This window comes from Mobula birostris, chromosome 9 (assembly GCF_030028105.1).
Source record: "Mobula birostris isolate sMobBir1 chromosome 9, sMobBir1.hap1, whole genome shotgun sequence".
Classification (NCBI taxonomy): Eukaryota; Metazoa; Chordata; class Chondrichthyes; order Myliobatiformes; family Myliobatidae; genus Mobula; species Mobula birostris.
Genome location: NC_092378.1, coordinates 126,731,001 through 127,019,358, shown reverse-complemented (window position 1 = coordinate 127,019,358; position 288,358 = coordinate 126,731,001). Strand labels below are relative to the sequence as shown.

Below are 288,358 nucleotides of genomic sequence, written 5' to 3'. Positions count from 1 at the left end.
AGTCCCCTTGAAATGAATGTTTATATTGCTTTTGCCTTCAGTACCACCAACTTAACCTGCAAGTTAACCTTTAGGGAACCCTGCATGAGGACACCCAACTCCTGTTGCACCTCGGATTTTTAAAGATTTCTCCCCATTTAGCAAATAGTCTACGCTTTTTTTCCTTCTACCAAAGTGCATGACCACAGACTTCCTGACACTGTATCCCATATGCCACTTCTTTGCCCATTCTCCTAATCTGTCTTAGTCCTTCTGCAGATCTTTGCTTTCTCAATACTACCTGCCTCTCCACCTATCTTTGTATCATCTGTAAACTCGGGCCTAAAGCTATCAGTTCCATCATCCAAATCATTGACATATAATGTGAAAAGAAGTAGTCCCAGTACTGACCCCTGTGGGACACCACTTGTCACTGCCAATCAGAAAAGGTCCCCTATATTCCTACTCTTCCTCCTGCCCATCAGCTAATCTTCAATTCATGCTAGTGTCTTTCCTGTAATACCATGGGCTGTTACCATGTTAGCAGCCTCACGTGTGGCACCTTGTCAAAAGCCTTCTGAAAATCCATGTAAACAACATCCGGTGACTCTCCTTTATCTATCCTGTCTGTTATTCAAAGAATTCCGATAGATTAGTCAGACAAGATTTCCCCTTAAGAACATCATACTGACTTTGGCTTATTTTATCTTGTGCCCCCAAATACCCTGAAGCTTCATCCTTAATAATGGACTCCAACATCTTTCCAAGCACTGAAGTCAGACTAACGGGCCTATAATTTCTTTTCTTCCACCTCCCTCCCTTTTTAAAAAGTGGAGTGGCATTTGCAATTTTCCAGTCTTCCAGAATCATTGCAGAATATAGTGATTCTTGAAAGGTCACTACTAATGTCTCCATAATCTCTTTAGCTACCTCTTTCAGAACTTTGCAGTGTAGTCCATCTGGTCCAGGGATGTCTACTTTCAGACTTTTCAGCTACCCAAGCACTTTCTCCTTAGTCACAGTAACTCTACTCACCTCTCTACCCTGGCAGTCTTGAATATCTGTCATACAGCTCGTGTTTTCCACAGTGAGAACTGACGCAAAATACTTAATGAGTTCGCCTGCCATTTTTTTGTCCCCCATTACTACCTTTCCAGTGTCATTTACCAGAGGTCCAATATCCACTCTAGCCTCTTCTCTCTTCCTTTAGCCAAGCCATTAATGTATATTGCAAAAAGTTGAGATCCCAATAAAGATCTTCTAGGAATGTCATTGGGCTTTATTCACATTCATAAGAGTTTATTTCTTTTGTGCCATTCCTCTGTTCCTTCATCTCGCAAACAATTACCAATTTCTTTAAACTTAATTTTCTGACCTGCATGTTTTCTGAGTAATAATGTCCTTTTGAACAAATTAGTCCTGCTTGGTGGCGCAATAATATCAGCGTCGGACTCTGGAACGAAGGTTCCCGAGTTCAAATCCAAGTCGGGTCGAGCGTTGAGCTAGCAACTCGGCCTCGTAAAAATAAGAATAGTTTGCTATGGAAACACCATCATGATGGTGCCCCGATAACTCCACTGTCGAGTTATTCTTCTTATTCTTCAATGAACAAATTAGACTTTATTGGCCTTTTGGAAGAGTTGCTTTACAATCTTTTCTTAATGGAAAAAATTAAAATGAGTTAATTATTTCTCACATTTTGATTACAGGTAAACTAGTGTATGAGCGGATTTTGTCCATGTGTACAAGGAGTCGAATTTCCCTTTCTGGAAACTCTGTGTCAGGTAGTTTTCATAGATGTATTAAATGTTTGCTAATGTATGACCTTTTTAAATCATTGCACAGTTTGACATGATGCATTCGTATAATGGATGGATATTTTAGTTCTGACTTTTATGCAAGCATGCCTGCAGCAAAGATGCTTCCAAATAAGATTATAAAGGTGGTTTGTACAAAAATTGAATGTGACCTAGTTGTTTGAAATAGAAACATCTTTTGTACAGAATAACTGTGTGAAGGAATATAGTTCTATATTTCAGCCTTTTATAACTAAATATTATATTTGAAATACAGATAACTTTTGTCAAGATGATGTGAATGAAACTGCAAAAGAAACCTGTCTGAATTGGTTCTTCAAGATTGCGTCGATCAGAGAGCTCATTTCAAGATTGTATCCTTGTACAAATGAACTTCTGTGCCTATTGGAATGGACAGACAGTAACACACAACTACCCACAAATAGAAGCTTTATAAAATGAGCTTGGAAAACTGATGATAGTAGCATTCTACCTTTATATACACCATGTCTTGGTTGAGAGTCATTCTGATAGGTGATTATCATCAAATTTGTTGTACTGTATTCATTTGTAGCTAAAGGAAATAAAAAAAATTGTTCCTTTGATTTCAAAGTCTGAATGAACATCAATAAATTGTGCAACTTTCCAGTCAATAGAACTAAATTTGCCAGTAACACTGGATTGCTCTGCCACTTTTTGAGTTTATCATGGAGAGCCTCCCACTTAAATAGTGAACGGAATTATAAATATCCAAATCAGATTTATTGTCACTGCTATATGTTGAGACATGTCTTATTTGGCAATATATAAGAAATTACTAAAGGTTACAATGCAAAATATAAAAATTAATTCAATTAATTAAATAGTGTAAAAATAATAAGGTGGTGTTCACGGGTCCATGAAACATTCAGAAATTTGGTGGCAGATGTCACACTCTTGAGTGTGAGTCTTCATGCTCCTTTACCTCCCCTCTGATGGTAGTGATGAGAGAACAGGTCCCAGGTGGTGAGGGTCCTCAATGATGGATGCTGCCTTCTTGAGGCACTGTCTTTTGACATTGTCCTCAATGGTGGGGAGACTAGTGCCCATGATGGAGCTGGTTGAGTCTACAACCCTGTGCAGCTACTTACGATCTTGTGCATGGGAACCTCCATGCCAAGTGGTGATACAGTCAGTCAGAATGCTGCCTATGGTACATCTGTAGAAATGTGTCTTTGGTGAGATACCAAATATTCTCAATCTACTAATGATGTGTGGCCACAGGCATGCCATTCTTTGAGGCTTGAGGCCAGGGTACATCATTTGAGATGATGATGCTCATAAAACTCTTGACGATGGAGGCTGTATTAGCAAAGAAATTTGTGGAGTGACAGTTTGGGGAAATGATGAAATAACCAGTGAATGCGAAAGTGAAGAATGGAAGGTTGGAGAGAGAGACACTGAGAGCTAGGGTGATCTGGAGTTGGATACTTGGAATGTGAGGGATGAATGTTTTGAACATGGCAAAGATTTAAGTGTTGGAGAGAAAGTGGGTAATATGGAAGTAGGGATATGGATTTGTGGGGACTGGATTCATGGGTAGTTGAGAGTATGATCAATAAATTGGGGTTTTGCAGAGAGAGACAACAATTGAATAGGAGCTTACAGGGAGGGGAAGGAGACTTAACATTGGAGAGAAAGACTAAGGCTGTGAGCATATGCACAATGAGGGCATAGGCCTTGGGGTCTAGAGGAAGGAAAATGGGAAATGAATTTGGTGTGTGACAGGGAAAGGCTGGGGCTCTGGCAAAAATAGAAATTGGAAAGAGGTAGATGTGACTGGGGAAGTCTTGATGGGAGAGGGACTTGAGTGTGGGAGACACATAGAACTGGACTTTTTTGGTAGGATAAACTGGAAGTTTTGGGCTTTAAGAGCTCAGAATTAAAGTTTAGAGAAAGGCTAGCTGGGGAATATAGGCTAGGGATTGGGTGAGCAGGCTTGTGAAAAGATGATTGAGGAGTAGAGGCTCAAAGAAGAAGATGGAAAGGTGACAGGATGCTTGGGAGATTAGAAATTGGAAAGAAAAACAACTTGGGAAACAACATTAGAAAAAGGTGACTGGGTACTTGGAGAAAGTGGTTAGACAGTTTTGAGCAGTTGTCTTGAATCAAGGGAAGAAAGAAAGTGGATGAAATAAAGAGAAGCATTAAATATCTTTTGTGGTTGTGCATCAGGTTAGCCATTTACTGCTTTTCATATGATGAAAAAGTTATCTGCCTTAAAATTATCTTAGCTATGTGGAGGTGGCCATATTAAAGTGTAATACATTCCTTTCCAAAACGTAAGTATGCTTGAATTTTTACTCTTTCCATTTCAGTACCTTCAAATCAAATGTATTTCTCATAAAATGTCAGTCAAAATTTTGATCAAAGTGTTATGATGAAGTTGTTCACTTGAAAGTTTTTCATTAATTTTCTTTGGTTTTTAATACATGGTAAATGCATCTTTATCAAGTGATGTATCTACTTTTTTTAAGTGGTATCTCTGAGACACTTCCACGTTTGACATCCATGATAAGGGGCATTGGTGATCCATTGGTTGCTGTTTATGCTCGAGCTTATCTTTGCAGGGTAGGCCACAATGTTTTCAACTTCTTAGATTATCTAACAAAGTTTGTTTTTGGCTGATTTATACACACCTTACATCTTGGCTTTGATCTTTTGCTTTCTCCTACAGGTTGGAATGGAGGTGGCACCCCATCTGAAGGACAGCTTGAATAAGAATTTTTTTGATTTCCTCTCCACGTTTAAACAAGTATGAAAATAGTTTAGACTGTTGATGAGTTAAAATAATTTTAGCCTTATTGCATTCATTGCTCAGCCCTGATTATGATAAGGTGAAGCTACTGATCTCCGAGCCTCTCTCTGTATCAACCACACCAGTTTGAATCAGAGTGAACCATTTTACATTACAGCTTTCTTTGTCTTATTATTCCTGAAGTTGCATGTATTTATTTAGAGAATCTGGAACTGTATAATCAAGTGTTTCTCAAGCTTTATAGGATCAGAGGCATAGGAACTTAGCAATCATTATAAATCTCATTTATTTCCACACTTTTTCCAACTTATTATCTCTACAGCAAGAACAGAACCTCCCTTTTGTATATTTTATTTGTCAGTAATTACAGTATATCCTCATTATTTTCAAGGTAAAGTTGCCGCCTTTTGGCAGGATTGTTTAATTATAGCAAAGTTGTTCAACTGGGAATTAAAAGTTGTCATTTAAAAAGTATGATTTTAAAATCAGTGCAGCTCATATAAACTCATGGAGGATTGCAGCAGGTCAGGTTAGGCAACATCTATGGAGGGTAGTGAACTGTTGACGTTCTGGAGTCTTGAACCAAAATGTTGACTGTTCATCTCCTCCATAAATGCAGCCTGAGCTGCTGAGTTGTAGCAGTACTTTGTGTGTTTGTTGCTCAAGGTTTGCAGCATCGGCTGAATCTCTTGCGTCTCCATTTTAAAAATCAATATTTGACTTTTAAAGTGTTAACTAAATTACCTGTGATGTAAACCTGTGTATGGTAAGCTGCATAAAATTTGTGTACCTATTTTCTGCTTTGAAATTTCTTTCAAAATGCTTTAAGACTTTATTATTGTGGGCTGTTGTGCATTATTTGAAACCTAAAGTGGCACATTAAACCCAATATCCGTTACAATATGTTGGCTCTATAATTAGAATGCATCTTTTCATTGTATTGTTTTGATTTAATGTAAAAGTCAAAGATAGAGTAAAAGATTGCAAGGTTTATGTGACTTGTAAAACAAGTACTTCAGATTAATGAAATCTTTGCACTGACATAGTGTCGACAACATTTTAGAAGTAACATTAGTTGAGAATTGTGATTGCTTTGCTATGTCTGTGCATCATGAATATGTTTTGGTCAACCTATGCCTCATTTTGTTATCTTGCCTCTAACAGTCGCACTGATTCTGAACTGTCACACTGGTAGACATTTTAAAACTGTAAAGGCCTGTATTGATTTCAAACTGTTTAAACTTTTCATATTATTTGAGGATGGACTTTTCATAATTAATAGTGACACTGGTACAATTGAAAAATTTAAAACATTGTAAGATATTCTTGCTGTTTATTTAGATGAATGGCAGAACAGCATCAGCAATCAACAGAATGGCAGATTCAAAATCAGTCACTTTTCCTAAGCAGTATTTGTGATCAACATCTCCACCTACTAACCCATTCCTCCATGCCTCCAACCATTTTGTGTCAGTCACCTTATGTACAGACACTCCTGTGCCTAACATCACTTTATGGATATGAATCAATCTATGTCATATTAGTAGGCCTCCACACGTCAGGGTCGACCATGGATGTTGCTTCCTAGCTATCTAGATACGCAAGCCAGGACAGTACAATATGGAGAGCAAGCTGTTGTTCATGTAGCAAGCTTCCCCTCTCCACGCATCTGATGAGCCCAAAGGAATGGCAGGACTGCTTCAGGAACTCCAGCTCTAGATTTTCCCCTTGCGGTTTACTGCTGACACCTTCCCTATGAGCGGGTGTGGCCACAAGTCAGTGAAGGTTTGAGATCTGAGCTTTTTTTTCTCGTAGAAGGGTTGCCAATCAAGGCTGACGAGCCCCATCTGCCCGAAGCGACTGGTCTTAAGGCACCAGTAACCCATTTTGCCCCTTCTCCTGTCAGTCGAAGCAGTTCCACCGGACTTAGTAGCTAAGCCACACGTGAAGGTGAGGAGCTGGTCTTGGTTGTCAGAGGCTACTTGAGGCGCATACCATTGAGAGCATTTAATAGGTAGTGGGAGTTTGTCCCCATCACCACCCCCTGGCTATAACAAACTTAGAAACCAATTTATATCAGAGAGTCATTGAAAAGTACAGCACAGATACAAGCTCTTTGGCCCATCTAATCAGTGCTAAACCATTTAAGCTGCCTACTCCCATTGATCTGCACTGGGACCGTAGCCCTCCATACACATGTACCTATCCAAACTTCTCTCAAACGTTGAAATCAAATTCGCATGCACCACTTGCGCCGGCAGTTCATTCCACTCTCTCACGACCCACTGAGTGAAGAAGTTTTAAACTTTTCACCTTTCACCCTTAACCAATGACCTCTAGCTGTAGTCCCATCCATCCTCAATAGAAAATGCCTGCTTGCATTTACTCTAATTATACCCTTCATAATATATAAGCTAGTTTATGTATTTATATTTATTGCATTTTTAAAAGTATTATTGTGTTTATCTTTTGTGTCCTTTTTTGTGCTGCATTAGATCTGGAGTAACAATTATTTCATTCTCCCTTACACTAGTGTACTGGAAATAACATGAAAACAATCTTGAAGCTGATTTTTACCATGGCGTCATTTGCTAGTTTATGATTTATCTTGTGTAAAGAGAAAAAAATTGCAACTGTCACCATTCTCTGGTTGTTGCAGATTAAATCCATTTGCACCTAAAAGGTTGCATTGATGGTCACGTTGAATAGAAGGTCTTTTGTTGAGTGTTTGTAGTGTCACGGTACAATTTTCTATGAGTAGTGCATTACTCACACCTTTCCTGCAACATGAATCATGGAGTCTCTTAATGTCACTCTTGTTTTCTTCAGCTTTCATGGGACTGCCAGATTTAGTCCTTGTTTTACTCACAGTTGTAGTCAGAATATTTCCAGTTTAGTTTCTCTTCTAAACCTTGCAGTGTTTGTTTGGGAATCATGAATAATCCACCATTGACCTTTTCTTATTTAAATGTTTGAATGCGGTGAGATTTCAATTGTTTAGGGCAATGGCATGTTTCACATTATTTCTTGACCTCCTACTTGTGAAGTGGTTGTGTTAGTAAACACAGTATAACACTTAAAATAGTTTCAGAAGGGTGAAATTGATGCTGAAACAGTTAGGAAAAAGTAATTAGTGGGATGAGAAAGGATTTGAGAAAGTTTTTTTGACTGAGCACAGCATGAGGAATAATTTAAAACATAACTTCAGGAGAAATTTATTCTACTGAAAGACAAAACAAGTTGAGCTTGCCATTAGTGAAACAAGGTGGTGAACAAAACTTGTGCTTAAGGGAAAAACTGCATCACATGTAGAGGTTCGGAAATACACACTTTCTGACAAAGAGCGAATGAAGGACTAAGATCATGGTAAGTATAACCAGGTGTACTAGAAAGACAAATAAATAACAAAGTAAAACTGCATAGCAATTTAAATTTAAATGAAGGTAGCATGATTAACTTGGTACACAGAAGTCCTGTTACTTTGCCTCTGTATTTATCTTGGAGACTAGCAGGCAGGGTATAATAGGAACAAAGAATTTAAGATACAACGAGGGAAGCTAACTATTCTCTAAACTCTGAGAGAATATAACGCATGATTCAGAAGGATAGCTTGAAGTGAGATGAGATGCACTGTCCCACCTGAGCTTGATTGATAGTTCATTTGTTTGTCCCTTTCCTCCATTGTTATAAATAGTTTTGATACTTTTATGTCACATTCATCTCTGGTAAATGGAATTACACCAGAGGACTCATGGATACCAAATGTGATTTGGGTCTAATCAATTTAACAGCCAGTTCAAGAAAAAAAAAAGTGGAATGGTTCCTAATGAAGGTAAAAAGAAATGGCATAAAGACTACATTTAAGACCATAAGAATTAGGCCATTTGGCCCATCGAACCTACTCTGCCATTTCATTGTGTCTGATCCATTTCCCTCTCAGCCCCAGTCTCCTGCCTTCTCCCCATATTCCTTCATGCCCTGCCTAAGCAAGAATCTATCAACTTCTGCCATAAGTGTACCCAATGAGTTGGCCTCCACAGCTGCTTGTGTCAACGAATTCCACAGATTAACTGTTCTCTGGCTAAAGAAGTTAGTCGGTTTATTTAGAATTGGGACAAGTAGCAAAAAGCTTAGGAATCTGAAATTTTCCGTCAGAAAATTGCCATAGTTTACCTGTAGTGAAACTGAAAATGTGCAAAATTTATTTCATTAGGGTGGTGCAGTGCCATTATACTTTATACTTTATTGTCGCCAAACAATTGATACTAGAGCGTACAATCATCACAGCGATATTTGATTCTGCGTGTCGCGCTCCCTGGAATACAAATCGATGGTAAATATTAAAAATTTAAATTATAAATCATAAATAGAAAATAGAAAAGGGAAAGTAAGGTAGTGCAAAAAAAACCGAGAGGCAGGTCCGGATATTTGGAGGGTACGGCCCAGATCCGGGTCAGGATCCGTTCAGCAGTCTTATCACAGTTGGAAAGAAGCTGTTCCCAAATCTGGCCGTACGAGTCTTTCTCCTGAACCTTCTCCTGGAGGGAAAAGGGTCGAAAAGTGTGTTGGCTGGGTGGGTTGTGTCCTTGATTATCCTGGCAGCACTGCTCCGACAGCGTGCGGTGTAAAGTGAGTCCAAGGACGGAAGATTGGTTTGTGTGATGTGCTGGGCTGTGTTCACGATCTTCTGCAGCTTCTTTCGGTCTTGGACAAGACAACTTCCATACCAGGTTGTGATGCACCCTAGAAGAATGCTTTCTACGGTGCATCTGTAAAAATTAGTGAGGGTTTTAGGGGACAGGCCAAATTTCTTTAGCTTTCTCAGAAAGTAAAGGTGCTGGTGGGCCTTCTTGGCAGTGGACTCTGCTTGGTTGGACCAAGTCAAGTCATTTGTGATATTGACCCCAAGGAACTTAAAGCTTTTGACCTGTTCCACTTGTGCACCACTGACGTAAATGGGGTCGTGAGGTCCGCTACTCCTTCTGAAGTAAACAACCAATTCCTTCGTCTTGCTGACATTGAGGGATAGGTTATTGTCTTCGCACCATGCCACCAGGTTCTTAATTTCCTCTCTGTACTCAAACTCATCATTACTTGATATACGGCCTACAATTGTGGTGTCGTCAGCAAACTTATATATTGAGCTTGATGGAAACTTGGCTACACAATCATGGGTGTACAGCAGGGAGCTGAGTACACAGCCTTGTGGGGCACCAGTGCTCAGAGTGATTGTAGAGGAGAGCTTGTCCCCTACTTTTACAGCCTGGGTCCTGTCTGTGAGGAAGTTGAAGATCCAGCTGCAGATCTGAGTGCTAAGGCCCAGGTTCCGGAGCTTAGGAATCAGTTTATTTGGAATGATGGTATTAAAAGCAGAGCTGTAGTCAATGAAAAGGATCCTTGCATATGGGTCTTTATTCTCCAGGTGTTCTAAGGAGGAATGTAGGGCCAAAGAGATGGCATCTGCCGTTGACCTGTTGCTCCGGTAGGTGAATTGCAAAGCATCGAGGTTGACTGGTAGGCTGTGGTTGATGTGTGCCATAACCAATTGCTCAAAGCACTTCATAGGAATTGATGTCAGAGCCACAGGTCGATAGTCATTCAGGCATGCCATCTCGCTCTTCTACAGCACCGGGATTATCGTTGCCTTCTTAAAAAATGAGGGGATCTTAGACTGAAGCAAGGAGGAGTTGAAGATGTCAGCAAACACTCCAGCTAGCTTGCTTGCACAGGCCCGGAGAACCAGTCCCGGGACGCCATCTTGGCCCATCACCTTCCTTGGATTTATCTTCAGGAAGGCCCTTCTAACATCCTGCTCGGTGACGATGAATCTTGATGCCACCAGGTCCGGTTCATCTGGAGGGAGCGGGATGCTCCTCTTCTGTTCGAATTTTGCGTAGAATACGTTAAGTTTGTCAGGAAGAGAAGCGCCACAATTATTGATATTCCCAGCCTTTTCTTTGCGCCCAGTGATCTCATTTAGACCCTTCCATAGTCTACCGTCATCCCTCTGGTTAGCCTGGGCTTCCAACTTGGCTCGATATTGCCTCTTGGCGCCCTTAATGGCTTTCTGGAGCTCACGCCTGGATTCTGTGTAGCGACTGGTATCCCGGACCTAAAAGCCGCAGCTCTAGTCTTTAAAAGGGACTTGACCTCATAATTCATCCAAGGTTTCTGGTTAGGGAATACTCGGATCATCTTGCGATTTAATGTTTGGATTTGTATTTCTGATTTCCAATTTCAAGATTTTATAGATTATATCAGTTTGGAATGGACAGATGGTCCAAATATGTTAATAAACTTCCAAAATGGGCAATTATTGGAATTAATTTTAATACAGAATATAGAAGTACATCAAGGTAAGAAAAATGTCACATTTTTTTGGGAAAACTAATAGAGTGAATAATTGGGAAGGCAAGAGGTATCCAGGTATGGATAAACATGTATCAGGTTTCTGAGGTAGACATGAGCGCATCCTTCAGGAAGGGGAACTCACAGAAAGCATCCAGCCCAGATGGGATACCTGGCCGAGTACTAAAGACCGGTGCTGATCAACTGGCTGGAGTGTTCACCGCTATCTTTAACCTTTTGTTTGGGGAGTCTGAGGTACCAATCTGCTTCAAGCCGTCTTCAATTATAATGGTGCCCAAGAAGAGGTTTGAGAGGTTGGTGATGAATTATATCAACTGGGTTGGCAAGTTTGCAGATGACACAAAGGTTGGTGGTGTTGTGGATAGCGTAGAGGATTGTTGAAGATTGCAGAGAGACATTGATAGGATGCAGAAGTGGGCTGAGAAGTGGCAGATGAAGTTCAACCTGGAGAAGTGTGAGGTGGTACACTTTGGAAGGACAGACTCCAAGGCAGAGTACAAAGTAAATGGTAGGTTACTTAGTAGTGTAGAGGAGCAGAAGGATCTGGGGGTACATGTCCACAGATCCCTGAAAGTTGCCTCACAGGTAGATAGGGTAGTTAAGAAAGCTTATGGGGTGTTAGCCTTCATAAGTCAAGGGATAGAGTATAAGAGTTGTGAGGTAATGATGCAGCTCTATAAAACTCTGGTTTGGCCACACTTGGAGTGCTGTGTCCAGATCTGGTCACCTCACTATAGGAAGGATGTGGAAGCATTGGAAGGGGTACAGAGGAGATTTACCAGGATGCTGCCTGGTTTAGAGAGTATGCATTATGATCAGAGATTAAGGGAGTTAGGGCTTTACTCTTTGGAGAGAACGAGGATGAGAGGAGACATGATAGAGGTATACAAGATAATAAGAGGAATAGATAGAGTGGATAGCCAGTGCCTCTTCCCCAGGGCACCTCTGCTCAATACAAGGGGACATGGCTTTAAGGTAAGGGGTGGAAAGTTGAAGGGGGATATTAGAGGAAGGTTTTTTACTCAGAGAGTGGTTGGTGCCTGGAATGCACTGCCTGAGTCAGTGGTGGAGGCAGATACACTCGTGAAATTTAAGAGACTACTAGACAGGTATTTGGAGGAATTTAAGGTGGGGGTTTATATGGGAGGCAGGGTTTGAGGGTTGGCACAACATTGTGGGCTGAAGGGCCTGTACTGTGCTGTACTATTCTATGTTCTATAACTCCTGCCTGAGAATTGACTAGGATCCGGTCCAACAGGTCCACAGCAGATTCCATCTCATTGGCTCTTCACTCAACCCTGGAACACTTGGACAGCAAAGATGCATACATCAGGATGCTCTTTATCAACTATAGTTCGGCATTCAGTCCTACCAGCCCCTCGAAACTAATCAGTGAGCTTCCTCAATACCTCATTGTGCATATAAATCTTGATTTTTCCCCGGTTGGTTCAGATTGGCAATAACATCTCCACAGTCTCCATAAGCACAGGTGCACCACAAAGCTGTGTGCTTAGCCCCTTGCTTTACTCACTTTACACTTATGACTGTGAGGCCAAGCAAGCTCCAAAGTCATATTTAAGTTTGCTGATGACACTACTGTCTTAGGCCGAATCAAAGGTGGTGACGATTCAGCATATAGAAGAGAGATTGGAAATGTGCTGAGTGGTGCCACAACAACAGCTTCTCACTCAATGTCAGCAATGTCTTCAGGAGGAGGAAACCGGAAGTTCATGAGCCAGTCCTCAATCCGGGGATCGATCCTGGGCCCAGCACATAAGTGTAATCACAAAGAAAGCACAGCAGCATCTCTACTTCATTAGAAGTTTGCGAAGACTGGGCATGAAATCTAACTCCTTGGCAAACCTCTATAGATGTGTAGTGGAGATTATATTGACTGGTTGCATCATGGTCTTGTATGGAAACACCAATGCCTTTGGATGCAAAACCATACATAAAGTTGTAGATATGGCCTGGTCCATACAGGTAAAGCTTTCCCCACCATTGAACACATCTACAAAGAGCGTTGTTGCAGGAAAGCAACATCCATCATCAGGGACCCCTACCACCCAGGAAATGCTCTTTTCTCATTGCTGCCACTAGGAAGAAGGTACAGGAGTCTCAGGCCCCACTCCATCAGGTTCAGTAACAGTTAATACCTCTCAACCATCAGGCCCTTGAATCAATGGGAATACTTTCACTCAACTTTGCTCAACTTCACTTGCCCCTTCACTGAACTGGTCCCTCAACTTATGGACTCACTTTCAAGGACTCCTCATCTCATTTTCTAGATATTTATAGCTTATTGATTTGTTGCTTTTCTTCTTTTGTATTTGCAGTTTGTTGTCTTTTTCACATTGTTTGTCTGTCCTTTTGGGTGCATCCTTTCATTGGTTATGTAATATTACTTGGATTTGCTGAGCATGCCTGTGAGAAAACGAATCTTAGGGTTGTGTATGGTGATGCATATATACTTTGATAATAAATTTACTTCAAGCTTTGAAGTTTGAATAGTAATTAATTTTTAGGCAGTTTTTAAAAAAAGTCAATAATGTACCTGAGCTCATTTCTAGATAGACAGAATTGAAAAGCAGAAACAAAATGTTACATTTATCTAGAACCTTAAAATACTTTTCACAATTCAGGTTTCCATATTATGAATTCTTAAAAGTGCAAAGATGAAGGAAAGATTGAATAGACTGCCGCTTCCCAGTATATAAAATTATGTGAGTCATAGAGAGGGTAGATAATTGGAGTTTTTTTCCCAACAGTGAAAATGTCTAATACAAGAGGGTACTGTATAGGTTTAAGATGAGAGAGTGAGCATTTTAAGAGATTATCAAGACAAGAATTTTTGACTGGTAGGTATCTGGAATATGCTGCCAAGGGAGGTGATAGAGATATCATAAAAAATATTTAAGTGGTATTTAGACAGACATGAATAGACAAAGCTCGAGGGATATAGGCCTTTGCTGATCTGTCCCTTTATTCAAATGGGATAATTTAAAATTGTGAAAGGCTTTTACTGAATAGACCTAGCAAAGTCACTGCATTCTCCCATAAAAATAATAGTCACTGACAATCTAGTAAGGAATTTGCCGGGAAATGTTCTCTACCCAGATGCTACATATGCATAGGATTAAAGTACTGAAAAAGTGAATAGATTTTAAACAGGAAAGGAGTGGTAGGAGCATAAATTGTTACAAATATAGCTCGGACAAAGTGAACACTATAAAATGGTGGACGGTGGAATCTGGAACAAAAACTCAAGGCCAATCAGGATCTGTGGAAAGAGAAACTAGTCCAATTTTGGGGTCAGTTATCTGCCCTCGGAACTGGGGTGGGGTGGGGGGAGAATGACAGGTTTACAGTTTAAAAGCAGAGCTATGGGAGGAGAGGGGTGCAAGACAAAATCCTGTATGGAGATGGATCAAGGCATATCAGCTGATTAGGAGTATGAGTACCACCTTCAGTTTGGGTAGAGAGAATAGAGAGGTTGTACTGTGTTTTGTGTTGATTGCTTAGGTGATTAGTGACAGACATTGGTTTCTGAGCTTGCTGGCTAGACATTAAATTTAATAGGTTGGAATAGTTATGATAAAAGAATAGTCAACACAAAGTTTATACTGGCTGTATTTACCCCCTCTGTTCCTTATGAGTGGATGGGACTTTCTTGAACAGAAGATCATTTATATGAAACTGTAGAATAGTTTTGTTTGTGGTTCAGTGGTTGTAGCTCTATAATTTTCTGTAGCTGTGGAACTGTAGAATATTTCCTTGTTTTCCCTACCTGATGATTTGATTGTGGAGATTGTGTGTTGCTGTAAGACCTTGGGCAAAGTTACAAGTGTATTACATTGGTGGCCTTAATTTGAGACTTTGCATGCGGCAGCTCCTTTATTTTCATACAGTGACTCTGGGAGGGATGTATATTATTAGCAGTCCCGAGGGCATCAATAGCAAAGCCTTTCTCAAATTGCCTTCAAGCCAGGGAATTTACTATTATTTCAGGAGTTATGAGTGAACCATATGCTGTGCAGCTGTTGTCACATGTGAGTCTGAAATACTATGGGAGATATCTGTCCCTAAAAGCCATTGAATTGGTTCAGTAGTTGTATGGCCATATTTAGTGGTGTAGCTTTTTATTTTTGGTTTTTATTTCATAACTGAATTTAATTCCTTGATTATTGTCCAGTCTGGAGTTACTTCACACCTTTGGATAAGGAGAGTTAGTTTGTTTTTCCCAGTATCTTTGAGATGTTGAAGCTCCATGTATTGTGAGCCTTCGGGTAGTGTTGTAACGTAGCTTTGTGCTTGCTTACAGATTGTTTTCAGTGGTTAGGCCATTTGGGCTTGCATTTTCAACCACCTTTTCAATGCATATGCATTGGTATTTATTTATCCAGTATTACGTCTAGGGTCTGATTTAGCTGAAAAACCGATTGGTTTGGGCATGGATGCGAGGCAATTGTTGATGAATGCTGTGGAGAACCAGCCTGATTACCGTTGTAACATTTTGTGTGATATCTATTAAGAATATGTGTGACACCAACCTTTTGAGCCTTTATATGTGATGGATTTGCCTGATTTGGAATCATAGATCTGCACAGTACAGAAACGGGCCCTTTGCCCCAACTCATTCCTGCCAATTGTGATGCTTATCTATACTAATCCATTTGTCTATATTCGGCCCATATTCCTCTAGCCCTTTCCTGTCCAGGTACCTGTCCAAAAGACTTTTAAACATTGTAACTACATCTACCTATACCAGTTCCTTTGGTATCTCATTTCCATATATTCGTCCCTCTGTGTGTGGAAATACTTGCCCTTTAGATCTACCCTAATTTATTCCCTTCTCACTGTAAACCTTTGTCTTCTAGTTTTAGATCATCTAGGATTTACCATCCAGAGTGATACTGTCACTCTGCTTGGGTCCTTGCTTTTAGTCATAAACAAAAATTGGGATTCCTATATTTCTTTAGATTTCTGCTCCATTGTCAAATCTCGTCCGAAGTGTTTGGAACTAGTCACTGGTCCACATCATTGGCCATTGCAAACCAATCTAGTTTTTTTTTCACAATTTCTCTATCTACTACCTTATTGGTGTAACAAAATTAATATTCCCTTCGTTGAGTTGACACTGGTCATAGAATCTGTTCTCTGAATGACTTTGGATTGTGTGTATTGTAGTTGATAGTTTTACATCAGGCATTCAGTATTTCATTTTACTGGTTTGAGATGGATTGGTTGAGACTGATAAAGGACCATCATAATGAATACAACAAGTGGATAATTAGCAAGTGTATTGGCATGTTCTGGGTGTTCATGTATATCTCTTAGAAAAATCAGGTTAATAATAAATACAGTGTTCCCATATACTGAATACTTCTGTTAATTTTATGGCAGCAACAATATAATTCCTTAGTAACTATCATTTTATTCATACAGATCCATGGTGAAACAGTTCAGAACCAGTTGGCTGTGCAGCGGGTAGAGATTCCAATTTACCTTACGTTGTATTCTCCTGCTATAGACTGGATTCTTCAGTGCATTGCATACAGAGCACCTGAGGTTCATTTTAATTTTCTTTACTTTTCACAATAAATCATACTTAGCATTTCTGTTTTAAAAGTTTATTGAATGTCTTTTTTTTAATACTTTTAAATCATGTTGTAATTGACACTGCAAAAATTAGAAACATGGGATTCTTTCTTTTCCCTTCTGTGAGTGAACATTTGTCGATGTGCGCACTGCCATAACCTTGGCCATCTTTCCTCTTCTCCATCCCACTGCCCTCCTCCCCAGGTCCTAATGTAGGATCACATACTTTTGTCTTCACACGTGCTGTGTGACCTCCTGAGTTCTTCAAGAAGTTTACTTTTGTTCCAGTATCTGCAGTTTCTTTTAACTGTTCTTTATCTCAGCTCTTTGCTTCTCCTCATTCCTTGTACCGAATACACTACTTGTCATCTTACCAAGTTTATTAATGTTGTCATGTGTTCTGCCACATGCACTTCCTGATTTATTTATTGTACCCAGCTTTGAAGCCAGCTGAAATTTTTCGAAAGTGATCTTCTGATTTCTGGGACCAAATCAGTCATGATAATTATGGGTGGCAGTGATCACAACACTGAATTCTGTGATTCTCAACTTCCGAACTTGTTCATTTCAACCTTGTTTTCAATTCTGCATTTTGTTTTCGAACCCACATAATTTGACTCCAGTCTTTAGTTCACTCTGTAGTATCATGTTGAAAGTTTTATGTATTGTCTTTCTGTATTTTCCTTGCTACTATTTCTTACAAATCAAAGAATTCATTTAGGATGTTCAAGCAGAACCTTTCTGAAACCCAGGCAAACTGCTCTTTGTACTTTCAGACACCAGATCCTTTGCTGAGTAAATGTTTCATAACTAATGTTAAGCTAATTAGACTATAATTATGTTTTATTTCTCTTTTTCAATGTATTCTCCAATAAAGTTTTCAGCATGCACGAGTTGTGTTCAGTAGATAAATTTGCCTGGTATCCTAATCTGATTCTTCAATTGAACAATATAGTTAATAAGATTAATGCATCTTTTTTATAACCTTAAAATATATTGTTTTAAAAAGTTATGTAAGGTAGTGAATAATGTAATGATTTTGAACTAGAAAGATTAAAATAATACTGAAATGTAGTTAAAAGTTATACTTCAAAGATTAGCTGCTTGGAGAATAAAAAATATTATGGCTGTTTACAGGCCTTACTTACAGAAATGATGGACAGGTGCAAGAAACTTGGAAATAAGTAAGTAACCCAGAACATTTCAGTGCATGTAGTATTTTATTTTGATGTACAAAACCATGGCTGTCCTTTCCTCATGAGTTTGACCTTTTATTCTATAATTTCTAATAGCGCTCTGCTGTTGAACTCTGTAATGTCAGCATTTAGACCGGAATTCATTGCAACAAGATCTCTGGATTTCATTGGCATGATAAAAGGTTGTGAAGAATCTGGTTTTCCCAAGGTAAGGAAATATGCAACATGGAAAAACAGCAACTCTTTCTTGCAGATTTCCCCCCTTTATAATAGAGCTTTGAGCTATTAATCTATATATTTTGGCACTATTTGAAACAGAGTTGAGAAGTTCCGGTGCCTAGACTGCATTCTTCAGAAACATCAAAAAAGCCAATTACATTGATATTAGTTTCATTGCTTGCTATGCTCAACCTGACAATAATAATTATACTGTGAAGATAATTTTCATAAAACCATTTGAGGTATTTTTCAAAATAATATGTTACATATGTAGCAAGCTATTCTTTTCAGTGAATGGAATTTCAATCTACAGTATGTCAGTTTGTTTGAAAGTAATCTAAATTTAGGGGTGTTCTGTTGGTTAGGTAATTTGACAGTTGTTACCATTGGAAGAGACATAACCAGCCAGCTTGTTTGGAAAATGATTACAATCATCTTGCCTTAGAAATAAATATAACATTATTTAATTTGGTTTTGCTATTAGATTATTAGTATTATAATTTATCTGTTTATTGGAGAGGTCAGTAATATTTTTAATCCTCAATTTGAGTGTTCTCAGAAGATGCAGAAATTAAAATGTTGGCATGTAAACTGTGTAATGACATTGCTGGCATTAATGAAGTATATGTTTTGATTTGTGATTTATAGTTGTGTTAATTGTGGTTTCTGGGTAATGTGGATTTCTGAAGTTAAAATTTCAGGATCAAGTTCCAGAGCCTAAGATTCAACCTGAGGGAGATGCAGTGTTGGACAAGACCTCTTTCTGAGAGAGTATAAGCTGAGGACTTGGGTGGATATATGACATCTTGAGGCAATATGTCTCTTAAGTGTTTAATAGGATAGCTTTATTTCTCAACCAATGAGAAGAATAGTCTTTCTGGTCATTGTCCATTATTGATTGTGGGACATATATGCACATTTCTACATTATATCAGTGACTACTCAGCTCAAGTATTTTCTAGTGGCTGAAAGGTACTTTTAGACTACAAGGCTGTGATAGCTACCATATAATTGCATACATTGTTATTGCACTTGTAGTCATAAGCTTTGTGTGTTGATATTGCTTGAGGGCAGTTGAGGATAATTTACTATGATCTTGTTTTTGATTTCTTTTGTATTGCAGCATCTTCTTTTCCAGTCCCTGGGGTTGAACTTAGCATTGGCTGATCCCCCTGAGAATGACAGGCTACATATCCTTAATGTGGCATGGAAAGTTATTACCAGACTGAAGAATCCCCAGGTCAGTTGTCCATTCAGGGTGTCCTTTAGAGAAAGGAAACCCATTTCTGAACCAAAGACGTGTGAGCCTCTTATTACATGTAGTTACAAATGAAATATTAATGAATTGGATCGGCATAAATAGGTAGCATGTTTTGTGAAGGTGGTCTATAATTATTAGAAGATAGGTTTTATTGAAGTAACAGAAACTCATTTAAAAAGTCCTAAAAAATGCGCTGCACTAATTACAGTACAAGAAACATAACAGTTAGTGCTGCCTGTGCTTATCACGATGGCTTCTGATGTAGTCAGCACTAACCACACTATTGATTGAATGCACACACCAAAGAGGGATTCAAAATCCATACTAACTAGTATTTCTCAAGCTTCTTAACACCTCATAAAAGAAAGATGGTAGGAGTTATGCAGGGAGTTAACTTGTCAGAATGCAGTGACAGATCGCACGTTTTGGCAGGAAAAAAGTTGACTCCCATGTTTTTTTAGTGCTACACCTGAACTCTTGGACACGGTGGAAAAGATGGAGGTGCCCTTTTTTCATGATGGGACAAAAGGCCCTCATTACAGAAGGTCAGATAGCAATGGGAACAAATAGAGTAAGAGTTAGTTGCATTCATTCCTCCTGAGAACGATGAGAAGATGGTGCTTCTTGCAACGTGTGATTGAGGTACCTAGCATAGGTGCATTTAAGGGGACATTCTAAACATGAGGATGAAATGGATAGAGGTTTGATTGATGCATCTAAGTGATTACAAACCTGGGCATAATCCCTTTTGAGTTGAATGGCCTCTATTCTGCTTTAAATATTCTTAGTAATTTCTGACTGTAATATATTCGGACCATATTACTGTCTATTGGTTGTAACTTTGACTTCTGATATTTTGCTTAAAATTTAAATAGTTATGCAGTTTTTTAATAAACTAGCCAATATGTGTGGTGCACACTTAAGACTAAATAACAATCTGAAATAATACTGTGAATTTTCTTCATGGTGTTCAAAATTAAAATAGTCTTTGTAAGCTTGAATGAACCTCCCAAACCTAGAAAAAGCACCTTTGGTAATATATGGAAGTACTGCAACTTTCTTTTAAGTTTTGAAATTAATATTATTTTTGTCTTTTTTTAGGATTATATTAATTGTGCTGAGGTATGGATAGATTACATATGCAAGCACTTTACAGTAAGTAGGATTTCAGCTATTACGCAATTGACATTTTCAAGCCAATATTTTATCTGAAATAATGCTAATATAAAGATCTCTAATTTGACAGAGACATGAAGTCAATACTGTGTTAGCAGATGTCATTAAACATTTAACTCCAGACCGAGCTTTTGAAGATGCATATCCACAGGTAACGGGGAAAGAATTTTGAAAAATACCAGCAAATCAGTTTTTATTAAATATATAAAATACTGTTTTATTATGTTATCTTATAATTTTTATCCTTTTTCTTATGTCATAACGCTTGTTTGTAAAAATACAGGGTGAAATCACATTTGAGGTATGATAAAACTCTACTGAACCTAGGTGAACTTTTTACTGAAATCTAGGCCACATCCAGCGACTTTTGTTCAAAGTTACAGTCCATTTCGAAGACTTATTCTAGTGGTGTCTACAAAGCATATTTCACCAGGAAGCCTGCAATATTGTGCAAACTTCAACTGTAAGATGCATTCAATGGCCACTTTATTAGGTACATTTGTACACCTGCTTGTTAATGAAAATAAATCAGCCAATCGTGTGGCATCAACTCAGTCTATAAAAACGTGCAGACAACTCAAGAGATTGAGTTGTAGTTCTGACCAAACATCAGACTGTGGAAGATATGTGATATTTGACTGTGGAATGATTGTTGGTGCCAGGTGGGGTGGTTTGAGTTTCTCAGTCGCGCACAACTGTCTCTAGAGTTTACAAATAATAGTGCAAAGGACAAAAAAAAATTCAGTGAGCGGCCATTCTGCGGGCTCTTGTTAATGAGAGAAGTCAGGGGAGGATGGCCAGACTGGTTCAAGCTGACAGTAATTCAAATAATCATGTATTATAACAGTGGTGTGCAGAAGAGCAACTCTGAATGCATAACACCTTGAACCTTGAAGTGTGTGGGCTACGGAAGCAGAAGGCCACGAACATGCACTCAGTGGCCACTTTATTAGGTACGGGAGGTATATGAATATAAGACATAAATAGTTCAGGTAATTTTATTCTATAAGATTTCTCTTTCCTCTTTTGCAAACCATGTGAGCTGGAATCAGTTACAGTTCTCTCCGAAGTATCATCCTGATCAGTTAATTTTTTGCGCTGGGGACCAAACCTGGGAACTACTAAAGATCAAACTGATACCATCTAAAGTGTTGGTGACTCAGAACATTCAGTTAATAAGTTCCTGTAACAGTGAAAAAAATACCATTCCAACTAAAATGTGGTATTACAATAATGACTTTGCTATTTATAATGAAGGCCATTTATGTCTGAATGTGCTTGTAGATTGAAAAACATTACTTGCTGTAACTTTCACTTTATAAATTCCTACACCCACATTTGCAGTAGAAATGGCCAATGTAAAGTATAATTGCAACCTTTGAGCACTGTTATCACTTTTGAAATGATGTGCAAATTTCCAACTGCTTAAGATAGATGAAAAAGCAAGTTAAATGGAAGTTGCTGAAAACACTCAGCAGGTTGGGCAGCATCAATGTTTCTCTTTTCAGGGATGCTGCTTGACCTGTTGGGTGCTTCCAGCATTTTAGATTTTTGTTTTAAATTTCCAGATTTGTAAAATAAAAAGTGTATAATTTGTTATGAGTATATTTTTAAGAGTTCAGATGTCCATAGTGCCCTAATGATTTATTTTGGTGTTTGATATACCAAATCAGACATGTGTGCTATGATTCAAAAACATGTGTGAGCCTCCCCTTATCAGCATAAGAGATTGACAAGTAGCTAATGACATCTTAGTAATAGCTATCAAGCTATTTTCTAGTTTCCTGCACCTCCACAATATGTTATAAGATTTTAATATTTGCAAATTGTTATTGCCTGTTTTGGCAGTGCATTCCAGATTCTAACTCTGCAACAAAAATTGTTTTATTCCCACCTGGTTTGCCTGAAAATTCCCACGTGGTTTTCTTAAAATTTGTGCTGTGGTCCCAGCAGTTTGTTTTATGCACCCACTGCAAAGGCTTAGTTCATACTGTCTTCCCTCATTTTCACTCTCAGAAGCTTCAGTTCACCCAGTTCAGTCTGAATTTTTAAATAACTAGTATCTGGGATCAATATCATCCAAATATGTAATGAGAAAAGACTAAACTGTTAAAAACATTTTGTAATATGTGTGGTATGATTCTTCCTTGTATCTCTGCTGTTGGCTGACATTTTTTGTTTTATCTTTCAGCTTCAATCAATTATAACAAAAATACTAGATCAATTCCATGATTTTGCAGTTTTATTTTCAATGGTAAGTGAACGGAAATCTTGCAATTTGCTTTCTGTCTCAACGTTAGTCATCGTACAGGAACAATAGCAATGTTTATTTCTAAAGTGTACGTTATTAAAAACAATCGATCAAATGATCTAAGCTGAAGTGCTTTGTTAATGCTAGCTAGGTATCCTATTTTGGTCTCTCAGTGTATTCTAATTGTATGTTTCCTGTCAAAGAGTTAATTGAGCAATGGGTACCCAATGCTTCTGCACTCTTTGCACGCTGATCATAAATCTATATCAAGCACTTTTCTTGTTAATAACATGTGAAAGTGACTCTGCTTGAAAATGTCTGCTGCTTGATTCTGTCGACACAACCGAGACTCAGAATTGTTATATAGTTGAGTAGAAGGCAGCTTTATCAATCAGCATTATCCAAGCATCACCAGCCATGGTTAACGAATCTTAACCAATTCGTTAAGAGTTGGTTCCATACTCTTAACGAATACTCTTACTTTTAATCCCATCTCTTAACGAATAAATCACGACCCTTTGGACCTGCTTCTATACTTCTCTTTTTGGTGTATCCTTAGATTTTAGTTTAGCCTGTTTGGTCACAAGACAAGATCACAAGACAAAGGTTTTGTTTTGAATTGATCCTGATAAGGTAATTCCATCACATGACCTGACCAATTAAGAATCTATCAACCTCTGCCTTAAATATACATAAATACGTGGTCTCCACAGCTGTCTGTGACAAAGAATCCACTCTCTGGCTAAAGAAATTCCTCCTCATCTCCATTCGAAAAGGACGCCCCTCTATTCTAAGTCTTAGACTCTCCCACCATAGGAAAGATCCTTTTCACATCCACTCTATCAAGGCCTTTCATCATTTGATAGGTTTCAATGAGGTCACCCCTCATTTTTCTGAATTCTAGTGAATACAGGCCCAGGGCCATCAAACGCTCTTCATATGACAAGCTATTCAATCCTGGAATCATTTTTCTGAACCTCCTTTGAACCCTCTTCAGTTTTGGCACATCCTTTCTAATGGGCCCAAACCTGCTCACAATACTACAAATAGGCCTCACTGGTGCTTTATAATGCTTCAACGTGACATCCTTGCTTTTATATTCTAGTCCTCTTGAAATTAATGTTAACATTGCGTTTGCCATCCTCCCCACCGACCCAATCTACAAATTACCCTTTAGAGAATCCTGCACAAGGACTCCAAAGTCCCTTTGCACCTCAGTTTTTTGTATTTTCTCTTGACTTAGAAATAGTCAACCCTTTCATTTCTTCTACCAAAGTGTATGACCATACATTTCCCAACTCTATTCTGTCATTTTTTTGCCCATTCTCCTAATTCCTGTAAGTCCTCTGTATCCTATCTACTTCCTCAAAATGACCTGCCTCTCCATCTGTCTCCATATTGACTGCAAGCTTTGCAACAAAGCCATCAATTCCATCATCCAAATCATTGACATATAATGTAAAAAGAATTGGTCCCAACACAGACCCCTTTGGAACACCACTAGTCACTGGCATCCAACCAGAAAAAGCTACCTTTGTTCCTACTCTTTGCCTCCTGCCAATCAGACACTGCTTTATCCATGCTAGAATACCTCCTGTAATACCATGGGCTCGTAGCTTGTAAGCAACCTCATGTGGCACCTTGTCAAAGGTGTTCTGAAAATCCAAGTGTGCAACATCAACGGATTCTCCTTTGTCTATCCTGCTTGCTTGTTATTTCTTCAAAGAATTCCAACAGATTTGTCAGGCAAGATTTTCCCTTGAGGAAACTATGCTGACTATAGCCTATTTTATCATGTGCTTCCATGTACTCTGTGACCCCATCTTTAATACTTGACTCTTAACATATTTCCAACCACTGAGGTCAGACTAACTGGCCTATGGTTTCCTTTCTTCTGCCTCTTTCCCTTGAGGAGTAAAGTGACATTTGCAATTTTTCAGTTTTCCAGAACCATTCCAGAATCTAGTGATTCTTGAAAGATCATTACTAACACCTTCAAAATCTCTTCAGCCACATCTTTAAGTACCCTGGAGTATATAGCACCTGGTCCAGGTGATGTAGCTACCTGTAGACCTTTCACTTTCCCTAGAACCTTTTCTCTAGTTATGGTAACTTCACATACTTCATCACCATATTGCTAGTGCCTCCCACAGAGAAGAATGATGTAATATATTTACTCAGTACTTCTGCATTTTTCTTGCCCCCCATTACTACCTCCCCAGCATTGTTTATCTAGTGGTCCGATATCCACTCTCACTTCTTTTACACTTTATGTATCTGAAGAAATTTTTGGTATCCTCTGTAATATTATTGGCTAGTTTACTTCCATATTCCATCTTTACCTTAATGAATTTTTAAAATTCCTTCTGTTGTAATATGTGGATTTCTTTGCCACATGCAGCTGTGAATCCCTAGTCTTTATGTACATTTAAGGCAGAGATTGGTCAGGGCATGAAGGGATATGGGGAGAAGACAGGAGATTAGGGCTGAGATGAAAATTGGATCAACCATGATGGAATGATGGAGCAGACGTGATAAGCTGAATGACCTAATTCTTATGGTCTTATTAATCAGAAAATGGAAGAGGTTATTTTCTATAACAACCCTAAGTTTTCTTTATGGAAGTGTATATGTACATTTTGATAGAATAAGGACAACAGAAAGATTGACCTCCCATTTAAGGAGGTGTTTAAATTTCATGTTATACTATTACTTTGTCATAATTTTTTATAACAAATTTCTTTATTTATTTTTTGTGCATGAACTCTAAGTTGATATTCTTCAGCATGGAAGCTGTTCTTAGATAGGATACAAAAATTAGAGTTTGGCCAGGATGGTCCCGATGTAAAGCAACTGAACTTATGTGATTTCAGTGCTAGATTTATGTTGGCTGGTGTTGACTGATTTTGAGTACTGCAACCAATCTCATAGTTGAACTAAAACTGAACTTGAAAACAAATTGGGAATGCTTTCTGAAATTTTAAAGTTCAGAGTAAATCTTATCCAAGTATGTATACGTTACCATATACTACCATGAGATTAATTCGCTGGCAAGCATTTAAAAGCAGAAGAAAGGAAATACTGTAGATTTTTACAAAAAAAAATTATACATAAACAAAGACTGACAGGCAGCTAATGTGCAAAAAAAGACATTGTGTGAATAAAAATAATACTGAGAGCAGGAGTTGCAAAGAGTTCTTGAAAATTAATCTGTAAGTCATATAATTATTTCAGTGTAGTAGTGATTGAAGTTATCCATGCTGGTTCAGATTTAAATCAGAAGTTTGTCCTGATTTTATAATTTCTATGTTATTGGCATGGTTTAGTGGGCTTCATAAATGTTACAGGACTGGGGAAGATTGAAGTATTAACATCATTCAGTTCAGTTCATTATTAGCTTAGTTACAAGTCAGAGTTGTATAGCATAGAAACCAGCTGTTCAGTCCATCACATCTATGCTGACCATCTTGCACGTCTTTACTAGTCCCACACCTGCATTAGGTCAGTAAACCTCTATGCCTTACTCATTCAAATGCTTCTTAAATATTGTTGACATTCCTGCCTCCCTCCACCACCTCTGGGAGCTCATTCTTGAAAACAGTTACTGTGTGTGTGTGTGTGTGTGGGGGGGGGGGGGGGGCATGTAGTTACCCTTCAGATGCTCTTTAAGCTTCCCTCTCATTTTGAAAGCAAGAATTGATTAAACATTCAGAACTATTAATAGTTTGTAAAATGTAAAAAAAAAAAGGCTTTATAAATTGCTTTTGCAAATTTATTTTTTAATTTGTAATATTTATGATATCAAACTGGGTTGTTAATGTACAAGTGTGTTCACTTTCTAAATTTGACTGAATTATTCGATTATTTGAGTTTTTTACATTGTTTACAAATTAATTCTAATCATTGTTCACATGCCATATTCAATGTTAGCAGTGATGATTCAATTCCAGTGTTCTTTTCAGCTATTTTTAATATTCAGGTGCTGTTATAGTACAATTGGTTTTATAATTATTCAGGTTTATCTAAGTTCTTCACAGTGCAAGTCTATGCAAATGTTTCCTCTGACCCTGGGTTAATCTTCATTGTGTATTTGCATTAACTACTAGATCACAGAGTAAAGCTTCACTTGGAGCTCTTCTCATCTTCAGCACACATAGGTGGCATTTTACATCAGTGCTCTATGCCTGCCACCTGTACAAGTGTGCATTTCCAAAGGTGTCAGTTTTTGAACCAGAACCAATTTAAATCAGCAATCTGAAGGGTTAGTTTGAGACTTGACACAAGGTGAATGTGCTGCAGGATTTTTAATGACCTTGTATACATGGGGGCAGGGAGAGAATGGGATGAAGGAGGTCAGCTGAGAATGGAAAGGACACGTTAAGTTCAGCTCTAACAAAATAGTGGATGATATTTTTAGCTGCACTTGAACTGCTATAGATGTAGTGTGTGCCTTTCAGACATGGAAATTTTATTTGGTCGAGGGATTAATTTGGTCTTGACGTTGGCAGTTTTGGGTGGTTACTGGCATTTTCAAGGCATTACTCAAACAACATACATTCAATCATGTACTTGAAGGGAGACGCCAATATTTAAAGATTTAAAGGTATAATCAAATGGAGAACAGAATTATAATCTTGCACTTGTATTGACAGCACAATTTACCAAAATGAAAACTTTGCAGTTAGCAATTAGAGTCCTTAACTGTTGCTTGCAGATCTATTATAATGATATTTTTATTTTAAATATATTTCATTAAGATTGTGTCAGATGTGTTTGTTTATATGCTCCTGAACTCTATCCATCGTGAGATAAAACCCAGCAAGTTTCTTTTGATTTTTTTTATGCATTGTTCAAAATATAAAAGCAATTTCCAGAATTACTTTTGAAGTCTGCTATAACTTATTGCAGGAAACTCTTTACCCAGCAGCTGGGTTGTACAAAAGTTTCTTGAAGTGGTTCTGTGTGATGTGCAGAACAACAGCATCAACATATTCAAAAGTTTATGCAACTTTCCTGTATATAAGACTTAACATAAAAGACCCAGAATCTCAAGTACAAATTAGATTGAGGCAAAATCAAATTCCTTCAGTTTTTTAAAGCTGATGTAAAAAGCTGTAATTTTGGATTTTTGTTCTGTCCACAAAAATGATGCTGACCATGGACTGAAAGAACAAATATGGCATTATAATTAATTCCTATATTTCAGGGGCTCTTCAAAATAAGTTAATGTAAGTGCACAGGCTAGAATGGACTGGTTCTGAAGGTAGTAAAATTTTAAAAGAAAATTATTTACTTAGTAACGGTAAATGCAAGGCTGCTTTACTTTTCTAGTTGTATCACTGATTTTTAAAATCTGCTTAGTTGATGAGGTATTTAATTTCTTATGTAATGAATTAATTTTAAAGTATTAATAAAATGACATCAGGTTTTAACTTAACTATGTTAGAAGGCAAAGATGAAAAACACACAAGTTTTATGCTGCCCATTTCTGATAATAGACAATAGGTGCAGGAGTAGGCCATTCGGCCCTTCGAGCCAGCACCGCCATTCACTGTGATCATGGCTGATCATCCACAATCAGTATCCACTTCCTGCCTTATCACCATAACCTTTGATTCCGCTATCTTTAAGAGCCCTATCCATCTCTTTCTTGAAAGCATCCAGAGACTTGGCCTCCACAGCCTTCTGGGGTAGAGCATTCCATATATCCACCACTCTCTGGGTGAAAAAGTTTTTCCTCAACTCTGTTCTAAACGGCCTACCCCTTATTCTTAAACTGTGGCCTCTGGTTCTGGACTCACCCATCAGCGGGAACATGCTTCCTGCCTGCAGCGTGTCCAATCCCTTAATAATCTTATATGTTTCAATAAGTTCCCCTCTTAGCCTTCTAAATTCCAGAGTATACAAGCCCAGTCGCTCCAATCTTTCAACATATGACAGTCCCACCATCCCGGGAATTAACCTTGTGAACCTACACTGCACTCCCTCAATAGCAAGAATGTCCTTCCTCAAATTTGGAGACCAAAACTGCACATAGTACTCCAGGTGTGTTAGTTAGTGGGGGATGAATTTGTGATCTGATATTCCTGATTAAAAAGAAAAATGTATAAATTTGCAGGTTCCTGCTGGAAGCTGCAAAAACCACTGGGGAAATTTGCCTTGGTGTAGCTTTGAATGTTGAGATAGCCGCCTGCATCATCAGGACTATCATGAGGATAATTAAGGGAAAACTTGACAGGCTGCAAAACAACACCTGCCAGACTTTGATGGAACTGTCAAATTCCCAAATCTTTTACAAAAAAAAAGTATAAATATTTATCAGAGATTCAAGAACATGTAAAGTGTAAAAATAAAAATTTTGAAGAACTTGTAGATAAGCATAAAATCAAAATTACCTTAAAATTCTTTTTTATATTTTTCAGTTTTCAAATCATGATGAATAAAATATCTTAATGATTAAAAGGTTTGTTTGGTAACTAATAACCTCTCTAGTAGGATTTTTTAATGACCAAACCTTTTATCTGAAGGCCCCACAATCATCCTTTCCATTCAAATCAAAGTGAGAATTCTCCTTGTATCTCCTTGGACTGGGTGTTGAATCCTCCAGTCAAATTGTACTGCAAGTGGGGGCATTTGGTCAAAGATCCCTCTCCTAGATACATTTCCAGTGTTAAGCTCAGCCCATTTCCAAGTGATGGGTTTGTGACGAAATTTCATGTTTACATGCACAGTCAACCCAAGAGATTGCTCTGCTCTGTTGCATAACCATAGCATTAGGCTTGCATGATTTTCTTATCTTTCAAATTCCAGTTCTTTAGGTTCGTGACTGTGCTAATGAATTTAAAGTGAGATTTGAACTACAATGTTATTTGAAAACCAATGCAATTTCATGCTGGTCAAAAGTGCCATTTCTATCCAAAATGGAAATTTTATTCTGAAAAATGGAACTCAGTACATTCAGTGTGCTTGCATTAGAACTGACTATCATGAATATGTTTTTTCATTTTCCTGCATGATAGAAAACTTCAAAATGGGACATTAGACAAGAAATATTAGGTCAGTTAAATATAGGCAGATAGGTTTTTTTTGTGCCCTACTGAAATATATACAGTATTGTGTGGATTTGGGAACTTATCAAATCTGCAAAATAATGAATTACATGTGCTTGATTACTTTGCCAAACTGAGGGTTGAAGTTAAACGTAGAAACATAGAAAATAGGTGCAGGAGGCCCTTCGAGCCTGCACTGCCATTCAGTATTATCATGGCTAATCATTCAACTCAGAACCCTGTACCAGCCTTCCCTCCATACCCCCTGATCCCTTTAGCCACAAGGGCCATATCTAACTCCCTCTTAAATATAGCCAATGAACTGGCCTCAACTGTTTCCTGTGGCAGAGAATTCCACAGATTCACCACTCTCTGTGTGAAGAAGTTTTCCTAATCTCAGTCCTAAAATGCTTCGCCTTTGTCCTCAAACTGTGACCCCTCGTTCTGGACTTCCCCAACATCGGGAACAATCTTCCTGCATCTAGCTTGTCCAATCCCTTTAGGATTTTGTACGTTTCCATAAGATCCCCCCTCAGTCTTCTAAATTCCAATGAGTATAAGCCTAGTTGATCCATTCTTTCATCATATGAAAGTCCTGCCATCCCAGGAATCAATCTGGTGAACCTTCTTTGTACTCCCTCTATGGCAAGGATGTCTTTCCTCAGATTAGGGGACCAAAACTGCACATAATACTCCAGGTGTGGTCTCATCAAGGCCTTGTACAACTGCAGTAGTACCTCCCTGCTCCTGTACTCGAATCCTCTTGCTATGAATGCCAGCATACCATTCGCCTTTTTCACTGCCTGCTGTACTTGCATGCCCACGTTCAATGACTGGTGTATAAGGACACTCAGGTCTCGTTGCACCTCCCCTTTTCCTAATCGGCCACCATTCAGATAATAATGTTTTCCTGTTTTTGCCACCAAAGTGGATAACCTCACATTTATCGACATTAAATTGCATCTGCCATGAATTTGCCCACTCACCTAACCTATCCAAATCACCCTGCATCCTCTTAGTATCCTCCTCACAGCTAACACTGCCGCCCAGCTTCGTGTCATCTGCAAACTTGGAGATGCTGCATTTACTTCCCTCATCTAAGTCATTAATATATATTGTAAACAACTGGGGTCCCAGCACTGAGCCTTGCGGTACCCCACTAGTCACCGCCTGCCATTCTGAAAAGGTCCCGTTTATTCCCACTCTTTGCTTCCTGTCTGCCAACCAATTCTCTATCCACATCAATACCTTACCCCCAATACCATGTGTGTTAAGTTTGCACACTAATCTCCTGTGTGGGACCTTGTCAAAAGCCTTTTTAAAATACAAATATACCACATCCACTGGTTCTCCCCTATCCACTCTACTAGTTACATCCTCAAAAAATTCTATGAGATTCATCAGACATGATTTTCCTTTCACAAATCCATGCTGACTTTGTCCGATGATTTCACCGCTTTCCAAATGTGCTGTTATCACATCTTTGATAACTGACTAGCATTTTCCCCACCACCGATGTTAGGCTAACTAGGCTAATTCTCTCTCTTGGGATCCAAAATCAGCATGAACCTGATTTTCCCAATCAACCTGCATATTGAAACCCCCCTTGATTATTGTAACATTCACCCTTTGACATGTATTTCCTATGTCCTATTGTAAATTGTAGCCCAGATCCTGGCTAGTGTTTGGAGGCTTGTATATAACTCCCATCAGGTTCTTTTTACCTTTACAGTTTTTTCATTTGTAAGGTCTCTGACTGAATCTGAAATATTCATTTATCTCTAAGGCTGAGATTCTGTCAGTCTTCAAGGATAAGCCAATCATCGTGAAGTGTGTATATAATATGGATTTTATTTTGTTGGGATAAATTGTATGATGTGTGTGTGGACACTATAATGTTGAAATATGTTCTTTGCTGAACATAAGCTTTCCTCCCTTCTTGCCAAGCTTGGTCAACTTCATCTACAGTCAATTAATGGCTCTACTCTGTACGTGGTGCTGATGGATATAAGTTAGTGGTTTCCAGGACTTCTAATGTTCATCGATTTTTTTTCTGTGATTGGCCAATATACTTCTGTACTTGGCATTATTGTTTTGGAGCATGTGCAATCTGCAGTGTTATAAAATGTCTGTTTAAAATAAAGATGTAATTCATTTGCCGCTAGTTTTTTAATTGTACATTGAGCAATTTTGACAAAGAAATGGCACTTAATGTGAAGTAGATGTACAGTGCTGCACTTTATATTCGGTGTATTATAGAACTCATGGTTGATTTCCATGCGCTCCATCCTCAGGATAAATTCCTACCTTTCCTCGATATGTTCCAAAAAGAGAATGTCAGAGTGGAGGTATGCAAATCCATTATGGAAGTCTTTATTAGGTAAGCACTAGCTTACTAGAAATATCAATATTAAAATTTTAAATGTATTTTCTCAATGTGTTTTATCATAGACCCCTACCTCCCCTCTAATCTGCATTTTCTATAAAGTTGCCAAAGTTTAGGATGAAAACAATAATATCCCACATGTATTTAGGAATGAAATTTGAGAAGTACAAGTATTAAAGAACAAGATGCTTTCATTTACTTTCTGCAACCCAGTGTCATTGATAAAACAATTTAGAAAGATGTCAAATGTGCTGCAGTGCAAGCAGAGCTCACCATTACTAATGCATTGTTCTTTTAAATAAACTTCTCATATTCTCAATTGCTTGTTGAATTTATAATTTAATGTTTGCAAGTCTTGCTGTGGTGATACTTAGGACCAGTAGGCTATTACCCCCTGGAGCTTAGGGCGGCAGTGAAGGTCCTCCATCTCTCTCTCTATCCTTGGTCATCTTCTGTATTATGCCCCAGGTTTGGTTGTCATTTCATGGTTCGTACATTTCAAAAAACAATTTGGTTTTGGTCTTGACATTGTTCAGGGTTTCCTTCATCGTGCCAGTAGCTCCCTCTTGGTTTTCCCTGCTGTCAGTCATGCAGATCCCAGGTAGATACTCAGGAATACCGTTGCACACAGATAATGGGATTCTACATTGCTGTTTCCTTAATAATTTTCTTTTGACAAGCCAGGGTTGGAGCCCTGAGCTGAACTCCCAAACCTGGATGACCAGTGTACCATTTTCAGTCTGGCCTTGACCCTTTGACCTGTTTGGCATGGGTGGCCCTACCAAGAGTCAAAGCACAAGGCCGTGACTCCAGCCAACATAGCTCTCTGGGTCATTGAGACACTCATGCCTCCAAATCCTATGACAAGGTTGTGATCCTTTCGGAGGATATCCTTCAATATTGTCACCTAAATATAATCCATGTATCTGAATGATGGCAATTTAAATTAATCTATCATCTATGGCTGCTGGATGAAACATTCCAGGTTTTCACTGCTCTGTGGGTAATAAGGTTTTCAATTTCACATGAAACTGCTCCAGACCTAATTTTATTTGTTCAGGATTTCTCAGTCTATGAAAGTATACAAAACCAACTTTTTGCTTCAGTACTTAATTGTTTAAACGTTGATGTGATCAAAGTCCTAATGGGGTGGCAAGAAAATGCATGAGTATGAAAAAAGAACAGTAATTGAAAGCCAATTTTGAATGTTACCATTTGCTATATGGGAGTGCAATTAGATTTTTGCCCCTCAAAAACAGTGTTGACTTAAATTAGTCTTATTTAAGGTATTGTAACAATGAATGCTACATGCTAATTGTTTACAAGTTTTGCAATGGAATTATACTATTTTAAGATCATTACTTTTAAATTGCCTCACTTGAGGGTACTAGCAAGACATGAAATTGAGTTATGAAAAATCATTAGTAGTCAGTGATAACTAAAATATTTTAAAGAATATATATTATATACCTATCAATGGTTTAAAGGTGTGTACTTGTGAAGGGGAAGGTTTTGTGGAAGTTAACTGATTTTTCAGTACCTTGATTATGCCAAATTGATTGATTTGTTCATCTGACAGAATCAGGTTTAGTATCACTGACATATGTTGTGAAATTTGTTGTTTTGAAGCAGCAGTACCTTGCAATACATAATTTAAAAAAACTGTAAATTGCAATAGAAATAAGTATATATATATATATAATAATTAAATTAAGAAGACCAATGGTGAAGGGGAAGAAACTGTTCCTGAAAAATTGAGTGAGTGTCTTCAGGCTTCTGTACCTCCTCCTTGATAGTAGCATTGAGAAGAGGGCATGCCCTGGGTGATGGGGGTCCTTAATGATGGGTGCTGCTTTCTGTCATCATCTTTTGAGCGTGCCATGGATACTGGGGAGGCCAGTGCACATGATGGAGCTGACTGAATTTGCAACTTTCTGCAGCTTTTTATGATCCTGTGCAGTGGCCCCTCCATACCAAACTGTCATACAATCAGTCAGAATGCTCTTCTCGGTACATCGCGGTACAGAGGCACATGTTTTGGAGTTTGTTGATTAGAACTGAGGCTATGATTGCATTGAACGCTGAGCTGTAATCAATAAACAGCAGCCTGATGTAGGTATTGCTGTTGTCTGGGAGACCCAAGGCTGAGTGGAGATCCAGTGAGATTCCGTCTGCTGTAGACCTATTGTGACAATAGGCAAATTGCATCGGGTCCAGGTCCTTGCTTAAGCAGGGGTTGATTCTAGTCATGACCAACCTCTGAAAACACTTCATAACAGTAGATGTAAGTGCATCTGGGTGGTGGTCATTGAGGCAGCTCACTCAGCTCTCCGTGGGCACTGGTATGATTGTCACCCTTTTGAGGGAGGTGGGAACCTTCCAACTGCAGCAGTGAGAAATTGAAGATGTCCTTGAACACTAGGTTTTCAGTGCTCTACCAGGTACACCATAAGGGCCTGTGCATTACGAGGGTTCACCTTCTTAAAAGATGTCCTGGCACTGGCCTCCCACTCTTCCATTATTGCCATCACTCTCCTCACGTCCAGTGCATATGCAGGCAATGCAGTATCTTACCTTTCACTGTCATCCTTCCGACTTTCCTAGACTGCAAGTAGTCCTTCCAGATTTAACAATAATTTATTTTAACATTGCTCATGTCATGGTCATCTGTATGTTGAGGAGATGCGTTGCAGATTGTATTTTGATGACAATCTGCCATTGGTGAACCAGGTCTTGTCCTGTTAGCTCTACACTCTAGTCCCATTCTGAACTTTGCAGTTCTCTGCTTCCCATACTGCTTCAAAAAAACACTAATGGAAACATGAGGAGTAGTACCGTCTTTCTAAAATTTTACACTTGATAAGGTGTGTTTTTTTTAAGAATCAAGTCCTATTAATTACTCTCATATTTTGGACAGCAGCTGCTAAGCATGATTTCAACTTTGCTGCCGTCTTCCCTCCTCTACCTACCATAAAATCTGTTTTATTTTCCAGTTCTGACAAAATGTCACTGACTTGAAATTTCTCTCCACTGATGCCTTTTGGCTTGATAACTGAACTGAATGTGTTTCTATTTGTATTCCAACAGTTAACTTTAAGTGTTGCTCGTCAAGGACACTTCTTAATTTTTTTAATATGCTTTAGGCAACAGCAAGAGCTGACACGTGACCCTGTCATACTTAATGCTCTGATGCATATTTGCAAGACAATGCATGACTCTGTCAAGTAAGTTGCCTTGCTTTGTAGAATTCTTTATAGTGATTGCCCTTATTAAAATATTAAGATGGATCAAATGTGCTAGTGCTTCTGTGGGACTTGCCTACATTTTCATGTTGGACCCCCAAAGTCTAGCAAGTAGAATCTGACATTTTGATTGGATAATAATTTATCTGTCTACTTGTTAGAAAACCAAAGTTTTGATCATGGCTTGCCAAACGTGGGTTGTGTAATGTTCTCGATACATGATTTAACTTTTTGTAGTTTGACGTAATATTCTCAAGCAGGATATAAAATGTTATTTTGATTTATTTGGTAGATAAATGCAGGTATGGCAGTAATGTAATTCCTAGATTGGGCTGGCTAAGATGCAGAATTTACAATGAATATATTCGATTATAAGAAAGCCCCAACAAATATAATGAATGCCATTTTTTATGAATTGCTTAATGATGATCATGTGAATCATGTTCCAACTATAGCAATTTACTTTTGATATCTGAAGTACAGAATTGAATTATTTTTTAATTAATTGGCTTATCAATAATTAAATCTGTTCCAAATTTTATAACCAGTTGTCATAGAATTTTGTTGTTGTCTTAATCAGCATCTTAGGTTAAAATAAGATTCCGTTGTGATTCTGTTTGTTTTGCTTATTTTGCCCAGATAGTAAGTTATGAATTAATGGTGATAATTATTATAAAGTATTGTGAATACTTTCTGTCTTTGAAGTGCTCTGACATTGGAAGATGAAAAACGGAGTTTGGCTGCGTTAATAAATGGATTTATCAGAATGGTGAGTGGTGAATATTAATTTCCTGGTTATGGATGTTACTTGTACGGTTAGCATTTATTGCTTATTGAGCATGACGATTTTAGCTAGCCACCTTTTTCAACCTTTACTATCCTTCTGTTAAAACTACTTTCACAGTGAGTTCCAAGTTCCAAGATTTGTTATTAATCTGAATGCAGAAAAATAAAATTCCACACCTTTTTTATAGCTGCAATCCACATGTAGAGTAACTTCTGGAAATAGGAGGTGATTTTTAAAGAATACATATCATTTGAACTCCTGGGGGTCTTTCTCTAGATAATCTCACATTAATGTACATCACAAAATTTCTATTTAATCTTTTTTACAACAGTTCCTAACGACTCGATAGTGTTGCTCTTATTGACAGGTTAATTTTAACTGATGAGGTGTATTCTACTATATTGTTAATTGTGATTGATCTCTATTCACAAATAACAGGTTTTCAAGCACTACAGTAATCCACAGTCAAGAATCAGAAATAACTGCATTTTTCTCTGTAGGTTTCATTTGGTCGGGACTTTGAGCAACAACTAAGTTTTTATGTAGAAGCCAGATCAACATTTTGCAACTTGGAACCTGTTCTTATCCAGCTGATCCATGTGAGTAGAGGTGCATCATTTATTTATGTCAGTTTAGTTAAGTCTGTATTCGAGCTGAGCTACTGTGAGTTCCATTAAATCTTAAAGCATGTGCTTGGCTATGCCAATTCCTGTTATAATACAACATTTGATAACGATTTTATTTTCAGGTTTGCACATCTCAATTATTGCAGGAGGGGGCGCTGTTAGTCATTGTTTTTATTCAGGACAGCTTTGTTTACTGAAAATCAGTGCCTTTTAATGTTATGAAAATGTTGTGAATTATAAATCCCTGTTCAATGTCCATTTGACATTCAATTTATATTTGGATTAAATTATATCACTTATGTTCTTCTGTTCTATTTCAACTGATAAGCAGCTAAAGCAATTTTTCATCTTTATTTAAATTTAACATAACTGTGGTTTTGATTTGATAGATTTAAAACCACAGGATATGAACTATCCATTAGAAAAGCACATAGATGATTTATAAGCTGTTCATATTTTTCTGTAGAGTGTGAATCGACTTGCGATGGAAACAAAGAAAGTCATGAAAGGCAGTCATTCCAGAAAAACAGCAGCATTTGTAAGGGTTAGTACCAAGTTTAATTACTGCTTTCAGGAATATTGACAGTTTAAATTTTGCTTTGAGATGCAAGACACGTAGCCTTTTTTTTTAACAACTGCTACTTTATTTATGTGATGTGATGGTATATTCTGTACGCATCTCAAATCCAGCTCTCTATGTGTGTTTTTTAATTATTCTAAATAGATATTCTCCATATATCTTCCAAATAGTTCTTCATCTACATGCCTGCCACAGGTCTACACAACCACATGGGTCATCACAGCTGAGTCCTCTCCATTTTTTGCTTGATCACTATACATGAACACTTTCTGAGAGGAATTGTAGAATAGCAGTCTTCTAGGCTATGATTTTATTTTTGTATCAGAGTGCAGGGGGGAGTAAAGACAATGGATCTGATTTCAATTCTTGAAGCCCCATTGCTGTCCTGATTGAGGTAACCTAAGTACAGGCTCAAGATTAAAACTCGTACAGAGGATAATCACTGAAGGGAAGGATTACTCCTCTCTCTACCCTCTCTCTCTTTCCTTCCTCAAGAAGTAAGCAAAACTGAACAAATAATCAGAAAGAAGAGAGGTGCTGCTGCTCCTGTTTTGGAATCATTCGAACAGCTGTGCATTCCTGTCTTTCCCCATCCCCCAACCCCCTTTCTGTAGCCTCAAGTTATTTTTCTGACTAAGCATGATTAGTAAATTAATAATCTTGCTGCGGTGGCTGGTGTAGTAACAGACACAGGGTGACCTTGAGGTCCTACAAACATGATAACTAAGGTACAGAGCTGTGGAGAAGTGGGGGGAAATAGAAGTGTGTAGATCTGACAGTGAGTTGATCTTCATTTTAATGGTGTTTGTATATATCAAAATTTATTTTTAATTGTGATCACTCTATCTAAAGTTGTAGTTACATACTATATTGCAACAGTTTCTGTCCTTTTTTAAAAAAAAATGTATAGTGTTAATTTTAAAAAACTTGCTTTCAAATCTAGCAATTCTCCAGAGAATGAATAATGAATTGACTAGATTAGAATCCCGATTGTTAAATCAGGAATGTTATTGAATCATCAATTTCTGAGTTATTTAGTATTTTGACATCAGACTCAGAAAATAATGAATTACTTTAACAAACATAGACAATACAAATTTCATATCCATTTAGTGAGTGGCATGAAAAGCACATAAGACTGATGAGAAATAACAACTGAGAAAAGAAGGTTCTCCCAGTGACTGTGTGGTTTCCTCTGGGTGCTCCGGTTTCCTCCCACAGTTCAATGATGTACCATCTGATAGGTTAATTGGTCGTTGTAAGTTGTCCTGTGATTACGCTAGGATTAGATGGGGGACTGTTGTGTGGCATGGCTGGAAAAGCTGGAAGGGCTTATTCTACACTCTTATCTCAATAATAAATGAATAAAAGTGGAAAGGGACAGGAAGCTAGTTGATTGTGGAAATAATGCATGTACATAGTTCGAAACTTCTGTATTTAATATTATAGGAATTCATTAGTATACAGAGGGTAACCATAAGTTGAATTTTCCTTACCTGGGGAAGGCCTACATTGTGTTATCCACTCTAATCAGCAAATAGCTTTTGAAGTTCTTCATTCTTCACTATCTTTAGAAGTTCATTATTTTGAAGTAGGATATTGCACATTTTTCCAGATTTTCCTCATCTAAATAAACTTTAATAGATTGAGCCAAGAAAAATGGAAAGCAGTTATGTTATAAATATTAATAGAAGCTGAAAGGACGATCAGAAATACAGCTGAATTTTATTTTCATTTTCAAAACAAAGAATGAATATATGTGAAATCTGAATGAAATAGTAAGAGTTTTTTCGATATACAAAAACATCAAAGGTTATCAAAAAATCTGACCCTTCCCTAGCATCGACTTTTAGTCTGCAGATGACTATTATTATTAATTTTCATTTGTTTGGGAATACAATATTTAGGGTTTTTAAATGACTTTGGTCTTGGATATGAGAAGGAATATTAGTGTTCAGGTCAAACATTGATATTCATGAGAATTCTGAAGGTATTAATGAATATGATTTACTGCCTATTAAAATTGATTATGTTTTGTAATATTAAGTTTTTCTTTAATTTGTTCACAGGCTTGCGCTGCATATTGCTTCATTACCATTCCATCCCTGACCAGCATCTTCGCACGTCTCAATCTGTACTTGCACTCAGGCCAAATTGCTCTTGCAAACCAGTGCCTTTCTCAAGGTAAGATGGAAGAGCAGAAAAAAGGCTACTGATGTATCTGTGTGTAGCAAAGAATATATCCAGACATTGGTATCTTCTCAAGGAAGTGTAACAATGATTCAGTTGTGTATATCTGAGTTGTTGGGTTTTGAATGAATTTAGATAGGCAATGTAAAAGGATTTATGGTGGACTATTACAGGTTAAGAGGATTCTTCATAATCACACTAACAGTATTTATGATTAGTTTTCTTTGAATTTGTCCAGTGTAGGAACTGCAGTAGGCCCTAAGATTGCTATTCCACATGTATTGAGCGATTCTTGAGCCAAAAAAGACTTTAGAAGTACTCATTATATGTGGACCAGACATTTGAGTTATCATTATGACTTTTTAAACTTCATTTAAAGATTCTAGTATTTAAAATTTGAAAGCTGGTAATCCTCCATTTTAGTGACACAAAGAAATTCCAACTTTATCAGGATTATTCTAAATATGTGAGAGATTATAGTTGCAGTCTAATGACTGTCAACTGAGCAAGTAGATTAATAATGAAATTGATTCAATGTGTTTTCATCGTGTACATTTAGTGCCGAGTAGATCACACAGGAATATTATTTATTTAAATGTAACACAAGGAATGCTGATCTAAAACTGGATTCCAGTGAACCAGCATTTATATTGAATTTTATAGCGTAATCATAGTAAAAGGATATTGTGCGTTGTTTAGCATTGCCAATTCATTATAATATGTGTTAAAACATTCATACAAGCCCGCACAAAATAATTTATTTGAATGCAGACTTCAGATGTGCTTGCTGATATTAAAAAAAAAATAGATTTACACACACGTTCTATTCTAGGAACTGCCTTCTGGTGCCTCTTTGGTTCCTAAAGACCATCATTTGAAAGTATGTTAGATTAATATATTTGATTAAATCTCAAGCCAACTGGTAACGGTGTGGAAATAGGTTTTTAACTCAAAGTGTGGTACTTAGTTTCTCTGAAGTAATACTATTATGAATGTATTTGTAATTCTTAAATCCTGGGTCAACCCAGGATGGCAACATACACAATTTACTTGCCTTCATAGATGCTGCTTGAACTGCTGAATTAGTCCAATTTTTACACTATCTACAATGCCATACTGCACTATCGCAAGACTACCAACTTTTATGTCTTCTGCAAAACCTGCACTTCCTCATCCAAGTCATTTATATAAACCACGAAGAGCCAGGTTCCAGAGCAGCTCCCTGCAGAACACTACTAGTCCCTGACCTCCAAACAGAATGCACTCTATCTATAACCTTCAATGGGTAAGCCAATTCTTATCCACACAACCATATTTTCATGGATCCCATGCCTCATGACTTTCTGGTTGAATTTACCATGGGGAACCTTGTAACAGGTATACCTAAAATCCCAATATCCGACATCTACCACCACTGTATCAATTTTTTTGTCACCTCCTTGAAAAACTTAATTTAGGCTCATGAGGCACAACCTATCCCTCACAAAGCCAGTGAGACTATGCTTCTCAGAATGCTCATAAATCTTGTCCCTAAGAATTCCCTCCGTAGATTGCCTACCTCTGAAGTAACGCTCTCTGGACTATAATTCTCAGGATAAATCCCTATTACCTTTCTTGAACATCAGAATAACATTTGCCATTTTCCAGTCCTCTGGTACCACTCCTGTGGACAGGGAGGATGCAAAGGCCAGCATCAAAGCCACAGTGATTCCTTCCCTCTCTCCCTGTAGTAACCTGTGGTATATCCCGTCCAGCCCCGGGGACTTACTTATCATAAAATTTTTCAGAAGCTCTGACACTACCTCTTAATCTCAACATGCAGCAGGAATAAGCCCTTTTTACGCTGTCCTCATATTCATCAAAATCCTTCTCATTGGTAAACATCTCTAGGCACATTTCCCTTGTATCCCTGAACAGTCGAATCTTCACTCAAGGCATCTTCCTATCCTTCACATACATGTAGAACGTCCTAGAGGTTTTCCTTAATCCTTCTAACTCTCCTCAGTCCCTACTTTAGCACCTTCTTATCTACCTTATGATTCTCAAGAGCCCTGCCTGATTTTAACTTCCTAACTCTTAACTATGTTTCCTTTTACCTCTTGACCAAATATTCCACCTCTCTTGTCAAAAATGGTTCCTTTACCCTACCATTTTTTTTTCCTGTTGCCCGGGGACAACCCTATCCAGAAACCAATGCAAATGGCCCCTGAACCACCTCCACATTTCTGCTATGCATTTCCCTGATAACATACTCACAATTTTTCCTTCCAAGTTCCTGCCTAGTTTCATTGTAAGTAGCCCTCCCTCAATTAAATACGTTTTTGCATCGTCTGCCCTTCCCTTTGACCATGGCTGTGTTAAAAGTCTGGCAATTGTGGTCAATTGTTTACCCACTGAGTGGTTTATCAACTGGCAAGGCTCATTGCTCAGTACTAGATCTAGTATAACCTCTCCTCTAGTTGGCCTGCCTACATACTGTGCCATGAATCAAGTCAAGTCAAGTCACTTTTTATTGTCATTTCGACCATAACTGCTGGTACAGTACACAGTAAAAACGAGACAACATTTTTCAAGACCATGGTGCTACATGAAACAATACAAAAACTACACTGAACTACCTAAAAAAAAAACAACACAAAACTACACTAGATTACAGACCTACCCAGGACTGCATAAAGTGCACAAAACAGTGCAGGCATTACAATAAATAATAAACCAGACAATAGGCACAGTAGAGGGCAGTAGGTTGGTGTCAGACCAGGCTCTGGGTATTGAGGAGTCTGATGGCTTGGGGGAAGAAACTGTTACATAGTCTGGTCGTGAGAGCCCGAATGCTTTGGTATCTTTTTCCAGATGGCAGGAGGGAGAAGAGTTTGTATGAGGCGTGCGTGGGGTCCTTCATAATGCAGTTTGCTTTGTGGATGCAGCGTGTGGTGTAAATGTCTGTAATGGCGGGAAGAGAGACCCCGATGATCTTCTCAGCTGACCTTACTATCCGCTGCGGGGTCTTGCGATCCGAGATGGTGCAATTTCCGAACCAGCCAGTGATGCAGCTGCTCAGGATGCGTCACTTTCTACAGTACAACCTCTGTAGAATGTGGTGAGGATGGGAGGGGTGGGAAATGGAGTTTTCTCAGCTTTCGCAGAAAGTAGAGACGCTGCTGGGCTTTCTTTGCTATGGAGCTGGTGTTGAGGAACCGGGTGAGATTCTCCGCCAGGTGAACACCAAGCAATCTGGTGCTGTTAACGATCTCTACGGAGTCGTCGTCAATGTTCAGCAGAGAGGTGTTCCGTGTCCTCCTGAAGTCAACAACCATCTCTTTTGTTTTGTTCACATTCAGAGACAGATTGTTGGCTCTGCACCAGTCTGTTAGCCACTCCACCTCCTCTCTGTATGCTGACTCATCGTTCTTGCTGATGAGACCCACCACGATCGTGTCATCGGCGAACTTGATGATGTGGTTCAAGCTGTGTGTTGCGGAACAGTCGTGCGTCAGCAGAGTGAACAACAGTGGACTGAGCACACAGCCCTGGGGGGCCCCCATGCTCAGTGTGATGGTGTTGGAGATGCTGCTTCCGATCCGGACTGACTGAGGTCTCCCAGTCAGGAGTTCTAGGATCCAGTTGCAGAGGGAGGTGTTCAGGGCCAGCAGTTTCTTCCTTCCAGTCAGGTGCTGAGGAATGATTGTGTTGAATGCTGAACTGAAGTCTATAAACAGCATTCGAAAGTACGTGTCTTTTTTTATCCAGGTGGGTGAGGGCCAGGTGGAGGGTGATGGCAATGGCATCGTCTGTTGAACGGTTGGGAACTGCAGGGGGTCCAGTGAGGGGGGCAGCAGGGTCTTGATGTGCCTCATGATGAGCCTCTTGAAACACCATGATGGTGGATGTGAGCGCAACGGGACGGTAGTCGTTGAGGCAAGGCACTGAAGACTTCTTCAGCACGGGGACGATGATGGCGGCCTTGAAGCACGTAGAAACAATGGCGCTGCTCAGGGGGTGTTGAAGATGTCAATGAGAATATCTGCTAGCTGGTCTGCACATTCTCTGAGCACTCTGCCAGGAGTATTGTCTAGTCCAGCAGCCTTCCGTGGGTTGACCCTGCACAGGGTTCTCCTCACATCGTCCACGGTAAGACACAGCACCTGGTCATTTGGAGGAGGGATGGTCTTCCTCGCCGCCTCGTCATTTTCCGCCCCAAAACAAGCGTAGAAGTTGAACATAACTTATCTTTTTTACAAAACTTATCTTTTTGAACAGAACAAAAGAGTGTAGAATGAGCGAAACTTATAGAATCCTTCCATAAGTTAATCTTTACCATTTAGAAGATTATCTTTAATAGTATTATGGTCTTTGCTAAAATATTTTTAAGTTCGGATTCTCAGCAAGGTAGGTAGATATAACTTTCTGTAACTAATAATATGGTGAATATATTCAATGTGGTCAATATCAAATGTCAGAAATGGAAAATCTTAGCCCTGCCAAAACAAAGACAAAAGCAGATGTGAGCAGGAAAACATGCTGGATCCCATCTAATGTAATTTTTTTCTTGCCAAATAAGTTCATTATGTTGTCTTTTCAATTTGCCTTCCATTGATTACATGGGTGTGACTGCCTTCACGTCCATCTTTCTCCAAGTTGTAGTTTCTTGTTCTCAAATGAACTGTGGGGAAAAAGTAGACAGAGTTGGTGCAGTATAACTGTAAGATTAGTAAGTTGCTGGCAGATTCAGTCTTTGCCATGTGTTGAACATCTTTTAATTTTGATACGAATTTATATTTAGTTTTCATTAAGCGACTGGATAAATAATTATTGCATATCTATCATCCTTGATGGCAGAATTATGCTTTGTATCTTCTAATGCCACAAATCATTTGTATATCATTTAAGGAAAAGCTCTGGTTTAGAGTACACATTGTAGGCATCTTTTTAAGTATCACAGGTTAGACATTGCTGAAAGCGTTCACCCTTGCTCTCTCTTATTCTACAATGTTACATTTCTGATTCAGCTATTTTCCACCTTTAGATTTTAATTGCAAAGTGTGCCTTAGTTTACATTTGCAGTGTTAACATTTATAAGACCATTAGATATAGACGCAGAATTGGGCCATTTGGCCCATTGAGTCTTCTCTGCTATTTCCTGATTTCTCCTCACATCCATCCCTTCATGCCCTGACCAGTCAAGAATCTCTCAACCTCTGCCTTAAACATACATGAAGACTTGGTCTCCACAGCTGCCTCTGGGAAATAGTTCCACAGATTCACCACTCTCTGGCAAAAGGAATTCCTCCTTATCTCCATTCTAAAAGGATGCCGCTCTATTCTGAGGCTGTGTCCTCTGGTCTTAGACTTTCCCATCATAGGAAACATCCTCTCCACATTCACTCTATCAAGGCCTTTCACCATTTGATAGGTTTCAATGAGGTCACCCCTCATTCTTCTGAATTCTAGTGAATACACACCCGGAGCCATCAAACGCTCTTCATATGGCAAGCCATTCAATCCTGGAATCATTTTCGTGAACCTCGTTTGAAACCTCTCCAGTTTCCACACGTACATTCTAAGGTAAGGGGCCCAAAGCTGCTTACAGTACTCCAAATGAGGTCTCACCAGTGCTCTATAAAGTCTCAGCACTACATCCTTGCTTTTATATTCTAGTCCTCTTGAAATGAATGCTAACATTGAATTTGCCTTCCTCACTACAGACTCAACCTGCAAATTAATTTTTAGGGAACCCTGCACCAAGACTCCAAAGTCCCTTTACGTCTCAGTTTTTTGTATTTTCTCTCCATCTAAGTCAACCCTTTCACTTCTTCTACCAAAGTGCATGACCATACACTTCCCAGCCCTGCATTCCATTTCTTTGCTCATTTTCCTCATCTCTGTAAGTCCTTCTGTAGCCTCTCTTATTTCCTCAAAATGACCTGCCCCTCCACCTGTCTTTGTATCGTCTGCAAACTTTGCAACAAAGTCATCAACTCAATCATCCAAGCCATTGACATATAATGTTAAAAAAAATCAGTCCCAACACAGACTCCTGTGGAGTCTGGCAGCTAACCAGTAAAGGCTCCCTTTATTCCCACTCTTTGCCTCCTGACAATTAGCCACTGCTTTATCCATGCTAGAATTTGTCCTGGGCCTGTAGCTTGGGCCAGGCTCATGCGTGGCACCTTGTCAGAGGTCTTCTGAAAATCCAAGTACACAACATCAACTGATTCTCCTTTGTTTATCCTGCCTGTTATTTCTTCAAAGAGTTCCAACAGATTTGTCAGACAAGATTTTCCCTTGAGGAAACTATGCTGACTATGGCCTATTTTATCATGTGTTTCCAAGTATCCCGAGACCTCATCCTTAATAATCGACACCAACATCTACTACAACAAAATTGACATCACTTGCCGGTGAACAAAAAAATTCTAATTTGCTTACTGCTTATTTCTCACTAACAGTGACAAAAATCACTTTGTTTTCAACATAAGCACACACAGATGATGTGATTTAAAAACAGTTCACTCTAAGCACGGTGTAGTATCTAACGGCCACACAAGCACATGACTGACGCTAGTTAGAAATTATTTGACAACAGACTCCTGTCCCAATTAAACAGCATAATGTCCCAAGTAAGCAGCTGCCCCGATTAACCGATGGCCGATTTAACTGGAATCCATGGAATTTGTAGTTGGAAATAAAAATGCAATTGCTTCTTTGAGTTTGGGACCAGCTTCTAGGCTGGATCATCCACCAGTTTCCATAGGTCTGTACTGCTCTCTAAAAGGCTTTAGTTACTGCCTGCATTTCTGTGAATTGACAATTAGTTCATTTGTTTGCTGAAGAACTGCTGGTGTTCTTGTATGTTTAAAATGAGTTGGATGAGTTTTTTTTAGTGAAACTTTGATATGTAATGATTTTCAAAATATTGGAACTTAGTACATGTGTCTTACCTTTGTAAGTGCTTTACAATTCCTTTCTGAGTGAGGATGAGTATCACATCTGTGAACTTAAAGCAGTGTATTAAGTTTAATAAAATCTATTCATTCTTGTCAGTATCATTGGCTGGAGCAGTATTTATTGCCCAAGCAAAACTGTCTCTGAATTAAGTTGTTGGAAGAGTCGTGCAGATTTTATTCCCTAAAGAACAACAACAACCCAGAAGAATATTTACCATAATCTGGCAGTTTCATGTCACAACACCTGTTACTAGGTTTTCAGTCCAGGTTTATGTAATTACGTGCATATAAGTTACCCAGCTGTTATTGATTCAAATTTCTTCCTCATAGTCATCTGGGCCTCAGCATAATGGTCTAGTAAATAAGCAGCAATATCAGGATAACTCATGTCTTTATAAGGTAATAATCTGTGAGTTTTGTTTTTAACCCTGCAAAAATGTGAAATGTAAGAGCTAATATGAAGAACTTTGTTATAAAAATAGCAGTGAGGAAGTGTCTAACTCATCTGGTGCACCTTTTATACCTCAGAGCAGTTGTATGCTATCGTGATAGAAGATCAATTTGAGTCTGTATTTGCATATATTGGCTACTTTGTTGATGAAAAGGAAAAGGCAAGTATATGCTTCAGTGCATAAAACTTTTTTTAAAATAAATTTTTCAGCAGATCTGAATCTAATTAGATGGCTCTAACTTTACCAATCCTTTTTCACTGAATAAAAGTTCACAGATGTTAAAATTGGCATTTCTGATCTGTTATGAGGGTTAACATGTGAGTCATTTTAAAAAATATTTTCTATCCAGCTGCAAAGCACTGTGTAAATGTCAGCTAATTTGCAGTTTGGTATGGAAAAAGCTGATGTAGAAGTTAGCTCTATTGATCATTGTTCAAACTTTTGTTCACTGTGTTATCCGAAATGCATCCCATAAAGTAGGGATTAGCTGTGTTCAACTAAATAGCTGTGTTTCTTTTTTCTTTGTGGTGTTAAATATCATGAGTATTGAGATAACTGACTGCAAAGCAGTTTTTGTTTAGCAATGAGTGGAGTAGTTGCTCATATTTATCCAAATGCTGACTGCTGTGACATGATGGAAATTTGCATTTTGATAAATGAAGTTGAATTTGAAGTTATTTCCTATATACATTTTGTAGATTCTTGGCTTAATCTCTTTATTAAAATATTGTTGCCCAAAAATTGAATTATCTAATGCAAAGCAATATAAAATCCCTTGAAAACTTTAGGTCCTTGTATGGTGAAGTTCTGAAAGTTTGGTTTCAGAATTTAATAATGCCTTGGCAACGATCCTGTACTACGAAAGAATACAAAGAGATTTTGGTTCACAAATTGAATCACTAGATTTGAAGGAAGATTTCTTTGATCTATGTAAAATAGTTTTCCCAGTAAGGTTGTATGTTAAATTTCCATTGGAATAAAGTTCCATTGAAATGTGTGGAATACTTCTTATGACAGCAGCTCAGATTGAATAATTGAATCTGAGAGTAACGGCCTTCATGGTATTGAAATCTGAGATTTTTTGTTAAGCCATCTCAGGCCTAGAAGTGACCTCATTCCAAATATCTAGTTCATGTTCTCATAAATGCTGTCAAGAGACAGTTTTTGTCCTTTTTTTATGGAATGTAAATCCATACTACCAGTACTTTGTCTTAAGTGCAATTTAGTTAGTCCCACTCCTCTGCTCTTTATAGGCCTACAATGATGTTCGTTTTGGAATACAGGAACTCCCCTGCTTATGTTTGACCTTTGAAAATCTGACCTTATCTAAATATTTCAATAGTTGTACTTACTATTCATCAATGACAGGATATAGTATATATTCCATTGATTCAATTTTAGGTAGTAGGCGGAATATGCATTGAAATTAAAGAATTATGGTACTATGCAAAAATCTTAGGCACATGTATATAGCTAGGGTGCCTAAGACTTTTGCACAGTACTTCAGTAATTTTATGTTTGGCACTGTACTGCTGCCACAAAAAAAATTCATGACATGAGTGACGATAAACATGATTCTGATATGGGTGGGTATTGTGGACTGAGAGTGGAAAGGGGGCAGAGAGAGGGGAATCATGGTTGGGAAAAGGAGAAAAGACAAGGGAGGGAGTAGGAAGCACCAGAGACATGCTGTAATGATTAATAAGCCAATTGTTTGGAATCGAATGACCTTCCCTGGTGTCTCAGGGCTGGGAGTGCCTGCACCAGCACCAGCCCTTACCCTGCCTCTGCCACTCCTTCTCTACCACCTGTCCCACAACCCTCCCACAGTGCTCCACCCTTGACATTCCCAACATCCTGTACTCCTTCCAGATTTACAAACTCATTGTTTCAATGTTACAGTCAGTTATGGGGTTAAATGGGATCCAGGGTCAACCATGATGAAATGCTGGAGCAGATCGATGGGCTGAATGGCCTAATTCTGCTCCTATGTGTTATGGTTTTATGAAACGTTGTTTTATTCTTTCGAGTTCACCAACTTGAGAATTGGCAAATCGATTACCGAGTGCAGAGCCCTCCAACAGCTACTCTCACTGTCTTTGATGTTCTGACTCCTACTAAGCTTCAGTATGCAACACCGGACAGAATTCGTGTTCACAGGGCCATGGAGGCACCCGACTTCGGGCTGAACCTGGACATACTGAAATGTGGCTGATCAGTGAGCTGTTGTGCAGAACTGCAGTTTTTGAGTGCCGCTGTAGATCAAAGATCCTGATACCAGAAATTCTGCAGATGCTGGAAATCCAAAGCAGCACACATTAATTGCTGGAGGAACTCAGAAGGTCAGACAGCATCCATGGAAATGAACACTCAATTGACATTTCAGGCTGAGACCCTTCTTCAGGACTGGGAAGGAAGGAGGAAGATGCCAGAATAAAAACGTGGAGGGAGGAGAAAGAAGGTGATAGGTGAAGCCAGGTAGATAGGAAAGATAAAGGGCTAGAGAGGAAAGAATCAGATAGGAGAGGAGAGTGAACAAAATGAGAAAAGAAAGGAGGAGGGAACCGGGGGGGGGGGGGGGGGAGGTGATAGACAGCTGAGAACAGATGAGAGGCCAGAGTGGGGATGGAAGAAGAGGGGAGGTGGGAATTTTTTTTTACTGTAAGGGGAAATTCATATTCAGGTTGGAGGCTACCCAGACAGAATATAGGGTGTTGTTCCTCCACCCTGAGGGTGGCCTCATCATGGAGGAGGCCATGGAGTGACATATCAGAATGGGAATGAAAATGGGAATTGAAGTGTTTGACCATGGGGAACTTCTGCTTTTGGTGGATAGAGTGGAGGTATTCCATAAAGCAGTTCCTCCATTTATGATGTCTCACCAACGTAGAGGAGGCCATATCAGGAGCACCAGACACAATAGATGTTCCCAGCAAATTTGCAGGTTAAGTGTTGCCTCACCTGGAAGGACTGTTTGGGGACTTGAATGGAAGTGCGGGAGGAGGTTCATGGGCACGCGTAGCACTTTGGTCGGTTGCAGGAAGGAGATTAGTGGGGAGAGGCGAATGGACAAGAAAATCATGGACGGAGTGATCCCTGCCGAAAGTGGAGAGAAGAGGGGGAGGTTTGGTGGTAACATCCCTTTGGAGATGGGGGGAATTGCAGAGAATGGTGTGTTGAATGTGGGGGCTCATGGGGTGGTAGGTAAGGGCAAGAGGAACTCCATCACTGTTAAGGAGGTGGGAAGATGGGGTGAGCGGCGACATCCAGGAAATGGAGATTTGGGTGAGGGCAGCATCAATGGTGGAGGAAGGAAATCCCAGTTCTTTGAAGGAGGACGACATCTCTGATGTCCTGGAAAGGAAAGCTCCATCCTGGAACAAATGCTGCAGAGACGAAGGAACCTGAAAAAAAAAGGATTAGCATTTTTATAGAAGACCGGTTGGGAAGAGGTATAGTCAAGATAGCCGTTGGAGTCAGTAGGTTTATAAATGATGTCAGTTGACAGTTTGTCTCCAGAGATGGAGACAGAGTTTGAGAAAGGGAAGGGAGATGTCAGAAATGGATTAAGTGAATTTCAGGGTAGGGTGGATGTTGGAGTTAAGTTGATGAAATTGATGAGCACAGCATGGGTCCATGAAGCAGTATCATTGCAGTTGAAAACAGAGCAGACGAAGAGGAAGGCTTCGGACTTGGACTGGTCTACGTAGCCAATGAAAAGGCAGGCACGTGCCCAAGGCTACCCTACATGTCTGAAGAAAATGGGAGGAGCTGAAGGAAAAATTACTGAGAATAAGGACCAGTTCAGCCAGGTGGTGGAGGGGAACTGGTTGGTTCTTTTATTAAGAAAGAAACAGAGAGCTTTAAGGCAGGGTTTCCTAACCTGGGTTCCACGGACCCCTTTATGCTACTGGTCCATGGCATAAAAGCTGGGAACCCCAGCTTTAAGGACTTTATGATGGGGGATAGAAATGTATTGGGTCTGGACATCCATGGTGAAAATGAAATGGTCATGGCAGGAAATTGGAAGTTAATGAGATCAAGAGCATGAGACGTGTCAAAGATGTAGATAGCAGGGGTCTGAACAAAGTGGGATAGAATGGAGTTGAGGTATGAGGACACGAGTTAACTGGGTCAGGAGCAGGCAGAGACAATGAGCCTACCCAAACAGTGGGGTTTGTGGATCTTGGGTATGAGGTAAAAGCAAGCAGTCCGGAGTAAGGGAACTATGAGTTTGGTGGATAAGAATTTGATAAGATCAATGATGGTTATGGTGTCAGAGACAGTTTTCTGATGGTCTGGAGTGGGGTCCTTTTCAAGGGGTAAGTTAGAGGAGGTGTTTGAGAATTGCCATCTGGCCTCAGCTAGGTCAGTTCACCACACTACAGCTGCACCCACTTTCTCGGTGGGTTTGATGGTAAGGTTGGGATTGGTGCAGAGAGGGTAGTGGGCAGTATGTTCGGAAGGGTAAGGTTCAATGAGGAGTGCTGAAGTTGAGCCAGTTGATGTAAAACACTACAACAGTACCCCCTAAGTGGTGGTTTTTACGTTATGGAAAATGGGTGTATGTACATTGAGAAAGCTACTTGCAGACTGTTCTTGGGAATGGGATGCTTTTGTAATTACTTGTATATTCACTCCTTTGGCCAGTGAATTATACACCATCAAAGGTGGCTATGAAATTCAAAGTAAAAGCTTCTAGTTGTCTTTGTTTTTTACAGATTTCCTGGTTGATAATAGTTGTAATGATGATGTAGTGCTAGCCTTAATTACTTTGTCCTTTGATTCATGTATCGTTATCCTTCCAAGTCTATCATCCTGTGAAACAATAGTACTCATTCCTTACAGGATTGGTGGATATAATGTTGTATGAACTTGCAGTGGTGTTCCTCACTTTTTGGTATTCTACTGTATTTAATTTTGTTGGACTTCTATTGTCTCCAGATTTCACTGCCTAAAGTTTGAGCATCTTGAACATTTGTGGTTTGGTAAACTAAACTTGTAGCTTTTCAGATGAACTCTCAAAGCCTTCATCTCATTTTCTGTTCCAATTTTGAATGTCAAAGTTTCAAATTTTATTTCTGTCCTTCAATTGCAAATTACGAAACCCCAAAACACTATTTATCCCCCACATTAATGCACATGGATACTTGAGAGAGGAAGTATCATTGAATCTACAAGAACAGTTCTCAGAAAAAATCAGCAGCTTCTGAGAGAGTTCTGAGAGGAACTAAATTTATGACTCTCAATGGAAACATCATTTGTAAAATTATATGATTTTGTTAGGAGCTGAACAATAGTTGAAGTGGATTCTTATTGTAGGCAACACACATCAAAGTTGCTGGTGAACGCAACAGGCAAGGCAGCATCTCTAGGAAGAAGTGTAGTCGACGTTTCTGGCTGAGACCCTTCATCAAACCTGGAAGTTGATTATAGTGTAATTAAGTACCTGACAACCTGAAGACTTTAGCAGAACATAAATTTCTGTTCATATGTAATTCAAAACCTTTTAATATATATTTGTAATCTATAAAGTACCTTTTATATGAATCAGGTTAATTTGATATTTAACAAAGCATGGTTTTTCAATATCTGGCTTGTCTATACAATTTTGAACCAGAACATTCTGCTTATGTTGCATGATTTGTTTGTTGCTGGGTATCCACATGTTGTGCAGGTGTGGTTACCATAAGACATAGGAGCAAAATTAAGCCACTCAGTCCGTCGAGTTTGCTCCACCATTCCATCATGGATTTATCATCTCTCTCAACCCCACTCTCCTGCCTTCTTCCTGTAACCTTTGATGCCCTTACTAGTCGAGAACCTGTCAACTTCTGCTTTTAAATATGCCCAATGACTTGGCCTCCACAACCGTTTGTGGCAAAGAAATCGACAAATTCACCGCCCTTTGGCTAAAGATATTCCTCCTCATCTCTGTAATAAAGGGACATCTTTCTGTTCTGAGACTGTGGCTTCAGGTCCTAGATTCCCCCCTACCATAGGAAACAGCCTTTTGTCAATCACTCCGTCTGGGCTTTTCAAGATTTGATAGGCTTCGATGAGATCCCCCCTCATGCTTCTCAACTCCAGCGAGTACAGGCACAGAGTATTCAAACGCTCCTCATACATTAACTCTTTAATTCCTGGGAGTTCTTTCATTCATTCTCATGAACCTCCTGGAGACAGTCTCCAATGCCAGTGCATCCTTTCTCAGATAAGGGACCCAAACTGCTCTCAATACTCCAAGAGCAGCCTGACCAGTGCCTTATAAAGCCCCAGCATTAAATTTTTGTTATTAAGGTTCAAAGTATATTTATTATCTAAGTACATATATGTCATCATATACAACCCTGAGGTTAATTTTCTTGTGGGCACAGTTAATAAATCTATAATAGAATAATAATGATAATAGAATCAATGAAAGACTGCACCAACTTGGGCATTCAACTTGTGTGCAAAAGACAACAAAATCTGTAAATAAAGAAAGAAATAATAGTAATTAAATAGGCAGTAAGTATTGATAACATGAGATGCAGAGTCCCTGAAAGTGAGTCCACAAATTGTGGGAACATTTCAGTGATGGGGCAGGTGAAGTTGAGTGAGATATCCCCTTTGGTACAAGAGCCTGGTAGTTCACCTTCCGGATAGCAGCAGTGAGAAGAGAGCATGTTTAGGGTACTGGAGGTTCCTGATGGTAGATGCTGCTTTCCTACAACGATGCTTTGTATAGATTTACTCAATGATGGGGGAGAACTTTACCCGTTATGGACTGGGCCGTATTCACTACTTTTCGAATCTTTTATGAATTAACACAATTCATATTAAAAGACTTGTATTTATATTGCACCTTTCCAATCCCTCTCACTGTCTCAGGCATTTTACAGCATACGAAGTACCGAATTGTAGAGTAGGTAATACAGCATTGTCTGTTGGCAGCAAGCCAGCAAACAAGTAATAATTTGATAATTACCACCTGGGAATTATTGGCAAGAACAATATTCATTGTGTTTGCCTTATTACCCTTGAGAAGGACACAGTGGGTCATCACCTTGAGGTACTGTAGTTGATGTGGTGGAGGTTCTCTTAAAGAACTTTTAGAAGTAAGGGGTGGGATTATCAACCAGGGAGGAAAGGGAGGCTGTGATGTATTTCCAAGTCATGCTGAAGGTTTTGCAGTTCAGGTATATGTTTCCCTGTAAACAGAGTGACAAGTAGACAGAATGGTGAAAAAGCTTTTGGCACACTGACCTTCAGCAGTCAGGATACTGAATGTTGAAATTCGGAGATTATGTTGCAGTTGCACAAGCCACTGGTGACGCTGCACTTTGGAGTATTGTGTTCAGTTCAGGTCACCCAGCTATGGGAACAATGCTGTTAAACTAGAAAGGCTGCAGAAAGGATTTACAAGGATGCTGCCAGGATCTAAGGAACTGAGTTATAGATAAAGGGTGGACAGTCACAGGCAAATGGGACCAGCTTGGATGAGCATCTTGATCGAGTGGCTAAGTTTGTTTCTGTGCTGTACGACTTTGTTGTGTTCTTGTGTGCCTACTGCCCTGTCCCCGGGAACAGAGCTCAGAGGTTTTGGACGTACTTTTGAAGAAACCTTGACAAGTTGTTGCAGTAAATATTGTAGATGGTGAAATGAATATTTATGTAATACACACACCATAAATGTTCACAAACAAGAAAACATCTGCAGATGCTGGAAATCAAATTAACAAACACAAAATGCTGGAGTAGCTCAGCAGCTCAGGCAGCATCTATGTAAAAGAGTAAACATTTGATGTTTCGGGCTGAAACCTTCATCAGGACCTGATCAAGTGTTTCGGCCTAAAATGTCGATTATTTATTCTTTTGCCATAGAGGGAGTACAAAGAAGGTTCACCAGGTTGATTTCTGGGATAGCAGGACTTTCATATGATGAAAGACTGGATCGACTAGGCTTATATTTGTTGGAATTTAGAAGATTGAGGGGGGATCTTATTGAAATGTATAAAATCCTAAAGGGATTGGACAGGCTAGATGCAGGAAGATTGTTCCCAATGTTGGGAAAGTCCAGAACGAAGGGTCACAGTTTGAAGATAAAGGGGAAGCCCTTTAGGACCGAGATTAGGAAAAACTTCTTCACACAGAGAGTGGTGAATCTGTGGAATTCTCTGCCACAGGAAACAGTTGAGGCCAGTTCATTGGCTATATTTTAAGAGGGAGTTAGATATGGCCCTTGTGGCTAAAGGGATCAGCGGGTATGGAGGGAAGGCTGGTACAGGGTTCTGAGTTGGATGATCAGCCATGATCATACTGAATGGTGATGCAGGCTCGAAGGGCCGAATGGCCTACTCCTGCACCTATTTTCTATGTTTCTATGGTGTTGCTTTAATACACTATTTTAAAATCAATCCTTCATAGTAAATTTTACCTAAATTTGTATGGCCATTTTGGTTTGAATGGGATCAAGATATAGGAGGCAAATCTCATTGACTGAGTTTGGAGGGGTTATAAGATGGCCTTCCTTAAAGCATAGTGAGTTTTATTTGGAGAAAATCTCCAATTCTTATGTTATTTTGACATTTGGTAGGTCTTAAAAAGTCTTTATAGAATAGTGGATTCCTATTATCTGTTGTCAATCCTTTTCAATCACAAGTGCCAGACCTTGAGTGGCTTACAAAAGGAGGAATAAAAATTACAGTTGAATATGCATGAAAAATTGAGGATATACAGAAGCCAGCAGAGCAACAATAATCTGGAAGTGAGCACAAAAGGAAAAATTGTTGTATAGTTGATACCACAGTCAGAAATATGTTTTAGTTTCTCTTCCACTTTAAAGGAAAACAGCCAACAAGATCAAAAATATTGAAGGAAGCTTCTTTTATGACAGTGTAATTGTTATCCTTTCCTCATTGTACATTTTCTCTCAATGGAGAAATGTGTTGTTCAGTATAATGTTATAGTTGAGTCACCATAGTTCGCAGCAAGATAGTCAATAGATGATGCTGCATGAGAATAGATTGCAGTGTGAATTTGAAAGACTGCCTTTCACCTTGAAAATTGAACTTAATTTGTGTCTTTTATTTACTTGAACTGTCTTGTCCTGAACTAAAATAAATCCTATTATGAGATGCTGGAAAGTGACAAGGTTTGACCCTTTGCCTTGGAGTTTTTTTTCTCCATTTTAATAGTTTGGCCAAAATTCAGAACAAGCCATGTGGGAAATTAACAGTCCTAATTTGTAACCTATTAAAATACTGCATCAATGAAGTATAAATCTGCATATTTAAGTCAGCCAAAAGCATCCAATCATGCAGTATATATTTATGTATGCTGGCAAATCTTCCTTGTCATTTTAATTATACGGCTTTGGATATTGACCCTCTGGACAGCTACTTCTCCTCATGCCGAAGTTAATCTCCCCTCAAAGTCAGAGCCTGTGTACTGAGTACTCTTGCTTGCTAAGTTTCCCCTTGCCCTGCTAACAGCAATTACTTAACTCCTGTGCTTAAATTGTTAGAATGCTCTCACAATATAAGCACAAAAATTGCTGGAAATACTTATCAAGCCAGGGTGCATCTGTGAAGAATAAGAGAGCTAACATTTTAGGTTTCAGGAAAGGTTCACCACACTTGAGGAAAGAATCTTCATCTTAGCTCTAAATAAGTTCCCTTGATTCTGAAGCTGTGCCCTCCGTTTCCATGCCTTTAGCTGAGGAAACATCTTCCCGCACTTTTCTTGTTCAGTTCTTTAATAACTGTGTTTCAAATGCAATAGAAGGAATTGCAAGGAGGTGGGCTTCAGACCTATCCCCTCCTGCTCTTGCCTTTATTCTCCTCATTTTTCTTTCCCTTTTTGTATTCACTTGAAAGACTGGGGTGTGAGCTTGAAGCAGCTATTCGTGAAAGAACAATATAAACTTAACTGAATTTCCAATCATTTAAAACAATTTTACACAGTTTTGAACAGAGATCTTGTTCTGGCGCCACACAAGCAGGACTTGAATCTTGCTGACACTCCAAGGGTGATGTGGTCACTTTTGTGCCAAATCCAACTACTCTTCCCTCATCCATGTGATTGTTACTGATTGATTTAGTTGTATTGTGAGCAGAAAGAGTGGGATCATCAGCAAGCTTCATTTGTGTCCACTCACCCTCTATTTCGAGCACAAGTAAGTACAGGATTCTGTAACCTCATTTGTTCAGTTATAGGAACATAGGAAAAACGAGGAACCTATTCAGCCCTTTATCTCTTCTACCATTCATTTGAATAAAGTCTGACCCTTGCTCGCATCTCATAGACCTCCTTTGACACCATAATCTTATTGATTCTAATCCTATAGATTCATCACTCCCACCCTGCACTCATTGGCATTTAACTTTTGTTTTTGATGGATTGCAAGATGTATAAGGAGTTTCACATTCCCATCTTTGTGTGCATGGAGGTGCATTGAGAAGAGGGAGAGAAGAATATGTGCCAGACAGATGGAGCCATTTTGGTTTAAGCAATGTTATTTTCCTCAATAATCTCTCAAGGTATCCATAGTGGGCCTATGAGGGGCTTCTTCTCTCAGTTCAGCAGTTCATAAAAACTTAAACTTTTGCGAATAAGGGAGTTTAAACTACAGTAACATACACCAAATGCTGGAGGAACTCAGCAGGTCAGGCAGCATCTATGGAAAGGAATATTTGAGGACCAAGAAGGTTTGGACAAGGGAAGCACAGGAGCGCCTACAGGACTGCTTTGAATCGGTGGACTGAACTGTATTCAGGGATACATCTGGATGAGTATGCTGCAGTTGTTATCGACTTCATTAAAACTTGTGTGGGTGAGTGTGTGCCTACAAAGACTTACTGTACGTTCCCAAACCAAAAGCTGTGGATGACTCAAGAGGTACGTCGTCTGCCAAAACCTAGATTTGTGGCATTCAAGTGTGGCAGCCCAGGCCTGTACCAGAAAACCAGGTATGATTTGCGGAGGGCGAAGAGACAACTTTGAATGAGGTTGGAGGAAACATCGGACGCACGGCAACTCTGGCGGGGCCTGCAAGACATTACTTCCTATAAAGCGAAACCCAATAGTATGAATGGCAGCGATGCTTCACTACCAGGTGAACTCAACGCCTTCTTTGAAAGGGAGAACACAACTACAGCTGCTGAAGATCCCTGCTGTACCTGAGGGCCCTGTGATCACCGTCTCAGAGGTCACAGTCATAGTCATAGAGGTCGATGTTAGACTGTCTTTAAAGAGAGTGAACCCTCCCAAGGCAGAAGGTCCTGATGGAGTACCTGGTAAGGCTCTGAAAACCTGTGCCAACCAATCAGCGGGAATATTCAAGGACAATTTCAACCTCTCACTGCTACAGGCGGAAGTTCCCACATGCTTCAAAAAGGCAACAATTATACCAGTGCCTAAGAAGAATAATGTGGGCTGGACCCATTGCGATTTGCCTATCGCCACAATAGGTCAACAGCAGACGCAATCTCAATGGCTCTCCATATGGCTTTAGACCACCTAGACAACACAAACACCTACGCCAGGATGCTGTTCATCAACTATAGCTCAGCATTTAGTACCATCATTCCCACAATCTTGATTGAGAATTTGCAGAACCTGGGCCTCTGTACCTCCCTCTGCAATCGGATCCTCGACTTCCTAACTGGAAGGCCACAGTCTGTGTGGATTGGTGATAACATTGGTGATTGTCCTTGCTGACAATCGACACTAGCGCACCTCAGGGGTGTGTGCTTAGCCCACTGCTCTACTCTCTATATACACATGACTGTGTTGCTAGGCAGAGCTCAAATACCATCTATAAATTTGCTGACGATACAACCATTGTTGGTAGAATCTCAGGTGGTGACGAGAGGGCGTACAGGAGTGAGATATGCCAACTAGTGGAATGGTGCCTCAGCAACAACCTGGTACTCAATGTCAGTAAGATGAAAGAGCTGATTGTGGACGTAAGAAAGGGTAAGACGAAGGAGCACATACCAATCCTCGTAGAGGGATCAAAAGTGGAGAAAGTGAGCAGTTTCAAGTTCCTTGGTGTCAGGATCTCTGAGGATCTAACCTGGTCCCAACATATCGATGTAGTTATAAAGAAGGCAAGGCAGTGGCTATACCAGTACTTTATCAGGAGTTTGAAGAGATTTGTCATGCCAACAAATACACTCAGAAATTTCTATAATTGTACCGTGGAGAGCATTTGGACAGGCTGCATCACTGTCTGGGATGGGGGGGGGGGGGTTGCTACTGCACAGGACCGAAAGAAGCTGAGAGGGTTGTAAATCTAGTCAGCTCCATCTTGGGCACTAGCCTACAAAGTACCCAGGAGATCTTTAGGGAGCGGTGTCTCAGAAAGGCAGCGTCCATTATTTAGGGTCTCCAGCACCCAGGGCATGCCTTTTTCTCTCTGTTACCATCAGGTAGGAGATACAGAAGCCTGAAGGCACACACTCAGCAATTCAGGAACAGCTTCTTCCTCTCTGCCATCCAATTCCTAAATGGACATTGAAACTTTGGACACCACCTCACTTTTTTTTAATATGCAGTATTTCTGTTTTTGCACATTAAAAAAAATCTGTTATATAAATACATGTAATTGGTTTACATGTTTATTTATTATTTTGTTTTATTTTTTTTCCTCTCTCTGCTAGATTATGTATTGCATTGAACTGCTGCTGCTACATTAACAAATTTCACGTTACATGCCGGTGATAATAAACCTGATTCTGATTTTACTGAACATCTTCCATGACACATTTTCATGCTTAGTAGATGATCTTCCAGGCAGATTTGAATTTAAACATTAAAATGATGGATCTTGTTAGTTTAGATCACTCTTGACAGTTAACATAAAATAGAAAAATAATTGACATTCGTTTTTGTCCCACCAATAACTCTTCCTCATTTTCCTCTAGTCCGGGGATTACCAAGCTTTTTTATGCCATGGACCAGTGCCACTGAGCCAAGGGGTCTATCGACCCTGAGTTGTGAACCCTTGCTCTAGACCATGCTTACAGAATTATTCTGACCCTCCTGTACCAGCAGCTCAGGGTACCACTTTTCCAACCTTAATTCATAGTCTTTGCTCTTCTCATCTCCTGATCTGATTCTTAGAGTGGGTCTATAAGAATGAAGCTGTAAATCTGTACAATTATTCGTGTTAGATTGCCTCCTCACATATTTAATTGGTTATAAGGTGGAATGGGCTTGAGCACAATGACATACACAGGTACCATTTTCTCCTCTAGTAGAACTAATGCAGAAATTTTACCACCATACTGCCTTTGATGGTGAACACTATAAATGTTTTATAAACAAAAGATTCTTGCCTTAATATTGGACAACTGGCTTTGCAAATAGTTTTAATACTTATGGGGAAGTTAAAAGCTTTGTGCCTGAATCTACTGTAAGTTCTCAAACAAAAACATCTGCTATTTGGTTTCCTTCCCCTACAACATCATCCTTATTTATTCGGTTTTGGAGCCTAATCTCTGGATAGACTCCAGCTTGTAATAACAAAAGCAATACATTGCAAATGACGGAAATCTGGAATGGAAAAACAAAAGGCAAAAAGTACTCTGGTCTAACAACCTCTGTGGAGTTGAGAAAACATTTCTGGGGCTTTGTAACTTTATTGATATGTCAGGAAAGAAGTGAAAGAGCACGTTACATCTTCTGCATTTCCTCAGGATGATATCATGGAGCCAGATGTATCAGCTAGTTGAGTGGACAGGAGTGAGATATATCAGCTAGTTTAGATTAGATTAGATTATGAGGACACACAGTCCTCTTTTATTGTCATTTAGTAGTGCATGCATTAAGAAATGATACAATGTTCCTCCAGAATGATACCACAGAAACACGAGACAAACCAAGACTAAAAAAACTGACAAAAACCACATAATTATAACATATAGTTACAGCAGTGCAAAGCAATACCGTAATTTGATAAAGAACAAACCATGGGCATGGTAAAAAAAAAAGTCTCAAAGTCTCTGGAAAGTCCCATCATCTCACGCAGACGGTAGAAGGGAGAAACTCTCCCTGCCGTGAACCTCCAGTACTGCAAACTTGCCGATGCAGCACCCTGGAAGCACCCGACCACAGCCGACTCTTGAGTCCGTCCGAAAACTTCGAGCTTCCAACCAGCCCTCCGACACCGAGCACCGAGCACCATCTCTGCCGAGCACTTAGTTGACTGGTGTCACAGCAACGACCTTGCACTCAAGTCAGTAAGACTGAAGAACTGATTGTGAACTTAAGAAAGGGTAAGGCGAGGGGACACACACCCGTCCATATAGAGGGATCAGAAGTGGAAGATGTGAGCAGTTTCAAGTTCTGGTTGTCAGCATCTCTGAGGATCCATCCTGGGTTCAAAATATCAATACAGTTACAAAAAAGGCACGACAGTGGCTATATTTCATTAGGAATTTGAGGTGACTTGGTATGTCATCAAAGACACTGGCACATTTCTACAGATGTACAGGTGCCCTCTTCTCATTGTTACTGTCAGGAAGGAGGTACAGAAGCCTGAAGGCATATACTCAGCGATTCAGGAAAACCTTCTTCCCTTCTGCCATCTGATTCCTAAATGGACATTGAACCCATGAACACTACCTTTTTTAAATTTCTGATTTTGCACTATTTTAAATTTAATTATTTAATCTACATACAGTCAGCCCTCCGTATTTGCGGGGGTTTGGTTCCGGGACCCCCACCCCCGCAGATACCAAATCCCGCGGATGCTCAAGTCCCATATATAAAATAGCGTAGTATTTGCATATAACTTATGCACATCCTCCCGTATACAGGTGTCCCCCGCTTTTCGAATGTTCGCTTTTCAAAACCTCACTGTTACGAAAGACCTACATTAGTACCCTGTTTTCGCTTTCAGAAGGTGTTTTCACTGTTACGAAAAAAAGTTCAGCACGCGAAAAAATAAGCGCCCGATAAAAGGCAGAGCCCGCCCCGAGCAGCAGCTCTCCCCCGGATTGGGAACTGCATTGCTTTAACACGTGCCTGTGAGCAGCCGTTTGCAAGATGAGTTCTATGGTATCAGAAAAGCCTGAAAGAGCTCGTAAGGGTGTTACACTTACGGTAAAACTAGATGTAATTAAGCGTTTTGATCGTGGTGAACGAAGTAAGGACAACGTGAGTTTGGTTTGTGGAAGCTGACGAACATGATGTTGAAGAGGTTTTGGCATCCCATCACCAAGAACTGACAGATGAAGAGCTGATGCAATTGGAAGAAAAAAGGATAACAATCGAAACTGAATGAGTAATGATAAAGTACGACTTTAATTTTGAAAGGGTAAGTCGGTTTAGGAGCTGTTTGAAGGATGGTTTGAGTCCTTATTAAAGAACTGTGTGAGAAAAATGTGCGAGGCTCTGCAGTCAAGCAAGCCTTCCACATCAGCCACAGCAGATGACGAACCTTGACCTTCGACATCGAGGCGGGCAGATATAGAAGAAGATGAGCTGCCTGCTCTAGTGGAAAGAGACGACGAGATGACACCCCAGTGTCCCCCCACCCCAACCCCCAGGCCACGGACAGATACCGATTCGCGGAAAATGCAATGGTAGCCGGGGCGCGCACAGCACATCTTTAAGAAAAAAGCCAAAATAAGCAAGCTAATTAATTAGGTGCCGCTGACACGTAATTGTCAGCCCAGATCAGAGACGACGCAATTGGAAATTGGCACTGATCTGGGCCGACAATTACGTGTCGAGCAGCACCTAATTAATTAGCTTGTTTGTTTCGGCTTTTTTCTTAAAGATGTACTGTGTACCTCCCGGCTACTGCTGGACCCCTGCGTGCTTCGCGGCAATGTATTGGGTTGGTGGCCCGGAGGGTGGGGGCCACTGCACCACCCAACCTCCGACTCAGTCTAATACACCATCATCAGTGTGCTCGGCAAGATAGCTTCCCAATTCTGTAAGTGATACTACACTGTACATACATTATTTCTACTTTATATAGGCTGTGTATTTTTACGTGTTATTTGATATGATTTGGCAGCTTCATAGCTTAAAGGTTACTGGAGAGAGTGTTCTTGCTAACAGCGCTTGTGTGAGATTTTCTGCCGACGGTGCTTGCGTGACATTTTCGCTACGGAGAACAGTTCAGTAATGATTGTGGAAAAGTATTCTACTTTATATAGGCTGTGTATTTATTATATCATTCCTGCTTTTACTATGTTACTGTTATTTTAGGTTTTATGTGTTATTTGGCATGATTTGGTAGGTTATTTTTGGGTCTGCGAACGCTCACAAAATTTTCCCATATAAATAAATGGTAATTGCTTTACGACATTTTGGCTTACGAACCGTTTCATGGCTATGTGCTTTCTTGGCTATGGAGCTGGTGTTGAAGGACCAGGTGAGATTCTCCGCCAGGTGAACACCAAGAAATTTGGTGCTCTTAAGCATATCAATGTTCAGCAGAACGTGGTCACTCTGTGCTCTCCTGAAGTCAAGCACAGCAGCATCTCTACTTTCTGCAAAGGCTGAGAAAAGTCCATCTCCCACCCTCCCCATCTTCATCACATTCTACAGAGGATGTATCGAGAGCATCCTGAGCAGCTGCATCACTGCCTGTTTCAGGAATTGTACCGTCTTGGATCGCAAGACCCTGCAGCGGATAGTGGGGTCAGCTGAGAAGATCATCGTGGCCTCTCTTCCTGCCATTAGATATTTACACCACACACTGCACCCATAAAGCCAACAGCATTATGAAGGACCCCACGCACCCCTCAGACAAACTCTTCTCCCTCCTGCCATCTGGCAAAAGGTACCAAAGCATTTGGGCTCTCACGACCAGACTGTGCAACAGTTTCTTCCCCCAAGCCATCAGACTCCTTAATACCCAGAGACTAGACTGACGTCTATGTCATTTATTGTTATATTGTAATTTGTCCTCTACTGTGCCTATTGTCTTGTTTTTTGTACTGCCCTGCACTGTTTTGTGCACTTATGTAGTCCTTTGAGGGTCTGTAGTCCAGTGTAGTTTTTGTGTTGTCTTACATAGTCTAGTGTAGCCTTGTGTTGTCTCACTTAGTCTAGTGTAGTTTTGTGTTGTTTCATGTAGCACCATGGTCCTGGAGGAACCTTGTTTCGTTTTTACTGTGTACTGTACCAGCAGTTTATGGCCAAAATGACAATAAAAAGTGACTTGACTTGACTTGACTTATCCAGGACATCTTCAAGGAGAGATGCCTCAAAAAGGCAGCATCCATCATAAAGACCCCCATCACCTAGGACATGCCTTATTTTCATTGCTACCACTAGGAAGGATGTACAGGAACCTGAAGGCACACTCTCAATGATTCAGAAATGGCTTCTTCTGTAATTCACCATTTTATTATATATTACAATGTACTGCTGCCTCATAACAGCAATCTTCATGACATATGCTGATGATAGTAAACCTGATTCTGATTCTGGTGACAATGAAAGCTGGCACCAGGGGCAATAGAAAATGGGGCTAGGATGTTCAGGATGGTAAAATCCTTATTGGAATCGAGAGAAAATCTGCAGATGCTGAAATCCAAGCAATACACACAAAATACTGGAGGAACTCAGCAGGCCAGGCAGAGTAAACAGTAAACATTATGGGCCGAGACCCTTCATCAGACCTGGAAGAAAAAGGACAAGAAGTTGGAGTAAGAATGTGTGGGGAGTGGATGAAGAAGTACAAGGTAGTCAGTGATAGGCGATAGGTAGAGAGAGAGAGAGAAGGAGAAAAAAAGTTACGGAGAATTATGTGCTGGATGCAGAAACTTGGTAGGTGGTAGGTGAGGACAAGAGGAACTCTTATCACTAGTAGAGTGGCAGGTGGATGGGGTGAGGACAGGCATGCGCAAAATGGGAGAGATGTGGCTGAGGGAAGTGCAGTGTCCTTATTGAAGTGCTGGTGGAATAAAGTAGGCTGCAATTGGTGACAACATTGTGATGGAGTAGAAGAAGATTGAGAACCTGCACCTTGTTTCAGTCGGACACTTTATATCCTCTAAAATCAACATTGTGTTCAGTAATTTCACAGCATAAGTAAAGTTCCCTTTTTTCCCTAGAAAGCACTCTGCCACTTGCTCCTTCTCTGGACAGATTTTGCTTACATCTCCCATTCCTACCCCCATTCCCCTGTGACTTTGAATCTCTCCTACTTTTCACCCCTATCATAGACCTTGCTCTGTGTTTTTGCCACCTCTGCAGTCCATTTCCCAGTGTCTTTACTTATATCCTGTTCTAGTTCTGACAAAAGGTTATTGACCTGAAACATTGTTCTCTGTCTCCAGATGCAGCCGGATCTGCATATCTTCAGTCTTTTCTGTTTCCCTTTTCAGCTTGTGGAATTGCATCCTATAATTTTAATACTTTTAACTTGTTTTTGTTACAATGTATCATTGCTCAGGGTTGACTGAGCTCTGTGTATCATTTCCCTGCTTTAATTACAAGAGATATTGCTGTTTGCATAGGTTGCTTTTGGAAAGACTTGTGTTTCTCCAGTAAGCATATTCATTTCAAAGTAAAATCTTTCTTGTGCTATTTTCAGTATAGCTGGTCATTATCTCCAGATGTGGCTGCACCGTGGTCATTTGCTGGACTAATAATCCAGAGATCTGAAGTAATGATATGATGATTACTTTGAATCCCATTAGCAGAGGAATTTAAAATCAGTTAATACAGTATCTTATCAGTTAAAGTGACCATGAAACAACCAGATTGTCTAAAGTTTAATTTGGTTTACTAATGCCCTTTTAGGAGAAAAACTGCCCTGTTCATTAGTCTAGGTCACTTATTGTTTCCACCCCAATATCCTCTGAAATTGGCTAACAGGCAGTTAAGTAAATAGCTATAAAAATTAATAAAATAAGATAAATCACGGAGTATATACATAGGCACTGAATTCTAATGCACTAATTATTCAGCTCAGTTAATTTCTCATTAACTGGAAATAATTTCTCATTATCATTTTTAAAGTTTTTTCTGTACTTTAGTCATTCGGTAACCCAACATAATAGTCATACTTATAATATCACATCTTCCATCAACAATCCAGATTTCTGTTACGTCACTCCTCAGAAAGGCCCCGAGATCTTTCAGCATCAACTCTGAACCTAGAAGGCATCAGATCATTTCTCAGGAAAACCTATCTGCTGTTCTTCCTTCCTAGGCTACTGAGTCACTATTCTTCCATGTTGAACAGCACATGAATGTCGTGGTGGTGATCACTTGAGTCGAATATAATGTTCTCCCAAGGAGTTGTCTGTTGGTGGGTCCTCAGCTGGCTGTAGTGGCCAATCCAGGATCTACATATCCTGGTGCAGTGAGGGCAAGAGTAAGTGGTGGTTGGGTCTTTTGGTTCTTCAGTCTCTCCTTTGCAGCTGCCACTTGTTCTTTGCAGTACAGCGGAGGTTGTTCTCATGCAGCAAACTCCGTCTTGAGCAGATTTCCTCCCGGCATATCTATTGAGTGCAGTGCCTTCCCAGCTTTTAGATATAATGTTGAATTTCTTCAGACTGATTTTGATGTTAACTTGGAAGTGTTTCCTTTGCCCACCTAGGGCTTGCTGACCTCCCTTCAACTGGGAGTAAAGGATCTTTAGGATGGTGATCTGTAGACATACACTGTCGCTCGTTTATGAGAACACAGACTGGTGGTAAGGTGACATGATCCATTGTTGCTGATCTTGGTACATGAAGGCCAAGAAGGACACCACTTTGACTGGGACACCACAGAGGCTCTGGCACAGGCAAATGAGAGGCAGCTACAAGAGTTTTTAGAAATGTGGTTCTCTTCTGATAACTCATTAGAAAACATATCAAAATTAACGCCATCTACAACCCCTAAAAGCCAAAGAACCATGAGCCAATAAAATTCAAAGGTCAACTGAAGGGATAGCCAAACAAGACCGAAGCAAGAAGGGGTGGGGGAGAAAAACACCAACAACTGTGCACTGAGGATGTCATCTCAACTGGTAATGAAAGATCTGGAAGCTAATCACCAAGCTCAGCAGACGCTGTAACATCAAAGTAGAGGATCTGTTTGGGGAGACGTGTTGATGGAAGGCATGGGATTCTGAGCAGTGTTGATGGAAGGCTGTTGATATTCTGAGTATGACTGTCAGTTTACTAAATGTCTGAAGGTACCAAGGAGCAATATGGATATGTGCAGCCTGTGTGTGGGACTTCCAAGTTAAAATTATGAGAGACTTTCAGAATCTTCTTCCCAGGGTAAAATGTCAAGTACTAGAGGGCATGGCTTTAAGGAGAGATGAGGAAAATTTAAAGGAGATGTGCAGGACAAGTCTTTTTTTTTAAACCAAGTATGATAAGTGACTGGGACGTGCTGCCAGATGGTGGTAGAAAGCCGCTGGTCGTGGAAGCAGATATGATGGTGGAATTTAAGAGTCATTAGAAATAGGCATGTGAATTTGCAGAGATATACATCATTTACAGGCAGAGAGGATATTGTTCGTCACAGACTTGGTGGGTCAAGGGGCCTGTTCCTGTGCTATACTGTTCTTTGTATGTTCTATGAGTAATTTGGTTGCACCATGATGAAATGACCATTTCTCAAAGGACATTGTGACAGCACTGAGCAAAAGGCAGATTGTGACTAATCGGTGTGAAACCAACACCATCATTTTATCAGCATTTGCTACAACAGCACAAAAGAAATTTGAGTGCTTTCTGAACTGTCATCTTTCCTAACTTCAAGCCTCTCCACCATCTATGCACCGCAAGTTAGGGATGAAATGAAGTACTGTAGTCTCTGATAACTGCAGCTCTGCCTACACTCTGAACCATAACTATCCAGTATCAAGCAATCCATTTACCAACTTAACCATTAAGCCCACCAGCTCACCAAGAGTTCTTAAGCAGCATCTCTCAAATCCACAACCTTGTCTGCCAAGAAGAACAAGGGCAATGGGCACTTGGCAAACCAGGTTTTCCAGGCTGTACACTAATTCAGAATGATCACTGTTCTTTTATTGGTGCATTTAAAACAAGGTCCTGCACACTCATCATAATGGCATTGTGGTTGCCAGTAACACCCACATACCATTGACTGAGAAAGGGATTGTTAAATATTTCATTGGTTAAGGAAATAGTGGCTATAAAACAATGTTATAAATTATACAAATGTAGTATAGCCACAGGATAACACGAGCAATGCAGAAATTTTTGTAGTGTAGTAAGTTCCATGCTAAAATCAGTATACCCTGGTTCCCTTAATGTGAGTTGTTGCCATAGTGATATTTGCTTTAATGGCTCATCATGTCAAAAGGTGGACAGCTGTAAAAATAAAGCAGTCTTGTTTGTGTGGATAAGACCTTGAAATTATTTTCTAGGGTCAACATTAATATTTCCAACACCAACGGCTTTTAATTGTTCAACTTCCATTTTTTAAAATAATTTGTAGGAAACGTTAGAGGATTAAGGATCAACTTTATTCACCATACACATTTACATGTTTTAGGAATTTACTGTGGTGTGTTGGCATGACATGCAACAAAACAATAATAAAGAATAATGAATTATATAAAAACAAAGAGGTTAAATTGATATGGAATGAAATGTACACAATACCAGCCTGTACAGTGGATTCCAGTTAATTAAAACACATTGGGTCCAGCATATTTTGCCCAATTAAGTGGCTGCTCCAATTAGCCGAAGTTTCATGGAAATAGTTAAAAGGCAGAAAGACAAAGTACTGTTAGCTGAGTAGGAAAAGTGCATTTAAATGAAATACAGAACAAATACTACTACAATACTATGAAACTGTGTATTAGTTCCTAATAGTCATCGATGGAAGAATTCCTCCCCTGTATGCTGCTGTGTTCTTTTGACTATAAATGAATAAAATCAGCACAGACACCTAGTATAGATAATGGATTGCCTTCATTACCTTCCTGCATAAAATCGAAATTAAAAAATGATCAAACTTTACTGATTTTTGATTAAGCGTCAATGGCACAAATGGATAACATAAGACAAGCACGTGCAATTGACCCCATTTAAAAGCTACTCAGTCCGTAATGTCTCATGGCCATGAGCAAGTGTACACGACTGATGCTAGTTAGAAACTAACAACAGTCCCCTGCCCCAATTAAGTGTCATAGTGTCCCAAATAAACAGAGGGAATCTTGGCCATTTTCTTGAATAGTTTTTGCTCTTTAAGAGTTGTTGCAAATAAGTGGCTGCCCAATTAACTGATGACCCAGATAACTGGAATCCACTGTATTTACAATGTAAACAGCATTATAAAAATGATATAATGATATCATTATAAAAATGATGAGATTTCCAAGAGTTAGGAAGGAAGCTGAGAAGCAGGACCTCCAGGGCAGTAATCTCAGGATTGCTACCTGTGCCACATGCTAGCAAGGGCAAGAATAGTAGGATCAGGCAGATGAATGCGTAGCTGAGAGACTGGTGCAGAGGGCAGGGCTTCAGATTCTTGGATAATTGGGATCGCTTCTGGGGGAAGTATGACCTGTTCAAAAAGGACAGGTTACACCTGAACCCAAAGGGGACCAATATCCTGGCGGGAAAGTTTAATAGAGCTGTTAGGGAGGGTTTAAACTACATTTGACAGGGGGATGGGAACCGGAATCACAGAGTGGAGGAAGGGGAAAACAGAAATAAATCTAAGTTAGTGAGCAGTAAAGATGTCAGGAAAGACAGGCAGGTGATGGGGCAAATTTGTAGCCATTGGGATGAGTTGTAGTGCAATGAAGTTGCAGTGAAATCAAAGCGAAAAGTACCAAATACTGGTCTTAAGGTGTTATACTTAATGCATGCAGCATAAGGAATAAGGTGGATGATCTTGTCGTACAGCTACAGATTGGCAGGTATGATACTGTGGCCATCACTGAGACGTGGCTAAAGGATGCATGTCTCTGGGAGCTGAACATCCAAGGATACACGGTGTATCAGCAGGATAGGAAGGTAGGCAGAGGGGGAGGCGTGGCTTTATTGGTAAGAAATGATATTAAGTCATTAGAAAGAGGTGATATAGGATCGGAAGGTGCAGAATCTTTATGGGTTGAGCTAAGAAATTGCAGGGGTAAAAGGACCCTGATGGCAGTTATTAATAGGCCTCCAAACAGCTGCAGTGTTGTGGACTACAAATTACAACAGGAAATAGAAAAGGCTTGTCAGAAGGGCAGTGTTATGATAATTGTGGGGGATTTTAACATGCGAGTGGATTGAGAAAATCAAGTTGGCACTGGATCTCAAGAGAGAGAATTTGTAGAATGTCTGCGAGATGGCTTTTTAGAACAGCTTGTTGTTGAGCCCACTAGGGGATCGGCTGTACTGGATTGGGTATTGTGTAATGAACCGGAGGTGATTAGAGAGATTGAGGTGAAGGAACCCTTAGGAGACAGTGATCATAACATGATTGAGTTCACTGTGAAATTTGAAAAAGAGAAACCGAAATCTGATGTGTCAGTATTTCAGTGGAGTAAAGGAAATTACAGTGGCATGAGAGAGAAACTGGCCAAAGTTGACTGGAAAGGGACACTGGCGGGAAAGACGGCAGAGCAGCAGTGGCTGGAGCTTATGTGAGAAGTGAGGAAGGTGCAAGACAGGTATATTCCAAAAAAGAAGAAATTTTCAAATGGAAAAAGGATGTAACCGCGGTTGACAAGAGAAGTCAAAGCCAAAGTTAAAGCAAAGGAGAGGGGCATACAAGGAAGCAAAAATTAGTGGGAAGACAGAGGATAGGGAAGTTTTTAAAACCTTACAAAAGGAAATTAATAAGGTCATTAAGAGGGAAAAGATTAACTATGAAAGGAAGCTAGCAAATAGTATCAAAGAGGATACTAAAAGCTTTTTCAAGTATATAAAGAGTAAAAGACAGGTGAGAGTAGATATAGGACCGATAGAAAATGATGCTGGAGAAATTGTAATGGGAGATAAGGAGATGGCAGAGGAACTGACCGAGTATTTTGCATCAGTCTTCATTGAGGAAGACATCAGCAGTATACCGGACACTCAAGGGTGGCAGGGAAGAGAAGTGTGCGCAGTCACAATTACGACAGAGAGAGTACTCAGGAAGTTGAATAGTCTAAAGGTAGATAAATCTCCCGGACTAGATGGAATTCACCCGCGTGTTTTGAAGGAAGTAGCTATGGAGATTGCGGAGGCATTAGCGATGATCTTTCAAAAGTCGACAGATTCTGGCATGGTTCTGGAGGACTGGAAGATTGCAACTGTCACTCCGCTATTTAAGAAGGGGGCAAGGAAGCAAAAAGGAAATTATAGGCCTGTTAGCTTGACATCGGTGGTTGGGAAGTTGTTGGAGTCGATTGTCAAGGATGAGGTTACAGAGTACCTGGAGGCATATGACAAGATAGGCAGAACTCAGCATGGATTCCTTAAAGGAAAATCCTGCCTGACAAACCTATTACAATTTTTTGAGGAAATTACCAGTAGGCTAGACAAGGGAGATGCAGTGGATGTTGTATATTTGCATTTTCAGAAGGCCTTTGACAAGGTGCCACACATGAGGCTACTTAACAAGATAAGAGCCCATGGAATTACGGGAAAGTTACATACGTGGATAGAGCGTTGCTGATTGGCAGGAAACAGAGAGTGTGAATAAAGGGATCCTATTCTGTTTGGCTGCCGGTTACTAGTGGTGTTCCACAGGGATCCATGTTGGAGCTGCTTCTTTTTACGTTGTACATCAACGATTTGGATTATGGAATAGATGGCTTTGTGGCTAAGTTTGCTGACAATACGAAGATAGGTGGAGGGGCCAGTAGTGCTGAGGAAACGGAGAGTTTGCAGAGAGACTTGGATAGATTGGAAGAATGGGCAAAGAAGGGCAAATGAAATACGATGTTGGAAAGTGTATGGTTATGCACTTTGGCAGAAGAAATAAATGGGCAGACTATTATTTAAACGGGGAAAGAATTCAAAGTTCGGAAATGCAATGGGACTTGGGAGTCCTCGTACAGGATACCCTTAAGGTTAACCTCCAGGTTGAGTCGGTAGTGAAGAAGGCGAATGCAGTGTTGGCATTCATTTCTAGAGGAATAGAGTATAGGAGCAGGGATGTGATGTTGAGGCTCTATAAGGTGCTGGTGAGACCTCACTTGGAGTACTGTGGGCAGTTTTGGTCTCCTTATTTAAGAAAGGATGTGCTGACGTTGGAGAGGGTACAGAGGAGGTTCACTAGAATGATTCCGGGAATGAGAGGGTTAACATATGAGGAACGTTTGTCCGCTCTTGGACTGTATTCCTTGGAGCTTAGAAGAATGAGGGGAGACCTCATAGAAACATTTCGAATGTTAAAAGGCATGGACAGAGTGGATGTGGCAAAGTTGTTTCCCATGATGGGGGAGTCTAGTACGAGTGGGCATGACTTAAGGATTGAAGGGCGCCCATTCAGAACAGAAATGTGAAGAAATATTTTTAGTCAGAGGGTGGTGAATCTATGGAATTTGTTGCCACGGGCAGCAGTGGAGGCCAAGTCATTGGGTGTATTTAAGGCAGAGATTTATAGGTATCTGAGTAGCCAGGGCATCAAAGGCTATGGTGAGAAGGCGGGGGAGTGGGACTAAATGGGAGAATGGATCAGCTCATGATAAAATGGTGGAACAGACTCGATGGGCCGAATGGCCGACTTCTGCTCTTTTGTCTTATGGTCTAAAATGTGCAAATATACGCTTTTCAGTAACCCATAGAACTCGATTACTTTATTTTTTAATCATCCACTTTTTGTTACTGGTTTTCGGGAATGCAGTTCAACAGCTTTGTTTTGGTAATCTTTTGTCCATCATCTGTTTTACCAAGAGAAAAATACATTTTGGCACAACATTTGTTTAGACAAACTGAAAAAGATTACTTGAATGAAATAATCCACATTTTATTAATGCTTGTAGTGCTATTATCAATACACAATAATTATCAGAAAACTTTTCTTAATTTTTATAGTGTTTAGCCTTTGGATACATTCAGTTCAGGGTTTGTCCCCTTTATCCTCAACACTTCTAGTGGTACAGAGTATTGAAGTGAATTATGCATGTCAGGACTTCTGTGTGAGCTGGCAGTTTAGACTGATCTAGGACAGATCACTGAAATTGAGCCTACGGCAGAAAAGGCAGAAGTAAGCATGAAGCATGGGCAAAAACTCTTATTTCTCTGGGGTCAAGTGAGGATTTTTCTGTTGATTCAAAAACATGTTGGCTCCCATCATATCTGCAGGACAAAATGTCTTCAGGGTCTTTATAATGCTGGAAATGGTTGATGGTGAGGTAAGTTTGTAACAAGCTGAGAAAGTTGTAACTGTGAATTGCTGCTGCATTAAAATAACAAATGAGTTGGGAAGAGAGGAAAATGGAGCCAAATCATTTTAACTGCTCTGCTTTCTCATTCCTACCAGTGGAGAGATCCAAATCTGTCTATGTACTGTAGTTTCCTGAAGGGAAAATTGGCTTGTATGTTTTTGCTAACAGCAATGATTAAAGAACCTCTACAGTTCTAGTGATAACAAGTATTTGTGACTAGTGATAATTGTTTTAAAATTGTTGAAAACAAAACTATATGATGAACTAACCCACATTATAATTTCAGCTTTGGTTGAGCTATTATTACACCTGGAAGGTATTGATGATAAGTGAAAGGAATCATGTAGAGATGGAAGATAATTTATATCGCGGCAAAAGTCGAGAAGTATTAATTAAGAAGCCTCTGTACGTCCTCCCTGTGGAATACGTGGATTTTCCCCAGGTGCTCTGGTTTCTGCACACAGTCCAAAGACGTATTGGGTAGGTTAATTAGTGATTGTAAATTGTCCTGTGATTAGGTTAGGGTTAATTGGGGTTGCTGGAGCTGTGTAGCTCAAAGGGCTAGAAGGCTATACTCCATGCTGTATCACTAAATAAATTAATTAATTGCACTTTTTTCTTTTAATTAGCTGATGCCTTCTTTAAAGCTGCAATCAGCCTTGTTTCAGAAGTACCAAAGATGATAAGCATAGATGGAAAGATGAGAAATTCAGAAGGATATCTCCTTGAGTTCCTAAATAACTTCTTTTCAACATTGTTGATAGTGCCTGTAAGTATCATATAACTTATTTCAAATATGAAGAAGAAACTTATGAGTAGAGCTTTGGTTACATGTGAGAGAATAAATGACTGCTATTAGTAAGAAAATGGGGTTAGGGAAATAAAATTGATTAACAACTGCTAAATTCGCAGAGAACATTAGTCTGTATCCCAGAGTACTTAAAGACGTGTCTCCAGAAATTATGGGTACATGGATGGTCATTTTACAACATTCTTTAGACTCAACAGTTCCAACAGATTAAAGGTTAGCTAATATGACTCCAATATTTTTTAAATTGCTCAGAGAAAACAAGGAACAAAAGACTGGCTAGCCTGACATTAGTAGGGTAGAAAATGCCATGGTCATAATAGAAGATTTATTTCCAGAGCACGTGGGGAAGAATGACAGGATTGGATAAAATCAAGCTGTGACTTTTCAATGAGCAGTGTAGTGAAGGGAAAACTAGTGAATCTGATGCATTTGGACTTTTTGAAAGCTTTTAATAAGGTCCCACCTTAGAGACTAGTATGCACAATTAAAACACACAGGACTTGGGGTAAGGTCCAGATATGGTTGGGGAACTGTTGATTGACAGGAAATAGAGCAGGAGTAAATGGATCTTTCTCCAAATGACAGGAAATGCCTTATGGGATACCACAGGAATCAATGCTAGGACCCCAGCTATTCACAACATGTATTAATGACTTGATGAGGGAATTAAATGCAATATCTGTAAATTAAGTTGGAGAGTGAGCCTTGAGGAGGATGCAAAGAATTCCCAGTTTTATTTGGACAGATTGCAAGAGTGACAGCTGAAGTGCAATCTGGTTAAATATGAAGTTATTCACTTTGGTGGCAATAGCAGGAAGGCAGATTTTTATCAAAATGGCAACAGGTTTGGGGAAGCTGGAAAAGAGAACTGAATTTATTGAAACTATTGAACTATTATAGAAAGGCTGAATGACATGCTGGTTTTTTCCCCATGTTTCAAAACAAATGGTTGGGTACCTGATTTTTGTATTGTTCTTAAATGTTTTCATACTTCAGGATCATCCAGAACAAGGCGTTCTTTACTTAGTGAGAGGCCTTTTAAATGTCATCCAGGATTACGTTTGGGAAGATCATACTGATACAAAAGTGCGGATCTACATAAATGTTTTGCATTTGCTGGCTGCGGCAAGTCAAGAAACTTACATCTACCATGTAGATAAAGGTACACAGAATAATTTCCTATTATTGTGGTTGTGGTTTGTTGTATATCCCACGAAGTAGAAGTTAAGTGCTGCATGGTTGTGGCAAAGAAATCTCTGTGGGAGAAGCATTCAAAAATAACGGGCTGTTCTTCCCTAGAAGCTGTAATTTTGTTTTTCTTGCACATTTCAAGCAGTTCTCCAAGAATTCATTTAACATGAAGTTGTATTGGCAGGGATGACTTTTTCATTTAAACCTATTGAAAAGTGAAAAAAGCAATCTGCTAATAATAAATGACAGCCATGCAGAATGAGCATTTTGTTTTCATAATGCTGCATTTGGCATTTAAAATACACACATAATCTATTGACCAGTCTCTCATGTCTCTGGAGTGACTGTGTTGAAACAGAAATTGTAGAATGAAAGTTGGTATAGGAGTTGAGGGAAGTAAATAGATATATGTATGATTACATGGAAGCAATTGAAGTTTTTGTTGAAGTCAGGGAGATTTAATTCTAGAACCTGTGTCAAGAAGCAAAACTCCACTCTCCAAGCAAGCAGCTAACAGCTTCACTAAACAAAAATCAAGTATGCACTGTGACTGACAGGATCTCTTTCTATGCTAAGCCCATTTCTTGTTGAATTGTAAAGTAGGCCTGCCTCAACTCAAGCATGTTGAATAATGCATGAAAAATGATAAGATCTACAGAGCCTTTAAAGAAGCAAGTTTTAATGTGAGCCTTTATAACCATGTACAACTAATGGCAGGGGACCTGGACATCTGTGTAATATATTTGAAACCACATATCAAACCAGATCCATGCTGAATGATTTGCCCAAAAATCTTTAAAATAATAGCCATTAGGGAGCAATCAATCTAATGCAAAGACTATATTGGAAGCTCTGATTTTTTTTTCTTCCATTTAGTGAATTTGCGGTAGAAAGTGCTCTCTATGAAAAAAACATTAGCCCCATTTTCTTTTGATCCTATCTAGCTATAAATGCAGTAGCAAAGCAGGCAAATCTGACAATGTGAGGCTTTGAGTCACAAAATAATCAATATCAGTTCAGGAACATTCAGATGCTGGCTTCCCCAGATGAAAGTTCCAGGCAGCAGCCAGAATCACTTTGACAGCAGTGCTGTCCTTGATTTATTAACTTAACAAACTTTACATTTGCTGATGTTGATCTTTAATCTTGCCACACTCACACCTTTTCAGATTCAAACTTCAAACCTTCATCCCTATAATTTAATTTTGTACAAAGCAATATATTGTAAGTAAGACATTCCCTGTGCTACATTGAAAGTGAATCTTAATCTTGGAGTGCTATTGTAAAACATTTTTATTACACAATGTCTCTGCAGTTTGCCTCATTTATCCAAAGGCCATTTCAGTTTTTTAAATTAAATTCATTTAAATGAAAACCTAAATCATAGAGAGCATTTTCTATTCTAAATGCACCAAAAGAAGAAAGAAATTCAGAAGTTCCACTATTAGATTAGATTATGAGGACACTCAGTCCTCGTTTATTGTCATTTAGAAATGCATGCATTAAAAAATGATACCATGTTCCTGCAGAATGATATCACAAGAAACACGGGACAAACCAAGACTAAAACTGACAAAACCACATAATTATAACATATAGTTACAACAGTGCAAAGCAATACTGTAATTTGATAAAGAGCAGACTATGGGCACAGTAAAAAAAAGTCTCCAAGTCCCGATAGCCGCATCATCTCACGCAGACGGTAGAAGGGAGAAACTCTCCCTGCCATGAACCTCCAAGCACCGCAAACTTGCTGACGCAGCACCATTGGAAGCACCCGACCGCAGCAGACTTTGAGTCCGTCAGAAAATTTTGAACCTCTGACCAGCCCCTCCAACACCGCCTCTCCGAGCACCATCCTCTGCCGAGCGCCTCGACCTCGCCCCGGCCGCCGAGCAACAAGCTAAGCCAAGGACTGGGGGCCTTCCCCTCCAGAGATTCTGGACCACACAGTAGCAGCAGCACCGAAGCAGGCATTTCAGAAGTTTCACCAGATGTTCCTCCGTGCTCTCATGTCCGTCTCCATCAAATCAGGATTGTGCACGGCACCCTACTTGACAAATAACAGGCATCACCACCAGAGTGGCCGCTGCGAGCTGCGTCATGCCGCCATCTCCTCCTTCTCCTCCTCCACTATTATCTTTGCATTAGAATGATTCTTTCCCAATGACAAATTTTCTTTAAGATTTCTGGGAAGGTAATCTATCAGTCACAGATCTAGTTTGATATATGGTTTCAAATGTAACACTATCCAAAAATTAGATGTCCAGGATCTCTACCATTTGTTTACCACAGTTATATTTAGGTGTTATTTCAAACTTATGGCATATTGTCACAGTACAAACATTTAGCATAGATAAGAAATCTTTAAACTTTTAACTGTACAGATATTTATATGAACCTTCTGCTATTTGGCCATTCCAACGTGCACTGCATGAGTCAATATTCTTTAGGATGGATAACCAGATGAGCTGTATTGTAGGACAATCATAATAGAGCAGTTACATAGCCTGAGATATTTATTTCAATGAGTTCTGAAAACAATAATTCCATACTTTAGGAACATTTGCAGTGTAAAGTTGTATTTAAATCAATGAAATTGAGTATAAATTCTGCAGAAATGAATATTAATTTCAAGGTTCTGTGCATTGATGTTTTTAAATAGTTTTGAGTTGAAGCTTGCTGTAAAATGATGGCCCAAAAGTTGATTAAACAAAACAGGATTAAAGCTGTCTTAAATGAAAAGGCCTTTTTAGAAAAGAGGGTGCTATGTTTTAAAAAAAAGAGTTGTTTTGCTCTGGGCTGTTGGACAGGTGCAGTGAACATATTCTTTTCAATTTAATTTAGATGGCTTCATTCAAATATTGTGCGTTCATTCTATTTAAAGTACTGCACAAACCCAGGTTATACCAATTGTTGGAAGCAATTCTGATTAGATCAGTTGTATGTTTCTTTCTGCTGTAGAATAAAATAGATTATAGTTTGATTCGAATTTCATCACAGCTTTTTCACCTTCAGAAAGATTGCAATAAGTTACTTGTGAAAGTCATAGATAACTGCTCTGGAACACAGTATATCATTGTCACATCACCGGGTTGTGTCGTCACATAGGTGAATTTCCACAAAATATAGGCTCACACAATGTACAAGAATTAGCAGTTATACGTAATTACACTACTGGTAAGATGGTGGCGTGTTTGTACACAGTGGCCTCTGCGAGTCCAACCAAAGGAGTTTTTAAGCATTTTTTTATGATCACAAGACACTACTGGAATTAAGAACTTCATTTCAGGCCGAGACCCTTCGCCAGGACTGGAGAGAAAAAAGCTGAGGAGTAGATTTAAAAGGTGGGGAGAGAAGAGAGAAACACAAGGTGATAGGTGAAACTGGGAGGGGGAGGGATGAAGTGAGGAGCTGGGAAGTTGAAGGGAGGAGCATCAGGGGCAGGCGACAGGCGAGCAAGGAGGTAGGGTGAGAGAGGGAAGAGGGGATGGGAAATGGTGAGGGGAGGTGGGCGGGGGACATTACTGGAAGTTTGAGAAATCACTGTTCATGTCATCAGGTTGGAGGCTATCCAGACAGAATATAAGGTGTTGTTCCTCCAACCAAAGTGTGGTCTCATCACGACAGTGGAGAAGGCGATCGATAAACATGAACAATGATTTCTCGAACTTCTGGTAATCCCCCCCCCTTCACCATTTCCCATCTCCTTTTCCCTCTCTCACCTTATCTCCTTGCTCACCCATCATCTCCCTCTGGTGCTCCTCCCCCGCCCCCTTTTCTTTCTTTCCCCAATGAACTTCACAGCTCTTTACATCATCTCCCTCCCTTCAGGTTTCACCTTATCACCCTGTGTTTATTTTTCCCCTCCTCCCCCACCTTTAAAAGCTTTTTTCCTCCAGTCCTGCCAATGGGTCTCAGCCCGAAATATCGACTGTACTTTTTTCCACAGATGCTGCCTGGCCTGCTGAATTCCTCCAGCATTTTGTGTGTGTTGGGTTTCCGGCATTTGCAGATTTTCTCTTGTTTGTGATTGAAGAACTTCAACCCATCATTGAGTTGCTCGTTGATAGAGGAGTTGGACTTGGTGTAGACCGTGTTGCTGCCTGATACAGAGAAGTTTCAGAGTTGGTGCACGAAGCGGGTGTGTAGTCTAACAGCGAGTGATTGTCTTGGACATTTTTCTTGTGATTGCAAGATGCTGTTGGACTTTGGTAAAGTGGAATCCTGCAAGTTTGGATCACTGGACTGTTGGCGGAACCAACAGCTGGAGAGCTGCATGGCCTTGGTTGTAGCGTGGACTCGATCTCCTGCTGCGGTGTCGTCTGTTGCAGCTGGTCCCTTCCAGTGTTCACTCAGTGAAAGACAAGCTGGATTGTATTTGCCTGCCGATGGCTGGGGCTTGTTCCTGCTGACAACATCCATGGACTCAGGGATTTCGGCTATATTATATTCCTTTGTGTGTTTCTGTTTGTTAGTATACTATATGTGGTATATGTGCCTTGTGCTGTGTAAGACTGTTGGAACTATTTTTTGTATTTTAGCCCCAGAGGAACATGGTTTTGTTTGGCTGTATTAATTGGTATTCCTGTATGGTTGAATAATTATGAAACTTGAATTTGAACAATGTTATGCAAGTGTCTATTGCCTCTGACTGGAGCACCTTAAGTAAAAATATATTGGCATCTTCTTCAATGCAAGAACTCTAAACATTGCTGTCAAATAATGATCTATATCACATTATAAAGCGTATCCAAACACTCTTATCTTCCAGTGGATTCTAATGATAGTCTCTATGGGAGTGACCCCAAATTCTTGGCAGAAATTAATAAGCTTTCTGAAACCCTCATTGGACAAATCCTTGACCATCTCAAGACTCTCGGAAAAGAGGAGGTATGAGATTAATTGTCTGATGTTAACAATGTTTTAATGTAATGTATTTAAAGTCTCATAAAAGTACTTGATATTAATGTTTCTTTGTAGAGGCCAAGGACTTTATATAAGATGAGTAATATTTTAGCAAGCAGGTAATTGTTCTCTATATTTTATATTACTGACCCTGTGCTGCTCTCATTTTCATAATTTTTGACAGGAGCTGAAATTGCATGCAGTTATGAGCCATTATTGAATTGTTTAGAATGTATTTTATAGGGGATGAAAGATTTACGAGGTTATGTCTCTTCACAATTTAATTTTGAATCCATGCTCAAACCCTGCATGGTTAGGGAACTGGGGGAATTGGGAATCTGAGAGATACTTGCACAAAACTTAAAACATTTTATCTCTTTGTGCATTTAAAATATTCCCTTGAAGTTGAGATTATTTTTATTATCTACATTATCACTTACAAAGGGCTATTTAGCCATTGCTACCAGCTTCCAGAATATTCAAGGTGTTCCAATGGCAGTCTTCTATGGAAAATCCTTGCTACGGATCAGAACTGCATCAGCGCACTTGTAGAGGGAAAACAATACCAGACCATAAGACTTTGGAGTAGAACGAGGTCATTCAGCCCATTCGAGTCAATATCTACCGTTCCATCATGGCTGATTTATGCATGCATTAGTCATTTATTCAGAATACTATATCTTAAAGCACTTTAAAAGCATTAATGTGTCAATGTATTTTGGTTGCTTTGAGCATTTTTAAAATAGAGGGCATTTGTATTGTGCTGCAAGTACATAGAACATACAATATACTCACAATTATACTAATATAGGCTTTATAAAAGTTATGAGGATTGATACTACAGTTGTGAAAGAGGGTTATGGACAATAGAGGAAACTTGAAGGATAGCTGTTTCTTAAATCATTTCCACTTAGTGATGAGTGTAGGATTTAGTCAGGACACAGAAGTAAAGAGATTGCACTTCTGTCTATATTAGCTATCACACTTCTGATTCTGTCTGATATGATTTTCCCCCTCCCCCCATCACTCATGCCATCTGCTCCCTGAAGCATTATTGTCAACACTTGCTTTCATCAACTCTCTCTACCTCCCTGAACTCTCATCTCGCATCCAAGATATTTTCCCTTATTTCCCAGAAAATCAACTGTGGTCACGTTGATTATGATGCTGTCAGAGTGCTAAGAACATTGCACCTTGAAACGATATTATGTTATTACTTTATACTTTATTGTCGCCAAACAATTGGTACTAGAACGTACAATCATCACAGCGATATTTGATTCTGCGCTTCACACTCCCTGGATTACAAATATTAAAAATAGTTAAAATTAGTAAATATTAAAAATTTAAATTATAAATCATAAATAGAAAATATAAAAATGGAAAGTAAGGTAGTGCAAAAAAACCTAGAGGCAGGTCCAGATATTTGGAGGGTACGGCCCAGATCCGGGTCAGGATCCGTTCAGCAGTCTTATCACAGCTGGAAAGAAGCTGTTCCCAAATCTGGCCGTACGAGTCTTCAAGCTCCTGAGCCTTCTCCCGGAGGGAAGAGGGACGAAAAGTCTGTTGGCTGGGTGGGTCGTGTCCTTGATTATCCTGGCAGCACTGCTCCGACAGCGTGCGGTGTAAAGTGAGTCCACAGACGGAAGATTGGTTTGTGTGATGTGCTGTGCCGTGTTCATGATCTTCTGTAGCTTCTTTCGGTCTTGGACAGGACAACTTCCATACCAGGTTGTGACGCACCCTGGAAGAATGCTTCCTACGGTGCATCTGTAAAAATTAGTGAGGGTTTTAGGGGACAGGCCAGATTTCTTTAGTTTTCTCAGGAAGTAAAGGCGCTGGTGGCCCTTCTTGGCAGTGAACTCTGCTTGGTTGGACCAAGTCAGGTCATTTGTGATACTGACCCCGAGGAACTTAAACATTATTACATCTATCTGAGGCAGCACTTGTTGAACATGTCAGCTGATAGGAAATAGCTGTTCTAGGATAGCAAGCAGACTTTCTCAATAAAATAATGTTTCTTTAGAAAATCATACAATCTGAATTGCCATGTCTGGTAAGGAGATCTTAGGAAAATCTTGCAGATATGTCCAAAAATTCATTTTCTATTTTAGGTTTTCTTAACGTAGAAGGTTAATCTTTGGACATAACTGCAAGTTACCTGGGACAAAACTAGAATTCACAGCTGCAGTTTGTGCCATTATACATACTCTGCTTATTTGCAGTGGATTAATGTTTACAGATGATTGTCACTGTTGCAAATCGACAGGTAATGATTGACACAAGCCTAACCTTTACAAGAGATATTCTACTGTTTGTGAGTTTTGACCAAATTTCCATGAATGTTTCTAGCTAGTGATAATATTTGATGTTCAGATTATTGTCACAATATACCTGATACAGAGCACTGTTTTAAGAGGTAGAAGTTTCTGAGTAATTCATGGAAATTATACAAGTGAAAGGAATTGTCCTAAAATGTAAACTCAGATATTTACTCTGTAGATGCTCCCTATCCTGCTGACTATTTTATTTCTGGCCCCTATATATGTTTCAGGTATAAAGAATATTTATTTGCACTACACACTATGAAAAATCTTCTTTATTTTACAGACTTTGAAGCGACAGAGTACCTTAAGCTTGTCCTTATTTAGCAGTATCCTTAGCCATGGAGACCTGAAGAACAGTAAACTTAATCAACTAACGATAAATTTGTGGAATCTTGCTCAAAAACATGGGTTTGCTGACACAAAAACCATGGTAAGTACAGCACTATGCTGTTATGCATCCTCGCTCTCCTTTACCACAAATTTGCTTCTTGTTACAGCAGCGGATTCGAAACGCGGCATTCTTTCTATTGTCATTTTATTTTCTCTTGAAATATTGGAGATGATTTGTTAATGTCTGTAGAATGTTGCTATTCTGGGAAAGAAGGAGGGGTAAAAGAGAGGTAGAATAGGAATACAGTGAGTTATCCTCTAGAATTATAGCAGAGATCGTTTTATTTTGAACTACTTAAAAGGAATTTTAAATAGGCTATTAAACCATTGCTTGTCCTCTTGACTTAAGAGAAACATTCTTTTTTTTTACAAAATGAACTGATTTTTGTACCTGTGGTTAATATTCTACTAGACTTATAATGGATTTTTCCTTGGCAAAGTTATTTGATTTGAACATAAGTGAAAAGAATATTCACTGTGACACAGAAATAGTTCATGTTTGAAAGGATGGGTCCTAGAATAGTTGCAGTGCAGGAGCTACAATTCAGCCTACTGGTTCACCACTAGAGCAAGCAGCTTGTTCCATCCATTACCTCTTTCTCTGAGAGCTTGCAGTTTCTGCTGCGCCATATTTATTGCGTTTCCTGATGAAGGAACATGCCGCCACCACTTCTGCAAGTTGTGCATTCCAGATTCCATGATAACATATAAACGGTCTTCCTCATGTCACTATTAATTCCCTTCCCCTTTGCTCTGCATCCTTCCACCACTGGAAACAGCCTCCTCATAGCACTCTGTCCAATTGCTTCTCTTTGTTTTTGAGGTGGCACAGTAGCGTAGTGTAACGCTATTACAGTGTCAGCGACCTGGCCTTGACGGTAAGGAATTTGTATGTTCTCCCAGTGACCACGTGGATTTCCTCCAGGCACTCTGGTTTCATCCTGCATTTTAAAGATTATGGGTTATTGGGTTAATTAGTAACAGTGGTGTAATTGAGTGGCGTGGACTCATTGGGCTGGAAGGGCCTGTTACTGTGCCTAATCACTTAAGTACTAAGTGAGTATTTAAGATGCTTCTAACAAATCTCCCCTGAGTCTTCTCTGCAGGGAAAACAGTCCCAAATCTGTTTGATCTGTCCATGTAACTTTAGTCCCTCATTCCATGATCCATTCTTGTCAATCTTAACTGAAAATCTCTAATGCCTTCACAACCTTCCTGTTACATGGTGAGGAGAAGTGAATGCCATATTGAGGTTGGACTAGTGATTTATAAATTTCAGTACATTTCCTTGCTTTCATACCCAATGGGTTCATCGATGAATCTCTGATTTTTTTTTTTGTTTTACTGACTTATTAACTGCTTCCTTATCCTGCTCTGTCACTTTTTCTGGACTCTGTCCTTTTTAGAGCAACTTTCTTTCTTCCACATTGCTTCTCATTCTTTGTAGACCAGCTTGTTAATATCCTGTTGCAATCCATCGCTGTTCTTTTCACAGTTCACCTTACTTCCATGTTTTATATTTTGTGCAGCAAATCGTAGTCTGCAACTTAGTCGCCGCCACCCCTGTCTGGTTCATCAATATAAAAAAAGTGAATGGTCCTCAACCACAGGGAATAGCACAATTCACCTTTATCCACCAGAGTTTTCAGTTGTCCCGTCATTTGTCCCTAATTAGTTCAGCAAAAGATTTTAAGTGACGTTGCCATATTTAAGACTATAAGATTAGGAGCAGAATTGGGCCATTTGGCTCATCATGTCTGCTCTGCCTAACATACTTTTTTTTTTCTCAACCCCATTCTCCCACTTCCTCTCAAAACACTTAACTCACTTCCCATCAAGAACCTATCAGTCCCTGCTTTAAATACAGCCAGTGACTTGGCCTTCACACCCTTTCATGGAAATGCATTCCACAGATTCACCACCATCTGGCTGAAGAAATTTCTCCTGGTCTTAGTCTCAGTAGTGTCCCTTTAATCTGAAGCTGTACCTGTTGATAATTAAGACAATTATAACAATGCATTCTAGGACCAACAATTAGGTTTAAAAATAAGTAACAAACTGGCTTATAACCTAACTAGTAGATGAACATTTTCCCAAGATATCATAATATTACATTTTTAAAGAGAAATGCAAAGCTTGCTCTTAAGTTTTTAGATTTTAAGACTAACTTCAGTGGAATTAGACAGTAAATAGAGAAAACTCAATGGGTTAAAAGACGTATTAGTGGGGTTACAAGAATAGCATAAAGATTGAGGGATTCCCACTGCTAGTATTTTTTTTAGCACGTTGGTTAATTTCTAGCTCTTAATTCATTTTGTTGCAATTTCCAACACTTGGAGTGCTTGTCCGGGTTGATTTGGTCTAAGTTTTTAAGGTGGAGTAAAATGGAGAGGAGCTATTTCTTCTGACTTGGTAGATGGTTTAAAGGTTTGAGTCAGGCTGCTCAGGAAAGGACGCTGATGAATTCTGGGTCTAGAGAAAATGTGGAGCTGTCTTCTGCAAATAGCAATTAATGCAATGGCTAGCTGTTAATTTTGGGGCTGAGATTGATGGAGTTTTGTTAATCATAGGTATTAACGGACTGAGATTCAGATCACATACTAACTAAGATCCTTTAAATGTTGGAACGAGATGAAGGCAACAACCCTATTGTTACTCCTATTTGAAATGGGGACTGATGTTAAAACATCCAAACTATAATTTACACTGGACAACAAATGTTTTCAAGTGTTGCTTCCTCAGAATTTTATTTTGTTTATGATAGACTGCTAGAAGATGAACATAAATATAATTTCAGACTACTTGTATCACATAGGAATTTGGTGAAACAACAAATTAACTTTTATTGAATATAATGTGTTTAATTGCATAATGGTGCTGATGCTTTGCAATAGTTCAACTAAGTTAAAAAATTTTTTGTTAATGATTTTCATTTGTACTCAGTGTCTGAGGCTTCTCGCTTAAGTGTCCACAATAATTCGCCAGCATTGATGGATTCCAGTTGCCCTGGTATCTTTTCTCCATGACCGCAATGTCCTGGTGAAGCCTTTCACCATGCTCGTCACTAATAGCACCAAGATTTGCAGGGAGGAAGTCTAAATGGGAATGCAGAAAATGAATCTTTAGTGACATGTTGCATTTCATGGTTTTATATGCTTGAAGCATGCTTTCAACCAGCTGCATGCAGTTTGGTGCTCTGTAGATGCCGAGAAAAATTTCAGCAACTTCCTTGCATGCCTTCCATGTGATTTTCTCTGGTCCCACTAGAAATTCTTCAAATTGCCTGTCATTGATGACCTGTTTGATTTGTGGACCAACAAAAATGCTTTTCTTAATCTTGGCATCAGTTATTCTGGGAAGCATCTGTCTCAAATATCAAAATCCTTCATAGAAATTTTTGTGCAAACAACAGGAATTCTGCAGATGCTGGAAATTCAAGCAACACACATCAGAGTTGCTGGTGAACGCAGCAGGCCAGGCAGCAACTTTGATGTGTGTTGCTAGAAATTTTTGTGCCTGGTGATAGCAAATTCCATCCTTACAGTCCTGAACCCAATAATTATTACTAAAACCTGTCATGCCATGCAGCAGCCACTCCACCTAAGCATCCCCAAGCATGCCTGGACAAGATAGGAAACTTTCCAGCTTACATTGTAGGCAACATTTTAATTGTCTTGAATTATGAATTAAAATAATAAACATAAGTGATTTCAAAAAATGGTGCGTGATAGGGAAATTTCATGGTGATTATTAAGGAATTGGACACGCTAGTGGCAGGAAACATGTTCCTGATGTTGGGGGAGTCCAGAACCAGAGGCCACAGTTTGAGAATAAGGGGTAGGCCATTTAGAAAGGAGTCGAGGAAAAACTTCTTCACCCAGAGAGTTGTGGATCTGTGGAATGCTCTGCCTCAGAAGGCAGTGGAGGCCAATTCTCTGGATGCTTTCAAAAAAGAGTTAGAGCTTTTAATGATAGCGGAGTCAAGGGATATGGGGAGAAGGCAGGAACGGGGTACTGATTGTGGATGATCAGCCATGATCACAGTGAATGGCAATGCTGGCTTGAAGGGCCGAATGGCCTACTCCTGCACCTATTGTCTATTGTCTATTGTCATGATCAGTAGACCAAAATTCATAAGATACACCTAAGGATATTCAGGAAGCAAAATCTTTGTTGTCCAGTGTTATTGACATCCGATGAAACTGATGTTCTGGATGCAGCATATCTGTCAATGATATTATATTTGGAATTATAATCCATCATCTTTTTAATATAAGGTTTTAAGGTAAATAAGTGTAAGATATTCTCTTGCTTTTTTAAAAACTTTACATTCTTTTGCTAGTAAATGAAAATCAAAATACTACACATATAGAAATCTGAAATATTATCATATAATGCTGGAAACATTTAGCAGATCAGTCTGTGCTGGTGGTGTAGTGGCATCTGCACCAGACTTTGGAACAAGTGGTCCCAGTTTCAAACCTGGCTGGCTGCTGGCATGAGTTCCACTTACGCTGGGTTGAGCGTCGAGCTAGCAACTCGGCCTTGTAACAGAAGCAAATGCTAAAAAAAAAATGGCACTATCGCTGCCCAATGTGCTAAATTGGTGTGGGGAGTTTTAAAAAAACTCAGCAGATCAGGCAGCATTTGTGGAAAGAGATACAAAATTAATATTTCATATTGAAGATCCGTTGTCAGTTTAGTCAGCTCTCGCATGGGTTGTTTGACCTGAAATATTAAGTCTGCTTCTCTTTCAACAGATCTGCTGGGCTTTGCCGTCATTTTGTATTTTTATTATACTTTTTTATTTTCCAATTTAATTAAGAGCAGAGTTCTACTAAATGTCAGGGACAGATCTTGCCTCCCACCTGCGTCTGGATTTTAAAAAGAATTATGGATAAACATGCTTTGATGCAATTAGAATACATTTTTGTAGTCAATTTTGTAATCACCTTCACTTGTTTTAGAGTGAACTATCTGATGAACATTTCTTGCATTTTCTTTTAAGGTGAGGACATTAGAACACATCAGACGCCAGAGCAAACAACCAAATATGAGTCATTTTGCCGATCTAGCATTGAGACTTCCACTGCAGACACGAACATAACATAACCTCTTGTTCGTGTCACACAAATTTACAACTGCCAATGGGAGATGTCTGCCTTTAATATGGAACAATTACTTCAAAAGTGTGTTCATTATTTCATCTCATTATGTCTGCTTCTGCTAAAAGCCTACACTTAAACGAAGAAGAAAGACGGCTATGGACAAATTAAGACGTGAATCACTTGCATAGAATGGACTCTATTTGATCTAGCTGGAGAACATGATGAAGGCTTGATCAGCAAGGGAAATAAGCTTGTCTTGGTTTTGTGTTTCTAATATCGATATCAGACCTATACGAGAGAACTAAAAACAGGTTGCCTATATTTCCGATGCCCTGGCACTCATATGAGACCTAAGAAAAGAGGAAAATTTATGTACTTAGAGGTATAACGAAGATATGTAAAATTAGAAACAATTACCCAGCACTTGAACAACTTGAAAATAATATTGGTCAGTGAGACCAAAGCACATTTACTAAGATTGGAATAGTTCAGTTATAGTTAACTTCATTACATTATGTAATATGATCTCCTAGCTATTCAGAATAATTGTTGGACGTTGATCCCCCTCCAATACATTTAGTACTAATGTCAAATTTTGGTCCTGAAATTTCAAGCTCTATAATTGGTGATGCAACATTTATTACTTTGGCTCAGATAAGTACAGAAAGAAAATAATTTTGTTTGATTGTTGCAGATTGTTCACTGTTAAGAATCTCCTTTTATCACCACAGCCATCAGACTGTTAATAAGTGGTTACCTATGAAGCTGTTTGAAGCAAACGGACTCTTTGACCATTGTTCCACACAGCATTCCAACTGATGTCTGAGCTAAGTAACGTTGATGCACTGTACACAGTTTTGAATTAAAGACAACAGTGAGATACACATTTACTTGAGGTATGCAAAAATATTATTTGATTGAGCCATTGGATTCCACTTTATTTGCGATATATGTGAATTGAAATAATCCTAGGCTATTATATGTTTGTCCAGTTTTTGATCATTTTATATACTAGTCTACAATTCATTACAAATTGGGGAAAAATAAATTTTCAGTACTGTCATTTAGGGAAAAAATTGAGATTATTTTCATAGGCAACTGTGTAAGAACTTGAAAAGATTATTCATATTTCTTCATATTGAGAATGTCTAATACAACATATTTTCTGGAAAATGTTTAACAGTTTCAATGTAACAGTATTCTGTGCTTGCTTTCTAATCCAAGCTCCAGAATTGGTACTTAATGCATATAATACAAACTAAAACTGATGAATTTATCAATAGCAGCATAAAAAGTTTATTTGCATTTTAGATTAATTTAAAGCAAGCAAAAATAATGTCTTGAATTTTTGTAGAATTGAAGCAAAGTGCAACTGTATCAGACCTGTTGGGTAAGTTCAAAGTAAAATGTAGGACAGATAAACTTTGTTCATCTTATTTCTAAAATAACTACTCATTACATGATGACTGAGAAACCAGTGAATATTGCATTCTCAATGTGTCCTTGCCTTCATTTTTACTTGGTAAATAAAAACAAAGAACAATTAAAATGTGTGATAATTTAATGTCAACATTCCCCGTTTATTTATCCCTGTTTTAATTTCTAAGCATTCCTTTTGACTAGCTGTTTCATAAGCAATTTTCATTATGAATTTGTTTTCCCTTCTTGGTCATCTCAGACTGCTGTGAACCTAATTTTCAGTCCTTTCAAATCTGAATAAAATTAAATAAGCTGAAGATACCCCCATGAAAGGAATCTGAATTCCACTCAATAAAAATGTGATGTGCATAATGGGTCAGCTGAGATCCATTGGCTGCATTTGTGTGTTCTATGGTGAATATTGGACGCCTCATGCTCCTGCTGCTTGAGCTCAGCGCTCCCTAGTTTAAGGAACAATTGGTTATTGCAGGGCACACAGGGAGCAGAGTTTTCCCTTGATTGTAATGCCTAGGTAGTGGTCATTACAGCTGAAAATAACTTTGGAAAATTGTAACTCCAAGGCCAAATATCAGGGTAAGAAAGAGGTGGGCAGGCAGTGCAGGAAATACCCAGCAGTCGAGTTTTTATTGGTAAATAACTGAAGGGAATATCACCTTGGTGGAATAGGGTCTGGAATAAACAAAGATTCAAAAACAAACTAAACATAAGACAAAAAATAGAGGTCATGGAAGTTTCAACAGTTGAGGGATATGTCGGCATTTGTTTCCGCCACCAGGCTGGCTTGGGAATGTTGCCTCTCTCAGGCCAGAGTAAAGGATGTCATGGGTGACATGTACAGTGTTCACTGGGGCACAAGAGAATTAGCCAGAGGTTATGGCTGTTGCACCATATCAATTTATATTCCTGGAATAATGGAAGTTTGGCTTGAAAAATGGAAGTGAGACTTTAATATTCCTGGCTATAAATTACTGGAAAATATTACAATTGGGGAAGGGTGGAGTGTATTATTGTGATGATATATTATTGATGCAATTTAACCAAAATACTGTGAAATGATTTTTATTTGATTTAAGGTCAGAACAATGTAAGCAAAAGCTTTCAAACTCTTGTAAAAGATGGTGTTTAATCCAGATTTTTTTTAAAAATCATTGAGCATCTGCAGTCATTAATGGTATAAAAATTCAGTTTGCACCATGTCTGCCCCAAATGTTAGAAATAAGGAAGATGACAGTTTTTTCATAGTATTATGCACATTTAAAGTGGTATTCCAACTGAGGGTTATTTTCTCAGGAGTGTAAGCAGGTTTAAAAGTTTAGCAAATCTGTCAGTTTGGTGAAAGAATTGACAAGTATCTTCTGAAGAAGTAGAGATTTTAGACACAGATTTCGTAGATGCTGAAAATCTTGAGCAACAGATGCAAAATGCTGGAGGAGCTCAGTAGGTCAGGCAGCATCTACGGAAGGAAATAAGTAGTCCTGATTTAAAACTTTTTATTTTCACTATCAAGTCTCTTTTACTATGAAAAGTGAACTTACTTCCATTAAATTTCTTTACTTTTGACATAAGCCTGACCAGATTATTGTTAAATATAAGGACTTTTGAAGACAATTCAATTAAATGATACTCTCGCTAATGGAAATGCATTACAGAAAATTTTGTTTCATTTGTACGGTATCTTTTACAATATCAGGATGTTGCCATGTATTTTACAGCTGTTGATGCAGTCACCATTCTAAGTTAGGAAACACTGCCGCTAATGCATAAACTTAAAGCTTCTCTAAACATTCATGTGATATCAGACAGTTTACTTCTGCTGATTGAGGAATAAATATTAGCCATCATCATGTGAACAACTTCTCTGTTCTTCAAATTATGTCATGGGATCTATTATTTCAACTGAGAGGAGCTGAGTTCTCAGTTTAACATCTAATCTGATAATTCTTATACTGCAGTATTCAGTCCTATATTTGAATGTCAACTTGTATATTTTTTTTCTCCTCAGTCACCAGAGTTGCATTTGAAACTGAACTTCTGATTCAGAATTAATTGTATTAGCCACAAAATCATGGATGACTGGAGCTACTTTCCAGTCCTTAAAGCGAAAATTTCAGCCAATCCATGTGGGATACAACCTGATTTACTGGAAAATTGACAGGGCGGGTGCTAAAAGGCCTTTTTTTTACTGGGGGTTATCTAGAACAAGTGGGTATAGTTAGAGAATATGGGTTTGCCTGTTCGAGGTAGAGTTAAGGAAGAATCTCTTATCTGAGAGGATTGTGAATCTATTGGAATTCTGTGCACTGGAGGGCTGCAAGCTAAATTGGTATCATTTTATTGAATTATGGAGTCAGTTATGCTGCATAATTGCCTAATCCTACTCTGAATCCATTTGTTTTCAGAGTTTGAAAATATTCCATTAGGTATTTGACATAATACCACATAATTTATAGCCAAATTTAGGTCTATTCAGTTAGAGGTAGCAGATATAGAAAACTGGTTACAGAACTGAAAATAAATATTTGTGATGAACAGCTGTCTTTCAGACTGGAAGGAACCATCATATCCCTCGAACCCCATCTTGCTTCTGTTGTTTGGATACTTGCCAAGCCTTGGATGAGTCATAATTTCTTCCAGTTAAATATTGTGAACAGCAAAGCCCTGGCCATCAATCACTGCCAGGAAGTGTATAGTTTTGTCGTTAATTTGCCCTCCTCCTTGGCCACTGAACCAGAATGTTCACAACTGTTTTTATTTGGCCAGAGGTAAGGTTATCATCCTATGTAAACACCATCATCAAAGTGAACTATCTTCATCTTTGATATAGTTTGCCTCCATGGATTTTTTTTGCCCATCCACTGTGAACAGTTCTCAATGCATTTGTCAGCTGTTGCCAGCACTCTCCTGCCTGGACACTCATTCAGTAAGCTTCAGCTCATCCTGATACCCATTGTCCTCACTGTGCTCATAGGTCTGCAAATGCAGATTTTCATCATTTAGTTTTCTCAGTGGCCTCCCCCACCCTTGCATCCCTATTCTGAATCCTTATCGTCTCGCATCGTGCATCCCTCCTTTCTTTTAGATCACAGTTGCCTAAACCGCTCATCCTTTAAGATTGTCCTTAAAGATGACCTCTTTGTCCAAGCCCTTGGGCTTTCAAGCAGATACCTTCTTTTGCTTAGTGTCTATGTATTTCTGGTTATACATGTGAAGTGCCGTGGGATGTTTTCTTTGTTAGAGGCTCTACATAAATGTGAGCTGACACCTTAGAAAACCAGGAGACTCTCTAGAGGAGGTTCTGTCACTCCATGTCACATCAAAGACCAGTTATAGTTTTAACACTTGATGTGCATAGACAAATAATTGGCAGAGTGCTTTTTGAACAATGTTGCAAATTAGATTCTGTGAATGTAGACACACTTAATTCACTGAAAAATGTCTCTTGATCAGTGCAGCTTGGATCTTTAAAAATTTTCTTCCATACCCTCCCTCATGATTTCCTTTGTATTCCATCTGCACTCTGACCATTGAGTTGTCTGTATTATGTTTGACCTTGCATGGGTCATATCATCAGCAAAGGTGGACACTTTATTTTGAAGTCCTTACCTCAAAAAAAGCTGAGTATTGATGTCCTATATTTTGAGGTCCTTACCTCATAATTTGTTCACCTTAAAATAAAGAGGTCCTTACCTCTTTATTTTGAGGTCCTTACCTCATAAAAAGCTGAGTATTGACCCTTCACTAATAACCAGTTACATAACAGCTTCTTGCAATTCTCTCCCTTCTTTCCTGAAGAAAACAGTGCTGCAGTTACTCTGTGGTCTGAGTGGAACCTTTCCGAATTAAGCAAACTCAATGAGTTACCTCGTGAGATAGCCATTTCTTTAAAATCCTTGAATATAGGTTATTAGGTCCAAGGGATTAGTCAACTTTGGATACCATTAATTTCTCTGTTATTTTTTTTATTAATACTGATTTTAATTTCCTCTGCTTCATCTCTGGAGACCTTTTGTATTCTGAAACCTTGTCCAACTTTACAAGTTTGCTACAGCACCCTTAACCGCTGCAGTCTGTTTCTTCTCTACATTTCTGGAGTTCTGAATTTGATCAATCAGAACTATTTACTATTATGTCTACAGCTGTATTCAAACCACCCAGCTTGCATTCTTCCATCCTTAAAATTTACATTGGCTGTCATATAGAAGTTTTTTGGTATGTCTTTAATGTTTTCCTCAAAGTTGTTTGTGGAACAAGCTGCCAGTGGAAGTGGTGGATGCGGGTTCGATTGCAACATTTATTACTCTTATAAAATACAGTGTATACTGAATGATTGAAAATGTTAGAATGCATTACACATTCCAAAATAATGCAGGAAACCTTCAAAATTAGAAGTATAATCAGACTTACTGGTCAGACAAAATAAAGCCACTTAGGAGAATTATACACATGTGCAACACCATCAGATGTAGACTTTGTTGTACTTTCACTTCATTTTATCCTTATCTGGCTTGTAGATATAACTGGTGTAACCTGCATTTATTTGCACTTGATCTTGAAGTCATGAGCTATCCTTCGGAATTTTTATTGTAGTCTTTCTGTTCAAAGTACTCTCACACAGTTGTTGGGTTTACAGATCCAGCAACAATAATACAAATATGATTGATTTCCATGTCAGGTTACAGTGACTCTTGCAGGTGGTGGCACTGTAAGTGGTAACGTTTGCGATTCTGGAAGCTGCAATCAATACAGCTTTGGTGGGTTGATGCAGCAGATTTTGCAGATCATATGCACTGCTGCAGTGGGAGAGGGAATAAATGAGTGCCAGTCAAACTTTGCTTTATCCTGGTGCTCAGGTTCTTGAATATTGTTGATACTGCACATATTTTGCCAAATAGAGAGTATTTCATCACATACTGATTTGTGTCTTGTATATGATAGGATTTAGAAAGTTGTGGCTGATTGCCGTAATACTCTGCCCCCAATGTGGACTGGGAGATTCTTGTAGATGAGGCAATTTAATATTTTCAAAAGAGATCATTTCAGATCTCCCCCTCCCACTTTCAAATCTCTTAGTAGCTCTTCTTTCAGTTAGTCCTGATGAAGGGTCTCGGTCAGAAACGTTGACTGTACCTCTTCCTAGAGATGCTGCCTGGCCTGCTGCGTACACCAGCAACTTTTATGTGTGTTGCTTGAAATTCCAGCATCTGCAGATTTCCTCGTGTTTGCGTATTTTCAAAAGAGATATAGCTGATAACTGTGAACCCAGAATTAGAATCAGGTTTTTGTCACTGATATATATCATGAAATTTGTTGCTTTGAGGCAGTGGTACAGTGCAATACAGACAATATACTATAAATTACAACAAGAAATACATATAAATAATAAAATACTGCAAAAATAGTTCACTGGTTCATTGTCCATTCAGAAATCTGATGGCGGAGGGAAAAAAAGCCGTTCGTAAAAAAAAAAGTTTGAGTCTTAGGGCTCCTGTACCTCCTCACTGATGGTAGTACTGAGAAGAGGACATGTCCCAGGTAGTGGGTGTCCTTAATGGTTGATGCCACCTTCTTGAGGCATTGCCTTTTAAAAATGTCCTCGGCAGTGGCAGGGCTAGTGCCCATCATGGAGCTAGCTGAGTTTATAACCCTCTGTAGCTTTTTCTGATCCTGTGCAGTGCTCCCTCCATAGTAGTTGGTGATGCAACTGGTCGCAGGAATTTGCCAGTTTTTGATGGCATACCAAATCTCCTCAAACTTCTAAAGAAATATAGCCGCTGGCATGCCCTCTTCAGAATTGCATCAATATTATGGGCCCAGGATAGGTCTTCAGAGATTTTGACAACCATGAACTTGAAACTGCCCACCCTTTCCACTACCGACCCCTCGACGGAGACTTGACTTCCCCTTCCTGAAGTCCACAATCAATTCCTTGGTCTTAGTTGTTTAGTGCAAGGTTGGTATTGCAACATCACTCAATCAGCAGATCTATCTCACTCCTGTATGCCTCCTCATCACCATCTGAGATTCTGCCCAAAACAGCTGACATAGGCAAATTTATAGGTAGTATCTTGGGTATAGAGTAGAGCGGCAGGCTAACCACACATCCTTGTGGTGCACTGGTGTTGACTGTCAGTGAGGGCACTTGTTTAACAAAACTGAACCATTCAATAAGCTTATATTTTTGCAGATTATGTGAATGTCTGTAAATGTGGAAAAAGAAGCACAGTTAAGTTTAGTATCAGTCCATCTTTGATTGTTTTTAATGGTATTCCATCACATCCCTGAATTGTGCCTTGTAGGTGGTGAAGCAGTTCTGGAAAGCCTACTGTGTGATCCAAAGAAAGCCCTGCCAATGACATAATATGGAGATTTTCAAACACATTGTCCTAGGACTTGAGACCAATCCAATTAAAATAAAGGATATTTGGATCAAGTGCATTAAAATATTCAAACTGTTTAATACCAAACATCAATGGTGTTTGTGTTAATTTATAAATTATGACACTATCTCCATGAAAAGGATCACTGATTAGATCAAATTTACTAAATTGATACTATGGAGTCACAAACCTTGCCCATTTACTATGGTGAAAAACGTTGTGATGCATCATTTTTGAGAATGCCTATCTCATACTACTTCCTGCAGATTTAGTGCAAACAAGGGTAGATCCTGATGGTTTCTTTTCTTAAACACTAAATTTTGAGAAGCCCAAGTGCTATGAGTTGTAAGCCCATCTTTTCTTTCTGTTCTGTTTTCAAATCTGTTTCTACTGTAGAAAGATTTTTCTCCTTTGTTGTTATTTAGTATGATTTACCTTAGAAAATTCTTGGTGAATTACCTTCATTTGCGAAGTTACATCTTTTTCTTGTTAGAAAGATAGAAATAAAGTTACACAAGGGGGGCTTAAGAACAAAGGCTGGTAAATTCAGCCCATCAACCAAATGAATGTTGTTATTTTGCTGAACATGCACATTGGACTTTGAATATACAAAAAACACATGAACTGTGATTGCAATACTGTAGATAGAAATTAATCTGAGCAGTGTCCATTTCTTGGGTTAAAGAGGCTATCATTTGGTGGGACTGAACTTAAAACCACTGTGCTGCTAAATTAATTGGCTACATTTTAAGGTTACCCTGTGGATTCTGAAATAGGTCAAATGGATATGAAATACCTGCTAGGGAATTCAATAATGAGTGTTCCATTAGGAAGTTGGCAAAGGTCTTTGCAAGCCCCAATAAAATTTAAATAAAATCAAAAATTACAACATTTCCAGTCAGTCAAAGAAGGAATGTGCTTCCAGGTTTCCCAAGAGTCCAAAGTCTACTGCTCTGCATCCTTTCAGTCAGATTCCGCATTCAGATCATCTCTTACTTCAAAGACCTACCTGAGGTCTGCATCCTAAAAATGTCTGCTGAGTTGATTGGAACTGCACCATAAATGTTTACACCCTCCTGGCCTTCTTTTGAGTTAATTATGAGCACCAATTTTAATCTGCAATCAATAATCTGAATATCCTTGTCCTCAGGGCTTTGAGTCTTAACCCACCCCTGCAGAACACCATTAGTCACTGGGAGCCAATCAGAAAAGGCTCCTTTTATTCCCACTCTTTGCCTCCTGCTAATCAGCCAATGCTCTATCCATGCTAGTATCTTTCCTGTAATACCATGGACTCTTATCTTGCTAGGCAGTGTCATGTGCAACGCCTTGTCAGTCGTTTTGAACCTTCACTGATTCTTCTTTGACTACCCTGCTTGTTATTTCCTCAAAGAATTCCAACAGATTTCTCAGGCAAGATTTCCCCTTAAGAGAACCATGCTGATTTTGGCCCAATTTAACATGTACCTCTAAGTACTCCTAAACCTCATCCTTAACAATCGATTCCAACATCTTCCCAACCACTGAGGTTCAGCTAATTGGCCGATAATTTCCTTTCTTCTGCCTGCCTTGAAGAGTGGAGTGACATTTGCAATTTTTCAGTCCTCTGGAGTCATGCCAGAATCTAGTGATTCTTAAGATCATCACTAATGCCTCCACAATCTCCTCAGCTATCTCTTTCAGAACCCTTGGGTGTAGATCATCTGGTTCAGATGACTTATCTACCTTCAGCTATTTCAGCTACCCAAGTACTTTTCCCTAGTAATAGCAACTGCACTCACATCTGCCTCTTGACACTCTTGAACATCTGGCATACTGCTAGTGACTTCCACAGTAAAGACTGATGCAAAATACTTATTCAGTTTGTCTGCTATTTCCTTGCCCCCCCCCCCCATCACTACCTCTTCAAAGCCAATTTCCAGCAGCTTGATATCTACTCTCACCTATCTTTTACTCTTTATATATCTGAAAAACCCTTTGGTATCCTCCTTAATATTATTGACTGGCTTACCTTCATATTTCATCTTTTCTCTCCTGATGACTTTTTTGTTGCCTTCTACTGGTTTTTAAAAGGTTCCCAATCCATTTATTTTTTGCTCTATTATATGCCCTGTCTTTGACTTCCCTTGTCAGCCACAGTTGTGCCATCCTGCCTTTAGAATACTTCCTTTGAATGAATCTATCCTCCGCCTTCCAAGTTGCTACCAGAAACTCCGGCCATTGCACCTCTGCCATCATCCCTTCTAGTATTCCCTTTCAATCAACTTTGGCCAGCTCCTCTCTCAAACCTCTGTAATTCCCTTTACCCATGTAATACTGATACATCTGACTTTAGCTTCTCCCTCTCAAACTGCAGTGTGAATTCTATCATATTATGCTCTTTGTCTCCTAAGGATTTCTTTACTTAAGCTCCCTAATCAAATATATTTCATTACACAACACCCAATCCCCTAGTGGGCTCAACCACAACCAACTCTAAAAAGCCATCTCATAGGCATTCTACAAATTCTCATTTTGGGATCCAAAATCAGCACCAACCTGATTTTCCCAATCTACCTGCACATTGAAATCCTGCATGACTATTGTAACATTGCCCTTTTGACATGCATTTTCTATCTCCTGTTGTAATTAGTAGCCTGCATTCTGGCCACCTGTCAGAGGCCTAATTATAACTCCCATCAGGGTCTTGTGACCCTTGCACTTCCTTCACTCTATGTACAATTCTACATCTTCCAATCCTATGTCACCTCTTTCTAAGGATTTGATCTCATTTTTTTTTAAACTAACAGAGCCATGTAACCTCTCTGCCTGTCCTTTTGATACAATGTGTGTATCCTGGAATGTTAAGCTCCCAAGTACAATCTTGTTTCAGCCATGACTCAGTGATGCCCACGATGTCATATCTACCAATCTCGAACTGTACTATAAGATTGTCTACTTGTTTTGTATTTTGCCTACTTATTTTTTCAGTTTTGTCCCCTACTACACTGCCACTCATTCCACTGACTGCAATTTTGCCCTATCATCTGCCTGTCCTTCCTGACAAGTCTCACTGCACACTGCCTCTTCCTGTATACCATCTGCTCCATCCTCAGTGCTATCACTCAGTTTCTCGTCCCCCTCCTACCTAATCAGTTTAAACCTTCCCAACAGTTCTAGTAAACAATCCTGCAAGGATTATTAGCTAATGTGGAGCTCTTTTTAAAATATATACGCATTAAAATACCAATATTGCTGTTTTATAAATGGCACACAGTATGAAGACAAAATTAATGACAAATTTATGCAAAAGAAAATGAAGTCAATCCAATGCACACATTTTAGATGCTCTTTTAAAATGATGTTAAAATCAAACACACAGATTCACCAGAAAATTATGACTTAAGATAGTGAGGCATGTTCAATTAGTGAACAGATTGATAATAGGATTAAAAATTAATAAGGGTTCCTAAAACTTTAAAGCGATTTGGAAAAATGAATATAGAAAAGACTTTGTTGTTGGTGTTGTAGATTTGAAATGATCAGAAAGCAACCTGTGCAGTTTGTTGGAGCTGTTATACAGAATACCCCTAGGGTTCATTTTCTCTGTAGACTGTCACTCTAAAATGCTGAGAGAATGGGACTGACTTTTGGACACTGTTGGATTTCTGCTGATTGCAAAATTGCTTGGTTACTGTGGTGAGAGAGGTGGAGTTGTTTGATGGACAATGAATGCTTATGGTTTCTCGCGGCTTGTTTTGAATAGAAACATAGAAAATAGGTGCAGGAGTAGGCCATTCGGCCCATCGAGCCTGCACTGCCATTCAGTACGATCATGGCTGATCATCCAACTTAGAACCCTATACCTGCCTTCTCTCCATACCCCTGATCCCTTTAGCCACAAGGGCCTTATCTAACTCCCTCTTAAATATAGCCAATGAACTGGCCTCAACTGTTTCCTGTGGCAGAGAATTCCACAGATTCACCACTCTCTGTGTGAAGAAGTTTTTCCTCATCTCGGTCCTAAAACGCTTCCCCTTTATCCTCAAACTGTGACCCCTCATTCTGGACTTCCCCAACATCGGGAACAATCTTCCTGCATCTAGCCTGTCCAATCCCTTTAGAATTTTATACATTTCAATCAGATCCCCCCTCAATCTTCTAAATTCCAGAAAGTATAAGCCTAGTTGATCCAGTCTTTCATCATATGAAAGTCCTGCCATCCCAGGAATCAATCTGGTGAACCTTCTTTGTACCCCCTCTATGGCAAGAATGTCTTTCCTCAGATTAGGGGACCAAAACTGCACACAGTACTCTAGGTGTGGTCTCACCAAGGCCTTTTACAACTGCAGTGGTACCTCCCTGCTCCTGTACTCGAATCCTCTTGCTATGAATGCCAGCATACCATTTGCCTTTTTCACCGCCTGCTGTACCTGCATGCCCACTTTCAATGACTGGTGTACAATGACACCCAGGTCTCGTTGCACCTCCCCTTTTCCTAATCGGCCACCATTCGGATAATAAACTGTATTCCTGTTCTTGCCACCAAAGTGGATAACCTCACATTTATCCACATTAAATTGCATCTGCTATAAATTTGCCCACTCACCTAACCTATCCAAGTCACCCTGCATCCTCTTAGCATCCTCCTCACAGCTAACACTGCCACCCAGCTTCGTGTCATCTGCAAACTTGGAGATGCTGCATTTAATTCCCTCCTCTAAGTCATTAATATATATTGTAAACAACTGGGGTCCCAGCACTGAGCCTTGCGGTACCCCACTAGTCACTGCCTTCCATTCTGAAAAGGTCCTGTTTATTCCCACTCTTTGCTTCCTGTCTGCCAACCAATTCTCTATCCACATCAATACCATACCCCCAATACCGTGTGCTTTAATTTTGCACACTAATCTCCTGTGTGGGACCTTGTCAAAAGCCTTTTGAAAATCCAAATATACCACATCCACTGGTTCTCCCTGATCAACTCTCTAGTTACATCCTCAAAAAATTCTATGAGATTCGTCAGACATGATTTTCCTCTCACAAATCCATGCTTTGTCAGATGATTTCACCGCTTTCCAAATGTGCTGTTATCACATCTTTGAAAACTGACTCTAGCATTTTCCCCACCACTGATGTCAGGCTTACCGATCTATAATTCCCTGGTTTCTCTCTCCCTCCTTATTTAAAAAGCGGGGTTAACATTAGCCACCCTCCAATCCTCAGGAACTAATCCAGAATCAAAAGAGTTTTGAAAAATTATCACTAATGCATCCACTATTTCTTGGACTACTTCCTTAAGCACTCTGGGATGCAGACCATCTGGCCCTGGGGATTTATCTGCCTTCAATCCCTTCAATTTACCCAACACCACTTCCCGACTAACATGTACTTCCCTCAGTTTCTCCATCTCACTAGACCCTCGATCCCCTATTTCCAGAAGATTATTTATGTCCTCCTTAGTGAAGACAGAACCAAAGTAGTTATTCAATTGGTCTGCCATGTCCTTGTTCCCTATGATCAGTTCATCTGTTTCTGACTGTAAGGGACCTACATTTGTCTTAACCAATCTTTTTCTTTTCACATATCTGTAAAAGCTTTTACAGTCAGTTTTTATGTTCCCTACCAGCTTTCTCTCGTAATCTTTTTTCCCTTTCCAAATTAAGCCCTTTGTCCTCTTCTGCTGGACTCTGAATTTCTCCCAGTCCTCAGTCATGCCGCTTTTTCTGGCTAATTTATATGTTTCTTCTTTGGAATTGATACTATCTCTAATTTCCCTTGTCAGCCACGGGTGCACTACCTTCCCTGGTTTATTCTTTTGCCAAACTGGGATGAACAATTGTTGTAGTTCATCCATGCGATCTTTAAATGCTTGCCATTGCATATCCACCGTCAACCCTTTAAGTATCATTTGCTAGTCTATCTTAGCTAATTCACGTCTCATACCTTCAAAGTTACCCTTCTTTAAGTCCAGAACCTTTGTTTCTGAATTAACTATATCACTCTCCATCTTAATGAAGAATTCCACCGTATTATGGTCACTCTTACCCAAGGGGTCTCACACGACAAGATTGCTAACTAACCCTTCCTCATTGCTCAGCCCAGAATGGCCTGCTCCCTAGTTGGTTCAGAAAACTATCCCGCATACATTCCAAGAAATCTTCTTCCTCAGCACCCTTACCAATTTGGTTCACCCAATCTATATGTGGATTGAAGTCACCCATTATAACTGCTGTTCCTTTATTGCACGCATTTCTAATTTCCTGTTTAATGCCATCCCTAACCTCACTACTACTGTTAGGTGGCCTGTACACAACTCCACCAGCGTTTTCTGCCCCTTAGTGTTATGCAGCTCTACCCATATTGATTCCACATCCTCCCGGCTAATGTCCTTCCTTTCTATTGCGTTAATCTCCTCTCTAACCAGCAATGCCACCCCACCTTTTTTTCTTTCGTGTCTATCCCTCCTGAATATCCCTGAATGTTGAGCTCCCATCCTTGGTCACCCTGGAGCCATGTCTCTGTGATCCCAACTATATCATATTCATTAATAACTATCTGCACATTCAATTCATCCACCTTGTTATGAATACTCCTTGCATTGACACACAAAGCCTTCAGGCTTGCTTTTACAACACTCTTGGCCCTTAACAATTATGTTGAAAAGTGGCCCTTTTTGATTTTTGCCCTGGATTTGCCAGCCTGCCACTTTTACTTTTCACCTTACTACTTTTTGCTTCTATCCTCATTTTACACCCCTTTCTCTGCATTTGTTCCCATTCCCCTGCCACATTAGTTCCAGTCCAACCCAGGTCAGATGATCCTCTCACAGACACACATAGAGAGACACATGCTCAGAGTTGAGATGGCTTCGATGAATGAAAGACACCAGTGAGTGGGGCCGCTGGTTTAAACTTTCAGTAGACCAAAAGGGGTGAGTTGAGATCAATCCAGAATATTGATAATTGACTCTCACAAGTGCTGCATCTAGAAGAAGTTGGCAGAGAGAGGAGCGGAGAGGAAGGTTTGAAACAGAAGAAACCTACTGACAAAGAGGTCACTGTTTGGACTCTAAGTAGCCCGTAAGTGTGAGTTTGATTCCATTCGAATACGAGAGTGTGATTGTCACATAGTTAATCCACAGGAGTGGGTTCTCTGGTGAGGGGAGACTTTTGTGAATACCACGTGTGTGTTTACCCTTTGTCTGGGTGTGGTAGTTCACTGAAGAAAGGCAACCCCGTGGTAAATCACTATTGGAATTATTTCGTATGTCATGGAACTGGATAAGTGGCTATCACGTTGTATGTTTGGGGTAACCGTGTAGAATCTACCGGTGTCTACTCTTGCCTGGGTGATGGTTCCCTTGAAGATGACCCCCTTTGTGATAAGCTACTGTTGGTGATACTTCCGTGTGTGGAGTGGATCAACTTCAGAGGTAAAACCTACTGCTATTGTTATTTTGTATTGCTGTCATGGAATCTGTGGAATATCGGCGTAATTGCCTTCTCACAACATTCACCTTTGGATTACAAATATCTCGCATTAATTACCTTGAGGATTAAACCGAACTTTCTTACATACCATTGTAAGACTGTAACTCCTGCCACCTGAGCTTGAATAAATTCTGGAACTTTATATATACTTTATCTATATACCTATAAATGCATAAGACTGCTAACTTTTGATCACCTGGTTAAGTTACTATATTTAGTAGTTACTAATAAAGGTAGTGGATTTTAACATCAAAAACAGACTCCAGGTGTGTCCTATTGCTGCTGATAGTTTTACAGTGTTGCATGCATGTAACCGGTACTTTCCCCAGGGTTGCGTGTACGTGACAGGACAAAGAACAAAATATAATACATAAGATTTTAGAAACAGATCATTTGCATCTTTGAAGTTGCAGCTGGAGGAGGGTGTAGATAGAGTATCTTGGCACAGGTTGAGAATGTCTGTATTCCAGCAAACAGCTTTGTTATTATGAGTTCATTTTGGACATCTCTGAGGTGTGTTGGGGGAGAGATGATGCCACATCCTAAAACTGTTAAATTAAAAGGTGGGAATTTGGGGCGGGGCTTAATTTCAAGTCAGTGTGGATGTGTAAAGACACTGCAGTTTAACAAGTTAAAAGTTCATTGAAACAAACACAAAAACAAGAATTCTGCAAATGCTGGAAATCTAGAGAAACATACACAAAATGCTGGAGAAGCCGAGCAGGTCAGGCAGCGTCTGTGGAGGTGTATAAACACTCGGCATTTCAGGCTGAGACCATTCTTCAGGACCCAACTTTTCTTTTAACATTACACATAAAGCACACAGTATTCCACTGGACATTATCCAACTGGTTTGAAGCTTACAGTTCAACTGTGCTGTCCACTAATGGTAAAAAGTATGAAATATAACTACATTAGACAAATTTAACCTGTGATTATTTCATCTGATGGTTCCAATTTATTTTTCCCCATTTTCATGTATAAAAGCAGTTGATGAGTCAGTTGACAGTTGAATTTAATTTTCAGGAGTTTCCATGCACTTAGGCATTTAATTAGTGACTTAACTACATAATCTTGAAAGTCTTACCCTTTCACAGCTACTTTATTAATACAGCTACGTGACACTTCTTACATTTTGACTTGACTACTCCAGTGAAATCAACTAAATACTTGTACATGACATCTGAATCATATGTTCTGGAGGCTGACAGATGTAGGGTTATGGTGCACTGCACATCCACAGAAATTGCATTTGGAATATGACAGGAAGACCCTTATTTCCAATGCTTGTAAATAGCATCTTCCCCATCCTCCAAAATGTATTAAGTAAAATCTGCTTGCAAATATTTATGAATAATTAGTTCCAATGATGCAAATGCCTCAAGAATCAGATGATTATCCAGATTCCAATCTTCAATTGAGTTACCCAGAGAAATTGAAGTCTCAACCCAAATTCTTGAAGTGTAAAAGGATTCAGATGAAAATGGAGCAACAGTGATTAGAAATGAGATTATAAATGGCAGATGCTAATTAAACAAGTTAGAAGAATGCACACACAAATGTGTATATGCATATATATATATATATATATATATATGCAGTCCTCATCAAGTTTTAGAAATGCACTATAAAAAGCATCCTCACTGGATGCATCGCAGCTTAGCATGCAACTGCTCTGCCCAAGATCCACAAGGAATTCCAGAGTTGTGAATCTATCACAAAAAAGAGCCTCCCCTCTATTTGACTCTACACTTCCTACTGCCTCTCGAAAGCAGCCAACATAATCAAGGACCCCACTCATCTCATTCATTCTGTTTTCTGCCCCCCCTTCGAAGGTAGCAGATACAAAACCTTGAAAAAGTATACCACCAGGCTCATAGCCTCATAGTCGGTTTGTATCCTGCTGTTTTAAGATTCTTGAACTGATGAATTCCTGATCTCCCAATCTACCTCGTCTTGGCCCTTGCATTTTATTTGTCTACCTGCACTGCACTTTCTCTCTCCTTTTGTACTACTACAATGTACTTTTGTATGAATTTCCCCATCAGGTTGGCAAGCTTTTCACTGTATCTCAGTACATGTGACACAATAATTTGGGACGGCACAATAGCTTAGCAGCAGGTGTAATGCTATTACAATGCCAGGGATTCTGCCACTATAAAGGGTTTGCACATTCTCCCTGTGACCGCATGGGATTTCTCCCACATTCCAAACACATATGGATTAGTCGGATAATTAGTCAGTTTAGTGTAATTGGGTGGCGCTGACCTGTTGGGCCAGAATGGTCTGTAACCACTATTTCTAAAAAAAATTAATTAAACAGAAAAACTGCATCCAAGAACGACCATGGGTCCAATATTTTAATCCCATATGACAAAGTAGTAAGTGCCTACTGGATTCAAGATAGTGCAGAAAAAAAAGCTTATACAACTTCAGAGAATTATATTTAATTATAAAATACATAAAGCATAGTAAAAGGTTAACCAGGTCCTCAATTATAGTTTGGTAGAAGTGGAATAGGAAAGAAAATGTATAATCTTAAACCTATAACCTATAACTCTTAGATGTAGCAGCTCAGTCCATTACGGGGAAAATGCAATAAAACAGTGTGAAAAGCCACCATCAGAAGCAAGCAAGTGCAAAAGATTGAAGAGAAACAGTTCAATATCACCACTGGATATAATGATTTTGACAGAAATCACACAACCTAGTTTGTGAGTGCACAATGAAAGCAATGGACTTAGCTGAGGCTGCTCAGCTGAATAATGTCTGAAGAGACACAGTCAAAGTTAGTACAAAACAAATGGCTACCTGGGAAGTGGGCTTGTAAAAGAGAGGGACAGCCTTCTAATTACACAGGAAAGAAATCTTGGACATATTAGCCCAGATTTTTCCATTACATTATTTTACCTAAAGCAGTAGCCCAAATCCTGGTATTGAGTTTCATGATAAATCAAAGAAAAGGAGTGTGATTTCTTGCTATCTTTTCAAAAGTGGACTTTTTTACCAACCCAATTAGAATTAAAACGGATTTTTAACATCATTTTTATATTTGAAGTACTTCATTGGAAATCACATAATCGGTATATGGTTATAGTACTAAAGAAATGGGTCACTAGTATTGTTCTCGATTTAAATACATTTATCATTGCTGTATACAGGAGATTAAATCATGGCATGGAGTCAAATAGGATATGAAAACTAAAGAGGTTAGTTCCTCCATTGACTCCTCGAATAAGATCATGACTGAATCGATTGTGGCCTCAAAATCAGCTTCCCACCCTCTCTTCATATCCCTCATCTGCCACGTACTTCAGGTGTCTGTAGTCTTTTGAAAAGTTTAGACCAAGGAGTAAACTCAGACAGGATCAGTGGCTAAAATATGGAATTTGTGATGAATACTAAAAGGCAAGTTTTAAGAAGTCTATTAAGCTGGAACATGGCAACCACGTGGTGTTGGGAGAAAAGCAGTGCACATTGGTCAAAAATGAACAAGAATTATATCTGCTTATGGGAATTACTAAATATTACTGACAAACCTACGATTTATTTACCATCTCAAGATGCTCTTGCAGGGAAACCATATTCTTGACCTGGTGCAGTAGTGAAGCTGTTGTATAAGGAGTTTCAACAATGAAGTAAGGCCAAACACTTACTCTTTTTCTCCTCATATGCCTATTACCTCCCTCTGGTGCCCCTTCTCCTTCCCTTTCTCCCACGATCCACTCTCCTTTCCAATCAGGTTCCTCCTTCTTCAGCTATCACCTCCCAGCTTCTCACTTCATCCCCCTGACCTCCACCCCCCCCACCTACCTTCCCCTATCACCTCTCTGCTTATACTCCATCCCATCCTTCCACCTTCTTATTCTGGTATCTTCTCCCTTCCTTTCCAATGAGATTCCCCCTTCATTCTTCAAATGATAGTAAAGTCTATATGAAGCAGAGGAAGATTGCCTGGATTATGATCCTGCTCTGAAGAACTCATACAGCAATATCCTGGGCCGGGATGATTAATCTCCTTGAGAATCTTCATCTGTGTAGGAAAAACTCCAACAAATGGAGTTTATCTCAAAATTCAAATGTCTTTAAAAAGAGCTTCTTGAATGCCATAGTCAGTCAAATGCTGTCAAGAACACTCATCTGATCTTGGAAATTCAGCTCTTTTATCCAAGTTTGAACCAAGGCTTTAATGAAGTCTAGAAACATATGGTCCAAGCAAAGCCAAAAATTAAGTCATAGTATTTTCACTGTTGTACTTAAGCCAGAGGTATTTAAAATGTTCAGCACACTTTCCAGTGAGTATTATAATGGGCTTTGGTCTTATCAGCCATATTCAGCTGAACTGCAAAATACCAACTGATTATTCAAATATCAAAGTACAAAAGAGAATAGGTGAGTGGTGCTGGGGCTGAAGAAATGGTTACTGAGTGTGGGCTGACATTATTATTGAGGCACTGCGACTGTTCTTGTCTACACATTAAGCAAGTTAACATTTAAAAACTTATTAGTGACTCCAAGTGGTTTCTTTAAATATTGGAGCAAGAATCAAAGTTGAGGAGACTGCAGTCAATAATGAAGATCTGAGAGGGATTCTCAAACAGACAGCCTCCAATAGTGTTGTCCAAACCAATACTGCATCATACATAATTCAGGAATCCTTTAGGCACACAATTTAACACTGCTAGTTTGGTTGCATTGAGCAGCCACTTACTGCAAAAATGTGAGTGAAACAGGGCTGAATCCCTTTTCTAGGTTTTTTTTAGAATAATTGACTAGAAAAGACTAGTTTGGGAAATTATTATACAAGTTTACTTTTAATTAATTAAGAACTCAAATTCTGATGCTCATATACAGGTTGATGTCATAAACTATTTGGACTGAATATTTATCTACTGCAAAATACTCATTAATTCCATTATTGATTTTGCTTTCTTTTCATTACAATGACATACTGTCATTTTTATGCAGGCTACAAAATTTGTAATAAATCATAAACTACATTAAATTAGGCTGCATTTATGCTTTATGATTAATGTCCAGATAAAATATTCATGATGAGAAACTAAACTAGCCTAGCTTTAATTGTAAAAGCAAATATGGAAAAGAAATCTATGCCAAACTGAATCAGATTGAACTACAGTTAAATAGATTTGGGTTGGACAAGGCAAAGAACTGAACTCAATACTGTAATACAACAAAGTACTCCTTACTGTACAGGAAAACAACCCTGAAGGAGAGCAACATATTCTTCCAAAATGAATTAACTATACAATACTTTATGTTTTGAAACAAACCTGCACTGATACCTTTAGTCTAAGTCAAACTTCTTTGAGTTGGTGGCGTGCTTATCTATAAAAAATGTTTTTGTTTTAGCATGATCAGGAGAAGCTTGGAAGCCCAGGCCAATTCCTCGATTTTGACGAAGGTTCAATGCTTTATCAAATTCCCTTTGCAGAATACTGTTATGTTTTTTTTCTTCTTGCTTGTTAAATGCCATGTTTGGTTTTCCATAAACATGTCCAGTTGATTGAGTTTGATTAGAAGATTTAAGTCCACCCATAAGTCTCAAGAATTTATTTTTCTGATCCACACTTTCAAACGTGGCTGTGTCCCATTGGGTACCGGTGCACTACAGTAGGGGGAAAAATATTAAAAGGTGAGAATCCTGCATTATTCCAAATATATACAGCACTGAGCAAAAGTCTTATTCAAGTGTAAAAAAATCTGTAAAGCTAAGATGCTTTCAAAGTAATGAAACAGAAAGTTTTTAAATATTAAAAATTTACTTTAAAGAGCAGTAAATAGCAAAAAACTAAATCAAATCAATATTTGCTGTGACTGCCCTTTGCTTGTTTTACAAGAAAATCTGCTGGTAAGTTTTTTCAAGCATCTCAGAGAACCTGCCCTAGTTTTCTGCACACTCTGGCTGTCTCGCTTCTGTCTCTATGTAATCCCAGACAATGATGTTGAGATCAGGGCTCTGTGGAAGCCAGACCATCTGTTGCAGAACTTCTTGATCTTCTTTTAGTTGAAGATAGTTCTTTATGACCTTGGTCATGTGATTGGTGTCATTGTCCTGCTGCAGAAAGAAGTTGCACCGATCAGATGCCTCTGTGATGGCATTGCGCAATGGATGAAAATATAGTTGTATTTCTCAGCATTGAGGATTTAATTAATTCTGACCGGATCACCAACCCCATATGCAGAATTGCAGCCCCAAGCCTGCAGGGAACCTTCATCATGCTTCATTGTTAGCTGCAGGCACTTGTCCATGTGGCACTCTCCAGCTCTTCTATGAACAAAATGCCTCTTGCTTGAGCCAAAATTTCAAATTTTGTCATCAGTCCAGAACACTTGCAGCCATGGTTCAGCGCTCCAGTCTTTGTATTTTTGTGCATAGATGAGTCTCTTGGCTTTGTTTCCACTTTAGAGGAATGGCTTTTTGCCAACAACTCTTCCATGAAGACCACTTCTGACAAGACTTCTTTGGACTGTGAGTTCCAGTTGTTCCTGTGAGTTCACACTTAATAGAAGTACAGGACGCCTTCTGATTTAGAAAGGACGTCAGTTTGATGTATCTCTCATCTGCTGCACTCGGTTTCTGTGGCCGCCCACTGTGTTTTTGGCCCTCAACCTTGCCCATTACTTTGTGCTTCTTCAGAAGAGTGTGGGCAGCACACTTTGAAACTCCTGTCTGCCGCAAAATTTCTGCTTGGGAGAGACCTTTCTGATGCAGGATGACCACCTTGTGTCTTGTTGCAATGCTCACTCTCGCCATGGTGTAAGAACTGATGATTTGAAGGTTAAAGTGCCACATCTGCCACACCCTCAGCTTTTAGTTTGGTTGTTCTTCGCCCAGTTTGATTCCTTCTTCACCCATTTCTGTTCCAGTTAATCAGTTTAGTTTATTCAGGTCATTATGTCATTGGTCATTAGCATCCGTTTGTTATCTTTGTTTAATCATGCACTGGATAAATAGGCACAAAGAAGTCAAGTTTTTAATTTTAATCAGGACTGATGAAGGGTCTCGGCCCAAAACATCAACTGTTTACTCTTTTTCATAAATGCTGCCAGGCCTTCTCTGTTCCTACAGCATTTAGTGTGTGTTGCTTGGAATTCCAGCATCTGCAGATTTTCTCTTGTTGGGATTGGACTACTACTTAATACTTACTTTCTTTAGCGAAATACAAGAAAATCTCTAAGATTTAATTTTTTGGAGAATGAATGTTTGGACATCTAAAATGAGCTCTTTTCTACTGACACACTAATGCAGAAGACAAAAAATAAACATCTAAAACAAAAGTTAAGTAAAAAAAAATTTAGGGTGCCTAACTAATACTTTTGCACCATACTGTAAATCTATTCTATTAGGCTTATGGTATCTTCACCAATTTAATGTTCAAAACTAGAAACAGACAAAATATAATGGATTTGATCTATGGTATGGCCACTGCCAAGTGGCAGTAGTTCATTGGGCAAAGAGGCACAAGCATCTAGTAGCTTGAGTTTCTAATGCATAATTCCAAGCAGATGTGACTATGTAGCAAGGACAACTTCAGGCAGCCACCAACAGGATAAATGCAGGAGAGTTGTCATAGAATGAGCTCGCTGTGGCAAAGGCCCAGGTTATCTTTGCTGGAACAGAACTTAAAATTTAAGTGGACTTTTGGGTCTCCTATGCTCTACTATCAATAAAGTTTTATCTATAATGCAGATTCCAACTGGTTCCACTCCAAAAGTGTAAAAATCCTTCACACATTGGCAGCTTTAGTAAGCAGGAACTGATTCTATTACCTACTGCTGTGGGGTATAAAAATAAAAGTAATAACAAAGACTAGGCCACGTTGGCCCATACTGATTGCTCCACTCTCTAATGAGATTATGGCTGAATGACTTCTTTGCACACAAACCACAGATCCTTGGATTTTTGATAACTAAAATTCAATCATTCTTAGTCTTGAACATACTCAGTGAATGAGCCTCCACAGATCTCTTCCAAACAAATCTCTTCCTCCTGCATGGAGAAATTTATTGTCAATGCTATCCTGAATTGCTGAAACCTTATTTTTAAACAGTGACCCCCGTTTCTTGAAATGTCAGCCAGAGAAATATCATCCACGCCAATGTAATTTTAAAAAGTGTCTGCTCACAGAACAGCTGGATAAACCATAGCAGTTATGCAATTCCACAGTTCTGCAGTTCAAATTCAAGGTTCGAATTAGCAGGTGTGAACCAGAGAAATCATACTGTACTTGTTATCTGACATGTTTGACTTTTAAATGCCTTGTCAATACAGGATACTTAGAGATGCACAATAAATGCTGGAATTACCTCAGTGATCCCATGTCCCATTAAATAATAAAACCTCTTCTTATTAAAATGTACATTAAGCCAAAGACAAAAGAGCATAATGAGTATCTATTTCTTCGTTGGTGGAATACAAAGAATATTATATTAATAAATGTAAAATGAATATCATAAGAAAGTAGAATAAATTTGATGCTCCATGTAATTTTTCTACTGGTCTAGTTCTTTGCACATTCAATAGCTTCCACATTTTTCCTTTTCTTCTACTGCAAACTGTCAAACTGTCCTCTTAAAACTCCCCCTCTGTAATTACTCCACCTTTACCTCTATCAATATCATATATCAGGTGTTGAGGAAACACAAATAGTTTGAGCATTCTATTTTCTCCTGATGAAAATTTATTTTTGGTTGAAATTCTGTGATCAAAGTGAAAAAAACTTAGCTGACGCTGACATAAACACATATTTTAGACTTCTCAGGTCGAAATTTGTCTTTGGCTGCCAGTGCTAAATGGATGCTAAAGTATTAGCCAAGTATCAGGAAGGGAATATATGGGTGGCAGACCCACTAGTTTCTAGTTATCACCAATAACTGGATTCAGCATTTCCATATTCAAGACAGTTAATGATAAAGCTGATCTGCATTAATGCAATTCAAAATTATGATTGAACCAATGTTACAACCTACCATTTCCTATAGTACCCATGCTATCTCCTGGATTTAAAATTTAAAATTTGCACTGAATGGGCTTGTTAATGATCCCATGCCAAATCAAGAAATAGGATCATTTAGCCAAAATAATTCCATTGACTTTTAATAGTAAGTAGCAAGTATGTGACAAATGTATTATTGTGAAGTTGATTTAATAACCACAAACTGAATTATGGTTTATAATTATAAATTTCACTAAAAGGTGTGCTTACTTTAAAAATGTAGTTTGAATATATTAATATGAAAACCATTTCTTCATTCAGTAAGCAGTTATCATAAAATATTAAATCTGTAGCCAATTAAAGCATCAAAAAATTTAATGTGTACCTACTTTTTTTTCCAAATCTTATAACAGCAAATAGGGCAAAACTCAAAATTATTGCAAGCTAACAACTAAATTTGTTAACTTTTGATTGGGAGACATTTTGCTGTAACTATCAAACACTGCAGAATCTTTCAAAACTGAGGAATCAGAGGGGAGTTCAAAATATTGTCCAATTGTTAACCTGAAGTTCGTTTTCACAACTAACTGTTAACTTCCTGCATTAATCCCTATGCTAGAGGTTTCTTTTAGCAATCCATAAAATAATCTGTAAATTGGTAAATTACTTACTAATGGTTTAGTTTCAAAAGAAGCTCTTGGTTCAGGAGTATCTGTTTTACCAGATTCTCGATCAATTTCTTCCTGCAAAGCCTTCCGTCTAGCCTAAAATAAAAAATATAAAATGAATAAAATGTTCCATTTCACATTTGCAAATTATGCAAAGAAGAATGTAAGCATGGTTTTAGAAGGGTGATAACCTAGACTTCAATCTGTATTTTGATGTTAACGTTGCATTCAATGTTTTAAAGAATGCTAACTTCAAAGATAAATATTGCCACTCAAGTCGTGCGGCAAGAAAAACATTTTAAGGGGTGGGACGTAAGGATTCTATCCTCGGTCTCATTTTGTAAATGCAGTGACAGCCAATTGACCTCTGCTTCAATAACTTGTAAAATTTTGGGATCGGGAGTATAATCATATTGGGCACTTAATGCCTATGACCAGGGACAAGTTTCTAGCTGAATGTACGCAGAGATGCTATTGAGAAATGTGGAAATAGTTTTGGAGTTAGAAAATAAAATTCATATTATGGTTCTCAAGTATTACCAGTACCAGTTCCAAGGTATTGGAGATTATCTAATTAGAGAATGTGACCAAATTACGCAATCCTCCTTTAGAAGACGTCCATAAAGCAAACTCTTGGTTTACAGACAACCTTGGGTTAACTACGCCCAGATGCTGTTTCTGTGGCACTTTCTTTCTCTTCCTCAATCCAAAAGTAAACTATGAATAACACCCTTTATAAATGATTAACTGATCATTAAAAATACATTCAAAGCTCTGTAGGATATCACATTCAGGAACCTTGACAAAATATTCCCAATGATTGACAGGATGGACATCCTACTTTTTTCATATTATTGAACAACAACATATTGAAGTGAAAACAAACAATGGTTAAAGGAGCAGCCAGGTACCTAGCCAAACTTCTCCTAAATGTTGCAAATGAACCTGCTTCCAGTACTTCTGCTGGCAGCTCGTTCCACATACACACCACCTCGTAAGTGAAGTTACCCCTCAGGTTGCCCTTAAATATTTCATCCTTCACCTTTAACCTATGACCTCTAGCTGTAGTAACACCTAACTTCAGTGGAAAAAACCTGCATCTCTATCAAGTCTCCCCTTATTCTCCTACGTTCTATTACATAAATGCAATTTCCTTTTCATTCTACCATCAATTCTTATTTTCCTCTCTTCTTCTGAAAAGAAGCAATAAGTGCTTCCTGGTGGCAATACTTCCCACCCCGTTGTTCTGTTTATAAGGCTTGCCAACTCATTTCAAGGAAGTACACAATCTTCCTCATAATCTAATCTAATCTTGGATGGCCATCACTGTGATGATTTCAATCTGGAAAAATAACAGTATATTTCTAAAATATACTGTTACACATTTAACAGTTCTTTTCCTTGTATGGTAATTTATACATTAAATTCATATATAATATTTTGAAGCTTTATCCAATGAGTAATTAGGCCAAACATTCAAGAAGACCTCAATTTTGATGCCCTGTGTGGATATGATTTCTGTCTAAAGTATCCAAAATGCTACTCTTGGCTTCATTTGGCCTCATTTAAAGAAAAGAACCAACTAAGGTTCTGAGTCCAAATTGCTACCCAATGACTTCTGTTAAGAGTGTTTCATCAAAGATAAACTGGATTATAGTTAACATTGATGATATAGCCAGTTATAACTTCTCATTTTAAAACAAGCAGTTGGAGGAAAACTGCAGCTGAATTGGCAATAAAATACCTTCAACTGAAGTCAAATATTAGATACCTATAAACGGAAAATGTTGGAAATTCTCAGCAGGTCAGGCTGCATCTATGGAGCAAGAAACAAAAGTTAAAAGTTTCAGGTCAATGACCTCAGTTCTGACAAAAGGTCGTTAATCTAAAACATTAACTGTTGTTGTTTCCACATGTTGCCTGATCTACTGAGACTGATGCTCAGCCAAAATACTTTGACTTTCAAATATAATACTTTGTTGACTGGAAACCATAATTAGAAGCCCATCTTCTGCGTATAACTTTTCTCCTATTAATAAAATATCAATTTTCCTTTGTTTATTGCCATCCATCGAGTTTATATAGAACGACTGAAAATGAATCATAGGCCTATACAGTCATGCTGTTGCCTATGTAGCCTGTTCTGCCTGTTTCCTACAATGAACAGATGTTCAATGCATTTGTGTACCTTGTCTATTGTCACTTCAAATAAACTTCCTTTTCTTTCAGATATAATCTGCAAATCATCACTGTCGCACTGCTCTGTTTTTACCTGAAATAACAAAATTCAGCAACATTTCACTTTATCACACATCCATATACAAAAAGGTACAAATAAAAATAATTTTATGTAAAAGAAAACACAAATTACTGTTAAGCTGCTTTCAAACAGAACTGCTGCTTGAGAAGGTCATGGCTTCATGGCAAAACAAATTCCTTTAAATACTTTACAGTTTAAGCAACAAGAAAATTAATTTGCGTTACTTTAAAAGCTTGGGTCCCAGGTGGGGCGTCTTTCTTTCCCTTTTTAATTTTCTTTTTATTTTTTATAGATTCCTTAGGAACATCTAATGCTGCTTCCTGCTTGTCCTCTTTTGTCCTCTTTGAAGGGGAGTGTTGGGATTTGCAAATATTACTAGTTTTGTCACATTTATTTATTTCTTTATCATTTTTTTCAATTTCTTCTCCTTCAGCAGTAATGGATCTTTTCCTTTTCTTCTTTTTAGACTTTGTACTACATTCAGTGACATTTTCAATTTCTTCCAACTTTTTCCTCTCATTTTCCAGTGATGAATGTTCATTGTGTGACTCTTCAGGTTCCAACAGATGCCTTTTGGAATGTAGCTTTTCTTTCTTCTTCTTTTTTGTGAATTTTTTGTCTGTCTCATTGTTATGGTTGTCTACCATTTGATTATGTTTTTGCTTTCTTACATCTGCTTGGCTGAATTGGTCATACCCAGTTTCGAGTTCACCAGAATGTTTGTCTTTTTTTTGTTTCTTTGGTGATTTTTCAGTTTCATGTGTTTCAATATTCTCCATATGAGATCGCTTCTTCTTTTTCTTCATACTTTTGGCATCAGCAACACAAGGTTCTTCTGTCATTTCATCTGCAGTACCATCTGATGTTTTGATACCTTTAGCTAAGCCTTCTTCCACATTGACATGTTTGACACCATCTTTGCTCACACTCTTAACATGTTTGGCTTCATTCTGAACTCTGCCTGCTTCATCCTCACATGTTTTTCTATTACTCTCTTCAGTAATGTTCTGTGGGTCAGAATCATCAACTGGTTTACACTTTTTTTTCTTTTTCTTTTTCTTTTTTAAACCACCATATACATCCTCCTGAACTTCTCCTTCTGGTGGATTCTCTTCCTTTGTCAATTTTTTCTCAATCTTGGATCCTTGATCTTCTTCTATAGTTTTCGCCCTTTTAGATTTGCTTTTCTTCTTCTTAACTGACTTTATATCACTGCACTCTTCAGGGTACGAAGCTAGTTCCGATTCATTTGCCTCATTTAGAAGAGTTTTCACTTTATGCTTTTTCTTTTTCTTCCCTTCAGATTTATGTTTCTCACTAAATTCTTTTCTCTGAGTGTCGGTAACAATTATTTCAATTTGTTTTTTATTCTTTACTGACTTTGATTGAGTAGCCTCAATGTCGCGTTTGTGCATTCTAAAAAAAAACAAAATACATTAATGTTCCAATTGGTTAACTTGATCATTTCAGACACATCATTCTCACATTCCAGATATTCAGTAGGCTGCTACAAATAGCTTTCAACAATTTCAGGATCACAAATATTTCATCTTCTGTGTTGAAGCAAATGTATTTTCTTTACATTTTTCAAAAAATATCTGACTTCATAATGAACTATTATTTTGGAATATGCTGGAGTTAATATTAATTTCATTTGATTTAATCAAGACACCAGTATGTTAAAATTACTACATTTTGGTACTTAAAATACATTTTATTAAATACTTGCAATATTTTTCAAGGACATAAGAAGCATTTATTGGTGTCTTTCTTTCAGCATTATTAAAAGTATAAAGTGGCACAAAATTGTCAGGCAACATCTAATACATAGTTCAACAGATAAAAGAGCTGTGGGAGTAAACTCACAGAAACATTTGCAAATATTAGACAAGATGAGAAAGCAGGTAAAATGAACATAAATAAGAGCCACAAAAGAACATGAAAAAGTTATGAAAACAGTTATAATCAATGGCTCAACCTCATTCATACATGCAGTTTAAGTCGACTGCATTTCAAAGCCTTGGAAGGGTTTCAGAAGAGTTACCAGAATGAACATTACAGCACAGCTCAGGTGATTTGGCCCATGATGTTGTACTAACCTTTTAACCTATTCCAAAATCAACCTAACCCTTCCCTCCCACATAGCCCTCCAATTTTATATCATTTATGTACCTATCTAAGAGTCTCTTAAATGTCTTTAATATCTCTGGCTCTACACCACCTGTGGCAGCACATTCCACACACTTATCTCACTCTGTGCAAAATAAAAACTAAACTCCGATATCCTCTCTATACATTCCTTTAATCACCTTAAAATTATGCCCCCTCAAATTAGCCACCTCTGCCCTAGGAAAAGTCTTTGGCTGTCCACTCAATCTATGACTCCTAACATCTTGTATACTTCTATTAAGTCGCCTATGATCCTCTGCTCCAAAGAGAAAAGCTGTAGCTCGCTCAACCTGTCCACTTAAGACATGCTCTCCTATCCAGGCAGCACTTTGTAAATCTCTGTATTCTCTCTAAAGTTTACACATCCTTCTCTTGGCAGACCACACTTGGAATACTGAATGCAATATTCCAATTGTAGTCTGAATGGGGTTTTATCGAGCTGCAACATTATTTTGCAGCCATCAGTTAAATGAGCAAACTGGATTTGTTTTTCTTAATCTCAAGTTGGCCAGGACAAAATAAATAGCCTTTCTCTAAGCAGAAAATAGGGATAAGCATTCTGTTATGCTGGATTTTTGAGAAAAGAAAGGTAATTTCATACTAAATAAAAGCTAAACCAATGAACAAATATTCACATCAGCTCTTCTGAGTGATTATAAGAGATTTCCAGAGACAGTGAACGAGCTGGACTAGTTATCAAAGTAACACACACAAAATGCTAGAGATCTTAGCAGGACAGGCAGTATCTATGGAAAAGGTACAAAGTCGACGTTCTGTGCCGAGACCCTTCTTCAGGACTGAGAAGGAAGGTGGGGGGAGATACCTGAATAAAAAGATGGGGGAGGGGAAAGTGGCTAGCTGGGAGGTGATAGGTGAAGCCAAGTGGGTGGGAAACTTCAAGAGCTGAAGAAAAAGGAATCTTATGGAAGAGGAGAGTGGACAGTAGAAGGAAGGAGGAGAGGACCCGGGGGAAGTAATAGGCAAGTGAGAAAAAGTGAAAGGTTAGAGTGGGGAATAGACGAAGGAGGGAGGGGCATCTGTTCACTAGGAGAAATGAATACTCTATCAACAGATTGGAGGGTACCCAGAGGGAATATAGAGTGTTGCTCCTCCACCCTGAGGGTGGCCTCATCTTGGCATTAAAGGAGGCCTTAGATCGACACATCAGAATGGTAATCAGAATTTAAATGTTTGGTCACCAGGAAGTCCCACTAGTGGCAGATGGTGCGGAGGAGCTCGACGGGCAGTCCCCCAATTTAGGACATGTCTCACCAATGTACAGGAGGCCTTTTCGAGAGCACCGTACACAACAGATGACCCCAGCAGATTCACAGATGAAGTGTTGCCTCATCTGGAAGGACCGTTTGGGGCCCTGAATGGATAAGTGAATCTAAATGTAAATTAACACAACAAGCTGCTGAAATATAAAGGAGTCGATAGTTGTTAACTTAAAGATGAACATGTGAGAAAATTCCTTAATTTGATTTTGAGCTGGCCATTTGCCAAGTTTCTCAATGAACAAATAAAAGTGGAGCAGATAATTGTAACCAAATTCTGATTCATTAGCAGGAATTTTGATTATTTATACACTAGCTTTTTTTTCATAGAATCATAGAACAGTACAGCACAGTACAGGCCCTTTGGCCCACATTGTTGTGCCGACCCTCAAACCCTGCCTCCCATATAACCCCCCACCTTAAATTCCTCCATATCCCTGTCTAGTAGTCTCTTAAATTTCACTCGTGTATCTGCCTCCACCACTGACTCAGGCAGTGTATTCCATGCACCAACCACTCTCCGAGTAAAAAACCTTCCTCTAATATCCCCCTTCAACTTCCCACCCCTTACCTTAAAGCCATGTCCTCTTGTCTTGAACAGTGGTGCCCTGGGGAAGAGGCGCTGGCTATCCACTCTATCTATTCCTTTTAATATCTTGTACACCTCTATCATGTCTCCTCTCATCCTCCTTCTCTCCAAAGAGTAAAGCCCTAGCTCCTTTAATCTCTGATCATAATCCATACTCTCTAAACCAGACAGCATCCTGGTAAATCTCCTCTGTACCCTTTCCAATGCTTCCATATCCTTCCTATAGTGAGGCGACCAGAACTGGACACAGTACTCCAAGTGTGGCCTAACCAGAGTTTTATAGAGCTGCATCATTACCTCGCGACTCTTAAACTCTATCCCTCGACTTATGAAAGCTAACACCCCATAAGCTTTCTTAACTACCTTATCTACCTGTGAGGCAACTTTCAGGGATCTGTGGACACGTACCCCTAGATCCCTCTGCTCCTCCACACTACAAAGTATCCTGCCATTTACTTTGTACTCAGCCTTGGAGTTTGTCCTTCCAAAGTGTACCACCTCACACTTGTCCGGGTTGAACTCCATCTGCCACTTCTCAGCCCACTTCTGCAACCTATCAATGTCTCTCTGTAATCTTCAACAATCCTCTACACTATCTACAACACCACCAACCTTTGTGTCGTCTGCAAACTTGCCAACCCACCCTTTTACCCCAACATCCAGGTCGTAAGTTTTCTGCAAAGAAAACTTTTTTAAAAATGCCAACGAATGTGAAACCCACCATCAGTATTCAGAAATGCATAGAGCAAAATCTGACAAACTAGAAGTTTGGAAACCAGTACAAGAGTGAAGTAATTATTATATTAAATAATATTAAGCATGAACAGAAAAGATATGCTATTAGAATCACCTCAAAGTTAAAGGAAAAAGACCCTGTAAAAATGTGCATAAAGTCATAGGTCACTATGAGGCTACCATTTATCAGCAGTGTTCATATTTATAAGTACCTACATACAAAACTATTCTCCTAATCACAGAAGGAACAGCACAAGAGTCCATTCAGACCTGCTGTCAGTCATCCAATTAATAACACCTTCCTACAGCCCTGAAAATTATTACCTCTATGGTGTTTATTCTCTGCTTTCTGAGTCATCACTGATTTGCAGCTTTATAAAACTGTGGTTAGGCCACATATGGAGTATTGCATTCAATTCTGGTCACATATTATATGATGGATGGGAGGTTTTGAATGGAGTGCAGAAGAGGATTACTGAGATGCTACCTGAATTAGAGAGCAAGTTCTGTAAGGAGGATGAACAAACTTGTTTTGCATTCTCTGGAGAGGCTGAGGCTGGGTAGAGACCTAAAATAAGTTTATATGATAATGAGAGACAGATATAGAGAGCAGGTATCTTTATCCCAGAGTGAAATGCATGGAGGGCATGCGTTTAAGGTGAGAAGGGCATTTTTTTTCCCTCTTCACAGTGAGTAATGGCTATCTGAATGCACTGCCAGGAATGGTATTGGAGGCAAATAAAATAGAGGCATTTAGAGATTTTTAGATAAGCATGTGAATGTGTAGAGAATTCAAGATTCAAGACTGAAGATTTGTTTCTTTATCATGTGTACATTGAAACATACAGTTAAGTGAAATGTGTTGTTTGCGTTAATAACCAACACACCAGGGGTGTGCTGGGGTCACCCACAAGTGCCACAACACAATCTGGCGCCAATATAGTACGCCCACAATGCTCAGTAGAACAACATAGGACACAAGCAACAAAACAGCTGCAAAACAAGCTCCATTCCTCCCTCCCACCCACACTCTTACAGTGTTCTCTAACCCCAAGGCAGTCCGTATTCTTTGGCCTCGGCTCCTGGCCATCCTGGATTCAGTCACAGGCACGCAGACATTGGGCCTTTGATTACCCCAGTGCAATCGCAGAGATTTCAACAGACTTTGATTTCCAGATTGCTGATCAATGGTCACCAGCCCTTGAACTCCACTGATGGCGCAATCTGAACACTAAGCCTCGAACTCTGGTCTCACCAATTCGCAAACCCAGAGGATCATCAGACCTTGTTCCTTCTGCTCATATGGAACTCCAACTCAAAACCCACTGACAATTCACATACTCTCTGGACCCACCAGCCTTTGTCCATGTTGGGCTGTTAGCCAGACATCCTGGCCCAGTTCAAGGGTATCCCGTATCTGCGTCACTCTCCTTCAAATGTGGAGCGAAGACTCAAGACTTAAGATTCTTGCATGTCCCTTAATTCCTCCACATCCCTGCCCCTAAAACTGTAACTTGGCCTCTAACTCCCCTCTCTGTCCGATAAACTATCCCAACGAACCAAAAAAAAAACTAAAAATCAATTAAATGATGGTCACAGCTTGACGCCATCTTGAGGACCTATAGAGGGATATGGACCTTGTGCAGTCAGGATTAGTTCAGTTAGATATTTAATTAGTTTGGCACAACAACAATGCGGGCTTGAGGACCTACTTTTGTGCTGTACTTTTCAAAGTTCTGCTCCAATTTCCCCAATTTTTTCATGCAGCATTTCAGAAAATTTCTGTTTACCTATTTTATTCTCATTGGAAACATTTTTTTCCAGATTTACTTTTGTCAAAACATATTATAGTTATTACAATTCTACCAATCACCCATTTGACTATTGTACTGGAAAGCAGTCTCTCCAACTTTGATCTTTCAGTCCTGCAGCAATCTCTGCATCCTAATTGTACTGATGGCATTCTTTCTAAGGTGTGGTTCAAAGGCTTGGGCATACTACCATAACTAGATCCTAACCGGTAATTTATTGAAAGGTGTAGTATAAAATCCACATTTTCTATAAAGCTAAGCATTCCAAGTACTTTGTACAACCTGCCCTGTCAGTTGCAAAAAAAACCCACTGTACATAGCCGCCTTCGGTTACTGTTACCACTTTGCTTCCAGATAAGCTCAATGCCTTTTTGCTCACTTTGACCATAAAAATATGGAAGAACTGTCACCATCTCCCACAGTCCCCGATGATCCTATGATTTCAGTCTCTGAGGCGAATATGCGAACAGCCTTCAGGAGGGGGGACCCATGAGAAGTTTCCAGCCCAGACACAATACCTGGCCACGTACTAAAGACCTGTGCTGATCAACTGGCTGGAGTGCTCACAGAGATCTTTGACCACTTCAGCAGTCTGAGGTACCCACCTGCTTCAAAGCAGGCTTCAATTATACCGGTGCCCAAGAAGAATGTGGTGACCTGCCTCAATGTCTATCATCTAGTAAAAGTTACATCCACAGTGATGAAGTGCTTTGAGAGACTAACGACAAAACATATCAACTCCTGCCTGAAAAGCAACTTAGACCCACTCCACTTTGCATACTGGAGCAACAGGCCCACAGCAGATGCCATCTCATTTGCCCTTCACTCAACCCTGGAATATCTGCTCAGCAAAGATGCATACACCAGGATGCTCTTGATCAACGACAGCTCAGCATTCAATACCATCACCCCTCAAAACTAAGTTTCTACATCTAGGGTCTCAATACCTCCTTGTGCAATTGGATCACCAATTTCCTCACTTGCAGACCCCAGTCAGTTCGGACTGGCAACATCTCCACCACAATCTCCATCAGCACAAGTGTACCACAATGCTGCGTGCTTAGCCCCTTGCTCCACTCGCTTTACACTTATGACTGTATAGCAAAGCATAACCCCAAAACCATATTCAAATTTGCTGACAACACCACTGTTGTAGGCCAAATCAAAGATAGGAGGGAGATGGAAAATCTGGTTGGATGGTGCCATAACAACCTCTTACTCAATGTCATCAGACCAGGGAGCTGATTATTGACTTCAGAAGAAGGAAACCAAAGGTCCATGAGCCAGTCCTCATCAGAGGGTCAGGGGTGCAGAGTGGTGGCAACTTTAAATTCCTCAGTGTTATTTTTTGGAGAACCTGTAATGAGCCCAGCACACAAGTACAATTATGAAGAAATCTCAGGGTCCTATATGGTGACATACATGTACTTTGATAATAAATTTACTTTGAACTTTGAAGATTTGGTATCTCACCAAATACTCTTACAAATTTGTAGTTGGAGAGTATTTTGACTGGTTGCATCCTGGTATGGAGGCTCCATACCAGGATAAATACAGGGCCCTGGTGGAGGACTTTGTCAAATGGTGGAAGCTGAATCAACCGCAGCTCAGCATTAGTAAGATAAAGGAGATGGTGATAGACTTTAGGAAGACCAAGCCTGCCTGCTCCCTGTTACTATTGATGGTGAGAATGTGGATGTGGTGAGGACCTACAAGCACCTGGATGACAGATTTGAGTGGAGCACCAACACAAAGGCTGTGTACAAGAAAGGCCAATCACCTCTATTTCCTGAGGAGACTGAGGTTCTTTGGAGGATGCAGGCCTCTCCTTCACATGTTCTACTAGTCTGTTGTCGCTAGTACAATCTTCTCTGCAGTGGTATGCTATGGCAATGGCACCAACATGTGTGTTCCCACCGGCTGAATAAACCAATTAGAAAGGCTGGCTCTGTTATAGCGGTCAAATTGGATACACTGGAGGATGTGTAGAACAAAGGATCCTACAGCAAATCCAGACAGTTCTGGACAATGTTTCTCACCCTCTGCATGCCACCTTAGCTGAACAGAGGAGCACTTTTAGCAATAGACTTAGACAACTGCGCTGCTCCAAAGAGCACGATACGAGGTCATTCTTACCCTCAGCCATAGGCTCTATAATGTCAACTTTTAGCTGGGGAAGTGATGATCCCCTTCCTGTTACACTGCTTGAGATAACTTATTTTTTAATTCTTTTTGCTTCTCTTCGAATACGTATTTATGTATCTGTGCACTCACAATGCTACTTTGACATTGTAATTTCCTTTGGGATCAATAAAGTAACAATCAATGCACAGGATCAAAACAGGCTGCAGAAGGTTGCAGATTCAGCCAGCTCTATCACGGGCACAATCTTCCCCACCATCGAATGTATCTTTAAGAGGCGAGACCTCAAGATGGTGGCGTCCATCACTAAGGACCCTCACCATCCAAAATGTGCCCTCATCTTGTTACCACTATCAAGGTGGAGGTACAGGAGCCTGATGATCCACAGCCAACAATTCAGAAACAGCTTCTTCCACTCCGCAATCATATTTCTAGAGTCCACAAACTAATGAACATTGTCATCACCATTCCTTTTGACAGTTGTTCTGTTTATTTTGTAATTTATAATAATTTTAATTCTTGCACTGTACCACTGCCATAAAACAACGAATTTCACAAAGATTCAGGCTTCTACCACCTTCCTTTCCAGTCCTGATGAAAGGTCTTGGCCTGAGACATCAACTGTTATTCTTATCTACCACCACATCAGCCTCCGCATCCAACACATTATCTTTCGCAACTTCCGCCATCTCTATAGACATGCTACTACTAAACGTATCTTTACCACCCCCCCAACACCGCTTTCCACAGACATCACTTCATCCGTGATTCCCTTGTCCATTTGTCCCTTCCTACCAATCTCCCTCACAGCACTTATCCATGCAAGCGGCCTAAGTACTACACCTGCCCATACAAATTCTCCTTCACCTCCATTCAGGGCCCCAAACAGTTCTTCCAGTTGAGGCAACACTTCACCTGCAAATCTGCTGGGGTCAACTATTGTGTCCAGTGCTCCCAATGCGGCCTCCTCTACATTGGTGAGACCAATAGTAATTTAGGGGGCTGCCTTGTCGAGCACCTCCACACCATCCACTATAAGCGGTACTTCCCAGTGGCCAACCATTTTAATTCTGATTCTCATTCCCATTCCGACATGTCGATTCATGGGCTCCTCTTGTGTCAAGATGAGGCCACACTCAGATTGGAGGGTACAACACCTTCATCTTCTTCAATTTCTTCTTCCAGTGAACAAATCCAAACCCCCCCCCCGCCCCCGGCCAACCACATTCCCCACTCTGACCTTTTACTTTTTCCCACTTGTTATTACTTCCCTGTGGGTCCCCTCCTCCTTCCCTTTCTTCTATCCTCTGCTATCAGATTCATTCTTCTCTAGCCCTTGACCTTTCCCCCCATCTGGCTTCACCTATCACCTTCTAGCCAGCCTCTTTTCCCTTGCCCCACCTTTTAATTCAGGCATCTCCACCCTTCCCTCTCTGTCCTGATGAAGGGCCTCAGCTCGAAATGTCGACTGCTTACTCTTTTCCATACATGCTGCCTGACCTACTGAGTTCCTCCAGCATTTTGTGTGTTTTTACTTGGATTTCCAGCAACTGCAGATCTTCTTCTCTTTGTGATCAACTGTTATTCCCCTCCACAGATGCTGACTGACTTGGGCAGTTCCTCCAGTATTTTATGTGCGTAAGATTTGAAAACATATACAGAATCTCTTGTATTTAAAATTCCATGTCATGTAAGAAAGTGATAATTAACCTGATTCTGAAGAAACAGGGAAGCTAGCCATTAGAAATTATTATAAAGAACATTTCTATGAATTATAAATTATGTTGAAAATGAAATGTCAGTGCACAGTGGGGAGTATTTTAAGCGGTTGGGTCGCATCTAGGCTGGTACAGAAGCACTAATGCCTAGGAACAGAAAGGGCTACAGAAGGATACAGTCCAGTCCATCATGGGCAAAGCCTTCCTCAGCATTGAGTTCACTTACATGGACCTCTGCACAAGAAAGCACCACCCAGGACATGCCCTCCCTCGTCAGTAGGATTAGGAACAGTTTTTACCCTGCAACCATCAAGGTCCTGAGAAGGTGAAATAAGTTCTGATCTAGAGATTCACTGTTAAGAACACCTTACAACTCATATTCTCGGTATTATATTTATTTGATTCACTGTTAAGAACACCTTACAACTCATTCTCGGTATTATTTTAATTTGCAGAGTTTGTCTTCTTTTGCACATTGGTGTTTATCAATATTGTTTTTTGTAAAATTCTATTGTTTTTTCCCTGTGAATTGCAAGAAAATTAATCTCATGCTAATATACGGTATACAAGTTGCAAGAACAAGTTGATGAACCTGGTTTTCTTCATTAATTACTCTGATCTTCATCTAAATCACAATATTAGGCAAACACATCTGCCTTAACAAATAACACACAAACAATTGTACTTCTCATCAATACTGAGTACACCATTTAAAAATAATCACAGTCTAGGTTCAAAAAAGTATGGGAACCTCTAGGGTAATGCCATCTACAAAAACTATTGGGAGTCAGGTGTTCCAATAAATGAGATGAGATTGGATGTGTGGATTATAGCGGTGCCCTGCCCTATAAAAATAAAAGACACACAGTTAGGTTACTGACAGAGCCTACTCTTCTCAAGGAAGATCAGCTTATATGCAGCATGTCTCAATCAAAACAACTTTCAGAGGACCTTAGAAGAATTGTAGAGATATGCGAATCTGGAAAAGGCCACAAAAGCATTTCTAAAGACCTGGGTGTTCATCAGTCCACAGTAGGAGAAATTGTTTACAAATTGAGGAAATTCAATACTATTGCTACTCTCCCTTGGAGTGGGTGTCCTGCAAAGATCACATCAAGATCACAATGTGCAATGCTAAAGGAAGTGAAAAAGAACCCAAGGGTACCAGCAAAAGACCTGCAGAAATCCCAAGAACTTGTTCAAGTTCTGTTCATGAGTCCACTATAAGAAAAACACTGAACAAGAATGGTCATCAAAGGACACCATGGAGGAAACCACCGCTCTCCAAAAAAAAAAAAAAAATTTGCTGCATGTCTCAAGTTTACAGAAGACCACCTGAATGCTCTACAAAGCTTCTAGGACAATGTTATGTGGAGAGATGACACAAAAGTTTAATTTTTGGCAGAAATGCACACCACTATGTTTGGAGGAAAAGGCACACTGCACACCAACACTTCATCCCAAATGTGAAGCATGGTGGAAGGAGCATCATGGTTTGGGGCTGCTTTGCTGCCTCAGGGCCTGGATAATTTGCAATCATTGACAGAACAACTAATTCAAAATTATATCGAGGCATTTTAAAAGAGAGTGTCAGGGAAGCAGTCCATCACCTGAAGCTTAACAGAAGTTGGATGATACAACAAGACAATCATCCAAAACACAAGAGTAAATCAACAACAGAATGGATTAAAAAGAAAAAAAATCATGTTTTGGAATGGCCAAGTCAGAGCCCAGACCTTAATCCAATTGAGATACTGTGGCATGTCCTGAAGAGGGCTGTTCATTTAAGGTATCCCAGAAATTTTGATGAACTGATGCAATTTTCTATGGAGGAATGGTCTAAAATTCCTCCTTGCCATTGTGCAAGTCTGATCAGCAGCTACAGGAAATGTTTGGTGGAGGTTATTCCTGCTAAAGGATGTTCTAGCAGTTATTAAATACAACAGCTCTCATAATTTTTCCAGCCAGGACTGTGAATGATTAAACAATGTGTTCAATAAAGACATGAAAAGTACAATTGTTTGTGTGTTGTTAGATTATGCAGATTGTGTTAGTCTATTATTGGGACTTGGATGAAGATTAGACCACATTTTTGAGTAATTAATACAGAAAACCACGTAACTGCAAAGGGTTCACAACTTTTTCTTGCACCTGTATGTACTTTGATAATAAATTTACTCTGAACTTTTTAAGCTGCTACACTCCAAATCATTGATGTGCCGAATGATTGTTGGTTTTGTTCAAGAACAAGGACCAGGAATTACTCAACATGTTAGAATGTTGAATTGTGGTGGGCCAAGTGATACTGCGACTGCCCAACTAGAAGGAGAGCCAATGAGAAAAAAAAAGTTAAGGGGACATATACCCAAATTGTGTTCTCAATGTCAGGCTTAGACCTGCCCAGACCATTCTGCTTAAGTTATTGCAGAAACAGGCCTCGGAAGTGCTGCTAAATTCTGCTTCTGCAAATGTGGGCCATGGATGGCAAAGGCTATTCCAGTGTGAATGGGAATCCAAGTAGCCCGTTGTGTCCTAGTTATTGCACATCATAGGGCAGCACTGATCTCTACCTTGCCATATTCTTCTGTAGCCTGGACTACCTACAAGAAAGATACACCAATAACTCTGAAAAATTCATTGAAAGAATAAGTAAACCAATGTCAGCATCATTCCTAGGCCAACATCCCCATAATTGAAGCCCCAATTACACTTAATCATTTGACAAGACATGACTAAAATCAGATTCAACAGAACAGAGAACATAGGCATCTATAGCACATCACAGTGCCTACAGTCCACAACGTTGTGCCAGCCATGTAACCTACTCTAGAAAATGCCTACAGATTCCCTACTGCATAGCCCTCTATTTTTCTACACTCCACGTATTTATTAAAGAGATAGTGCCTCTTTCACCATCACAGGCACTGCATTCCACGCACCCACCACTCTCTGTTTGAAAAACTTACCCAACGTCCTCTCTATACCTACTTCCAAGCACCTTAAAACTATACTCTACTCTGACACCTTCCATGGGAATAGATTACTAGGTGGACAGAAGAAAATATTCAAGGATTCAAGATTCAAAGCCAACTTGGAAAAAATACAGCAACTAAATTGGCATTGAGAATTCATTGCCTCTGACATGAAGAACAGGCATTTATGAAGATACTAAGAACCTCAAGTCCTTGCAATGAAATAAAAAACAAAAACCAAGGGTAAACAGCAAAAAGGAGTGTTACCATCTCAAAATTATTCATTTAACCTGTCATGCATCTTCTGTCCCATTTGTGCCGGGAGTCTGGCCTTTTCAGTCACTTCAATACTCACAAAACTGGTGCAGAAGAAAAGTAATCCTTGATCCCGAGGGATCATCCAAGAAAAAGACATAGAGGACCTCAAAGAAGAACGTTACAGCCTCTTCAACCAAGCTGCAGGTTCTGATTTTTTTAAATGGACATTGTATCATGTAGGACATCAATCATGTACAATATGATCCAATTTCTCAGCCAGTGTTTGACTACCTGTTAAAGTCGCTGTGGCATGGAACCGTATGCTATTTTCTAGTTTCTAGATGTCAGTGGCATCATTTATAAAATCAGCTGCAATACAGAAATAGGAGTGTACACAACATTATGAAAATGTAAATTCCAAAAGCAGCTTTAAGTTTCCAATGGTGAGGTGTATATGAACTGCAATTATGCAAATTATTATATTCATAAAATAAATAAACCAAATATTGAAGATATTTTAATTTTCAATTAAACATATCGAATTACATTGAACATTTTACCTGTACCTTTGAATCAGGGCCAAATTCTTTAGAAATGCATCCATTTAATCTTATTTCACTGCTTTGTTGTAAAAACCACTCTATGTGGAATGGGGCAAAGCAATCATTGTAGTAAAAAAATATTATTCTAAGCATTATAATTACAGGCCAGTGTGAAAAAATGATATTTTAATACAATGCAGTTGATTCTTAAACTTGAGCCTGAAGCCATTCCTCTCTCAGTTCCAACTTTCCTGTAACTAATTGATAACAATTACTTTGCAGCTAGATAAATTAATCAGTTGTAAAATTTTCCCTGACACGGTGAACATTAAATAATTCTCACCTGTGTTGCAACAAGTGAGAGAAAACAAGCGCAGGCCTTGCTTTGAATCGCCACACACGTGCACGACAACGGTACCAGATAACCCGGTAATGAAAGCTCGTCCCTTCCACTCGCGCGCAGTGGCATGTGGGTAAAGGTTGCCTAGTAACGCGTACAGCCGAACATGGCGAAGGTGATCGGAACGCCTGCGGAGAAGAACCTGTGGCAGGAGATATGCGCAGGTAGGAGTGCGAGGAGAACGTCCCGGGGAAATTTTCACAATTACACACTTAAAAACTCACAGGTGTTCAAGGCAGCAGAGCTGACGTTCTGGGCCAGTGATCATCCACCAAAGCAAACACAAGATATGAAATGCAATAAAATGTTTCAATCATTCAAGTTAACGGGAATGGGGTTTGTTGATATTTCAGATTATAGCCTTCAATCATCATGGATATCATGCACAAAGGAAAAGTGCATAGTGCATGACTGTCAGCATAACGTGAGGGTCAAAGAAAAAATATCTGGTAACAAATTCCACTAAAGAGGCTACTGAAATCCACTATTATGTCAATTCTGGGCTTGTCTGCGCTTTGATCCTGACTTCTAGAAAGGTTATTTAAGTCTGTTGTTGCACCTTGTCTTATTCCTTGTTGGCTTTGCCAATTTATGCAACGGCACCAGTAATGTTAGGCAATAGTTTAAATTCTGCATGAGAAAGTCTACAGATGCTGGAAATACAAAGCAGGCCAGGCAGCATCTGTGGAAAAGAGTAAACAGTCGACGTTTCTGGCCAGGACCCTTCATCAGTACCTGCTGAGTTCCTCGAGCATTTTTAATCTATTGCTGTGTAAGTCCTGCATTTTATTTTGTGCATTTGTCATGCAGGTGTGGGGTCAGGCAAAACATTATTGACAAAATACATTGACAATTTCAGAAGACACATGAAAGTTGCTGGTGAACGTAGCAGGCCAGGCAGCATCTCTAGGAAGAGGTACAGTCGACGTTTCGGGCCGAGACCCTCCATCAGGACTAACTGAAGGAAGAGTTAGTAAGAGATTTACTAACTCTCTTACAGCCTTTGTACACCACGGTTCCTGTACGCTACCATAACTTCCCTGTCTCATTGGAATATACCTATGCTGAACTCCACACAAATATCCCCTGAACATTTGCCACATTTCTTCCATACTTTTCCCTGAGAACGTCTGTTTTCAATTTAAGCTTCCAGTTTCCTGCCTGATAGGCTCATAATTCCCCTTACTCCAATTAAACACTTTTCTAACTTGTCTGTTCCTATCTCTCTCCAATGCTATTGTAAAGGAGATAGAAGTTTGAGTACAGAGAGGAAATTAAGAACCTGGTGGCATGGTACGAAGACAATAACCTATCCCTCAACGTCAGCAAGACGAAGCAATTAGTTATTGACTTCAGAAGGAGTAGCGGACTGCACGACCAATTTACATCGGTGGTGCGCAAGTGGAACAGGTCAAAAGCTTTAAGTTCCTCAAGGTCAATATCACAAATAACCTCACTTGGTCCAACCAAGCAGCGTTCACTGCCAAGAAAGTCCACCAGCGCCTTTACTTCCTGAGAAAACTAAAGAAATTTGGCCTGTCCCCTAAAACCCTCACTAATTTTTATAGATGCACAGTAGAAAGCATTATTCTAGGGTGCATCACAACCTGGTATGGAAGTTGTCCTGTCCAAGACCAGAAGAAGCTGCAGAAGATTGTTAACAGGGCGCAGCACATCACACAAACCAGTCTTCCGTCCTTGGACTCACTTTACACCACATGATGTCGGAGTAGTGCTGCCAGGATAATCAAGGACACAACCCACCCAGCCAACACACTTTTCGTCCCTCTTCCCTCCGGGAGAAGGCTCAGGAGCTTGAAGACTCATACGGCCAGATTTGGGAACAGCTTCTTCCAACTGTGATAAGACCGCTGAACGGATCCTGACCCGGTTCTGGGCCGTACCCTCCAAATATCCGGACCTGCCTCTCGGTTTTTTTGCACTACCTTACTTTCCATTTTTCTATTTCTATTTATGATTTATAATTTAAATTTTTAATATTTACTCTCGATTTGTAATCCAGGGAGCGGGAAGCGCAGAATCAAATATCGCTGTGATGATTGTACGTTCTAGTATCAATTGTTTGGTGACAATAAAGATAAAGTATCACTATTTCCAAAATGCTCTCCCACTGAGAGATCTGACACCTGACCAGGTTCATTTCCCAATACCAAATCAAGTACAACCTCTCTTCTTGTAGGCTTATCTACATACTCTGTCAAGAAACCTTCCTGAACACACCTAACAAACTCCACCCCACCTAAGCCTCTTGCTCTGGGGAGATGCTAATTGATATTTGGGAAATTAAAATCTTCCATCACGACAACTCTGTTATTATTACACCTTTCCAGGATCTGTTTTCCTATCTGCTCCTCGATATCCCTGTTACTATTGGGCAGCCTATAAAAAACACCCAGTAAAGTTATTGACCCCTTCCTGTTCCGAACCTCCACCCACAGAGACTCTGTAGACAATCCCTCCACCTTTTCTGCAGCCGTGACAATATCTCTGATCAACAGTGCTGCGCCCCCACCTCTTTTGCCTCCCTTCCTGTCTTTTCTGAAGCATCTAAAATTTGACATTTGAAGTAATCATTCCTGTCCCTGAGCCATCCAAGTCTCTGCAATGGCCATCACATCATATCTCCAAGTACTGATCCACGCTCTAAACTCATCCGCTTTGTTCACAACACTCCTTGCGTTAAAATAGACACATCTCAAACCTTAAGTCTGAGCGCGTCCCTTCTCTATCACCTGCCTATCCTCCCTCTTGCACTGTCTACAAGCTTTCTCTATTTGTGAGCCAACCTCCTCTTCCCCAGTCTCTTCAGTTCGATTCCCACCCCCTAACAATTCTAGTTTAAACTCTCCCCAGTAGCCTTAGCAAATCTCCCCGCCAGGATATTGGTCCCCCTGGGATTCAAGTGCAACCCATCCTTTTTGTACAGGTCACACCTGCCCCAAAAGAGGTCCCAATGATCCACAAATCTGAATCCCTGCCCCCTACTCCAATCTCTCAGCCACACATTTATCCTCCACCTCATTCTATTCCTATTCTCACTGTCGCGTGGCACAGGCAGTAATCCCGAGATTACTACCTTTGCGGTCCTGGTTCTCAGTTTCCTTCCTAACTCCCTGTAGTCTTTTTTCAGGACCTCTTCCCTTTTCCTACCTCTGTCATTGGTACCAATATGTACCACGACCTCTGGCTGTTCTCTTTCCCACTGCAGGATATCTTGGACGCGATCTGAAACATCCCGGACCCTGGTACCTGGGAGGCAAACTATCATCCGAGTGTTCTTCTAATTCGTGGTTGGTCTCACCTTAGCAGTGGAGAAGGCTGATAACAGACAAGTGAGAATGGGAAGGGTGGATAAAGTGACATGCAACAAGAAATCAAAATAGCCATTATATACAGAGCATAAGGGATCTGCAAAATAGTGGCCTAGTCTACGCTTGGTCTTGCTGATGTAGAGGATGCAATGTTGAGAGCACCAAATGCAGTAGATGAGGTTGAAAGAGTGCATTTCTAATCTGGATGGACTGTCTAGCTCTGCGGATGGTGGTGAGTTAGGGTGTGAAATGACAAGTATTGCGTCTTCTGAGGTTGCAGGGTCATGGTGGTGGCTATCCCTCGAGGTCGTGGATGATGGTCTTTGTTCTGTTGATCTACTTATGGGCTCTCAAGTGGCTTATGAGTCCAATCTTGGCTCTGGAAGTTCTTCCGCATTCAGGACAGGTAGTTCCAGATGGCAGATCGGGCTTTGGTTGTTACTGCCTCTCTTTCCATTTTCTTCTCCTTTCTTCTAATTCTGCACATCTGTTGGCTTCGAAAGTTGCTGTTCCTTCTCAAATGATGGCTTGCCAGAGTTTCCTGTCCTTGGCATTGGTTTCCCAATTGTTGATGTCGATGTTACATTTCTTCATGTTGGCTTTTAAGGCATTTTTAAATCTGTTCTGTTGTCCGACTCTTTTACATTTGCCTTCTTTAAGCTGGGAGTCGAAGATTTGTTTCTGCAGACGTTCGTCTTTTATCCGAACAACATGACCGCTCCATCTTAGTTGATTCTTGATGACGTAGGCTTCAGTGCTTGTCGTTTTTGCTTCATTTAGCACATTGACGTTGGTTCTTCTAGCTTCCCAGCTGATATTTAAGATGTTTCGAAGATAGCGTTGATGGAACTTTTCAAGTGCCTTCAGATGCTGTCGGTATGTTGTCCAGGTTTCTGATGCATACAGGAGCGTTGGGATTACCACTGCTTTGTACACTAACATTTTGGTGTCTGTTGGGATGTCACGATCATGAAAGACTCTTGATCGGAGACGTCCAAAAGCTGTTCCAGCGCATTTAAGACGATGTTGGATCTCGTCATTAAGGTCGACATTGGAGGAGAGGTGACTTCCGAGATACGGAAAGTGGTCCACATTTTCCAGGGTTGTTTCGCCAAGTTGAATTGATGGTTCTATCCAATTTGTCTCAATTGGTGACGGTTGATAGATGATCTGAGTCTTCTTGGAATTGATGGTAAGTCCAAGTTTTGTGTATGCACGGTTGAAGGCAGTCAGAATCTGTTGTAGGTGGTTTTCTGAAAGAGCTGCAACACTGTTGTCATCTGCGTATTGGAACTCGATGAGGGAACTCGTGGATATCTTCATTTTGGACTTGAGACGGGCAAGATTGAAAAGTCTGCCATCTGTTCTGTAGACAATTTTGATTCCTGGGGGTAGGTCGTCCTTGTTAATGTGAATGATTGTCACAAAGAAGATGGTGAACAAAGTTGGGGCAATTACGCATCCCTGTTTTACTCCTGATCTAACTTGAAAAGGCTCACAGTTACTGTTGCTGACCATGACTGTGGCAAGCATGCCATCGTGGAGGAGTCTCAGGATTCGAATGTCAGGGAATGATCAGACCAGGGAGTCATGAAGAGACTCCCTGCAGAAAGCACCGTACATCATCAATGACTAACCCCTCCTACCCCCACCCCTCCATCCGGGCCATGTTCTCTTCTTGTGCTGACATCGGAAAGGAGGTACAGAAGCCTTAGCTACCAGACCACCAGGCTCAGGAACAGTTATTACCATTCAACCATCAGGCTCCTGAACCAGTGTGAATAACTTCACTCACATCAACAATGAGCTTTATAAAAGCAGATGTAGATGAGTGTGGCCCCTCAAAATCATTCAGAGTCTTAGCCAACCAGAGGCCTTAGATGAACCATGAGATCTGCCATCTGCTGAGGGTCAGATCAGAGGTATTCAAATTTGGTGACTAAGAAAGTTACAAGAAGTCCAGGTACAATCTCCAGAAAGCAATCCCATAGGTGAAGTGGGAATTCCAGACTAAACTTGAATCAATGAACAGTAGTGGCAGGGCTTGAATGCTGTCATCTCTTATAAAGTAAAATCAAGCGACAGAGGTGACAACAGGGCTTCGCCTTCAGATGAACTCAATGCCTGCTATGCTTGTTTGACCATCAAAACATGGAGGAACCATCAGAAACTCCCACAGCCTCCCCATGATCCTGTGATTTCAGTCTCTGAAGCCGATGTGTGCGAACAGCCTTCAGGAGCGTGAATAAACGAAAAGCATCTGGCCCACACAGGGTACCTGACCAAGTTCTAAAGACCTGTGCTGATCAACTGTCTGGAGTGTTCACTGAGAATTTTAACTTCTTACTTCCGTAGTGTGAGGTACCCACCTGCTTCAAGTAGACTTCACTTATACCAGTGCCTAAGAAGGACATGGTAACCTACCTCAATGACTATCATCCAGTAGCACTTACATCCACAATGATGAAATGTATCAACTCCTGCTGGAGAAGCAACTTGGATTTGCTTCAATTTGCCTACTGGAGCAAATTGTCCGCAGCAGATGCCATCTCATTGGCTCTTCACTAAACCATGGAACATCTGAACAGCAAAGATGCATACATCAGGATGCTATTTATTGACTAGAGTTTAGCGCTCAATACCATCATCTCCTCAAAACTAATCAATAAGCTTCAAGGCCTTGACCTCAATACTTCCTTGTGCAATTGGATCCTCGATTTCCTCACTTGCAGACCCCAGTTAGTTCAGATTGGCAATAACACCTCCACAATATCCATCGGCACAGGTGCACCACAAGGCTGTGTACTTAGCCCCAGCTTTACTCGCTTTACGCTTGTGACTGGGTGGCTTAGCACAGCTCTAATGCCATTTTCAAGTTTGCTGATGACACCACTGTCATAGGCCGAATGAAAGGTGAGAGAATGAAAATCTGTCTTGAGTGGTGCCACAACAACAACCTCTTATTCAATGTCGGAAAGACCAAGAAGCTGATTGTTGACTTCAGGAGGAGGAGCTCAGAGGTCCATGAGCCAGTCCTCATCATTTCAGAGGGTCTGTCCTGGGCCTAGCAATTAAATGCAATTATGAAGAACATAAGGCAGCACCTCAACTTCTTCAGGAAGTTGCGACTATTCAGCATTACATCTGAAATTTTGACAAACTTCTATAGATGTGTGGTGGAGATGATATTGACTGGCTGCATTACAGCCTGGTGTGGAAACACCAATGCTTTTGAAAGGAAAATCCTACAGAAAATAATGGGTATGGCCCTGACCATCACAGATAAAGCCCTCCTCACCATTGAGCATAATTACATGGCGCATTGTCACAGAAAAGCAGCATCCATCATCAAGGACCTCTACCATCCAGGCCGTGCTCTCTTCTCACTGCTACTAGCAGGAAGAAGGTTCAGGAGCCTCAGGGCTCTTACCACCTGGCATTGAAACAGTTATTAACCCTTAACCATCAGGGGATAATTTCACTCAACTTCACTTGTCCCATCACTGAAATGTACTCACTTTCAAGGACTCTTCATCTCATGTTTTTGATATTTATCGCAAATTTATTAATTATTGATTTCTTCTTGTATTTGCACGTTTTGTTGCCTTTTGCACACTGGTTGAATGCCCAAGTTAGTGTGATTTTTCATTGATTCTGTTATGGTTCTTCTTCTATAGATTTAGTGAGTATACTTGCAAGAAAATGAATCTCAGGGTATATGTACTTTGATAATAAACTTACTTTGGACATTGAACGGATTCCAAAACCTACGGACTCACTTTCTACGACTCTACAACTCTTGCTCCCAGTATTATTCAGTTATTCGTTCATTTATCTCTTTCCTTCTTTCCTTCTCTTATTTTGTATTTTGGTTGGTTGTTTGTCTGCTTTGTTTGAGTGTAGTTAATCATTGATTTTATTGTAGTTCCTTTTTCTGCTGTGAATGCCTGCAAGAAAGCGAATTGCTGAGTAGTATATGGTGACATATACAGTATGTACTTTGATAATAAATCTACTTTGAACTTTGGATACAAGAGTAAGGAAGTTTTTTTTAGATTTAGATTATGAGGGCACGCAGTTCTCTTTTATTGTCATTTAGTAATGCATGCATTAAGAAATGATACAATGTTTTTCCAGAATGGTATCACAGAAATATATGACAAACCGACTGAAAAACTGACAAAAACCACATAATCATAACATACTGTTACAACAGTGCAAAACGATACTGTAATTTGATAAGAACAGACCATGGGCACGGTAAGAGGCTCAAAATCTCTGGAAAGTCCCATCATCTCACGCAGACGGTGAACCTCCAGCGCCGCAAACTTGCCAATGCAGCATCCCGGATCAGTCCGACTCCGAGTCTGTCTGAAAACTCCGAGCATCCGACCAGCTCTCCGACACCGAGCACCGAGCACCATCTCTGCCGAGCACTTCGACTCTGGCCCCAGCAACAGGCAATAGGCAAAGCCGAGGATTTGGGGCCTTCCCCTCCGAAGATTCTGGTTCGCACAGTAGCAGCGGCAACAAAGCGGGCATTTCAGAAGTTTCTACAGGTATTCCTCCGTGCTTCTCACGGCTGTCTCCATCAAATCAGGATTGTGCACAGCACCCTAGTTAACACATATCGATATCATTCGGAACAGCCGTGCGCGCTGCGTCGCGCCGCAATCTTCTCCTCCTTCCTCAATGTACAACTTTATAAAACATCACTTAGCCGTATCTGTAGTATTCTGTACAATTCTGGATATCACTCGATAGGATGCATATCACTGGAGAGAGTGCAGTGAAGGTTTATCTGAATGTTGTCAGGGGTAGAGCATTTCCTTTACAGGGAGAGACTAGAGTGGATTTGCTTTCCCTGAATAGAGTCTGAGGTATTGAGGTGGAAAGAATTATGAAGAATATAAGGAAAATAGCAACAAACATTTACCAAGCTGAGGTGTCCATAAACCAGAGTTCCTTTTTTAATTTAAGGGTAGGTAAGGCATAGAAGAGTTGGAGATAATCTAAGGAGGAATATTTTGCACACACATTTGGTAGGGAGCTAGAACTTTCTGGGAGGGTGCTGGAGAGATTTACAATCACATTATTTAATAATAATGGAGCCAAGCACTTGAATTGCTGTTGCATGGAAAGCAAGAGTTGGGGCTGTCCAGGTGGGTCAGGGCAGTGTGAAGAGCCGTGGAGATGGCGTCCTCTGTTGACCTGTTGGTGCGATAGGCAAATTGATGGGGGTCCAGGGTAGTGGGAGACAGGATTTCAGATGTGATAGAACCAGTCTGTCAAAGCACTTTGCAATGATGGGGGTGAGTGCAACTGGACGGAAGTCATTCAGGCCTGTGGCAGTGGAATGCTTCGGCACTGGCACGATGGTGGCGATCTTGAAGCTTATGGGGACAACTGCCTGGGCCAGGGACAGATTAAAAATGTCCGTGAAGACCCTGACCAACTGCCCTGCACAGACTCTGAGCACACGACCAGGTATTCCATATGGACCAGCTGCCTTCCATACATTTGTCCTGCTCAGGGTGGCGCAAACATCGGAGGTGGAATGTGAGAGAGGCAGTTCACCAGGTGGGAGATCTGCTTTGAGGGTGACCTCCTTGTTTTCTCAGTCAAAGGGAGTGTAGACTCCCAAGTCCCTTTACACATCTGATTTCTGAATTTTTCCTGCTTTATAAAACAGTCTGCAGCTTTATTCCTTCTATCAAAATGCATGACCATACACTTCCTTACACTGTATTCCATCTGCCACTTCTTTGCACATTCAACTAATCTGTCCAAGTCCTTCTGCAGTCTCCCTACTTCCTTAATACTACCTGTCTTTCCATCTATCTTTGTATCTTCAGCAGACTTGATCACAAAGCCATCAATTCAGTTATCCAGATCATTAACATATAACGTGAAAAGTAACAGACCCAGCACTCCCCTGTGGAACACCACTAGTCACTGACAGCCAACCAGAAAATGGCCCCCTTATTTCCACTCTTCGCCTTCTGTCCCAACTGCCAATCCTCTGTCCATGCTAGTAGTTTATCTGTAATATCATTGGCTCTTGTTTCATTGTCTCAAGTATGGCACCATGTCAAAGGCTTTCTAAAAATCCAAGTGAACAACATCCACTGACTCTCCTTTGTCTATCCTTTCAACAGAATGTAATAGTCAGAATGGGCATGGTGGGCTGAATGAATGGCTTGTTTCTGTAATTTTTGACTATAACTGAGTTATTTTCAGCATGCCTGTTGCATTTTGAGGAAACAGTCAAAACATTAAATGTAGCAAGTACTGTATAGCATTTACGATTCTGTGGGAGTGTGATTTATACATAGAAGGTGAAAACTGCTTTAAGTACTAGTCTGGATTGAAAACTAGTTAACATTTAGAAACTGGTAGTGAAATTAAACAGATTCTTGTCAGGTTACAAAGCTATGCAGGTTTTTTCTCTTCCCAGCTATTCTTAAACTTTGTCAGTGATTTGGCTAAGGGGTTTGAATGGAACACTTGCATATTTTCTAATGTCATGATACTAAGTGGAAATGTGAGCTTGATGTAAACAAAGATTTATCACGAGGATATAGACAGGCGAAGCAAGAGTATGAGGCAGGAAAAAATCTGAGCTTATTTCTTTTGGTAACGTTCAATGGTTCCTCTACTATCTGTCAGGGCGCTGGAGCAGAGATCCAATCACAGACCCAGTACTGTGCACACAGTAATATTAATTGAGTAACAAATCCCAAGGTGCAAACAAAGTCAGCGTCAAAGTTCAGGCAGAGGTCAAAATATCTAGAGAAATCCAAAAACCAGAAGTGGGAAGCAGGCAGAGTCAGTATTCAGACAGATAGAGTACTGATACAAATGCTGGAAAGGCTCAGGAAAATTCACTAGCACAACCTGGCAACAAACAGGTGAAATCACAGGACTAAAATACGCTGAGTAATAAACAGAGAGGCAGATGATAAGTGGAGCACAATGAGACACAGGTGGCAGCAAAACAAGTAATAATGAGAAACAGCTGAGAGGCGGATTACTCAGTAATACAGGGGCTGGAGTAGAGCAGGAGTGGGGACAGGAGCACATGGGGCATGAAAACAAACAAGAGCACATGACAGTACAAAACCACAGACTAACGGCTAGGGGGAAAACACACAAAAGGACAAAGTTCAACTGGAGGTACTATCACTATCAGAGAATGTATACAGCATACAACCTGAAATTTTTACTCTTTGCAGACATCCACGAAAAAGAAGAAAGCCCCAAAAATTGAATGACAGAGAACCCTAGAACCCCTTCTCCCCACCCCATGCACAAGCAGCAGCAAAGCATCAACCCTCCCCCTCCCCCATTTGTTCCAGCTGGAAGCATCAACACCTACCACCCACCAACCAGTGATAGCTTCTTCTTCTTCATGTACCTTGCGCGTTACTCGCTTGGGCGATCATGGCCCTCCACATCGAATGATCCCTCGCGTCAATGATATCTCGCACACTGATATCAAAGCTTGCTGCCTCGATTGTACAGTGTACAGCAATGTTTATTCAAACTCACGAGAAGAGAGAGAGAGAGATCTCCTGCGGGGCCTCACTTGGTGATGCTGGTGTGGAACTGGTCATCCACAGTGGCCGCAGAAGGCCTCACCCCAAAGGCCACTCCTGGAGGTTTTGAAAATACCTGGTGGGTGAGCTCCAAGAGTGGGAATCCACCACCATTAAGAACTGTAGTTTGAGTGCAGCTAGAGATCATGGACCCCAACAGGACACCAGCTACCTTGAAAAGTAAAGGGACATTAAGGAGAGGAATTTAAGCTGTTTTGTGGATGAGATTGAACAAGTCACTCTCTGGCACCATTTTAATTTGCTGTCTCTCACTAACAAGGGAGAGAGAGGTGTCACCCCTTCCACAGCGAGATAGGAGACCAATGGTATGTTTTGAAAGAATGGGAGATTTGGAAATATTGATGCTCAAAGAACCTAGGCACTTTCATACATTGGTCTTTGAAAGATAATATGAGTCTGCAGCTGGCAATTTGGAAGGCAAATTATGTGTTGCAAAATGATTTGAGTGCAAGAGTAAGGATTTGATATGTTAATGGGTTTTAGTGAGAACACAACTAAAGTATTTTGTTTCTTTGAGAAGCGGACCAATGCACTTGAAGATTCACAGTGATGGTTATTGGGACAATGGGTCTATTATATGAGGGGAAATGGACTAGGCCTCTATTCTGTACAGTTTAGAATTATTGTGAGGTCATTGAAATTTAAAATTCTTGATGGGGTCACTAGGGTAGATGTGAGGAAGATGTCTCCTCCAGTGGAGGAGTCCAGAACTCAGAGGTAGCATCCCAAATACAAGTGTTAGGCCATTTAGGGCTGGAATAAACAGTAATCTTTACAGGGTGGAGAACCTGTAATTGAATTTTGCAATTATAATTACATATTAGTGGTCTGCTTTTCTACTTTTGACAGTATAATATGGTCATTTTTTGGTATGTATTGGTGTATCAATGAACTAGCTGAGTCATGTAATAGATATTAAAACATTTTAGAATTTACTGTCTTAAACATAATACATAGAAAATAAATGGATCCTAGAAATTTCAGCTTAGATTATTAGTGTACAGGCTTGTAATGCACTTTTTAAAATTTTGAACCTGTTAAAATGTTCATATTCTTTACTGTTGTAAGACTTGTCGCATCTAGTGGCGTGATCTCAGGGGTGTCTCCCCCTTCCCGACCAAACTTTAGCATTCTTGTTTGGGTGGATGCTGCGTGTTGCATCCTCTGTGTAACATCAGTACCCCGAAATAACATTCAGTCCACAATGTGCAGCTAAACGGTTAAGATTTTATATTTAAGTATGGGGTTAGTAGAGAAACAAAAGAAAAGGAAAACAAATAAAAGGCGCTAATAATCTCATAAACATGTCCAGTGCACAAACGTTGGAGCTTACGGATTCCCTTTCGCTGATCTTCCTTCGCTAGTCGGCCCCTGGGCTCCCGCCCTGAGCCCAGGCCCAGCGGGTCTGGCAACTGTCTCCTCAAGCCACGTCTTCTCTCTTCATCCTCCTCGTGCCTTCTCCTCCAAGCCCGCACAAACTAACAGCTTTCACACAGACAGAAAGAATAACATCTATCCCAATTGGTTAGCAAATGAATACAAGTCCCGTTACCACTAATTATAACCCAAACATGCTGCTACAGAGAACCACTGTCTCAGCACTTAACTGTACAGAGAAGCCATTTTATTCACCTTAGCAGTAACATAAAAGAAAAAACCCTTACACTGTTTTAAATACTGACAGTATATGCTCATATCAGAATTCTTAGTTTCTAAATTTCATTAGAGCAGGCCACTTCATTTTTAGAGGAATATGTCACTGGAGGTGTTAACCAATCAAAGTATCAAATTAATGTTTAGGAGTTGGACCTATATGAGCTTGGACACTTAGACATGCTGTTGAGGATAATGTACTGGATTAGTGCACCAAAAATTGGTGAAATCTAATCTCTAAGTAAGGACGCCAAGAATGAAGTGCCAATGAACAGTATTATTTTTCTAGCTATTTGTGATCTTGCTAAAAGATCAAAAGTAAATAAAATTGCAGACTTCTTGAAAAATTTTGCTTTTGCCTTACATTTAAATTCTTTAAATTTATTTGCTTTTCTTGAAGTTTATTTGCTTATTTGCACTTTGAAACCCTTGCTGATACAAGGCATTGGGCATCCTACCATGAGGCTTCAAATTTCAGTTTTTTTAAACTGACAGAAATAAAATTACATTTATATGAATAACTAAATTATTTTAATGCATACTTCATAATATTGATCAGGGAAATGAATTACCATATACAGTGGATTCCTGTTAATTGGGACACATTGGGACCAGTACATTTTGGCCGAACTAAGCGACTGCCTCAATTAGCTGAAGTTTCATGGAAGTAGTTAAAAAGGTATAAAACAGATCAACTACCATTTAACTGAGTAACGAATTATATATTTAAATAAAATACAGAACAAATTAGAACACTATCAATACTACTGCACTTCTATAAAACTGTGTATTAGTTCCTAATAGTTATCGATAGAGGAATTCATCCAGTGTACTATACACTGGCACATTCTTTCAATTGACTGTAAATGAACAAAATCAGCACAGACACCTAGTATAGATAATGGGGACTGCCTTCATACAATTTTCGACAATTGCATCTTGCAAATCTTCATTTTAATTGTAACATTCAAGATGATTGTTGATACCTTCAATTTCTTTATCGTTCCTAACTTGCTGTAGTAGTGAAATCATTTTACTTTCACTCCTAGCTGTTTCTGGAATCTTCAAGCCTGAATGCTTGAAACCACAGTGAGCAAAACACTTCTGAATTGTCTTACTGCTTATTTCTACCCAATTATCATCGACAAAAATCACTGCTTTTTGAACATAAATAAACATAATTGATGCTGTTTAAAACTTTTTGCTCTAATATCTACACAATAGTACATATCTGATGCTTGTTAGAAATTGTTCGGCAACAGTTTCTTGCCCCAATAAAGTGGAACAGTGTCCCAAATAAACAAAGGGAATTCCAGCTATTTTTTGATTAATTTTTGTTCTTTAAGAGTTGTCCCAAATAAGTGGCTGCCCTGATTAACTGATGGCCCAATTAAACGGAATCCACTATATTCCTATTCCTAATTACAATGACAATTATCTGTATGCAGCCTGTTCAGTTTCTAAGACTGAGAAAAAACTCTGTCATTATGTTCCCAACAAGAAGAAATGATCTTCATGTTTAATGCAATTTGAAAATTAACTATCTCCTAAATGTCCTCTGGGCTTCTTTGTTGTTGAAACAGTACCTTGCTTCATGGTCATCGATCAATAGTCTGTATGGCTTCAGGTCCTTTGTGTAATAACAGATGCTCTTAATCGATGATGAAAGATCAATGACTTGAAGTGTGAACTCCATTTCTCTCTCATAGATGCTGCCTGATCGCTAGGCATAGATTCAGTCGATGAAGTGACAATGAACAGCATTATTTTTCCTTAGTAACATGTTTTCCAGTTATTCTTAGTTTTTCCAGGATCAAAGCAAATACAATTGTAGACTTCTTGAAAGGTTTTACTTTTGACTTGTATTAAATACTTTAAATTTATTTACATTTCTGTTGCTACTTGAAATCCTTGCTGATACAGGGCATATACTTGAGTATTCCAAGCATTTTAACTTATTATTTAACATTTCCAATATCTAGAGATTTTTTGCTCTACTGCTCTGAATCAATGTGTTGTTTCAGATTTTCCCAAGCTGTAATTTTCTATGTTCATTTACACCTGTCAGCATTTTAAGAACTTTCCATTATTGTATATTCCTATCCTAACTTTTTTTTCTCCTTCTGCAATGTCACCTTGCACATAACGTCTTTCAGCTCCATTTACCACTCACTGTATGTTGTTAACCTATTGATCTTTCAATCTCCTCTGCTTTCTCTAAACTTCCTACTCTAGTGCAGCTGAAAGATTTTGAGATTATGTTCCCTTTACCAAGAAAAAGACTCAGTTGACATTGCCAAAACTGTCAGCTGGATTCTCAACATGGCAGTTCTTAAAAATGTTGTACTGTCTACTATCCATGGGTGGTGATATGCAAACTGATCCTTATCACCACATATACTATGCCGGTGCAGATTTCTTTCTAAGTAAGATCTTCAATTTTAGTCTTCGTACTCTTTTAAGATCTTGTAGTAAGACCCTGTAGTAAGATTTTGGTCCTAAAGGTAATGCACAGTCGATTCACCAGATTGATTCGTAGGTTGAGGGGTTTATCTTATGAATATAGATGGACCATAGCTGGGAAAGAATGGAGTGATATTGTTGATATGAATTGCATTCTGAGAGGGATTCTCAAAGTAAATGTTCATATTTGTTTCAACTGGTTAAAAAATCTAGATCTAGAGGGCATTGTCTGATGGTAATGGTTTGGCTATTTTGATTTCTTTAATCAGATGTTTCTTTATGCTGATGATTGTAAACTTTTGTATTTATTTCCAAGGGCTGTGGTTACTCAGTCAGAGAGTAGATATAAGGTTGGGCTCAAAAGATTACTGGACTCTCAAAGACTCAGAGGCAAGGGGGATTAGATTTAATATATGCATCCGTTAGTCTCATGAGACCATGGATTTGTGCCTTGGAAGGTTTCCAGGGTGCAGGCCTGGGCAAGGTTGTATGGAAGACCAGCAGGTGGCATGTCTCCCCTCTTCATGCCACCGATGTTGTCCAAGGGAAGGGCATTAGGACCCATACAGCTTGGCACCGGTGTCATCACAGAGCAATGTGTGGTTAAGTGCCTTGCTTGAGGATATACACGCTGCGTCAGCCAAGGCTTGAACTAGCGACCTTCAAATCACTAGACGAACGCCTTAACCACTTGGCCATACGCCAACACAGATTTAATATAGAATTTAGCTTTGGAACCATCAATGATCTATTTGAATTTCAAAGCAGACTCAAAGGCCATATGGCAGTATTACACAAAATTTTGCATAATGTTTATAAAAAAATCAAAATTAATCATATTTGTGGACTGATGTTTAGTTAGGTGACAAGCCTCTCAGTGGCTTTCATGCCACTTTGTTGAATATAAAAACTTAGGCATAATAATGCAATCGTATTGTTTCTTCAGAACTACCTATCCCTCCACTTTCCTTGTATCATCCACAAACTTTGCCACAAAATCATCAATTCTATTATCTAAATCATTGACAAACAATGTGAAAAGCAGTGTTCCCAATACTGACACCTGAGGAACAGCACTAGTCACTGGCAGCCAACCAGAAAACTCCTCTTTTATTCCTACTCGTTGTCTCCTGCCATTCCGCATCCATGCCAGGTGGGAGGAGAAGATGGCAGCGCGATGTAGCGCATGCAACTCTCCGGTGAAATGATATCGTATCTGTTAAATAGGGGCCGTGGACAATTCTGATTTGATGAAGACAGGCGTGAGGAGCACAGAGGAACAGCTGGAGAAATTTCTGAAATGCCTATTTCGCTGCCGCTGCTACTGTGCGATCAAGAATCTCCAGAGGGAAGGCCCCAAAATCCCCGGCTTTGCCTGCTGCTGGTGACTGAGGCTGAGGTCGAAGCGTTCGGATAGAGATGGTGCTCTGTACTCGGTGTCGGAGGGCTGATCAGAGCACGGAGGACTGTGTGTCTTGCCAGACGATCTGGCTATTCTCTAACCGGAAACCTTGGATGAATTATGAGGTCAAGTCCCTTTCAAAGGCTAGAGCTGCGGCTTTTAGGTCCGGGGATACCAGTCGCTACACGGAATCCAGGCATGAACTCCGGAAAGCCATTAAGGGCGTCAAGAGGCAATATCGAGCCAAGTTGGAAGCCCAGGCTAACCAAAGGGATGCCAGTAGACTATGGCAGGGTCTAAATGAGATCACTGGGTGCAAAGAAAAGGCTGGGAATATCAATAACTGTGGCGCTTCTCTTCCTGAAAAACTTAACATATTCTACGCAAGATTCGAACAGCAGAGGAACGTCCCGCTCCCTCCGGATGAACCGGACCTGGTAGCATCGAGATTCATCGTCACCGAGGAGGATGTTAGAAGGGCCTTTCTGAAGATAAATCCAAGGAAGGTGATGGGCCAAGATGGCGTCCCGGGACTGGTTCTCCGGGCCTGTGCAAGCAAGCTAGCTGGAGTGTTTGCTGACATCTTCAACTGCTCCTTGCTTCAGTCTAAGATCCCCTCGTGTATTAAGAAGGCAACAATAATCCCAGTGCCGAAGAAGAGCAAGGTGGCATGCCTGAATGACTATCGTCCTGTGGCTCTGACATCAATTGCTATGAAGTGCTTTGAGAGATTGGTTATGGCACACATCAACCACAGCCTACCGGTCAACCTCGACGCTTTGCAATTCGCCTACCGGAGCAACAGATCAATGGCAGATGCCATCTCTCTGGCCCTACATTCCTCCTTAGAACATCTGGAGAATAAAGACGCATACATAAGGTTCCTTTTCATTGACTACAGCCCTTAGCACTCAGATCTGCAGCTGGATCCTCAACTTCCTCCCAGACAGGACCCAGGCTGTGAAAATAGGGGACAAGCTCTCCTCTACAATCACTCTGAGCACTGGTGCCCCACAAGGCTGTGTACTCAGCCCCCTGCTCTACTCACTGTACACCCATGATTGTGTAGCCAAGTTTCCATCAAACTCAATATATAAGTTTGCTGATGACACAACAGTTGTAGGCCGTATCTCGGGTAATAATGAGTTTAAGTACAGAGGGGAAATTAAGAACCTGGTGGCATGGTGTGAAGACAATAACTTATCCCTCAACGTCAGCAAGACAAAGGAATTGGTTGTTGACTTCAGAAGGAGTAGCGGACTGCACCACCCAATTTACATCAGTGGTGCGCAAGTGGAACAGATCAAAAGCTTTAAGTTCCTCAGGGTCAATATCACAAATGACCTGACTTGGTCCAACCAAGCAGAGTTCACTGCCAAGAAGGCCCAACAACGCCTTTACTTCCTGAGGAAACTAAAGAAATTTGGCCTGTCCCCTAAAACCCTCACTATTTTTTATAAATGCACCGTAGAAAGCATTCTTCTAGGGTGCATCACAACCTGGTATGGAAGTTGTCCTGTCCAAGACCGAAAGAAGCTGCAGAAGGTCGTGAACACGGCACAGTACATCACACAAACCAATCTTCCATCTGTGGACTCACTTTACGCCGCACGCTGTCAGAGCAGTGCTGCCAGGATAATCAAGGACACGACACAGCCAGCCAACACACTTTTCGTCCCTCTTCCCTCTGGGAGAAGGCTCAGGAGCTTGAAGACTCGTACGGCCAGATTTGGGAACAGCTTCTTTCCAACCGTGATAAGACTGCTGAATGGATCCTGACCCGGATCTGGGCCATACCCTCCAAATATCCAGACCTGCCTCTCGGTTTTTTTGCAATACCTTACTTTCCATTTTTCTATTTTCTATTTATGATTTATAATTTAAGCTTTTAATATTTACTAATTTTTACTATTTTTAATATTTAGTATTTGTAATCCAGGGAGTGGGAAGCGCAGAATCAAATATTGCTGTGACGATTGTACGTTCTAGTACCACTTGTTTGGCGACAATGAAGTATAAAATAAAGTTTTCGGACGACTCAGAGTCGGACTGTGGTCGGGCATGGCAGGGAGAGTTTTCTTTCTTCTCCCGTCTGTGTGAGATGTGGGACTTCCGAGAGACTTCGAACTTTTTTACTGTGCCATGGTCTGTTCTTCATCAAGTTATGGTATTGTTGCACTGTTACAACTATATGTTATAATTAAGTCGTTTTTGTTAGTTTTTCAGTCTTGGTCTGTCCTGTGTTTCTGTGATATCACACTGGAGGAATATTGTATCATTTCTTAATGCATGCATTACTAAATGACAATAAAAGAGGACTGCGTATCCTCATAATCTAATCTAATCTAATCTTCCCTGAAATGCCATAGGATTTTATCTTAAGCAGCCTCATGTGTGGCACCTTATCAAATGCCTTCTGAAAATCCAAGTAAATGACATCCACTGCCTCTCCTTTGTCAACCCTGCTTGCTACTTCCTCAAAGATCTCTAACAGATTTGTCAGGCGAGATTTCCCTTTACAGAAACCATGCTGACTTTGACTTACTTTATCATTAGTCTCCAAGTACCTCGAAACCTCATCCTTAATAATAAATTCTAACACTTTCCCAACCACTGAGGTTAGGCTAATTGGCCTATAATTTCCTCCCTTTCTTTTGTCTTCCTCCCTTCTTAAAGAGTGGAGTGGCATTTGCATTCTTCCAGTCCTCCAGGACCATGCCAGAATCAAGTGATTCTTGAAAGATCATGACCAATGCATCCGTTATCTCTTCAGACTCTATGGGCCAAATGGCCTAATTCTGCTCATATATCTTATGGTCTTAGTCAGGAGCACCATTCAGCATTATTAAATTTTAAGAATTAAGATTATTGTTAAATTATATTGACAGGAAGTTTGATACGTTCTTTAGGAGGTGAGATAGATTGTAATCTATTAATCTCAAGGGAATCCTATGATTTAAATGTAAGCAATTAAATAACATAATTATTACTTGATGAATGTTTCCTATTTTTGTGATCTCAGATGAGATAGGAAGATGTTAAAGTCAGTTTCTCTTGGTGGAATTGATGGGATAGGGTATTTAATAATGTATTTTTTTAATGCTGCCAACTGCCTGACCTTGGACACTGCTTTTGTTTCGTTCAGTGTCTCTTCAGATGGATAACCTAAGGGTTGCATTAGTGTTACAAAACACATAATCCCTTACCCAAATAATTATAAATTGGCAAAATGCACAATTTCACATGCATTATTAGTCTGGACATAGAATGGTTTGCTGCTAATCAGTAGGATTCTCACTGGATCAAAACATGTAAACCAGAAAATGTCTTAGTTTAGATATTTATGAAATTTAAAAAAATGCAGGCATTGCTGGCACTAGTACAAATCCTGCATTTATTACCCATAGGAGAATTGAAATGAGTTACTCTCTTTTCAATGTTGCAGATAGTTTAATGAAATTGCTTTCACTATAGCTTTTGGTAGGGACTTCTAGGTTTTTCAGCCAGTGATTCCAATGAAAGAATCAGAAGGATGACATTTAGTTCCATTTAACAGTTTTCAAGTAATGAAGTAGTCTGTGTAGACAGGCTAAAAAATGACAAACACCATTCAAACCTAAAAACTGCCATCTCCCACGACAGGATTTCTGATAGCCTCCCACTGAGATTCAATGGCATTATTATCATCCAGTTGTGAGCCATAAATTCTTGGAAGTCACTATTGACCAGAAATTTAACTGGACCCACTATTTATATACTAGAACAAAACCTCGTCTGAAGCTGAGTTTTGTATGATGAGTGATTCCTGGTCCCTTTCTCTTGCTCCACAACCTGTACAGTCTTTCCACAATTTTCAAGGCAAAATTCTGCAGTGTCAGAATGCCACATCACTCAAGAAGCTATATGGTGTTCAGGGCATAGCAGGTGACTTGATTAATACATATTAAATTAGGATTAGGGAAGAAAAATTCAGCACTTTGAGCATGGTCTGCCTTTCAATATAATAATGGATGATCATCTAAATACTAGATTTTCTACTATAGTCTCCCTGTCTCTTTATCAAAGTATCCTTTATAACTTTCACATACAGTATAGAAATTTATTTGCTGCCTTAAAAATACTCATTGACAGCCACTCCAGTACAAATTCCCCAGCTTCGCCACTGTCTGAAGGAAGAAACTATAGCTCATTATCAATCTAAATGCCTTGATTCAAATTGTGAGAGCATAATGTCTTATTCTATACACCCCAGTGAGGAGTAACATTCTTCTTGTGTATCTAGCCTTTTAGCTATCAGAACTTGGTGGGTCAGCAGCATCAGTGGGAGGAAAGAAATTGTCACCATTTCAGGACCCACAGATATTGCTGGACTTGCTGAGCTCCATATTCCAGCATCTGCAAGCTCCTGTGCTACCATCAGAATTTAGTAAGTTTCAATTAGTTATCCTCATTCTTATAAATTTTCATGAATACAAACCTAGTCAATGTGATCTCTTCTTGGATGGTGGCCTTGCCATCAATATAATGAGACTTTGCTTGCTTTCTTTGTGGCAAGTATATTCCTTCTTAGAAAAGGAATTTAAAACTGCAGGCAACACTCCAAGTGTAAGCTCATCAAATCCCTGTAGAATTTTTGTGGGATATCTTTGTTCTGTAATCAAATTCTTTTGGTATGAAAATCAATATGCTATTTGCTGTATCTAATGGGGATTCTGTATTCCACTTTAGTTGTTTACAAATGCATTGCCATAGTTTGACAAGCTTCCACAACATCTGTTAAACGCTTGGAAGGGCAGAGCGTACATTGCGATGCTACCGCCAGCAAATTTCCCTCCAGGTACTTCTTTATCCTGACTTAGAAATATTCTGTTGTTCTTTTATTAATTCCTGGCTCAAAATCCTGGACAGCATTATGGGAGAAATTTCATCACTTTAACTATTGCAATTGAAAAAAGTGACTCATCACAAGCTTTGAGAATGATTCAGGATAGGCAATAATGGAAAAAAAGATTGGACAAAATACATTTGTGCAGTTTGCAATAATTAAACTAAATAATTAAATTGTTTGAAATTATTTGTCCATACATCTTTTAAAATCTCCAGGAGATGTGTTATGCTAATGAAATGTCCCTTTTCTCTACATTTTACAGAATTTGAAGCAAACAGTTCTCGCATATTTGAGGATCCAAAATTGGATGCAGCCTCTGTGTCTACAGAAATTTCTCAGTACGATGCCAGCAAACATTCCCCTGTCTTTTATGGTCATATGGTAGCAAAGGTATTTATTTACCAAAGATTTTAATAAACTTCAAATTTATTTCTCTGGATATCAAAGGTTGTAATAAAAAAGACACTGTGCAGTACATAAAATGGTGTGAACTTTAACTTCAATAACACAAGTTAAAGCTTTTATGTGTTCTTACATGGAAGTTATTACATGAACTTCCATGTAAGAACACATAAAAGCTTTAACTTGTGTTATTGAAGTTAAAGTTCACACCATTTTATGTACTGCACAGTGTCTTTTTTATCTCAAATATGCTTCTATCCTATTACTTGCACTCTTCACTGTATTTATTTGTGTATATAAATTGTCTAGTCTCTGAGCTTCACATAAGCAAAGAACCTCACTGCATGCTTGTGTGCAGTTCTGTGCCAAAGTTTTAGACACACATATATAGCTAAGGTACCTTAGACTTTTGCACAGTACTGAAGTAATTTTATGTATTGCACTGTACTGTTGCCACACAAAAAAAAAACAACCTTCGTGATATATGTGAGTGATGATAAACCTGATTCTGATATGGGTCTGTATTATGAACTGAGAATAAGAAGGTGCAGGCAGAGGGGAATCACGATTAGGAAAAGGGGAAGGGAGAGGGGAGTGAGCGGGAAGCACCAGAGAGACCTTCTCTAATGATCTATAAACCAATTGTTTGGAGTCAAATGGCCTTACCTGGTATCTCAGAGCTGGGTGTGTCTATATCCACGCCACCCCCAACCCTGGTGCTCCTTCTCTGCCACCTGTCCCACACCTCTCCTGCAGCGCTCCACTCTCACCATTCCCAACATCCTTTGCTCCCACCAGATTTACAGACTTACTCTCAATTCCATATTGACTAAGTACAAAATCCTAGGTATCCTAGCTATATATATGTGCCTAAGACTTTTGCACAGTACTGTATATGACAATAAATTAAACTCAATCTGATGAACTATTTAGCAATTCTCATAAATTGTGTATGATTAACTTGACCTTCTGGTATTTTTCAAGGGAGAATATTAAAAATATTTGTCTAGAAGTTCCAGCAGAATCAAGCATTAGGTAGCAGAAATAAAACAATTTCTATGTCATTTAATAGGCATCCACTGAAAACAGGCCTTTGGTGCAGGTGAACAGGTATTGAATACTTTTGAAGTTGAAAATAGATTACCTGGTACTTGGATTGAAGGATGGAACACAGTGAATTAAGCCTGTGTTCTTGTAAAGGAATTAGGTGCAAGTCATAGACCTTGCATTTCATAGTACATATGTGGATTTTTGGGATGTATATTAACTTCACTGCTAAATGTCAATGGTTTCTGCTCGTAGGATTTTCTAGTAATAGGAATGAAAAACATTGAGCTTTCTGATACTCTTATTTAAATTTATATGGCATTTTGAACAGTGACTTATGTTTGTTCAAAATATGAAACGGTTTCTCCTGCTAACCACTTAAATCAAGTGTGATTTTGTGCCACAATGCAGTACTGCTTCTTCGATAGTAACTGTTAAGTTAATTGATGATGCATGCCAGCTACTTTATCATTAGTCTCTCCGTTTATATTTTTTTATAACTAAGATAAATTTATTGAAGCCATTCTGATGTCACCTGTCATTATGCTTCCATTTCTTCACGCAGCCCTGCAATTACATTTTTCTGTCACATTGATTGCTTGAACCAACGAGTAGCTGCGGAAGTTATTACATGAGCAGTGAGCAATGAGCATAATCTCAAATATGGTTCTGCTTGACCTAACTTTACTAGTGTTAGTTTGGTGCTGTGTCTGTCAGCTGTAGAATAACCAAATCAATCACTGTTACCCCTAATCGATGAGGATGCTCGAAAGCACCTATCTGGTCCTGACAGTGAAGCTGCTGAAGTACAACCAAATTTATTTTCATTTCCAGATCTTTTGGAATTACTAAATAACAGAATTCTGAGTGTGGTTAATGCTTATTGCTTCAGCGGCCTGCATATAGCTGTAATTTAGCCCTTGTCGTAATTAATTAAATTTTGTGAAGTGCAAAATACTAAAGCAGCAGCTCATGGATATAGTTATTGTTCAAAGTGTAAATAATTATTCTGAGAGACTTTTGCATTTCATTGACTCAAGATTATTTAGACTGAGGATTCTAGTGGCAAACAGTCTTCAATTCAGCAGCACCTTTAATAATTTGGGAGAACTCATGGAGTTCCAAGGTATGCTGAAAGATTCAAGTTCCAGACATTTAATTATCTGTTTTGCTTTCATGTAGAATTGGTATATCAGTCAGGTAAAACTCTTTTCATGTTTATACAAGTGCTATATGTACCCTTTAACCTCCTCTCTCTCCACCATTCAAGGCCCCAAACAGACCTTCCAGGTGAAGCAACACTTTAGCTGACATTCTGTTGGGGTCATCTATTGTATCTGGTGCTCCCAGTGCGGTCTCCTCTACATTGGTGAGTCCCAACGTAGATTGGGGCACCACTTCGTCAAGAACCTCAGTTCCATCTGACACAACAGTTGTGATTTCCAGTGACCACACATTTTAATTCTACTTCTCATTCCAACATGTCGGTCCACGGCCTCGTCTACTACTATGATGAGGCACTTTCAGGTCGGAGGAGCAATACCTCATATTCTGTCTGGATAGCCTGCAACCTGGTGGCTTGAACATTGACTTCTCTAACATCTGATAACTTTTCCCCCTCCCATTCTCTCTTTTTCCATCAGCCACTGTCTCCCCTCTTACCCCTTCTCCTCACCAGCACATCACCTCTATTCCTCCTTCCCTTTCCCTCATAGTCCACTCTCTTCTCCTATCAGATTCCTTTTTCTTCAGCCCTTTACCTTTTCCACCTATCACTTCCCAAGTTCCTCATTCCCCACCTATTCACATTCCACCTCACCTGGCTTCACCTATCACCTGCCAGCTCGTGCTCCCTCACCTCCCCACCTTCTTATTTTGCCTTCTTCTCCATCCTTTCCAGTCCTGATGAAGTGTCTTTGCCCGAAATGCTTATTGTTTATTCCCTTCCATAGATACTACGTGACCTGCTGAGTTCTCCTTGCATTTTTTGGTGTTGCTCCAAATTTCCAGCATTTGTAGAATCTCTTCAGTTTATCCAAGTTCAGGCATTTTCTAAGAAATATTAAAATACAAATTGCATTTGTTGCTGAATTATACAAAATAATCTATTAGTACTTGTGTAAAATGTTACACCAAACACTTAAATCTCGTACAACAAACGCAAGCACTATTAATTTATGATTCCTTCTTGATGTCTGGAACTTGCCACCTTCTAACAGTACAAATAAACAGAATAAAATATCTTCTTCTTAGTCTTTATTTCTAGCAACGAACTTGTGTTTTTCTCGTAATTACTGGAGTAATAGAAGTATAGTGTTGCTCCTTTGTTGTCTATCCCACTATCAGTTTGGAATATGTGACCCGAATAACTTTAGGCTACAATGATCAAGCTTGAAATTAGTGCAACTTTCAGTTATTCATCTCTTGCATAGGCTGAATTCAAATGAAGTTATATTTCAAACAGTTATTAACACTTACAGGGCATTCCCAGTTAACAAATGCATTTCCTATATATAAAATATCTGTAAGTCAGAAAATACACGTCATTTGATATGATACTTTCACAAACTTGTGATCAATCGTACATAAGACTGATAAGAAATATTGACAATTAAAATTGGAGAGAAAGGAATCTAGTCGTGTCATAATAGGGGCAAATGTATGTATGTTGAACATTTGAATTTAATATTATTTGTTCATATGTAGGGGGTGGTCATAAATTAGTTGTAACCTGGGGATGGCCTATATTTATTTGCCAGAAGACCCAAAGAAACAACGAATCCACCTCTTCTACCAGATGCAGAGTTTGCATAAGAATAGCAGTATGATTTGACACCTTTGGATGTATGTAAATTTTTTGGTTTGCTCCCCCCCATCATTTTGCCATTTTATAAAATGATCGCTTGACAAGGGTTATATTGTTGATCCAAATGAATGTTGAAAAATACATTTTCATGATTTACCACTACTGATTTTGAAGTGATATGTGTAACTGCAACTGAAGCATTAATATATCACAGCCATAAAAAACCATTTCAAAAAAAGCAAATTACAGGTATTTCTGATCCTTAAATCTTGGGTTAATTGTTATATGGAATAAAATGATATATTACATTTAAATTTAAGAGATTGACATAAATGTAAAAATGTAAAAATTTATAATTTAGATTATTTAGATTATGAGAACACTCAGTCCTCTTTTATTGTCACTTAGAAATGCATACATGCATTAAGAAATGATACAATGTTTCTCCAGAGTGATATCACAGAAAACAGGACAACACAAAGACTAACACTGACAGAGCCACATAATTATAACATATAGTTACAGCAGTGCAAAACAATACCATAATTTGATGATGAACAAACCATGGGCATGGTAAAAAAAAAGTCTCAAAGTCCCTGAGTCGATCGACTCCCGAGTCCCCGATAGCAGGCAGCAAAAGGGAGAAACTCCCTGCTATAAACCTCCAGGCACTGTCAACTTGCCGATGCCTTGGAAGCAGCCGACCACAGCCGACACTGAGTCCGTCCGTCTGAAAACTTCGAGCCTCCGACCAGCCTCCCGAGCGCCACCCTCTGCCGAGTGCCCTCGACCTAGCCCCGGCTGCTGAAACAAGCAAAGCCGAGGATTCGGGGCCTTCTGCTCCGGAGATTCCGGTTACCACACAGTAGCAGTGGCAGCGAAGTGGGCATTTCAGAAGTTTTCCAGATGTTCTTCCAAACTCTCACATCCGTCTCCATCAAATCAGAATTGTGCACGGTCCCCTACTTGACAGATTACAGATATCATTCACCGGAGAGGCCACGTGCACTGCTGTCGCTACTTAGTGCATTATTGGGCTCCGTAAAATAAGGAAGCATGTTGACAATTCAGCAGTGATTCACTGGGGTACTATGTGAAAGCCTGAAAGGAATTGGGGCATTTCTTTCTCAAATCTGAGATTCCTTGGTTATTTGCAGAAAAAGTTAGAATTGTGAAAGGATGGGGCTGATTATGCAGGAAGCAGAATGTTTCTAGCCATCCAGAGCAAGATACTGTAACTTTGTTATAAGATTAAGTAGTATATACCAAAATATTGGATTGAAGCTGATGAAGCCTTTTTTGCTAAGTGTTGTGAGAATCTAGCTTACAGTTAGTCATTAACATATGAACATTCAAGAATTTCTTAAATCTTTGAAGGGAATTAGGGTAGAGTGGGACAGAAATTCTGATACCTAGACAAAGTTCAAAGTAAATTTATTATCTAAGTACATATATGTCACCATGTACTACCCTGAGATTCATTTCCTTGTGGGCGTTCATAATAAATACAAAATAATGCAATAGAATCAACAATAAACAGCACATAACAAGTTGGACAAACAATCAAGGTGCAAAAGGCAACAAACTGTGCAAATCCAAAAAAAAACAAACAAAATGACAATAATAAATAAGTAATAAATATTGAGAACATGAGATGAAGAGTCCTTGAAAGTGAGTCTATAGGTTCTGGGAACAGTTTACTGTTGGGGTGAGTGAAGTTGGTTCAACGAGCCTGATGGTTGAGGGTTAATAACTATTCCTGATGGTAGCAGTGAGGAGGTTGTTTCCTCCTCCTTTAGTCAATAATCAGCCCTTTGGTTTTGTTGACATTGGGTGAGAGATTGTTGTGGCACCATCCAGCCGGGTTTTCAGTCTTCCTGCTATATACTGATTCGTCACCACCTTTGGTTCATCCAATGACAGTTGTGTAGCAAACTTAAGTATAGCATTGGACCTATGCTTAGTCTCAGTCATAAAAATAAAACGAGTAGATCTGGGGGCAAAGCAAACAGACTTGTGGTGAACCTGCACTGATGGAGATTGTGAAATCTTGTTGGTAATTAGCTGAATTGATGTCTTCTTACTATCCCACAAGTAGAGATATTGCTTTATACATTTTCAAAATTTTCAGTTCCTTTGAATTTTTTTTAAACTCCCATTTCTTTTCTACTTAATCCCATTTTACACAACATTGCTGGAGTCTATTGACTGAAGTATCATTCTGAGGGACTTCTGATGCCAGATGAACTTTCAAAAGTATGGCACCCCAAAGTAGACCATAACCATTGATTTTAGAGAACTTTAATGTAACTTTCTACCTTAGAAACCTCATTTTCTGCATATTCTCATTTAACCTAGTTTTCTGTCTGTCATGTTGACGTCTTTACTCCAGGCAGTAGCATTCCTCTCTCATAATAAAATCTAATTTCCAGCATCTGGAGTTTTTTGGTTTGCATTCTCTTGGGCTGAAGGCTACGGTTACCTTATAAGGTATCTGGAGAATGCACCCTAACAAGTGTATGTAACAAATAATCTCTGGTTTGTACCAGTGGCTTCCAGGAAAGACTGGATGGCAACCAAGGAAGGTCAGTTACGCTGGAGAGACAGCTGACCTCCAGGAAAAACCAGCATGGGCTCACAAGGCTAGCAACCTGGTGGGCAGCACTTGCGAGAGGGCACCAGTCAAGCTATGATTGAAGACGAAGAGCAATACCCTTAGAGTCTTCTGAGAGAGGGGTGGGGGGAGGATGGGAGACTCAACGGGACAGTCATACTGGCAATGGCCAGGACAGGAAACACGACTACGAGGAAGCTAAAGCAAACAACACTGACTGGAGAGGAATTCACGGTAAGGTGTCATTGCTGGAAAGTCTGCAAAAACATCAGAGGGCTCAAGATACACCAGAGCAGGTCTAGATGCGAATCAAAGGTGACCCAAGTGCAGCGCATGCACTTAGTGTCCGGTGAGACAAAGGAGAATTCCAGCCAGAAAGCACCCCACAGAGCTGAAGATCTCTCCGCACTTGAGTCGCCTCAGCACCAAACAACAGACCAAGTGGGTTCCTCTTCGGCTACTCCAATCCATTCGTCAAGGAAAGATAGGATCAAATGGCCTAGATCGTCAGACAATGTCACCTGGATGCAGTTCAATGATGATCTAGATGGCATCCTGGAAATTGCCTTAGCAGATCCAGTACACAGAAAGATTGACTCACTCACAGCCATAGCGTACAATCTAGCTAAGGAATGATTTGGCCCAAAAGAGTGGAGAAGCCAACACGAGTTATCACGGCAACCGAATAGGAGGGAAAAGGAGGTTCGTCGCTTGAGAGACGAATTAAAGGCGCTCAACAAGAGGTTTAAAGCCAGCTCACCGGCCGAAAAAGAAAGTATCAAGGACTTAACCAGTATGCTGCGGGAAAAGCTGTGCAAACTCTGGAGGGCGGAACATCTACGACAGCAAAGAAGGAAGAAAGAGAAAAGTCGAGCGCAGTTTGTGAGAGATCCATTCAGCTTCACCAGGACTCTTCTCGGCCAACAAAAATCTGGTATACGATCCAGCTCGAAGCCAGAGGTAGAGGAGTTCCTGTGGGAGGCACACAGCGACCCACGGAGGGGTCAGGGACTCGGAACCAATCGAGCTGTGCGTAGACCAGAAAATCCATCAATTGAGCTGAATGTGAAGGGGCCTACATGGCAGGAAATCCAGGACATCATCCGGAAAGCTAAAGCATCAGCTGCCTCAGGCCCAAGCGGCGTACCTTATAAGGTGTATAAGAAATGCTCAAAACTTCTTCGGAGGCTGTGGAAGGTCATGGGAAAGATCTGGGCCAAAGGTACTACTCCATCAAGTTGGAAATTGGCAGAAGGATGCTTTATTCCAAAGGAAGAGGGTTCTTCCACAATTGCCCAGTTTAGGACAATTTCTCTCCTGGAAGGTGGAATGTAAGATTTTCTTTCCTGTGCTCGCAAGGCTGACTTCTTACATGACGCAGAACCGCTATATCAACACATCCATCCAGAAAGGCGGTATTCCAGGCTTTTCGGGGTGTCTGGAACACACCTCAATGATTAGCCATTTGATCCGTGAGGCCAAGCAGAAAAAAGGAGACCTAACAGTTGTCTGGTTAGACCTCGCAAAGGCCTACGGGTCTATTCCACATGACCTCATCCTAGAAGGACTTGACCACTACTACATCCCAGTGGCTATTTGAGACATGATCACCAGCTACCTACGAGGATTCAAACTCAGATTTACATCAGCCCATTTCACAACTAGTTGGCAGGACCTCCAGAAGGGGATTCCAACAGGGTGCACCATCTCCCCCACCCTATTTATTATGGGAATGAACCTCCTATTATCAGCAGCAGAAGATGTAACCCGAGGCCCAACGCTGGAGTCGGGTATTGTTCATCCGGTTCTACGAGGGTTCAAGGACGACATCACTATAACAACTGTGTCACATGTCCAAGCAAGATGGGTATTGGAAACCCTGGACAATGTAGCCACTTGGGTGAGGATGTCCCTCAAGGCCAAGAAGTCCAGGTGTATGGTGATCAGAAAGGGCAAAGTTACTAGCAAGTTTAGCCTCCAAGTTCAGGGTAAGGTCATCCCTTCCATCGAAGATAACCCAATAAAATGCTTGGGGAAGTGGTTTAATATGTCACTGACAGATGGGGCCAATTTCACCAATGCTGTGAAGCAGACAGAGGAATGGCTGAAGAGGATCGACACATCTGAACTTCCTGGTAAATTCAAGACCTGGCTGTACCAACATGGCATTCTGCCCAGGTTTCTCTGGCTCTTCACACTTTATGAGTTCCCCATGACTGCCGTAGAGGGCATTGACAGGAAAGCCAAGAAGCACCTGCGGAGATGGTTGGGAGTTCCCCCAAGCTGCTCTTCAGTGGGCCTTTATATTCGATCTGGGCAACTGCAGCTTCCCCTGTCATATGTTGTGGAGGAATTCAAGGTGGCAAAATGCAGAGCCTTATTAAGCTTGAGAGATTCCAGTGACGTCTTGGTAAAGCAAGCAGGCGTTACAGCCAGATCTGGGTGCAAGTGGGCAGCCAACACAGCTGTGGAGCAGGCAGTGTGTTCTCTGAAGCTGCGAGATATCATGGCAATCCCTGCGTTGGGCGGCAAGACCTCGGCTCAGTTCACTTCCAGCAGTGGGGAAACGCAAGCATAAGGAAGAGGCAAGACATGGTACAGGTAGAAGTACAGATCCGTGAGGGAGAGAAGCGGATGTCAAAGGCCGTGGAACAAGGGTTTCAGGGTGCCTGGACAAAATGGGATCTGCCCAAGCGCAAGATCTCATGGGCAGAGTTATGGAGACTGGAGCCCTTCCGTATTCCTTCCTCTTGCGATCCGTATATGACACCCTTCCTTCGCCATTACATCTGTACACATGGGGGATGAGAGAGGACCCGAACTGTAAGCTCTGTGGTCAGAAGGGGGCACTGGCTCATATACTGTCTGGGTGTAAAACAGCTCTAACTCAAGGATAGTATAGGTGGTGCCATGATAAGGTGCTTCTGGCTCTTGCTGACACACTAGAGCGAGAGAGATGCAAGAAGAGGGCAGCTGACACAGATTTGAGGAAGGCCATCACCTTCATCAAAGAGGCAGCCAGGCCTTTCGTAACTAAACAACCAAAGCCCAGTCTGCTGCTAACAGCCAAGTCCTGGGAGATGAGGGTCAATGTGGGAAGGAAGCTGCAGTTCCCGGATGTGGTGCACACAACCCTACGCCCAGACATTGTACTGTGGTCAACTTAAGACAGGAAAATAATTATGGTTGAGCTGGCTGTGCTGCGGGAGGAGGGATGGGTAGAGGCCCATGAGGGAAAGGCCTTGAAGTATCAGCCCTTAGTGCAGGCCTTAATGTCATGCTCTGGGCCTGGACGAAAGGAGCAAAAAACAAGCAGCTCATAAGATGGGGGAGGAGGCAGAACGAACCTCTTGTTGGATTTGGAGTAGGTGAGAGGAGGGAAGCTAGAAGCCAGGAGCAGATGGGCAGTGATTTGGCCACCACTGCTGGCCCACCAACTGGAGAGTGTCGTGGTTAAGGGTTGAAACACTCGGTGAAGTTTGGGAACCACCTGATGACATCTACTCTTGGCTGAAGGCTACGGTTACTTTATAAGGTATCTGGAGAATGCACCCTAACAGGTGTATGTAACAAGACATATGTGTATACCTTCTTCTTGTCTCTTTTCACATGTCCCATCTGTTCTTCATCCTTGTATTGTATATTCATTAATCAAGCGATGAATGTTATTCTCTCTCTCTAGGTTTCAGTGGATACTTCGTTGTTAGAACACTTCAATCCTGAATATTCTCATCCAGCACTTTTGGGTCATGCAGTTGTTCAGAAACCTCCACTCCCTTTAAGTCCACCCCCTCCTCCACCTCCTTCACCACCTGATCCAAGAACATGTAAGTGAATCTGTTTATGTACTTGGGTATATATATATACAGTCTCCAGCTCTTTGTTCTTTTAAACAAGGCGAAATGATTTAATAGTCCAAGTATTTATAGTTTTCTAATTTTGATAATTCAGGCCTTTAGTCATTTTAGAGAAATTATTGTTCTGAAATTATACTGATTTTCTTTTTTGACCCAACCTTCAAAAATTCCTACTGACTATAGTTTGTCGAGTATATGATAGATTTTCTGAAGCTACAATCATTACACTTAATTATGAAGAAAAAAGTGTGGAATCTCCACTTTGTTTATGCCTTGGTGAGTTTCCAAACTAAGTTCAAGTTCAGTTTAATGCCATTCAACTATACACATGTATACCGCCAGACTAAGCAATGTACTTCCGGATCAAGGTGCACAACACAGTACATTAAACTCACACACATAATACATAAAGTAATATTACCATGAGTAAATTAACAAATAATAAGGAGCATTAACAACACAAGTTAAAAAGTAAACAGTATAATGTTACTGGCACTTCATTCATGATGAAACTTGGGTGGAGGCAGGAAGTTCAGTAGTCTTTTGGCCTAAGGGAAGAAGACGTTCCCCAACCTAATAGTTTTTGTCATAATACTCTGGTACTTCCTGCCTGATGGTAGGGGGCTAAAGACATTGTTGGACGGACGCGAGGGATCATTAACAATGCTAACAGCATGCGTACACATCTCTCCTGATAAATATCTCTGCTAGATGGAAGAAAGTCCCCACTAATCCTCTCAGCAGATCATGCAATCCTTTGTAGGGACTTGTGTTCAGATGCCTTACAATTCTTGTACCAGGCAGTGATGTAGCTGGTCAGGACATTCTCAACGGTGCTGCTGTAAAAATTGGTTAGAATATTGGGTGGGGATGGTGGGTGCAGGGATCCTCACTTGCCTCATTTTCCTCAGAAAGCGGACACCCTGCTGTGCTTTCTTGACCAAAGAGATGATATTAAGGGACCAGGTGAGATTGTCCATTATGTGCAGCGAGGAGTGGTCAGCCTGCACCTTCCTAAAGTCCATAATCATGCATTTGGCCTTATCCACGTTGAGACTCAAGTGGTTGTGTTCGCACTATTCTACTTCCTGTCTGTATGCTGTCTCATCATCGTTGTTGATGACACTATTGTGTCATCAAGCAAACTTGAGGATTCAGTTTGAACTGTATCTAGCAGTGTCGTCATGCATCCGCAGGCTAAGCACACAACCCTGGGGAGTGTTGGTGCTCAGCATGAGATGTTTCTGCCAACATGAACTGACTATGGCCTTTCTGTCAAGAAGTCTAGGATACCTTTTTCTTCCTGACCTCAAATATGTAGAAACATTTTTTGAAAAGTTTGGGAAGAATACTTTAGCTAATAATCTTTCCACTGTATGATCTAGATATTTTGATTCTGTTTCTGACATTTAGATCAGTAGCAAATTTAATTTTTAATATTATTTCACATGAAGTAGAGTTCTTGTCCATTATGTTCTTCTCTATCACACTGTTTAATGTCAACATGTATAATGGAAGCTTCCCTTTAACATTTAGTTAATAATGGGAAAAATTATCTAAGTACAATGATTCCACTTCATTGAGCCATCGGTTAATCGGGGTAACTGCTTATTTGAAATATCTCTTAAAGAACAAAAACTAATCAAGAAAATAGCCGGGATTCCTTTCACTTATTTGGGACACTCTGCAGCTTAATTGGGACTGGAGACTGTTGTTGAACAATTTCTAACTAGTGATAGGCACATGGACTTGCGTGGCAGGCACTGCACCATGCTTAGAGCAAACAGTTTTTAAATAGCATCAATTACGTGTATTTGTGTTAAAAATGCATGAATTTTGTCACTGATAGGTGGTGAGAAATAAGCAGTAAGACATTTCAGTAGTGTTTTGCTCACTGGAGTTCCAAGTAGTCAGGCTTGGAGATGCCAGAACCAGCCAGGAGTGAAAATGAAATTATTTCACTATTTCATGTTAGGAACTACGAAGAAATTGAAGGTATTGACAATTATTTTGAATGGTACAATGAAAGTGAAGATTTGCAGGATACAATTGTCAAAAGTTTTATGAAGGCAGTGCATTATCAACACTAGGTATCTATCGCTACACCTTCTCCCTCACCAGCATCCAGGGCCCTAAGCAGTCCTTCCAGGTGAGGTAACACTTCACCTGTGAGTCTGTTGGGGTCATTTACTGTGTTCGGTGCTCTCGGTATGGCCTCCTGTATATCAGTGAGATCCGACGTAGAATTGGAGACTGCTTCGCCGAGCATCTAGGCTCCGTCTATCAGAACATGCAAAATCTCCCAGTGGCCTCCCATTTTAATTTTACTTCCCATTCCCATTCCGATATGTCCATCCATGGCCTCCTCCACTGTCGTGATGAGACCACACTGAGGTTGGAGGAACAGCACCTTATATTCCATTGGGTAGCCTCCAACCTGATGGCATGAACATCGATTTCTCAAACTGCTGATAATGCCCCCCAACCCCAACCCCCCTTCCCCATTTCCCATCCCCTTTTCCCTCTCTCACATTGTCTCCTTGCCTGCCTATCACTTCCCTCTGGTGCTCCTTCCCTGTTTTTCTTTCTTTCATGGCCTTCTGTCTCTTTCACCAATCAACTTCCCAGTTCTTTATTTCATCTGTCCCCCTCCTGGTTTCACCAATCACCTGGTGGTTCTTTCTTCTCTCCCCCCCACCTTTTAAATCTACTTCTCAGCTTTATTTCTGCAGTTCTGTTGAAAGGGATTCACCGCAAAACGTTGGCTGTACTTTTTATCCATAGATGCTGCTTGGCCTGTTGAGTTCCTCCAGCATTTTGAATGTGTTACTAGGTATCTATGTTGATTTTATTCATTTATAGTCAATCAAAAGAACATGGCAGCAATAATTCCTCCGTCAATAACTATAGGGAACTAATACAGTTTTATAGTACTAATTTGATAGTATTGATAGTGTTCTAATGTGTTCTTTATTTCATTTAAATACATAATTTGTTACTCAGTTAAATGGTAGTTTATCTTTTTTTTTATACCTTTTTAACTACTTCCATGAAATTCGGCTAATTGGGGGAGCTGCTTAATTGGACTGAAATGTACTGGTCTGATGTGTCCCAACTAACCTGAATCCATTGTATTGTCAACATTATGAAACAGGAAGAGTATTATTCTTCACTTTTGTAGTTTATTATTGACACATTCAAATGCTTTTAGAAAAGATGTTCATAAGTATTTCCAAAATAAGTATCTGAACAAAGGACTGGATTTGAAATGATGACAAATTTCACCATTTACCTTCTAAGTATCTCCAAAATACGAAACTCATTACTGAACTGAGTTAAAATAAACAAAGCTTTTTGCCCAGTGGTCTATGTCTACTCAAAGTTTCCTTTCTTTACTCTTTGCATTTGGAATTCCCCAACAATTAATCAAAAAGATTGAAAAATTTCTTTTGTTCATGTTAGTTCAACATTTCAACAATTTATATCATCTACCTTGAACATGATGTCATCATATTGAATAGGTTACTGAAATTCACGATCTTGGCATATAAAATGTGTAAGTCTACCATACCCCCTTTGAGCTATAGTTATATAACACAGAAACAGACCTTTCAGCTCACCATGTCTGTGCTATTGATAGCATGTTCATAATAGATGTTAGAAACTGCTTACCCATCTATGTATCTATGTTAGTCCCATTTACCAGAATTGGGCCATAGCTGACTGGCAGTTTGTGTAGCTTCAGAGCTGTGTGTCAGACATGGCAATAAGCAGCACTGGGGCCCCACAGGGTATTACCTCCCTTCCTATTCACCCAGTATGACTTGAAGTTTAGATACAACACTGATTCATGTCATCTGCAGAAATTCTGATGACTCAGCAATAGTTGGGTGCACAAAGGAAGGACGGAGGATGAATACAGGGCCCTGGTGGAGGACTTTGTCAGATGGTGCAAGCTGAATCATCTGCAGCTCAACATTAGAAAGACATAGGAGATGGTGATGGACTTTAGGAAGGCTAAGCCTGCATTGCTCCCTGTTACTATTGATGGTGAGAACGTGGATGTGGTAAGGACCTAGAGGTACCTGGGGGTGCATCTGGATGACAGATTTGAGTGGAGCACCAATACAGAGGCTATGTACAAGAAGGGCCAGAGTTGCCTCGACTTCCTGAGGGGAATGAGGTCCTTTGGAGTATGCAGGCTTCTCCTTCATACAATATGTTCTACCAGTCTGTTGTCGCCAGTACAATCTTCTATACGGTTGTGTGCTGGGGCAATGGCATCAATATGGGTGATGCCAACGGGCTCAATAATCTGATTAGAAAGGCTGGCTCTGTTACAGGAGTCAAACTGGACATAGTGGAGGCTATGGTGGAACAAAGGGCCTTACGGAAAATCCAGGAAATTCTGGACAATGTTTCTCACCCCCTGCATGCTACCTTGGCTGAACTAGAGGAGCACTTTTATTAATAGACTAAGACAACTGTGCTGCTACAAAGACTGCTATATGAGGTTATTTTTACCCTCAGCCATTAGGCTCCATAATGAATCATCCTATAACTAGGGAAGTGATGACCCCCTCCTGTTAGACTGTTTGTGGTAACTTATTTTTTACTCTTTCTACTTCTCTTTAACATTTAGATGAGTTATTAACTTCAAACTTTCTGCATAATCACTCAAAGAGTTGAACTGCACGTGCACGTGATGAGAGCTGTATAACTCATCTCCTTCTAGCTTAGGCCACAAACTTATCAATCACCCCTGCTGTGGACCACTTTCTGGAGGTCCAAGATGTCAACTTCTACAAAGAGGGGATCCGTATGCTCCACGACCGCTGGACTAAGTGTGTAAATGTAGGAGGGGACTATGTTGAAAAATAAATGTGCTAGGTTTTCTAAAATCCTTCTACCTTAGGCCACAAACTTATCAATCACCCCCTGTATAAAGTTGGTACAAAGTCCTCCTCGCTCTTTTGCTTTATCCTCTGGTGGTACTGCAGCATAGCAGTTAGCATAATGCTTTATAGTGCCAGCAACCCAGATGCAATTCCTGCCACTGTCTGAAAGAAGTTTGTATGTTCTCCCCACAACCACGTCGGTTTCCTCCGGGTGCTCTGATTTCCTCCCACAGTCCAAAGGCATATGGGCTAGTAGGTTAATTAGTCACATGGCTATATTTGGGAGGCGTGGACTCATTGGGCTGGAAGGGCCTGTTACTGTACTCTATCTCTGAATAAATAAATAAATAAATTAGGGTGCTACACTAGCATAGTGGCTATGCCACACTATTACAGCTTGGGGCGTTCCTGAACTCAGAGATCAGTTCAGGTGCCATCTGTAAGGACTGTGCACCTTCTTCTTGTGACTGTGTGGGTTTCCTCCAAGCGCTCCAGTTTCCACCCATAGCCCAAAGTTGTATCAGATAGCATATTAACTGGTTATTGGAAATTGTCCTGTGATTAGGCTAATGTTAAGTAGGTGGGTTTCTGGGTGGTGCAGATCTTTAGTCCGGTTGTATCCCTAAATAAAATAAAATAATGAATGTGTGCATGTGACATCCACGTTCCCTGGACATGTTGTTCTTACCCTTCACCCCCGTGAGAACACTTAGGCCGGAATACTTCCTATGTCACTTCTAAAGGACTCCCATTTTCTGAAAGTAGATTTACTTGCAAGTACTACTTCTGGTTAATGCTTGTCAGGTCCGTCCTGCAATTCAAGCGTTTAGGTACTCACTTTCTGAATTATCCTTATCCATTTCCACAGCTACTCTGAAATAAATCGAGTTATGATCACTATATACACAGTGTTCACCCACTGATATTTCATCCACTTGCTCTGATTTATTCCCTAAGATTAAATCTAGCAAAGCCCCATCCCTACTATGATGTCAAAATACTGACATTAATAGATCTCTTAGATGCATTTTAAAAATTACTCCTCATCTAATCCTTGCACACTAAAATGATCCCATTTAATATTGGGAAAGTTTAAATCCCGTACTGTTTTTCAGCTCTGTGATTTGTTTCCATATCTCCTGTTTGATCTCTGGCTGACTCTAGGGATGTGTGTAGTTTATCCCAGAGAGTGATTGTCTTTTACATATTCCTAAACTCTAACCATATGGTATCATTTGAAGAGCCCTCTGAGACATCCACTATCATTACTGCAGTGATGCCTTCCTGTTTTCGATAATTCAAAGCCCCTTCCTTTTTTTTTCATTTTTCTCCCTCTCACCCCCATCATACCTATAGCCTGAATACTAAGTTGCCAGCCCTGGACTTGTTTGAACCAAGGTTCAGAGATTTCTTCAATGTTATATTTCCACATGCTGATTAATTCTCCAAGTTCATCTGCCTTACCATTCAGGCTCCTTGCATTAAAACAGATACAATTTATCTTTCTGATCCTCTCATGTGGCTTATCATGCCCATATCTGCACTGCCCACTGGACTAACCTAGATTTTCTTCTTTATTTGACTGGGCCTCATCATCAACTGTGTACTTATTCTGTGTCCCTTCCAAATGAAATTAAATCCTCCTCAACAACATGAGCAAACCTCCCAGCAAGTGAGAAAGAACCCATACTGGTCTGGTACAAACTAGCCTACTTGAACAAGTTCCAGCTACATCAAAAATGTTTCTGATGATCCAAAAGTCTAAGGACCTCAAATCTATACCATCCCTTTAGCCACACGTTCACCTGGTCGGTCTTTTTAGTCCTTTACCAGAAGTATATTTTTTACTGGCTCTAGAAGGAATGGAAAAATAATATCGATCGTAATCATAGTCAACCTAATCATAATTGACAATCTAGTATTAAGCATTCTCTCTCTTCATATGCCTTGCGCGTTACATCGCTCTCCAGATCGAACGATCCCACGCAGCGTCAATGATATTTCGCACACTTAGATCTGTTAGTTCTTTTACAGTGTCCATATATTTTCTTCTTTGCTGTCCTCTACCGTGTTTCCCAGGCATACGGCCTTGCAATGTAAGCCATTCTATTTCTCCCTTTCTGATGACATGGCCCAGGAATTTAAGTTTCCTCTCATTTAAGCATTATCGGATCAAAATTGCCTAACAACTAGTAAAATATAATGCAAACATCTTTATAAATTACAGTGGAGACAAAGTCATATAAATAGATTTAGGAAAGAAACCCCATAGTTTGTATGTTATTTTTGAGTGTTAGGAAAATACCTCACCAGCTGCCCAAATAAAGCTTTCAAGTGGAATTTGGCATAAATTCAGTGTATAATATGGAGGCGGAAATTGAGTTGAATGCTAAGAGAGGGGTGGAACTAATCATAGGGGTAAAATTGAACTTTGGCAGCATTGCCAAATAGTGAATGTGGCAGTCGGTGAGAAAGAAAATTAGGACTTGAGCAAGTTCAGGATGTCAACTTGATATTACCACTTAGTATTTGTAGCATTTTTAATCCATGGAACTCACCAAAGCATGTCCTAGCTAATTAATAGTCTGAATATTTACATTTTTGTTTATGTATATGTATAACAGACAATCTGTACACAATTTCAAAACCAACAATAAAACAGTGACTAGCTAATATATTTCTGTAGTGTTTCATAATCTTTTCCCTCATATGCAAAGATACAGTAGATAGACCTTTGATTTAATATTTGAGGCTCTTCTGCCATGACAGTACTTGATCAGTTAGCCTGCAGACAGGAGTCCCATTCCTCTTTATGTCAACAGTATTACTAAACCAGATAGTTTGCAACCTTTTTGTTTTATTTAACCAAGCCAAATTTCAAATAATGATACATAGCATCAGTAGCACTACTTCATTCCACTTCCATCACATCACTCCAGCTTTGCTGGGCCTCATTTGCTGCTGAAACCTTTTATTCCACTAAATTTGACTATTTTATTGAACTTTGGCTGGCATTCATTATTCAAATATGTCAGAATTTTCAATCCAAACTCTGCCCTTTATGTTCAAACTTGAGTTAGCTCCCATTCACCATTTTCAGTCTGCTTACTGACTTGCATTGGTATTCATTTAAGTAATGCCTTAATTTTAAGATTCTTACATTTACTTAAGCGGTTCATGGTCACAACCCCTCTTTGTCTTAGAAATCGCAGTCTTATCAACTCTACTATACAGTATGGTACTAGCACTCTAATTTAACAGTTCCACTGTGCCTTCACCTACCAAGAACCAAAGCTCTGAAATAACCTGCCTTATATCCCACTATCCTTTTTACTCTTCTCTCCTCTATTTTTGCCCCATCCTTTCTCTCCTATCTTCCCTCTCTACTCTTATTTTTCACTTTTCTTTCCTCTCTTCCCTTCTCTTCCCACTCATTCTTTAAAGTCCACCTTTAACCAAATTCTTCCTGTTGGTTAAATCAATTGTTGTTTTCCAATGCTCCTGTGAAGTGTCTTGATAAATCTTTCCAGATCAAAGAAAACATTTTAAAAATTGAGTTTTAGATCCACAAACATCAGATTCAGAGATAAGAATACTTCCACTGAGCAATTCTATTCATTGAACAATTGCTTTTCTATTCAGCACAACTTTCCCACAGACTATGCAATTAATAGAAAAATCAAAATAGAATGAACAATCTTGTAATATGTTAGAACAAGACAGTTGCTCAGTTATAGTAGGTCCAAAATCGGTAAACATTTCAAGTTTAATACCTCCTGTTACTGCTTTCTCTCTAACGGCTATAATAGTCATTGGAGGCACAAAAGTGACTGCAGATGCTGTAACATGGAATACCAAAACTGCTGGAAGAACTCAGGTGTTTGAGTGGCATTGAATGAGGAAATCATAATGAAGCCACCTTGCCCATTCCAGCAGAAACCTTTGCATTGATTTTGAGATACTATTGAGGGAAAAGAGTTTTACTTTTTCTTATCACCTCTTCCATCCATAGTGCTGGTTATAGTCTCCTTCCTCTTACATTGCTACGTAATTGAACTGGAATAAAGTATTGATTGGAGTTTTTGGTTGAATCAATTTCCATAAATAAACTATGGTGACCTTCTGATTTATATCATCATTAAGACAAAGTGCAGCCACTATTTTTGTGACTCTTTCATCAAAAATAGCCAATTAAACAATTAGATAAAATGTTTAACTCCTTCCTAAGCATTGTTTAAGATTTTTGTAATATATCAATTTCTTTCTTTATGATTTTCATTTTCTCCTCTTAATCTGTGAAGGTTCTCCAAGACAATATTTGGAACACTACATATTCCCAGTGCTTCTCCCAGGCTTGTTTGAAACCCTTACACAAGCTAAAAAGGAGAAATGTTTTGAGGTCAGTGATGTTTAACAGTCATTTGATATTTACAGCAAATGAATTTTGAAATTAATGCTAACTTTCCAAGCATAATTTTCTTGTCTTAGTTCCCCTGAGAGGCCAGTGGTATTCTTGGAACACTATGCTGCATATATGTGATACAAATCAATCTTTCCCTCATCACATATACTTAATAAATGTTTTGCCTTTGCTTAGCGTCTTTAGTTTAATCTGTCCTGTGTGAAATCAGCAGTCCACTCAATCATTAATTGAAATTCCCACTAAATTGCATATTTTAATTTTATCTTTACTGACACTTCATGTAAATATAAGCACCGTCATTTTGTACCACTACATTGGGTTTCTTAATCATATAGATTAACCTTTTATTTGAAGGTTTACATTCCAAATTGTTGCTTTGCTGTTTAATTTTTTAATTTGATATAGACTCATCAGATACAGGAATAAGACAAATCCTGTTTATTTTATCCGTGCTTAAAACCCAGCAATATTATCTCAGCAGCTTTCTAACTTTTCATCAAAGTTCACTTTCCAGAGCACTGTAGTTAATATTCTTGCTCTACCCTCCTTGGCCTCTCATTGCATGATTGCACTTGTAGCTTGTCTTCCGTCCATTTCTTGCCAAAGGGAAGTATGGGAGAAGTCGAACAGCATTGTTTCAACTTTCCAACGAAGGAAATTATACTGTATAATATTCCACCATTAGTCTAAATAAGAGCTGATGAAATTTATTTAATAAATGAAACAAATGAAGTTACTTACTGTCTTGGCACACAAATTTACTATCATTTGGCGTGCACTCAACTATTGAGTACTCGAGTTGTCGTCGACCAGTTAGCATTTCTAATTAAATGTAGTCTCCACAAGAAATAAAATGATTAATTGTTAATCTTTGCAAATTTAATTTGCAATGAGAGCAATATTTAAAATGACTAACCAATAATCTATCATATCCAAACACATGTGCTTTTTACTTAAAAAAGCTATGGAGTATTTGTGGTGTTTCCTTAGTATCATGTTTCTACACCTTGTGTGCTTACGCAACTGTTTCCCTTTCATTCTAATCTGGGTAAGATATCTAAAAACAACAATGTATATTTAGTGCAGATATTTCCTTTATTTTTTTACTTCATGGGAACATAGAAAACCTACAGCACAATACAGGCCTTTCGGTCCACAATGATGTGCTGAACGTGTACTTACTTTAGAAATTACCTAAGAGTTAGCCATAGCCCTATATTTTTCTAAATTCCATGTATCTATCCAGAAGTCTCTTAAAAGACCTTATTGTATCCGCCTCCACCACCATCAACGGCAGCCCATTCCATGCACTCACTACTCTCTGTGTACAAAGCTTACCCCTGACATCTACTCTGTACCTACTTCCAAGCACCTTAAAACTGTGCCTTTCTTAGGCTAGCCATTTCAGCCCTAGGAAAAAACCTCTGACTATCCACACAATCAATGCCTCTCATCATCTTATACACCTCTAACAGGTCACCTCTCATCCTGTGTCACTCCAAGGAGAAAAGGCTAAGTTCACTCAACTTATTCTCATAAGGCATGCTCTCCAATCCCTTGTAAATCTCCTCTGCACCCTTTCTATAGTTTCCACATCCTTCCTGTAGTCAGTTTTTATTTACAATTCCAGATCTACAGGCACAAAGTTCTCAAGACTGATTCCTCTGCTTGCCACCAATATAATCCAATTTCCTTTTGTCCTCTTTCTGAAAATGCAGGTAACTTTTAGTTTTATTTTTGGAGAAAGTAGGTGATAACCAATAGAAAGCAATTTTATATCTCTCTTGAAATTGTTTGCCACTGAAGTTAACTATGAGCATGAAGTTCATCATCTGGAGGGAAGATTAGCTGTATAAATGCAAGGAAGTGAATGCTTCCTTTTTGAAAAATTAGCATATTTCTGAAGATCATGAATCATTCTGAGTCAGTCTCTGAGGCCTTCAAGTGAGTGAACCCATGAAAAGCATCCTGCCAGATGAGGTACCTGGTCAAGTACTAAAACCTTGTGCTGATCAACTGGCTGGAGTGTTCACTGAGATCTTTAGCCTCGCGCTTTGGAAGTCTGTGGTACCTATCTGCTTTAAGCAGTCTTCAACAATGACTATGGTCTAGCAGCACTTACATTCACAGTGAAGAAGTGTTCTGAGATGTTGATGATGAAACATATCGATCCCTGCCTGAGAAGTGACCTGAATCCATTCTAATTGGTGGACTGGATCAACAGGTCTACCGTAGATGCCATCGCATTGGCTCTTCAGTCAACTCTGGAACATCTGGACAGCAAAGCTGCATACATCAGGATGCTCTTTATTGAATATAGCTCAGCATTCAATACCACCATCTCCTCACAACTAATCAATTAGCTCCAAGACCTTGACCTCAATATCTCCTTGTGCAGTTGGATTGTGAATTTCCTCACTTGTAGATCCCAATCAGCTCAGATTGGCAACAGCATTTCCTCCACACTCTCCACCAGCGCAGGTGCACCTCAAGCGTATTCCCCTGCTATACTTGCTTTACACTTATGACTGTGGCTAAGCACAGCTCCAATGCCATATTCAAGCTTGCTGATGACACTGCTGTTGTAGGCCATATCAACGATGATGACGAATCAGTATATAGGAGGGAAATTGAAAATCTGGCATTGTGGTGTCATAACAACAACCTCTTACGCAATGTCATCAAGACCAAGGAGCTGATTATTGACTTCAGCCAAAGGAAACCGGAGGTTTCATCAGGGTATCAGAGTGGAGAGGGTCAGCAACTTTAAATTCCTCGGTATAATGGATTTGAGTATGCCCACAAGAAAATTAATCTCAGGGTTGTATATGGTGACATATATGTACTTTGATAATAACTGGACTTTGAACTTGCATTAATCTACCATCAAGTCAAAGTCATATGTATTGTGTTCTGTATTGTGTTCTTCCTGGTCTAATGAAAATCAGTCAGTGAAGGGATTGGTGTTGTCACCTGTACCAAGACACAGTGAAGACCTTTGTTAGCATGCCATCTATACAGATCATTCCATGAATAAGTACATTGAGTTAGTAAAAAGGGAACGAATGCAGAATATTGTGTTACAGTTACAAAGTGCAGTGCACGGAGACAGATAAACTGGAAATGCCACAGCAAGGCTGATTGAGAGATCAACAGTTCATCTTTATCATACATGTGGACCTTCCATGCGTCTTATAACTGACTGAAGCTGTCCTTCAGCCTATTTTCAATAACCTTCAAGTAAACTTTTGTTTCTAATTTGTATCCGCTTTCCAGGTCACTTCTTGAGCCCAACTTAAAGAATGCAAAGGCTAATTTTACTTTAAGACCAGAATTTTGAACCCAGCATCTCATGTATCACAAGAATCACTGGTCTATTCCTGTGGCATTGCTTTTCATAATTTTTTCAATTATTTGGCTCCTCTCTTTTTGTGGGCATGTTATATTGATGCTGAAATGTGTGGTGACACTTGCAAACTTTCCTAGTGCATCCTTAGATTGTGTTGGTTGTTCGTTCCAATAATTCCATTTAATAACAGAAAATGCATTCAATATACAACCTGAAATTTTGTTTTTCGCAGACATCCACAAAAACAGAAGAGTGCCAGAGAGTAAGTGACAGTAAAAATATTAGAACCCCAAAGCTCCCTACCCTGCCTCTTCCACGCCCAAAGCCCCTTCCCCCACCCTTTCCATGCACAAAACCCCCAACCCTGCCCCTTCCATGCACAAAGCCCCCTACTCTGCCCCTTCCATGCCCAAAGCCCCCCTACTCTGCCCCTTCCACACCCAAAGCCCCCCTACTCTGCCCCTTCCACACCCAAAGCCCCCGATACTGCCCCTTCCACGCCCAAAGCCCCCTACCCCGCCTCCTCCATGCCCAAAGCCCCTACCCCACCCCTTCCACGCACAAAGAGGCAGCAGAGCACTAACCCCCTCCCACTCATTTCAGCAAAAAGCATCAACTAACATGACACAAAAAAACTACTTGCTGATTTCTAGTGTTAAAGTCAGCCTTGTTGTTTCCACCCACCCCCCCAAAAGAGTTTTCCAGCTGGAGAATTGACAACAAACTATTCCCCCCGCCACCAACGAGAGAAAGAGAGCAATTCGCCAGGTACCAAGACCTCCGACAGCTGCTCCGCTGTTCCTGATATTCTGTTTTCTCCCATGGCACTTCAGTCAGTAGCATCAACATAAAATCGGCTCGTCCCCTGGGCTGTAAAGCCTCGGAACCCCAAAGGCACACTCGTCTTCTAGGCTGCATCCCTAAGATATTAAAAAACGGCCAGCCAGTGAGTCTTGGGAGTGGGTCCCATTGCCACAAAGAACCGAAGTTTGAATGTAGCTCCAGGTCAGGGTCTTTGATAGAATCCCATCCACTTTGGAAAGGAAAAAGAGAGACATTAAAAGGTAAAAATTAAGCTCTTTCCGTAGATGAGCTAGAAGAAGTCACTTTCAACATCATTGTAGCTCTACCCCCACAACGCATTTCATTGTATTTTTCGATGTACATGTGATAAATAAATGAATCTGAATCTCTTATTGTCTTATTTATGCTATAATATTCAATGACCAAGAGATTATGGCAAAAAGAAATTGAAAATGTGGTCTTTTCAAGATTGATGAAAAGTACCTTGGAGGGTATCTGATGTCAAATTAAATGGTATGGAGAATGTAATTTTATGGCATTTTAAATTGCAAGAGCAGAATTGAGAAATACAGGTTTAAGCTAAAATAGACTTATCAGAAAAATCTTCATACATGAATGATCAATAGATGGGCTTAGAATCATTGAATCATAAAATTGTACAGCATGTAAAGAAGCCACTTGTTCTTATCAGACAGTGAGCACTCTTCCATATTAATTCTATTGCCCAGCATTTAATAAGTAGCTCTCAATGCCTAAGTAATTGTAGTGCTCAACTGAACACATCTTAAGTGCTGGTAGCAGCCCAGCTTCAAGTACACTCTCAGCCATTGCATTCCACCTATTTACCACTTTTAGGTGGAAGCTACCCCTCATAACCTCTAAATCTTTCCCTTTATTCTAAACCTATGTCCTCTACTTCATCTGCCTGATAAGAGAAAGGTTTAATGTAGTCCACCCAATATATATCCTTCATAATTTTATATACCTCAATCATGCCCCTCTTAACCTCCTCCATTCCAGGCAGATCAGATAGTTTCTCCAATCTGTCCTTATAAACAAATAGCTCCATCCCAAGCAACATCCTAGTTAATGTCCTGTACATCCTCCCCAGCATTATCATATCCTTTCATCACATTATAGTGACTAGAAGTGCACCAGCAGAGGTTCACGCAATGTTTTATAAAGTTGGAACCTCCCTACTTCTGTCTTCAGTGACTTGATTAATGAAGGCAATATCATGTTATCTACCTGCATTTTCACTGTCAAAACTCTCTGTACTTGTACTCCAAAGCCCATTTGTTCTTCAATAGGCCTTAAAACCTTACCAGTCATAATGTATAGTACTGCGCAAGTCTGAGGCACTTATATGTAGCTAGGGTTGAATACTAATTTTAACCTCATTAGTGCTCTCAAAATGTATTACTGCACATTTCTCTAGATTAAACTAGATCTGTTTTTTAGCCCATTTCGGTAACACATTAATATCTCTCTGCAGCCCAAGACTACCTTTTACATTATCTACCATTCTGCCCATCTTTGTGTAATTTGCAAACTTACTTACCTTGCCTCCCACATCTTCATCAAAGTTATTCACATATGTTACAAATAGCAAAGTTCCAGCACCAATCCTTGTATGACCCAGTGGTTACTAGCATCCAATCATTAAAATAACACTCTACCTGTTTCCCATTCTCAAACCAATTTTGCATCCAGTTTGTCAGCTTACCCTTCAATCCTAACCTTTTGAACCAGTCTCCCATGTGGATTTTATCAAAGGCTTTACTAAAGTTCATGTAAGTCTCATCCATTGCTTTGCTTTCATTGATACACTTTATTACTTCAAGGAATTCATCAAATTGACCAGACAGGCTCTGCACTTGACAAAATCACATTGGCTGTCTCTGATCACTCTTCACCTTTTCAAGTGACCATTAATCTACTCCCTTAGATTTTTTTCCTCTATCATCCCAACCACTTAGGTTAGGCTCGGAAGTTTATAGTTACCCAGTTTCTGCAGAAGTCAACTTGCCTGCAAGTAGATGCTCCCATCTTTCTTTGCCAGGTCCTTCCATAGTCAACTAGGCCCTCCCTCAATTTAAGACCTTTACTACTACTAAGCTATCCCTTTTCTTTTCCATAACTATTTTTGTCATTATGCAATCACAAGGGATTAGACCTAGGCATGGAGGCACAGCAGGATCCCCAGGAAGAGACAGAAACAAGAGATTAAACAACAGAATACTAACAGGGCCTCAGAGGAATGACTGTGCAACACCACAAGACAGTTCATTCCCTCAGAGGCATTGCATTTCACTTGGAAGCATAGCAAGATCATATTGGTCAGAAACATTGCATTTGACACAGAAACGGCATGTCTGAGGAAAAAAAAAGCATAACATGGGAGGCTTGTTTACCCAGAGAACCTCAGAAAAAACTTGAGCATAGACTGGAGAAGCTCAGAACGTCCATTGGGTCCATATTAGTGGAGTCATTCTGTCATGGTGCTCCCACAAAGGACCAGACCCAGGCACAGAGAAATTGCAGGACCCCCAGGAAGAGACGGAAACAGGAGGCCAAACACCAGAACTTTAGCCCCAGAGGAGCAACACCACAAGGTTTTCCATCCTCTCTGACACAACAACTCCACTCAGGCACTGAACAGAAGACCTCTTTAAATAATCATAGAATCCTGGAAACATGTGCCAGCTACAATTAACTTGACATGATTAAACTGAAAACACAAGGGCTTAACACTCGTTGGTAAGCCGAAGGGCTCATGACAATTTTAGAAGACTATTAAATGGTTCCCTAGTACAGTAAGGTGGACTCTTGACCTCACTGTCTATCTCGTTATGATCTTGCACCTGATTGTTTATCTACACTCCATTTTCTCTGTAGCTGTTACTGTCTATTTTGCATTGTTATTTTGTACCGTTCTACCTCAATGCACTGTGTAATGATTTAATCTGTATGAACACTATGCAAAGCAAGCTTTTTACTGTACTGTAATAAACCCTTGCAACAATGTAATACTTACTCCCCTTTTACTCCCTCTGTTTTACTTTAAAATTTTATAACCTGGGATACTGAGAGTCTAGTCCTGTCCATCCTTCAATTATGTTTTAGTGATAGCACCACTATCTCTCCCCCTCCCCCTTTGTTAATTAAAGATTGAGTTCATCTCCATCCATTAAAATGAATTCCACTTAGCTTTGAATTCCCTTGATATCCACCTGCCCATTTTGCCTACTATACTTGCTCATTATTTCTTCTCCAGGTGATTGTACTTCTCCATCTGAACAAATACTTTGAGACCCCGTTCCTTGTCAACTCACTTTAAGCCTACCCCAATAACACTTGTGAACCTTCCAGCAAGTTTGTTTATCTCATTCTGATTAAGATGCAACCCTTCCTGTTTGTGCGGGTCTCATCTTCCCCAAAAGTGGTTTCAATGATCCAGGAACATAACACCTATCCTTCTACACCATTCTTTCAGCCATACATTTATCTGACACATTGTAGTATTTCTATTATCACTATCTTGGGGCACAGAAGCCCTATCATTATCGCTGTCCCAGTTTTATTCCCCCAGCACCTACCATCCTGCTGTACAACAACCTATAGATTGTGCTGTTGGGAAATTCTGAGTAATTTAATGGAGGCACACGCCAGAGAGGAAAAAAAACTAGTTGAAATCTTGCCTTGTGGGCACAATAAAGTCCTCAAGATTCTGGGAGTGAATGAGTTTCTACTTCCTCCATGGCATTTTTAATGCTGCTTCTTGTCCTCCCCTATCTTTATATAACAATGTGTCTCCCAACTTTTGTCCAGGAGAGAGAGGTTCTACAATTCTTAATGCATACCAGTTAATTAATTTTGAAATCTTGCTTTTGCTCTTACTTACAGAGAAAAAGGACCAAGTTCAATGCTTGTGACTTTCTGGCAGAATGGTTGTACAAGTAAGTTTCTTCTTATTCTGGCTTATGCCCACTTCCTTTCCAGACTGGATAAAAGGTCTCACCCCGAAACATCAACTATTTATTCTCTTGGCTTGCCTCCAGCATTCTGTGTATAAGACTTGGAAGCAGAATAAGGCCATTCAGCGTACCGAGTCTGCTCTGCCATTCCATCATGGCTAATCACAGATCTCACTCAACCCTATACACCTGCCTTCTCGTCATTTCCATTGATGCCCTGACTGATCAGAAAACTATCAACTTCCGCCTTAAATATACCCATGAACTTGATCTCCACCGCAGTCTGCGGCAGAGCATTCCACAGGTTCACTACTCCCTACTATCTTCCTCCTTATATCTGTTCTAAAAGGTCGCTCCTCAACTTTGAGGCTGTGCCCTCTAGTTCTGGATAACCCCACCATAGGAAACATCCTCTCACATCCACCTTATATGGTCCTTTCAATATTTGATAGGTTTTAATGAGAAGGCCCCACATTCTTCTAAAATCCACTGAGTACAAGCCCAAAGCTGCCAAATGCTCCTCACATGTTAACCCCTTCATTCCCAGAATCATCCTTATGAACCTCCTCTGGACTCTCTCCAATGACAACATATCCTTTCATATCCAAACGCAGTCTGACTAGTGTCTTATAAAGTCTCAGCATTATCTCCATGATTTTATATTCTATTCCCCTGGAAATGAATGCTAACATTGCACTTGCCTTTTTTACCACAGACTCAACCTGTAAATTAACCTTCTGGGAGTCTTCTGTGAGGGTTTCTAAGTCCCTCTGCACCTCTGATGTTTAAACCTTCTCCTCACTTAGATAATAGTCCGCATTATTGTTCCTTTTACTAAAATGCATTATCATACATTTCCCAACACTGAATTCCATTTGCCATTTTTTTGCCCATTCTTCCAATTTGTTTAAGTCCTGCTGCAATCACATTGCTTCTTCAGCACCATCTACCCTTCCATCTATCTTTGTATCATCCGCAAACTTTGCCATGAAGTCGTCAATTCATTTATCCAAGTCATTGACAAACAATGTGAAAAGTAGTGGTTCCATTACTGACCAGTGAGGAACACCACTAGTCACTGGCAGCCAACCAGAACAGGCCCCCTTTATTCCCACCCGCTGCCTCCTGGCTTTCAGCCATTCCTCTATCCATGCCAGTATCTTTCCTGTAACACCATAGGATCTTATCTTGTTAAGCAGCCTCATGTTTGGCACCTTATCAAATGTGTTCTGAAAATCTGAGTAAATGATAGCCACTGTTTCTCCTTTGTCCACCCTGCTAGTTACTTCCTTGAATAAGTCTAACAGATTTGTCAGGCAAGATTTCCCTTTACAGAAACCATGCTGACTTAGACTTATTTTATGTTTAGTCTCTAAGTACCCAGAGACCTCATCCTTAATAATAGACTTCAACACTTTCCCAGCCACTGAGGTTAGGCTAACTGGCTTATAATTTTCTTTATTTTGCCTTCCTCCCTTCTTAAAGAGTGGAGTGACAGTTGCAATTTTCCAGTCCTTCGGGACCATGCCAGAGTCAAGTGATTCTTGAAAGATCATGACCAATGCATCCGTTATCTCTTCAGCAACCTCTCTCAGGACTCTGGGATGTAGTCCATCTGATGCAGATAAATTATTCACCTCAAGACCTTTGAGTTTGCCTAGTATCTTTCCTTTGCAATAAAAATGGCGCTCACTCCTGCTCCCTGACACTCACGGACATCTGGCACACTGCTAGTGTCTTCCACAGTGAAGACTGATGCACAGTACCCATTAAGTTCATTTGCCATTTCTTTGTCCCCCATTACTACCTCACCAGCATCATTTTCCAGTGGTCCATTATCAACCCTCGCCTCCCTTTTAACCCTCTTTATATAACTGAAAAAACTTTCAGAATCCTGCTTTATATTATTGGCTAGTTTATCCTCATATTTCATCTTTTCCCTTCTTATCACATTTTATTTGCCTTTTTTTTTGGATTTTAAAAGCTTCCCAATCATCCAACTTCTTACTCACTTTTTCTACCTTGTATGTCCTTTCCTTGGCTTTTATGCAGTACATAAATTCCCTTGTCCACCACGGTTGTCTGCCCTTGCCATTTGAGAATTTCTTATTCTGTGGGACATATCTATCCTGCACTTTGGGAACTAACTATTCCCAGAAACTTCATCCACTGCTGCTCTGCCGTCATCCTCCTCCAATCCACCCGGGCAAGCTGCTCTCTCATACCTCTGTAATTCCCTTTATTCCATTGCTATACTGGTACATGTAACTTATGCTTCTCCCTCTCAAATTTCTGTATGAATATAATCATATTATTATCATTGCCTCCTAAGCATTCCTTTACATTAAGCTCCCTGATAAGATCTTGGTTATTGCATAACACCCAATCTAAGATAACCTTTCCCCAAGTAGGCTCAAGCACTAGCTGCTCTAAAAAGCCATCTCATAGGCATTCAACAAATGCCCTCTCTTGTGATCCGACACCAATCTGATTTTCCCAATCCCCATGCATATTGAAGTTCCCCATTACAATTGTGACATTACCCTTATTACATGCCTTTTCTAGCTCCCTTTGCAATCTTTGTATGTTGCTCAAGATTTCCAGCATCTGCAGAATCTCATGTGTGTACACGTAAATTCTTGTGTTTTAGCAGTTCTCTTTCAGTTTATTCATATTGAATAACAAGTCGTATGTTTTTGGACTTAATATATACGCACTATGTTTTTTATGCCAGTGATGTAAGTGGTAATTTAAATTATGCTGTTCTTTATGCCACTAAGAAATGTGCATTTGTTTCAAGTAAAGTATGTTATTGAACATTTAAAGATGGAAAAAGACTAATTATAATTAAAACTAATTCAAATCTTTTCTTTTCACAGCAACAATCAAAGCAGATTTGGCAAGGAATTCGTTGGCTTCTTTGAAATTCCCTTTGTTAAAAATTGGCTTCAGCATCAGTAAGTACTTAATCGGGCTATTAAAAACTGACATCTTTCCATTTGGAAATGACAGGCTCTTCTAAAGCCAGAAGGTACTTTTGACACAAGGTTTCCTCAAATAACATGTTGATAAAAACAAGACTTAAACATGATTTCCTATTAACTTCATTACTTTTGGTTGATAGTAGAAAGAAGTCTAGGAATATTTTGGTACAGAAGTTGAATCATGACATATGATTTTTCTGTGTTGCATTGAATGCGCATACTGCATACACTTGAGATCTCTAGCTCATTTACATTAATTAATTTTCAACAGTAACGCATGCAGGGCCAATGTCAATCCTCATTATACTGAATTAATGTCTTCCCTGTGAAATTGATTCACATTTAAGCAGTTAGATGCACTGTGTTCCACATTTTAAGAGGATTTTCAATGTAAGTTTTAGGAAAATCTGATGGAATTAAACTTGTTGCATCAAGAATACAGCATGTGGAATGATTGAAATTTGGGAGCATTCTGAGGGGAGTAGAATTAGGTATAGTAGCATAAAATGCTGAGTTTTCTGTAGACAATATTGAGAGAATATAAAGCACATGGGTTTTGCAATGGCTGATGATATCTAAGTGACAATTAGAATGCTATCATTGCCTGAAAACATTGATAAGTAGCTAGGTTTTTGCACCTTATTGCAGTCTACTGATCATTGCAATTCTTCTTGAAGACTGAATGCAATTTGTAGGAAAACTATGTCAGGCACAAAAAAGCTATTTCTTTAGCGTTAATGCCACTCTCATATGAAGATGTTGGAGGACTAGTCAAGCAGAATTTCAAGGCATGGATCTGACACGTCTATGATGGAAAGCCTGGCATGAAACAGAGGATTATTGACGTAAAAGAATACAGTCATTTTTTTCAGAAAGCAATAATTAGCAGGAAAAAAGGCAACAGATAAGAAAGACTGCATCCTGGAGTTGAGTTGTTTCTGTGGAACCATGTGTCATAGAAGTCAAGCAAAAATTCATGAAAGCAGAAGAAAACATTGATAAATAAATATGTTTTGTATCCTTTCTGTGGTTGAATGGATTTAATAGAAGTAAATCCAATATTGTGCAACTTGAAATAGGTTATTGATAAGAAATATACATGAGGATGAAGGGTCTCGTCCTGAAACTTTGACTGTTTAGTCCTCTCCATAAGTACTGCCTCCAGGATTGTGTGTGTGTTGCTTCTGATGCACTTAAAATGTATCTATCAGCAGACATCCCACCTCTCCCAGAAGATCCGGGAGTGTCCTGCATATTAATAGTGGCTCCCTGACGCCCACAAATTATATACAATGTCCCGGAAATCAATTTTTTTGAGAATGAGCGAGAGAGAGCGTGAGAGAGACCACGAGAGTGAGAGAACACGTGCGAGAGAGAGAGAGAGAGAGAAAGAGAGAGAGAGAGAGCGAGCGTGAGAGAGAGCAAGAGAACGTGCGAGAGAGAGAGCGAGCGTGAGAGCGACCACGAGAGAGAGAGAGAGAGAGACATGGCAGAGTGTTCCAAAAAACGAAAATATAAAACGTACGTCACCCCAGACTACCCTAAAGTGTACCCCTGCCTAATAGGGGTCAAAAATAATGACAGTGTTGTTCGCTGCACTGTTTGCAACAGTGACCTTTCTATTGCCCATGATGGGTTAGGACTGTAAAAGGCATGTTGAAGTGAGTTTAACAGGTGTCATTCATTCATTAGCATAGCTAATGTTATTTAAACTAGCTGGCTAGCTGCTAAGCAGCTACTCTATTGTAGACATCCCACCTCTCCCGGAAGTTCCGGGAGTCTCCCGCAAATTGATGGCGCTACCTCCCTGAAATGAGTTTTTGCAGGGTGGGATGTTTGTACCAGTGACTTGTACCCAAAAGGACTAGTTTAAATTTTAAAGCTTCTTGAGTGACTGCAAAATTGTGCATTTAGCATAAGCTGTCAATGGTGCTTCTTTCATGCTAGGATCCTAAATAATTTTGAGGGCAGACCTGCTTCTAGCATAAATTTGTGTAATCTAGCACAAGGGTCCGTGGGAATTCTATTTGCAAGTCACATAATTTAAGATTAAAATTCTGCATTATGCCTCTATGTGTGTGTGTGTGTGAAACTTTCCCAAAAACTGTTTCTTTATGCATCCATCAATGTAATATTTCTCTCCTTGTAGATGTTAATTTACCCATTACTCTATTTATTAAAAAGTCTACTCATTCATATTGGAGGAGATTATTTTTCCACCCTTGACAGTGTCCTTTCAAAATAATTGGTAGCTTTGACACTCTCTCAATTTGGAGGCTTTATTTTGACTTTGCCTAGAGATTTTCAGTGCTTTTAGCAAATGCTTCTGAGCAATTTGAAGTTGTTTTTTCGTTAGCTTTAACTTAAAGACTACAGTAATTCCAGAAATTTATTTACAAGGGGATGTACAGTTTTTAATACTGCCCATGTGTAATTGTTCTCAGTTGCTTTCAGAAGAATGCTCTCAGTGAACATTCTGTGAATTCTATTAATTCAATGTTCCTACTAAATGTTAAGTACATAGTGTGAGTAAAATTTCACCTTGAGATTTAGTTAATTATTTCATGTTATCTTGTGTGACGCACTTTCGATTTAGTGATTGATAGAACATATCAAATATGTCCCCCATAGTATCTAATCATACTATCACCATACCTTGAAATAAGTTCTGTTTAATAAATGATGAAGAGATTTAAATACAATTAGGAATTATTTTAATTTGGAAAAAATTTTCCCTATTAAATAAGGGAAAGAACATCCTTGCTTTTCTTCTTACATTGACAAAAAATATCCTTTTCATCACTAATTGGACAGTTTTTCTGATATGTCTTCTGACAGTTTTGTCCATTTATCAAAGAAACATTAGATTATGTCTTTGGTGAACACTGGAAGTACTAATAAATTGAAAACTTGATTTAGTAAGCCAGAGAAAGAAATCTGTAATATTTGACCTGAATTGGTAATATAGGGTTGATTGCATCATTTAATATTAGATATGCCACTAAATCTCATCAGCGTAAGTTTTAAGGGACAAATAATGGCAAAGCTGACAGTGCATATTTTTGTTAATGGATAGATCTGTAGCAACTTCTGGAGCATGTGCTTGGTACACATATATACGTAGACAAGAATATGGTTATTGAATATTTATCAAGTTACTGTATCTAGCTTATTATACACCCTATCCTCGTTATATGCATCTTCAGACAATGCGGATTCACAGTTATGCGAGGAACCTATTTCTACCAACTTCTCCTTATATGCATCCAAAACTCACAGTTATGCGAGGAGCACTGCTTTCCCACCAATACAAGTCATGTGCGCACGTCTCACAGTCTCACTCCCGCCAGTCTCGCATTGGTTTTGGAAACGTGTGGATGTGCGATCTTGCGCTCTTAAACTTTTGTTAATTTTACCTATGGTGCAGTGATATTGTGCTTGAAATATTTAACTATGCCTCCTAAGCATCCAATGTCAGGTCCTGGGCCATCAGCCAGGTAGCAGAAAACCGCTTTAACACTTGAAAAAAAGTTGGAAATTATAAACAGGGCGGCGTCAGGTGAAGGTAACACAGCTCTGGGATGCTAGTCTATGCAGTTGCGGGCTATGATAGCTGAGTTAGGCATCACACCAAAGCAGGTGTTTAATGCAGACGAGACCAGACTTTTTTGGAAGTGTATGCCGAAACGCACTTACATAAGTAAGGATGAAAAAACTGCGTCAAGTTTTAAGGCAGCAAAGGATAGATTGACTTTGCTTATGTGTTCCAATGCCGAAGGAGACTGTAAGATGAAGTCTCTCTTAGTTTACCATTCACTAAACCCCCATGCTGTTAAGGGTTTGAGTAAGAAGCCTCTCAATGGAGCGTGGAAATCAATTTGGGTGGAGTGTGTGTACACCCTCAAGGGGTTTCCTGCCTTCACTGCAGCTGTCCAGGATTGTGTGGCCCTGAGCCGTAAAATTGGTGGGGAGGGATTCTCAGATCTCGAGACTGCTGATGTGGTAGAACTCCTGGATTCGCATGATGAAGAATTAAATGTGAATGACCTTCTGCATTTAACTCAGACTGAAGGTGATAACGATGAAGAAAGTGTCAAGTTGCAGGTGAAGGATTTTAAGGTGAAGCAACTGGCAGAATTTTTTAAGGCTGCAGAACACTTGGCACAAATGGCGATGGACACGGACCCAAGTTTAGAATGGAGTCAGCATTTCAGTCGTTCCCTGCAGTCAATCCTTCTTCCCTACTAGCAAAATTATGCTGAAAAACAAAATGCTGCCAAGCAAATAACCCTCACCACTTTGTTCGAACTGGTGTCACCTCCTGTTGCTGACAGTACTGAGAGTTCTGTGAGTCTTTTTTCACCCTTTGCTGTCCTTGATGATCCTGACGACACACAACCATTCACCTCATCCATGTAAAGCTGCCCGACACCACAACAACCACTCATCTCCTGGAGCCAACACACCTGCCACTGTTGATGAGTACTGTACACCCTAGGATGTTAACTTTCTATGATTTATTATGTTGAATATTACCTTAAATTGATGAAATATAATACGAATGTTGCCTTGTGGTACTGCTTTTGTATTGTATTGGTATGAAAATGTGAATAAATTACAGATAAAACATATTTAGGAAGCCTTCCAGAACACATCTCTATTTTCTCCATTTAAATAATTATTCACATTATGTGTTTTCACATTATGCGTTGACTTGGAGGAACATATCCCCTGCATATAATGAGGATAGGGTGTGTATGGTAATATGGTTTGCATTTCAGTTTATTCCTTTCATTGGTGAGGTAAGTAATTTTCATAAATATGGAGTCACTTTCATTCCCAGTTTAACCACTGCTTTTGATTGTACTTATTCAGATTCAACTTCGCAGCTGACACTAGCTCAGACTCAGTATTGTTCACTTCATGATTCTTCAGTCTGATTTAAGCGAATATGTATATGCTTGATTAATTCTGTAAGATTTCTGAATTTTGTTTTAGTTTTTATGTTGGTTTCTTGTCAAGAATCACCATTGCAAAATCTCCTTGAAGGTCTGTGGGAAAGTTCAAATATGGTGAATAATTGATTCTATTCCATTGGCCTCCTCTGCAAAATCCAGTCCATTTTGTAAGTGTTACTTACATCACACATTTTGATACCTACTAGCCATAAAAATGCATTTTCTTTAAAACATTTTGAATAGAGTAATGGAAATGAAAGGGCATTATTCAGCTGTCATGTCTCTGCTGGATTTTTTCAAAAGCAATTGTACTCACTCTCCTCACTCTCACATTGTGTTTCTTTAAGTTCCTCATCTTCAAATACTTGTCCAAAATTTTTTAAAAAGCAGGTCCCATTAACTGAAGGTGAAAAAAGTTATGTCAATCTTACTTCTAGCTTCTTTGTTAATGTTAACTTTAATTAATAAGCAAAAAAAATATTCTTAACACTTTATTTTTTCTTCTTATTATTGGTATATTGTTTAGCTTTGTTAATCAGTTATTTGGTAATTTAATTCCTCATTGTACATATTGACATGTTGACCTGATTACTTTCATGTTTTTTTGTTGATCTTCAATAATAATTAATAAAAAAGATTTAAAAATGAAATAAGCAAAATCCAAGATAATATTAAATGCATGGAAGATGCTTACAATACTGGCAGAAATAGCAATAGGCCTGAGAATTGGGAGCATTTTAGAACATAGCAAAGGAGGACTGAGACATTGATAAAGCAAGATAGAAAATGAGAGAGGACTGATCTGATGAAGGGTCTTCAACATCAAGTTTTGTGCCTTTATAGGTAAGTAAAAGGGAGAAGATTACCAAGGCCAAATACAGGCCTCTTTCATAAAGAGACAGGAAAATTCAGAGGAGGAAATACTGTAAGTGAATGGCATAGATGCTGAATGGTAGGGTCCAAGCATCAATTCCTGTGGTAGTCTATTACAGGTAATTACAGCCCTGCCAAACTGATAAGAATCTGTTTATTCTCCACTATTTGCTTTCTGTCTGAAAACCAATTATCTTACCAATCAGTATTTAACTCCTTATTGCATGTGTTCTAACTTTGTTGAATAACCTATTGTATGGGATTTCATCAAAATATTTTGAAAACCCAAATCCACTGTTACCTCCTAATCGATTTTACTATTCACATCCTCAGAGAGCTCCAGTAAACTACACAAATCCCCTATCATTATCACGCTTCTTGACTTCACCCTTTTCTTCTTTGCCTCAGAACCAGGCATAGTGCTACTGACCTAGCTACTTCTGATGATCTGTCCACACTCTACTGTAGTTATTCCCCTCATTAACAGGAATATTCAAAGGGAATGTACCCGCTACTGAGGGGAATGGCCACTGTGACTGTCTGCCTATACCCCTTACCTCTCCCAGTGGTCACCCATCTAGCTTCCATCTTGAATGTAACCACCTCATTAAAACTCTCATCTAAGAAACATAGAACATAGAAAACATATGCATCCTGTAATTTCCTGGGCTATCTCTACTCCTTTTCTTGAATAAGGGAACAATATCTGCAACCCTCCAATGCTTCAGAACCTCCCCCGCCCCCATGGATGATGCAAAGATCATTGCCAGAGGGTCAGTAATCTCCTCCCTTGCCTCCCAAGGTATCCTGGGGTACACCTCGTCCGGTCTCGGAGACTTATCCAAGTTGGTGCTTTCCAAAAGCTCCAGCACATCCTCTTTCTTAATGTCTGTATGCTCAAGCTTTTCAATCCACTGTAAGTCATCCCTACAATCGCCAAGATCCTTTTCTGTAGTAAACACTGAAGCAAAGTATTCATTAAGTACCTCAGCTATCTCCTCCGGTGTCATACACACTTTTCCACTGTCACACTTGATTGGTCCTATTCTCTCACGTCTTATCCTCTTGCTCTTCACATTCTTGTAGAATGCCTTGGGGTTTTCTTTAATCCTGCTCGCCAAGGCCTTTTCTTGGCCCTTTCTGGGTCTTCTAATTTCATTCTTAAGCTCCTTCCTGCTAGCCTTATAGTCTTCTAGATTTCTATCATTACCTAATTTTTTGAACCTTTCGTAAGCTTTTCTTTTCTTCTTGACTAGATTTTCAACAGCCTTTGTACACCATAGTTCCTGTACCCTACCATCCTTTCCCTGTCTCATTGGAATGTACCTATGCAGAACGCCACACAAATATCCCCTGAACATTTGCCACATTTGTGTCGTACATTTCCCTGAGAATGTCTCTTCCCAATTTATGCTTCCAAGTTCCTGCCTGATAGCTTCATATTTCCCCTTACTTCAGTTAAACGCTTTCCTATCTTATCTATGATACCTGATGACCTTGAGTACATCCAAGTGAACTTCCAGTCCCTTGAACAGTTGCTTGCATAGCCCCATGGATGTTGTAATCAGGAAGACCCTGAGGTTCCATGACTTCCCATATCTTACTGCTCTGTCTGCCATTTTTTGTCTGCATTAAGTCAAAGGTCACAGATTATGAGGAGAATAAAATCCTTATCTGTTCCCACCTGCTGCTCACCTATGCCTAATAATATATACATATTTTATTTATTTACATAAATAAACTATTGGACCATACAAACATTTTATCAGCAGACCCAAATACCTTTTAAATTTCTGCAAGGAAACATCAAATCTCGAGAGTCGAACACTTTTCAGTCATGCAATTTATAGTGTAATATTTTTCCATTTAGTTCTCCAAATGTCAATGGTTTGGGTATTTGGAGGAGAGGAGAAGATGGCGACACGACGCAGCGCACAGCGGCCACACCGATGATGAATATCTGTTATCTGTCAAGTAGGGTGCCGTGCACAATCCTGATTTGATGGAGGCAGACGTGAGAGCACAGAGGAACATCTGGTGAAACTTCTGAAATGTCTGTTTCACTGCTGCTGCTACTGTGTGATCCAGAAATCTCCGGAGGTGAAGACTCCGAGTCCTTGGCTTGGCTTGTTGCTCGGCGGCCGGGGCTGGGGTCGAAGCACTCGGCAGAGATGGTGCTCGGTGCTCGGTGTCGGAGGGCTGGCTGGATGCTCGAAGTTTTCAGACGGACTCAGAGTTAGCTGTGGTTGGGTCCTTCCAGGGTGCTGCATCGGCAAGTTTGCGGCGCTGGAGGTTCATGGCATGGAGAGTTTTTCTTCCTTCTACCATCTGCATGAGATGATGGGCTCTCGGGACTTTGAGATTTTTTTTACCGTGCCCATGGTCTGCTCTTTATCAAATTATGGTATTGCTTTGCGCTGTTGTAACTATATGTTATAATTATGTGGTTTTTGTCAGTTTTAGTCTTGGTCTGTGTTTCTGAGCTATCATACTGGAGGAACATTGTATCATTTCTTAATGCATGCATTTCTAAATGACAATAAACGAGGACTGAGTGTCCTCATAATCTAATTTGGAGTACCACTTTGTCGAGCACCTCTGCTCCATCCGCCAAAAGCGGAACTTCCCGGTGGCCAAACCTTTTAATTCCGATTCCTATTCCAGTTGTCAGTCCATGCCCTCTTGTACCAAGAGGAGGAGCAACACCTTATATTCTGTCTGGGTAGCCTTCAACCTGATGGCAGGAATATTGATTTCCCCTTCCAGTAAAAAAAATAGATTCGCTCCCCCTCCCCTTTTCTTTTATTCCCTAGTCTTGCCTTTTACCTCTTCTCACCTACCTATTGCTTCCCCCTGGGTCCCCTCCTCCTTCCCTTTCTCCTATGGTCTCCTCTCCTTCCTTCTTCTCTGGCCCTTTACCTTTCCCACCCAACTAGCTTCACCTATACCATTTAGCTAGCCTCCTTCCACTACCTCCACCTTTTTATTCTGGTGTCTGGAGAAACATTGTTCAGAATTGCCAGGATTTTCCATAGGGTCCCTTGTTCTACCACGGCCTCCACTGTGACTCCTGTAACAGAGCCACCCTTTCTGATCAGTTTATTGAGCCCGTTGGCATCACCCGTGTTAATGCCATTGCCCCAGCACACTACCATATAGATTAGATTAGATTAGATTAGATTAGGTTTGATTCAACTTTATTGTCATTGTGCCGAGTACAGATACAAAGCCAATGAAATGCAATTAGCATCTGACCATAAGTGCAAAAAAATAGTATTATTTACATAGAAGATTGTACTGGTGGCAACAGACTGGTAGAACATGTGAAGGAGAGGCCTTCATACTCCAAAAGACCTCATTCTCCTCAGGAAGTAGAGGCAACTCTGTCCCTTCTTGTACACAGCCTCTGTGTTGATACTCCACTCAAGTTTGTCATCCAGGTTCACCCTCAGGTACTTGTAGGTCCTCACCACATCCACATCCTCACCATTAATCGTAACAGAGAGTAGTGCAGGCTTAGTCTTCCTAAAGTCCATCACCATCTTCTGTGTTTTACTGAAGTTGAGATCTACCAGAGACTGTTTGCAAGAAGGGCCAAAGTCGCCTCTATTTCCTGAGGAGATTGAGGTCCTTTGGAGTGTGCAGACCTCTCCTTCACATTTTCTACCAGTCTGTTGTCACAGTACAATCTGCAGACTTTTTCGTGTTTTGTATTTTAATTAAGCCATAATAGGCAATGCTTGTGCTATCAACTGTTATTTGGATTTGCTTTCTTCTTCATGGAAACTGAAGTCAAGATATTAGCGTCAATGGGTAATAGAAATCCAATGATAGGAACAAGATGAGAAGAAAAATGTTTGCAGCCAAGATGTATTTTTGTTGATGGAAATCTTTACAAGTACATTAACAGAAAATAACCCATATGCTTGTCTTAAAAAATAGCTTGTCCCAAGCAACCTTTAGGAAGTTTAGAGTTACGCTTTTTGTTTTTATGTAAGATCCAAGTTTAACAGGAGCAATTTGACTCCCAGTATAACATTACTAACTCACTTTATACTAAATAGAACATTATTTTAGATCCAAGGCATCCTCACATAAGTAGTCTAATTATAAACTGCTGTATTGATGTGCACCATCTGATGCATTGTTAGATCCTGATATTGCCCTGGAGTCTTTGCAGTATTATTCCAAAACCAGACCATAACTCTGGAAACATGGTGTTGGAGTAACACAATCAAAAGTAGATTGGCAGTTACAGTGATGTGTAAAAGTCTTAGTCACATATATGTAGCTGGGGCACCTATGTCTTTAGCATAGTTCTGTACTTGTCAACGTGGAGCGAAGAGTGACAACAGACTGGTAGAGCATATGAAGGAGAGGCTTGTAAATCTGGCAGGAGCAAAGAATGCTGGGAATGGCAAGGTGGAGCACTGTAAGAGGTGTTTGTGACAGGAAGGAGTACCAGGGGTGGTGGGGGTGGTGGCATGGGTGCAGATACACCCTGCCCTGAGACACCAGGCAAGGTCATTTGATTCCAAACAATTGATTTATGGATCATTGCAGAATGCCTCCCTGGTGCTTCCCACTCTTTCCCCTCTCCCTTCCCCTTTTCATAACCATGATTACCCTCTCCCTACCCCCTTCCTACCCTCAGTCCACAATAGAGACCCATATCGGAATCAGGTTTATCATCCACATATGTCATGAAATTTGTTTTTTTCTGTGGTAGCAGAACTGCACATACATAAAATTACTACAGTACTGTGCAAGTCTTAGGTGCCCTAGCTATATATAAGTGCCTAAGACTTCTACACAGTACCGTATATATTTCTATTTATTTGTGCAAAGAGAATATAAACATAACTGAACAGTAGGATCACTATAATGACAAAAGACTGCAGATCCTGAATTATGGAAAAAAGAACAGAACACTAGAGGAACTCAGTGGATCAGTGAGGCAAAAAAGTGGTAACATTTCAGCTTGAGACCCAACATCAGGTCTCATTGATATAGGATCACCATCCCTGACACTGAACCAACAGAAGTTAATATTAGGAATGCTAAGCAGAGTGGAAGGGGGTGGGTGGTGGAGAGGATCACTATTTAAGCAATTTGCTGCAGAAAAAAAGGTCAATACTAACAGGAGAATCTACTTTCTGTGGCTAGCTAATGATGTTGAATCTTGCAATAGCCTGAAAGAGAAACATATTCTGCAAAAATGGATGATACACCTGAAGACTGGACAGAGCATAAAAAAAATAACAGAATGATGAAAAGATTGATAAGAGAAGAGTACAAACAAAGATAGCCTGAAATATAGAGTAATGGTAAATCTTTCCATTGACCATGGTGACTTGAATTTTTTCTAAGTGCCTTGCTATAAAACCTTTAATAAAATTTTCTAACATTTTCCCAATGACAGATGGTAAGTTAACTGGCCTATTAGTTACTGTTTTCTGCTTTCCTCCTTTCATGAATGAAGGTGTTACATTTTCTATTTTCTAATCTAATGGAACCTTCCTCAAATCTACAGAACTTTGAAAGACTGTAATCAAAGCTCACTGTCCTGGCTAACTTTCCCAAGTTCTTCCCTTGCTTACAATCTATTTGCAGTACTTCTGGGAAGCTACTTATACTTTCTGCAGGGAAGAACTGATGCAAAATATTTATTTCATTGTTTTACATTTATTCATATTGACTAATTTTCTATATGATCAAAATTCACTTTGATCACTCCCTATGCGACTCCCTTGTCAATTTGTTCCCCCCCCCCCCCTCACTAATCCACTACCTCCCTTCTGGCACTTATCCTCACAAGTGCCACAAGTGCTACACCTGCCCCTACACCTCCTCCCTCACTACCATTCAGGGCCCCACCAACAGTCCCTCCAGGTGAGACGACACTTCACCTGTGAGTCTGCTGGGATCATATACTGCGTCTGGTCCTCTCGGTGTGGCCTTCTGTGTATCGGTGAGGCCCGATGTAGATTGGGAGATCGCTCCATCCGCCAGAAAAAATGGAATCTCCCAGTGACCACCCATTTTAATTCCACTTCACATTCCCATTCCCATTCCCATGTGTCTATCCATGGCCTCCTCCACTGTTGTGATGAGGTCACTCTTAGGTTGGAGGAACAACTCATATTCCATATGGGTAGCCTCCAACTTGATGGCATGAACATTGATTTCTTGAACATCCGGTACTGACCCCACCCCTTCACCATTTCCATCCCCTTTTCCCTCTCTCACCTTATCTCCTTGCCCGCCCATCACCTCACTCTGGTGATTCAACCCCCTTTTGTTCCTTCCATGGCCTTCTGTCTCTTTTACAAATCAACTTTCTAGCTCCTTACTTCATCCTTCCCCCTTAAGGTTTCACCTATCACCTTGTGGTTCTCCGTCCCCTCCCCTCACCTTTTAAATCTACTCCTCATCTTTTTTTTCCTGTCCTGCCGAAGGGTTTCAACCCAAAACATTGACTGTACATTTTTCCATAGATGCTGCCTGGCCTGCTGAGTTCCTCCAGCATTTTGAGCATGTTGCTTGGTCTTATGAGTTTAATTCATCATTTGCCTGTCTTACTCTTTTGACTTATGTAGGGGATAAGTCCTATTTGTGTGGGATTTCAAGAGGCAAATGATTAATTGAATGATTAGGAAATTATAACGTTTCCAACCATAATCATTCAGAGTAAAGTTGATGACTATCCCCTTATCATATGTAACTGAAATTATGTTCCCTAACTGCAGATACTGCATTTCCACTATCACTACCTATCTTCAAGTCAGAGAACTTATCATACTATTTGTTTCAGAGTACAAATTAATCTCCATTTATCATCATTGGTTGTATTTCAATCATTCCTGTAAGGATCATCTTCCTTAAAAAGGTTTGGAGCAAATATGTATCATTATAGTATCATAATTAGTAGTAGCTGAAATTTTCTAATTGGCTTTAAATCCAAGAAGTGAATTAAAGATGCTAAAATGTACTCAAACCATATGTTTATTTTAATCTCTTTTTAGAACCCCTAGCATAGCTGTTGGTTGTTGGTTTAGCTGATTTTTGAAGAATACCTATGATCATTCCGACAATTAAATTAACTAGTGGAGCCATGAAACTCCCAGAGCAGAAAATGTTTAAACTGCACCAAAGGAATTAATTACCTTGATGATTGCTTCACTAAATTTGTAAATAAACAGATTTCCCTTTTTAACTTGCTTAACCCTGATCATGAGGTTATTTCTGAATTTGCTGATTTCAGCAGGTTTTGTTTCAATTACTTGAAATCCAGGAAACAAGATAGTGGATTTGGAAATTGTGTTCAAGTTGCCTTCATACAGTCTGCCAGATCTTTTAAAATTGCTTGCAATTATTTGGAAGCTGTGAAGATAGAAATTTTATCAGATTGCACAATGTGTAATATGTAATTGAATTTCCATAAAGATATATTTTTAACAGCAAATCAAAGGTTAGTATGCAAATTAGTAAGTTTGAGATTTTCTATCAAGTCCTCCATCTGGCACATACAAGCTATGTGGAAATGCATAGTGGCCCTTGGGTGTATGTGCTATGTACCACACAAACAAAATCAGGCCTTCACAGCTGGTGGTATATTTTATTGTTTATTGTTATTTTTTATCCCCTGCAAAGGCTTTCTCTTGCTGAAATTCTCTCAACTCTCTTTTGAGCCTGGCTGTTGTTCCTCCAATGCACTTCTTTCCTGACAACTGACTGTGGCCTCCTTTCTACCCACCACTGCTAACCTCAATGCAAAACTTGTGTTTTTGACTTAGCTTGTAGTTGATGCCTCCGGCCATCCTTCTCATTATCCTTTCAGTACTATACCTACCTTCTTCCATAAATGCACCTTGTGTGCTCCTTGGGAGTGCAGCACAGAGTATTCAAAATTTGCCATAGGCCTGATGTGTATTAACAATATTCCAGGTGCCTAAGTATTCTAATTGTGTGCTGTTATTGAAAAGGGCTTTGTTTTATGTAACCATATAGAGGAGGGGCACTCATTTATTGTCAATAAATAAGATAGATTTTGTTTCTCATTTCTGGGGTTGGTATAACTGGTTCCCCTTCAATTTCATTTCTATTTGGATGGAAGTACAGTGGGTTGTTTTTCTATTGAACTGTATGCAAAACCCCAGTGGTCTGATCACCCATGCTTGCTAAATCAATGTGGCCTGGTAAGATCTCTGCATAGCTATGTTGTTTAAATTTCTCTGGTGAGGCAAATCAAGTGCATTAGCTAAGTGACCAGTTAAAGTCCTTATAATATGTAGTTATTTAGTTCATTGATCTGTTGTCATGTCTTGTTCGATTTATTTCAAATACTATGATTAAGAAATTGTAGAGAAAATATTAAAGTTTTCTAGATTATTTTATGTGATTATTGTCTATTATTTTGACCATTAAGCAATCTTGCAGAAAGAAGTAATTTGGTTCAAAATGTAATTTGTTTTCTCTTTAGTTTTCTTCATTCTTTCCTTCCAGAATTTGTTAACACTTTTTTGAGGTGGGGTCAAAGAACAATAAATTGTAGAATAACATAACAATAATTTTATAATCAAGAATTTGCTTGTTTCATTATTTTTTCAGTCCTCGGCCGCCAATCCCTCTGTCTCTTTTGTTGTCAGAAGATGAAGCAGCTCTTGTAATTCAGTCCTTCTGGAGAGGATATAGGGTAATATGTTTTACATTTTTTTTACATCTTGCTTTCCTCAACTTCAATAGAAAGGTTACTGTCATAGTACTTACATTGATTTTTACATAATTTAATAGTTACCATTTCATAAAAATGGACTGCTGGTACATTTAGTCTTTCCTCTCAGCCGGTAGGTTATGAGCTCCAGTCCTCTTTCTAAGAATGGAATGTGTTTTCTTTACCAACACTTGAATGAAATATGAGGGAGGAGCTGAGCAGCTGGAGATTTTGTGTATAGGTTGTGAAGTTAAACCAAAACCCCTTCTTCCTTCACAGTTAATTGTTAAATAAAATCCCAAACTACTATTCAAGAAGCACAGGGGTCTTCTTCGTGATCTGGCCTACAATAATAGCTTTAGCAGCTTAACTAAAACAGTTTAAGCTGACCTAAAGGACACAGTGCTCAGGTCACGTGTCGAATAAAATATAATTGCCTGGAGGCCTTGCACAGTTTAATGTATATTTTAGGCACTTATTTGCAATTTTCTGCATATTTTCATGGTGAATTGGGCCAACAGTTAATCGTGGAAACTGCTTATTTGGGACAACTCATAAAGTACAAAAACTAGTTGAGAAAATAGCCAGGATTTCCGTTGCTTATTTGGGACATTATGCTGCTTAATTGGGACAGGAAACTGTTGCAGAACAGTTTCCGACTAGCGTCAGTTGCATGTGCTTCACTGTGCTTAGATTGGACAGTTTTTAAATAGTGTCAGTTGTGTGTGTTTGTATTAAAAAATCTGTGATCTTTGTCACTGATAGATGGTGAGAAGTAAGCAGTGAGCCAATTCAGAATTGTTTTGCTCATTGAAGTTTCAAGTATTCCGGTTTGGAGATATGATAATGGCCGGGAATGAAAATAAAACAATTTCACTACTTCAGCAAGTTAGGAGCTACGAAGAATTTGAAGGTACCAACAATCATCTTGAATGCCACAATGAAAACTTAAATTTGGAGGATGCAATCGTCGAAAGCATTGTATGAAGACAGTCCATTGTCTGCACTGAAGATGGAGTGTGGCTGTTAGACACTACACCATGCTTAGATTAAACCATTTTTAAATGGCGTCAGTTGCATATGCTTGTGTTATGTTACTCATTTGGGCCAACCGACAGCGAATTAAAAAGCAGTGATTTTTGACACTGCTTAATGCAGAAAGGCAATGAAGACAGTCCAATATCTGCAATAGGTGTCTGCACTGATATTTTTCATTTATAGTCTATCAAAAGAACACAGCAGTGTACTGTATATGAATTCCTATAAGGAATCAATACACAGTTTTATCGTACTGTAGTAATATTGGTAGTGTTCTAATTTGTTCCGTATCTAATTTAAGTATGTAATTTGTTGCTCAGTTAAATGGTAGTTTGTCCTTTTTAAACTATTTCCATGAAACTTTGGCTAATTGGGGCAGCCACTTAATTGGGCCAAAATATACTTGTCCTGATGTGTCCTAATTAACCTGAATCCACTGTATATACATGCAAAATCATACTGAAATCAAATCTTTTCTACTGAGGATAAAAGCTCAATCATTATTCTTTAATAAATGACATAAACAGTCAAAAAATAAACTCCATCTTTAAGTCGTGCCTACCAGAAATATCAGTATGAATACAAATAATTGAATACTTCTATTGATATATTAGGAATGGATATTTAAACATTAAATATTGCATTAGAAATTTTGTAATGGAAATGAACTGGATAAGTTGCACAATGATGTGCTCTTTTTAAGTTTGGGATTATCTAGAGATGATCATATTCCATTAAAACAATCTTGGACTGATTAAGAAATCAATTAAGCATTTATCAAATAGCAGTTTCCATCCTTGTTGATGAGATTTGTGTTTGAATATTCTATTCACTGATGTGGGCTTCCTGTTGTTGCTCAAGCATACATTTGAAGATTAAACAAATATTACTGGTGATTTCAAGGTGTCCATGGTCTGGAGTATCCATCCTCCATATGAGGCTTGCATGGATGAAATAATGTGCAAAAAAGCACGAATAAAATCAATCTACAAAAGTATAAAACAGATTTTTGCTGGAGTGGTTGCAATTTAGCTACCTTGTTTGAAATGTAGTAATGTAAAGATTAACAAAGCATTTTAATTTATTTTATGTTTCTTTATTTTTAGAAGCTGTCATTGTTAATTAGAGTCATAGTTATAGAGAGACACCACGCAGAAACAGGCCCTCAGCCCATCTATTCCATGCCAAAAGCATTTAAACTACCTACTCCCAATGACCTACACCTGGACCATAGCCCTCTGTATCCCTGCTATCCATGTGTTTACCCGATCTTCTCATAAACATTGAAATCAAGCCTGCAATGACCACTTGTGCTGGCAGCTCATTCCACACTGAGTGAAAACGTTTCTTCTCATGTTTCTCTTAAACTTTTCACCTCTCGCCCTTAAGCCATGACCTCTGGTTGTACTCCCATCCAATCCCAGTGGAAAAAGCCTGCTTGCATTTACCCTATCTATACCTCTAGATAATTTTGTTTACCTCTATTCAATTTCCTCTCAATCTTTTACATTCTAAAGAATACAGTCCTAACCTATTCAATCTTTCCTTATAACTCGGGTCCTCCAGACCCAGCACCATCCTTGTATATCTTCTCTGCACTTTTTCAATCTTGTTTACAACTTTCCTGCAGGTAGATGACCAAGACTGCAAACAGTACTTTAAATTAGGCTTCACCAATGTCTTATACAACTTTAATATAACATCCCATCTTCTCAATAATTGATATATGAAGGCTAATATGCCAAAAGCTTTCTTTATGACCCTATGTATCTGTGATGCCACTTTCAATGAACTATGGACCAGTATTCCCATATCCCTTTGTTCTGCCTCACTCCTATAACTTTATAAGACCTACCCTGGTTGGTCCTAGTGAAGTGCAAAACTTTGCACTTGTCTGCATTAAATTCCATCACCCGTTTATCAGCCCATTTTTCCAACTGATGCAGATCCCTCTGCAAGTCATGATAGCCTTTCTCATTGTCCACTACACCCCCCATTTTGGTGTCATCTGCAAATTTACTGATCCAGTTAACCACATCATCACTCTACTACCACTCTCTGGCTTCTCCCACAAAGCCAATGTCCAATCCAATTTACTACCTCATCCTGAATGCTGAGCGACTGAACCTTCTTGACCAGTTCCCATGTGGGACCTTGTCAAATGCCTTATCTAAAGTCCATTTAGACAACATCCACTGCCTTGCCTTCATCCAGTTTCCTCGTAGCTTCCTTGAAAATCTCTATAAGGTTAGTTAGACATGATTTACCACTTGTGAAGCCATGCTGACTATATGTCTATCCAAATACTTATATATCCAATCCCTTAGAATACCTTCCAATAATTCTCCCACCACTGATGTCAGACTTACTGGCCTATAATTGCCTGGTTTCTGTCTAGAGCCTTTTTAAATAGTGAAGCAACATGGGCTATCCTCCAATCCTCTGGTACTTCTCCTGTTGCAAATGTTTCAAATACCTCTGTTAGGGCCTCCGCAATTTCTGCTCTTGCTTCCCATAGGGTCTGAAGCAACATTTTGTCAGATCCTAGGGATTTATTCACCCTGATTTGGCTGAGGGTAGCATACAACTCCTTCTTTGTAATCTGTACAGGGTCCATGAAGTTGATGCCGCTTTGCCTCACTTCTATGACTCTGTAACAGATGGGGGAGATCTTACATGCATTTTTTGCATCTGTCTCCCGAGTTAATACAGATGCAAAGAATGCATTTAAGATCTCCCCCATCTGTTTTGTCTCAACACAAGGATTACTATTCTGGTCTTGCAGAGGATCAATTTTGTCCCTAGCAATCCTTTTGCTTTTAACATACCTGTAGAACCCCTTAGGATTCCCCTTCACCTTGTCTGATAGAGCAACTTCATGCCTTCTTTTAGCCTTCCGGATTCCTCTCTTAAGTGTGTTCTTGGATTTCTTGTACTCCATAAGCGCTTCATTTATTCCTACTTGCCCATACCTGCTCTGCATCTCCGCTTTTCTCTTAACCAGGGTCTCAATATCTCTCGAAAACCAAGCTCCCTTACATTTGTTTTCTTTACTTTTTATTCTGACAGGCATATGCAAGATTTGTACTTTCAAAATTTTGTTTTTGAAGGCCTCCCACTTTCCAAGTACACCTTTGCCAGAACACAGTCAGTCCCAATCCACACTCACCAGATCATTTCTGATACCATCAAAATTGGCCTTTTCCAATTTAGAATCTCAACTTGCAGACCATACCTATCTCTTTTCATACTTACTTTGAAACTAATAGCATTGTGATCACTGGATGCAAAGTGTTCTCATACACAAACTTCTGTCACATGTCATGTCATGTCTGATTTCCTAATAGCAAATCCAATATCACACACTGTCTTACTGGGACTTCTATGTACTGATAAAGGAAACTTTCTTGAACACATTTGACAAACTCTATCCCATCTAGTCCTTTGACAGTATGGGATTCCCAGTCAATATGTGGATTGTTAAAGTCTCCTACTATAGCATCCTTATGTTTCTTGCAACAATTTGCAATGTCATTACAAATTTGTTCCTCTAACTCCCTAGGATCATTGGGTGGTCTGTGATATAGCCCCAAAATACCTTTCTTACTTCTCAGTTCCACCCATAACTTCTCACTAGTTGAGTTCTCCAGATTCCCCTGACGGAGCACTGCCATGACATTTTCCCTGATTAGTAACGCCACCTCTTCTCTTTTAATCTCTCCTGCTCTATCACATCTAAAACAACAGAACTCCTGAATATCTAGCTGCCAGTCCTGCCCCTCCTGCAACCAAGTCTCATTAAAGACTACAATGTTGTAATCTCAAGTGTTGATACATGCCCTAAGCTCACCCGCCTTTCCTGCTTGCATTGAGATATATACATCCTAGGACACTGTTTGCAACATGTTTAACCTTTTGATGCCTGACTTTGTCTGAGGTCTTACCAACATCTTTCTCCACAACCTCTCCACTAACTGTTCTGGCACTCTAGTTCCCATCCCCCTGCAACTCTAGTTTAAATGCCACCACGCAGCATTAACACACCTTCCCTCTTGCTAGGGTATTAGAACCCTTCATTTCAGGTGCAAAACGTCCATTTTGAACAGGTCCCACTTTCCCTGGAAAAGAGCCCAGTGATCCAAAAATCTTATGCCCTCCTTCCTACATAAACTCCTTAGCCACATGTTAAACTCTATAATCTTCCTAGTTCTGGCCTCACTAGCATGTGGTGCAGGTAGCAATCCTGAGATTAGAACCCTGGAAGTCCTGCCCTTTAATTCAGCACCTAACTCCCTGAACTCCCTATGCAGAACCTCGTCACTTGACCTGCCCATGTCATTGGTATCTACATGGACCACGATCCCTGGCTGTTCACTCTCCCACTTAAGAATGCTGAAGACTTGATCCAAGGTAACCCAGGCCCTGGCACCTGGGAGGCAACATACCATCCGGGAATCTTGTTCTCACCCACAGAAGCTTTTGTCCTTTCCTCTGACTAACCAATCCCTTATCACCACAGCGTGCCTCTTCTCCCTCCTTCCCTTCTGAGTCACAGTAGTTTAGCAATTCTGTAAGGTTTAGCTATTTCTCAGAAAGTGTAATTTTGGATGGGTATTTATTTTTTAAATTTTGATTCATAGTGTAATTTTGATTTGTTGCTGTGAATTATTAACTTTCCTACAAATATAAACTTTTATGATTGTCATTCGTTACCAAATTAAGTTGTTTGAGCTGTTCTATAAAGAAAAGCCCACATACTTTCAATCAAGTCAGTTTTTTGTCATTTGTAAAAGCACAGGCACATAGATTCAGAGAATACACAATATAAATTGTACATACATTGTACATAACTTATGCAAGGCAGATGAAGAGAGTAAAAAGACTGTATAAAATAAGACATTAGTGAAAACAAAACACTATTAGAGACATGGTAATATTTCTCTGCTGAGGTAGAATTAAAGTTGTGCAGATCAGTTTAGGAGCACGATGGTTGTCGGAAAGTAGCTATTCCCAAACCTGGTGGCATGAGACCTGGGGCTTCTCTACCTCCTGTCTGACGCTAGCAGCAAAAAGAAGACTCCAAATGTCGGGATCCTCGAGAATAGATACCTTCTTGAGATAGCACTTCTTGTAGATGCTGTCAGTGGTAGGAAGGGCTGGGCCTGTGATGGATCAGACTGTATCTATGGTTCTCTGCAGCCACTTGCATTCCTTTTTATTGTAATTGCTGTACCAGGATATGATGCAACCTGTCAGGATATAGTGCATCTGTAGATATTTGTTGGAGTATTTGGTGACATGCCTACTCTTACACTTCTAAGAAAGTAGAGTTCTATATTTCCTTTAAATTACATCTTCTAGAAAGTTAGCCATAATATTTTCTGTTGTTTTTATAGTATATTAAATTGGAATAATATTAATTCAAAGTTGATAAGACAGTGACTGCCAAGGTTCTTTAAACTGAACAAAATGGTGTCAATTTGACACTGGTAGATAAATTAGTAATAACTGCAGTTTATTGATACATTTATTAGAAAAAGCAGATATTGTTTTGTAATACTTAAACAGAAAATGTACACAGATTAAATAGGCAAGCATAAATAACCTAAATGGCACTGAAATATGGAATCTAGTGGACTATTGGGAATGAAAGTCATATTTCTATAGCAATAAATGCGGTGTAATATAGAATGCAAAGCTGTATCTCCAGGGCAGTTTCAAACAAGGCTGCATTTTTCCACTGAGTATTATATAACTGAGCTGTGACATTGAAATAACTGCAGTGTGCTGTGTATTGTCCCTGCATTGAGATTTCTGTTTGATGTTCATCTGTGGATGTTTATACTCAATGTTGCATCAGTTATCACTGTTGGATGTCTGTCACTGAATTCTTAAATCATATTTTTAACAGCTTTTCATAAAGCCGTGTATCTTACTTTCAATGAAGTATGCAGTTGACAATTCATTAATTATCTGTAGTTAATGGTTGCTGCATAACATTGACATTTTGTTTCTAAAATAAAAAATAACTAAGTAACACAGAATTTCCGTGGTCCTAAAGGCCTGGATGTACTTACCGAAGAACATAAGAAATAGAAGGAGAAATAGACTATTTGGCCAACCCGTGTGTGGTCTCCACTAAGATCAAGGATTATATTTCACTTTTCTGCCAATTTTCTCCACTAATCTCAAGCTTTTTGCTTCCCATTATGTATAAATTCTATCTATCAACCTTGAAAACACTGACTCACTGGTCTTCCAAAGCTCTGTTATGTTGGAAAATTTCAAGGATTCATTACCTTCTGGGTGAAAAAACTTTTTATGCCTCTCCTGAATGGGCAATCCTTACTCTGAGACCATGCACCTGTTTCTTGCTCAGGCAGGGGAATATTAACTTTTAACTTTAACAATATAAGTCCGGTCTGCTTAATATCGCCTCATATAACAAACACACCATCCCAGGAGTCTATCAAGTGAAGCTTCACTGTCCCCCCTTATTCACAAATCCATCCTTCCTTTGTTAGGAACACAGTGTCCCAAATGCAGCTTCACCGGAACCTTGCACAATTAAAGCAGGATGCGTTTACTTTTGTTTTCAAATCCCTTTGCGTTAAAAGTTATCATATTGTTTTTGACTTCCTAATTGCTAGTTCTACCTCATGCTAACGTTCAGTGATTGGTGTATAAGGATACCCAAAACACCAATACATTCTTTTCAACATTTACAGCTGAAGAAGTATGGTATTACTATTTTTCCCCAACAGTGAATGACATGCAATTTTCCAAATTTTATTCAATCTGCTGTGTCCTTCTTAATTCATTATAACCTGTCTGCATCCTCCTGTAATACTGATTCTTGCATTCCAACACTAGTGACAGCTTCATAACCTAAAATTGATCTATTTATTACAATTCTGTCAACAAGTTCTTAATTTATGCTAGCCCAATACCGTGTGTAATTTCTTCTGAGGCAACTTTATTGAAATTCTCTGCTGGAAATTTGGATATCTTGGCAGTCTAATATTGTCCCTCAGAAAAGTGCACTAATGTGACTTAAGCTTTTGTTATGCTAGGAAATAATCTGTCATTGAAGATACTACCTTTAAAAAAAAGATTGTTAGAGTAATATGGGGCATAATGATGTGTGAGAGTAGCCCAGGATGATCAGGCTCTGATGTTTCTTCCAACTGTAAGGAATTGCTTAGACTCTGCTCAGTGGTTCCTTAACACAGGAACATAGAAATGTAGAAATCTACAGCACATTACAGGCCCTTCAGCTCACAATGTTGTGCCGACCATGTAACCTACTCCAGAAACTGCCTAGAATTTCCCCAACTGCATAGTTGGGGGAAAAAAACTCTATTTTTCTAGGCTCCATGCACCTATATAAGACCCTATTGTATCCTCCTCTACCACTGTCGCTTGCAGTGCATTCCATGCACCCACCATATCTCTGATGTTCCCTTTGTACCTACTTCTGAGCACCCCAAAACTATGCCCCCTCGTGTTAGCCAGAAAAAGGCTCTGGCTATTTACACGATCAATACCTCTCATCATCTTATACGCCTCTCACCATCTAATACACCTCTATCAGGTCACCTCTCACCCTCCGTCGCTCCAGGGAGAAAAGGCCAAGTTCACTCAACCTATTCTCATAAAGCACGCTGTCCAATCCAGGCAACATCCTTGTAAATCTCCTCTGTACTCTCTCTATAGTATTCATATCCTTCCTGTAGTAAGGTGACCAGAACTGAACACAGTACTCCAAATAAGGTCTAACTAAGGTCTTATATAGCTGTAACATTACCTCATGGCTCTTGAACTCAATCCCACAGTTGATGAAGGCCATCACACCATACGCCTTCTTACCAACACTGCCAACCTGCGCTGCAGCTTTGAGTGTCCTATGGACACGGACTCCAAGGTCTCACTGATCCTCCATACTACCAAGAGTCTTACCATTAATGTTATATTCTGTCTTCAAATTTGACCTACTGAAATGAACCACTTTACTTTACTTTATTGTTGCCAAACAATTGATACTAGAGCGTACAATCATCACAGCGATATTTGATTCTGCGCTTCACGCGCCCTGGATTACAAATCGATAGTAAATATTAAAAATTTAAATTATAAATCATAAATAGAAAATAGAAAAGGGTAAGTAAGGTAGTGCAAAAAAAAACGAGAGGCAGGTCTGGATATTTGGAGGGTACGGCCCAGATCCAGGCCAGGATCCATTAAGCAGTCTTATCACAGCTGGAAAGAAGCTGTTCCCAAATCTGACCATATAAGACTTCAAGTTCCTGAGCCTTCTCCCGGAGGGAAGAGGGACGAAAAGTGTGTTGGCTGGGTGGGTCGTGTCCGTGATTATCCTGGCAGCACTGCTTCGACAGCGTGCATTGTAAAGTGAGTCCAAGGACAGAAGATTGGTTTGTGTGATGCGCTTCACACTTATCTGGGTTGAACTCCATCTGCCACTCCTTAGCCCAGTTGTGCATTCTATCAATGTTGGCTGTAACCTCTGACAACCCTCCAGACTATCCATAACACCCCCAACTTTTGTGTCAAGAGCAAACTTATTAACCCACCCTTCTACTTCCTTATTCAGGTCATTTGTAAAAATCACAAAGAGGAAGGGTTCCAGAATAAATCCCTGTGGAACACCACTGGTCACTGTCATACATGCAGAATATGAATCATCTTTAACCATCCTTTGTCTTCTGTGGGCAAACCATTTCTGGCTCCACAAAGCAAGGTCTTCTTGGATCCCATGCCTCTTTACTTTCTGTATGAGCCATGCATGGGGAACTATATCAAATACCTTACTGAAATCCACTCCATCCACTGCTCTACCTTCATCAATATGTCTTGTTACATCCTCAAACAATTCAATCAGGCTCGTAAGGCATGACCTGCCCCTGACAAAGCCATGCTGACTATCCCTAATCAGATTATGTCTCTCCAAATGCTCATAAATCCTGCCTCTCAGGATCTTCTCCAACAATTTACCCACCACTGAAGAAAGACTCATTGGTCTATAATTTCCTGAGTTATCTCTACTCCCTTTCTTGAACAAAAGGACAACACTTGCAGTCTTCCAATCCTCTGGTACTTCTTCTGTCCCTATTGATGATGCAAAGATCATCGCTGGAGGCTCAGCAATCACTTCCCTCGCATCCCACAGAAGCCTGGGGTGTATCTCTTCTGGTGTTGGCGACTTATCTCACTTAGTACCTTTGAAAAGCTCCAGTACATCCTCTTTCTTAATATCTATACACTCAAATGTTTCAGCCTGCTCTAAGTCATCTCCACAATTGCCAAGGTCTTTTACACTGGTGAATACTGAAGCAAAGTATTCATTAAGTACCTCTGCTACCTCTTCAGACTCCATGCGCATGTTTCCACTATTGCTCCTGATTGGACCTATTCTCACATGGCTCATCCTCTTGCTCTTCATATACTTGTAGAATGCCTTGGAGATTTCCATAATCCTGCTCACCAAAGCCTTTTCATGGCCCCTTTTAGTTCTCCTAATTTCTTGAGCTCCTTCCTGGCACCCCTATAATTTTCTAGACCTCTAACAGTACCTAGCTTCTTGAAGCTTTCATAAGCTTTTCTTTTCTTCGTTAACTAGATTTTTGACATCGTTTGTACACCATGGTTCTTTTACCCTACCATCCTTTCCCTGCCTCAATAGAACATACCCATGCAGAATGCCATGCAAATGTCCCTGGACATTTGCCATTTTTCTGCCGTGCATTTCCCTGAGAACTCCTGTTCCCAATTTTTTCCCCAAGTTCCTGCCTAATGGCATCATATTTCCCCCTACCCCAATCAAATGTTTTCCCAAGTTGTCTGTTCCTATCCCTCTCCAGTGTAATGGTAAAGGAGATAGAGTTGTGATCACTACGTCCAAAATGCTCTCACACCTGACCAGGTTCATTTCCCAATACCAGATCAAATACAGCCTTTCTTCTTGTTGGCTCATCTACACATTGTGTCAGGAAACCTTCCTGAACATACCTAACAAACTCCATCATTATCATCATCATCATTAGGTGCCATGCCCAGTTTGAGCTTTGACTGCCATGGCCCACACACTCCTGTTTCGGGTCAAGTGGATCAATTCATTGGTATTCATTTCCAATTCTCTGGCTACTGTTTCCATCATCATTTGTCTTTGTCTTCCTCTTGCTTTCTTCCCTTCAATCTTTCCCATAATTACCATGCATTCTAACTCTTTCCTATTCACATGTCCAATAAAGTTACAATGCCTTTTCATGATCTCATACATTATTTCTCTTTTTGTGTTTGCTCTGTTCATGACATCCTCGTTAGATATTCATTTCGTCCATGATATTCTTTGCATCCTCCTCAGAAACCACATCTCTGCTGCTACAATTCGTTTCCTCATGTTACTAGGTATTTTCCAACATTCTGAGCCATATAACATAACTGAATAAACGTAACACTTCAGTACTCTGAGGCGGGTTGTCATGCCTAGTTTATTATTGGTCAGTATACTCTTCATCCTTGTAAAGGTGTCTTTTGCCATCCCTATTCTTCTTTTGATGTTCATGTCTCACCTGCTGGATCTCACCCAGCTTCCTAAGTGGCAAAAGTTCTGTACTTGTTTTATGTGTTCCCCATTTATTCTTAGCCTGCAGATAGGGCTCTCCTTCGTTTTCGATATCGCCATACATTCTGTCTTTTTGCAATTGATAGATAGACCCATTTTTGCACTTTCTTCAACAATTATATCAATTAAGTTTTGTAGTTCTTCCTCCATACTTGTAATTAACACAGCGTCATCTGCATATCTGAAATTATTGATGTTTTCACTGCCAACTTTGATTCCCAAGATGTCTCTTATTTTTTGTGATATTGTTTCACTGTACACATTAAATAAATCAGGGGAGAAAACACACCCTTGTCTAATGCCTCCCTTGATTTTTGTAAACTGACTCACTTCTCCATCTATTCTTACAGCGGCAGTTTGTTCCCAGTACAGATTTCTGATTAGGCGGAGGTCTTTCGAATCTAGATCTAGAGTTTTCTGTAATAGTTCAAATAACTTATTGTGCTTTACTTTATCAAATGCTTTTGTGTAGTCGATAGAACGAACAAACAAATCCTTTTGCACTTGAATAGCTCGTTCTGATAGTATCCTTAACATCAATATTGCGTTTCTTGTATCTTTGTCTTTCACAAAACCACATTTTTCTTTGCCTATTTCAGCTTGTATCTTACTTTTAGCTCTTGTCATCAAAATTGTTAAAGGTATCTTGGTGATATGACTCATTAAACTTATGGTCCTATGTAATTCAGATTCTATTGCTCCAGCTTTCTTAGGAAGAGTGATAAGTACTGATTTTTTCATCTCTTCTGGTATTATTCCAGTCTCATAAATGTCATTGATTAAATCAGTAAGTTTTTCAATTCCATAACCTTCAAGGGCAATAATTTGTTCTATTACTAATTCATCATGACCTGCTGCCTTTCCTTTCTTCATCTCATTTATTGCAGTACGAACTTCAGATTTTAAAATACTTGGACCTTCAATGTTCTTCTTAATTTCTGGTTTTTCACCTCGATCATCTTCAAACAATTCCTGAATATACTCAGTCCATCTGTTCATAATCTCATCTTTTTCCATGATAATGGTACCGTCCTTTGCTTTCAAACATCCACCTGAAGAACAGAGGAGCTTTTTACCAGTGATATTCTTGATTTGTTGATGTAACCTTTTTGGATCAGTAATAGGGATGCTTTCTATTTGCTCACATTCCTGGACCATTCTTCTTTGGCTTTTTGACATAAGCTTTTAACTTTTTTATCTAAGGACATACAAACGGTATATTCTATAGGATTTGCTTTCTTCCGTCTCCTTTTTTCCATTAGATTTTTAAAAATTTCATCTGTCATCCATTTATTCTTTGTGCTTTTTCTTTTTTAGGAATCATTGACTTCACTGATTCTACCAAGGCATCCTTTAGAGAGTTAAATTTCATTTCTACATGATTGCTATCATCTTCAACAGATTCTATTTCTAGACTTTGAAATCTAACAAACTCCACCCCATTTAAACCCCTTGCTCTAAGGAGATGCCAGTCAATATTAGGAAAATTAAAATCACCCATCACAACAACCACAGATTATTCCAGAATCAGCCTCCCTATCTGCTCCTCAATGTTTCTGTTACCATTTGGGGGAGGCGTCTATAAAAACACCCAGTAGAATTATTGCCCCCTTCCTGGTTCTAATTGCTACTCACAATGATTCAGTAGGCAATCCATCCATGACTTCCTCCTTTTCTGCAGCTGTGATACTATCCCTGATTACCAATGCCACTCCCTCACCTCTTTTGCCTTCCTCTCCTGTCCTTCTTGAAACATAAAGCACGGCACCTATTAAATGTGAGTCTAGCTTTTGGCGGTGCATTCCACTGCCATACTCTGGGTTAAGAAAAAAATCTTCCTTGGGTTTTCTCTGAGCCTCTTATCCCGTAACCTGAGCTGTCTGGTTTTAGATACCTCAGCTATTCAAAACTGTTTCTTATTATCTACTCTATCTGTGCCTCTATAACTTAGTACTGTACGCATCATTAAGCTTCCCACAAGTCTTCTCATCTCCAAGGAAATAAAACCCAGAACCCAGCTGGAAGTTAAGCGTTCCAGCCCATAACTTAAACGCTCTATCCCAAACAACATGTTAGACTATTTCTGTTGTGTCTTCATAGTGCACTTCCTGCAGTCTCTTATTCCCTGACTGCAGATAAAGTACATTTGAGATCGAGGAATACCAAGTAGTCTGTTTGAGGTAACGATATTGACTTTGATGTACTTAAGAATATAACTTGAACAGTTGGTTTCATTGAAGTCTGACTGTTTCCTGCTGTCGTACATGTATCAAGTTTGTTCCAGCAATTCACCAGTATTCCAGCATTCTTGGCACCTACTGACTGTTTTATTCATATTAAGCAGCTCCAATAGACCACAACTTAAGTCTTTATGCTCATGGAATTGCAGGAAATGTCAATAAAATAAAGATGGAAATTCTGGAAACACTAAGGTAGCATTTGTGGAAAGCGGGACAGAATTAGTATTTTGATACTTGAATTCCCCATTTCATTCCTATTCTGATCTCACTGAATATGGTCTCTACACTGTCAGAAAAAGGCCCAACAGAAGCATGAAGAACTTCCTAACTGCCACATTATGTCATCTGGTCTCACCCTATCAGATCCGTTCCCTTTGCTCTACCCATCCCTGCCCCATCTTTACTGCTATGAAACTAACTTGTTTGCTTTCTTTTCCTGTTCTGACAAATGGAATCTAAGATCTCAAATTTAAATGTTTCCACAGATGCTGCCTGCTCTCCTAAGTAATTCCACCATTTCCTGTTTTTATTTCCAGCATCTGAATTTTTTTAAATTTCCATTTTTCTGGATATGTAATAAAAAGGACTTCAGCACTCTCTTTAAACTGAAATAAGATGAGTAATGCCACATTTAACTATTTTTCTGATTTTAATTATTAAAGGTTCGCTGTGAATCAGAGATACAGGAGCTTCGCCAGTGGCAAAGAGAATTGAGAGAAGAAAACAGAGGTTATACTAAAAAGATCATTAAATTTTGGGCTGAACAGGAACTTAAAGGTAAGACGAGTCTGTATTAATAGTTATACAAAAGTGCATTGTATCCCTCTCTTCGGGATATCATGAAAAGCATCACATTTAAATGTCATTCAACTTGGTGGCTTCCTGAGTTGCCAACTAAAGAAATAAATTGCTTCCTGTAGCATATTTGGATTGAAAAGTTAATGTAGTATGTTTCATGCTTTACGGGCTGTGTGCTCAGTCCACTGCTGTTCACTCTGCTGACCTACGACTGTGCAGCAATACACAGCTTGAATCACATCATCAAGTTTGCTGATGACCCGACCGTGGTGGGTCTCATCAGCAAGAATGACGAGTCAGCATACAGAGAGGAGGTGCAGCGGCTAACAGACTGGTGCAGAGCCAACAACCTGTCTCTGAATGTGAACAAAAGAGATGGCTGTTGACTTCAGGAGAGCACAGAACGACCACTCTCCGCTGAACATTGACGGCTCCTCCGTTGAAATCGTTAAGAGCACTAAATTTCTTGGTGTTCACCTGGCGGAGAATCTCACCTGGTCCCTCAACACCAGCTCCATAGCCAAGAAAGCCCAGCAGCGTCTCTACTTTCTGCGAAGGCTGAGAAAAGTCCATTTCCCACCCCCCCATCCTCACCACATTCTACAGAGGATGTATCGAGAGCATCCTGAGCAACTGCATCACTGCCTGGTTCGGGAATTGCACTGTCTCGGATTGCAAGACCCTGCAGCGGATAGTGAGGTCAGCTGAGAAGATCATCGGGGTCTCTCTTCCTGCTATTACAGACATTTACACCACATGCTGCACTCGCAAAGCTAACGGTATTGTGAAGGACCCCACGCACCCCTCACACAAACTCTTCTCCCTCCTGCCATCTGGCAAAAGGTACCGAAGCATTTGGGCTCTCACGACCCGACTGTGCAACAGTTTCTTCCCCCAAGCCATCAAACTCCTCAATACTCAGAGTCTAGACTGACATCTACATCATTTATTATTATATAGTATTTTGTTCTCTACAGTGCCTATTGTCTTGTTTATTAATTATTGTACTGCCCTGCACTGTTTTATGCACTTTATGTAGTCCTGTGCAGGTCTGTAGTCTAGTGCAGTTTTTATGTTGCTTTACGTAGTCTAGTGTAGCCCTGTGCTGTCTCACATAGTCTGGTGTAGTTTTGTGTTGTTTCATGTAGCACCAGGGTCCTGGAGGAACTTTGTTTCATTTTTACTGTGTACTGTACCAGCAGCTTATGATTGAAATGACAATAAACTTGACTTGACTTGACAACCTTATTATGGAACATAAAAATCCAAGTCAATCCTATAATACAAATCTAAGTTAGCATTCACTAACATTAAACAATCCTGATGAATCTTTGCCAGTTAGTCATTCTTGCAATATCATTGTGGTTCTAAATGGAATTCTTCACAGATTTTCAATGCAAGATTATAAGGAGGAAAAGAAGTTGGAACTAGCTATTTTTAATAAATGGGATTTAAAATTATAAGCAACACACACGAAATGCTGGAGGAACTCAGCAGGCCAGACAGCATCTATGGAAAAGAATAAGCAGTTGACATTTCAGGCTAAACCCTTCATCAGTGCTGATGTACTGGTGATGAAGGGTCTTGGCCCGAAACGTTGATTGTTTACTCTTTTCCATAGATGCTGCCTGCCCTTCTGTGTTCCTCCAGCATTTTGTGTGTGTTGCTTAGATTTCCAGCATGTGCAGATTTTCTTGTGTTTTTAAAATTATAAGTTACTCTTTGTTGTTCCTTGGTATAAACTGGCAGAGTGGCTGGTCTTAAAGAACTTAGCCAAAAATTTGGGAGTGGAGATTACCCAACTCCAAAGAAAGGATGTTTACTATTGTATCGATGCCTCATGAATCAAGGTACATCTACTTAACAATCATGCTAATAATTGAATATTTTTACTACATTTTCTGTGGGAGTTTCTGTAAGCACCAAGGACCCAAAGAGCATAGAAATGTAGCCAAGAAAATGGCCACATTCATCCCACCCCAATAAAAATAAGGATTTTGAAGTTCAGTTGTTTAACATGTTTTTGTGTTTTTTTCCTGTCAGTTTTCTGTCAGTGTGTCAGTTTTGAAATGTGATTGATTACATAATGTGCCACATGAAATTGAATGTGTTTTGCATATCTAAGTGTTAAGAAGTGTGATTAAATGGTAGCAACCCAATCCATGTTTGATATTGTTGTTACAATGCAAACTGAAGAAACTGTTTGTGCCCAGTTAGAACAGGATTACCAGAAGTACATCGGTATGTTCAAGCACATGCTAAGGGTCCTTTTCTTATCTGAGGTAGTGTCGGGAATTCTTCCAATGAAGCAAATAACTTTCTTTGATGGGTGAGCTGGGTGGTCCATACACTTTAATGCTTATTCTATGCATTCACTCCCCTTACACCAATGTCAAATCATCTTGCTGGTGAGTGATACCTGAGCCTTTCTCCATCCAGCCATTCAGGCATTCAGATGTTCCCAGTCAGGCCATCAGGCTAAGGATGCCTCCTCAGCCAATGAGACTTATCGTTTACCTGCTACCGGCATGTATTGGCTCCCCTTATGTGCTATGATGACATAGGGACAAGTTGCCCTTAAGAACAATTATTTTGGCAAGTGCTCACTAATCGTAATAATTTGACAAATCTATGAACATGTAACTAATAGCATGTGTGTTAATTTTGCATCTCCAAATAGCTGACCCTAGCTAGAGAGATTTCTTCTATCCTCAATGCAATTTAAATATCTTTATAAAGAAAACATCTGTAATTTCACTAAAAATAGTTTTTATAGTTAAGTAGAGTGGAATTTCCTACCACCAGGTTTCATTTCCTCAGAAATTAAAAGTTTGATAGCAGCCTTCAATAAAATAGAAATGGGCAAATCGATGTTTTTCTGTGTGCTACATTTTGCTGTAAATGGCAAATCAAGAGAACCATGATCATTGGGGAATCTGTCAAGTTTGATGTTAAAAAATATCAGCATAGTTTAAGCACAGAATCAGATGTAAAATTTGTTTTGTGCAAGCAGCTCATCCACTTTAGTATGCTTGCAGATACTTTTTTTACATTGCAATCCCTTGGGGGCCTCAGCCCTTAAGAATGTGCACTCCTTCATGCCATGAAAACAATATACACCATAGCTGACACAGAGGATAGAGTGACTTTTATGGAGAAGGCAGAGCGCTCCATTTGAAGTCTAGGGACAGCAAGAGAGGTCCTTTGTGCCAGGGGTATCATGAAACCCACCAGGGCAGCTCTTCAATAAAGTTGTCCAGGTCATTTACAGTATATTCAGAAATAAGAATGGAGAAATGATGGAAAATATTTCAAGATCTCATAAGATTTATCAAAGTGAGTTTCTTAATCATTTCAGTAGTTTCGCTTCATGGATTTCTCTGGTACACTGGCACCAAACTGCAAATCACTTGTCAAAATAACTCATAAAAACACAAATTATTCCTAACTCTACCACCCTCTCTTATTAAAATGGCCACAATCAAGCTCTGTTTATTGTCGTCATCTTGGCAATTACCGTTGAATCAGGCACCAGAATCCAATCCTCACAGCTCCTTCCCCTAGTTCTTGTGTGTCTCTCAAGGGTACAACAGCTTTAGTTGGATTCCAGACTGGTAAGAGGAGCCAGGTTAATCTTTGTTCTTCAAAATCTCTACCCTTAGCTCTCACTCTCTCCAAGGTGGGTATTAAGATTATGAGAACACTCAGTCCTCTTTTATTGTCATTTAGAAATGCATACACGCATTAAGAAATGATACAATGTTTCTCCGGAGTGATATCACAGAAAACAGGACAAACCAAAGACTAACACTGACAGAACCACATCATTATAACATATAGTTACAGCAGTGCAAAGCAACAGCATAATTTGATGAAGAACAAACCATGGGCACGGTAAATAAAATCTCAAAAGTCCCCGAGTTGATCGACTCCCGAGTCCCCAATAGCAGCAGCAAAAGGGAGAAACTCCCTGCCATAAACCTCCAGGCACTGTTGACTTGCCGATGCCTTGGAAGCAGCCGACCACAGCCGACACTGAATCCTTCCGTCTGAAAACTTTGAGCATCTGTCAGCCCCTCCGATACAGCCTCCCGAGCACCATCCTCTGCTGAGTGCCTTCGACCTCGCCCTGGCCGCTGAAACACGCAAAGCCGAGAATTTCGGGCCGTTCTGCTCCGGAGATTCCGGTTACCACATAGTAGCAGCGGCAGTGAAGTGGGCATTTCGGAAGTTTTCCAGACGTTCCTCCGTCCTCTCACGTCTGTCTCCATCAAATCGGGATTATGCACGGTTCCCTACTTGACAGATAACAGCTATTCATACCAGAAAGGCCGTACGCGCTGCCATCGTGCTGCCATCTTCTCCTCTGTTATGTTATAATTTATGTTTATAATTTCTGTTATGTTATATGTTATAATTCATGGATACTGGCAGAAAACATGGTATTCACCATGTGGAAAAGCTTTGAGTGATCCATCTGAAATAGTTAATGAGAAAGTCAGGTTTATAAACCATAAACTGATGAGTTGCTGCCTTCACTTGTGGAAGGTCATTAATGCTGACAAATCCCACTATACTCCTTGCCCATCCTCTGGGATTCCCCCCTCCCTCTTTCTTTCTCCCTGGACCTCCCGTCCCATGATCCTTTCATATCTCTTTTGCCAATCAACTTTACAGCTCTTGGCTCCATCCCTCCCCCTCCTGTCTTCTCCTAACATTTCGGATCTCCCTCTCACTTTCAAATCTCTTACTATCTCTTCTTTCAGTTAGTCCTGACGAAGGGTCACAGCCCGAAATGTCAACTGTACCTCTTCCTAGAGATGCTGCCTGGCCTGCTGTGTTCACCAGCAACTTTTAAGTGTGTTGCTTGAATTCAGTCCTCTTTGAATTGAATGCCTGTGTCGGTTTTGAAACTTTAAAGTGTGTAGCTAGTTGTGAAGCATGTCAGAGGTCTGCTGTCAAGGCTTGAAAAAGTCATGTGGTGAGGAAGCTGAGTGGGAGTATCTTGTTCTCCATGGAGAAAGAATACAGGCATAAGACTGCATCTAAAAATTGTGTGCAGCATGCAACATTTCTTTATTCTTCAGAGAGCATTCCAAATAAAAAGATAGTCTCTGTCCCCTAGCAAGACCAGTAAATACCATAGCAATATCTTCAATATTCATTGGTTGTTGGAATCAATAGGTGAACAACTGCATTGTGCAAAAAGCACTTGCAGTCTTTGTGTACCAAGAAAGATTACTGAAAACCTTGCAAATACTTTTCCTACATCAGCGGTCCCCAACCACCGGGCCATGAATTGGTACTGGGCCGCAAAGCATGTGCTACTGGGCTGTGAGGAAACGATATGATTTGGTGATATGAGTCAGCTGCACCTTTCCTCATTCCCTGTCACGTGCACTGTTGAACTTGAGGTCATTACCCGCGTGTCATCCATGTCAGCGTGGGAAGGAGATCGACTCCTCAAGCTTGCAAATGACGACGGGCTGAAAAGTATGATTGACATAACATCTCTGCCAGCATTCTGGGTCAAAGTCAAGGCTAAATATCCTGAGATGGCCACGAAAGCACTGAAAACGTTGCTTCCATTTCCAACATATCTCTGCAATGAATGCAACGAAAACTAAATTGTGGAATAGACTCGACATAAGGCACCCCATTCAAGTATCGCTGTCTCCCATCACCCCTCGATGGCACCGTCTTGTTGCAGGGAAATAAGCCCAGGGCTCCCACTGATTCAGTGATATTGGTGTGCTGCAATGATTTTATATGTTCATACGGGGAAAATATGTGCTGTGTGTTTAATATCCAAACGTTACTTAAAATGTTACGATGCTATTGACTTATAAGTGACTTATATAACCATATAACAATTACAACACGGAAACAGGCCACCATTGCCCTTCTAGTCTGTGCTGAACGCTACTCTCACCTAGTCCCACCGACCTGCACTCAGCCCATAACCCTCCATTCCTTTCCTGTCCATATACCTATCCAATTTTTCCTTAAGTGATAATATCGAACCTGCCTCTACCACTTCTACTGGAAGTTCGTTCAACACTTACTTCAAGCTCCCCTGTCCTTCCCTGATAATTGATTTACCACTATATTCATGCGAGGAAAATATGCTCTGTGTGTTTAATATTAAATTCGTCAGATAAACCCTTTTAGAAATGAAATTGAGTGTATTAGCCACTTATCACCTATATTCCGGTCGTGATTAACACCCCCCCCCCCACAGAATCACCAAAAACGATTTGTAGAAAAAAATCGGCATGTACACACATGTGCACTGGTGCCCGCGCAAGGCTTCATGATCATTGTAGTTTTTCTCGGGGTAAACACAACATATTTGACTGCTACTCTTGTCCGGTAGCAACCCTACCCCCAACCCCCCCCCCACCCCGGGTTGGCTGGTCCGCAAGAATATTGTCAATAATAAACTGGTCCGCGTTGCAAAAAAGGTTGGGGACCCCTGTCTTACATCACAGCACCTGTCCTATGAGTGTCCTTTCAAGTAGATAGACCACTATTAAACTAATGCAATATACTCCTGATGGTACTGACCCATGAAGAAGCTAAATTGCACACAAAAGATTGTGTTATTCGTAGTGAAGAAGAAAAGCATTGGACATGTTGATGATGTCATCTGGAGCACTCAATATGCTGGTTAAGTAACAGATGCAATGGATGAATTGCACCTGGAACTGCCCGTTCCAGTTTCCTGATGGGGCAAATGTCATGGAGAAATATGCATAAACATTCAAAAACATGCTGAAAATTGTCTCTCTCTCTCTGTGATTTAATGGATTTTATCTCATCCTAGGTAGTTTTTGAGTCATATTTCTCTATAAAGGCAAGTAATTATACAGATGCAGGAAATCCAGAGTAAAACTCACAAAGATTTGGAGGAACTCAGCAGGCCAGGCAGTATCTGTGGCTGAGATTGAGGCCTGATGAAAGGTGTCAGCCTGAAACATTGACTGCTTATTTTTCTCCATAGATGCTGCCTGACCTACTGAAATCCTCTAGCATTTTGTGTGTGTGTCTTCATAAAGTCCCCTTTTCCATGCATGATAATCTGTTCATTATAGCATACTGTACTGGAACCTTAATAAAGAACAGATAATGCTGTATTTGTCCTAACATGGAAGTAGCAAACTTGACTTCTATGGTTTTTCATTTGTTATAATATGCTACGCCTGGCTAAATAATGCCAATGCAATTTGACCTTATGCCTTTTATATGCTGTTTATGTATGTTGTCTCTCCGCTTAAAGCTACTGCAGTCTCAGTGAGGACCAGTGTCAGCTGCTATTTTCAGCTGTTGTATTAAATATCTCGTGAAAGCAAGAGTTCAGGTTTCACTGGGTCAGACCCTGTTCTGAATCCACATTCTTCAAGGGCAGACGATGGTTGTCTTCATTTAACTTTTAAAGCTTTAAAAACCTTAAAGGTTTTTAAAATTATTCAGTCTTGGGATCCAATAGTAAAGTGACTACTTATTGGTCACCCTCAGCTGTTCTTGAAGGTAGGGTATAGCAGCTGTCTCCATTTGTTGTAGCCTTTATGACAAAAATACTCAACATAGTGGTGGTCCGGTCCAGTATCGAGCCAACTCTGATTCCCAAGAAAGCATTTGGTACTGACAGAGATAGAAAAAATGGATTGTTCATGATATTAGTATCCAATGGCATACCTAGGAGTGGAAAACAAGCAGAGGGAGAAATATGTAACTAAAAATACATAAAAATATTGAATGTGCAATGGTGGCAAACTAACAAATATTTCAGAAAGTGACTGAAGGGTGGGTTTGACCTCCAAGAATGTTCAAGGTGCTTGACTAAAACATTTATCTGATTGAGGACCAATCATTTCCCTCCTTAAATGCTCCTGACCTACTGAGTTCCTCCAACATTTTGTTTGTTTTGTTCAAGATTTCCAGTATCTGCTGAATCTGCTGTGTCTCAGTTACATGGTCTAATTTATTACAGATTGCTGCCTAAGGGAGATGACAAAGACCATCTACATGAGGAGAGATGACTCCAAAACACTTATTAAACATTAGTCCCTTGGGTGAAATACTTTGGAGACAGTAGCACAGCAAGCAAAAAATTTGCATTTCTATTGCACTTTATGTGCTTAAGTTATTTTAAAATCCTTCACAGAACACTAAGTATAATCAGATTTTCAATGTGTAAATGAATTAACCAGTTTGAACACTGATTAACTCTCAGAAATGGATATAAGATTAAAATGTTATTTGGATTCTACAATACTGTAGCAGGGTAGGAAAGTATTTTTGTGTAACACTCACACTAGGAGCTTGAACTCATGATTTGAAACTCATGCATTGAAACTCATAACATTGATGCCAAGAAAAAAAACATAAAGATTTTTCACAGGAATAAAGTGAGGGCAAGTAGGGGATTTGGGTTGGTGGGAATTGGCTCTTTTTAATCAAGAAGGCATGGTGTCTGCTGGCAGATACTTCATGATGTCCAAATCCATACTGCGATGTTACTCACAGAGATTTCTGGTGCAAAACAGATGTTTTGTTCCAAATGTATCCCTTTAAATAAATTTATAATTAAACATAAAATTACAAATTATATTGTATGCTAAATTGGATGGGTTGTATCATAATGCTACAAGCAGTCAGCTCTAAAGAAAACATTTTTGGTTGTAATTAATCAAGCTCATTAAGATTTTTGAATTTTAAGCCCTTATTATGCATTTTGTGGAAGTAGTGCACTATCTTTGACTTCGTTAGTATGATTGCCCTTGATCTCAAGACAGGGCATGAAGGTAAATGGCATTTAAGGAGCTTTGGTAAAACTGAAATCAGTGGGCATCAGAGGGGAAAAAAAATTGCAAAGGATGCAGTTGCTCGAGGTTAATCACTTTTATCTCCAGGATATCAACACAATTCATTAGCTATTTCAATCATCTGAGCACAAATGATAATATACACTGATGAGTGCACCATATTTGATTCTATTTGTAGCTCCTTAAAAATTCAAGCAGTCTGTGCCTGCAGGCAATCAGAGGCAATTGACAGGTGTATTCTGCTAAGGGTTAAGTATCAAGTGGAAAAAAAAATACCAGCAATGATCATCTCTTAACAAGAAAATGTAGCATCCTACCATGGACATTCAATGACTTTAGCATTCCCAAGATTCCAGCTTACAACATCTTGGAGTCCACACTGACCAGAAATGCAAATTAACCAGCCATATAAATAGCAGAGCTATCAGAACCGTTCAGTGATTACGTATTCTGCCATGAGCTCCTTAAGTTGAATCAACCCAGTAACTACAAGGCACAAATCTGAAGCCCATTTAACTGACACATTATTCACCACACTAAGTATTTATTCCTCTGAGAAACTATGAGTGCTATCTACAAAATTCACAATGGTTAAGTGCTTAAGCTACTCTAAATAGCATCTTTAAAACTCACAGCCAGGAAGGACAAAGACAGAAAACCCATGGGAATGCTGTCACCTTAAAATTACACACTATCTTGACTTGGAAATATATCAAAATTCCTTCAATATTGCCGGACCTAAATCTTGGAACTTCCATCCAGACAATATTATCGGAACTTTTTCACACAGCAACTCAAAATTGTAGTTCATCAAAATATTCCCAAGGACAATTTGTTCTAAATACTATATTATGGTATTGCTCAGAGAAAGCTAAATGAGCTATTTTCATACAACCCAATACCCTTTTCCTTACAATACACAATTCTATTGCCAAGGTACACCTAACGCTACATTAAGAGTGCATTTTAGGGTCACAATTACTATAATTTCTAGGTTTTGTCTTTGTGAGACACCAGGAAATTTGAAAATCTGTCATAGCAAGGTTGAAAAGGACCTTAATGAGTCTGTTGGTAAGCCTATTTGGTATAGTGTATTCAGCACTATGTCACTGGTGTGTAAGAAGTGACATCACGTCGTGCACAGGCTACAGAAACAGGTAGGTTTTGTAACAGAGGCATAACTTCCATCTCTCAACATATTAGCTCTCAAGTTCCAGCTAGGAGAAGCTTTAGAACAGGATAAAGAAATACACGTTTAAGCACTTTTGTTCACTGTGAAACTTGATTCAAAAGCCAATGCCCCATTATAATTGCTGGTGAACACAGCAAATCAACTCCAGTAGCAAAATATTATGACTTACTAAGAGATACACAGCTCTTTCAGTTTGGGACTTCATGTATAAAGCCTGGGACTTGCTGTCATTTAAACAATTAAGACACAGCCTTTGATTTCTCAGTATAAAGAAAAGCAATTGACTAGTATTGCACTTTAGTGGCCATAATAATTCTACTCTGTAATTTGTCAGTTTATATTTATTGCACCTTGCACCAACATTAAATTCCATTGCATTTTTAAAAGAATGTAAGAGTACCTTAAATGATTTTTCCACAAATTTTGGCAACTTTCAGGATCCTAAAAATAATTTCACTGGAGAGTTCTATTCTCAGTTTTTCAGGTTGAATAGAAATTAGTTTTATACATGCCAGCTTCTAACATTTTCTGTGGAGTAGTTATGAAACTTTCTGCAAGCTGTAGAGAGATATTGCAACTTGAGACTTTATAACAAGCAGATGCAAGAAATCAAAAAGCTTTGAACTCATGCTTCTACAACAATGCACAAATTGAAAGCTTTTTGTAAGACATATATCTTCAAGATTAAACCTTGAGCAACTCCCACTGCCCCCATCTCACTCTCAGTGCACAATTTTTTTTTGTGGGGCAGCAGTACAGTGCAGTGGTACAGTACTGTGCAATATTCTCAGGCACCCTAGCTACATATATGTGGCCAAGACTTTTGCCCAGTAAATACACATAAATCATCCAACTTATTTGGTAGGTGGGAGAGGTAGATTTCCAAGAATACGTGCAATAAGCTCAAGCATGGTTTTAACACCTAACTGCTGATTGGCATCCAAATATTCAATGACTAAATAGTCTGAATTTCTCAGAGTGGTTGATAAAACACCACAAATAGCCAAAGGACAGTTTGATTTGGCTGATATTTTTAGAATTTATTTTATGGCACATTATTGTTGTAAGGTCGATACTGATAACTCCAAAACTTTTTAAAATAGTTTTATTTAATGTGGTTTGCTGAGAAATTTACATTTGTTGGCACAAACTTATGCAGTAAAATTTCAATACCCATATAAGTAATCTTTTTACCAGTTGTTGATTGAAAATAATTGCTTGTTCTCTGGCACACTAGTGTATACATAAATGATATAAAGAGTAGACTGATTTCTTTCCTATTTTCCACAGCTTTAGAGATGTCTCATTCCCACTACCCTGAATATGAATAAGCAGTTTCTAACATTATTTCTCAGGGCCTTTCACCATTTTAAAGAATAATACAAAGACCACCCACAGCAAATGTATCATGACCTTCATTGTGTGTTGTCATTTCTATGTGAAGCAGTGATATGCAAATATTTTAAACAAGTGGTGGGTGAAGTGCTATAAAGCAGCTGCAGTTCAATTTAGCAAACTTTAATGTTGGTGGAAAAGTAAAATTGTGGTTTATACTGTAATGCAGATTCTTAGAGTGAAATATAATTACAATTTTCTAAAGACACTTGCAGCACACAACCTTTTTAACTCTATTATAGACCCAAGTATATAGGCAACACTTTTAAGGTAGTAATTCTGGATTTCATAAAAAACACGATTTGCATAGATTGTTGTCTGGATGTATAACCTAAAGTCTGAAGATTTTTGTAACTTAAATCTTTTACCATATGAGAGTGTGGTAATTGAAGATATAGATGAGGAGGGGAAGCGCATGTGCTAAAAAATGTATTTCAGTGATTTTCCAACATAAAGCAGCCTCCACTAACCTGTTGATGGAAACAACATTGGATGAAACTAGTATTGTACAAGTTAAATATTGTAGTTACATTTTGTAATCTTGCAGTACTTTGCCAGCTATTTCAATATTTTATGTACTTGGATTGCTCATCTCCTAGCTAAGCATGGTCGACCTCTACTCTTGACCCCAAGCATTGTTCCTAAATTTTGTTCCTAATTACCTAAAACAAAATATTTGTTGAATACTCTTTTTATTGTCCCCACAAGCTTAAAGCAGCCATGTCCATAAATTTTCTGCTCATACAATGAATCATTGAGTTCTCAGTATCAAGCATTTGACGTTTATTTCAGCTCAAACAATGAAATCAACCCATAAAACAAGGACATCAGGGTAGGAAATACCACACATTCATTCTCACAACTGAGCACTATACTGTATAATAGATTGAAATAGAACTACAAACTGCAAATGAGGTATACATCAAGATAACAGACTTCCCCTCCCCTACCTTCCCCCGATCATCTGACAGTGAACTTTTCCTCCAATAAAATGTTCCTAATCAGTTAAGACTCAGTCTGAAGATCCATTGGTTGTAAAGTGTTCTCAGATATCCTGAATGAGATACAAAAGCCAATAAACCAAAAGCAGGTTTTTTAAAAAGTTGTAACTATAAACAAATATTCTATTATTTTATTTATTGGGTCAGGTAATGGAGAAATTATTATATGGTCAATACTTCAGAAATTAATATTTTGATTACAACTTGTTTTTGTTTAAATACACAGTTGGACAGAAAATGGAGGAAGAGGAAATTGAAGAGTCAATGATTACCCCTGCTGAAGTACCTGTTAAAGTTCCTACTCCATCTTGTAATTAAATGTCATATGACTTCTTTTCTTAATAGGAGTTTTTCTTCCATTTCAAATCAAACAGTTCAGATCCAACACTACTATAATGGTACTTTAATAGTATTTAGAAAATAAACATTTGCACATACCTTAACTTTGGTCAACATGTGACTTGTCTATATTTTACTTTTCACACACAAAATCAAGTACTAGCACAGGGTGATTGTCTCATTAAATGTGCCTTAAAATTTAGTGTGTACGCACAAAGATTTCATGATATTGATGCTACAAAAGACATCATTTTAATAAGACATCAACAATTGACCAGTCATTTAAATTTTTAATAAAATCTGCAGTTGTACCATCGGCCGGCATGGAGTTAAATATCAGGCCTTGTAGCATTATTGCGAAAGAGCAAACTACAATAAAAAAAAAATCGATCAGTGAGTATTATTTCTCACGCTGCAACAGTGAAAATGTATTCACTGTTTTTTTTTTAACCAAGGAATTTAAAGTTACAGGCAAGTTCACTATACAAACTTAGATTTACATTATACAATTATTTGTATTCTGATGAATCAAAAGGGACTTTTTACTTACAGCTACAAAGTTTTTGGCATGTTGATGCTGAAAGTAGGTTGGTTGATGCAGCAACTGAGAAAGAAATACAGGTTGAGCAACCCTTATCCGAAATGCTTAGGGCCGAAACTGGTTTGGATTTTGGATTTTTTCGGATTTTGGAATATTTGATTCTATATAATGAGATAGCTTGGGGGTGGGACCCAGTATAAACAGGAAATTCATTTACATTACAAATACAGCTTATATATGTACCCTGAATTACCTTCAATTTTCTGCTTATCGAGATAGATCTTTGCTTGTTTCATAATCAGTATACCGTTAAGTGACATATGTATAGTCCAACTTGATGAATCCACTCTTTCAATACACGGTCGAGAGCTTCATTTTTTACTCTGTGCGGTGTTTTTCTATCTTTTATTAACTTCTGTTCATTGTTTTCAGCAAAGAACTTTAACAGTTTGTCAACACACACAAAATGCTGGAGGAACTCAGCAGGTCAGGCAGCATCTATGGAAAAAAAGGGTACAGTTGATGTTTCGGGCCGAGACGCTTTGGCAAGATTTTTTCTTGTTTGTTGACAGTTTGTCCTTCTGTTCCTTCAAGTTGTAGATGGTGGTTGTTCTAACACCATACTCCTCCATCAGATGCTTCACACTTACACTGCTGTCAAGTTTTTCCAACAGCTTGCCTTTCTGTGTTATAAATGCTTCCACTTTTTCTTTTTTCTATTACCCATAGGAGTAACTGCAGGCATTTTTGACATTTTCAACAATATCTTCACACAGAGCAGAGAATAAACACAAAACACACGTTAATCACTGTGAGTAATGCATGAAGGTCTGACTATGATGACAGCTGAAAACTGGTGCCAACAGGGCCCCACTCATGGTATGTGAAGTCACTCCTCAGAACTGTCTGAGGGTCACAGAGACCTGTGCATCACCTGGAAACCTTCCACATGCCTTGTGGAATTTTCCATTTATAGCGTCATGCTCAGAAAGAATTCAATTTTGGAGACTTTTGGATTTTGGATTTTTGGATAAGAGGTGCTCAGCCTGTATGGACAAGCTATAAAAATCTACATTTGTGCAGTCTTTTGTCCTACCTTTCAATTACAGGTGTGGAAGTAACAAAACTCCTTGCATACAAAGCATACTAATGTTTTAATTATTAAAACAGTCCTATTTCACTTGCTTTCAGTATACAGTACGCATGCACCACAGACTGAATCTTCATTGCAAAAGGAAAATATTACTATTTTGTCATATATAGAATAAACTGCACTTGAAAGTGTAAATTGCTATATCAATTTACATTATGGCTTTTATGTTGGATAATACGGAATGCCCAAACAAATAAAAATACCGAAGTTATGCTCTTTACTAGTTAACTCTTCTCCACTAAAACATACATTACTGATGCTGCATTAAAACTTATCAAAGATAAACAAGTTATCCCCATCTCCTCCAGGGAGTTTTCCTTAAGTATCTATTAGATATTGGTTTAGCAGAAATGAAGCAATATTGAAAGTTACACACTACCATAATTTATTAAATGTAATGCACTCTATATTTACATAACACAAAAATGCTCCAGAGCCACAAATGTTTTCTTCAGAATCATTCTGGTGCTGCTTTCATTTAAAGGCTTGCAGCTTTAAAAGAAAGAGTACTTCATATGTACACCATACAAGCTTCACTGTACATCCTCATTTAAAAAAATCAGTTTTGAATATCTTCCCATTTAACTGGGCATCAAACAGCTTATATTGGTTTCACTACCACAAGCTTCCACTTGTACTGATTTTTGTCCATGAACAGCTGGAATTTGCTTACAGCTCAAACAGTTTTGCGTTCACCAAAGATGCCTTCCTGCATAGCTTGGAGGAGCAGATGGGATCTGAAAAATAAATGAAACATTAGTTATTTTTGGCAATCAGTACATCTTTCATAACTGATAGTACTCAAAATTATTAATATACAACAGCTGATTGGAAGGTTGACAACAACAGACAAGGAGGCATTCAGCTTTTTAGGCACATGATGGCTCATGGGATGTGTGGAGGAGGGGCAATTCCATTCGCATCAATACTTTGCTTCTTATTTCCTTGTATCCTTGCAGTTTAATTCCTTCCACATTCACTTTGACCCACTCTTTTGATTTTTTTTAAAGCCGTTAATCTGTATTAATGGGTAAAAGAATCAAAAGTTCCAGCCGCAGTCTACAAGGAGTTTGTCCATTCTCCCTGTCACCGCATAGGTTTGCTCTAGGTGCTCCGGTTTCCTCCCAAAGTCCAAAGATGTACTGGTTAGCACATTAATTGGTCATTGTAAGTTGTCCCGTGATTAGGCTAGGGTTAAACCAGGGGTTGCTGGGTACCTATTTTGTGCTGGATCTCAAGAAGTAAAGAAAGAAATAAAAAAAGAACTTGCAGTCACCAATTAATCTACTAGCACATCTTTAGAATGTCGGAGGAAGCTGTGGTCATGTAAACTCTCTATAGACAGCACCCATGGTCATAATGGAACCAGGTTTTTGGAGCTGACAGACAACAGTACTAACTCTTGCACCATCATACAACCTTGGCTACACCACATTTTACATTACTAATAACATTAAGTTCAAACAAATCAAAATCATTTTATCCATTGTGTGAATATGTGCAAATGCATAAATAAAAACTCAAAAGTAATATTTGCAAATAAATATTTAAGTACCTGAATATTTCTGTGCTTCAAAGTAACAACGAGGTTAACGATAATCCTTTTTATAGATATAATAATATGGTAAGCAATACATGTATAGATAAATGTGGTTTTCCTAAAGCTGATGCAAAAGTTCCCTGACTCTGCTATTTTTCTGTGAAAATGGCACTTTGCCATATGCTTTACCTGAACTAATTGTCCTGAAGACTCTGTTTTGCATTGTAGATTAATTGCAGGCAAGATAAGAGTACATGCATTGACTTAGTTCAGTTTTGTGACTGAGGAAAGAAAATGCATTAAGGTCTACAGACTTTTTATAGAAACTGACTACTTCTAAAATAGTTGCTTATTTTAAACTCTCTGAAGGCAGCTCAAATGATCTTCATTTTGAAGGACATCAAGATTTCCAAAAGCTAAAAGCATCTGTAAAATATAGTGTAACATTCATTAAATAGCTACATGATTAAACAGTATGACATACTGATATAATCCAAACCATTCCTCAAAAGTTTTGAATTCTTCAACTTTTGGAATTATAAGTATATTTTGTGGCAGTGTACTTCAAAAATGAATCTTATTATTGTTCTTTTATTCCAGCTTATAAATCAGCCAAACTTGCTCATACCTCTACAATATTTGGAATGTTTTAAGTTATCTTTTGGCAGTGACATAAACAAGTTAGAAGAGCAGTCATGATCTTACTGAATTTCAAAGCAGGCTCAAGGGACTTTCTGGCCAACTTATTTATTGTTCTCTTAAAATTCATACTTTCCATTAGAATTCAAAGTACCCAAAAGACTGCAAAATTCGAAACAGTCAACAACTTACATTTCCACCATTGAGTACAACTGCCATTTCAGTGGGCTGGTAAACATTACTCCGAAGCTGAATGTTGGGTCTATGTCCCAGACTCCCATTGCGAAATCCAGATTTAAATGCTATGTAGTAGGGGAGGGAGGAGGAGAAAAAGTAGTTTGCATTGAAGAATAAGACCAATCTAACAATAATGCAACCAAATTTCAAACTTGAATATCTGTTACACATTTAAGTATAAAGTAAATAAATCTTTCTTGCTCAAACCTGACTGAATCAATAGGAGCCAAATATGTGTGTTTATAATAATGTTTTAACATTTGTACATTTCTTTCCAATTTATATGGAATAGCTATATAGAATAGTCACAAAAAATGTATGGCACTGGAGGTCATTGTGCCCAGCCTATGCTTGCTGACTATTACTTTTATAAAACCTTCAGCAATATTCAACTTTCAAAATTTCTTGCTGTAATAATAGACTGGTATCCTTGTGTGCAAGAGAAGAAAGTATAGGCAAATAACCTTTGACAGTAATAGACAAAAGGTTGCAAAAGTTGATTGGAGTAGGTTGATTGCAGGAAAAGGGAGCTCTGGCAAATGGGATGCTTTCAAAAGGAAAATAGCATGAGATCAAGGGCTATATGTTCCTGTTAGAGTGCAGTGTAAAGTCACCAGGAGTAGGGATGACAAGTGATATTGAGGCCTTGGCCAGGAATAAGAATGAGGCATGGATCAAATACAAGCAGCTGGGATTAGCCCTGGAGTATTAAGGATATAGGAATATTCTCAAGAATTTGAGAGTTTAGAGAGAGCAGTTGGACAGGCTAGGACGTTCTTGGTGTCTAAGAGGTGAAATTATGGAGTTGTATAAACTCATGAGGGTTGAATGCACTCAGTCTTTTTTCCAGGTTTGGGGAATCAAGAATTAGAAGGCATAGGTTTAAGGTAAGCAGGGAAATATTTAATAGGAGCACTTTTTTGTTTACATAAAAGATGGTTGGCATATGGAATGAGCTACCAGAGTAAGTGGTTGAGTCAGATATAATAACAACTTTTAAACGTTTGGACAGGTAAAATAGATAAGAAAGATATAGAAAATAAGCCAAACGCAGTGAAAGGGGCTAGCTTGGAAAGGCATTTGACACCATCACTGATCTCATCTGCTCTGGTGAACTCCCATCCACTGCCACCAGACTCATAGTTCCCTTACCCCACACTACTCACTTCTATCTCCTACTTAAGATCCACAAACCTGAATGTCCAGGTAGGCCCATTGTCTCTGCCTGCTCCTGCCTCACTGACCTCTTGTCCTCATACCTCGACTGTATTCTATCCCCCTTGGGTTCAGTTCCTTCCCACCTACATCTGTGACATTTCTCTTGCTCTCGATCTTCTAACTTTCAATTCCCTGTCCCTGACCACCTCATTTTTACCATGGACATCCAGTCCCTATACACTTCGATCCCCCATCAAGAAGGCCTTAAAGCTCTCCGCTTCTTCTTCAATAAGAACCAACCAGTTCCCCTCCACCACCAGCACCCTTAGGCAGAACTGGCCCCAGCTATGCCTGCCTTTTCGCTGGCAACACAGAACAATCCATCTTCCAAGTCTTCCCAGTTAATGCTCACCAACTCTTCCTCCATTACATTGATGATGGCATTGGTGCTGTTTCATTCACCCTTGTTGAGCAGATCAATTTCATCAACTATGCCTCTAACTTCTACCCTGCCCTTAAATTCACTAGGTCTATTTCTGACACTTCCCGTCCCTTTCTTGATCTCTCTGTCTCCATCTCTGGAGACAAACTGTTGACCTACATCTTTTCTAAACCTACCGATTCCCACAGCTGTCTTTATATAACTCTTTCCACCCTGTCTCCTGTAAAAATGCTATTCCCTTTTCTCAGTTCCTTTGTCTCCACTGCATCTGTTCCCAGGATGCGGCTTTCCTTTCCAGAACATCAAAGGTGTCCTCCTTCTTCAAAGAATGGGGTTTCTCTTCCTCCATCATTGATGCTATCTGCACCCGCATCTTCTCCATTTCCTGAACATCTGCACTCTCCCTATTTTCCCACTGCTATATTAGTGATAAAGTTCCTCTTGTATTTACCTACCACCCCATGAACCTACGCAGCTAACACATAATTTTCCATCTTCTGCCATCTCCAAAGGGATCCCACCACTAAACACATCTTTACCTGCCCCCCCACATCAATCTGTTTTCCACAAGGATAGCTCCCTCCATGATTCCTGAATCCCTTATCAATTTGTCCATCTCCACTAATCTCCCTCCCAGCACTTATCCCTGCAAGTAGCCGAAGTGCTACACCTGCCTATTCATCTCCTCCCTCACCTCCATTCAGGGCCCCAAACAGTCCTTCCAGATGAGGCAACACTTCACCTAAGAATCTGCTGGGATCACCTATTGTATCCGTGCTCTCAATGCAGCCTCCTCTACATTGGTGAGACCCATTATAAATTGGGGGACCACTTCTTTGAGCACCTGTGTTCCATCTGCCAAAAACGAAACTGCCTGGTGGCCAAACATTTTAATTTCAATTCCCATTCCCATTCTGACAGGTCAGACCATGCCTCTTCTTGTGCCACAGTGAGGTGGAGCAGCAACACCTTAAATTTCATCTCCAACTTGATGGCAAAAATATTGATTTTTCCTTCTGGTAAAACAAAATCCCTTCCCCTCTTCTCCAATTCTCTACTCCGGCCTCCTACCGCTTCTCACCTGCCTATCATCTCCCCCTAGGTCCCTCCTTTCCTTTCTCCTCTCCTATCAGATTCCTTCCTCTCTAGCCCTTGACCTTTCCTACCCACCTGGCTTCATTTATCACCTTCTAGCTAGCCTCCTTCCCCTTCCCCCATCTTTTTATTCTGGTGTCTTCTGCCTTCCTTTCCAGTCCCGAAGAAGGGTCTTGGTCTGAAATGTCGACTGTTTAGTCATTTCCGTAGATGCTGCCTGACCTGCTGAGTTCCTCCAGCATTTTGTGTGTGTTGCTTTGGATAGGCATTGTAGTTGGCATGATTAGGACCTCTTTCCGTGCTGTACTACTCTATATGATTCCATAGGAAAACAATGCTATTTAATTGATCAAACATTGTTACAAAACGTCGAAGTTTCTGCTCACCTGCTCCAGATTCATCTAAGGAGAAAGCCTTGTTTTCCATGTAAGTACGTGGAAGTTGCAATTCTTCTTCAAAGTTAGTCTCTCGTATTCTTGGCTGAACTGCATCAAAGTAATCTGGTGTGTTTTGTTTTGATGGAACAATTGAGCAATGGACTTCCGGGATAGCATGAAAAATTAGAAATATCCATCCATTAGAAATAAGTGCAATGGAGAGGGCAGGGTCATCCCACAGAGGTTGTTTTTTCAGTTCCCTGTTGCCGTAGAGGTACATGACAATCCATGCAACCCAAATCAAGATGGAAAAGAACATAGTTAGAATAACACAGGTTCCATTCTTCTTCCATTTCTTGAACTTTCCACACAAGGTGAAGAAAGAAAGGGAAAAGGTAACAGCCATTAGGAACATAACGTAGATGGATGCCATGACAAAGTCCATCTGCTCATATTTGCAAGCAGGTTTTTGTTCCCTGACAATGGTTAAGATCAACCACTCAACTGCAATAATAACTTGAACCAGCATGAGGCAGATTGCAATGCCAGCCAATAGCAACCCTGAAGGGCCTTTGCCACGCTGTACCAGTTGACGGAGTCTCCACGCCTGGGCTAATAAGCACGAAAAGCAGAGTGCGAACAGAACTCCCCATAAAAATCTTCTTGTAGGACATGTTCTTTCATCTTCTGGTATGATAAATGCAAATGACAGTCCAAACAGCCCAAGTGTGCCAAACAAAAACAGGAACTGGATTCCCAGAGGACTCTTCTTTTCTTTGTCTTTAATGAATGGTAACTTCACCAGAAGGATCAGCATCAACAAGAATGCAGTCAGCACTCCGGCGCCTGCCACCGCCTCCACAACTATGCCCCATATTACATCCAGGCTGCAAAGGTTCAGATAGTGTGGAAGGAGGTTTAATCCACAACCTCTGTCTGAAATAGGGTTGCTTGAGTTCTGCGAATATCCATAATTAATAGATGAAAGAAGAATGAATGAAGCAGCCGAAAGTGTTTTCATACTGCCCACTGAAAAAGAAATTGGAAAGTTGGGTTGGGGCGGGGAGGGGAGTGAATGGAGAAGTATACAGTAAATTTTAGATGATGCATTGCAAAGTATTTCTTTTATCATTTGGTGAAAACTGCAACATGTAAAATTCTGTCTATTGGAAAAGCATGCAGTAATTGTCAAGAGCAAACATTTGAATGACAGTACTATTATTCCTTAGTTGTTAGAACAGCATTAATTAAAAACATCAAAGCTTCCTCATGAACAATTCCCAGTTTCTTTTACTGGAATATAATTAGTCATACTAGAAATTGCACAAAATGCATCAGTGAGGTTATAATCTTCAGTTTTATAGTGACATGCTGTAAAACAGCAAGTTTTCAGTAGTGGTATGCTCAAGTAAAAAGTAGCATGGAACAGGAAGGGAAATGATAAATTTACCAGGTCAAGTCTTACTTTATGTGCCAAGAAAGCAGGTTTCACAGCAATGAAATTAATGCTTCTAATCAAATAAAACAATGTAAGAGGAAGTTTTGTTTCTCTTACTCTGTTTGTTAATCAGCTAGGTTGGAAAGTTGCACGGAGTTTATTTTAGAGCTCACTTGATTTGCTGGTCACTAGACAGAAGCTTAACCAATTTCCATCATGCAACTTAATTTTTCCTCTCAAATTAAACTTTCAGACACAAGAGAAAGAAAATCAAATCAATCTCCTGCTGATCCAGGTTACTGTAATTGCTATTATTTCACACATTACAAAAGATTAATAAGAAACAATAATGACAAATCTGTAAATACTCAGAAGCATCTGTGATTTGAAACTAAAATAGTTAACAAGATCAATGACAAACGAGAAAATCCGCAGATGCTGGAAATCCAAGCAGCACACACAAAATGCTGGAGGAACTCAGCCGGCCAGGCAGCGTCTATGGAAAAGAGATAACAGTCGATGTTTCGGGCTGAGATCCTTCATCAGGAGTCTTTTCTATAGACGCTGCCTGGCCGGCTGAGTTCCTCCAACATTTTGTGTGCTGTTAACAAGATCAAAGACCATTTCACTGAGATATTTTTGAATTTAGAGCAGTCCACTGTAAAGCACATTTACCTGGACTGTTAGCTCCATTTCTCTTTGTTTAACTTGAGTTTTACCAGCATTTTGACATTAGGATGAAGAACAGAAGAAGGACACCTCTGTCTTTAAGCCTGCTCTGCGTTCATGAAGACCACTGCTGATATTTTACCTCAGCACTATTTTCCACTACCCTTCAATTTCCTTAGTATCTAGCAATCCATTATTTGGCTTTGAATGAAAACACCAACTGAGCTTTGATAGCCCAGGCAGGGATCCACAAATGAATGCCAGGCAGACAACTAGGCAGGTGACCAACATGTACTAAATTTGTTCAGTTAGCCAGGCATGTGACCCGTGCTTTCAGTGGAATGTCTACATGATCAGACTGAAGGACTGTATTCCACAACAGTAATTATAAATATATGTGGGTATATTTAATCCTTGTACATCTGCTCTGAAGCATGACTGGCTAAATGAAATAAAGTTACATAGAGCAGCATTTCAAATGGTTTAATTTTTGAAGATTAACTTCAATGGGAGTTTTAGAACCAAGGTTTAAATGACATGCAATTTGTCTTTGAGAATGTGACAAGGTGTACAAAAGACTCTTTAAAAATAGGTGGCAACGAAGCTCAATCCTACAATTCACAAGCATATAGATTGCCAAGGTTAGTATCCTGAATAAACATTTCATAGAATCTGTAAGGTATTCCAAAATGTACCAAACAGGGTTTTATAAAGACTGCCTATTTGTTTAAAAAGGTGAATTTTTATGGTTATTTTTATCTGCAGGCTAATACCATTGAATGGTTCCAACCAGAGTCTGCTGGAGCTCAAAAACAGGTCCTTCAGCCCATCATAGCAAAGGCAACTATAGCGCTGTTCAACACTCAATGCCACCATTTCTAAGGAGTCCCATTTACCCATGTTTACTCTGTGGTCTTCCATGCCCTGGTGGTTCAAGTATTGTTCTAGGAGCATCTTTAATGTTGTCAAATAACTGCTTCTAGCATCTCCTCAGGCAGCATGTTTCAACCACTGCTGAATAAAATTCCCTCATAATCCCTTTTCATCCTTGCCTTCTACAAATACCCTCTTGTTTTAGATATTACCACCACCGGTAAATGATTCTTGCTAGCCACCCTTATTTATCCTCCTAACATACTAAAATCCTGACAATATCCACCAGTTCACCTGGCAACATATTCCATATAACCATCACCCTTTGTGTGGAAAAATTTATCTCTCAGATGCCATTTTAATATTGGCTCTTTGTAAACTCCCCTATTCTGGGATAAAGACTGTGGCCTTCCACTTTATCTATGCCCCTCATGATTCTATAAGCTGTGAGATCCTCCTTAGTTTCCTCCACTCCAGGGAAAAATAGTCCCAACCTATCAAGTCTTTCCTTATAACTTAAACCCACCAGTATCACCAACACTGTTGTGAATATTTTCTGGTTTATTTACATCCTTCCTAATTGTACAGTGGCCAGAACTGCACACAATATTCCAAGTTTGGTCTCATCAATGTCCCATTCAGCTGTCTGTCTACGATATTGAAAGTTAATCTCATCCAAACTATAGCCTAATTTCCCAACTAGGAGCAGGGTCTCATTTTCCCCAACAACAGAGCAATATTTCAGTATTGTCCAAGCCCTGGTTTATTTACATGTCCTGTTTTCAAGGAAGTGCATTTAGGTCAGCACTCTCCTCAAACAAAAAACAAGCAAGAAATATAAAGAAAAGCTTTGGATTTTACTGAAAATCTACCAGAAACTGTGGAAGTCCAAAGAATTGGGAGATTTAAAAATAAAACCCATGGTCATCGTGACATTAGGAGGATTAAGCTAAAAGGCTCTGAATGACGGAGCAGAAGTAACACTTCTCAAGATGGTAGACTCCTTGTTTTAGGTACAAAAGTAATAGTTGTTAAACAGATACAAAAAATATTCACAAAATATCGAGTGGAAGGTTGACCTTGCACTTGAGCTGAATCTACAGTTATGTGAAGACTTTGGGAGGGTTTCTTTCTTTTGTAAAAGACCGGTAATCTAACTTTAGAGATTAAGATAACAAAGAGGGCTTGATAGAATGGGCATTGTGAGATGTCCTAAATTGGATTCTGGATGATCCATACCTTTACCAATTAAGGGAGCTATTGAATCCTGCATTGCAACACACTCATCAACTACTCATCAATACTCAGAGAAGACAAACATTCAAACAATTTGCAGATATTGAGAAATTATGGACAAGTCCAGGGTGGAAATGGGAATGAGATTTATATATTAAATTAGATGCTTAAATTGACAGTTATTTTTTCAATGCAATGGTAGATGAGCTATATATTATGGTAATTATGTCCCATTTCTCTGCCCAACCACCTTTTCCAATACAGAGCAGATAGCAGCCTTCACACTGTCATGAAACTGCCATCCATTTTACATTGTTGGTTCAAACTCTTGATGACACAAGCGAATCTGCAGATGCTGTAAATCCAGAGCAACACACACAATGTACTGGAGGAACTCAGCAGATCAGGCAACATCTATGGAAAGGAATCATCAGGACTGGCTGTCTGAAATGTTGATTTTTAAAATTAGTTTTAATAGATGCTGCCTGACCTGTTTTACTGGAACTCTTAAAAGCACTGATTTTCCATACGTCACCTATCCCATGATCTATGCAGTGGTTCCAGGAGGCATCTCACAATCTCATAGCCACTTCCACATAGGTAACAAACATTCATCATGTCAGTGACATTAGGGCATATATTTTAACGTTTGAGCACTGGTGCACGTTTTGAAAAAAAAAGTTTTAATAGATAATAGCAGTGGTGGGATGAGTGGATAAGTGGTTTTAGGAAGAAAGTAAAGGGTTTAGGACTTAGTAATTGTGAATGTGAAAGAGAGAGAGGTACTGTGGTCATCTTATCGGAGATTTCGGGGTAACTTTGGAGGCTCGATGTATGAAGAACACAATAGTGAGATGTGTAGGTTGAGAATGGTTAAAATAGAGCAATGATGGTTGACAGGTGACAAGGACTTGAGAGGAGATATCGACAGCGTTTTGATTGATTACACAGAAATTCAAATCTGCAGGCAACACAGATACGGATTAGGGGTTCAAAAGGGAGACTTGGAAAGAAGAGAGAAAAGGTTATTTAGATCGAGCTTTCATAGACAGTACAGCCAGAATGAGCCGAAAGGGCTCTTGTCCTATAATTCCATTGTCCAATGTTTCACAAGCGGACATCAATCACAATATATTCTATTTGCCTGTCAGTTACTTAAACGACTATTGGAGCGATTTAAACAATTACAATTTACTAAAGGGTGGTGATAACACGAACACGGACGTTCGCAGGCACCAGGACAAGGAAAGCCATGAATACGTAGTGCGAGTAAATATATTCGTTGCTCCCCCCTTTTTAAAAAAATATTTTAATCTAAAACTGGCTTCAGAAATCATCGCTAGCTAGACGCACAGATATAACCCCCTCTCCAGATAATAACTAGCAGCGACAGCTGAAACCTTCCATAAAATACCATAACAATGAGCCATCTCATTCCCTTGCCATAAAGAAAATGCTAAATAACACCTACTGTTGAGCAACTAGACGTTTTTCGAAGGAGAATCTCATTCAAGTGCTGTCCAGTCCCAACCTGATAAAGCCATCAATGCCCGTCTGCCCCGACTGGGAACCGAAATCTACACGCATGCTTAAGTGAGTTGAGTGACCCTAATTAAATTCCCACGTCGCTGCTTTATGCAGCGCTAAACATTGAACTCCGTCCAGATACACACGCGTTTTGCTTCCATTCTTGATTTACACCAAATGGCTCCTATGCCCAACATCGGGTCGTTTTGTGCATTGGTTGAACAATATTTCCCCCTCAGATCTTATGTTGCACTACGTTACCCGGGACCAAGGGACGACGGAGTTAATGTTAAATCGGCGTAATTTTTGCGTTTGAGAATGAAAAGCAAGAGAAAATTCCATTAAAACGTCTCGAAAATAGCCACGACAAACGTTTACCCCATTTCTGCCAATGAATATCTTTAAACACAGTATGCATGAACAATCGTCAAAGAAGGTTGTGATCCGGTTAACATTTCAACGGAAATTTCTTTGAGTAATATTGATTCACAATTCTTCACACACAAAAAAAATTTCAATTCACAATTTCTGCAGCGAGCGCATAGTGTTCATACACAATCTCGTACAGGAAACAAAACCCCAATATCGGACAGTCACTTTCGAAATTGTTTTAAAATATCAAATAACAAAAGAACAAGCCAAACAAGAACACACCTCAAACGATATAGATTTCACTCGGAATCCGGTCTAAAATGCGGGCGGCGCAGAGATTCTGTAAAAGTAGGTTGCTTGCTCCACTCTTCGATGGTGCGTGGGAGCTGATTCTCTCGTGGGGACTGTGCCCCGCCGGTCGGGACCGAGCGAAGCTGGGCTGGGCCAGGCCGATGCAGCCGAGCTATTTCCCCCTACCTCTCACTTCAATCCACGAACGCAGCCCAACCCTCGCCCAAGCTCTCTGCTCCCACTTGCAATTTCCCTCCTGACGTCAACGACAAAGCCATGTGAAACTGACAAATCGCACGTCCTGCATTGGGACTGTTCAACTGGGGCAAGAGACCAACTTTCAGTTGGAGGAGAAATGGCTACCGAGCAACTTTACAGAAAATCGTTTTCTCATTCCAGCCATAATTTCGAAGGTTCTGCGCGCAGCGAGAAGTTGCAACACAATGGAATTTACTACAATTGTAACGGACTTTGAAGGTCTGGCCCATTCTCGCTGGCAATTGGTCTCATAACCAAAACTTTTCCACCATTCGTTTCCAAGAGTTGCTACCAACGTCACCCATTTGTGTTTATCATCAAACTACTCTAAGCACTGGGCAGCTACCGCATCTTTACACTCTGGTTTCTTGCTATACCGTTGTTAGCTTCTTTCCACTTTTAGCAATAGAACCTCATTATAACATTACAGGCGTCGTTTTCAATTCTGTGGTCACATTTCCTATTTCTCACAAACAATAGTTCTAAGACTTAAGTGATAGGTTTATATAGTGGACATCATATAAATGTACACGCATCTGCAAAAAAAAAAGCCCATTTATTTACAACCTTCACTTAACAGTAACGGAGATGGATCAATACTCTTACGTTAAATTTAAGATGTCTCTCTGCCAGTTTAATTATACACAAGACCCTACTTTCATCATCAGGAAAGTAATGCCTTTTGTCTCGATAACACGACCACAGCATTCTGACATACCAAACCAATCATAAACGGTCCATATTTCCAATTAGCAAAGTAATCTTGAACAAATAGATAAAAATTTAGAACTTTTTTTTCTACATAGAGTTTGTTGCAATGAATATTTAAATGAAACAGAGGTCGCGGAAATTTTGATTATTTTATATAAAATCTGCACTGCAGCAAGTCTAGTCAAACAATGCTGCCCCCTGGCGTTTCTTCAGCATTATTTTTCATTAAAATAACGTTCTTTTGTTTAAGATGCCAATATTATAATATCCAAGCGTGCCATTTTTGTAGTTTTACAATGTGTACTTTTGGAGGGACGTTCGCCAAACGCTGAATTGAATTTCATGTTCATGCAATTAACTACTAATTTCTTACTAATTGGTTTATTTTACCAGAATAATAAATAGTCAACTACGAAAAAATGCAATAGATGAAAAGGAAAAACGCAGAAAAATGGTTATTTGCGTAATAATATTTATTATTTAAGTGCAAAGCTTCAAGTTTTATACTAGAAGGGCAAGTCTTGATTCGTATCACGATCCATGCAGCCGTTAAGAAAGAAAGATTCTGCAAGAATATTTACATTCCAAAATTAATCATAATATTCTTTCAATGAAGGAATGTCTTTTAAGTCTTTGGGTGCTGAGAGACTGACCGCATCTCGGAATTCTTACCCAGCAGTTTGGTAAGTCCAAGTAAAGTAGGTTTGAACCCTCTGATTTCCCTCCTTCTGTTACGAAGCTAATTCATTGCATCAACTGCAGGTGTGAATCTCTCCGTTTACCACTTCGTGATGCAGTGGGGTCGTGCGTTAGCAAGCACAGCCTTCAGTTCTTTGCTGTTGGCTTTGACACACAAAAGGTTACCACATGTTTCAACTGGAAACGCATCCAGTGCAGTACATTACGGAATACTATTCTGACCTATGATCACCGCTGCAAAGGTTAAACTTTGAACGTTATTTTCTCCCCTCCCAAATATCAACGGTAAATGCTACCCCGCTATGATATATATGTAACCCCCCCCCCAGACCATAATACGAAAAACGTTGTAGTTTCAGCATACAGTATTGGTGAGATCTTGCTCGAGATGGATAGCAACGTTCACAAAAACACGGAGGAGACACTTTTCTTCTGCAGATAAAATCTTAAGTTTCTTTTCAGGTTAATAGATTCGGAAGAAAATACATGCAACGCTGCTCAGAAACAAAAGAGATAGATGTTACTGCTGACACGACCCCCCCCAATTAAAAATACCACAAACACACGATTACTTAACTAATTTGTTGTCCGTAGCATTTTACGTTGTGCAAGCGGACAGCAACGTTTCTGAAAGTGACCCGAAGGTCCGAACTATTTCAATAGTTGACAGTTTAGGGAGTACTATTATATAAATGGGCACTACGGTAGCGAGGCCATCAGCACGACACTATTACGGCGCTGTCTGTGAGGAGTTTGTACGTTCTCCCCATAACCGCGTGGCTATTCTCCAGGTGTCCCGGCTTCCTCCCACCGGCCAAGGAGATACTGATTAGTAGTTTAACTGGTCAGTGTAAATTGTCCTGTGATTAGGCAAAGTGGGTTCACTGCAGTTCATTAGGCTAGAAGGGCCTGTATCTCTCAATACAAACTGAATACAAGTAAGGTAACTTCTGGAGGGATGAGACAGAAGCTGGAAGGAGACACTAGCAAGAATGACAGTACAGCAGCAACAGCAGGAGTTTCTGGGAGTAATGTTCAATGCCAAGATTGGGTTCATCAAAAGGACGAAGAAGCATTCTAAAAGGAGGACAAGGCAAGATTGAGTGACAAGGGAAGTCAAAGACAGCATAAAGGTAAAAGAGAGGGTGTATAATATGGCAAAAATCAGTGGGAAGTTAGAGGATTGGGAGGCTTCTTAAAAAAACAACTGAATGTAATTAAAAAGAAATAAGTTGAGAAAAGATGAAATATGCAGGTATGCCATTCAATAATATCGAAAGGGATACTGAAAGCTTTTTACAGATACTGTGAATAAATAGTGAAAGCAAGGCGAGAGTGGACAGCAGACTGCTGGAAAATGATGCTGAAGAGGTTGTAATAAGGAACAAAGAGATGGCAGATGAACTGAGTAAGTATTTTGTATTTGTTTTCACTGTGGAAGATACCAGTAGTATGACAGAAATTCAACAATGTCAGGGGCAGAAGTGAGTGTAGCTGCTATCACTAAGGAGAAGGTGCTTGAGAAGCTGGAAGGTCTGAACGTAACTAGCTGACCTGGACCAGATGGATTACATCCTAGGTTTCTGAAAGAGATTGTACAGGCATTATAGTGATTTTTCAAGCATTTCTACATTCTTGACTGGAAAATCACAAATGTTACTCCTCAGAAGGGAAGGAGGTAAAAGATAGGAAATTATCGGCCAGTTAGCCTGACTTCAGTGGTTAGCAAGATGTAAAAGTCCATTATTAAGAAGAGAAAATCTACAGATGCTGGAAATCCAAGCAACACACACAAAATGCTTGAGGGACTTGGCAGGCCAGACAGCATCTATGGAAAAGAGTAAACAGTCAACGTTTCGGGCTGAGACCCTTCATCAGCCATGAGTAAGGTTGAGGTTTTGGGTTAATTGGAGGCACACAATGAAATAGGTTGAAATCAGCATGGTTTCCATAAGGGGAAATCTTACCTAACAAACCTGTTGGAATTATTTGAGGACATTTCTAGCAGAATAGACAAATGAGTGATTTGGATGATATGCTTTGTCACCAGGTTTGCGGATGGTATGAAGATAGGCAGAGGGGCAGATAGTGTTGAGGAAACAGGGAGCCTGCAGAAGGATTTAGACTAGATAGATTGGGAAAATGGGCAAAGAAACACACACCAAATGCTGGAGGAACTTGACAGGCTGGGCAGCATCTATGGAAAAGAGTAAACTGTTGACATTTTTAACTGGATAAAAAAACTGATGAGAAGTTAGAGCAAGAGGGTGGTGGGAAGGGAGGAAGAAATACAAGGTGGTAGATGATAGGTGAAACGGAGAGTGGGAGGGGTGAAGTAAAAAGTTGGGAAGTTGATTGGTGAAAGAGATAAAGGACTGGAGAAGGGGGAATCTGATAGGAGGGTAGAGCACCATGGGAAAAAGAGAAGGGGGGAGCACAGAGGGAGGTGATGGCAGGTAAGGAGATAAGATGAGAGAGCTGAATGGGAATGGGGCGATGGTGAGGGAGGGGTAATTATCAGAACTTTGAGAAATCAATGTCTGTGCCTTCAGGTTGGAGGCTACCCATACAGAATATAAGGTGTTGCTCCTCCAACTTGAGTGTGGCCTCATTTCAGCAGTAGAGGAGGCCATGGACTAACACTTCAGAGTGGGAATAGGAAGTAGAATTGAAATGGATGGCCATTGGGATATCCTGCTTTTTCTGGAGGATGGAGCATAAGTGCTTGGCGTAGCGGTCTCCCAATCTACATCGGGTCTCGCCAATGTACAGGAGACCCAACAAGTAGCAGATGGAATATAGTGTAGAGGAATAAATGTATAGGCTGTTTTTGAAATGGGCAGCAAATTCAGAAATCAGAGGTGCAAAGGGGTCTTGGGAGTTCTTGTGCTGGATTCCCTAAAGGTTAACTTGCAGGTTGAGTCAATAATAAGACAGGCAAATGCATTGTAATTAGTAGACTAGAATATAAAAACATGGGTGCATTGCTGAGGCTTTATAAAGCATTAACCAGACAGCATTTGGAGTGAGCAGTTTCAGCCCCATATCTAGGAAAGGATGTGCTGGCATTGGAGAGGGTCCAAAGAAGTTTCTCAAGAACAATCCAAATATGAAAAGGTTATCATTTCAGGAGCATTTGATCGCTCTGGGCCTGTTCTTGCTGATGTTTAGAAAAATGAGGGGTACGTAACCTACCGAATATTAAAAGGCCCATTCAGAGTGTATGTGGAGGGGATATTTCCACTAATCTGAGAGTCAAGGACCAGAGTGCTCAGCCTCAAAATAGAAGGGTACCCCTTTGACAAAGATGAGGAGGAATTTCTTTAGCTGGAGGATGGTGAATTTATGAAATTTGTTACCATGGATGGCGGTGGAGGACAATACATTGAGCATATTTAAAGTGGAGGTTGATAGGTTCTTTATTAGGAAGGATGTTGAAGGTTACAGAGAGAAGGCAGGAGAATGGAGTTGAGAGGAAAAATAAATCAGCTGTGATAGAAGTTTGGAGCAGACTCGATTGGTCAAATGGTCTAATTGTGTTCATATGTCGTATGGTCTTAATTAGCAGTGATTTAAAGGAGTAACGATTTCGTCTATAACAAACACTGTCCAGAGCAGATATAACTGAAATTATTTTTTATTATATTACAGCTTTGGCAGTCCAATTTTGTATTCCTGATGAACAGGAATTCTGCAGATGCTGGAAATTCAAGCGACACACATCAAAGTTGCTGGTGAACGCAGCAGGCCAGGCAGCATCTCTAGGAAGAGGTGCAGTCGACGTTTCAGGCCGAGACCCTTCGTCAGGACTAACTGAAGGAAGAGTTAGTAAGAGATTTGAAAGTGGGAAGGGGAGGGGGAGATCCAAAATGATAGGAGAAGACAGGAGGGGGAGGGATGGAGCCAAGAGCTGGATAGATGATTGGCAAAGGGGATATGAGAGGATCATGGGACAGGAGGCCCAGGGAGAAAGACAAGGGTGGGGGGAATATGCCCATCCTCTGTTTTCCCACCCCCCCTTGTCTTTCTCCCTGGGCCTCCTGTCCCATGATCCTCTCATATCCCCTTTGCCAATCACCTATCCAGCTCTTGGCTCCATCCCTCCCCCTCCTGTCTTCTATCATTTTGGATCTCCCCCTCCCCCTCCCACTTTCAAATCTCTTACTAACTCTTCCTTCAGTTAGTCCTGACGAAGGGTCTCGGCCTGAAACGTCGACTATACCTCTTCCTAGAGATGTTGCCTGGCCTGCTGCGTTCACCAGCAACTTTGATTTGTATTCCTGATGTAGGGTTTTAACCCAAAACATCAGCAATTCCCTCCCCCATCCCACCCCACAGATGTTGTTTGACCTGCTGAGTTACTGTAGCAGATTATTCATTGTTTCAGATTCGAGGATCCGCAGTCCCCTGTGTCTCCAATTTTATACCACCTGTTTTGCAAGCATTTTGTAAGGGTGTTTTTTTTTATAAACCACACACAGGCATGAAATCACAAGTCTGAGATTCCATAAATCAATTCAATTCACCTATTATCCATTCATTACTTGATTGAAACCACTTTGTATGATCAGTTCCAAGGAAGTAATGTTCATGCTATTAATGTACAGCCATAGTACAGAAGAACACTAGGGAGCCAGTGAGATGCACATATTCATGAGTGATTAGAGTCATAGAGCCCTACAGCACCAAAAACGGCCCTTTGGCCTATGTCATTAATTCTAAACTGTTATTCTGCTCAGTCCTGTTGAACCACATCGGGACTATTGCCCTCCATGGTCTTATATCGAACCCTCTATAGATCTCCACGGCAGCTAGTTCACAGCAAGGAAAGTGAATGGAAATCCTCACAAAATTATGAAAACAAATGGCAAAATTTTTTCCTTAAGAAATTTCATTAAGGAAAGCAGGTGGTAAAAGGAGAAAAAAAATCTAAATTTAATCATGGTGTACATCAACATCAGGAATAATTAAACATAACCAATTATATTTAACGTGTTATATATTTAATGTGCAGATTAATTGGAACATTGATAAGTATACATGTTGGTACACCAGTCAAAGATGAACCTTTGACAAAAGTGGCTCATTTAAGTGGAAATGAGACAGTTGGTGAAGATTAGGATTTTATACTCTGATGCAACTACAACCCAGTTGTGTCCTTTAGGCCCTAATTATTTCTATAAAAACTAGCATTAAAATGATTTATTAAAACCTGTTCAGTATGAAATGACATGCTAAAACAAGTACAATAACAATCTACTGCTTAAGCTATTTAGATAGCCTGCAGATTTAATATCAGTGCAAGCTACTTTTCTATCTTGGTTATGTGAAGGACTGTATATGGTTCCAATGATGTTCCCGACAAGTAATGTCACTGAGTAGTTTCACAGCACAGTCATATTTGGTGACTATAATTGTGTGCATGACTGAAGTCGATTTTAATGCAATTTGTTGTTCCTTTCCATGCCTTGTGGCATATTGGGTGGCAATCTTGCCATTTCTTTAGCATTTTCACATTTTTTATGAGGCTGAGTTACTAACTCGACATGAACCCAGCATGGATAGGAAATGCGCAAGGAGTCAGTCGGATTTGAACCAGGGACCACTTGCCTTGAGTTCCCGTACGGATGCTATTACACCACTGGCCACTGGACAGCTTTAATGCACATCACTTATGTATAATATCCTTCAGTATGCATTCATATGCAGAAATTATCCTGCTTTTATTTGGAGAAGTCGCTGTTGCTTTTGAAATAAAGTGGAACTCCTGGAATTCCTCCTCATAAATGCCAGCAAGTTGGGATTTCTGTCCTTGTGTTTGAGAATTTCAAGAGAATGACTGTGAAGAATTGAGGAAAGAGTTAATATCTTTAGTTAAAAAAAATGAGTTATTTAATTGTTATTAAGTGCCTTGTTAAAATTCGATGGTAGTTTGACACTTAATAAGTTCTGAGTGTGTAAAATAATTTCTCAAAACACCTCATAAGAAATTGGACAGCAAACAGGAGGTCATCAAATGATGCCTACGAAATAGATTTGAGAAGATTGCTGTCAAATAAAGTGGATTGGAAAATGGTGGAGGTGACTCAGTAGCTGAACGGTTGGCACAAAATGGAGTGAAGAATTTGGGAGGAAGGATGTAGCTAGAGAGTATTGTTCATTTGAGGGGAGGGAATAAGCCTATGGAAATATTATCAATGGATGAGGTAATTCACTAAGACCCAGTACTAGGTTAAGCAAAGTTGAATATAATCAATGTGCAGAAGATATTTGCTCTGGAATTTTTGATTAATTCAAGCTATATGGAAGGTGAAAAGTGGAGATTTGAACTGATGAAACTACTGTGCAGAATTTTGATAATACTTTTGAATTATAGAGAATTACAACACAAAGGCCCTTCACAATGACCATCAACCACGTATTTATACCAATCCTACATTAATCTCACATTTTCATCAACTCCAAGTCAGATTTCTCCACTCACCCATACACTAGAGTTGGTGACCGATAAGCCTGATAAAACACTAAGTGTCCGTTTCCCTTCATAGATGCTGCCTGGCCTGCCGAGTTCCTGCAACATTTTGTGTGCACCTCCAGATTTCCAGCGTCTCTTGTGAGCCCACACATCTTTGTGATATGGGGGGGGGGGTGTGGAATGGGAGCAGTGAGTTAGGGAGATGTGAGATGATAAATTGGAAACCACGTGGTCACAGGGTGAATGTGCACAGACAGTACCCGAAGTGAGGATGGGACCCAGGTCTCTGGCACCATGAAGCAGTGGCTGCTCCCTATACATCCTGAGGAAACGGTGGAAACGTATTGTAGTTTTGCATTATATTACCTATTGATAAATCTTTTGAAAATAATCAACAAAAGAAGCTGAAAGAAGCAAGTATATTGTTTGATTTCCTCCATGATCTTCGTGTCCTGGTCAACCTTAAAGTAAAGTTTTAATTTAATTTAATCTCCATGGCCAATGCTGCTTACTTTCTCCTCTGTAACCAGTGCCTCGTCTTGGCTTTAACTGTGCTGTACTGTTCTTACGTTTGATGTTCTATTAATGTGCTGTACTGTTCCAATGTTCCATGTTCTATTTTCTATCTTCTTAATTCAGCTACAGCAGCTCATCTGTGCTTTTGTTAGTTTCAACTCGATTATTATAATTCCTGCCTCGTAACACTCAGCTTTTATAAAGGATTGTGTACAACCTGTGATGATTGCAGTCACATATTTCTTCTTATCATCATAAGATAAACATAGATTAGGAGGAAAATCAGTGTGCAACACTTAGGATTTCAAAGCTTTAGCTGATGTCTTCTCTTGAATCTACATTTCTGAATACCCAAGAGTCCTCCAACATGAGGCATGTTTAAGATGGCGGTCCATGTGACAAGGATTATGATTTTATCCATTAATGCAATTACAACCCAGTGGTGTTCTCTCTATCAAAAATTATCTCTATCAAAAATAATATTATAAAAGAAAGTTCTATTAAAGCACATTGAACATAGTACACCAGAGGTGCTATGTCATGAAAAGTATTTGTCAACAATTTTCAGATTACTTTCCAGTTAAATTCTAGTAGCTATGGCTGTGATTTTCTAAGTGATGGATGCTCTCTAGAGTTTTTTTGAATTCTGCAGTGTATGGTGTGCTAGATGATGAAGGATTTGGTCCTGTCCTTAAGATTTCTGCATCGATCAATTGTTCCTAGATGTGGATGAGTCAGTGAACTCTTTCCTCACTAAACAATATGATAGGTAGAAAGAACAGCAACACATACAGAATGCTGGATGAACTCAGCAGGTCAGGCAGCATCAGTGGAAACGAATAAACAGTTGACATTTTAGGCTGAGATGCTTCATCAGAACTTGAAACGTCAACTGTTTTATTAGATGTTGCCTGACCTGTTGAGTTCCTCCAGCATTTTGTATATGCTGCTCCAGATTTCCAGCATCTGCAAAATCTTTTATGTTAGTAGGAATAACAGAACAGGTAAGGCTGTGGAAGAGGAAAAGGCCAATGTTCATCAGGAGGCTTCCTAGGACCTCACCCATCTGAACCTGGATGAGGAAAAATGTGATAGAGATGTATTTATGTATATTTGTACTGAAATTTGCCAGTCGTACTGTCTTAGAGTGGGACAGGAAGTTAAGATTGCATAGATCTGTCATGATCCTGTAGGTTTTCACAAGTAAAATGGTATGAGGCACTTTATGTTTAAGAAAAACCATAAGAACTTATTTATGGAACACTAAGAAAACTGATCGCAAAGTACGGTAAAAGTCCTTTACATAATTATGTCATCACATCAGACCAGCCTGCTAAAGTGAAACCCAGCTCAATGTCGGTGTTTGTGAATTATGTACATTTCCACCAGTTACAATAGTTACAATACCCTACACAGGCACCCCCCCCCACCCCAGAATTCACTTAAACCAACGTTGCGAGCCTGTCTGGAGTTTGTACGAGCCGCTCGGCTCAGGTCCTATGCTCCATGGATGGAGGAACAGCAGGTGACTCTGGCTTGTCCAGAGGTGTGTTGACACACTCATGGTCATGCTGTGACAGCAGAAGCATGGTAGCGGAATCCTCCAAATCTTGGTGGGCTGGTTTAAGGTGATCTACTGAAACACATTCAAGTTTCCCCTTTTAACTGTGATAAAAGTCTTTTCTCTCCATTCCAAAATATGGAACTTGCCATTATAATGGAGCCAAGAGGAATCATGGTGGACAAAAACAAACAAAGCAGAATGCAGATCAACACAAACACAAGAGTACTGTTTGCTATGATGGGAGGTAGGGATAGGTGCAAAGGAGTTGAATTTTTGAGGAGGGTGGAACGCTGTTGAGAGGCTGACCAGGCAGGCGTGGAGACGGGAATAAAATCATCTGACACTTGTAACGGTTGCCCGTATGCCAACTCAGCCGTGGCTGACTGCAGGACTTCTTTGGGAGCTGTTCTGAGCCCCAGCAGGACCCACGGAAGACGATCATGCCAACACTCATGCAGGGACAGTCTCAGAGCAGCCTTTATGGAGCATGAAACAACTCGCATGGGCCATTGGACTGCGGGTGATACGCTGTGGTGTGATGTAACCTGATGCCTAGGTTCTAGGCCATCACAGCCCACAGGTCTAACTTGAATTGGGGACCAGGGTCAGAGGAAATATCAGATGGGGTGCTAAACCGAGCAACCCATGTACTGGCTACCTCTATGGCCATTGTTGATGCTAGAGAGACGACCTCTGGCCACCTGGTGGTTTGGTCCACCATGATTGTGTGTGAAACCATGGGAGAGGTGAGGAGGACCAAAAAGGTCCACATTGACATGATCAAACTGACGCTCAGAAACCTCAAAAGCTGCCAGTGGCACCTAGATATGACAGTTAACTTTTGCCCACTGGCTGTATTCCAATCACAGACATCCTTTCTGAGGCCATGCCACACAAACTTTAGTGCAATCAGTTTCTGTGAAGCCTTCCAGCTGGGACACGGGAGGCCAGGTATGGAGTCAAAAACAGTCTGCCTGCGGTTTGCGAGCATGATGGAGCAAGGGCGACTGGTTGAGACATCACACAACTTCCCCAAACTTAATGTCAGCCAACTGCAGGCCCGTGGCTGCTGTTCGGTAAGCCTGGACCTCTGGGTCGGTAGTTTGGTCGGCTGCCATGTCGGCATAGTCAGCCCCTATGTGTACAGCCTCTACGGCTGGCCATGAGAGGCAATCAGTCACAGCATTATTTTTCCCCTTGATATGTTGTATCAGTTGTGAATTCTGATATGTAGGCCAGCTGGCATTGCCGCCGGTGCAGACCAAGGGTCTAATATTTTGGCCATCGTGTGCTCGAGGGATTTGTGGTCAATAAATACTTAAAATGGTGAACCCCAAGAAGAAAATGAAAATGGCTGACAGCCAGATAGAGCAGATAGAGACCGAGAAGCTCATGGTAAAATGTGCCGTCTTCCTTTCGGCGGGGGGGGGGGGGCCGGAGCTGTTGGTTGAAGAAGCCAAGTGGTTGCCACATGCCTCTGATCAGCTGTTCATTCACAGTACCCATAGTCTGAAGTGTCGTTAGTAATGGCTATAGGTGTGTTGGGGAGCTGGTGTGCCATTAGGGTTGCGTTGGAAAGAGCTCATTTGGTATCATCAAATGCCCTGGTCGTGTCCACTGACCAGTCAAGCACTTGATTAGGGATATTGCCTTCAAGTGCACTATACAGTGTGCACACCAACGCTCTACGTTATAGCACACTGTAAGTTCAGCAGCTTGTGGAATGAAATGGCGATAGAAATTCACTTGGCCTAAAAACTCCTGTACTCCTGTAGTTTTTTAGGGAAATCCACAATGGTGGTTATTTTTGATGGGAGGGGTTTTGCACCTTCTGCAGAGATGCAATGGCTGAGAAAGTCACTGGTTGATAACCCAGACTGGGATTTAGCAGGGTTAATAATCAACCAGCATAGTTTAAGCAGAGATGAGATAAATGTTCGGTTTTAGACACACTGGCGACAGTATGTCATCCAGGTAAACAAAATCTAAGTCTTTTAATACAGAGACTAACAGTCGTTGGAAAGTCTGTGCTGCATTTCTCAGTCCAAACGGCATGCGCAGAAACTCAAAGAGGCCAAATGGGGTTGTCACAGTTAGTCTGGGAATGTCTTACAAGCTCACATGCACCTGATGATAGCCCCTAACTAGATCAATTTTGGAAAAGACTAGCAGTCTAGGATGTGTGGGACAGGGTAATGATTGGGGGTGGTGGTCTTATTATGGTGTTGGTAATTGCCACATGGGTGGCAACCACCATTGGACTTGGGGACCATACGGAGGGGTGAAACCCAGAGGCTATTTTGACCAGCATACAATGCCGAATCTTTACACGTTGGCAAACTCTGCCTTTGCAGTTGCCAGTTTTTCTGGGTCCAGTCTACGTGCACGGGCATGGACTGGTGGGCCAGTTGTGGGAATGTGGTGCTCGACCCCATGTTTTGTGACTGCTGTGGGGAATGTGGGCTTGCTGAGGTCTGGGAATTCACCCAGCGGTTGAGTAAACTCACATGCAGAGGTGCGTGCGCTCGACAGAGTCGTTGTGGGAACTTACCAGGGGAGCAGGGTAATGACCTAAAGTCCTTGACATCCACAAGCAGGCAGTTTTAAGATCAACTAATAGTCCTTAGGCACACAGGAAATCTGCACTGAGCAGTGGTCAAGCCAGTTCAGCCAGGATGAATTCCATGTGTAATGTCCCCGCTGAAGCAGAGAGTTCTCGTCATGTCCTGTAAGTCTGGTGGCCCCCAGCAACGTTTTGTCACTCTTTGACTTCTCATAAATAGGCAATGCTGGTAGCACGCTACTTGAGCACCCGTGTCACACAGGAAGTGTTGCCCTGAAAGGGTGTCTGTAATGAACAGGAGACATCCCTGGCAGCTGGAACCCACAGTGTGCACAGACCTCTGACGTCCTGATGCGCTGGCACTGTCGAAGCTGCAAGGTGGCCAGCACTTCCTAGCATTCATACCAAAGCATGTGTGGTAAGAACGCAGGCCCAGCTTCATCTGTGTCACAGCATTGGTTAGTAGTCTGTGTCATGTGCTTATGTCAGGGGCCTTGCTGACTGGGTTTATTGAGGCAGGGAAAAGAGGAGGAATTATGCACCGCTGCCTGACTTAGTGTAGACTATCAGCTATTTTAGTAAGCTCCCTATAGTCCTTCATGGGTGTATAAGTGAGGGCTGTGCAAACTTGATCAGGCATTTGCTGCCTGAAGATTTCTTTAGAAATAAAACAGGTATGGTGATTTCCCAGGAGAGGTAGCATGTGATCCATTAGCTCCGACGGCTTGGCAGTGCCGAGGCTGGGCAAGGAGAGCGACTGTTTGGCATGCTCAGACCGATAGTCCAGAAGTCTGTAAAAGGTGAGTATTCAGTGATTGGCATTTATTGTGTTCAGGCGGGTGTTTTAGTAGACTCACCACTCTCATAACCGTGGAGTTACTGAGCGACGCTACTACATAGGAATACTTGGTGTTGTCGGTGAAGATTTCTCACAGTGTGAATTGGGCCTCAGCTTGTACAAGCCAAGCAACAGTATCTTGCTGTCAAAACTCCAGCAGTTTTAAAGTGACTGCATTAGTCGACATGTTCAATAACTCCAGAACTGTCTGAGAGCATCGGGGTCACCAATGTAGATTTTCACAAATAAAAAGGCATGAGGCGTTTTATGTTTCAGAAAAATCATTACAACTCATTTACTGAACTCCAAAAAACTGAAAACAAAGCACGGTAAATTCCTTTACATAATTATGTCATTGTGTCAGACCAGCCTTTCAACGTGAACCCCAACTCAATGTTGGTACTTGTGAATGATGTACTTTTCCACAAATTACATTACACTATAAACCTACTGAATGGTGGGCTAGGTCCTGCTGGTCTGTTCTCACTATTTCTTTTGTTTTTGTACATTGCTACCGGAAATCAAGGCGACATGTTAATATGTCCGGCACCTGCCATGTGCTGGGAATTACAGTGGAACATTTATACCGTATGTCTGGCTTCTGCCAGGTTGGAGCTGAATCTATTTATAATTCCTTATGGTTTCCTTCCTCCTCTGCAGAGGGATGGTGCATGGACTCTGTGCGGAGGGAGTCAATGTCATTTTACTTCAGGTGGGGACAACAGACACTAGAGTGAGGCTTTGCTAGGATTCTGAACTTCTCCATTCCACTAACATGTACACACATAGCTCTCTGGTAACTTTGGTCTACAGAGAAGAAGACAAAAATTAATTCCTGAAGTGGACTAATCTGCAATTTTAGACATTGAATTATGCAGAAAAATTCTCTGTATGCTGGATGAATCCATTCTGCCAACGTCCATGGTTCCAGTTGTACTTGGGCCTAAAATATATCAGAGGCTGACTACAATGCCATAATATCCAGTGATGATAAATGTGGCTGTTGGCTTTGAATACACAGATATGCACTCCACTTATATGAAGACATATATTAAAACAAATCATAGACATGCTAAAGGAAGAGCTGGCTGGTATTTTCTGTTCCCACCCCATGTTTTGCCAAAAATGAGGCTACAACCCTAGTTACCAGATACAGGCAAGGAGAAGGATCGGGAAGGTGACTGGAGGATTGAATGAGGAGGGGCAGAAGAAAAGTGGTCTGGCCTAGTAGTCTATTAGAAACTGAAGCCTGTATTGAAATTGATCATTGGTGAGAAGGTTATAGGGGAGTAATTGCTGTTTGATAACGACAGCTTCTACTACATTGTGAGGATTGAGAGTGAAGCAATTTTGTGTGCAATTAGCTAGATTGGATTTATCTTACTTTTTGTGAACTGGACATAGCTGAGTGATTGTTTTCCCTGAACTGTCAGATAGATGCAGTTATGGAACAGCTTTGGCTAGAGGTGCAGCTCTATCTGGAGTAGAGTTCTTCAGTACTATGGCTGGGAGGTTTTGCAGACTTTGCTGTATCTGATGCTCACAGCCATTTCATGGAGGGAGTTGAGTTGGCTGAAGACAGGCTGGCCAACTCAAGAAGGGAACTGAGTTAGCTGGAGAACAGCTGACCAACTCAAGTAGGGAATTGAGTTAGCTGAAGAACAGCCAGCCAATTCAAGGAGGGATCTTGGGAGGGCAAACAAGTCAGATCATTTAGTTAGTACTTCTGACTGAACATAAGTGTGGCACGTGGCTAAGTAGTTAGGATGTTGGACTAGCAATCTGAAGGTTGTGGGTTGGAGCCTCGGCCAAGGCAGCATGTGTGTCCTTGAGCAAGGCACTTAACCACACAATCCTCCAGTCTACCCAGCTCAGAATGGGTACTGGCAAAAAATGCTGGGAGTTAACTGGCGTCCTATTTGGTTGGGGGGGGGGGGCAGTGAGTCATGCCACAGCCACCGGCCTGATGGGCCACAAGGCTCGTGACAGACTTTAATCTTACTCTAATCTGGTTGAACATAAATCTGTAGACTTTTATCAATGGTCATATATTGGTGGTGGAGGATGTTGATGGGATTGAAAGACAAAAAGTAAGGGATAAAATACTGCTTGGTCATTATAGGACACTTAAGTGCCACGTGTTATTCAGTCACTTGTCAGGCCAGGCCTGATTATTAAGCCAATCAAGCTGTACTTTGGGGCTCATTTGATTTACTATTAGATGAATTATAGAAGGATCTTTTAAAGATGATCTTTATGGATCTAATTTTACACTGTAAAGTTATCAGCGAGAATCCCTGTTTCGGATGTCTCCAGCGTTTTGTGTGTGTTGCTCTGATGTCACTATTTTGTTTTCACCCAGGATGTTATTGGCTACATTTAGTCCCCATTCACTTGTGAAGAACAGATCATTTAAGATTGCAAACCTGAATTAGCATAAAACCTCTATCAGTAGCAGAATGAGTTGAACGATGTTAGTTATGCATTTATATAGTGAGTAAATAAGTGAAGACTGGATTCTGTAACACAGCAGCAGTGAAAAAATGATTTCCCAGAAACTGAGGAAAGTCTGTATAGACTTTGATGGATGAAAGAGTATATAAGTGCTTAGGCTGAGTGCAAAAAGACTTTAAGGTAATCATGCTATGATGGATGAAAGTGGTTGAATATGGAGCAATGAAAATGGAAGAAAAGTAACGGTGGTAATGCTGCTCAGCATATAAAAACTGGGGCATAAGGCAGAAATGAAACTGCAGTTGCTGATGGTGAGACCATCTGAACATAACAGAAACAGGAGCAGCAATTCAACCCCGTCTGTCATTCAAAAAGTTCATGCAGCTAGAAATTGGTATGGGCATCACTGACTCATTGTTGAACGGTCATAGTTCAGAGTGTAACATCCAAGGATACACCTGATATCAAAAGAACAGGCAAGTAGGCAGGGGAGGAGGTGGTTCTGTTGGTAAAAAAAATAAAATAAAACCTTTAGAAGATGTGGAATCCTTGTGGGTATAGTTAAGAAATTGCAAGGGTAAAAAGACCCTGAAGGGAATTATATACAGGGCCCCAAACAGCAGCCAAGTGTGGTTTATAAATTTCATCAGGAATATGGAAGGCATGTAAAAAGGACATGTTACACTAGTCGTGGGGGATTTCAATATGCAGGTAAATTGGGAAAATCAGGTTGGTGCTGGATTTTTAAGAGAGGGAATTTGTAGAATGGCTATGAAATGGCTTTTGTGAGTAGCTTGTGGTTGAGCCTATTAGGGGAAAGGCAATTCTGGACTGAGTGTTACATAATGAACAAGGTTTGATGAGCGAGATTAAGGGAATGGAAACCTTAGGAGGCAATGGTCATAAATGATAGAATTCACCCCGCAGCTGAGAGGGCAAGGATAAAGTCAGATGTATCAATATTACAGTGGAGTAAAGGGAATTACAGAGGCAAGAGAAAGGAGTTGGCCAAAGTTGAATGGAAGGGATCATGGCAGAATAGCAATGGCTGGAGATTCTGGTGGCAACTTGGAAGGTGTAGGATAGATACATCCCAGAGATGAAGAAGTATTCTAAAGGGGGGATGAAGCACCCGTGGCTGACAAGGGAAGTCAAAGACAACATAAAAACAAAAAGAGGGCATATAACATACCAAAAATTAGTGGGAAGTTAGAGGATTCGGACACTCCTAAAAACCAACAGAAGGCAACTGGAAAAAAAACATAAGGAGAGAAAAGATGAAACGTGAATGTAAGTTAGCCAATAATATCAAAGAGGATACCAAAAGATTTTTCAGATACATAAAGAGTAAAAGCGAGGTGAGAGGGGATATCAGACCACTGGAAAATGACACTGGAGAGGTAGCAATGTTGGAATAGCTCTAACGAACACACCAGCTGAGGGCACAGTCTTTCACCAATGTGCCAAGAACCTTCTGTCCCCCAAGACGTACACTTCCATCCTAGACTACCAGAACTCACCTCTGATTGGAAGAACATCACTTGTTTTGTGAAGATATCCCACTAATAGCTGGTGCAATGATCACAATTGCAAATCTGTGTGCACACAGTTGCAAAAGCTTCCTACAAGCACATTGTGAATGCTGCATCATTATCAGCATGGCATTACATAAGAAAAAGAAATGGTCATAATTGTGGGCATGCTATGTTAGTGCTGGAATGTGTGGCGACCCTTGCAGGTTGTCTGCAGCACACCTTGAGGTGTTTTGTTTGTTAATGTAAGCAACACACTTCACTCTATGTTTCTATGTACATGTGATATAAAACTTGAATTATGAAACTTTGTGATCCTACAAATATAGATCCTTCTTGGCAAGATGCCACCCATCAATCATGGCAATGTGTTGCGGGCAGCCTACAAAATTTCCAAATATGCTTCTTCTAAACTACTCTCACTGCAATCTGCAGCCTGTAATTTCCCTTCAGGTAAGGTACTTTCAAGCCATCTTATTGAACTAGCAATTTCACGATCTTCTGAAGGACTCGGTGGTCCTAACGCTCAAGCATGCAGGTACAACACCTATAAGTGGACAAAGGTACATTGCTATGGCCATAAGAGAAGAAGAAGGGGAAGACTTCAAACCCAGAGGTAAGATCTGAAGACTTTTGATAGACAGGATGGACCAGACTGTGGATTCCAAGAAGGCAAAAAGGTGGGGATCCGTGTTTCATGATAATTGTGGTGCCCTGGTCTTGTCATACTCTTGTTCCCCAGACCTGGAACGTCTAACGATTAAGCAAACAAGGAGTTCTCTTTCATGATCCTGACTGCTGTTTACATACCACCAAAGGCAGTTGTTAAAGAGGCACTTGAAGTATTGAATGCTGCGCTCAGCAAACAAGAAACAGCCTACTCTGAAACCTTTCAGGACAGGGAACTTCAATCAGGCTTGTTTGAAGAAATCTCTGCACAATTATCATCAATGTATTACCTGTAGCACCAGGGGTCCCAACACACTCGACCACTTGGCTGTCCTCCTCTTACCTGCATACAGACAGAGACGAAGAACAACAAAGAGGTGGTCGCAGGAGGCAGAGGAGCAGCTATGGGATTGTTTCAAGTCAGTGGACTGGGCTGTGTTAAAGGCCTCATCTGAGGATCTAATATGCACACCACAGTTGTCATGGTCGTAGACCAGTGTGACCCCACAAAACCATTCAAAGTTTTCCCCAACCAGTATCTTTGGATGAACCATGAGATCGGCAACCTGCTGAGGGCTAGATCAGTGGCATTGGCAATATGAAGATAGGTGCAAGGGCAGGTAGTGTTGAAGAAGCAGGAAGGCTGCAGAAGGAATTAGACAGATTAGGAGAATGGGAACAGGAATGACAGAAGGAATACTGTGTTGGGAAGTGGATGGTCATGCACTTTGGTAGAAGGAGTAAAAGTGTAGACTATTTTCTAAATGGGGAGAAAATTCAAAAATCCAAGGTGCAAAAGGATTTGGGGGTCCTCGTGAAGGGTTCTCTGAAGGTTAACTTTCAGGCTGAGTCGGTGGTGAGGAAGGCAAATGCAATGTTAGCATTCATTTTGAAAGGATTAGAACATAAAAGCAAGGATGTAATGCTGAGGATTAGTAAGGCAATGGTGAGGCCTCACTTGGAGTATTGTGAGGAGATTTGTGCCCCTTTTCTAAGAAAGGCTGTGCTTTCATTGGGGAGAGTTCAGAAGAGATTCATGACAATGATTATGGGAATAAAACAGTTATCATATGAGGAGCGTTCGATTGCTCTGGGCCTGTGCTCGGTGGAATTTAGAAGAATGAGGGGGATCTTATTGAAGCCTATGAATATTGACAGGCCTCGGTGGCGTGGATGTGTAAAGGATGTTTCTTCTAGTGGGGGAGTCAAAGACCAGAGGGCACAACCTCAGAATAGAGGGACATCCATTTTCTTTAGCCAGAGGGTGGTGAATCTGTAGACTTCATTGCCACTGGTGGCTGTGGAGGCCAGGTTATTGAGTGTGTTTAAGGCGGAGGTTGATAGGTTCTTGATTGGTCGGGGCATGGAAGGTTACAGAGAGAAGGGAGAGGAATGGAGAGAGAAATAGTTCAGCCATGATGAAATGGCGGTGCAGATTCGATGGGCCAAATGGCCTAATTCTGCTCCCACGTCTTATGATGTTATTCAGGTCTGGCGACCATGTAAAATTGAAGAGCTCCAGATACAGGCTCTGGATAGCCATCTCATGTGTGAAGTGGCAGTTCTGGACCAAATCTGAAACACTGAAGGAGGTGTGACAGCTGTGACAGGACTTGAATACCATCACCTTCTACAAAGTGAGACCAAGTGACATAGGATAAAACATGCCTTCGTTCCCAGATGTGCTCAATTCCTTTTATGCTTGCCTTGACTGTCAAAACATGGAGGCACCTTCACGAACTCCCACAGCCCCCAGTGACCCTCTGAGGCTGATGTGAGAGCATCCTTTAGGAGTGTGGACCCACAGACGGGACACCTGACTGAGTACTGGAGACCTGTGCATGATCAACTGGCCCCATTAGTGCCATCCACAATGTTGTTTCTTCAATATTGAAAGGTAGAAAATATACCCAGGCTGAAGGAATTTTCTGCCTGTAAAACATTGCGCTTAGTAACACACACAAAATGCCGGAGGAACTCATTTGGATTTCCAGCACCTACAGATTTTCTCTTATTTGTGATTAACCATTGTGCTTAGTTGATTTTCTGTTGTTTCTCCAGCAGTTTAAACTTGGGGATTGTAATTTCACTATGTCTGACTGACTTTTAATTATTCATTGAATGCAGTTGCTCTTGATGTTCACTATAGGACAGAGAGAAAATTTCGCACCATACTAATTCACAATGTTTATTGAATTTGACTTCTTTAAGCCAGTATTCACTCATAGAACTATATTTTGGAGGATCCATGATGTCACTTGTTCCCTTAACATCAAGATATATTTATGAAATGGGTTATGTCCAACAGCGTGAGACGTCTCAGTGCTATAATGTAGATGCATTTTAAGACACAGAGCTCTCTTAGGTCCCAGGGCCAATTAATTTCTCATTGAAAAGCCACATGAAAGTGGATATTTTGCACTTACTGCGAATAGACTCTTGATCACCATGGAGAGAATCATTAACGGTTTTTTGTCAACAATTTGTGGCCTTTGTCAGTACTGCTTGCAGACAGCTGAAATTACACAAAAATCTGTACTTTAATTTATTTTCCAGTTTCAGTAAAGTAGAGGTTTACTAATGCAGACACTGATGTGGCTAGGCAGATGATGTCTATATATATAAATAAACTTCTGTTCAGGCCTACCTCAGGGCTGGCTGTCCTATTTTTTGAATGACTGCTGAAATGGTCAGCCAGCCTTAAACAAAACACTGGCTGGGGAATTATTTTAGTATTCAAATGCTTTTCACTTTTCATGCATTATGACTGAACATAGAGTGACCTAACCTGCTGTAATTAAATGCTCAATAGTGTTGAGTTCCAGCCCAAGCTAATCACTACTAAATCAAACCAGTCTTTTGCTGCCTTGATTGAAATCCTCATGAAAGAAACCCGGGCAAAATCGTTTGTAATTTGTTAGTCTTTAGCTTCCAATATAACTGAATTAGGAAATATAGTTTATTCCCACCGGGGGCACTTACATTTTTAACAGTACAATGTCAAATCTCCAAAAGAACATGGACTTGTCAGTTTTTGGAGGGATAGCTGCACAGATTCATACTGTTATTGTATGAACGTACATGCTTCTGCTCCTTTTTCCCCCTAAAAAATAGGACTAATGTAGTATTGGTGTAAATGGATGGGCCATGCTCAGTGTAGACAGTGGGCTCTGGGCCTACTTCCATGCCTAATCTGTCTAGGACTCTCAGACAGGCCCATATGGCTTTGAATGCAGAATATAGAAAATAGAGCAGTCCAGCCTAGTATGGGCCCTTTGCCCTCGATATTCTGCTGACCCATATAAACTTATTCAACAATCAGTCTAACATTCCTCTGCCTTCATTTTTCTTATATACTACACAATCTCACCCCAGTTTTCACTACTTCTAGGAAGCACCCTAAGTGTCTCTAACTTACCCTCATCACAGAATGTCTTCTGGACCTCTGTAATGTCTTAACATTCTTCCTTTACCGCAATGACCAGAATTGAATTCAATATTCCAGTTGAGTCTGTATCTGTGCTTTATAAAGCTTCCATGATAAAGCCTCAAATCAGGTATCTTTTATTATTTGCCTTCTCAACCATTTCCAATGATTTGTGTGTATATACTGCCATACCCTCTTTATTAAACGTCATTGGCCACGCATCTTCCTATTTCACCAGCCTGTTCATATCTTACTGAAATCTTTCACTATCCTCCTTGCAGTTCACTGTACTGCCAAGGTTCTTGTCATCCACAAATTTAGAAATTATAGCTTATACATCCCCTCAATCTAATTCATTAATACAGACATAAAAAGCAACAGGCTTAAAACGGATCCGTGGGAAAACACCTTCTTTCCGTCCAAGAAATAACTTCACTACATCCTCTATCTGTTACATAGTCAGCTTTGTGTCCATGCTGTTACAGCCACATGCTTCAACTCTGCTGATCAGACTATTATTTGGCACCTTCTCAAAAAACCTTATGGAAGACCACGTACTTCAGGACGCCACCGTAGTGTAGCGGTTAGCATGACACAATTACAGCTTGGGGCTTTGGAGTTCAGAGTTCAATTCCAGCGTCCTCTGTTATCAAGTTTGTACATTCCTTCTGTGTGCATGGATTTCCTCCAGGTGCTCCGATTTCCTCCCACAGTCCAAAGATGTAGCAGTTAATAGGTTAATTGATCCTTGTAAACTGTCCCGTGATTTGGCTTGGATTAAATCAATGGGTTGCTGGAGTGGAAGGCACGGCTTGACAGGCTGGAGAAGCTGTTCCTCACGGCATCTCTAAATAAATAAATAATTCACCCCAATTGCAATATCCTTGTTAACTCTTATCTATTAACTTATTAAAATATGATTTTCTCATATCAGATCCTTACCTTCTTGGTGATTATTAAAGATTAGTGATTTAAAAGCATTTCCAACATAGATTGTCTTGTAGTTGCTGGGCTTATCCCGACGCTTTAGTTTTGAATAAAATAGTATTTGCTACTCTCCAGTCCTCTGGTAACCCCACATTAAAGGATCATGGCCCTCAGAATTTCCCTGGATACTTCCTTCAAAAACCTAGGATGCTTTTCTTCTGACCTTTTAAATTCAGCCATCAATTGTTATCATAACCATCTCCTTCATCACTATTTCTTTAGAAGTGCCTTCTTCCCACTGAAAACAAACAAATTATTCATTCAGAATCTACAAATATGCTCACCTTTCTGTCCTTAATGGCCAAAAAGTTTAGAAAGGGGCAAAATTGGTCCTCTGAAAGGTCAGAGTGTTAATATAGGTGTGGGTCCAAAGGAGATGGGGGAGATCTTAAATGGATTTTTTTGCATCTGTATAAATCCCCAGGGCCTGACCAGTTGTTTCCTTGGACCCTGTGGGAGGCTAGTGCAGAAATTGCAGGGGTCCTAGAAGGGATACTTAAGTCACCTTTAGCCACAGGTGAGGTGCTGGAGGACAGGTGGATAACTGATGTTGTTCCATTGCTTAAGAAAAGTTCTAAGAACAAGCCAGGAAATTATAGGCTGGTGAGCCTCACATCAGCAGTGGGAAAGTTATTGGAAGGTTTTTAAAGGGATTGGACATATAAGTATTTGGATAGACAGAACTGATTAGTGATAATCAACATGGCTTTGTGCATGGTAGGTCATGTCTAACCAACCGTATAGAGTTTTTCGAGGAAGTTACCAGGAAAGTTGATGAAGGCAAGCCAAGCACAAACAAGAGAAAATCTGCAGATGCTGGAAATTCAAATAACACACACAAAATGCTGGAGGAACTCAGCAAGCCAGCAACGTATATGGAAAAGAGTACAGTCGATGTTTCGGACCAAGACCCTTCAGCAAGACTAGAGAAAACGTTCTGGGGATAAACTGTACGCTTTTCTGTAGATGCTGCCTGGCCTGCTGAGTTCCACCAGCATCTTGTGATGGCAAGCCAGTGGATGTTTTCTACTAGAACTTCAACAAGGCCTTTGACAAGGTTCTGCATGGGAGATTGGTCAAGAAGGCTCAGTCACTTGGCATTCAAGATGTGTTAGTAAATTAGATTTGATATTGGCTTTGGGGGATAAAGCAAGGGAGTGGTGGAAGGTAGTTGCCTTTCTGACTGGAGGCCTGTGACTAGTGGTGTGCTGCTGGGATTGGTGCTGGCTCTGTTGTTGTTTGTCATCTGTATATCAATGAACTGGATGATAATATACTAAACTAGTTCAGCAAATTTGTGCATGACACCAAGATTGGGGGGTGTAGTTGACAGCAAGGAAGACTAACAAAACTTGCAGTGGGATCTGGACCAGCTGGAAAAATGGGCTGAAAATGGAAAACAGATTAAATATAGACTCGTGTGAGGTGATGCACTTTGGGAGTACAAACCAGGGCAGGATTTACACAGTGAATGGTTGAGTGATAGGAGTGCAGGAGAACAAAGGGATCTCGGAATACAGATCTATAATTCCTTGAAAGTGGTGTCTCAGGTTGATTAGGTCATAAAGAAATCTTTTTGCACATTAGCCTTTCATAAATCAATGTATTGAGTACAGGAGATGGGACATTATATTGAAATTGTATAAGACGTTGGTGAAGCTTAATTTGGAGTATTGTGTGCAGTTTTGGTCACCTACCTACAGGAAAAAGGTAAATAAGATTGAAAGAGTTCGGAGTAAATCTACAAGGATGTTGCCAGGACTTGAGGACTTGAGGTTTAGGAAAAAGTTGAATAAGTTAGGAATTTATTCCCTAGCACATAGGAGATTTGATTGAGGTGTACAAAATAATGAAGGGTATAGATAGGGTAAATGCAGCAGGCTTTTTCTATTGAGTTTGGGTGAACCTACCACTGGAGGTCATGCGTTAAGGGTGAAACGTGAAATGTTTTAAGGGGAACATGAGGGGTAACTTCTTCACTCAGAGGGTGGTGAGAGCGTGGAACGAGATGCCAATGCAAGAGTTGGATGTTGGTTGGATTTCAACATTTAAGAGAAATTTTGGTGGGTACTTGGTTGGGAAGAGTATGAAGGGCTATGGTCCTGGTGCAGGCCAACAGGGCTAGGCAAATAAATGGTTTGGCACAGACTAGATGGACCAAAGGGCCTGTTTCTCTGTTGTCATGTTCAGTGACTCTATGGCTCCATTTATTATTTGTCAACCCCATTCTTCTGCCTTCACCCTGACTAATCAAGAACCTATAAACCTCTGTTTTAAATACAGTGGATTCTGTTTAATTGGGCTATCAGTTAATCAGGGCAGCCTCTAATTTGGGACAACTGATAAAGAGCAAAAACGAACCAAGGAAATAACCAGGATTCCCTTCACTTATTTGGGACACTATGCCACTTAATTGGGACAAGCAACTGTTGCTAAGCAGTTTCTAACAAGAGTCGTCAAATGTATTTGCATGCCCATTGGACACTACACTGTGCTCAGAGTGAACAGTTTTTAAATAGCATCAGTTGCATCATTTATGTTCAAACAGCAGTGATTCTTGGCACTGACAGCTGGCAAAAAATTAGCTGTAAGACAATTCAGAAATGTTTTGCTCACTGTGCTTTCAAGCATTCAGGCATGGAGATGCCAGGCACGGCCATGAATGAGAATGAAATGATTTCACTACTTCACGAAGTTAGCAAATTTAAAATTATCGACAATCATCTTTAATGTTACAATGAAAATAAAAACTTGGAAGATGTGATTGTCGAAAGCATTGTATGAAGACAGTCCATTATCTGCATTACGTGTCTATGCTGATTTTGTTCAGTTAGTCAATCAAAAGAACAAGCCAGTGTACAATGGATGAATTCCTCTGTTGCTAACTATTAGGAACAACCACATAGCTATATAGTACTGTAGTAGTATTGGTAATGTTCTAATTTGTTCTATATGTCACTTAAATACATAATTAGTTATGCAATTACATGGTAGTTTACCTTATTTATACCTTTTTAACTATTTCCAGGAAACTTCAGCTAATTGGGCAGCCGCTTAATTAGGCCTAAGTGTATCGGTCCCAGTATGTCTCAATTAACTGAAATCCAATGTATATCCAATGAACACACATTAAAGTTGCTGGTGAACGCAGCAGGCCAAGCAGCATCTGTAGGAAGAGGTGCAGTCGACGTTTCAGGCCGAGACCCTTCGTCAGGACTAACTGAAGGAAGAGTGAGTAAGGGATTTGAAAGTTGGAGGGGGAGGGGGTATATCCAATGACTTGGCCTACAAAGGCATCTGTGGCAATGAATTCCACAGATTCACTACCCTCCGGCTAATGAAATTTCTCCTTATCTCCGTTCACAATGGATGTCCCTCTATTCTGAGGATATTATAGGCAACTATAATTATAGGCTCCCCCATTATAGGCAACATCCTCACAATCTACTCTGTTTAGGCCTTTGAACCAATGAGACCCCTCCTCATTCTTCTAATCTGCAGTGAGTGCGGGCCCAAAGCCATCAAATGTTCCTCATACATTAACCCTGTCATTCCCATAATCATTTCATGAGCCTCCTCTGGACCCTCTCTAATGCCAGTTTATCTTTTCTTAGATAAGAGCCCAAAACTGCTCAAAATACTCTGTGCGGTTTGACCAATGCCTTGTAAACTTTAGCATTACACCCTTGGTTTTATGTTGTAGCCCTCTCAAAGACATTTGCCTTCCTCACCACTGACTCAATCTGCAAGTTAACCTTCAGGGAATCCAACATGAAGTATCCCAAGTCCCGCTGCAATTCTGATGTTTAAATTTTCTCCTTGTTCAGAAAACAGTCTGTGATTTTATTCCTTCTATCAAAGTGCATGACCATACATGTCCTGACACTCTATTCCATCTGCCACTTCTTTGCCCATTCTCCTAATCTGTTTAAGTCCATCTGCAGTTTCCCTGCTTCCTCAACACTACCTGCCCCCCCCCACACCTATCTTCACATTGTCTGCAAACTCGGCCACAAAGCCATCAATCCCGTCATCCAAATCATTGACATATAATGTGAAAAGAAGAAGACCCAACACTGATTCCTGTGGAACACCACTAGTCATTGGCAGCCATTCAGAAAAGGTCCCCTTTATTCCCACTGTTTGCCTGCTGCTAGTCAGCCAATCTTCTATTGATGCTAATATCTTTCCTGTAATAGCATGGGCTCATGTGAAGAGGCCTCATCTGTGGCACCTTGTCCCAGGCCTTCTGAAAATCCAAGTAAGCAAAATCCACTGACCGTCATTTGTCTATCCTGCTTGTTATTTCCTCAAACAATTCCAACATTCTGACTTAGGCCTATTTTATCGTGAGCTTCTAAGTACTCTGAAACCTCATCCTTAATAAAAGACACCAACATCTTCCCAACTACTGAAGTCAGACCAACATCTTCCCAACTACTGAAGTCAGACTATAATTCCCTTTCTTCTGCCGCCCTCTCTTCTGAAAGAATGAAGTAACATTTTCAATTTTCTGTTCTGCCAGAATCATTGCAGAATCTAGTGATTCTTGAAATATCACTACTAAGGGTCTTTCAAGAGACTTAGATGGATTTACATGGCGCTGAGAAAAATAGAGGGCTATGTGGTGGGGAAATTCTAGGCAGCTTCTAGAGTAGGTTACATGGTTAGCACAACATTGTGGGCCGAAGAGCCTGTAATGTGCCGTAGATTTTCTATGTTCTCTGTCCTAATAATACCTCCACAATCTCTGAGGTGTAGACCATCTGGTCCAGGTGATTTATCTACCTTCACACCCTTCAGCTTCACAAGTACCTTGTCCATTGTAATAGCAACCACACTCACTTATGCCCCCGACACTCAAATTTCTAGCATACTGCCCGTGTTTTCCATAGTGAAAACTGACGCAAAATACTTCTTAAGTTCATCCACCATTTCTTTGTTCTGCATTACTACCTTTCCACCATCATTTTCCAGCTGTCCAATATCCACTGTCATCTCTTTTTTACTCTTTATATATCTGAAAAAAGACTTTTGGTATCCTCTTTGATATAATTGGCTAGCTTACCTTCATATTTCATCTTTTCTTTCCTTATTGCCTTTTTAGTTGCCCTCTATTGGTGTTTCATTACACAACACCCATTCCCCTAGTGGGCACAACCACAAGCTGCTCTAAAAAGCCGCCTCACAGGCCTTCTACAAATTCCATCTCTTGGGATCCAGCACCAACCTAATTTTTCCAATCTGCCTGCATATTGGAAATGCAAATGATTATCATAACATTACCGTTTTCACATGCCTTTTCTATCTCCCATTGTAATTTGTACCCCACGCCCTGGCTACAGTTCGGAGGCCTGTATATAACTCCCACCTAGGTCACTTTACCCTTGCAGATTCATATCTCTACCCACAAGGATTCTACATCTTCTGATCCTATCTCATTTCTTTCTAAGGACCGAGCTACCTCAAATCCCTCTGCCTACCTGCTTGTCCTTTCAAATACAATCTGTATCCTTGGATGTTAAGCTCCCAACTATGATCTTCTTTCAGCCATGACTCAGGTCATACCTGTCAATTTCTAACTGCACCATGAGGTCATCTACCTTATTCCATATACTATATGTGTTCATATATAACACCTTCAGTCCTGTATTCATCATCCTTTTTGATTTTGCCACCATGTTACACTTCAACTCATCTCACCGATTGCAATTTTGCCCTATCGTCAGCCTATCCTTCCTCAAACTCACTACACACTGCATTTACTTGTATGCCAACAGTCCCTTCCTGAGTCCTATCACTCTGGTTCCAACTACCACCCTGCTAAATTGGTTTAAACCTTCCCCAACAGCTCTAGCAAACCTGCCTGCAAGGATAATGGTACCCTTCAGGTTCATGTGTAGCCCATCTTTTTTTTGTATAGGTTATACCTTCCCCAAAATAGATCCCAATGATCCAGTAATCTGAAACCCTGCCCCTGCACCAAATCCTTAGTCACACATTCATGAGCCAAATCATCCCATTCTTACCCTCACTGGTAGCAGTCCAGAGGTTACTACCCTGGAGTCCCTGCATTTCAGCTTTCTAACTTACTCCTATCTTCTCTCTTCAGGACCTTCTCCCTTTTCTTGCCTGTGGCGTTTGTACCAATATGCACCACAACTTCCGGCTGCTCGCTCTTCCCCTTTAGAATGATGTGGACCTGGTCTGAATATCCTGGCTACCTGGGAGGTAATATACCACCGGGGAGTCTCTTTTGAATCAACTATGGATTCCCTTATCATGACTGTACTTCTCTTCTACTCCTCTCTCCCTACTGAGCCACAGAGCCAGTCTCAGTGCCAGAGACCAGACCATGGTTGCCTTCCCCTGCTAGGTCAACCCTGCCACCCCCCACCCCATCAGTATCCAAAGTTGTTGAAGGGAATGGCCACAGGAGTACTCTGTGACCATTCCCCTCTGCTTTGAATCAGTGGACTGGACTGTATTCAGGGTTTCACCCTCAAATCTGGATGAGTATGCTGCAGCTGTTACCAACTTCATTGAAACCTGCGTGGACGAGTGTGTGCCTATGAAAACTTGCTGTACATTCCCAAACCAAAAAGCTGTGGATGAACCAGGAGGTATGTTGTCTTCTGAGGGCTAGATCTGTGGCATTTAAGTCTGGGGACCCAGGTCTGTAGAAGAAATCCAGATATGACTTGCCGAGGGTTACTTCAAGAGCAAAGGGACAATGCCAAGCAAGGTTGGAGGTGACATTGGATCCGTGTCAACTCTGGCAGAGTTTGCAAGACATTACTTCCTTAAACTTACGACTGTGAGGCTAAGCACAGTTTCAATGCCATATTTAAGTTTGCTGATGACACAGTGTCATTGGCCAAATCAAAGGTGATGAAGAATCAGCATATAGGAAGAAGACTGAAAATCTGGCTGAGTGGTGCCACAACAACCTCTTACTCAAGACCAAGGAGATGATTATTGACTTCAGGACAAGGAAATACAAAGTCCATCAGCCAGTCCTAATCAGAGGATCAGAATATAATTCTTTGGTGTTATTATTTCAGAGGAACTGTCCTGGTAAGAGTGGTGGAGAGTATATTGACTAGTTGCATCACGTCCTGCTAAGGAAACACCAATGAATGGAAAACAACCTTGAATGGAAAAGCCTACAAGAAGTAGTGGGTACAACCCAAACCATTACGGCTAAAGTCCTCCCCACTATTGGGAACATCTACAAGGAGCACAGTCCCAAAAAGCAGCATCCACCTTCAAGAATTCCTACCATCCATGCTCTCTTTTCGCTGCTGATATCAGGAAGGAGATACTGAAGCCTCAGGGCCCACACTACCAGGTTCAGGAATAGTTTTTACTCTCAACTAGCCCTTGAGCTAGAGGGGATAACTTCTCTCACCCCATCACTAAACTGTTCCCACAACGTATGAATTCTTCATTTCATGTTCTGGATATTTATTGCTTAGTTATTTATTATTATTATTTTCTCTTTCTTTTTGTATTTGCACAGTCCATTCTTTTTTGCACATTGGTTGTTCGTCCATCCTAGTGCAAGTGGTCTTTCATTGGTTACATTGTTTCTTGTACTTACGCAATTGTCCCGCAAGAAAATGAATCTCAGTGATGTATATGGTGACATATAGGTACTTTGATGGTAAATTTACTTTGAACTTTCAACTTTGAGTGGCCTGGGTGAAGATATGGAAAGTAAGAAGTAGCTGGTTATTATTCCATCATTAGCAATGGTACTGGGAGTAACCAGCTGACGTAAGTAGATCGTGTCTAGATTCAGCTTGTTTTGACAATGCTTCTTTACATGGAATCTTCCATGTTTCTAATTTAACTTCTTCCCTGGAAAGATCTTTGCCTTTGTATGGTTCAGTGAGGGCCTCTGATGGCAATACATGTTATTGCAGCTGTGGAAAACGAAGCAGATTCTATATAGTCGAAACACTTCAGCCTGCTAATTTGATTAGTGCGTAGATTTGAAACTGGGCCATGAAGTCCTGTGAGGCTCTCTGGGGTCTCTGGAAAGTCAGCATACAACGTTTGGATATGATACTGTAGAGTGCCTGAAAGTCACGTTAAATTGACACAGCAGATGTCCCATGCCTGTCTAGGCAGGACGCACCAGCAGCAAAATTCTCTTCCACGTGAAGTGATTGTGAATTTAGTGAAGGAAATTAGATGGTCTGTTGGAAAAGGGAGCGGAGAGGGTTTTAAATGTAGAGGCACCATGTGGGTTCCTTGTCTACAAAGGGTAAGTTGGAAACATGGACACTATGGTTAATTAAACATTCTTATCATCTGAGCAGATGACTAGCTACATTCAACAGTCATAGCTTACATTAAAAGAGAGAAACAAAATCTCTTATAATATCCCAATTTTTCAATGTCCAACCTGACTGGTGTTTTCTGAATATTACCCTCATCAGTATTCTGATCCATGTCTTTTTATAATATAAGCCATGACATTTTCCTTTCTTCCAGATTCCCCACCAGTTTCGACTAAACCTGACTTAGGAGTAACTTGGGGTCTTCTACACATCAGCATTTCTCCCGCAGTGTGGCTCAGAAGAACATCATGGGATGACCCAATCTGTCTTGCATGCTTCTTTAGTGCTTTCTTTTGTAAGGGAGGCAGTAAGGAGACATAAGAGGAAGCATCACAAGTAATCTCTTCAAAGCAATGGGTGCCACAGTGCACCAGGAGTTCTTTTCAAGGATTGTACACTGTGTTTGCCTTCTTCTGTTGGTTCGGTTGAGCAAAACTTTTGTGGAGTCTAGCAGAAAGCCAACAGGATATTGGCGTTTGCCTAGAAAAGATAAAAGTTTGATCATAAGATCAGATTTTACAAAAAGGTCCAACATAGTCCCTAACCAGATCAAGACTTTAGAACATAAGACCATAAGACATAGGAGCAGAAATAGGCTATTTGGCCCATTGAGTCTGTTCTATTATGATTGGATATTATCTCTCTCAATCCCATTTTCCTGTCTTCTCCCCATAATCTTTGATGCCATGACTAATCAAGAACCTATCACCTTCTTTAAATATACCCAATGACTTTGCCTCCATAGCCCTTGGTGGCAACGAATTCCACAAATTCATTATCCACTAGCTAATGAAATTCCTCCTCGTTTCTGTTATAAATGGGCATCCTTCCATTCAGTGGCTGTGCCCTGTGGTCCTAGACTCACCCACTATGGGAAATAGCCTCTCTACATCCACTCTCACTCAATGTCAGCAAAACCAAAAATCCGATTTGTGAATACAGGAGGAGGAAATTAAAAGTCCATGAGCCAGACCTCTTCAGGGGTCAGAGGGGAGAGGTTAAGCAACTTTAAATTCCTCTGTTATCATTTTAGACGATCTGTCCTGGATCCAGCACATAAGTGCCATTACAAAGAAAGCACGCAATACCTCTACTTTCTTAGAAGTTTGAGAAGATTTGGCATGTCATCTAACACTTTGGCAAACTTCTAAAGATGGGCAGTGGAGAGTATATTGACTGGTTGCATCATGGCCCAGTATGGAAACACCATTGCCTTTGAGCGGAAAAGCCGACAAAATGTAGTAGCTTCAGCCTAATACTTCATGGGTAAAGCCCTCCCCACCATTGCCCACATCTATAAGGAGTGCAGATGCAGGAAAGAAGCATCTATCTTCAAGGACCACCACCATCCAGGCTATCCTCCCTTCTCCCAGTTGCCATCAGGAAGGAGATACAGGAACCTCAGGATCCACACCACCTGATTTATGAACAGTTATTACCCTCAACCACCATTGCTCTTGAACAAGAGGGAATACTTCATTTAACTTCATTCATCCAAGCACTGACTGTTCTCATAACCTATGGGCCCACTTTCAAGGACTCTTCATCCCATGATCTTGATAGTTATTATACATTTATTATTTTTTTCCTCTTGTATTTGCACAGTTTGTTGACTTCCGCACATTGGTTGTTTGCCTGTCTTATTGTGTGTTGTTTTTCATTGATTCTATTGTGTTCCTTCGTATTTACTGTGAATACCCACAAGAAAACGAATTTCAGAGTTGTAAGTGGTGACATATATGTACTTTGATAATACATTTACTTTGATCTTTGAATTTTGAATTCTATCTAGGTAATTCAATATTTAATTGATTCCATCGGTGGTGCACAAATGGAACAGGTCAAAAGCTTTAAGTTCTTCGGGGTCAATATCACAAATGACCTGACTTGGTCCAACCAAGTCCACTGCCAAGAAGGCCCACCAGCGCCTTTACTTCCTGAGAAAACTAAAGAAATTTGACCTGTCCCCTAAAACCCTGATGAATTTTTATAGATGGACTGTAGAAAGTATTCTTCTAGGGTGCATCACAACCTGGTATGGAAGTTGTCCTGTCCAAGACCGGAAGAAGCTGCAGAAGATCGTGAACACTGTGCAGCACATCACACAAACCAATCTTCCGTCCTTGGACTCACTTTACACCGCACGCTGTCGGAGCAGTGCTGCCAGGATAATCAAGGACACGACCCACCCAGCCAACACACTCTTCGTCTCTCTTCCCTCCAGGAGAAGGCTCAGGAGCTTGAAGGCTCGTACGGCCAGATTTGGGAACAGCTTCTTTCCAACTGTGGTAAGACTGCTGAACGGATCCTGACCCGGATCTGGGCCGTACCCTCCAAATATCCGGACCTGCATATCATTTTTTTTTGCACTACCTTACTTTCCATTTTTCTATTTTCTATTTATGATTTATAATTTAAATTTTTAATATTTACAATCCATTTGTAATCCAGGGAGCGGGAAGCACAGAATCAAATATCGCTGTGATGATTGTACGTTCTAGTATCAATTGTTTGGCGACAATAAAGTATAAAGTAATTGGTTTCAATGAGATCCCTCTCATTCTTCTAAACTCCAGTGAGTACAGGCCACAGCCATCAAATGCTCCCTATGCTTTAACCCATTCATTCCCAGAATCATTCTTGTGAACCTCCTCTGGACCCTCTCAATGCCAGCATATCTTTTCTTAGATAAGAGGCCCAAAACTGCTCACAGTGCTCTAAGTGCAGTCTGACCAATGCCTTATCAACCCTCAGCGTTACAACCTTGCTTTTATATTCTAGTCTTGAAACAAATGCTAACATTACATTTCCCTTCCTTATCATGAGGATTCCCGAATGCCTCTGCAAATCTGACTTTTGAGCTTTCTCTCCGTTTAGAAAATAGCCTCCACATTTTCTCTTTCTACCAAAGTGCATGACCATGCTCTTCCCTACACGATATTCAACCTGCCACTTCTTTGCCCATTCTCCCAATCTGTCCAAGTCCTTCTGCAGACTCCCTGCTTCCTCAACATTAACTAACCTTCCATTTATCTTCACATCATCCTCAACCTTGGCAACAAAGCCATCAATTCCATCATGCAAATCATTAACATATAACTTGAAAAGAAGGGGACCCAACACTGACCTATGAAACACCATTACTCACTGGCAGTCAACAAGAAAAGGTCCCCTTTGTTCCCACTCTTTGCTCCCGGCCAGTCAGCCAATCTTCTACTTTACTTCCACCTTCAGTTCCAAGTAAATCACTTGGTAGCAAGCTGTACTTTCTTTTCTGGGGCTTAACATTATTCTTCTGAATACCTAGAGAGCTTCCTCCTCTCCTTGGCAGTTGTGATAAAAACATCATCATGGCAAATATTTTGGATGATGACTTCATTCTGTGGTACAATTTGGTATTGAAATGAGATCCATTGTACGTGTTGATTGTTATACGGTGTAGGCTTTCTTTATTAACTTTTAGGTTGTGGATATACATCGGAAAAGCCCAATCTGGTAAAGACATTGGCCAATAGCACTTCATTGTATAGATCCTGTGGAGTGAACAATCATTTATTATTCACAGTTCATTTAAGGATTATTTTATGATCCCTGCAAAGCTGGACAGTCTATCTGCTTTGACCATGATAATAGGTGCCTGGTTTTGACCAATACACTGTGTATTTTAGGTTTGTTCAACACCTCATCTACTTGAGGATTCCATGTAGGCTGGCAATAAATTGTTATGACATTTTGACTTAATTATTATCTGGAATGTCGATCAACTGTTTCCCTGCTACAAGCTGGCATACTTACAATGTGTTCCTTTATTATATGGGCAGTGACCTTTTCAGCCAATATTGCCTTTTACACCAAACTTACTTATGTGACTGGAAATTAGAACTGGAGTTTCCACATTTGCTATGGCTGTATACAACATTAATACTGATGTTATAGATTGTCTAAAATATTTTTAGCACTGTTGAATGTCAGTTTCCTCGAACATGATGATTTTAATTGAGTCAAATGTTAACTTTTGTGTATTAAGTGGTTCAGAATGAATTTGTTTCACTCACTGCAATTGAAAAAAATTGTACTGCAGTTCTTTATTCAGAAAGTTGCCCAAATTAGATCAAAGGAAGTTGTTAAAAAATTCTGATACTGAAAATCTGAAATAAAACCAGAAAATGCTAGAAAGTCTCAGCAGGCAGGCAGCACTGTGGAAAGAGAAACAGGGCTAGCATACACATTAATGATTCAAACATTTATTCTCAGAATCAGCGTCAGGTTTATTATCATATTTTATAACACAAAGTTTGGGGTTTTAGAACGTAGAACACAGAAATCTACAGCACATTACAGGCCCTTTGACCCACAACGTTGTGCCAACCATGTAAACTACTCTAGAATCTGCCTAGATTTTTCCTACTGCATAGCCCTCTATTTTTTGAAGCCCCATGTGCCTATCTAAGAGTCTCTTAAAAGACCCTATTGTATCTGCCCCTACCATTGTTGCCAGCAGTGCAATCCATGCACCCACCACTCTGTGTGAAAAATTTACCTCTGACATCCCCCTTGTACCTACTTTCAAGCATCTTAAAACTGTGTTCCCTCATGTTAGTCATTTCAGTCCTGGGAATAAGCCTCTAGCTATCCACATGATCAATGCCTCCCATCATCTTACACACCTCTGTTTGCATGCAACAGCGGCCAGGCTTCGGGCAATGGCTTTGACAAGCCGGCTAAACCAGGTGAGGGTAGCCGACGGGTCTCAAACCCTCGGTGAGATAGGGAGTTGTCTAGCACGTGAAGATAGACTCCAGTGGATTGAGTGGACGAGACCACTGGAAGGTCCAATGGTCAAGGAGGTGGTCTCTGCAAGTGTCGTGGAACGTGTAGAGCACGACAAGACACAGAAGACGTCCTGGTCATCCACTGCGCCTAGTCCCATCTCCAGCCGTCTTGACTCTGTCTTGCCACTGGATCCAGATGGGAATTGGGAAGAGAGAGTGAGGCTGATGCTGTGCAACTCTCCCTCACTTAAATACAAATCATGCGCTAGTCTCGACACCATCAATGGTGTCGAGGTTTTCATCGACGACGACGATGGACGAACAACACACCTCTATCAAGTCACCTCTCTTCATCTGTCACTCCAAGGAGAAAAGGCCAAGTTCACTCAACCTATTCTCATAAGGCATGCTCTCCGATCCAGGCAACATCCTTGTAAATCTCCTCTGCATTCTCTCTATAGTATCCACATCCTTCCTGTAGTGAGGTGACCAGAACTGAACACAGTACTCCAAGTGGGATCTGACCAAGGTCTTATATAGCTGTAACATTACCTCACGGCTCATGAACTCAATCCCATGGTTGATATAGGCCATCACACCATATGCCTTTGTAACAACATATGGTATTTGCAGCAGCAATACCATAAAATTGCAAAATAAACAGTGCAAAAAATGGAATAATGAAGTAGTGTTCATGAATTCATGAACTGTTCAGATATCTGATGACAGAAGGGAAGAAACTGTTTTTAAACCATTGGGTCTTTGGGCTTCTGTACCTCTTCCCTAACAGCAGTAATGAGAAAAGGTCAAGTCCTAGATGCTGAGGGTCCTTAATGATGGATGCTACCTTCCTGAAAGTCTCTTGTGATACTGTGTATTGACCCCCCATAACTAGGCGATAATGTAACTAGTAACATAACCAGTGGTAATGGTTCCAAGGTTCTCAAGCTGAGGAGTAGTAGTGGGGACAAGCTCCCACTACCTAAAAGTGCTCCTCATGACATGCGCCTCAAATAGCCTCTGACAACCAAGTCCAACTCCTGGCCTTCTCATGTGGCTTGGCCTCTAAGCCCGGCAGAACTGTTTCTACTGACAGGAGAAGGGGTGAAGGTGGGTCCTGGTGCATTAAAACCAGTGCTTCAGGTAGATGGAGCTCGTCAGCCTGGGAAGGCAGTCCATCTAAGAGAGGGAAAACTCTGATATCAAACCTCCGCTGCCTTGCGGCCATACCTACTCATGGGAAAGGCTTCGGGAGTAAACACTGAGGACAAATCCGGAGCTGGAGTCCCTAAGGCAGTCCGACGTTGCCTTCAACCTCGTTCTGGCAACTCCTGCGACGACACTGGTGCCAAGCTGTATCAGCCCTTGTCCTTCCCTTGGACAACATCGGCGGCGTGGAGAGGGGAGACATGCTGCATAGGCAACTGCCGGTCTTCCACACAACCTTACCCAGACCTGCGTCCTGGAGAGAACACTTGGCAAGACTTTCCAGGCGCAGATCCATGGTCTCGTGAGGCTAACCGATGCCACCAATGTAACCAGTCAGAATGTTCTCCAGCATACATTAGTCAAAAAAATGAGGAGATTTGATGAAATACCAAATTGCCTCAAACTCCCTACGAAGTAGAGCCGCTGACATACTTTCTCGTAATGACATACTTTCTCGTAATGACATACTTTCTCGTAATTGCATCAACATGTTGGACTCAAGACAGTTCCACTGAGATGTTGACACCCAGCAACTCGAAGCTGCCCAACCTTTCCCCCCGTGATCTCACTGGCAAGTGAGTTTCTAGATAATTGTCAGGTTATTATCAAGTTGCTGTTTGTGAGAACCTTCTGTGCAATGGATAGGTGCAAGTTTTCTTCTCCCTTTGTCTCAATCACTATCAAAAGAAGGGATCAATGGAGGGAGCAGAGACGTGGTTTCAGAGTCAAAAAGCGTAACTAAGAATGAAGCACAAAGCTAGTGAAGCCACCACACTTGCCACCGCTACCCCGACTACCATACTGAACAATAACAGATGATAAGGTTACATCAACAGATCTAGGGCTGGGGCTGAGGCTGAGGTTGGGTTGGGGCAAAATTTTGGGTGGGGGTGGGAATGGGTGGATACCTGGAGCTCACCTCCATTTCATTGGCAGGAATTCCAGAGGCAGGGGCCATTTGTAAAATTTAATCATTTTCCCAAATGCACTCAGAGACTGAATGAAATATGTTAATATAGTGTGCTGCCTCTCCAAACTGGGGCACCTGTGTAGCGTGCAATCTGTCACAGTGAAAGACATAGCAGCAGCAAGTGTATATAGTTCAGATTAGTATTGCAACATATTTTAAAGTTCAAGATCTCCGCTACTTTTATCTCTTTGTTCCATCTTTGGCCTATTATGGACGGATACAGATTTGTAATGAGATGAGTTAATATCAAAAACCATCCATGCTAATGTTTAATATCCGTGATGAGATCAGCATATGACCAATAGGGGGCAGACTCTGCACACAATTTGTTTGATCAAGCAAGATAAGCCCGCAGCAGATTGTATGAACTTGTGTTTTTCTGAGACCAATTGAAAGGGAAGTTTTTAATGCAATGCAATGGGGGGAATGGGGTGGGAATTGTAGAATTATTGTCCTCCTTTCATTGAATGAGAAAATGTTTTGCAATTGGGCTGTGATGTTAACATAGTAGGATCTATAAAATAAGACTGAATAAGCTCATTTGCAAGTAAGAGTGGTACATCCCTAATTTCAAATTGCACATTTTTAGTTTATTCATTTTTGGCTTATGTTTTTTCAGAGTACTGCTGGTTGGGCCATTTATTTATTAATTATTTCTCAAGGCTCAGGAATCATGGCACATTTTACTGTTTAATTTGGTGCAGAAAAATGTCTGCTAACATTCTTTTGACAAAAGAATGGAGGAGGTAGAATATTTCTTGAGTGTCTGTGTTCCTGCCCATTATGCAGACACACAAGGGCCTTATCCCCTATTAACTTGAGGTAATCACTTGGTCAGGTGAACTTTACGTCTAAAAACAATGTTCCTTTGCTGTCATCTCAAATCTCGGATGTCAGCTCTTCAATCTAAAGGAGCAGGTCCTCTTGTTTTCTTTCAGTCAAGTGGTTCTGATTCCAAAATTAGCTGAACAGGTACTGTGTACAGTTACATCCCCGTTAAAATGAACTTACTGCCCTTTATGCCGCTGGCACTTAGGGTAGCAATGACAGTCCTCCATTTCTGTCTGTCCAAAACCAGTTTTGGTTTTAGCCTTAGTGGTGTTCAGGGCTTCCTTCATCACGCCAGTAGCTTCCTCTTGGTTTTCGCTGCTGTCGGCCATGCAAGTCCTGGGTGGAGACTCAGGAATACTGTCACATACAGATATAGAAGGATTCTTCATTGCTGTTTCCATAGCAATATTTTTTGACCAGTCAGCGTTGTTAGCCCTGAGCTGAACCCCCGAACCAGGAGAACCCGTGGACCACTCTTAGTCTGGCCTCTACCTTTCATCTGCTTGGCATGGGTAACCCTACCAAGAATCAAAGCACAATGCCCTGACTCCAGCTAGCATATGTAGCTCTCCGGTTATTGAGGCACACATGCCTCCAAGCCTTCTGACAAGGTTACGGTCCTCTTGGAGTATTATGCTCAGTTCTGGTCACCCCACTGTGGGAAAGATGTGGGTACTTTAAAAAGGGTGCAAAGGAGAATGACTAGTGTGATACCAGGATTAGAGAACGGACCTTAAGAAGAATGGTTGAACAAACTATGGCTTTTCTCTTTGGAGTGGCAGAGGATATAGAGGTGACTTGATAGAGGGGTACAGGATGATGAGAGACGTAGACAGAGTGGACAGCCAGCACCTTTTTCCCAGGGCGGCAATGCCCAATACCAGAGGACATCCAGAACAAAATTTAGGGGAGATATCAGAGGTAGGTTTTTCACACAGGGAGTGGTGTGAGCCTGGAACATTCTCCTTGAGGTGATGGTAGATAGCATTTTAAAACACTCTTAGATAGGCACATGGATGTAACATAATGGGGAGTTATGGCTTTATAGGAGAGATTGGTTAGATTGATTGTGGAGTAAGTTTATAAAGGTTATATCGTGGACGAAAGGGCCTGTACTGTGTGGTAATGTTCTATAGCAGGGGTTCTGACCCAGCGTCCATGGACTGCTTGGTTAATGGTAGGGGTCCATGGTATAAAAAAGGTTGGGAACCCTTGTTTTACAGTATGTTCTATGTAATTCATGAAAATGTATCATAGCAAACCCTTATCAAACTGATTGAAAATCAAAAAGCTGCAGGTCTTGGATGTCCAAAATAATCAGAATCAGAATCAGGTTTAATATCACTGACATATGTCATGAAATTAGTTGTCTTGTGGCAGCAGTACATTGCAATACGTAATGATAAAACATATAAATTACAATAAGAAGTCTATATAAAAAAAATTAAGTAAGTAGTGCAAAAAGAGAGGAAGAAAAAATAGTGAGGGAGTGTTCATTGTCCATTCAGAAATCTAATGGCAGAGGGGAAGAAGCTGTTGCTGAAACCTGGGGTGTGTGTCTTCAGGCTCCGGTAAAAACGGTAAACTGGCAACACTCAGTGGTTCAGGAATCATCAGTGGAAAGAGAAACAGTTAACATTTCAGGTTGAACACCCATTGTCAGAACTGGGAAAGAGAGAAAACAAGTTAGTTAAACCGTTTCATGCTGACCTCACCCTATTGTCTTCCCCACAATCTCTGGATCAGTCCTGGGTTGTATTGTTCTATACTGTATGTTCTCTCTGTACCTTAAAATTAACTTGTTTTCTCAGAAAGCTGTGATCTGAAATATTAACTCTGTTTCACTACTGGTAGGCACTGCCTGATTTGCAAGACATTGTCAGTGTTTCTGCTTTAATTTGGGAAGGAATCAGAAATCGATCTGAAACAGAAGGTCAAACCAACTTGGAAATTGGAGCTCATTCATTTGATACTCTAGCCTGAAGGATCCCAACACTTATAAAATGCTGGAGGAACTCAGCGCATCAGGCAGCATCTATAGAGGGAAATGAAGGAGTCAGTGTTTCCCTCCATTGAGGCTGCATGATTTGCTGAGCTCCTCCAGCATTTTGTCTGTGTGTCGCCCACTATTTCCTGTATCTGCCAGAATCTCTGTCTCCCCATGTTGTCAGTCCTTGCTTTGTGTAGAGTTTTTCATAAATTCTATAGTAATTATTTGATTTCCTGTAAATGCCTGCAAGAAAATGAATCTCAAGATAGTATATGGTGTCACATACGTACTTTGACAACAAACTTCCTTTGACTTTGACCTTTGCGATCAATGTATCTGATGATTTTTCTCTCTTTATCAATAATGGTATATGAAGCATTGGAAATTAATTATTCTTTTCAAACTCCTGACCGTGGTCTGCCTGAGGATGTTGGCCTGCTCCTCGAATGAAGGAATGCTGCCTGGGACAGAAGCTACCTATTTATTTATTGAAAGATACAGTGCGGAACAGATCCTTCCAGGCCAACGAGCCGCACTGCCTGGTATCCCACCTATTTAACACTCGCCTAAACACAGGACAATACTAATTGTGGGAGAAAACCGGAGCACCCGGAGGAAACCCCATGTGGTCATGAGGAGAACGTACAAACTCCTTACAGATAGCGCCGGAACTGAAAGCCGAAGTCTAACGCCCCAAGCTGTAATAGCATTCCGCTAATTGCTACTACCGTGGCATCCTAGATAATGTTTCTTACTCCATAGAAACTCTGAAAGAAATTCTTGTTACCTGAGCGTGGAGGAAGTTCATCTCTAAAGGGCTGCGGTATAGCCTTCTCCTTCCAAATGCCCATGGGTCCCACTTCCTGAGCAGTCAGTGCTCTCAACGCTCGACTCGAAATGGCACTCCTCTCCCCATGACCGAAGGGTGCTCAGGTTACCTCCCACAGTCCAACAACCCCCATGGTCAGTAGGTTAATTCTGAAGATCGGAACATATTTTTCCTCAAGGAAGCAAAGGGAGGGAACAAAAGAGATGATTGATGCAGACGCCAAAGGACAGGGAAGTGGGGATAATGTGTGTGTTCTTGCGTGTGTGTGTGGGGGGGGGTCGGGGGAGTGGGGGAGGGTGGATAATACTGTGGGAGTTCAGCTCCCAGGCCTGAAACATTGATTGACACGGGGATCTGTCTCCTTTCATAATGGTCCTCAAGACAAAAGTTCATTTCTCAATGATCTGATGTACTTATATTCAGTTAATTAAATCATCTGCAGTAAAAGCTGGTATCTGTAGTATGGAGACTCAAGAGACTGCTGGTACTGGAAAGTGGAGCCAAAAAAAATCAAATTGCTGGAGGAATTCAGCACCACTTTGTGTCTCCATTAATCACCTCGCAGCGTCTGTCACTATGTCCACTTCTCCCTTCCCCACCTGGCTCCATCTGTCAATTACCCCCTCTTTACCTGGGTCCTCACTGATGTGATGCACAAAACTGCCTGATTTCTTTTAACTCTTCTTGTGTTTGGCAATTCTTTGGGTTTGTAACTAACCGAATTGCTAAGGGGAATACTAACGTTTGGATCATTACCAGGCTTTTGATGCAATGACACATGGGAAGTTTATCAAACAAAATTAGAGCACATTGGACTGGAATTTCACGCTGGTGTGGGATAAGGTTTGGATGTGGACAGAGTTAAAGTGGATAAGGCGTTGGATTATAGCACCAGCTTTTACCTGTTGTGGTTCCATTCCTGCCGCTGCCTGTAAGAGAATTGTATGTCCTCCCCACAACCACATGCTTTCCTCCAGGTGAGCTGGTTTACTCTCACATTCGAAAGACGAGCGATTAGGGTCAATAACTTTTAGACATGCTATGTTGATGCTGGAAGCATGGTGATACTTGCTCAGCACAATCCTGGCTGGTTTGATTTGACACAAATGACGCATTTCACTGCATGTTTCGACGTACAGTATATGTGGCAAATAAAGTTAATCTTTAAACATTCTTTAAACTTTAACGGATAGAAAATAGCAAGTGTGAATAAATGGATAATTTAATGGACTAGACTCAAGGGGTGCTGCTTAATTTAATACTGGAACTCTAGCTGTTCACCAATTATATAAAAGGATTTGAATGAGCCCGTATGTGTAGTACATCTCATACCCCATCTTCAAGGTTTACAGGTACTTCTTAAATTTTGCTGACAGGATGTGCAGTCAGGTAGACACCCAGGGCCACAAAAGGACTCCAGCTGATAGAGATATATGACATGGTTAATAATGCAATCTATAATAATTCATGGAAACCACACCATTATATCTGATTTAAGTGTAGCCCCCCTGGAAACCCCCTTACATAAGGAAGGATGGTGCATTTGATCAAATGTGCTGTTCCATTTAAATATTGGTTACCTTGTTCAGGGCCAATTAGCATAAATGGCTCTTACTGCAAATAAATAACCACAGATTTGATTTGATATAACTCTTTGGTACTTTTGTCAGGAGCTTTGACATTGTCCACCCAGCTGCATGTGCATATTTTTAATATCCCTCTTCACTCATCTCGTTTGTGGTTGGTTTAAGGATACAGATTTATTTCTGCTACCGAGCAGCTGTGAACTAGGTGCTGGGAAAGATCCGGACTAAGTTGGCTCAAAGCCTGGCATGATCAATCTGATTTGAAGTTTGTACTAATTAATGATGAATCTGTAGAACATTGCTACAAAGAACTGAAATCGAAGGGAATTAAAACAATGGTGTTCATTTTCTAATTTCCTTCCTTTAAAAAAGGTTATAAAAATATTAGGCAATAGGAAAAAATTGTTTCTTGATGTTGAAGAATCATGTGATAGTTAGTGAGAAGTTTTGTTTGTTTACCCAGTTTCACAGATCTTCTCCCTGTACTTCCTTCCACCATTGTATCAGCTGCTTCCCTCCTGCAAAATTTTCTTCCTCCTACACGAAGGGGTGAAGGTGTTTAGCAACACCAGTGTTAAACGTGGAGAAATCAAGAGCATTTAACATCCACCTCATACACTTGGTGTACCTTGCATCTAGTTGGCTTTTTCAAAACAATATAATCAGCTTAAAAAATCCATAATTGTTTGGTCTGAAGCATCACTAGCAGCTTGCAAGGAAATAACTTGCATTGATATAACACCTTTCTTATTCTCCAAACAACCTAAAGTAGTTCACAGCCAATAAATTACTGGGGAAGTGTGATCTCTGTTGTTTTTTAAAGATAAACAACGTTCCCAGGGAGCTACATGTGACTGTGAGATTTAGGATTTTCTGAAGCACTTTAGTTGTGCTGCCCAGGGACATGATCACCTATGTGCAGCAGAAGGGTTAACTGACTTGGACCAGGAGGAGGTATTTAATAGTGTATTATGATGTCAAGCTGTTTAAAATGGGAATTGGGGAGGGAAACTGTACTTGGATATGATTGATGCACACAGAAGAAATCGTACAGCTCCGCTAATTAGTAGGTGGGAATCTAAAAGCTAACTGATGAAACATGTCTCATGCTACCCTGTACTGAGCCTTAGTTCAACAGAAAGAATGTGAGAATAACAAGGTATGGTGATCCAGGCAGTAAGAATGCTCTTATCAAATTCTCCCCTCACAAGAGTAACATTGACATTGTACATTTGGATCATCTGTTGGTCCAGAGATTGACAAGCAACTATGAGTGGTTCAAACTGGCCTTATGTGACAAAATTAATCTCAGCTAAAGTGAGACTGTACTCTTTGACTACTGGACTGACCTTATTGCACTGGAAACAAAGGCTGGCCAGCTGATTGGAATTTGAATGGAAGAACATTTTGGAAATAGTGTTCATAGCACCATAAGCTTTCAAAGGTTCATTTTATGCAACTTTGATATTTGGCTTCTCCAGACATCCATGAAATACAGAAACAATGTGGGAGTTGTTGAAAAGCCATCACCCCCCCTCCCAGACACGAAAAAGATAAATAAAAAAAAACTTGCGAACGCCGACATCCACAAACTCTCAACCCCATACCTCGCAAAGAAAAACAGCAACGAAAACATCAAATCCCTAGCCCCCTCCCTCACAGAAAAAAACAGTGATAATAACATCAAATCCCCAGCACCCTCCCTCACAGAAAAAACAGTGATAATAACAGAGATTGGCTATCTGGGAGATGTCGCCCAAGGAATCATTATTCACTGGAGTGTCAAGGTTTCAGGTATGGATGAGGATGAGATGGGATATTGGGGTAAGTGGGGATCACAGGAGGTGTGCCTGCTTTTGATTGTAGGAAAGAGCCTGGCCATTGAGTGTGGGGTGTTCTCAGTTTTTCTCTATGTTGTGCTGGAGTGACCCATTATATACCCTGCTCCTGAATGACTGAACCACTTTCTGCTTTATCTAAAGATTGAAAGCAGCTTGTGTGCACGGAAGCACAATACAAACAATTCTAGGTAAGGTGGGGAGGGGTTGATGGAGGGGGAAATATCAACCCATTATGAAACTCTTCCTGGCAGCTGCTTTTCTGTGCGGGTGCATCAAGATGCGGTGTTCCCATCCACCTGCTGGCCTTCACCTTCTTGGTATTAGAGGTCAAGGGTTTGTCAAGTACTATCAAAGAAGTCTGTGCAAGTAACTGCAATGCCTTTTGCATATGCGAGGTAACCCGAATTTTGGATGATTGACAAGGACTGCTTTGCCTTGGATAGAAAGAGAGAGAGAGAGACTGTAGAAGCTGAAATCTAGAGTAACAAATATTCTGCTGGAGGAGATCAGCAGATTGAAAAACACAGGAGCCCCTCAGGGCTGCATACTGAGTCCCCTCCTTTACTTCCAGTACACCCATGACTGTGTCGCCACCCACAGCTCCAATCTGCTAATTAAATTTGCCCACGACACTACATTGAATGGCCTAATCTCAAACAATGTAAGGTGGCCTACAGGGAAGAGGTCATCTCTCTGACACAGTGGTGTCAAGAAAATAACCTCTCCCTCTATGTTGCAAAAACAAAGGAGCTAGTTGTGGATTACAGGAGGAATAGAGACAGGCTAAACCCTATTGACATCAATGAACCTGGGGTTGAGAGGGTTTATGTTCCTCAGCATCCACATCACTGAGGACCTCACGTAGTCTGTATACACCAACTGTGTGGTGAAAAAGGCACAACAGCACCTCTTTCACCTCAGAGCATTGAGGAAGTTTGGTATGGGCCCCCAAATCCTAAGAACTTTCTACAGGGGCACAATTGAGAACGTCCCGACTGGCTGCATCACTGCCTGGTATGGGAACTGTACTTCCCTTAATCACAGGATTCTGCAGAGAGAATGGTGCAGACAACCCAGCGCATCTGTAGTTGTGAACTTCCCATGATTCAGGACATTTACAAAGACAGGTGTGAAAAAAGGACCTGAAAGATCATTGGGGACCCGAGTCACCCCAACCATAAACTATTCCAGCTGCTACCATCTGGGAATCAGTACCACAGAATAAAAGTCAGGACCAACAGGCTCTGGGACAGCTTCTTCCACCAGGCCATCAGACTGATTAACTCACGCTGATTTGAGTGTACTCTATATTACATTGACTGTTCTATTTTAATTATAAACTATTAGAAATTACTATGAATGCGCATTGCACATTTAGACAGAGACATAACATACAGATTTTTACTCCTCATGTATGTGAAGGATGTAAATAAAGTACAGTCAATTCAAGATTCAATTCAATTTTTTTTAGCCAGACTGTAGTGAATCTATGGAATTCGAAGTGGAGGATTGTCATTGGGTATGATTTAAGTGGAGTTTGAGAGGTTCTTGATTAGTAAGGAGATCAAAGATTACAGGAGAATTGTGACGAGAGGGAGAAAATCAGCCGTGATCGAATGGTGGAGCAGACTTGGAGATGACCTAATTCTGCTCCTATGCCTTATGGTCTTATGGATAGAAAAAATGCTGGAGATACTCAGCAGATCATCTAGCATCTATGGAAGCAGAAGCAGAATTAATGTTTCATGTTGACATTATTTGCAAGTCAGAAATGCTGACCGACCCTAGTTTGTTCCTGAGATGCTCACACTCTTTGACCGATTCGATATACCCAGTGTGAAATGAAGAACCAGCTGAGAACACTGAATACAATAACAATTATTGGACTTGAAAAGTACTGAAGAACTCCAGAACGAGCAGTGCCCTGGTTTCAGTAATCTACCTAACAATGTGAAAATTGGCCCAGTGTTGTCCTGTTCACAAATGTCAGGTCAATGCAGTCCAGCTAATTACTGCTCAATTAACCTTCTCTCAATCATCAGCAAAGAGATGAAGATGAAAGGTGTCATTACTTTGATCTTCACTGACATCAAGAGACACTTACTCACCAAGATCTTGTTCACTAGGGCCTAGTTTGAGTTTGCCAGGATCACTCAGTTCCAGACCTGATCACAGGCTTGGTCCAAACGTGGACCAATCACCTGAATGCCAACCATGAAATGGGAGGGACTGCCCTTGACATCAAAGCAGCATTTGATTGTGCGTGGCATCAAGGTGGCTGATGACTGGTCTATGCATCAAAGGGAAGTCATTTTTGTAGCTAGAGATGAAATTTGCACAAATAAAAGTGATTGTTATCTTTGGAGAGCAATCATTCTGCTTCCAGAGGCTCACCACAGAAATTCCATAAGGCAATATCCTAGGCCATCTTCAGCTGCATCATCAGTGATCTTTGTTTTCATCTTAAGGCCAGATGTTCATTGATATTTGCACTGTTCACCACTCCTCAAGAGATTAAATATTCTACATCTATATGCAAATAACCCTAAGTCTATTTCCATACATGGAGTAATAAATGACAGGTAACATTCATGCCTCAACAATGCCAGGAAATAACTACTTTCAACAAGAACGTGTCTAACCAATTGAATCTGATAGTCTATGATATTGCCATCACCACTGTGAATACTCTGGAGATCACAACTGACCAGAAATTAACCAGACCAGCCCTATGAATGTCCTGTCAAAGGCTGGATATCCCGAGGTGACCTGTTCACTTCCAGATTCAAACTTCCTTCATCTACAAGGCACAAGCCAGAAGTGTGATGGAATGTTCTCCACTTGCAAAGTTGAGTTTCAATGAGTAGGTGCCTCCTTGTCCTTAATGGCCTCTGTTACTAACTACCTACTGACATGGGTTGGACTGCTGAAAAGTGGGTGCCCTACTTCTATAGGTCAGTGGACATCAGATGTCCTGAGCTTTAATCCAGGGCACCCCTGCATTCAGGCACAAAATGCTGGAGGAACTCAGCAGGTTAGGCAGCACCTACAGAAGAACAACCTGTTGATGTTTCGGGCCAAGAACCATCATCGGGACATCTCAGCGTGAAACATCGACTAGTTATTCTCCTCCATTGATGCTGCCTCATCCGAGGAGTTCCTGCGGCATTTTGGTATGTGTTGCTCATGGTTTCCGGCATTGGCAGAGTCTCTTGTGCATCCCAGAGATCAGATTTGGGTTTTGTCCAGGTAGTCCTGAGGCCAGCTGCAAGATCAGCCCAGAGCTCAGTTAAGTGAGCTGATTTGAGTTAATTGGGATGTTCCAGCCAGCGAGGTCACAGACTGGAGATTATTTAGGGTTATTGTCAATAATGACCATCTTAAAGAAGGAAGATATCATGAGAAAATGTGCAGCCATCTGGCACATTAAAAAACTTTGCTCCTCATTGGGAGGTCAACACAATGAAATTAATCTGATTTGTAAGGAAAATTCTGTTGGCAGCAGTCAGAGGATCCAGTTTATTTAATGGCTGCAAGCCTGCTGGTGATGATCTGCCAAGCTGTCAAGACTTCTAGGGTGAGCCAGATTTTTGATCAGAGGGGCCTGCACTGTGCAGGACTTTGCCCATCCACCAGTACTGGTGGAATCTCAAATGGCGATGAGAAAGTGCACAGGAGTAAGACGGATCACAAAAACCTCACACTCAATGCCAGCAAGAACAAGGTACTGACTGTGGACTTCAGAAAAGGGAAGGTGGGAAAACACACAATAATCCTCATTGATGGGCCAGTAGTGGAAAGAATAAAGTAGCTTCAAGTCCCTGGATGTCAACATTTCCGAGGATCTACCCTGAGTCCCAAAATAACTTCCTACCCTCTGCGATCAGGTTTCTGAATGGTCCATGTACCAGGAACACGACCTTACTATTCACTTTTAAAGCTACTTTATTTATTTTTGTAACTTTTAGTATTTTTTAATATCTTGTACTGTACTGTTGCTGCAAAAAATCAAATTTCACGACGATGCCAGAGTGATAATAAACCTGATTCTGAATCTGATTCGGTTCTTGGCCTCCTTTTGGAAGAAGGCACCTGAGGACATTCTGAGTGAAAAGTTTGTTCCCATTGGTGTACAAACAGTGAACTTGAGAACTTCACCAATTATTAGAAGATCTACTCCAGTCTCTTTATGTTCAGTACTGGCACTTACAGATCCTATTGTAATGACTGGAAAAATTAATGAAGGAGTGAGGACGAATTTTAACTTGGTCATAGAATACAATCAACATAGAAACAGGCTGATCTATCCATGCTGACCACAAAGTATTGTGAGGGCCTTCATCAGTCAGAGTTTACCATGGATATTGTAGCCTAGCTGTCTAGATATGCAAGCCTTGGAAGTACAATATAGAGAGCAAGCTGTTGCCCATATAGCAAGCTCCCCCTCTCCATGCTTCTGAAGAAACCAAAGGAATGGCAGAGACCGATATAGTTTGGTACCAGCAGAGTCGCTGGAGATGCCAGTCAACATTGAACTCAATGTAGGGACTCCACCTCCAGATTTTTCCTCTCAGGGTTAACTCCCAAAGCCTTCTCCTTGAATGGGCATAGCCTCAAGGTAGTGCAGGTTTGAGATCAGAGTTTTCCTTCTCCTAGATGAGCTGCTAATCACGACTGACAAGTCTCATCTGCCTGAAGCAACTGGTTTTAAAGCACCTGTAACCCGCCTTTGCCCCTTGTCCAGTCAGTAGAAACAGTTCCACCAGGCTTAGTAGCTAAGCTATACATTAAGGCCAGGAGCTGGACTTGATTGTCAGCGGCTATTTGAGGCACATGCCATTGGGAGCATTTAATAGGTAACCTGAACTGGTCCAAATTACCACCCCTTTGGCTATAACAACCTTAAGGAACTATGAAGTATTATCTATACCAATTCCATTCACTAGCATTTAGTCTGTAGCCTTCAATGTCTTGGCAAATCAAGTGCCTGTTTTGGTACTCATTGAATGTTGTAAAAGTCTCTGTCTCTGTCATCCTCATGGGTAGTCCAAATTCCCAGTTCTAACCAAAAGATTCTCATCTTAGTCTCTTAGATCTATGCTGTCTACTTATAAATACCCCTGCTACTCTCAACACGTCTTATACTCCCATCATATTGTACACCTTTATCGGGTCCTTCTTCAGCTTTCTCCAGTCTAAGATAGTTACAGCAAAAATCACCTATCTCTATGGAAAGTCAAAGATATTTCTCTGTGCACTTTTACAGCAATCAGAATTTAACTCCTACTATTTTGAATTGTATGTACAGTATATTCAAATCTAAAAGTTGAAAGTTCAAAGTAAATTTATCATCATATATGTCACCATATACAACCCTGAGATTTGTTTTCTTGACAACAAATTCAAAACATCCAATAACCATAATAGAATCGATGATAGAC

General features: G+C 40.1%; 4 protein-coding genes across 10 annotated transcripts in view; 2 read left to right on the top strand and 2 right to left on the bottom strand.

The window, feature by feature from the left end:
* Positions 1–89,484, top strand: part of vps35l (VPS35 endosomal protein sorting factor like) — a 112,516-nt gene extending 23,032 nt beyond the window's left edge. The window contains exons 9-31 of the mRNA XM_072268779.1: positions 1,689–1,763; positions 2,053–2,149; positions 4,049–4,096; positions 4,292–4,385; positions 4,492–4,569; positions 16,387–16,509; positions 17,677–17,723; positions 17,832–17,943; positions 19,078–19,194; positions 20,317–20,370; positions 20,462–20,542; positions 22,583–22,645; positions 31,986–32,071; positions 35,221–35,301; positions 36,025–36,088; positions 36,607–36,705; positions 37,199–37,276; positions 39,382–39,496; positions 73,830–73,969; positions 75,008–75,173; positions 79,977–80,095; positions 82,721–82,867; positions 87,836–89,484. Coding sequence (XP_072124880.1) covers positions 1,689–1,763; positions 2,053–2,149; positions 4,049–4,096; positions 4,292–4,385; positions 4,492–4,569; positions 16,387–16,509; positions 17,677–17,723; positions 17,832–17,943; positions 19,078–19,194; positions 20,317–20,370; positions 20,462–20,542; positions 22,583–22,645; positions 31,986–32,071; positions 35,221–35,301; positions 36,025–36,088; positions 36,607–36,705; positions 37,199–37,276; positions 39,382–39,496; positions 73,830–73,969; positions 75,008–75,173; positions 79,977–80,095; positions 82,721–82,867; positions 87,836–87,934 — 2,183 coding nt within the window. The 3' untranslated portion in view covers positions 87,935–89,484. The remainder of the gene's footprint in view (positions 1–1,688; positions 1,764–2,052; positions 2,150–4,048; positions 4,097–4,291; positions 4,386–4,491; positions 4,570–16,386; positions 16,510–17,676; positions 17,724–17,831; positions 17,944–19,077; positions 19,195–20,316; positions 20,371–20,461; positions 20,543–22,582; positions 22,646–31,985; positions 32,072–35,220; positions 35,302–36,024; positions 36,089–36,606; positions 36,706–37,198; positions 37,277–39,381; positions 39,497–73,829; positions 73,970–75,007; positions 75,174–79,976; positions 80,096–82,720; positions 82,868–87,835) is intronic.
* Positions 89,485–107,023: 17,539 nt separating this feature from the next.
* LOC140203051 (uncharacterized) lies at positions 107,024–129,767 on the bottom strand. 2 transcript variants are annotated; one of them, XM_072268778.1, is made up of 6 exons: positions 129,669–129,767; positions 129,075–129,152; positions 115,337–116,528; positions 115,041–115,124; positions 112,856–112,948; positions 107,024–108,853 (listed from the first exon to the last, which is right to left on the bottom strand). In XM_072268778.1, the coding sequence occupies exons 3-6, from the start codon at positions 116,525–116,527 to the stop codon at positions 108,533–108,535; spliced, it is 1,689 nt and encodes a 562-aa protein (XP_072124879.1). In that variant the 5' UTR covers position 116,528; positions 129,075–129,152; positions 129,669–129,767; the 3' UTR covers positions 107,024–108,532. The 2 variants fall into 2 exon arrangements, with proteins under 2 accessions (XP_072124879.1, XP_072124878.1); XM_072268777.1 differs by lacking the exon at positions 129,075–129,152 and having other exon boundaries at positions 107,025–108,853.
* Positions 129,768–129,808: 41 nt separating this feature from the next.
* On the top strand, positions 129,809–224,412 carry iqck (IQ motif containing K). Of its 5 annotated transcripts, XM_072268773.1 has the most exons (12): positions 129,812–129,889; positions 150,477–150,620; positions 150,923–151,031; positions 151,345–151,472; positions 161,634–161,778; positions 171,008–171,105; positions 174,711–174,740; positions 179,189–179,241; positions 182,139–182,216; positions 196,685–196,769; positions 211,370–211,484; positions 224,148–224,408. In XM_072268773.1, exons 3-12 carry the CDS (start codon positions 151,004–151,006, stop codon positions 224,237–224,239), a joined length of 852 nt encoding a protein of 283 aa, XP_072124874.1. In that variant the 5' UTR covers positions 129,812–129,889; positions 150,477–150,620; positions 150,923–151,003; the 3' UTR covers positions 224,240–224,408. The 5 variants fall into 5 exon arrangements, with proteins under 5 accessions (XP_072124873.1, XP_072124875.1, XP_072124877.1 ...); XM_072268775.1 differs by lacking the exon at positions 150,477–150,620 and having other exon boundaries at positions 129,816–129,889; XM_072268772.1 differs by lacking the exons at positions 150,477–150,620; positions 150,923–151,031 and having other exon boundaries at positions 129,809–129,889; positions 224,148–224,412.
* Positions 224,413–226,315: 1,903 nt separating this feature from the next.
* Positions 226,316–238,221, bottom strand: gprc5ba (G protein-coupled receptor, class C, group 5, member Ba). Of its 2 annotated transcripts, none has more exons than XM_072268771.1 (4): positions 237,840–238,221; positions 231,452–232,471; positions 228,326–228,435; positions 226,316–226,691 (listed from the first exon to the last, which is right to left on the bottom strand). In XM_072268771.1, exons 2-4 carry the CDS (start codon positions 232,461–232,463, stop codon positions 226,647–226,649), a joined length of 1,167 nt encoding a protein of 388 aa, XP_072124872.1. In that variant the 5' UTR covers positions 232,464–232,471; positions 237,840–238,221; the 3' UTR covers positions 226,316–226,646. The 2 variants fall into 2 exon arrangements, with proteins under 2 accessions (XP_072124872.1, XP_072124871.1); XM_072268770.1 differs by lacking the exon at positions 237,840–238,221 and adding an exon at positions 237,130–237,224.
* Positions 238,222–288,358: the final 50,137 nt, after the last annotated feature.

What these genes read in the sequence shown, in the direction of transcription:
- LOC140203051 (XM_072268778.1), bottom strand. Translation starts at nt 116,527, where the DNA reads ATGCACAAACGCGACATTGAGGCTACTCAATCAAAGTCAGTAAAGAAT. An exon ending in CTGGGACCCAAGCTTTTAAA is followed by an intron (nt 115,125 to 115,336) that starts GTAACGCAAATT and finishes TTGTTATTTCAG; the next exon opens with GTAAAAACAGAGCAGTGCGA. An exon ending in CTTTTGAAACTAAACCATTA is followed by an intron (nt 108,854 to 112,855) that starts GTAAGTAATTTA and finishes CCCCTACTGTAG; the next exon opens with TGCACCGGTACCCAATGGGA.
- iqck (XM_072268772.1), top strand. Translation starts at nt 129,832, where the DNA reads ATGGCGAAGGTGATCGGAACGCCTGCGGAGAAGAACCTGTGGCAGGAG. An exon ending in ATGGTCATATGGTAGCAAAG is followed by an intron (nt 151,473 to 161,633) that starts GTATTTATTTAC and finishes CTCTCTCTCTAG; the next exon opens with GTTTCAGTGGATACTTCGTT. An exon ending in CCTTCTGGAGAGGATATAGG is followed by an intron (nt 196,770 to 211,369) that starts GTAATATGTTTT and finishes TAATTATTAAAG; the next exon opens with GTTCGCTGTGAATCAGAGAT.
- gprc5ba (XM_072268770.1), bottom strand. An exon ending in CTTAGATGAATCTGGAGCAG is followed by an intron (nt 228,436 to 231,451) that starts GTGAGCAGAAAC and finishes CCTACTACATAG; the next exon opens with CATTTAAATCTGGATTTCGC. An exon ending in TTGTACTCAATGGTGGAAAT is followed by an intron (nt 226,692 to 228,325) that starts GTAAGTTGTTGA and finishes TTTATTTTTCAG; the next exon opens with ATCCCATCTGCTCCTCCAAG.